This window comes from Oenanthe melanoleuca, chromosome 3, assembly GCF_029582105.1.
Source record: "Oenanthe melanoleuca isolate GR-GAL-2019-014 chromosome 3, OMel1.0, whole genome shotgun sequence".
Classification (NCBI taxonomy): Eukaryota; Metazoa; Chordata; class Aves; order Passeriformes; family Muscicapidae; genus Oenanthe; species Oenanthe melanoleuca.
In genome coordinates, this window is record NC_079336.1 from 43,500,070 (window position 1) to 43,733,246 (window position 233,177).

Genomic DNA, 233,177 nt, shown 5'->3' on the forward strand with positions numbered 1-233,177 from the left:
GAGGCAAGCAAAGGAACCTCCAGCTGGAGTCCAGAGCACCAAGAGGGGGACACCCCAACACTGGGACATACAGAGCAGCAGCTAGAAGAGGCGAATTTTCCCCTTCTCACTTCTGCCTCAGGCTTAACGCAAAGCAAAGAAGATGATCACTGATATATAGTGCCAGGAACCTTTAGGAATCCAGGGCTTTTCACTCAATCTTTGTGCTGAAGTGCTCAGTCTTACACTGCAAAGACAAACAGCAACAAGATTGCTCTCAGCAACCCAGACAAGAACATTTTAGTGCATAATTATGGATGAGATGCAAAAGGACGAAAAAGAGGGAAAACATCTGTTCGCATAGAGTTTATTGCCGTTCACTTAAGAGGCCCATTAAATGCCAGAAAAAGCTATTTATCCTTCTGTTTGAGGCAATTATCCTGCTGCAAATCTCTGCGTCAGTTCGTCCTGAGATTATTCCTGGAGTGCTGACACTGTGCAGATACACTCACCACACAGAAAAAAAGGTGCCCACCCAGGATTACAGAGGGATTTCCAGAAGCAGGGTAGCCAGTGCTTCTCAGGGTCTTTACCTCTGTAGAGAAGTGGGCTGTTTCTTGGAGTCCTTCCCTGGAGTTCAGCTGCCTCAGCTCCTTTATTTCAAAAATATCCTTTGGGCTTTTTTGTTGGAAGCACACATAAAAGTGGGATTGCTCTTCTTGTAGTCACAGCAATATGGAATGTGAGAAATCCAAGTCCAGTTCTTTGAATGCTCAAAGGAGATCAGCTATCCCACTTACCAAGAAATCATTTGACTCACCAGGCTGCAAGGTCTGTGCAGAGGAGAGGCTTCATCTCCTTGAAGCCAAACCATGCACTTGTTTGGCAAGGAGGAAAGCAAGTGTGAGTGTGTTGGTTCATCCCTCTCCCCCTCTCCTCTGACCTGCTCAGGCCTTTCCACAAGAGACTGGTGGTTGATCACACTGGGAACTCTTGGAAAGCTACGGTGGGGGGCAGTACTGACTGTACCAGGAATTCCTGCTGCCTTATCAAGGTGGGACATGACAGCAGGAATAATCAGTCATCCCCTGACAGCCTTGGAATGTTCCTTATCTGAAATGTAGCTCAAGTGGAACAGTACCATCCTCACTGGAATTTCAAAAATTCCAGTAACAACTAACCCAGATTACAGGATGAATAAATATCAATGGCTTAAGCCAACCATCTCACAGCCCTAAAAACAGTGGTTCTAAGACAGACCCTTTGAGCTCTTCTGGGCTGCAGTGGGCTGCATCAGTATTTCCCTCTCTGTGAGATGCCTCTCAGAGTGTCCAAACTCTCAAGTTTGCTAAAATCAGGGAAGTGTCACCTGGCAACAGAACCTGGGCTTATACACTACTACTTGAGCCTCAACACCCCACCTCACCCTCATTAAGAAATGCCAAAAAGACATTAGACATAGTTGTTTCACTGATTCTCAAGGGGAATGTTTTAATACATATACCTTTGTACTTATACATTACATATCCATGCTCTGTGTGTATTACCTTTGTACATTTGCACATATCTGGGGGTGTGTATTGACTTGGACACCCTATAGCAAATATAGTATGCATGTTATCTTGGATCCATAGCTGTAATTGCTGTTTGTTGTTGATCTTTGGTTAATCTAACATTTAAGTGCTGCTAAATCCTTTAGACATAAACAATTGACAACATGTGAGTCTAAGATCAGACCCAGCCATGTGTGGGAACCTCTCTGAGAAGCAGTCTGGAAAGCAAGGGCGTTCACTTTGAATCTCAAGACCCACCAGAGAGTCTCCCTTAATCTTTCCTTCCTTAACCCTTTTTGCATCCCTGGCCTCCATATAAATCACTCTAAATTGATTCTAATTGGTTATCCTTTATATGTATTATCTATGCAGTATTAGAGTAAGCCTTGCCATCGAGCTTTGCCTCACTTTTGCAAATTTGTCTTCAAGTTTGTTTCCACTAATATATTTGATGGTGATTCTTTAAGCAACCCAAACCATTCATTTGTGTGACAGAGAAGCTCCCTCTGTGGCTGTACTGTGTTCCCTGAGGGAAGGGTTGCTTTTCATAACTGTTTTAGCCAAAATGCTGACTGAAAGCTCACACACGGGTGCTTCTGAAACACCGACAGCTGGCTCAGTCACTTAACTCTCTGATGACACAGAAAATAAACAAACCTCCCCTTCAGTCTGGCTCACAAATTGAAGGAAAGACTAATGTGAGGCTTAGGTATCAGCTGGTTGACTGGGACTTTGGAGAAGTTGAATCAAAAGGCAGGAGATGTGACAACAGTGGAAGCACAGCACATGATGCTCATGGTTCATGCCTCTTACTGTGTAAGAAATATATTTTCCTTATGGTGGGTAATGGACATTAAAAGGAACAGAGGAAAGTATGTGGTTCAGTGCTCTCAAGTGCTGGCTGCTGTCAGTGGTGTAAGACAGTCTCAAAGGATGGAAGCAAAACACAGGAAAAATATTCCCTTGAAACTGCTTTTACTTTTGGAAATACCATTTGTATGAAGCTGTTCATTTTCAGAACAGTTTCTTCCCCCTTTCTTTTCTCCCCAGCACCTCCCTTTCTTAATAAGACTGGGTTTTGATTCATGTCTGCTTCTCCTTCTCCAAAATACGTAACTTTTACTTCTTCATTGAGAAAAATAGACACAAGGGAAAAATTCCCAGAAAGAAACCAGTCCATTTCAGATCTTGAAGAAGCACTAATTTTGAATATCTGAGTACCCAGAATGGTGTCTGGGCTCACCAGGAGCCTGGTTAGGAGCCAGTGGACACATGGACCAGGGTGCAGCCCCACAGGGGCTGCCCCACATGTCCAGCCTAGGGGCTGGAGGACCCCAAAACCCATAACACGAGGAACTGAGGACACTTGGCTACCCAAGACAGTGGTTTCCTCTCCAGCCTTTTGGTGGGGGAAAAACTCTGAGACACGCTGCTACAGCAGCAGCTTTATCTAGGAGGATTATTTTTTTTTTTTTTTTTTTTTTAAACAACCACTTCTGGTATGCTGCTACCTTCACATTTGATTGTACTTTTTAAAAGTGTTCTCCATAAATAACTGATCAACGATCCTTTTTTAGAGCTCTGTTGAAGCACCCAAGTCCCCCATACCTTGTAGGTACGTGGGAGCCCGACAGGCACCCAGATTTCCACTGAATTAAGCATCACTCCATTTGCTCTTTGAGATGAAGTGTTGGGTTTTTTCAGCAACTGCTTGATCCAACAACACCCTCTGGTGGGAAATAGGGAATACAGCAGGTTTGACTAGAGCAGGGGACAATAGTCACTTGATTGGTGTGAAAACAATAAAAATCTCGGTCCATTATGCCATTTCTAATTACTACATTTATTCCTAATGAATTTGCAGTTTTTCTCAAGTAGCCCTTGACTGGAAGAGAATGGTAATGAATGGTGGATACCAATTTTCTTGTATTTTCCAGAAATTTGTTTTAAACAGAGGCAAAAGCCTATATCAAGAAAATATTATTTGATGGCATTGTTTCTGTGAAGAAAATCAACAGAATTCCCTGTTGCAGAAAGCTATTATTTTGTGCTCAAGCTCTAAAATCCATCAGACACTCCATCTGCTCTCTGGAATCACAAGGATTGATAAAGATGTCTCAAAATATAATCGTTCTCTTTCCATACCACAATTACACCTTTGAAGTTCCATGTGAGTGTGACAGATTGGTTGCCATCTGCCAGGGGTGCCTCTTCAATGTAGATCAGAAAGTGTGGATAAGAAGGAAATACTCAACAGTTTGGATAACTTATGTCCAGACACTCATGGACTTAAGGATGGACTTAAGGAACAGCACAGGGATAAAATGCTTTGCCCAGCTGACAGCTTTCTTTCAGGACACCTTTCATCAGCACGGGGAGATCTGGAAGGTTTAATGTTAATTAAACTGTTAATCCTCTCCCACATGTGAGTGTTTCTCTGACACTTGTTCTGTGATTCCAGATGAAAACTACAGAGCTGATGCAGCAGCACAGACAGATTTAAGATCAAAATGGAGTTTTGAAAATTCCTCAGCTGCCAGCTCAGCTTCAGCTGGAGCTGTAGAGGTAACAGAGGCCACAGCTTTGCTTCAGCTCCTGGCACAAGTCTTGAGTGAGGAGCAGAAGCTCAGGGATGGCTGATGAGAAATTGCTGGAGACTGACACCTGGGGCTGGGCAGTCGAAGCAAGAGAGGACTCATCTGAACAAACTTCAACTGCCTGAAAGCAGTCAGTGTTCGTGAGCTGGCCTGAAGGCACTGAAATAGTGTGACTCCCCTTTGTAGGCAGGTGTACAGTTGGCACAGGGCAGCACCACTATGTATCTAGGATATATTTCAGATTATTTAAATTTTCCCTGCCCAGGGAAGCATAACAGATGTTCAGTTCTTCTGAAAATATTAAGGCATGTTCTTGGCAAACTGAAAGCCTTTGCAACAAAAAGATGAGGTTTCTGAATAGAATATTCAATCTTTGTGTGGCATTACTTTAACCAGGGACAAAACTTCTGTGAAAAGGAGTAAGATTTAAAAATGAATTTCAGGCTAGAAACTGGGGAAGTGAGGAGGAAGAGAGGAGCAGAGAATCATGATGACAATTGTTTAAAAGGACCATTTTGACCTTTTTATAACCACATGTCTGAAATATCAGACATATTCCAGAAGGAAGATAATTACTGAGTCATTGTAATAGCATGATAAAAATTACATGGGAAAGAACCAAAATAGATTCCCTCCAAATTTGGAAAAGGACATAAACTCTATCAAATTAAAAGCAGAAACGGAAAGGAAGACTAAAAATATATTTTGAGGAAACTTGCTACTAGACAAAAAGCCTTCTCTATCCTATCAGGAACAGGGAGTCTGCTGGAGGATTTTGCAGGTGACCAGGATGTGCAGTCAGCAGATGATCAGGGTGGTAAAGGAGTTTGAGAGGAAACATGTCCTATCACAACAGCTAAACAGATTATTTGTGTCTGTGTTCAGCACAGAAAAGCTTAGTGAAATTCCCATGGCAGAACCATTTGTTAAAGGGATAATGCAGAGAAGCTGCGTCAGATTGAAGGGTCATTAGATGAGGCTTTAGAACAAATAAATGCAAGGGATAGTAACAAATTCGTGAAAAGCAGATGTTACTCACATGTGGGTTTTTAAGGAATGCTAATGGAAATTGTTGTACTATAAGAGCCAGTATAAGCTTTTACTAAAAACAGCCAAGAAAAGAGAGGATGGCAAGTGATAGTGTTTCTTTTGAGTGCTGTAAGGGATCTAGAGAAATGCAAGTCATTAAATCTGACACCTGTGGCAGGCAAACAGCAAAAGCCATAGTAACAGAATAGTTGCAAGGAGAGATACAGACTAAAAGGAGAGAATTGGCAGAGCTTTGCAGTGAGAACCTATGAAGCTGTGCTCCACCACCCTCTGACAGCTTCAGAGGAAACTGTGAAGCTGCAGATGAGAGCAATCCACTCGCTATGATCTGCTCAGCTTCTGGAAAGCCTTTAACAGCATCTGTCACCAAGGACCCATTAATGCAGCATTCCAGGGGTCTCACAAGAGCAGAGCAGAAAGGTGGAATCTCCTCCCTGGCCACGTGCTCTGGATGCAGCCCAGGACAGAGTTTGCTTTCTGGGCTGTGAGTGCAGTGCCGGGTCATGCTGAGCTTCTCCTCAACCAACACCCCCAGGTCCTTCTCCTCAGGGCTGCTCTCGATCCATTTTCCATCCAGCCTGTATTTGTGCTGGGATTGCCCCAACCCAGGTGCAGGGCCTTGCTCTTGGCCTTGCTGAGTTTCACAAGGTTAGCACAGTCCCACCTCTCAAACCTGCCAGGGATCCTCTGGATGACATCTCTTCCCTCCCTTGGTGTCAGCAAACTTGCTGAGGGTGCACTCAGTCCCACTGTCTGTGTCAGTGACAAAGATTCTAAACTGCACCAGCCTCAATACTGTCCCCTGAGAAATGTCTTGGGACACAGCCCCTGTGTGGCAAGAACAGGATCCAGCATAGCACCTCCCCTTACTGGCTGCTCTTCACTGGAAGAAGGAACCTCCTGGAGTGCCTATGCTTTACTGTGTTATCTTCTCCAACAGGTATGTCCCCATGAGGATCAGGGCTTGTGAAAGTGAGGCAATTGTGTATTATGTAAACCAAGACACTTCAAGGTGGGGAAGAAGAGTCTGAGAGAAAGTATGGTGGAGCTTTATAAACTCAAGTGGGCCATGCTGGGGAGTACAGAAGCACCACAAATGGTTTTAGAAGCAAGTCAACAGCTGTGTGGAAGATAAATCATCTGAAACACTAAGCTACCCCTCAGATTAGGAGGACCCTAGGCCAGAAGTGGCTGTTCCCCCTGCTGGCCATGAGCAGAGCTAGGACACCAGATGGATAAGCTTTTCAGCCAAACCTATTCTAACACTGTATCAACCAGAAAAATTTTAGAAGTAGACTAGAAGAAATCCCATCGCCCTGCAGTGAAGTGCATAAGCACAGATTTGCTTTCTTATGGGGCTATGATCACCCTATTAGCATTAGTAGCATTTCTTGCTCCAGGGTAAGGTACACTGTTTGCCATTTTAAAGCTTAAAATAAAGATTAAGAAAAAATAGCCCATTCTTGTATTCCTTTTCCATGTATTTTTATGTTCTGTGTTAGCTGAGGACAAAGCTGCAGTTTGACAAGCCCTATGCCAACACTGCTGCCAAAAGCAGCAGCTCTGCCCTCTCATACCACTGGAAAGGACAAATGGAGGGGGGGAACAAAGGGGGGAGTGCAAAATTAGCTTTTAGAGCTGAGAAAAGGAGGATGAGGCTGCTGAAGGCAGGGCTGGCTTAGGCTGGTCCCAGGCACTTATTGACCCATAATTTAATTTGGTGATGTTTCTTCTGACAGCTGTCCCTTGCAAATGATAACTGTCTTCATCCCCCCTGAGAACAGCAGGAGCTGGCAGCCATGGTTGAATGTGGCCTTTCTTGGCCTTCTCAGGCCATCCCAAATGAAAGAAAATCCCTTGTTTATGAAAGAAAACATTACAGAAGTGAACTTTGCTCCATTATTACAACTTTATTTATCAGTTTATTTTAATCACTGAAATTATTGAAGGATTTCGAATGGTTTTGTAATTCTGTGGACAAAAAAACCAGACAAAAATGGATGATAACACTCTCAAGTGAGCCATTAAAAATTTAATGAGGCATTTAATTACTAAGAGGCAGACCTGTACCTTGATGGTAAGATACAGTTTTGGGGAGTGATTATCTTCAGACACATCAAAGGGCTTGAATTGCTGAGGGGAGTGTAAAGCCCAACAGAGCCTCTGCCATGGAGTGAGAGGATCTGGGCTCTGGTGACTCAGCCTTCTTACAGCAGAGGAGCTTGTTCATGTCCAGTTACAGACAAATTTTTCTTTAGAGTGCTTATCTAGTCTTAAATGGCTTTTCTACAAAATTGATGCTGGTGTTAGAATCCTTGTTGGTTTGTCTCCAAATTATTCATATCAGCTGTTGCAAGGAAAGCAGACAGTGCTGTGAAATAGAAAAGGGATGTTGCATTCCAAAGCCCACTCTGAAAAGTCCTCTTCAGTAGAACAAAGGCCATATCGATGTTGATGTGTGGGGGAGGAGGGGAGGGGCTGGGGGGAAATCATTGGTGTCTGAGAGCAAAATCTGAGGGTCTTGAAGGAAAAAAACATATTTGCAAACTAGTGTGAGAAAATATGCACAAAACTGTAACTCCTGTGGGGCAAGAAACTTTAAGTTTCCTGAGGTGCAATATGAGCAAATGCAGTGATGAGTATCACAGACCTGCTCTTAAAATCACACTTGTGTAGTCACTGTGTGTGACAGTGACCTAACACTGCTTTCTGTAAGAGCTGACCTGGAACACTGTAATGCAGCACTACATGGGGTTTTCTTTTCCTTCTAAATCATATAGACAATGATAAAATTTGTTAGCAAGGTGGCAGAAACAAGGGCAATTCTAGATTAGATTTGGTACAAGAGGAGACAACTTATTTTTACTGAACCTGAGCCTACTGCATCTGACACCCTTTAGATGCAGATATGCTGAATTGATGTTATTTGTATTATATTGCAGCAATCTGATCACTGTTACGTGAAGAGTATTTATGTATATCTTGTCTTCTTCACATGAGGCTAGGACAAATATCCAGGGTAGCTGGAGGAAATGATCAGCTGGACTAATACTTGGATCAACACATCATGCTTTTCCAATGTGGTTAGAAGATACCATTGAGTTTCTGCACTGGAATAAGCTGTTGACATAGCTCCCTTCTATACAGTAATGGACAAAAAGTCCAAGCTGCTACTAGGAGATGCAGCACTAGCTGTAAATGGAAAAGGAGCCTCTGGGATTCAAAGCTTGGCCCTCGATGAGGAGCCTTGCAGAGCAGAAATGCACTCTCCCACCAGGTGAGCAGCCTCGTTGGCTGTACCCCAGTGCACTGAAAAGCCACCTGCCCCATGCCCATAGTTGTGGACCACTGGGAGCTTAACTCCTCCTTGGCTCAAAACCTCTCTCTGCACTCTCACGCACTGCCTGGACGGCCTCAGGCCCACCTTCACCTTGATATCCTGGGCTCCCTGCAGTGAGGGCTCAAGGGAGCAGCATCTGTCAAAGATGTCTCTAGCAGTGCCAGCGTCAGGGGAGAGACTCCAGCTCCCCTTTTCCCTGGTTCCCCCCAAGGTCACCCTGTGTACCCCTGGGTAGATGTAAGTTAAGCCATCTCCATCCCGGATGAACAGTTTCACCCAAGGAGCGTGAACCTTGAGTACCTGTCCCCTGACAGGGATGAGCTGCTTGTCTCCCACCAGCTGCTGGGCTCCCATGCCCGCGCAGTTGACAACAATGTCATATTCACCGTGCAGCTCCCACAGGTCTGCCACTTTCCTGGTGTACATCTGGGTGCCAGTTGCCTTCAACCTGCAAAAAGACTCCGGAAATGAGGCAGAAAAGAAACCCCTAAACCCTTATGTAATTATTATGAACATTAAGTAAATGAGGTAGATTGCCTTTGCCTTTACATACTGATCAAAACCAAACAAGAGATGGGACAAAAAGCAAAGAAAATGCTATGGATGTTCTCTTTGTGATTTGTCTGATTTGATCAAAGGTATTTAACCTGGTCAGGTTGGAAATGTACAGCAAATTGAGAAGTTTTAGACAAGGGTTTGGCATCAGACCCTAGGCGAACAGTTAGGTCCTCATGGTCTTGATTAATTTCTGTAACAGTACCAAGCTTTAACAGCCCAAGCAAGCTGAGAAACAACAGATTTATTTACCAACTTGCTCATGTTAGTGTCTCACCCCTTTTAGTGTCTGCTATATGCTGTCACATTCATTCCCAACTCACCTCCTGAGCTATGTAGCCATCTAGTGCCACGTGCCAAGCCCTAAGATCTGCACTAAGGCTGGGCAGATGTGGCATGGGATCCCCAGGATGCCCATAACTTTCTGGAGCAGCAGCCAGCATGGCTCAAAACACTATACACGCATGTCTGCTCTTCAGTGAAAAGTCACCTCTTCTTGAGATTAATTTTTGAGCTCAATTTCACTGCAAATCCTCCCCTGAACTTGCCTGAATTTTGAAGTCCTTCCCAGTGGAAAATCACTGGTATGAGAAGGAGTCACTGCATGCTGTCAGCTGGATCCCATTGCTGGGCGTTTTGCTGGGGGTTTTAAGCATAAGCAAGGTCTGTGATGCACTAAGTGGAAAATCCCATCCTCTGCAACATTCTAGCAGCTGGCAAAGTCATCAACCCCACTGTAAAGGCAGTGGTTTCCCACAAAGCAGTGAGTGAGACAAGAATCCAGGGCATAGTTGGTACTCTGGGGCCTGATGTAGCAGGACACTGAAGCTGTCTGGGAAGAACAGGGGAGATCTCATGCAGCAGCTGTGGTTGGGCACCTTGCAGGGAGAGCTTCTAAGAGTAGCTGGGACTCTGTCACCATGCCATAAAAAACGTACCAATGAGAAAACCTGCTGAAAACTCCTGAATTTGGGCAAGTAAGCAGGAAAAAATTCCTGAAGTCTATTTTTGGCCAAGCAAGGTGGGCACAACAACCATTTTCCTTGTGGATTGCCAGGAGAATGGTCTATAAATACCGTTCAGGTCACTAGGGGTTTTGAGAATTAGTTACATGTTTAATATTCTCTCACTTCCCATCACCAGGGAGAAGAGAAAAAAAAAGAGCTTGATCATCTCATTAGACAACATCCTTGGAGAAATAAAAAGACTACAGCAGGAATGAGGAGGAAGCAGAAATCACATGGCAGAAACTAAATGGGTTGTACAACTTAGCTGTCCTGCAGCTGAAATTTGCTTCAGTAAGGCAATGAAACATGACAGATCATGTGTAGTAGATGGCACAGACCTCACATGGTACTGGTGCCACAGGAGAACTCCCAGCCTGCCTGGCTGCTACAAGAAATGCTTTTTCACATTTTGCAGTGTGATGAAAGGCATCCAAGTAACCAGCTGAGCTGGCAATTTGTACCTTGGTGTCAGTACACATCTCTTTACTTAACCCCAAATTAGCTTGCAGCCTGTCTCTTTCTCTCAAGCAGATACAGCCATTGCTCACTTTAGAGGTACTTATTTGGACTAAATACTTATCCAGTATGTCCCAGGGTGTCAAAGCCCTTTTAGATCTGGATTCTGTCTCTCCTATGGTTTTCCAAAATTGAGGTATCAGGGGGAAACTTAAAAATTTGGAAATTGGCAGATTTTCTAACTTAGATGTCAATCCAAGCATGAACTCTGAAGCCACGATTCCTCAGAGTGAGTGCATCACCCATCTTATGCAGGCAAACATTTAAAAAAAATTGTTACAAGATGATGCTGTTTAACATCTTGGGCTCTTTTTCACCTAATTGGATTAGGAAATTGTTGAACAAATTTGAGAAATTGGTTCAGCTACTCCATAAGTCCAAAGTCTTCACAATAAGACACCTTCCTAGAAGTGCTTATCCTCTTAGAGGCTGGATGTGTCTTCAAAAACAAAGGGATATTATTTGGGAATTCTAGCAAATGTGGAGCTGCCAAATGTTTTCTCAGGACATGTCAGGTTCCTGATGTACCTTCAAGGTCTGGTTGGCTAAGTATGGCCCCTGTGCCTAAATTGGCCCTATGCCCAGAGTTGCTCACATCCAGGCCCCACTGTACAGACACACTGGGAGAAAGTGGACATTGCATAAATGGGGCCTTTCACATTTTAGAAAAGTTGGGTATTTATTTCCTGTGCTTCTCCCCAAGCAAGAGCTTGTTGCATATTCCGCAATGAGAAACAGCCTTTTTTCAGTTTTGTTCAAATTTAAGGCTCTCAAGGAGACCCTGTCTTGCCACCAGTCCCTCTGCCAGAGTTTCCCTCTGCATGCCCAGCCTGCAGCAAAACCTACCTTTTTTCCAGCCACAGCAAGTAGGGTGGGCAGTCACATTTAAGGGTCATAAAGGCCTGACCAAATCGGTGCTGTGGGAACTTCTGGAGTTCTGCTTCAGACATTGATCGAAATCCCAGCACGATATCTGACCAGAAAGGTAACTCTTCCTTGGGAGGGCTTTTGAAGACCTGCCAGCTAAAAAGACAGACAAAAACCTGAAAAACTTCACTGCTATTGCTCTGCATGTTATGTGTCATGGCAATCTTAGCACAAATCCAGGAGCTCAGGAACCTCTTTCCCTGCATCAGTGCAGCTCTGCAAGATTAACAGCAATGAGGAAACACTGCTGCCTGCTCCTGCAATACCTGCCTGGGCAAACAAGCAGAGAGTCAGAACAGCTGAGCTTGAGGGGGGCACACCAGGGAGAGACTGCAGAGAGCTCTTCCCATGATAATGTATGTACAGAGCGTACTCATAGAGTGTCCCCAGCACAACTGCAGACACCTGGCTGGACCTGCTGGGGCCACTTGCACATCTGTTCACCATTCCTTGGGTATCCATAAAGCTACAGAGTGCTCAGTCTCAATAGTCCCAAGAGGAAAATTTCTGAGTACATAATAGGCAGCATAAAACACCCCCAACACCCTCCCCTCCCCAGCTGTACCTAGGTGCTGAAGGTGGAGGATCCTGCAATCCCATCCCTATGGAGATGATCCCTGCTGCAAACAACAAGTGGGTAACAGGGTGGAAAACATCAGTTATTACAAGCTTTTTGGTGCAGGTCAGACTTGAGTGGGTTTTCTGTGCACACCTGTTCCTGAATTTTGCCTAAAAATACATCACATGTGAGCAACTATAATGCAATTTCTTGGGAATACAGACATAAAAGCTATTCCTTGAAGGAAATAACCCTGAAATCCAGCAAAGAAAACCTGTCTGCCTGCTCCAGAACACAGCACAAATGTAGCAAAGGCTGCCCTGGGGGCTGTTCTTACCCAGAGACCAGGTGAATGCCAGCCTCGGATGCCTCGGCCGAGTTGCTGATGGCAAAAAGGTAAGTGAAGGTCTCTTTGAACCACTGCTTCTGCCTGTGGATAGGTGTATCTGCATGTGAACAAAACCAAATGTGCAGAGAGGAATAATGCAAAGAAGAGAAGCATACAAATGAGTGTCAAGGATTTGGGACAGACATGGAACACAGGTCAAGGCAATTTTCTTTCTGAGCCTCAATGCACCACTGCAAACAGCTGCATGAGGTGCTGTGGGCAGTGCTGCCCTGACTTAAACAAACCTGGGTAGGTGTGAGGGATGAGCATCCCAGCTGCCACATCACTCGTTGTGTTGGGGCTGAACTGGTCTGAAAGAACTGTCACAGAGCAGCTGGGACAAGTCTCTGTGATGCACAGTGCTGTGGACAGGCCGATGACTCCTGCGCCCACCACTGCAACTTTAGGTGAGGCCATCTCCAGGATGTAGAGCCAGAAGAGAGAGGTTCCTACCTGCATTTGGAAACAACATATCACAGGTCACTATCATCCAGGCGAGTATCAGGCTCAAATACCCACATGAGATGTAATATAGTCCCTCCCCAACAACTAATTGAAGGTTAAATGCTGCAGACAACCAGCACTGTGGTGAGGACTTAAAAAGAAAAACAGCCTTTGATATGACAAAATAGTTTTGAAAAGTCTTTTAGCAGCCACTACTTCATCCTCAGCACAAGAGAGTGATCTGCACATGCACCACTAGTGTTTGGGCTGGTTTGGGAAAGGTTTCCTCAATAAAACCTGAAGGAGTGAAGCACTCATCAGTTTTCTATTGTGTTAGGCACAAAAGGCACAGAGCTCTGGAGAAACTGGCTCTTTAAAATCTTTTTAAGAAAAAAGGTTACTTGAATATTAGGATCTCCAGCAGTGAGGGCTGTCACTGCCTGGGCAGCAGAAGCATATCACACTGGAGGTCTCAAATCCATTCTTGGTCCTTGTACCTGCCTGTGTGATCCACTACCTTGGACAGATTGGGCATCCAAGGCTGCCATGCTCTCTTAGCAGCACATGGTGTTCCACAGGTGCCAGCCAGTCTTGCTGCTCCAAGGGCCTGTATTTTTGCCTCTCTCTGCCTTACTTTATAACTTGCTTTATGTCCTGGAGCAGCTCCACTCCACTCCTCATTTGCTGATTGCTACTCCAGGAGGTGCGGTGTCTCTATTTTCCCCTCTCCTGGACAAGTTTTGGAGCTGGCACACAGCTCTTGGTTGACAGTCACCTGGTTGCCCATCCCAGTAAGGTGCCAGCCTGTGTTCCTGGCCATGGCCAGCTCAGGTCTCACACTGGTGAAGGCACAAAGCAGAACTGAACCATGCAGCTCTGTGCACCCTGCAAACTCCCCAAAGCCAAGACTAAATGGGCCCAGAAGAGAGAGACTGGGCAACCTCAGAGGTGATAAATCCTTTAGCAGCTTCGAACCAGGTGAGTAGGGGTGCTCCTGCTGGGTCAGGCACCCTTTCAATAGGTTACTGCCAAAATCTGACCAGAGGAGGAAGATCCCTTCTGCCTATGACTAAATTTTTCTTGGAATAGCTGCAATATTCACTCTCAGAGAGGATGGTGAGGGTGATAGACCTTCAGTTTTGTGCCCTGATGGTTCTGGTTTCTCCTATGGGGCTTGCTTATCAGTGATTGTAGAAATCCAGCCTCACTAACTGCTTTCTGAGAACTTCTACTGGAAACCAGTACTGTGTACAGTATTACAGTATTACAGGATTGTAAGTGCAGTGCCTGCACTTACAATGACAGGCTGATTTACCATCTTCCTGTGGCTTTTGGCATCTTTGATGTAAATTTAGGCAAGACAGACCATGTGGAATTATGATAGGTCAGGTTTATTTATGAGATCATTGCTCATAACTGTTCACACAGCTTCTCACTTACCCCTGAGGTTTTACTACTTAAAATTTGATGTCTCTGCTGTGTAAGAAGGGAAAGAGCAGCAGGCACTGTTGCCTGTAGTTGCATTCCTTCTGCATCACAGCCAAGGGTTGTTACAACTCATCTTCTTCCTCTCAGGGCAACACTTAAGTTTCTTTTTGTTAATTATCACATCCTTTTTCACAAGCTGACTACAGAAGAGTCTGCACAGCAGAGAAAGAGGACACAGTGGTGGGGGTGGGGGGAAATGGACCCTGGACTAGAACTGCTGGCCTGCATAGCTGACACCTGGAAACCCAGTCTGGAAAAATGCTGAGGGAAGGGAAAGTAAGGAAGAATATTAGTAACAAGAAATTGGGGGGCTGGGTAACAATTCTGTAATTACTTAGGAAAACTGGTTCTGAGAAAGGTATCTAAACACATCTTTATGAACAAACCTTCTTACCCAGAACTGGCAGATTTGGAAATGGTGTCTGATTCTCAGAGTGCCCAGGGAGCCTCCCAACAGTCCATGGACACGCACAGCCCTGCTTTTTCAGCTGCCCTGGAACAAATGCAATGGGTACATTATCCACCTGCCTGAGTTGTGCTTTCAGTTGTCCCTCACAACTCTCCTCTGCTGAAGCCCTTGGACCATGGTGGAGATTGGATTTCCTGACTGATGGCCCTGTCCCCAGGGAAGAAAGGGGAGCTGCGGCTTGGTGGAGATTCAGGTTTCACAAGTCTGCCCAGTTCAGATGGGATTTTTGCAGTATGATATCAACTGATCCCTATGCTGCAAAAATCCAGCGAGGGCAGGAAGCGGCTGCTGACAGTGCTGGAGCCTGTGGGAACAGCTCAGAAGGCCACGACAGGCACCCGTTCCATGCAACACTTTTCCTGCACCTACTGCTACAATCCAGGAGCACAACAAGCCTTCATGCCAAGAACTAACTGGGTGCAAAGCAGAGGCTACACACAGATTGTATCAGTGAGAGCAGCTCAGGCTTTGCAGAGCCACTGACCCCGCTTTGAGTCAAGGCCCACCTATGGCTCTGCACTGGCAGCACAGCCTGCATCTTGCTGGGTGGGGGGCAGAAGAGGAGAAAGTATTTTTAGCCGATGTGGCAGCCCAGCTTAGTCCCAGCAGGGGTGACACTTCTCATCCCCTCAGACAGGCCTGAGCATTTGGCACAAATCAGCATCTAAAAGGCAGATCAGTTGCAGTAGCTGTTCGGGAGGGAGGCGAATGGTGTCAGGTACTGTTTAGCTCTCTGTCTCTTCATAGTGTATGAAGAACAGGACAGAAGCTAGAGAGAGTCACCTGGAGCTGTAATTCCCCAACAATGAGGATACCGGTTGTCTGATGTGGGTTTCATGTCCCTGCCACCCTCCTGCTTCTCCCAGGCCAGAACGAATTAGTTTTAAAAATACTGAGATATTTTGTGACATGACTTCACCTCTCAACGCTCGAAGCTGAGGAGACAACATCAGCCTTGTGTGACACAAGGGGGTCTTTATTCTTTCTTGCCTCAAATAGCTGGATGCCACTACCACTAAGTGCCACTAACTTTCATCTCCAACATCATTCTGGCAGTGGGTAACATGACCAGTACGGATAAATACACAGCTCCCCAGCACACACACACACACACACACACACACACACACACACACACACACACACACACACACAGAGGAACATGCACATCCACTGCCAGCTGCAGCTGCAGCCCACGGTCACAGCAGCTGGGCGCTCTCAGCTTGTGTCGCAACCCGGCTGGCCTACCAAAATAAGCATATTTACACACCCAAATAAACAGTGGAAAAAGCCCAGCTGAACTGTTGACCAGAAAAGTCAGAACAGGAAGTAACTAAAGAAAACCAAAACTTATTATATTTTAAAACCTTGGTTTGTTGTTTTGTTGGGTTTTTTTTAACTGACTCTCATCAGTTAAAAGTAAGTAAGTGCTGAAAACCTTTTTTGAATGGTGTGAAGCCTGTGGTACTGGGGAGCAAAGGCTCAAGCCTCTCTGAGCTGCTGGAGGGGCTCCTCCTCCACCAGGGCAGCTGTACCCACTGTTCCTGTCAGTGCATGCCATGGAACACTTTTTCCCTTCATCACTTTTGTTTCATCACTTCCCCAGTTTACAAGCACCCTTGGTGTTACTTCCCTTCACATGGTCTCAGAGAGGGCTTTTTCTGGGCAAAGACTGATCAATTCTTGTGTATTTGGTGAGGAGGAACTCCTGATTTTGGCCTTTTGACTCTGGTCAGGTGCCCTTTCTGCTCTTTGTCCTGCCCTGTGAGATGTACATTTAGGAAGCGTTGCAGGAGAAAGGTGAGGATGATCTTCCTCAACCGAACAAAGGACTCTAGGGGCTCCTCGGGATCCCCTCAGCCTTCCTGCACACACAGCACCACTGCCAGAAAGCAGGATCCACAGGCGGCCACAGAAAGCCACTGTCACGGGGGAGCCCGGGGCTACCGGGAGGCCTCAGCTCCTCCTTCAGGTGGGTTGTTTGCGAGCATGGAACACACCTTCGAAGGGATGACAGATACACCCCTCCATCAGCCACCTGCAAGAGCCGCCTTCACCAAGAGCACCTTAGCGTGGAGAGGAAATCAATCCTCTCTGCGATCCTGGCTCCCCGCAGGGCCGGACGGGGACGAGGGGGAAAAGGGAGCAGCTGCGATCGCGGGATTTCCCCCGGCCAAACCCTGCGGTTCGCCGCTCCCGGTCCGGTGTGTGGGCTGAGCCCTCCCTGCTCCGCTCCGGGAGATGGGATCTGCCCGCGGGAATTCCCCACGCAGCCACTGCGGGCTCTTCCCCGGCCCTCCGGCACCCATTTACTTCTTCACCTAGAAGTACGGCCTGGGAACCACCCGAGCGGGGAGAGCAGGCGATACCTGGTGAGGAGGAGGCCCCCGGTCCCGCCTGGAAGAGCCGGCGTCCCGGGGAGCGGCCGGAGGGCCGTGGCGGGGCAGCGCGGGGGCCGCCGGCCCGTGTCCCGGGGCGCTGCCGGGGCCCGGCCCCGCGCCCCGCTGGATGAAGGAGCTGTTTGTGCCCAGGCCCGGGCTCGGGCCGCCTCCGGCGCTGGCACCGCTCCCGGAGCGCCCGGCGGCCTCTGCCGGGGCCGGGCCCTCCGCCGCCTGCCAGAACTTCTCCCCCTGATATTCCCTCCCGGGGAGGCCCAACGGGACCCGCTGTGCTGCAGGGAAGACATTGTCCTTTTCCCTCCCTCACAGGCAGTCATATTCTGCGTGTTTCTGGAGCTGCCGAGGACTGGCAATCCTCAGCCCTTGAGCAATCTCGGGAGCGGCCAGGAGGGGAACTCCAGCCATGGCAGGTCGCTGGGGAACGAGCGGTTCCTGCCAGACCGCAAATCCCTAACGAGCGCCGCCAGGCAGGGCTGTTTTCAGCTGAAAAACACGCCTTTGTCAAAAACAAACCTCTCTGCAGGAGCTCTAGGGTGAAATTGCATGCCATATACTTCGGTTTATTGCCTCCGGGGCATTAGCCGCTGGCAGGACATTTTGGCTAATGTTTGACAGCCTGAGCATTCGTCCCTGAACACTCTCAGCAGGACAGTGTTTGCCGACCCCTCCCCTCCAGCCCTGTCGGACAGCATTTGCCATGGATCTTCCAAGGAGGTGCCTTTTTTCTGTAGCCATTTGAATTCAGAGCAGCAGGCATCCAAAGGGTATCTGTATGAACAGCAACAGCGTGCACCACGCACATTGGATTGTTCTTGCCTCCCAGTCTAGCTGGGCTCTTAAAGCCTAAAACTAATGAACATTTCACAATACTGATCTTTAAGATACATATTTTTTTAAGGTTTTTCCTTTCAACAGTGACAGGAACCAGGCATAATTCTCCTAAATATTGTATGGCTTGTTTTTTTGAGTGTTTTGAAAATAGGGGATTAAGACAGGGAAGGCAGCAGAGGAACAGTGGTTTCTTAGCTTAGAAATTAATTTTTTAATTTGTTTGCTGTATTGTAAAATGAACGCTATTCTAAGTATTTATTGCACAGTATCTGCAGTAGGTTTGGAGAGGATCGTTACACATATGGAAATCTACAAATATAAATGGAGGTTGCAGTTCCAGCTAAGATAAAAACTGCCTGCTCCTCCTGAGATTCTACTGCTTATTGCTTAGAACTTTGCCAACTTTGAATGATTTGGATCAAAATGTTCTGTGACAGATGTTTGTGCAAGTCTGAATGTTTGAGAATAAGATGCAGGAAATCCAAGCTAGTTTGGGATACCAAATCTAATAATAATGTCATTGAAAAGAATCTTCTATGGGCCAAAGTATTTTGCAAAGGTGAACAAACACATTGTGTTTGGTAAAGTGCAAGTCATGATTTGTGCATTTGGGAAGAGACTGCCAGCCTTCTGGCACATAACAAACACAGCCCTGATTGTACTTGGAGTCCTGAACTATGACTGGCAGTGGCATCTCCATCAACCCTGCTCGAGCAGTGCTTAAGAAGTGTTTCCTTTTACCTTAGCATTCCCTTTGCTTTGTGTGCTATCCTGAAGAGAGCCATAACAACGGGCAGAAATGACCTCTCTGAACACAGCAGTGCTGACCTATTTCAGATATTGTGAATGGCATGCACTGTTTATCTGCCACTTCTTTAACCAGTTCAAGTCAAGCATCAGTGTCCATGGCAAGTTACTAGCTCAGCAAGGAGTTTCAGCTGTGCCTCATTGTGCTGTTGTCCTGTGTTATTTATTTCTGGGGGACTCCTCTGCAAGGAAGAAACCAGCAATGATGACATTCCTGTTGAAAAGCTTTGTGAAAATATTTACTGAGAGATAGCCCATTTATTTATCCCCATTTATTTGACTGATTACCTCAGTCAAAACTACTTTTGAATCTCATCACTGGCAGTGAGACTTTACAATCACTCCTTGATGCTGTTTTGTTCTTATTCCTATGCAAGTCTGTTCATCCCCACATGGGAGATTATGAGGCAATGTTAATAACTAAATGCCTATGAGCATAGTCCATAGCTGAATCCTACTTAGCTACAACAAATATCCAAGCAGTATCCATGGCTTGTATGCTAGCCCAGAATGCAGAGACAGAAGAGTGGGCTTGTCACTAAATGAGATAGTCCCCTTTACTTCTAATTATTCATAAATCTAGGTTACTAATTTTTTTGAAAGAGTTGTTTTGTTCAGAAACTGGAATCTGCAATTACTGTTTATATACCAGTCATACTAAAAAGGATATTTCCCCATTTGAAGTATATACTTCTTAGGCTTGGTTTTTCTCAGCTTGATTGAGCTTAGTGCTCTTGAAATCAGTCTATGAGGCTTGATTCCAATTTCTCAGCTTTAGCAACAACTATTTGGACCATTCATTCCAGTTACTTTCAGAGAGGAACGTAAATCACCCAGCAAGGACACATTAAGCCTTCAAAACACAATTGGTGAAGCAAAGCTATGAGTGTAACTTTATCAGAAAACACAAGATTAATAAAATATGCATGGAAAGTCGAGTCATTTGCTCTAATTAGAGATTTAAGGGAAGTGAAGAATAAATAGGTTACCGAGAAGCTCTAAGGGGACAAATAACAATAGAGCTATGAATTGCTGCAATTCTTATTTTCCTTGCATTGTCAGCCCACTCCAGTTCCCACATGAGGAAGCTATAGTTACTCTTCATATGCACTGAACACCATGTGCTTATAAGTACATTGTTTTGTCATTCCTGTGGTCACCTACTCTCTTTTCTCTTAACTCACACCCATTCCTCAGTATCTGCAGCTATTTTTGTCACTACTGAATGTGTCTGAGGAACTACTGCTCCAGTCAGCTTATACAAAGGCAAGAAAGAATAATATTTTTCCTGCAGCTGAAATGCAAAACATTTCACATTTTTAATGCATATTTTGTCATAGTCACCACCTAACACATGACGCAAATCTTGGTTTACACCTGCAAAGACAAACAGGGAAAAGACACACACATGATATTTGCCATCCTAAACTGTAGGATCTCCATGAAATGCCAAAACACCAGCCACTCTTTAAGGGAGTGTGAACCAAATGAAGAGTTGGTGATAGAAGTTCATTAAACTAGGTAAAGGTGTAAAGATTAAAAAATGTGCATCTGACTTTATTCTTGCACATAATTGCAGATAATAAATACACATTTTAAAAAAACAACATTAAAATATATTGTATTAAATCCACAAATTCTGGGCAAACAAACTCTTTCCTATGAGTACATACTTTCCCCATGTAACCAAAAGACACACTCCATGTAGTACAGAATCTTGTACAAAATTATTAGGCTACTAGAACATAGAAGTGCTTTAGTCTTTTTTCCTATGAAAGGTAACTAATTGTCAGTATTGACTAGAATTTTCCCTGATAGAATAAACTCGGTTTTTGTCAATGCTCTATTTTCTTTTTAGTCCTTGTGTTTAATTTCTCCCCTAGGAATCTCTTCTAGGATTCAGACAAACATGTTTTAGATGTTTGCAAAGGGCACAGGATGAATCCAGAGCCTCCTTTTTGCAGTCACAAATGCCTTTCTGGACCAAGAGTCCATGGCACAAGTGAGCTCACCTTTTCCTAAGCCTTTCCATGCTACAGAGGCTTCCTAAGTGACTGCACCTAAGCGGTTGGCAAAAAAAGCCTGTGAAAGACACAGGAGAATGCCAATAAATCCTTCACTCCATCCCAGAGCTGGGATGTCAGGCCATTTTGTCTTCCCACAGAACCTCTACACAAAAGCCCTCAGCCTTCAAGAAGGCTTCACCCTTTGTTCAGACATTCAGGGTACCACCCAAAGCATATGATAATCACATATTATTTGCATAGCTTTTTTTCTTCTACATAGTCGTTTAAATAGTAGAATTTTGCACAGAGAAATTGAATTAAGCTAAGTAGAAAATATATGTTTTTGTATAGCTTAAAAATACTATTATGAAATATCATTCACATGTACTTATTATTTTTCATTAGTTACCATTAAACTAATAATAGTTGCTCTTATATTTAACCTAAAATGGTATGTCCTTAACAAATTGCAAGACTGTCTAATAAAACTGGATATGAAATTTCAGACAAAAACATTTGCCATCATGTAATAGTGACCAGCAATTAAGACAGATAAGGATCCTAATGCATTGTGTAACTCCAGGGACATTGGTGAGCACAAAAAATTTGCACTGAGATAGGGACGACAAATACAAACATAAAAGGACTTATGAACTGAAGTAAGAAACTGAAAGTTGATTCTTTTGATGAGCATTGAAATGAAAATATGCCCCATAGGAACAGAAGCATTTGTTCTCAAACTCAGTGCTTTGTTGCAAGAGGATTTTTAAAAATCTATGAATATTTAAGAGAAAGAAATCAACTCACCCAGATTTTGCTACATTTATAATGCATGACTAGTGTTAAACGTATTTTTGACCATATGGAAAAAACCATGCAAACAGAAATGCTAGAGACATAGAGATACATGCTATTTCCCTTTTTTTTTTAAAATTCATATCCTTCCTCAGGTTAAAGAATAGGATACCCTAAGGCAATCTCTAAGTTATTGATGCATAAAATCACAAAAGATATATCTGTAAATCAACAAACATTTTATTTCCAAGGAAAAAAAGTAACATCATTAGTTCAGGGAAATTCAGGAGTCACTTGTATCAAAGACCTAATACCAACTGACTTCAGTGACAGGAGGAAATGGCTTTTGGGGTTATGCCATGAAGCTACATTGTGGTCTAGAATCATAATAAATTTTAGTTGTAAACAGTATCAGTATCATTGTGTATTTAACTTTTCTTGTTCTTTTCTTTACCTTATGTGTACTGACTACAGATAACCAGATCCTAAATCCCTCAAGACAAAGGAACGCAGAATATGCATTGGCTGTTCTTGGCAGGGTAAGACCCAAATCAGTTACTCAGCAGGTAAGGAAGTAGAAAAATTAATTATAAATATTCTTTTATACCTTGTTAGAAAAAGACTGTAGTACTGTTCCTAAAAGTTATGAGTAGTGAGTTTTAAGATAGATGTACTATTAAAAGAGGGAGTATCAGTGTGATAGAACCCCAAAATAAGGAAAGAATTTGGATCTCTGTGTGTGGGGAAGGTGGTAGTAAGGCAAGACAGTATCAGTTTAATTCCTTGTTAGGTGTATTGCACGATGGTGGTTTGTTAGCGTGATTAAACCCTCACTTAAGGCAGGGAAAGCAGAGAGAGTTTGGCAGTAGATCTTGCAGATAAAGAGAGCTGCTCTGTTCTGGGAAGTGGAGGGGGACCTGAAAGCAGTGGAAGAATACTGGGTCTGCTCTTAAGCAAAATAAAAAAACCACAGCATGTGAGTAATCCTATCTTCAGCCATCAAAGTATGTATTCAAAGTCATTCTCAGAATAATGATGGGATTACTCACAGGGGGAAGGTTAAGTGCTTTTGCTGAACTCATATATCTGGACAGAAGCCACAGTATTCTATGCAGGTCTTTTTGGAGGTTTTCTCTGCAAACACTGGAACACCCACAGAATTGTAAGAAGCATAAAGATTCCTTTCTTTTTTCTATGTAATTATCTCAGAGAAACTCCCTAAACTTAAATTTGCTGGGTTTTGCTTGCTTCAAAGCATGTTAATCCTCACTTAGGGTATTATTTTCTCCTAATACCAGGACCAAATTCTAGGACAGTGCAGTGAAGAATAAAATCTTTTATAAGGGGATATAAACCATTATTCTGGTTTCAGAAGTCATTGAAACTAATAAAACTGTGTAGATATAATTGAAAAATGTGGCCATTAATTTCTACAGCATATAGAACATCTACAGTAATACAGATATCTTTTTGGGTGGGTACATGGCAAAGACCAAGGAAGACTTGTTTTGATGAGACCATGCCATGAGAATAGGGGCCTAGGAGGGGAAAACATTGCTTTCAAACCAGGACTGAATTTACACAGCCCAGGCAAGAGAGGACTGTCTGAACCTCAACATGCACAAGTTCCTGTGCTGCTCTCCTCAAACTAAGGGTGGTCAAGCAAAGGAGATGCAGATCCTCAGACAAGGAAGGAAACCCCCAGGTCTAGAGATAGACTGAAAAAGGGGAGGTGGGAGAAAGATAGGAATGCATCATTCTGGCTGCTTTTTTTATGGCTATCAGTCTTCTATGGTCCAGAGTCATAAGTCAGAACCACTGCACCAACAGTAAGTCTTGATGCACACATAAGGTATAGCAGCAGTGGGATGTTTTGACACTGATTAAAACTACTAGTAGTAATCTTCTATTGATCAGTGTCTTCTAGCTACATCTTTTAAAGAATATTTTTCTAATTGGTTTTGTGTGATATAATAAGGAAAAAATGAGTTCTAGACAGCTATCTATGAGAAAAATAGTGAGTGGAAACCATTTCTACAAAAAAGTAAGAGAGCCTGAATAATAGCTATATGCCATTTATTCTTTTCCACTGAGGACTAAGAAGACCTTGCTGGAGGCATTTGGCAAAGTCTTGGTCTTAGAAGTTATGAAAAAATCTGATGCTAGATATGAGCTGAAATAAGTGAGAAAGGGAGCACTGAAATAATGGTCTGGAATGAATATGACTTTAAATAGGATCAGGCAATTTAGTTTTACCTAAACTAAAACAGCAGTAGATCCAGTGAACTTTTCTTTTTTCCTAAACCCTTAATAAAAATACATTTGCCATTCAACAGAATGAATATACAAACTATTTGCACATCTTGCAAACTTAGTATTATTTTTTCAGTCAGAAGCTGTGCCATAGAATACCCTCCTTTGTTAGCAATGGCACCATTTCTAGTAGAAAACTTGAAAAAAAATTATAAATTAGTTTAAAATTATTGATATGACCTGATGCAATGTTAAGGCTTCTCTCTTGAATTGTGACAGAGTTCACTGCATTCTGAAGTCTCAAGCCTATAACTGGCAGCTGCAACAGGGGGAGACCAGGCAAGGCACTTTGTTGTAGGTTTACAAATCTAACTGCAGAAAATGTGAAGCAAAGAACTGGCATATTTTTTTACATACATGTAATCAGGTAGGTTCCAACATTTAGAGTAATTCCAACTGGTCACAGCAAGTCAGACAAATGTTTTAAGGCTTGAGTAAGTTTGACAAGAGATCTAGAAATCCTCTCAAAATTTCTGCAGTAACTCAGTCACTTTGAAAAGGTTTCATACAATTGCTCTATTGAAAAGGGAAGACAGAATACAAAGTAAAAGGCACAGATGTTATAGAACAGTCACATTTCTTGAATACAGAGATCTTATAAATTAGATAGTGATTAAAATTGGGAACAGCCATTTTGCTGCTGGTTTATTTGTCAGTGCTGACTCTTTCTTGACCAAACATCTCTATCTTTTCTAATGCTGCACCACTATGTGCTGGAGGAGTCTTTTCTGAACAGCTTTTCTTGTTTCTTCCCATTTCTGTAGCTTCCACCAAAGTATTAGTCAATGGTTTTCCCAGTGTTTCTGGAAGCATTATGGTTAATATTCCACTCAGAAGAGCCATGATTCCAACAAGCAACTGGAAGAAATAAACAGTAACTGTAAAGGTAGATAATTCTTTCAAGCTATCCATAGTTTTGATCTTGCTTGAGAGTAAATTTAAAATAAAGCACAAGGAACTGTAAAGCAAAGATCTTAAGTCTTAAATGTTGCCTGTATAAAAGATCTGCCTTTTTTGCTGCATAAATAAAAAGATTATGCAGCAGAATTAATGAATGAGGAAGTGAAGTGTTTTGTTCACAAGGGATCAATACAGTGCAAGCAGGAATAATTCTGTTTGAGTAAACAACACACATTACCTTAATTTGCTATTTCCAGTGTCAGACATGTATTTAATAACTGATTCTAGGATTGCATACATTTATTTTTACAGACATGTTCACAGAGCTACAATTTCCCTGCCACCTGTCATCTCAATTCACACTCCAGCTCCTGTGTACCTGGTACCTGTGTGCTTGTTCCTTCTCTACACAGCCAGATTGGAATTTCTCAATATGGCTCATTGGCCCAGAGCCACAAAAGTGCACATCTGCACTCAGGAGAGCTCTTCAGCAGACGATGAGCTAGCTCTCAACAGGAATACTTTGCTGAACTCAGTTTCAAAGAACTGTTAGGTGTGCAGGCATCTACTGACATTTGCACTGGGATCACATTTTGGATTTGTCTGTGGTATACACAATTCCACAACAACAGTGTAAGTGATGCAAGGATCAGGATAATGTGGGGTAGGTAGAGAAACACTTGCTTGTTCCAGGAATATCTACTCTTTCCCTTCACATTCCCTTCACATAGACATTTCTATGTAAATGTCAATGACACCAATTCCCACTTTGTTCCTCTGAGTACAGAACAGCATTTAACCCCTGACAATCCTCCAACACCAGGTTATAAATGACCCCATTGTCTCCTTATGGAAAAGCTTTCACACAGAAGATCATGCCTAGTCTCAGTGTTTTTCCATTCTGTGACTGTGAACTTTGATGCTGTATTATCCTTATCTTTCCCTGTGCTGATTCTGAAATTTGTCCTTTGTTTAATGCTTTCTTTCCAAGGGTGAGAGAGAACATTTGGAATGTTCACTGAGACTGCCTAAGTCTCTCACACAGAACTTGAGACAAGAACTGCCCAGCTACCATCTGCAGCTAAGCCAGGCTTTAAGTCAGAAAGATGCTTTAAAATCAAAATTCCCTACTGTATCTTTAAACAGTGCTATTTGCCTGCCCATGCACTATGCTGGTTTTGCTTCTCTTCCCTTCCAAAAAAAAAGAGGACAGGTTGTCTCATGTACTCTTTTGAGAAGCAAAAGGCACACTGTTGCATACCCTCATTTTTGCATTTGCAATAAATATAGAGGCAGACAAAAAAACCATCAAATATTATTAATTACCATAAACTATAGTAAAAATAAAAGTCATGGTCTTACTATGAAAGTTAAAAAAAATCCTAGCAATAATAGGACAAGAGGAAATGGCACAAACTGAGATCCTTTTAGACATATGTGATGGGAGTGATATTTAAAAATATATTCCAAAATATTAAAATCTCATCTCTCAGTGTCAAATTTCTTCTCTACTATTCAGACATGATTTTCTGTCCTGGAAAGACAGGATGAATTGACACATGGCAGCTATCCCACGTACCCTCATTTATGTACACACTGTAGTCTGTCATAAGTTTATAACTGAGGATATTGGGGTCTGTAAAGGATATTGAATCTTATGGGCACCCATAAATTTGGAGTGTTTGAGAACTGGGTCACTAGTGATACTCAAAAGAATAAGTTTAAAGTAACACTGTATGCTTTGAACATGTGTGTCTTTTCTCTTTCCGATATTCTTTATAGATACTTGGCATTCTTCTCATGTTTTCCCTCCTCATGAAACTACCTCTCATTCCCCTGAGAACTCTCACTATTCTGTAAGTGTACACACCACCATCTTTCCTGCCTTTTCATCTGAGCTCTCATAACTCTATTTCATCCCGTGTTAGTTTCCTTTTTTTGACTCCATGTGAAAGCTGCTGCATGCTGAGTAATTCAGTACATTTCCCTTCTCCCTGACCCTCGAAGCATTTTCCAGTATTTCCTATAAGAGAGCATGAAACAATCAAGTCACAGTGTATTAATTCAAGGACTTCTCAAATGTCATCTACCTTTTCAAGGGCAGTAACTACACTTATCAATGAAGTGACTCACATTTAGTAAAAGCAACTCTTTTGCAATCTTGGCACACTTCTTCCAAAGGCATCCGACATAATTTAGCCCTTTTCTATTATTATTACTGTTATTATTATTATTGTTGTTATTATTATTATTATTACTATTATTATTATTATAATTATTGCCGCCTTTTTATATTTCTGTGTTCACCTCTGATGGCTCTGAACCAATCTAAAATGTGATCTTATTCACAAAATTCCTACTTCAACAAACAAGGTTGTATTTTGACATGAAAAACTGATGGTATTTGACAGAGTGTTGGAATTCATTTATTAACATCCGTGTGGGCCTTTTCAATTTCTAATCTGTGTTTTTTCTGAGAGAGAAATCAAGCCTCTTAAGGGGCTATTGCAACATAATTCTTAACTGAGAAGCAATAATAGGTTATATAAGGAGCAGTTGTTTTACTGGACATTCTCTATAAAGTTGTGACAGGAAAAACATACTTTGCAAGTTATTCAAGATTTATAGACACTCAAGTAAGATGCTTGCAGTACTCATAGGTGGCATAACTGTGCATGAGGCAGAGTGCCAAACAAACAGCAGTAGTAACTGTTCAACAATGTTTGCAATAGATCAGGGTGATGTGTCTCAGTTTACTTACAAATGTAATCCATTTGATTTCACTTCCATTCCAAAACACTTACTTGACCTGAGACTTGGCACGCTATGCTCCAACTCAAGACAAGTCTATTTAATAAATTGACAAATGCTCTATAACAGGAGCTAATAATGGAAACGTGTTCACTGGGAACTACTACTCAACTCTACAAAAACTCTGGATACTTTTTTTACCCTGAGAGTTGTTCATAGCTGAAATAATTCCTGTGTTTATACTGCCATTTGCACCGCTCTCCAAAATGTTTGAGCACTCCCCTCTCTGAGGTTTAACTGCAGCACTTCTGCACAGATAAATTTTATTTCATCCAGTAAGGGCAAAATGCTGACAAGAGGAAAAAAGAAATGTTCTCCTATGACCTCTCTGCTGTGTAAATGTTTCTTTGGCTTTTCTGGCATCATATCTTGGTTTGTGTGGAGACGTTAAGAAAGAAAACATTTTTAGGAACTGGAAGAAATAACTTTGTTTGTTGTCTCCTTCATCCTCTTAGCTTTCATCAAAAACAACCAAAAGTAATTAATTTAAATAATGAAATGAGCTCACAAGAATTCTCTGAAACAATCTCTAGCATCTATAATTAAGGATTTTATAGTTGCCAAATCAAAGGGACACAATGCCCTTGTTTAGGAAACTGCAATATGGTGGATAAAATTTGACTAAGAATCCAGGTTAAAGACACATCCCATTACACTTTCACTTTCTGACTTGTATAATCTACATATAACAGCAGTGCCCTAGTTACAGTGAATTCTAAGGGGTTTTTGAAAGAGTTCAAACTGTTTTAAATCATTAATAAACATTTCTTTCCTTAAAGCTTTAATACAAACTTTGTAATTCCATCTGGTTTCACATATATAGTCATAATTTATCCTTCAGGAGAAAAAATGGATTGAGTTTCTAAACAGCAAATGCTTCTTAACAGAAATGCAATGAAGAAACTTGATTCATGTGTGAGCAGGAAACACATAAAATGTTTTGTCCAAAATGGATCTACTACATAATGCCCAAAATACACAAAGGAATGGTCCCACCTCTCTTTTCTAGGGCAACTGGTGGGAAAAAAAACCTAATAGTAACCTGACCTGGAGTTATCTAAAACAAAAAGATGTGCTTCATCAGTACAAGGTTCTGTTGCTTGTCAAAGCCACCTTGAAGCTCATTGATCTACCATTTCTTTCTCTTTCTCTATCTCATTAATTGTTTCATTCAGTTCTGGCGAAAAACACAGAACGGGAGCTTTGGGACAGGTGTGGAGACCAAATATAGTAAGCATAAAACCTTCTTGGTCTTTTGGGAGGCTATTCCAAAAATGCAATGTCCCAGAGAAGCCATGGAAAATGTTAAGGCATGATGTAAGAAAATCCAGCAACCTGTGGTGAGTTCAGGAACGGAAAAACTATGCCTTTGAAAAAAAAGTGAAACTAAACCAGGAGCATGGTCAAAAACTGCTGGACTGCAAAAAAGTCTGGACTATGACACTTCCTAAATGTTACATGGTAGATGCAGAATATTTTTATCAATTTTATACTAGGATTCAGAGCATAAATGTTTTTCTGTCTTCCATCATAAAAACTTGTCAGAATACTTCAGTGATTCAAAGTCTACCTTTTGCTTTAGCACCATATTTTTAACAATATGGGGCTACTAGTCTTTGGGACTTAAAAATTTCAAACAAGAATGGTTTACTCAATTTTCTTTTTGAAATAAGTGTTCAGCTTTTGGTTCCTTTGCCACATGAAAAACATACTTGTGAGTTACTAAAGAGAAAACAAGCGACACATACAGCTTTGCAAAAAACATTCACCATTGAAATAAATACCTACAAGTGGCATGAAAATCCAAACACTTCTCAGATATACACAGAAAGGAGCAACCACGCTTCCTACACGGCACATCATGCTTCCAGTTCCAACAGCAAGTGATCTACACAGAAAAGAATTTGATTAAGAATTCTGGCAGTTAAAGGAAACAATTAGAAATGCACAGACACTTAAAACATCAATAGGATTTGTGTCTTTAAGCAATTACACTAGGAAGATATTGCTATGCCAAGGTAAATTTATATTGTAGTGAAATTCAGCTGCTTCTGTAATTGAGATTTAAAATATAATTATCATTCAGCACAGATCAAGGGATGAGTAACCAGGACTTAAAAGGCATAACAAATGTTTAAGAAAGTATTGAGTATTCTTCTAGTTCCCCAGTGGAACCTATCAATGCACATGAAATGCAAAATAAATAAAAACCAGCCAAACTCCAGACAGTTCTGAAGCAGCTGAGGAACTCAGCCCATCCCAAGTCTTTCAGATCTCCAGCACTGATGCCAAGAGCTGCTGGAGTTGGTGTAGAATAACAAAGGGAATTAAATATCATCAAATTAATGAAAAATACATAGCTGGCGAAAGTTCTTACCTTACAATTGTTGGGTACAGTTCTGCTGTGTAGAGATATATAAGGCCAAATGCCACACCTATGGAAAATTTTCCAGCCATATTTGCTAAGATAATTAATGTATTGAAATCCTATTGAAAGAGAGCACAAATAAATATATCACCAGAAAATAACACCCTTCCAAACAAAATTTACATTCTTCAAAAGTTGTGACCTTTCTTTAAACAATAAGCAATACTCATTGCTTGCTTTTTAAAAATTGTTCAATAAGTTACTAGTTTCCATATCACTTTTTACCATCCTGGTTCACTGAAGCCCTGGGAGCATTTTATGTGTGACTCCAGCAATGACAGTGAAACTTGTACTAAAAATACAGGAATCTATCTTAGACTGGCAGCTGCAACTTAGATCCAGCCTTTAATTAACTGTTCTATGATTTAGAAAGAGCAGCTGCATCTACTGACTTTAAGAGCTTTTAAATTCAATTTCTGCTATAGGAACACTTCCAGCCATACGTGACTAACCTGAGGTATGAACATAATTAAAACACAGATCAGTGCACTTAAAATAAGGAACGGAATGAGTGTGTTTCTCCTTCCCAGTTTGTCCATCGCAACGCAAGCAATGATATAGCAAGGCAACTCCACAGCACCTGTCAGTATGAAATTATCTCAGTTTAAGTCATTATTACACATATTCATCTTATAACTGTAACTTCCTCTTTATGAGGAATTTATCTGATCTAAGGGGTAAAATCCAAAGATAACCAGTGTGTTGGGCTAGTTCATTTGGTTACAGAAAGTGTGACAGAAAGCAGAGAACAAACAGCTTCTGTAAATACAGAAGTGGGAGTGGAGAAGGACAAGGGAAACAGGTTTCACAGCACAGAGCAGCTCCAGTTCTCTCTGGGGTGGAAAATTACAGAAAAGAGCAAGGCCACAGTTCTGTTTCTATGACACTGACACTTCTGTCTGAAAGCTCTACATTTGGTGCTCTTCTCCTTCAGGTGTTTTCCCATTAACAGCTCAAGTGTGCCCACAGGGAATATTGCTAGTGTCACACCGACACACCTCTCAGGATTTGCCAGCTTCCATCTGGACAGGGAAGAGTAGCCACAGGTGCCTCCCCCAGCATCAGCTCAAAATCATCCCAAAGTGAAAGGCAATAAAGGTCTGTCCACATCCAGTTTTCTGAGTAAGCCCCACTAATACAGAGTGCAGTTCCAGCTTTCTCCCTTCTCTATGAAAGAAGAGGGCTTACAATATCCCACTCTTACTATAGATCATTCCTTCTTAATGTGTCTTTGCAGAGAAAAACTTCTGCTCTAAAGCATCTGGCATTTGGCTAGACCTGTTTGCACTGTGTAAACATGATTTGCCCCTAGACAAATAATAATGAGCCAAAGCCAGTTTGGACATGTTTTAAGCCAATTTGCTCAAGAAGAATGCTACTATGTCCAATGGAAAATCAAGGAAGAACATAAGATACAGCCCTGAACAGCCTGGATTCCTTTACTAAGTACACATAGCATGTCAATATGCCTACAGTATCAGGAAGCAATCTTTTGGGGTTGTGTTGGAAAAAGCAGGTTGTAATTATTCGATGTCTGTTAGTCTGTTAAAATATTTTTAGAAGAGGTGGGTGCCGTGTACTTCACAGTAGCAGTTTAGTTATCTGTGCAATACCAGCTCCCACTCTTCAACACATCAGTCTAACAATACACTGTAACACATGACAAAACAAACTGGAATAATGAGAGCCCCAGTCCTTCTGTGAGCCTGTGTACATGATCAGTCACATTCACTTCACTGAGAGTACTCAGCTGCACAAAGCAAAGCACATGATTTAATTCTTCACTGGCTCAGAGCTGCATGTCTGATCTAGAGTCTTCTGAAGTCAGTGGAATATTTCCACTGGTGTTAACAAACTTTGGATCAGGCCTTGAAAGCACAGAGCTGCCTTTATAAACAACTTACATGCCAGAGAAAGACTACAGCCAGAATGATAAAACTAACAGAGTATTACAACTTAATTAAAAATACACTTTGGAGAAAACTACAACTTCTGACAATTATGACTATGTTTTCTACACATACAGTATATCTGTAAATCATAAAAGGAATACTTTTTTCCTCCTGTCTTCTTAGTTTGTGCCTTTAACAGCTGTGTGAATTTTGTGTTGCTTGTCTGATTCCTCTGGTGTTTGTGTGGATCTGCTATAAGCTTCCACGGCAAAGAGAAGAAAAGCCAGAACATGGTTTTACAATCAGAAAGGCAGACAGGGAAGAATTCTGTGCACCAACAAATTCTTTTTTTTTTTCCTCAGATACAGTGAAATTTGGAGTGACTGATACTCCTCCTGTGTTAATCAACTTCATGAAGAGTTAGCATAAGAACAAGATTAACAAACAAAAAAATTGGTTGTCAAATCTATAGATATTTTAAAATGTTATGTTCCAGTTCTGTCATTAACAGAATATGGTACAAAAATATTTACCTATGAGAAAGAGATTTAAATATTCATTGCCTCCTAGACTGACAGAACTGAGGGAGAAGACGTAGTACCCCAAGCTCCCAGTGAACCAGATCAGCCAGACTGTGATGGTCCTTCTTGCAATTTGCCAGTTACAAAACAGGTCTAAGATGTTGTGCTTCTTTGTTGAGGACGTATCATCATCACCTGCTCTGCCAGTGGTTAGATCATCTTGTTGGACTGAGCACAGTTCAGAAACTTTGCAGGGAGTGCTGACTTTATTCCACCTTGCCATTGTATCAATCACTTTTTGTGCATCTTCATATCTTTCCTCTGACAGGAGCCAAAAAGGTGTTTCTGGGAGCATCCAACAGCACAAGACAAAGGGAAGAGTTGCTATGGAGAGAAATATCTGATAGACCCACCAGGTCCGAACCAAAAATCCCACGAGTGCCACAATCATAATTCCCATAGCAAAAAAAGCATGGACATGCATAGAAGCCCAGGTTCGTGCTTTAATGCCAACAAATTCAGTCACATAAACAAAAGCCACAACCAGATAGCCACTTGAAACCTGGGAGGGTGGGAGAGAGAAAAGAAAAAAAAAACAAAAAACAACAGAGTGAGGTTTGTTTCTACTTTCCTTGTGCACCAGCAGTAAAAACAAATAGCTAACAGTGTTCCACATCTGTGTATGCTTATTGTCACTGCCCTGGTCTGTCTCACACTGACAGAAAAGAAGGCAACCATGAAAATGAATCAGCTGTAGAAAAAAATGCACTCAAACCTTCAGACTGCCTGGACACTATTTAAAAATGTGAAGTGAATTTGGATGCTTTTCTTTAGTGGGGGGGACAGCCAGCAAGAGATACCTGCGAAGAAATTTAATTTGCTGATGTCATTAAGTCCTTCTCCTCCAAAAATCAGGTCCCTTAATGACATCACAAACTGGATGCTTGGGAAAGAGAGGTCCCCTGAAGTAATTGTCACTTCTGAAAATCTTGATCTCCTCTTTTAAGCAGACTATTAATAGCCTGCATGTCAGAAAACTGCACATTTACGAAGAATTACCTTCCAAACCCTTGTAAAATATCTCATTAAATCAAGGTTTTTACAATATTGGAAGAGAACTTCATATATATATACAATTACAGGTTCTCATATGGTATCAAGTGAATGCAATTACTGGCATGTTCTGCATAATAGTATATCTTCATTCTATATATATATATATATTATTCATTATATATATATTTCAATTTCTCAAATATCTCAACAGCAGATTCCTGGTCTTAAAACATTTCAAAACACAGCTAGAGAATATAGACTAGAAAATATTTCAGTATATTGTTTTCATTAATCAATTTTCCCATTAACAGTATTCTAGTTAATAATCTCCTGTTCTGCACCCACTGATAGGAAAGCTGCACTGACCTCAGTGGCATGGGGCTAGAGTTTAGGATTGCACCTTGCAAATCAGTCCCAGTGGCCAGAAAAAACCTACAGCATTGTCTGGTCAGAGCTTTTTGCTTTTCTAAATTACCACAGGACCTGGCATCAACAGCCAAGGGAGTCAGCAGAGGGAGTCCTGTAGATCTCACTGTTCAAGGCTGACATGATGCAGTATTTCCTGCTAGGAAATTCAGCCAAAGGGAGCTCCAGGTACGAGGTCCTGTCTTGACTAATGCACTGGCAGCAGGAACAAAATTAATTATGGGAATATTTTGAAATATCTAACCCATGTTAAATAAGTTAGATGATTGTTTTTTGTGATGGCATTCTAATTTCTTTATGCATTACGTAAAAAAAAAAATACTCAGAAATGTAATTTGGGCTGTAAAATAGTTATTTAAAATCGGTTAATATGTATAAATATTGAATATGTGTAAATATTGGATGTATACCACAGTCTGCATAAACACATATACTGAAATACCCTTAAGTACAGAATAAAGCATCTGGATGTTAAACATGTCTGCCTATGTATTCAGTATTCCAGATATAGCTTAAAAGACCAAAGAGATGCATGGAAGAGAAAATGTGCATCTCTCCTCCATCACTTGAAACAGTAAAGATAAAAATAATACTTTTTATGCATTTGCTAGTTTAAGAAAAAATATATTCCATTTCTAACAATAAGGAGAAATGCAACAGCATCTGCAATGCAGAATCCAGAGTTTGCTGCTCACACTTGGTATTTAATTACCAGTCCAGCAGAGGTTGGGATGGAGGAAGTACCAAACACTGCTCCATACAGACGCTTTCTATAAATTCAAAGAGGAAAACTGCTGTGGTCCAAGAACATTCAGACTCTCCCTGCTCTGCTGAAATAAGTGCAACAGATGGGGCTTTAGAATAATGAAGTAGGGGAGGAAATATTAACAAAAGGGAGATTTTCCTGAGAAGGGGTAAGAAATGACATGGAAAAAGGGCCAGGGTGAACATCCTTTCTTACCATAGCGAGGAGAAAGCGGACAATGATGAAACTGTAGTAGTCAAATGTGAAGGCCACTGCAACGCCAAATACAAACTGACCAGCACTTGTGAACCATATAACACGCTGTCTTCCCAGTCTGCAAATCACAGCAGTAATAAAATCATGAATAACCACAAACATTCTATTAAAATACACCTGCAACTCCAGAGAGCCTAGATGGAAGTTAACAACTCACCACAGAAACTCTGGTTCAGTTGCCTGTATTAATTTGTCAGTAATTCCAGCTTCCAAGAAAAAGGATGAATGGAACTGCCATTCCACAATTCTTGGGTGGAAGCAATGTGCAGTGAGCATTACATATGTTTACTTTCAGTTTTAACTTCTACATAAGTGATGGGTAATTTACTCTTATTTATGAGGCACATAAATCAGTTTTTCAGATATTTTATATTAAGTAGCATTATGGTAATTTTTTGACAAAAGTTAGCTGTGATAATGCATGCCATCTTTTCTCAAAGTAACAACCAATTTTGATAGTAATGAAAGGTTTCTGTTACATATCTTTGTCCAGTTCTTTAAAACTGAATTCTCTTACAAATGACAATCACATAGCTCCCCATAATTTTCTGATTTCTGACAGCACATATTCATGCATATAAAAACACAGAAATCCAGGAAGAAAGTAAACTAATGGCAAAAAATATCATGTCAAATACTAGCTTCAGCAGGAGATATATAAGACTCTATTGGAAATTCACTACATTCTATCTACAAATGCTCTGTAACACAAACTGCTTGGAATTATTTTTCTTCCCTTATAATAAATCCTTGGTCTCTTATGATATCCTCCATTGCAAACAGCATATCAAAAATGAGGATATTACTTTTAGACAGAGAGTTTGAGGACTTTCAGACTGGGTTTTTTTGTGAGTATTTTGCACTCCAATAAAATTCCTCCTGTTTTTCTCCAGTCTTGACCTGGAGTCATGATTTGGTCTTTGATCCCTGCCAGAAAATATCGCAATAAGTCAAAGCTATCAGAGCTCTTCTATTGGGAAATCTGTTAATTGGTAATGGGAGGGACACAGAAACTTATTTCCCATGAGCCAGGATGTGTCAGAAAATAATAACTTTCAGCTGCAAATTCTGCAGTTGTAAATCTGCAACTCAGAATGTGTGTATTATCTTAACTGGTTGTCTATGGGTTGATTTAATGGAAATGAGAACAATAAAATCCTAACCTTATAAATCATGTCCAAGTATTAATTAATAAAGTTATGAATTATTTAAAGGGACTCAAAACAGATGTTCTCATTATATTCTGGTTTTGTATTAAATACGGTTTTACAAAGCCTGGGATTGGGAGGCAGATTGATTCCATGTGTTCTAAAAGCCAAATTAAAAAAACAAAAAAGTTCATAATTGCTTTTGAATTCTCATGTTGTGACTGTCACACTGTAGTGTTGTGCTAATGAAGGAAAAATCAGAAAACAGCACGCCTGATCTCCTTGTTCTGCTTACACTGTTATATGTGGGATGAAACATCATTCTCCACCCAACAGAACTGCCAAACAGCTCCTTTATAGAAAGACATGAATAACTCTAAAGCAGCCTTCAAATCAAAGCACAGGTACAGAAAGTGCCCAAGACAAAGCTAAGTTCAACACAGTTTGTAAATTTGATTCTCATATGGAGAGATGGGCATGGCTGGGTGCTCTTCTGAGGAGGAATATGCCTGTTTGTGTTGAGAGAGAAAACCCACTGAGGCAGGCAGCCTCAGGCTCACCCTGAGGCTCACTGTTGCTTCTGAGTCCAGCTCTGGTGCTGGATTCCAGTGCAGGATCTGAGGTAACACCCAGGGAGGAAGCACTGGATGGGAATGAGCTTTGGAACCGTGAGCAAGAGACTGCTTGGGTCGAGTCCCTCCAGGACTGATGCTCCTCATGCTCAAACAGAACTTTGTACATGCTGGTAAATAAGTGAAGCTACAGCACAGCTCACCCACGCCCATGTTTCCTCTAATGTTCACGAGCTTTCAAGAGACTGAAATTTAAGGTAATTTTTCAGGGGAAACCTACAACTGGACAGTAAGGAAAAATAATATATGGGTGTTTGTTTTAAGAATGGAGACTTGATTAAACCCTTGAAGCATTTGCATCAACCCCATTGAGCTGTACTTACGACAGGGATTAGGAAAGATGATTTTCAAATACATTATATTTAACCTTCTAGTACCCCTTCAGCTGTTTGTCATATTGCAAAATTAAAATCTGCATTTCCATGAGGAACCTCTTCTCATGAAAAATGAGGTGAAAATCTACTCCCAGGTTTTACCATTGCTATTACAATGAGGTATTGCTATTCCTGTCAAAATAAGTAAACAAACAAATAAATAAATAAAAACCTAAAGGCAAATGCTACCTGCACAGGGCAATTTCAGGGATCAAGGCCTAGAACAATGGATGACAAGGTATGAAAAAGTTTTTAAAGTAAATGAGCCTATCTAGTGAAAACACAATAAATGGAAACTACCAAAACAGGTAGAAACATGTGGAGTTACTGTGGTCTGAAGGTACAGTTTTCAGAGGATGGCACTTTACCTGTCAGCAATGTCACCAAAAATCACTGCTCCAATCAAAACTCCAAGCATGAACGTAGGCTGGATTAATTTTGCAAGCCATTCTCGGTCACAGACCAGGTCCCACTGTGTAACAACAGTGCTCTTCCACTTTGTATCATCGTAGAGAAATCCACCAGAACAAGGAAATACAGACTTGTTGCCTTTGTATTCGTATGCCAGATCCAAACTGGCTTCTCGTTTGGACCTGCTGCATTGATCAAGTTCCCAAATTTCTCCATTTTCCAGCTGGACTACAATGTAATTTTCTGGTGATGTCCACAGTGTCCAGATGTCCTCTATACTTGATGCAGAGGAGTTGTGGAAAAGAACACTACTGACATTTCCAGGGAACCCGCATACAAAGTTAGGGGTAACAGCCATGAATACAGATGCTAAGTAATGGATACCACATGACATAGCTTGAAAGACAGATGCAAAATAAACACATGCTTGAAATCTGTAAAGAGAAAGAAAACATTTTACTGAGGAAAACCTCTCTATACATGAAAAAATATTCAGTATAATTGTTTGGGTAGATCAGTAAATGGAGGTATCATTAACGTGTCTAGTGTTTCATTGTGTGATGCTCCTTCAATATTAGCTAAGCTGTGCAAGAGACCAAAGATGAGAAAAAGATCCACAGTAATCTGTTGTTAAGAAATGAGTAATGCTCTTAGTTATATGTTTAGTCATACAAAGAAGACCATTTAAAATGAAACAATTCTGACCTTAAGCACTTAGTTTGAAGCAACCTTCCACCCTCCAATTCTCTGTAGCACATCCCCTTAAAATAAGGCCTTAGATTACTTGAATGGTTAGAAAAACCAAAAGGTTGCAACTTCAGGTTCTTAGGGATACAGGTATGTGCATGAAATAAAACAAACCAAACATATTACACCCCTCATTTCATCTAATTGTGTCTCTATAACTGTATTCCATCTATTTTCCATCTCTCTTTATTGCAGCCAAAAGACAAAGAATACATGTAGACACATGTAGAAGATAGAATCTGAATGACATGAAATGTTTTGCACCAAAACAGAGCTCTGAACTGGGCTGGGTTTTGGCTTAAACAGGGTGTGCAGTTATCCACTGAAGATTGTATCACAAAACAAACCTCGTAAAAGAATGTTTTATGCATGGCCTGAATTTTGGCATTTTAACAGCTTTTAAAACTTGCTTGAGATGCAAGTAAATCTTAGTATAAAAATTGCACATGTACTCAGAATTTCAAAAGACTTGCAATGAACTCTAGTGTCACTGTATGCAAATTCTGGATAGTTTCTGATAATTTAAGCATAAGCAGTCATTTTCTCAATTAAATGCTCAAATTATGCATATAATTAGTACAGCATCTGTTCAGAAAAAAAACAAAATAGCTTTTGTTCTCCTCCCTTTTTTATTTCCTGAAGGCAAATTAATTGCAATAATTTGAAGTAGTATTCAATAAGCTTCTACACATACATTCTCACTGCAGGATGCAGCAGGCCTTGGCAGTGTGAAACAAAAAGCAGATTTTTTTTACATGATCAGAGGCTATCTCTGCTGAAGTTATAGGAAATTATGTCTAAAACCAATTCCTTTGAAATGTCTTTTTTTCAAAAGTGAGAGCAATTCCAATCCCTGTAACAAATGCAGCCTCTAGATACTCCTCTCCAAAATGTATCTATTGAATTCCCACAATACAGATCTCAGCAGTACATAGCCTAGGACTTTTAAATCTATCATCAAAATTTCTAAGGAATTTTTAAACTGTCTATAAGCAAAGTACTGAAGCAGAATTTAATGGCTACATTGTCTTAATACCCAATTAACCTTTCCAATAAAACAGTCCTCTTGTAAAACACGCCTCCATTCACCATCCTCATTCTCCTCCACCTTTTATCTTGATTCTAATTTCTTTCCTTGGTAAATGTAAACCCAGTGGCCTATCCTGTCCTTCCAATGGCATTTGAGGTTGCTGTTGTTCTGCTGCAGTGCTTTTTATCCCCCTTTCTCTTGACTAACAGCTCTATTGACTTTCCTACAGCAGTCCGAGGAGTGAGTTGAATTGCTAAAACCATCGTGGCAGCTCAAAATCTGGCTCCACTTCCCTCTGGGGGATACTGCAAGGCAATCCTCACACAGGTTCTGTGCTGCTCTTTCCCAAACAAAACCAAGACATGGTCAGGAGAAACTGAACATAACCACAGCAACCCTCTAAGTCTATCAATTCCCTCTCAAGAGAACAGCTTCTTGGGGATTAAGTAGCTAGCCATAGATCAAAGCAAGGCTGAAACAGCTCTGAAAGGCATTTGGGCTATCTTGGACAATAAAAAAGCAAAGGTTATTTTGAAATGTAACCCTCGGGACCCTATTGATGCCGACAAATATGGTCAACAATGTGTTTTAGTTCCTCTTACCTAGTTTCATTTTAAGCTGTTCCCATCAAAAGGCACAAACTCATTTTAAAAATAGCAGAGCACAGCCAAATTCAACAGCCTGGGCTACTGTTGCAGTATGCAGAACACTAGAAAGAGACAATAGTAAATTAAACCCCTAGAAGCTGACACTTACATCTTCTACTAGCTAGTAAAATGTGGCATACTTGGAACCAGTGTCCCAGTATTTGCAATATCTGTCATTATGCATAACAAAATTGAACTGCCAAATAATCCACTTGGTATTTCTGAGAGAGAGGGAGAATGAAATAATTTCAAACTCCCATACACACTTCCTGAGTTTCCTGATAAGTTCTTGCAATACAAGAAATATCAGGATCATCATTTATCTTCATCTCAGTAAGAATGAGTGGGAAAAACATATTTATGCCTTTTTTTTTTTTTTTTTTTTTGTCAGAGAGGCTTGAAGGGAGAAACTTATAAGGACAGAGTCTGAGAAGATGGCATGAAACAATGCACTTCACAAATTTTTACAAATTCAAAGCCCATCAGTATGACCAGGGCCATGAGCAGGTCTAGTTAATCTCTGCTCTCACTGCTCATTGAGAGTTTTATCTTATCTCTTCCTGAACATTTCTTGTGATCATACTTCAGTGATCATTTTGACAGACGGCTCCACTGTCAAATCTTTCTGCTGGAAAGTTTCTCATTAAATCTAATCTCTATGTCCCCTTTTCAAATATAAGACTATTATTAGCTTATAAAACACCCCGGTGCAACCTTGAATAAATCTTCCTTTTCTTTTATCACTTCATTGTACAGAATTCTCAGTTCTCCTACTCCTCCTGTTACTGCCTACAACCATACCCTTTCCTTTTTTTGTGTCCCTTCTTTCTTTCGACCTCTGTAAAATGCAATAAAGGATTCATTTTAAAGAAATATTTGTCATACAATATTTCACCCATCTTTCAAGGGTTTACAGTTAGATATAGCTTATTCTTGTAAAAACATCCTTCAGTTTTCAGTGTTAGGAAAATCTTATTCAGTTTCAACAAAGAAATCTACTCTGTAGCACTATTATTTTTCTTACCTAATTTGCAGCATCAATGCTAAGCAAACACAAGAAATCAGACAGACTTTATTAACAGACATAATTTATGCTCAATATTACTTCATTTAAGAATGAGAAAATGGGTTTTTGCAGCAAAATGACCACATTGTTCAGAATTTTGCAGGAGGGATTGCACTATAGCTTTTAACCTCTACCTGCTCTATAAAAGAGGGAGCTGGAATCAAGGGAATAAAGCTTGATGTGAAGTTAGAAAAGCATTTGGAAGCACCAGGGTCTGAAGGTATTCTGCACTAAACTAACAGGCTGCTTCCCTGCCTGCAAAAACTATTTACTGCTCTCTCCAGTAAAATTCCACACTGGGCTGGCTAAGCCTCTCTCTGTATATACACTCTGTATGTGCATATTTGTGTATATACAAAACACACACAAACTATCCTGAAAACCCTGTTTTGCTGTGAAGGCAAAATCCACTGCTGACTACAGCAGTGTTTTAACAGCATCCTCACTGATCCTAGATTGAAAAGCCCAACCTTACGAGCTTCTGGCAATCTCCTGTGGGTAGGAAGAGCTTTTCTTCCAGAAGGACCAGTGGTGCAAATACCAGGAAATTCCTTAACCTGTAGAGTTACCTAAGAGGAATGAACCAGACCATTAGGGACAACATAGGGAAAGAATGAAAAGTGTGTAGGGAGGTCAATATGTAGGGATGTAGGAAGATAAGTATGTAGGGATGGGAGGAGATGGGGGAACACTACAGACCCGTGGAATTTTGCTTTCCAGAACAGCTGGAGATTGAAAAGGGACAAAGACACAGCAAAGAAGCAGACAGAGGGTTGCTGGCACAGAGACTGGGGGACAGAGAGTGCGAGCGAGGACGAGCACAGAGCACAGAGCACAGAGCACAGAGCACAGAGCACAGAGCACAGAGCCACTGCCTCCTCTGTCGCCACCTGGGATGCCTCCCCTTGACCCCCGGGTACATGAGCTGTGTCCCAGACCCTGTGCTCTGGCTGTGTGGATGCCCTGCCCCAGTCTCAGAGCCAGGGGTCACAGCACAACATCAGGTCATGCACTTCACTGACCCTCAGGCACGGGGTAAATCTAGCCTGCCCTTGCTCCCTACTGTCAGTCATTAAATTTTTCCCCAAATTCTTAATTTAAGAACACCAAACCGATAAGAAAGTCGTTTTTTATTGAGCTTAAATCCCTCTGCTGCAGACAAATATGTACTAGAATCCCTTTATTAACCACACCAAGCTCAATTTTAAAAGTTAAATTTCCCCAAATAAAGAAATACTGTTGTTCATCAAAATGGTAAGAAAATATCATTGCAGGAGCAAAAAATACTATTGAAAGTCACCAAAAGAAAGCAAATTCTGTGATTTATTTTCCTGGACTGATCCCAAAAATGGCAGATTTTGGCAATAGGATTTTAGATACCAGACATCTTCACTTACACACAAGAGATTATATAACATGTATTGTTGCAAATAGTCATTTTCAATAACCTATTTTACATATATATTTTCCTTTTTAAAAACCCCCCTTTTTGACATTTTACAAAAAGTTCTGTGAACATGATGACTGTCCTAAAAGGTATGATAATTTCTCTCAGTGTTTTTCCATCTCTTCAATGACTTGCCATGGGAGATAATTATTTGGCAAGTACATTTTGTCACTCTTGCCAGGAGTGTCAAATATAGAAGTCAGGAAGACTTTATAGGTTACTGCTCCAGTGTAGAGATGCTTAATGAATGCCAGAAGTCAAATGAGCCTAAAATTGTCTTCACAAAAGCTTAAGCAAGACACAACATGAAAATGTTCCAGTCCCTCTTAAAATATTTATGATCTTTCTCCACAGTCTTTTTTTTTTTTTTTTTTTTAGTTTGCAGCTTATAGTAAAAAAATATTTTTGCATTTTCTATTTCCTCTGCACAACTTTTAAGATCAGTAAGAAAAGCAACTGGCAATATCATATCAGTACCTGAATATAAGAAATACTGTTCCATAAAGGCAATGCACTAGATCTCAGACCACTGTTGCTCTGGCTGTAATCTCATGACACAACATCTCTGGGGCACTGTCACTGCAAGATATTTTCTTCCTTCTCTTTTGCCACTGTTTATTCCCCCCTTGAGACACAGTGCACTCTAGCCTCAGCTGTGGTGCTGTTTCTTTTGTGGACTATCTGTGAACTTTATCTGGCAAACTGATCTGACTTGAATAAAAGTGTAAAAAAAGATATGAAATTTTAGAAAAGAAACACAAAACCAACAAGCTAGACTAGTTGCTCTGTCTAATTTATGTTGTATCCATGCAAATTATCCACACCAGTCTATCTGAAAAGTGGTACATCTGGCATTCAAAAAATACTTGAAGTGCACATTGCCACATATATGTTAGAGAATAAATCCCCAGCCTCAGAGTACTTTTAGCATTGTCAATTATTGCAGTGGCAAAACTTCTTGTTGGACATTAATTTTATGCTAAATAAAATATGGTTCTGATTTCCTTGTCTGTCCATCAAAAAGAGGGGAAATTATGAGATACTCATCAAAATCTAATATAAACATTTAAATCATTTTGGTGTAGAATAGACTCATAAAATGTTCTGTGATTAGCAAAGGATTTGTAGTATTCCACGGGCTTTACAAGAACTAATTTTACTGCTTGTCTTCTCAACAACCTCATTTGTAAGTTAGTTAAGTCAGAAAACACAGTACCTGCAGTGTACACGTAACAGGATGGATCCAGTGGAAAGAAATTTCCAGGTATTTACTATTTCTGAAAGAATTTGTGTTCAGTATCCACTTTAACCTCTGTATTCCATCCTGGGTTGGCTGGGTTTTTTTTTCTTTTTCATGTGAGAAAAGCCATTCAGCATTCTTTCCACTCTAAACCAAAAAGCTATGATGCACTTCCACATTTATCTTTTGGGAGGAAAGGAACTAAATGTGACTCAAGAGTATTTTTGTGATGGGGTAGGGATACAGATTTGGAAGCAGCCTTAAATATACAACATGCACAGCCTTATTTGACTTATGGTGTCAAGAATAAACTTCCATCCCCCCTAAGGGCAGTTTGAACTATGTTGAGAGTCTCAGCCCATGTGGTTATTTACAGAATTTGTTTTCAGAGGCAGAAGATGCTGTGTGGGATGTCCAGTTTAAACCTATCAACAGCACAGATGCAATAGGAATAAAAAAAATCATGGAGATCAGGAAGACCCCAGGAATTATATATTATCATCACTGAAGACAATGTGTGCATCAATGTGCAGCCACCAAACATCAGACAAAAAATCATTCTTACATTTAAAACTGATTCTCTGAAGAATTCACTTCTATCCCATTAAACTTATGCACATTTGCCTTTGATAAGACAAGTCCAGCATTTGTTCATCAGAGTCAAGAACAAAAATACATTGGCTGTTCACTACTCTGCATTTGGTATGATATCCTAGATGAAGGAAGCCACATCAGCATGAAAATAAAGAAACAGTGCTACAGAATTAAGGGCCATATATATATATATATATATATATATATATATATATATATATATTTATATTTATATAAACTTAATAGAACAGTTCTACAATCCTTCATTTTTGACTATTTAAATCAGGCACATAAGGTTCCTGTCATCATCTGTGACAAAATAATAAATATTGCTGGGTCTCAGCAGTTTAGTAGCACAGTTTTCACCTGTGGACAGCCACGACCAGCTGAAAGGAAGCTGCTGCTAAAGGTGCCCAGGTTTTTCTTGCTGCCCCTCTGCCAGGCAGGAAGATGGTTTGAGAATGGCCCAGCCACTCCAGCCCAATGCCCAACCTTCTCATTCAAATGGCAGTGAAACTGGGAAAGACACGGAGGCTCTGGATTTGCACTCAAGCAACCAAAGTACACATAAACATTCCTCTTTCCTGGGAAAGCAGCCTCTGATTCAGGGGGAACACTTCCCTGGGAGCAACAGCAATTCCAAACTGGAGTCAGTATTTTTTTTATTCTAGTTACCCACTTTCTGCTACATATATATCTATATATATATATATATCTAGTTACCCTTTCTGCTATACATGAGTTATATATCCATATATATATACCAGGTAATTTAATTAAGAAAGAGCATGACCACGCAGTTTGTAAGCAATTTGGCTTTGTTTTGAAATTATTTGGACTGGTGTTACACACAGCAGAGTGGTTACACTTGAACAGTAGTAACACTTCAGGATCTATACTTGGAAGTTTCTATTCCAGGAATAGCATTTCTATAAACATCTACCATTTAGAAAATTAGCATGTACTCTGCATGATATATTGCTAGCATTACTTGTCACAGGGAAAACTCAATTCCAGTTTCTCTGGTAACACTGTTTTCTTTTGGTCAGCCTCTGTTTTGTGGACAAATCCAAATTAGGTATTCATTCCCTTCCACACTGTACTGTTTCCATCAGCTTATGTAAGCAAATCATTTCACATCATAATCTGTAAATTGTCTAATAGAATTTAAGTGTTTTTACTGAGATTCCATCTAACTATAGACATAGACAGTACTTCATGTATAAACAGCTATATTTCATTCTTCCTTCCCCATTTAGAAAATAGGATGTTTTCTGCTGGTTATACTGCTGACACAATGAACACTAACTTTGTTCAAACCAGCTTATATTTATTTTTCTTTTTTTTTCCTGTCTATAATCCTGTAATAAAACTAACTGGTCATCATATTAATTACATTCTTACTTCTTTGTTATTCTACTTATATATTTCTTCTGCAAAACTTTGCATCTGTTGCAGCTGATGGTACAAACACAGGAACTGCCTATCTGCTTCAGAGTGGTGAAAACTGCCTATTCAGAAGCAACAAGCAATCTATTTTTTTAAGATTAATTCATAAAGTAATTAAGCCTTACTGTTGTCATAATTATATTATGACCTTTAAGAAGTTTTTTATTGTTGTTTCCTATTTATAGTCACACTTAAAATGATTTGTATACAGACAGCTCATTTTCAGTAAAAACTCTACATGAATACTCTTCATGCCATGCCACACACTGCTAAGCATACTACTCAAGGTTTTAAATTTCTGTATTTGAAATTTAATTCCTTCCTGCCTGAAAAATGACTGTAAAATTACTCACTCTTACAGGTTTTTTGAAAGTTCTCATGGAAAAATGTAAAACAAGTGAGAAGTCTGTGTAATTAATTTAAGAACACTGGACATCACTTTCCTAGGGAATGTTTTTAGCTGTTCCTGTACATATGAGTATCTGCTGAGTTTTCAGTTAGAAATAATATGGAATATTAGCTCCATGGATCAAAGTATGTTTAAATCATTTCTGTAAATACTTGAGAGAAATGTCACGGAATTTTGGGTTGGTCCATTCTGTCAATCTTACTTAATATAAGTAGTGATTTCATCCATAGCATTACTTTTGCAGCCTTGAATATGGTTAATGTAATTTAGTCTATTTCTATGGGCTACATAAAGCACTTTTAACTAGATAATGTGTCATTTTACTCTCCCGGCTCCATTTACAAGTCTTACAATGTTCTTTGTTAATTCTGACATCCACCATAGTGACTCTTTATCAAAAGCAAAACAGAAAAGCTGAGGTAGATACCTTTGCTTTATCAGCTTTTAAAAAAATATTTAATTGAAAAAAATACAATTTAACAAGATGCTACATTAAGGGAATTAAGTGTCGGGTAACTGTCTTCTAAAATTTGGGAAAAAGTCAACATGTAAATCAAAGCATCGCTTCAGAAAAGGCAACTTGGTGTCAGCCACAGATTCTTTTCTGTGGAAGAGAATACTGCCAGTTGCAATCCTACCTATATAGAATCCTACATTTTCAATTCTATAGCTCTACAACTTGAAGAAAGGGATTCAATTTAATGTAGAGTCTGGTATGGTCAAATTATTTTCTTCTGTTAAACATGGTTTTAGCTTCTGGAATTGTTTTAGTACACCCGTATTTAGTGGCTCTGTTCCACATGAGAAATAAAACTGCTTCCACACCAACAGCTCTTCCCCCTCTTTGCAACAGAGCAGCTTGAATCTTTAATTAAAACCCAGTTAGCTCATGGAAGAGGAGTAAAACATACCTCCTTTCTTCCTCTCCCTTCAGGAGTCTACACTGACGACACACCAATTGTTCAAGAGCTTTTGGGAGGGCTCAGGTTCGTAGCCCTGACAGCACACCTTCTCCAAGGCAAGGCAAGTTATCTCTAAACCCACAGGAAAGGTGGCTACTGATAGCAAGAGGACTTTCAGCTTCTTTTGCAGGTTCGTGGCTCATCTCTCCAAACTGTTCCTCTTCACTGCAAATGCATAACCCATTCTTTACTTCCACAGTACTGTCAGGTTCCTTCCTTCAGTCTTATGCAAGGGAAGGATCTGGAATAATTCTATATTCTAACTACACATTTACAATATTTACAAGCATTTCAGAGGTCCCATTCTCCACAAAAATAAAGATGCTGAATTCTGCTCAGACCTACCAGGATTCTTCTAGATTCTTCTAGTTGTACTAACTGCCTCCTTTATTCTTAATAAGTGAGACAGAACTGAGGTTGGCTACACTTATCTACAAAGGATGACAGTTCTTTGAGGAGTCTAAAATACAGGTGTAAATGAGATGAGGTTCCCATCTCTCTGAACCTGGAATAATATGAATTATCTCTCTCAGAAAGGTGGAGCTGTAGCAACTTTATGGTATTCCCAGCTCTGCTGACATATACCAGTTCTGAAGACAAAGGAAAGAAGATCAAATGACAATTTGTTCTGGAATATGATATATAAATTATATGAATAAATTTATAAATATAAATTATTTAAATGAAATGGGTTATCATCAGTATAATTTCACCATGCTTACAGTTCACTTAGATGCAATATAATGTGCACAGTATGCAATCCATATGCACCTATGCTATTTCTCTAGATCCTCTTTCCACTTGGTGAGGAACCACAGACAAACCAGGATTTGCCTTGTCCTAAACCACATAGTGAAAACAAGACAGATGGGTCATGCCCTCAGTGGTCCAATTCTCCCTCTGCACAAGGTGACTTAACAGATGTCTGAAGTTTACACTACAGGCCTGTAAAGATACTGAGATGAGCTCACTAGTGCTTTGATTTGGACAGCTGATTCTCCAAAAAACTAGAACAGACTTTTAAAGATGTATCAGGTAGGAACTTAGATGCTTCCATTTCTCTTTCACAACTTAGAGAGGAGAATGAAGTCACAATAGAGCTGGAAGAGTTCAGACCATCATGGATATAACACATTTAAATGGCACTGAACTCCATCCAAAGTGTGGTGCTGACTGGTCTTTATAGACCAGCAAATTATTCCCAGTTCTTTGAAGCACATTTTCAGCACTTCTTTACTACTTCTTGCTGCCTATTGGCCTCTTCCATCTATTCTTCAGGGCTTGTCCTGTAATCTTGCCTCAGCACCACTGCTGCAGCTACCTAATGGTAATGCCTCCAGATAATAGGAAGAGGAAACCTAACTTCACCTCTTGATGAAAATATTTTCTTGAGGAAAGAGTTCAATATATAATCCAACGGATGGTGCTTCTAGATGCCACAAATCATATTTTCACCACATGTGATTTTCAAAGAACATCTGCTCTGCATGAGATGAGCACTATAGTTTGGCCATCAATATATCATATTAAGGTATACATTAACTCTCTAATCAGTTTCAGTGTTTTCCAGCTAAGATTTATCCCCAAGTATAGGGACAATTTGACAGATTGGACTTGTAGATCTCTGCCTTCTACAGTTTGTTTTCACACTTTTTACAGTCCTGCAATTTTAACCAAGATATAGCTACCTCAGGTGGTATCTTCTCTGGCTTGCTATTTTTTCCATATTTCTGAAAAGTTGAGGATCTCATGTTCTTGCTCAGCTGCTATAGTTTTACGCCTCAAGCTACTTTAAATAAAAAGTCAGCAGTGTATGTATCTCAGTACCATCCTTGTAGTGTAAAGCAAAATGGTGCCACAGAAATTGCCACAAAATGTGCTAAAGGCTCCTGGGGCCTTCAGAAAATTCCCTAAATTTAAAGGTGTTTTCTACTTGCATGATTTTACTTCCTTGGTCAAACTTTTCACGAGTAAGGTCTTTAATAAACATTTCTGTCCAACTTTGAGATATCTTAGTACTGCTGAAAATCATTACTATTATGAGAAAATTACTGACACAGTTTTATAGGGATGGTATCCCTGTCCTAGGTATTGTATTACAGGGAACACACTGTCCAGTGCCTCACATTGACACCATAGTATTTCAGGATGAAACAGTCGACCAGCAGCTCCTTGACATGTGTGATAACTGCCTTTTGCTGCCATAACTGTGTCTGTGCTACAGCTTGGCTTAGAAGCCACCTTGAGGGATTTGCAACAGTTCAGAGGTGAATCTCAGCCACCTGGTTTACAAACCATAATTGATTTACCAGCTTTAAGTTTCAATGTAGCTTGCACTGCAGATTCTAGCCTTAGAGAAGTAATGGATAGTACAGGTGCAATTTCATCCTGCTTTTTATTTAGTCATCTTTCTATTACTGCAATTCAATCTACTTCTCTTACTATAATCTACTTTTTCAAGCCAGAAAGAGGCAGGCACCTCCAGGGTGGGGATGCCAGCATGTTCTGTGGCAGAACACTTTTGTCTATGCAGATCTTGCTTTAGACCGCCCCCAGCATGACCTGGATCCCAGCAAATGCTGTTAGAACCTCTTGCAAAGCCTTTCTCTTGCATTGCCACCATTATCCCAGAGCATTTGCCAGTATCCAGCTTTGGTTCTGAGTCTTGAGGCTATTTCCACTTTTGCCTAGTCAGGCATGGATAATAAGGCCTTTGTTTAAGCTGCTAGAGTTTGCTCTCTGAAAACACATGGGCTGTCTCGGTTCTCCAAAGCTATTATGATGCTGTTCAACCAAAAGGATTAAGGATTAAGTGCTATTTGCAAAATACCACCCCCTCAGACACAAAAAAAAAAGGGGGGAAAGAAATGTTGTGAAGTCCCCCTGTTTCATCCTATGAACATCTGAAATGAGCACAGGCTAGCTCAGATGTTATAATATAGCATAGTTGAAGGAACACTTATCAAACATTTTTGTCAAACACCACCCCTGACAAAGAGCCAAAGGATGACTTAGATTTGAGATTCTTCTGCCTGGCACATTCCAGTAAATACAAACAGCTGTCTGCTGGTACATTTTGAAAACTGAATGACAGATATGTTGCAATAAACTTTTCCACTGTATAACGTAGCATATGGGGGAAAAAAGGAGTTTAAAAAAAACCAACAATCTCCAAACCATGGCTCTTTGTTCATCTTCAGCAAACTACTCAAAGGTTAAACAGAAATTCACATTATATTGTTTAAAATATTAATTTTGTGTAGAATGTACTAAATACTAAATGTATTAGTATTTGAGAAAAAACTTGTAATACTTATTTTTTTTTATTAAAACTTGTCTGTTCAAATGCTGAATATGAATACCATGGCCTGCCTCTCCAAACTAACTTGAAAAAAGGAAAACCAATTTCTTTCCATATCTAACAAGCACACTCCTCCACTTGAAAAATATATTTTTGTTGGGAAAGAACCTTTCAAGGTATTTGTAAAACACATGAGTTAAAAAAATCATTGCTCAAAAGTGTTCTTTTTTTCTTTTTGTGAACAGAAGTAGTGAGCACCATCTTTGAGATACTTGGTACTCCTTGTTATTTGATAATAATAAAGAATTTCTGGAAATAACACGTACTTCCACAGCACAATTTGCAGATGTAATCTGATCACAAGAGCTGTGAAACAAGAGAGGGGATAAGGGCAATGAAAAGAGGAGCCTGAAAAAGTTCTGAGGTGTGAAATGAAGACACTGTTTGGTGTAGAGCTTTAGCAGTGAACCAAGTGCTCTGCAAAGTAGGGAGAAGAAAAACAGTGTTAGCACTGGCCACTCAAATATTGCTATCATGGCACTGATCAGCAGTCAGTAGAAGTCCACTACAAAGAATTTCTACAAAAGTCAAGCAAGTTTTAAAGCTAAGCAGACTCTCTCATATATTTATAAACACTAGAAAAGTGCCAGGGTAATAAAGAGGTTGAAACTGTTGGTAAGTGTATTAATGTCTACTAAACCCATGTTTGACTGGAACAGGTGACTATTCTATCCAAACAGGCAGCCTGTCCAGCTTCCCTCCTCCTCACAACAGCCATTGCTAATCTTTGCTTTGCTTGCTTCTAAAGTCCAAACTGTAGCAACTCCACTGACCAGGCAAAAAGTTCATAGAAGACAACCGTGCGAAGATGTCAAAACCTGAATAAATACGTAAACATCTCAGTAAAGATAAATAACAGTAAGTTTTAATTGATTAGATAGTCTAGCTGCTAGTAAAATGTATTATTTATAAAAACAACGTTTGAAAATCTAGGTAATGTACTCAACTTTGTAAAAGACAGACTCAGAAGAAAAGGCAGTCTTTTAAAAGATTCTAGAAATACTTCATTACAAAATCTGGAAATAGTGTCTGGAAATACTTCCTTACAAAATCTGGAAATAGTGTCAGTGACACCCAATCTTCCTCTCTCTCCCTGACAATTTTCACCACCTGCTTTTAGCTAAAGTATAAGCCAGGATTTGGAAACTGTTAATCACAAGGAAAACGCTGCTTACTGTGTAAGCTGCATCTCAGAGCTACCAGACGTTCCAACTGGGAAATCAAATCCTTACACTCATCCACACTTACCATAAGGGGTACCTCCCCAGATCTGTCTCTAGACAGTTATTCCTGATTAGATCATGTCTCTACTCAGCACTGCCATGGTGTAGATCAGAGCCACAGAATACACAGCCTGTTTCTCACTACTAACCACTGAAGTTATTAAAAATCCTTTATTAAGTTATTAAAAGACCTGGGAATTAGATGTGCAGGCAGTGTGAGCCATTTCCTAAGGCTCACCAACCCACTATGCCCACACTTTGCTACCAACCTAATGCCCAATGGTCGTGTCTCCACTTTGCCAGCACGGGGCCTGCCAGTGACAGCCAGTGTCTGACTGCACCTGATGGGCCTCTGAAAGGGTTTTAGGAGCTGGAGTGGGTGGGCAGAGAGGGGCTGAGGCAGGGGCAGAGAGGGAGAGCCCATAGGGGCAGTCTGAAACAGTGACCAGTGGTCTCATGCTCCACAGACAGACTCAAGAACAATGTTTAAAACAACCTTCTTGAATTTATAGGCCACAGGTGCTACCCATGCCAAATTCAACAGAGGCATAAAGTCTTCCTTTGATGGCATAGGCTACAGGAGCCATTACATTTTTATGGTTGTTCATGTATGTTTCAAGACCTTATTAAGAACCATGGCATCACTGAGACTTGTGAAAGAAAGGCCAAACAGAAAGCAAAATACTGTCAGCATCCATGTGAATGTCAGTTCTGTAAAATTCACACTCTTAATCAGTGTGAAAGGTTTATATATTATCTGTATATGAATAACTTATATATATTACACATATATAAAATGAATACATACTATCTCCATATTTATATATGTATGAACAGCTGCTCATTCTCTACTGCATCTGTCAGATTTTAAGAAAATCAAAACAGTCTCAAAATACTAACAGTCATGCTTGGATTGCTCAGAATCTGACTGTGTCAAATCTACAGAATCTATATATAGTGCATAGTTTATATGAGCCTTATGGGAAGAAATGAACCACTAGTTATCTCTCAGTGCCAGGATGCTGCAACTGAACAGAACTAACTCCATGGTTATGATTATGAACAACTTTTCATATGAGATAGAATCATTTACCTAGCATTATCAAGGGATTAAAAAGAGTTTTTACAATATTTTTAAATGGTTCCTCCCACCATAAGCTGCTATTTTACTTACTGTTATACTATACCATAGTGTGGCCTTTGAAATCTCAAACAGCTGTAAATCTAACAGGACTATGCAAATTTTGGTAGCCTGCATCTCATCTCAAAGTTCCTAAACTTAAAGCAGCTCCTATTGAACTGCATCTCAAATAATCTGGTCCCTAGATGTCAAGTTATTGCTGTATAATTGGTCTCCTTTTAATTGCAAGGAGTAGTTTTGAAAACTTTATCTAAAGTTTTGATAAGTGTTCTCAAGTAGGAAAACTACTCTGGTAATTACAAATACCTTCTTTTGTGTTGTTTCAGCATTCAGTGTCAAATGCCTGTTTTCCACCAAGAGCACACAAAACAGAAGAACAGCAGCAGCAAAATCAACTGATTGCTAGGATTTCTCCCCTAGTTCACACAGAATAAGTTATTTTTGTTGCTGACCCAGAATTGATAACAAATGAGTTTTTGTTCAGATACACATGCTGCAAGTCACAACTTAGTCAAATATCTAATTTAAGCACAGGTGCCACTTAAGGAAGAAAATGTCTTTCCATCCTAACCATCTGAAGAAGCTATTGATACCCACCACTACTGCTTGCACATGATATTAAGAGCCTCTCCTGCTGCAGTTCAGGCACTTCAACCATTACAAGGAGCTCCCAGGCTTTGTCCAAAATGCTGCTCCTGCCTGCCCCTGAGAGAAGATCAACATTGTGGGTTAGGCTGGCTCACTGGTCACCGAGCTAGAAAGCACAACACTGCAATTCAACAGCTTGAACTCGTAGCCAAATTGTGACACGTGGGTCTCTATTCCAGCCATCTGCTCCGAGGAGCGTGTGCCTGCAAACCCCATGATGATCAGCACATCACGGAAGTGCAGAAGAGAACTCACTGTGAGGATGTGCACCCATTAGCCTTAATATTCATATCCTCTAAAACTTAATTTCCTTGCCTTACATTTCTTCTCCATTACCTGCTGTAAGCAGTCTAAGATACCAGCCCTGCATCCTGAGCTACAGAAGCATAAACACACAATCACATGCCACGTCTGTGTATCCATCCAACAAACCCAGACTTCTGTACACAGCACCTCACAGCCACAAAGCACATCAAAGGAAACCCGCCACCAAGTATAATTTACCCTACAGGTAAACCCTTGCTGATAAGGGTATGTGCACAAACTCCATATCCACGTAACACAGGCAACAAACCCAACCTCGATAAAAACCACATCATGTCCTGCATTCAACAACCCTGTGGTCCTCGGCATGAACGGCCTGGGTGTCACACAGAGCTGAGTGTCACACAGTGCTGAGTGCCACACAGTGCTGAGTGTCACAGAGTGCTGCCCTGCACTGTGTGTGTGTGCGTGCAATGAAATAAATGTGAGTTTTACGTGTCTGAGAGAGCACGGCCATGGATGGATGGCTGCATGCACGTGGTGCCGGCGGGTCTGTGGTGCCATGTGGGAGCATGTGGACGCTGTGCGGGTGCCCGTGCGAGCCCGGCACACGCAGGGATGCGCCGTGAGCGGGCACACGCGTGGAGCGCTGCATGTGTGTGGAAAAGCGCCTGGGGAGGTGTCGAGTGCTGCAAAGGCAAGCAGCAGCGCCTGTCTGCTCCGTGCGGGTTCATAGAGCGCGGTGCGGCGCATTTCTGTGCGGTATTCTCCGTGTGCGAGTGACAGCCCCGGTGCGTGCCCGAGCCAGCGCGGAGCCGGGAGCACACGGGCGCACGGTGCCTCCCCCCGGGGCAGCCGCGACACCCGGCCAGCCCTGAGTGATGGCCACGGCCACCAGTCCCGCCGGACGGGGATGTCCGGGTGCGACAGCCGCGGGGCACCCCCAGTACCTGCCGAAATGTCCCAGGGAGTCGAAGAGCCGCTCGGAGCTGAGAGCCATGGCGGGGCGGCCGCAAGCCGGGAGCCTCGGCGTCGCTGTCCCGGGGGCGCGGGGAAGAGGCGCTGTCCTCTCCTGTCCCCTCCTGTCCCCTCCTGTCCCGTCCCGTCCGTCCCGCGGCGCCCCGCCCGCCGCGCGAGCAATGGGCGGGCGGGAATAACGGCCGCGCCCAACGGCGCCGCTCCGCATGGACCCGGAGCGGGAACCGGAGCGGGGCCGGAGCGGGGCCGGAGCGGGACACGGAGCGGGGCCGGAGCGGGGCCGGAGCGGGACACGGAGGGGGACCGGAGCGGGACACGGAGCGGGACACGGAGCGGGGCCGGAGCGGGGCCGGAGCGGGACCGGAGCGGGGCCGGAGCGGGACACGGAGCGGGGCCGGAACGGGGCCGGAGCGGGACACGGAGGGGGACCGGAGCGGGACACGGAGCGGGACACGGAGCGGGACACGGAGGGGGACCCGGAGCAGAGCCCGGCACAGCTGCCTTGCTGGCGGCCCTGCGAGCCCCGGGGTGGGTCCGGGCCGGTCGCAGCCCCCGCGCTGCCCCTGCGGAGCTTTGGCTCCCGGTTCAACCTCCCGCACTGACCCCTTGCCTCAGCCCGCTCGTATTCCGCGCTAGAACGGAATTAAAGGAGGCAGTTATGTTACAATCCAATAATCCAATATATTTAGGCTCTAGTGTTATTTCACACGGACGTTTTGAATTAAAGGCGGGTAAAACCATTTTTTTTTTTCCCACAGGGCAATAGCTGAATCACTTTTAGTAGCCTTACAATCTGCACTACTGTTTGGATACATCACCTTCCCCTCTCCCCTGCCCCCAAAGTTTAGCACACAATGTAAAACAGAATTATCATTTAATAAAAGTAAAATATGTAACGTGTCTCATATCTGCTTAACTGTCATTAGTTCTCAAATTTGTAATGAAGCCTCAATTACATTTGGATTTATTTTCTGCCTTGCCCGTAGTAGGCCAAGATAACAATTTGAAATTGTTTGGGGATTAGCAAAGCGAGTTGCTACAGAAGACCTTTGTAATTAACTTAGCAGAGGGTTTTGTTGGAACAGATATACTTTAGCAGCCCAGTCACTCTGGGCTCTGAGGATTAGGCAAGGTAAAGGGAAAAAAATTCGAAAAGTGTTGCAGGTGCAGCTCTCATATTTAAGGCTTTTCCTCCTTAGAGAACTTCATTTCCCTTCTCAGATAGATTAAAGTTGCAAGCTTTCCCTGCTCAGAGCAAGGAGCTGGACCAGACACCCTCCAAAGTCTCCTTCCAGCCTAAGATATTTTATGATTCTGTGATGAAAGACACATTTTCCAGCAGATTGCATGATCTCTTTGTAGGCTGCTCTATAGAAAAACACAAAAGACTGAAACTAAAACAAAACAAATTGGCAAAAGTACCCCAAGTAAATTCAACCTTATTACTTGCATACTTCATTTCTTAGGAAGCACAGAAAAAGCTGAGACATAAACCCCTGTTAAATCATTAGACGTCAACCTTCTCCAAAACCTGACCCAAACCCATCTGCTACCACACTCAGGCTCTGCTGCTTCACAGGGAAATGTGCCTTTAAGAGGCTCTGGCACCAAGCGAATACCACAACTGTTCCTCTGCACAGAGCAGATGTTGGGGCTTCAGGGTGACAATCTGTTCCAGCATAGACCTGGAAAAAGCAGATGTTTGTCAGGCTCCTTGGCTCCCAGTGACTGCTGACCACACCAGCAAAATGAGCAAATATTGTAAGTTACACAAGCAGGAACCTGAATAATGAGTTCAGCAGAGGATTGCTCTTTGCAGCTGCTGAGTTGTTGGACCACTCACCTCATCCCCCAGCTCTGAAGGCTTTGCCACTTCTGACAAAGCTCCCATATGGCTCTGTGCATCTGCAAAGGACATTTGTAACACTGAATCTAGAATTTGTTGCAGTTACTTTCTTAGGATATGTAAGCTGGAAAGCCTAAGGATAGACCTGTTCTCTTTCGGTAATAATTTTTAATTGCTTCATTTTTACTTTATAAATACCAGCATTAAATTTAATCATCCTAGGGTTTTGGAGCTTTTTGGGGTTTTTTTTGCAGGGGGTGGGGAGGTTGGAGTTTTTTCCTGCCAAATGTTTTCCAGGTTTAAAATGGTATGTGCTTGGATGTAGCACAGGTACTTTAACAAAGCATTTCTTTCTTCAAAGAGCCGCACTAGCCAAATAATTATTTACATTAACAAACACCAATGAATAGCAAACACTCTGGTTAAATACTGAGCTGCTGGTCATGTGCCTGGTTTTAGTGTCTTGCTTCCTACAAGCAAATTAATCCGTTTTCAGCAGCATTATGGTGGGTAGGGAATATCTAATTTTGGTGTAGAAGTCGAGCACAAGAGAAAACCTAATCCCTTTCAGAGCCATTTTTAAAGCCTAATGAGATCCATAAATACTTTTTTCTCTTTGGAATCTCTTGTAGGCATTCTTGTACATATTTCTATACTTGTCTCTTTGATAATATAATGACTTTATTGCCCATAGCAAAGGAATGTGCACACATTCCTATTAAAGTTAATAACAAACTCCCACATGCCTTCATTTCTAAGGGTTATTAATGTGATGTTTTTTAATGTCTGCCCTCTTAAACTTGTGGTGATCAGATACTTGCCTTGTTTCTTTCAAGTCTGTAAAGATGCACAACATGGTTTAAGCTTGCCTTTTCTCCTATCCCATTATGCCAGTCCTACATGAAGTAGTAACTGTGCATTTAGTCTCCATCATTCCTCACCGAGATGTTTTTCACCAGGCACCTGGAAATAGTCATAGCAGTGTTCACATACATTACACAGCTCTCTTCACAAAGGATTGTGCTCCATGGTAAACTCTTGTGCAACAGAAAATACAGGGAACATCAAAATAGGCATGATAATTTCTGTAATTAAAATGTGTCAAGGTGAGGCCATCCACATCTAAAATCTACTTACTGAAGAGTTTTAGGGATTTTATTAAAGATTTATGCAGAAGAAACTGAAGCAAGGCTGCGATTCCTTTCCTGTAATGTCTTTAGGTGGGAACACCAAGGGTATTCACACCAGACAAACAGTCTTCAGGCTATTACAGAAGTTTAAAATGTTGGTCTTTTAACCCTGCAAAGGGAATGTGCAATGGTTCATCACAAGAAAACTTGAGTTAACCTCATTTCTGGCACCCACAAGCAGGCTGTTGTTCAACAGAGACATTTGATACTGCACAATCCTTGAGGAAGGAGTGAACTTTACGATCTGTAACAGGAGAAGAGACAGCTTACAAAATAATACCCTTCAGTCTGACATTCTCACTAGGAAAAATACAGCACCTACTGATGAGGGCTCTTCATGATTTCCCATCTTTTAAGTCAAATAAGAGTGTGACCAGTACATGAGAGGTGTTTGAGGAACGTGCCTGTGACGTCTCTAATACATCCATGTTTATACACAGAGTTTCACAGTGCAGCTGAACCCAAAACACCACAGTGGTGTGGATGGCAGATAACTGGTGCTGCTGCCAACATCGTTCCATGGGCACAGATAATGACTTCTTAAATAGAGCCATTCCTGACTGATCTGTTTCCCCACTCCCATTGGCAAGGTTTGTAGGCTAGAGATGAGGAGCAAGAAGCAAGAGACACAGCTGATCTACCTACTGCCTGCTCTCCCCCAGGCTTTGAGGTAAGACTCCGTCTGTGAGTGCTCTCTTGACATCTGCTTTTATCACACTAGTGAAAAAAAACCCTCACTGAAATCAACCACAACACATCTTGAATGTAACCTCTCACTTCCTGTTTTGAAGTCAGAAATTTCTGTTCCCTCGCAGGAAAAAACCTGCAGGACCCATGGCCAACATATTTATCAATGAAAACACAGCTTCTAGAGAGTAAGCCAAAAACAAGCTTTACTTGCATAAATGTGTGTCAGCCATTGAATTGCTGGTGTTGAAGAACACTTGCAGACGACTTGTCTTTCTGAAAGGTTAGGCAGTGGTGCAGATGTTATTTTGATCTGGTAGAAAGTAAACCAAGGCGTTATATGCAATTTACTTTGGCAGCTTGGAAGTTTTGCAATTAAATTGCAGTAGCTTGTTCATCATTTTACATTTAACAGACTTACAAACATGGTCAGCAGTGCAGCAAGCAGGCTGATAAAGCAGATCAGCACATGTACCCAGCTAAGCTTTGAGATTCTTCTGAACTACAAGGAAGGAAATCTGCAATTCCCTGGTTTCTAGAGAGTCCAAGCACCATCTCATCAGTCTGAAAGAGACAGAGTTGTAGCAAGGTTGATGGGAGAGTGGTTTGTTGGCAGCTGCTACAGATATGCTCAATGTACCTTGTTTTCCTCCCTGTGCTGCTCAAAGCAGGCCAGGCAGGCACGAGGCCGTGGCACCAGCCCAAAGTCATTCACTATGGCTTTGGCTGCATTTTTTTCTTCCACTGTCTCCTGGACAGAACTCTGGAATAATCATGAGAGGTTCCCCTAGAGAACTCACTCAGGATTTGTATTCAGTGCAATAGAGGCCCAGACAGGATTTTGAAAGACTAGAGAGTGTCTCCTAGCTGTGCTGTGGACACCCACAAGGATCCATCTAACCATGATACTTCAGTGTGGGCCACGTCAGCTTCACATTTTCCAGAGCTCTTCCTCCACAGTGTGCTTTTGTATTTAGTTGTTTCAGCCATACAGATGTTTAATGTACATGAACAGAGTGTTTCATCATGAAATCTTTCTTTAGTGGTCCAATATGAATAAATACCCTTCTTGAATAATCTTAAAATCATACAGAAATTCAGAAAAGCAAGTTGAATGTCTGGAAAACAATGGAATCTTTGAGGGCATTACTCCATCTCAAGTCTCTGGGGTAACAGAAGCCTATAAGTCTATAAGGAAGATGGCAATAAGAATTTATCTGAATATTGTTTCAGTTTTGGACTACATCTACAAGGTGTACACACAGAGTTTGTCTTTTAGGGGAAGTAGAAGCTAAACTCTATGATAACTTCACAACAGAGCTCTTCAGGAATGTTGTATGAAAGACAGAGAAATCTGATAGGTGTCATAAAAATACATTTTAGCAAAAGTCTAAAGAGAAATTCTGAAAAGAATTTGTAATTAAACAAAACACAGAATACTCAAAAAATCCCATCTTTGGTTTTTATTATTGGAAAGACGGCAGATCTAGATTAGATTTAAGGAAGAAATGTATTCCTTGTGAGGGCTGCCCAGAGAAACTGTGGATGCTCCATCCCTGGCAGTGTTCAAGGCCAGGCTGAGTAGGGCTCTGAGCAACCTGGTCTAGTGGAAGATGTCCCTGTTCACAGCAGGGGGTTTGGAACTGGATGATCTTTAAGGTCCCTTCCAATCCAAACCATTCTATGATTCTATCATTATTCCCTTAGCAGGTTTCCTCCCTTCCTGCATTACCAGTGATCCCACATTCGCCAGGACACAGCACCAGAAAGCACACCAGCAGACACATGCAAATATTCTCTCAGTTCTGCCTGCTCTAAGGTCTTCACCACAACTTCCTGGACACTAATGTGACCAGCAAAGTGACAATATGGCCTTGTGAGCTCCCTAGAGACTTCCTAAAACAGCAGCACTGACTGCAACAGCAGTATCAGCAGCAAATTATTCTCTGCTAGTATATATTTAGTTGGGGAACCAAGAAGGACTCTTTAAAATATGTATAAATTAGAATATCCTGCATTTTATACTGGTTATGTTTTGATCTTTAGTACATTCCTTACCAAAATATATAGATAAGAAAATGCTTCAAAGAGGGTGAAGGGAACTCACAGTTCAATTTTGTAATCTTGTTAGAAGGAAACAAAGAAGTGACTAGAAGTGACCTGAATAAGGAAAAATTAATAACCAAATGGCCCTAGCAGAGACAGAGATAATATAAACTAGAAGCTGAAGGTTTAAGCCAGAGTCATTAAAATGAGAAACAAGGTCCACGACCAAAGCAGAAATTGTAACTAATCACTGAAAACATCAACCAAAGGAACTGATGGATTCTTGAAATTTTCTAAACATCATCAAATTAGATGTTTTTCTCTTCTATATCTGTTTGCTTATAAAGAGATACTTATCAAATGAGTTATATAATAAACCAAGTTGAAAGTCTGTATCTTTCATTATGCAAATGATCAGACATGCAAAAAATGCCTTCTAACTTACAAATATATTCAGAGAGAAAATTGAGGAGGTGAAATTTTTGTTGCAGCTGATTAGTAAAACGATGCTGGCAATTACTGAATTCCTTTCACTGCTGCCATGCCGATGGTTGGAGCTCTTTTTGAAAACTGGGCTTTCTTTGGGACCTCAAAGAAAAGCATTGTGGCTCCTTAACAGTGCTTAACAGTGCAGAAAAAACAGCAGCACCTCAGGTTAGCTTAAGCTCTTTAGCTTGATTAACCAAGGACAGATCTGACAGAGTTAGATGAATTGACTGAGGATGATACCAGTACCAGGTGTCTGCTCCATGTCTCTGCTTGATGTCTCAGCAAATATATGGTCTGTGAAACAGCCTGGATGAGGTTCAGGTTTCATATTTTTTGGCCTTCTCTGTGTTGGCAGGAACATGGGCTGGACCTGAGTGCCAGCAGGATCTTAAGCCCCTGCATTTGGACTCCCAGATCCCGTCTGTTGGTGGTCTCAGCAAGGAGGAAGTGGCAGCACAGATTTCAGAGCAGGAAGGATGCCAAGAACAAGCACCTCAGGGATCTGGAATACACACTGTGTGTACTGTACACTGCAAAATAACACCCTGGCTAATAAAGCAGACCATGCGTCAACAGGAGCTACTCATTTTCTAATGTAATATGACTTAAACATATGGTAAAGAGCAATGAAAAGAAACTGAAATTTTTGAGAAAAAATTACTTCCTTAGTGCAAGAAAAGTACCAAAAATGAGACACATTTTGTGTGTCTCACAAAAATTATCGGCTTATATGTGGATATTGTCAGATATTCTCACAAAAAATTCTGGTTTGAAGGCAAAAATCTTAGACAACTTTGTCTACAAATTGAAAAACTATTGCCACACACAATTATAGAAGTACAATTATTCTTCATACCATTTAGGGATACAAAATGCCATGTGTGAATTTGCATTCACTGAGCTGCTTGCATTTAGGCTGTGAAGAGTTGAAGGAAGAGGAGGCCGACTTTCCAAAGACACAGGCAAGCATCCCTCACTCGGAAAGCTCAATCTCAGGCTGATGTTGGCTACATAAACACTTTAAAGATTTGACTAGTGCTACCAAGCTGAGCCAGGTGAAATCCACAAATGGCTATAAAGCAAATCCAAACTCCAATTTTACAGCCTTGTTGAAGCACAGCCCCATAGAACACCTCGTGCCCAGTCCTGTGGGCACATCCATTGTTTCTTAAGAGGTTTGGAGAAGCCACTCTCATCAAGCAATACTCCAGGTGGGTCTTTCCATGCAAAAGTAGAACAAGAGAAACAGAAGTAGGTGAAGATAAGGCCAAACCAAGTAGCAGAGATGGGTGACACCACAGCAAGGACCTTCCAGGAGAAGCCCTACCAAGAGATGGTGTGTCTGTCCTTGAAGGCACACCACCACTGCTAAACAACAGAGGAAGAAAAATTACATGGTTTGTAAAATCATTTGAATTCACTGGCAATCTGGCTATTATGCACTTATCTGTAACTGATTTCCTGTACAAGGTAATTCATATCTGGGTAGAGAATCCCACAACAGATGTCTTTTCACACTTTGTAGCACACACACCCTGCACCAAAAAACCTTTGCATTTCCTGTGCCTCCCCTCACTTAAAGAAGCTATCAACAGCCACTACTAGCTTAACCTGATGCCAGTTGAAGCCATCCCTCCTTTTCACTCTGAAACTGGCATGTGTGACTGTTCCAAATTTGCAGGGTCCTGTGTTCTTTAGATAAGTATGAAAGCACAAATTAACTTAGGTGACGTGCTAGAGAAGCCAATATCCTATCCAAGACATTTCAGCTGCTTTGCTTTCACTTTGATACAATCAATTCTTCAGTCTCACAGTGAAAATTATCTGGGTTACACTGATTTTTTTTCCAGTTACTTTACTCCCAGCTGACCCAGGTTATTCCTTTACTGGATTTCTGATGCCTGCTATATGCTGAAAGACCACAGTGAGGCAGGTATGCTCAGCAAGTTCTTGCCAAGCCTTTGGGATTAACAGTTTGTTTAGTATTCCTCCTACACCCTGTCATGCTGGCCTGGGTGAGATTTCAAGCAGAAAGCAGTGATTATTCAGGATGCTGCTCCTGTTACTTTTGAATTGGTTTGGCTGCCTCGAGAGGGACTGAACCAAGACTGCACAGGCTCGAGGACCTCCAGTCCTCTCAAGACAATTATTTTAAAGTATTAAATATAGTTTCTGTTCGAAACAAATCACACAGGATACACAGCTGAGTTTTCCAAAAAATTATTAAAATGCACTTGATTTTAATACCAGATCGAACCCAAGCCACTCAGTGTTTTGATAGCTCAAAACTCAGCAACTCAGGAAACTAAAGGAGTGATTTTGTGTGCTTACTATAGATCACCTGCTCCTCTGAGATTCCCCAATATACAAACAAAAATCATTCCAGAACAGTTACTCCCCACATAAACTTCAGTAGATGGAAAAATCGGGTCCACCATCCTGCAGAACTACTTCAATTCAGATGGAAAAAACAGGCAAAGAGTTGTGAAATGAAAGCAGTAAAATAGTGAGGCTCTGCACTTTCTTCCATTTGTTTGAGAAATATCAAGCTATGATTGATTTGAAGCATACATGAAGAAGATAGAGGGGACAAAAAAAGAAAATTTTTGGCTTTAGATGTGTTACCAAAGTGCTTGTTCCAGCAAGCTGGGTCTCTTCTCTGGTAAAGAAAAATGAGCTGAAGTATGTTTTTTATTAAAATTTGCCAATTCAGTGCTGTTGAAATATTTTGTGGAAAGGCTATGACTTTGGCAAAGTTTCAGAGGAGCCCACACTTGTCCTAAGCAGTCCCTCAGCACCATTCTCTGGCTGCCTAACAAGGACTCATCTACTAGCAACACAAGTTGCTCTAATTTCTGCTTCTCAGGAGCCCACAGGCCCACAATTTCCAGGATGTGAGACTTGCTGCTTTCTCCATTGCCAAGATTACAAGTCCCTTCCATAGAAAATCTGACATATTGGAGTCTTGTAGCTTGGTGGAACAATACAAAAATATTAAAATGCCTTGTGACAGTGTCAGAGGAGGCTCCCAGCACAAGTTCCCAACTCAGCAGTTGCTCCTTTGGCAACAGGCACAAGAGTGAGCAACAGGCATTGCTTGTGCAGGGATGTGGGCTGTGATTGCAAATGCCAAGAATGGTAGATTGAGGAGAGGGAAACAGCAGTGATGGATGCACAGTGATCCACACACTGAACAGTGTTTCCTTGAAACACAGAGGTGTTTCTCTCAGCTTTACTGTGGCCTTTTGCAAATGGGGAGAAGAGATGATGGTGCTTAGAGAGGATTTATAATGTCCTTAGCAAGAAAAAGCATAAAACAACTAAAGATGGGGTGGCTCTTAATCCCTCTTCTCTCTGCCTGCCTTTTAACTGGCAATCAGAAGCAAAGTTTAGATTTAGTGGAGTATGATGGTATCCATCCAAGAAGTCCACATGATCCATCTGCTGAGTGCTGTTGTTAGTAGGAATTCCTTCAAGGAATATTCAACACAACAGGTCCAAGTAGCTTGGGAAGAAGAGACACATCTCCTGTGCACCTTTTCTGACAAGAGGCACAAAGGTATGCACAGACTGTTTCTATCCCATTGTCTCAGCAGAGACTGTGTCCATGCTAAAACCTGGATGCTGGCAGCTGCAGCAACACAAAACTCAGCCCCAGCTTCAAAACCCATCCAGCAAGCAGGGAAGGAATGGCCATGTAGGGAATAAAGCTGTGTACATCATGCTGTGACCTCCAGGGTGGTTCCTACCTTGACACACTCTGCATGTGGACCTAGGGCAAGGTTTTATTAGAAGAACGAGTCACACAGGTATCTTGAGGGAACAGAGCAAGAGCTGCTATTGCTGAGGAGATGCCCCATGAAATCCTTGGGTGTTCTCTCAGTTTCTCAGTTGCCTTCTGATACCCCTTTACTCTGTTTTCTCCCATCATCTCCCTTTCTCCTCTGCTCCATCTCTTCAGATCCTGGAGGAGCTGGTGAGCACTGCCCAGACAGGCTAGGACTTGTGAACTGCTCTCAGGGGAAGCTGTCTCAGGTGGGTGTGGATGATCCCCTGCCTGCTGCTGGTGGTCAGCTCCATGGTCTCCACTCTCTGAGCTCAACAGAAGTGTGTTCACACCACAGGTGCAGCCCAGAGCCACTGCCTGTACACCACTGCCTCTCACTGACTGCAGAGGATGGGACTCCACAGCTATGGGGACCCTGGAGCAAAGCTCCTGTTCCTAGCGTGTTCCCTCTATGCTCACTCATGCCTTCACCTGCCAAGGGCTGTGCTTGGGCTGTGGGACCCCATGTCTCTGCTGAGGAGCACAACACAAGCCATGGCTGTGCTCTCCTCCACTCTTTAGGCAAGGACAGCAGCAAAGCTGCGGGCTGTGGAGCACCCTCCCTGACACCAGAAGGTGACCCCCACCTCCCCCCTGTCCCCTGGGTCATCCCAGCTTGCAACATCCCTGGATGATCTCAATGACCTATCAACACATTTGAACCAGAGCAGCAAGCAGCATCTCCCTACCTTCACACACCCCTGCTCTGGGCTCAGGGGTTACTTTGCCTCAAAGGGCATAGCAGAAACAGGATCTTTTCTGCACTTGACACCTGGCTTTGACAGCCTGGAAGGTGTCCAGATGCCTGGAGCCCTTCACAGCCCAGGGACTTGAGCCCAGACCTTGTGGGGGACTGGCTCTCTCCTGGGGCATCGGTTCATGGGCTCTGCCCTCAGTTCTCATTTCCAGGCAGTGAAGGCACAACTGCTTCAGCCCATCATGTGCCATGCAAATCCAGGGAAAACAGTGCCAGGAGCATCAGCCTTTCCTGCACACAGGACCAATACAGGCACAATAAGGGAAAATGAGAAATTACCTGCCAGGCTGCAGCTGCTCTAATGCAGCCAGGGAGGCTGTGAGCCACCTTCCCTGTCCTTGGAGCAGGGCTCTGCATGATTTCACATCGGTGCCTGGCAGAAGCACCATTACACTCCAAAATGTTCTGTGGTTATCCTTTCAGCTGCCAGTAGATGGTGATGCTTTATCTCCATCCGTGCATGCGTGCACCGCAGAGCCAGGGAGGCAGCACGGCAGCCTGTTTGACAAGAGACTGAAAAATAAAAATAAATGTGAAAGTTAGGCTACAGACAACCTCCTTTTTGTGCAGATGCTGATTTTTGCAGTCCATCTAATACCCCAAACCTCACTTAGGAATCCTGGCTAGAATTACAGAGCTGAAAAAACTGCAACTTCAGCTATATCACTTGCTTCCTAGTGTTGTCCTTTGTATGTAGGTGAATGGGTACATGAGAAGGCAGAGCTCTTTATCAAAACTGCATGGTCTGGGCACCAGTGAGATGAAGAAAATGTTTTTATCTGTGGGAATGCAAATAACATCCTTCTCATCTCTGACAAAGTAAATCCTGGAGGTGTTTGGCAATCACTTTCTCTTGAAAAGCTCCCTTTATTTAACAGAGTTCTCTTCCCACTGTAGATGAAAAATGGTGTAAATCACTGATCTGCACAGTCCCCTGTGGAAAACCTGCTCTCATGATTCCAGCTCTTACAAATTTCCTTCAGAGCCACACTTGTGCAAGAACTGACCAGATCATAAAGAAAAAATAGAATAGATCTGGCCAAATGAAAATGAAATGGCAGTATTTTTGTCATTCCTGATTTATTGGTATATCATTTACTTTGGGGCAAGACTGATGGGGTTATGAGGGATGTGGTCCTAAGCACAGGTAAAGGGATAAGAAAGCCCTGCCTAACACTAACTTCTGTGGCTGGCCAGATGCCTCAAGGCATGCTAGGAATCACTGACAGAATATGGACCACAGCAGATATTTCCCTTTTATTGCTCCAATTTTAGGCCTGATCCTCCTATGTCAGAAGCTACGTGGGTTCCATAGGTGATCATTTTGCTTGTCATGAAACCACTGCTAACATACTCTCAGCTATTCAGCTGGGAGCCATGTTTTGGCTGTCTCCATCTCCATTGCCTGAAGAAATTACTTTTCAGTCTCGTCAGTTCATCCTTGCTCAGCCTGGACCCACTCCATATGTGTTCCAGGTTGTGGCTTCAGTGCCACCAGCCTGTACAGAATTTCACAGCTTGGGAATTGTCTGTGCTCTATGAAGGGCAACAGTAGACACCAAACCTCTGGACAGTAGAGAGGATAGGGTGCAACTCAAACTTAAGAGGCTGGGCTTGGTTCAATAGTTTGCATGAGGCATTAAGGTTCTATAGGAGCACAGAATGGATCAGGTTGGAAGGCACCAAAGAGGGCCCAATCCCCCTGCTCAAGCAGAGTCATCCCAGAGCACAAGGCACAGGATTGTGTCCAGGCAGTTATTGAATATCTCCAGTGAAGGAGACTCCATAACCACTTTGGGCAGCCTGTTCCAGTACTCAGTCAACCAAGCAGTAAAGAAGTTCTGACCCATGTTCAGGTGGAGCTTGCAGTGCATCAGTTTCTGCCCATTGCCTATTGTGCTGTTGCTTGACACCACCAAGAACAGCCTGGCTTCATCCTCTTGGCACCCTCCCTGCAGATACTCAGATAGACATTGATGAGGTCCCCTCTCAGGCTTCTCAGGCCCAGCTCCTCAGCCTTTCCTTGTGAGAGAGATCTTCCAGATGCCTGATCATCCTTGTTACCTTCCACTGGACCCCTCCAGGAGCTCTATGTTTCTCTTGTCCTGAGGAGCCCAGAACTGGACACAGCACTCCACATGTAGCCTCTATAGGGCTGTAGAGGGGCAGGATCTCCTCCTTTGACCTGCTAGGAATGCTCTTCTTAACGAAGCCCAGGATGCCATTGGCCTTCTTGGTCCCCAGGACACACTGCTGGCTCAGGGACAGCTTGTTGTCCACCAGGATCCCCAGGTCCTTCTCCTCAGAGCTGCTTTCCAGCAGGTCACCCCCAGCCTGTACTGGTGCCTGGGGTTGTTCCTCCCCAGGTGCAAGACCCTCCACTTGTCTTTGTTGAGTTTCAGATAGTTCCTCTCTGCCATCTCTCCAGCCTGTTGAGGTCCTGCTGAAGGGCTGCACAGCACCCTGGAATATCAGCCATTCCAGGTTTGTGTCTTCAGAAAACTCACAGAGGAGGCATCTCCCCTTCATCCAAGTAATTGATGGATAAGTTAAACAATACTGGGCCCAGAATTGACCCTTGGGGGCACCACCAGTGACAGGCTTCCAACCAGACCCTGTGCCACTGACTATGACCCTCTGGGATCAGCTGTTCAGCCAGTTCTCAATCCACCTCACTGTCCACTCATCCAGGACACGCTTCCTGAGTTTGCCTGAGGATGTGGGAGAATAAAAATCCTTGCTGAAGCAAAGGTAGACCATATCCACTTCTCTCCCCTCATCCATCCAGGCATGTCACATTACAAAAGGCATTCAGGTTGTTCAAGCAGGATTTACCTTTAGTGAACCAATGTTGACTACTCCTGAACACCTTCATGTCATCTACATGGATAGAGGTGGCTTCCAGAATGAGACTCTCCATCATCTTTGCAGGGATTGAGGTGAGGATGACCGGACTGTCGTCCAGTGCTCATTCTTCCCCTTTAAGAAGAGCAGGATGACATTTGCTTTCTCCCAGCCCTCAGGCACCACTCTCAACCACAGCCTTTCAGAGGTGATCATGAATGGCCTCACTGTGGTGCTCATCAGCTTTCTCAGCACTCATGGGTGCATCCCATCAGAGCCCATGGAATTGGGGATGTCAGGTTTTCCTAGGTGGTCTCTAACCCAATCCTCCTTGACCAATGGGAAGTCTTCCTTCCAACAGTCCTTTACCTTGGTCTCCAGGGTCAGAGATTCCTGGGGGATAGTCTTGTCAGAGAAGACTGATGCAGGCATTCAGCAACTTCAGCTTTCCTCAGGACCATGGCTGTAATCTCACTTGCTACCCTGCTTTCTCCTCACCTGATTCCAAACTCCAAAGTATGAGCCAACAACATTCTTGGCTACTACTGATATGAGCCCATATGATATTATGAAATCAGGGATCTAAAATCAATTCTCCCTTTTGCATTAGCAACATGGGCAGGCATCTGAGAAGAAAGCAGCCTGAATAAAATGCCCCCCTCAGCTGGGTTCCAACTTCCTCACTGCACTGTTAGCAGCATGTTTTTCCCCCCAAAGCACAATTTTGAAACAACTAATTTGGGCTCAAAATATCTCTCCCTCTCCCTTTAAGGTTTGAGAAGACAGAAACATAAATTAGAGAGGAACTGTTCAGATTTAGCAAGAGGCTGTAAGCATTTCACCCAATGAAGACAATAAACATCAGCCAATAATTTTAGAATCCCATAAAAGAGGCAAAAGCCACCCAGGCAGACCTCAGAGAAAGACCTCCTAAACACATGTACAGAAATAGGAGATAAAACAACAAAGAGCAGCCAGTTCCCAGAGGTTTCTGCCCAGAGCACTAAGGATGAGTTTGTGCTGGCCAGGCCCAGGAAGGAGGGAAAAGAGCAGTTGTGGCTCCAAGTATACTCTGGGAAGGAGCAATGCCTGTCACCAGCCCCAGCCTGTGCATTTCTCACCTTCTGTGAAATGAAGTCCTAATTTTGAACCTCTTCTGCATGTGTGGGGAATGGCTAACTGCACCAGCTGGCAAATGGCTCTGGAGAGAGTAGTAAAAAGCATCATTAAAATTCAAAATAAAAAAAGAAAATTTAAAAAAAGGGTGAGAGCAACAGATACATTTGACAGAAAAATCACATCAGAAGTAGGTTGTGGGGAAAAGCCTGTGGTGAAATTGCAGCTTTGGGCTAAAGAGGCACCTGCTGTGCCCATGGTTAATTAATTGCCATGGCATCAGAAGCTGCCAGGAACACCTCACTGTGGCTATGCAGCATACGGTGGTGTGATGAGATGTGCCTTGCCTGTGAAAAACCACCACTCAGAGCATCCCTCCAAGCAGCTTGCTGGGGAACAAAACCCCTTTAAGCCATCTGGTGGGATATACACTCCCAGTTAGCTTGGATCTTGCAGTTCTGGGGCAGGTGGAGGTTCAACAGCCTGTGCCAAGGAGTCTTGAAACCTTCATGTTCTTAAGCTGGTGGTCCTGAGTCTGCCACAGGAGAGGCTGCTCACAGGAGATGTTTTCCATGTAAAGGTTCCACATGGTTTTCATATTTTCTACACCCCTTCTTTACAAGATTTTGTGGTGGATGGTTGAGCTGGGCCAGCCAGGAGCTGCTGCAGCATCTCCTCCCAGCTCTGTACAGGGCTGTGAAGGAGAAATGTGAGTCCCCAGACCAGGCAGTGAGGCACAGACCAGCAGCATCCACTTCCCTGGAGGCACAGAGAGGCTGCACCTGCCAGCCAACAGCTCCTGCCTTCCCTTCATGCTGCCTCCCAGCCTGCCAGCAGTGCTGCCTCTGCCCACCCTTTCTCCCATTCCCCAGGTCAGGTTCCATCCCCCTGTCCCACTGGGAGAGCTGCAGGGACTCCCTTGCCCCCTGCCTCCATCCTTGTTTATCCCACTCTGCATCCAACAGGCACCTTGTCCCCCCTGTCCCTGCCCAGATGGGACCAGCAGCTTCCAAGGGGTGCAAAGCCTGGGCCAGCACTGCTCAAGGATGCTCTTTCCCAGTGCAACAACAGAAGCAGCTATAGGACCTTTGTCTTTCTTTCTCTCATTGCTAAAGTTTTTCCTTACTTCCCTGCCACTCAGCTCTCAGCTCCCTTACCAGCCACCCCTCTTATCCCTTAATTTTAGCCACGAGTCTCCTGCCCCCATTTGTAAAATATTCTTAGGAAGCTGTCTGCCACAAGAACAGCTCCCGTTCTGAGCCCCTGCCACATTCCAGGGATGCAGACAGCCCTAACTCCGTGGCATTTCAGCATCAGATTTATTATTAATTATCGGTGTCATTATTACACAGCACCTACGAGCCCTGGCCGCCTAGCAAGGCCCTGCACTGAATATTAAAATGGTAATTTCCCTCCGAGATGAGAACTTGCTGGTGTCTCTCTGCTCATTTGTTTGCAAATGTCGTTTTCCTGTCGAGGCTGTATTCCCAGCAGGCATGGCAAGGAAATGCTTGCATAAACAGCCCCTGTTTAAGAAACCTTGTATCTCACACATTCCTGCCTTATAGCCCTAATCGGGATTACCGTGACACTAAGAAAAACGTTTCATTTTGTCTGATGCCTTTTAAAGATTTTATGGTGCCTTCAGAGCGCCTCCGTGCAGCAATGACATCGGGATGTATTTCGGGAGATGCAATTTTCTTCTGCAAAGCCCGGTTTAGCTGGCTGTGAGGGGTTCTGTCAAGGCTCAGCTCATTTTTGTGGCTCTGTGTAAGGCTCCGAATGGCTGCCTGGTGTGTGACCGCTGCAGCTGTCCCGGGTTCAGCCCTGGTGTCGGGTTCCAGGGGGGCGGCAGTGGCCCTGGGCTGGCTCCTGTCCCGGGCCAGCAGCCAGCCCGAGCCCACGGAGCCGGGCACCGCTGCCAAGGGCTGGGGCTGGCACCCCCTGCCCGCCCAGCACACAAACCCTCTATTCCTCATGCCAGCCATTAGCAGGGAATGGTTCCAACTCAGGACAGCTCGGGAGAACTCTCGGGAAAGGCAGAGTGAAAGGCTGCGGGTCTGCAAGCGAAGCCCAAGTGCTGTTTCTCCTTCCCCTCTGCACTGAGTTCCTCCGAGAGCTGCGTGTGAGGTGCCAACCTCCTGAGCATCACCTTCCCTTGCCACTGACGAGGCATCTCCCGAAAACACCTGCACTCCCTTCTCCTCAGCTGCATGCTTTCCAGCACTTAGTGCAGCATGGGAATTCATGCCACTTTTAAGGTAACTAAGCCAGCATTCAGTTACATGGCAAAGGGAGCAAAAGAATTTGGCACCAACAAATGCAAGTACAGCAGTTCAGATTAAAACAAACAAACCAATGAAACCAGGATCTCTCCCTGCAGGTATTTTTGGTGAGAGCCTATCATTATTACCCCTCTGCCATTGAGCAAGACCAGCAGTGTTATCTCAAGTTGTGCAATACTCTGAATATTTAGATCTATTTCAACAGCTCTGTTCTGTGGGGGATACAGACACACGGCCAGAAAGTAACTTTGAGAGAAAGATGGACAGTTTTCATAGCTTTGCAGTGAAAGTCACACACATGCATAGCACAGGCCATTTCATTAAACTTGTTTTTATAATCATGGTACCCATCCCATTTACAAATACCTGCCTTATATTAAGGGCCATGTATCTGCCTTCAGGTGCTGATATGAAGTGATTGGAGTGGAGCTTGCTGCTCCCAGACTGGGTTTCTACATAGCCAGTAATAATCTCCTCCTCAGGTTAGGGGTGCAATCATCTTTGCAAGTGTTTAAAAGTTTATTACAAAAAAAAGGCATAGCTAGCACACCTGAGTGAGATGAGAGAGTGAAACAGAGTGGGAAAATTTGTGGGTAAAAAAATCAAAGCTAAGAGACAGGTATTGGCTCCTCTAACTCTCAAGGCTAAAAGAAGTCTCTGTCACAGGTGCCATAGGTCTTCTAGCACCAGAACTGCTCCCAGCTTCATTTCTGAACTGCCCACACATAGCTTTAATTCAGGAATGGTTCAAAATGTACAGGGGGGTCTGAGCAGACATACTGCTTGGTTTTGCACAGATGGATGTGCTGGAATGTCACATTTTCCCAGGAAAAAACTGCCGAAAATCTGTCTTACATATCTGCCACTGCTCACCACAAGGGTCTAACACTACTCCAGCCTGCCCAGCCACAAAACTCAGCCTAATCTAGTTATACTGGATACAAAAAGAAGATTAGTAGGAAAATAAAAAAAAGAACCAGGTCCATGATGGGCAATGCCGAGCAGTTTATTCCAGCCCAGCTATTCACAGAGGGGAAAGAAGGGCAGGGAAAAGGCAGATGGAGCCATCAGCACAAAGAGCACCCTCCTGGGCAGGGTCTTGCTCTCCTGCATCAGCCCATCACGTGCTGCCTGGGGCTGCCCAGTCCTCAGTGTGGTGGGATTCACTCTGCAGCCAAGGAGCAGCGAGCCTGGCAGCAGAGGAGCGAAGCTGGTGAGAGCAGGGAGCAGAGGATCAGCTGCAGCAGCCCTTGGCATGGGGGCCAGTCTGCTGCTCCTGCTGCTGGGGCTAATAGAGCTTGACCCAGCAGGCTGGGCCCTTGCCGTGCCTCTGCCCTGCACATTAACTCAGCTCCAGCATTAGCTGGCAGCTCAGACAAGAAGGAGGCAAAATACATGTTGAGTAATCTGGAAAACAGGTTCCCTGTGCAAACAGCAAGACTCAGGCAAAACACTGCTTATCTCCAAGGCAGAGACAGGGGAAGGGAGGCACTCGCTGTAAATCACATCACTGCTCTTTCTTTTGTGCTTTATGGGAGCACGTACAGATCCTCTTTGCCTGCTTGCCTGGGCCCCAGACCACAAGAGCGTTCTGCTATGTAAATAGGTTCAGGCACTGCTACTCGGAGGCCCAGAACTCCCAGCTGGGCACTCTGAACTCACCAACATCTGCCCCATTGTGTCACTGGAGTGCCCAGCTCCCTGTTCCCCCCTTGCCCACACACACCTTGCTGCTCTGCCTGCCCCAGCCAGGCACTCCAGCAGCTCCTCCTCATCCTGCAGAGATCACCCTCAGCTGCAGCATCGGTCCCAGTGTGGGCAGGTCCTGCTTCCTTTTGTGGTCTTGCCCTGCTGACCCCACAGCCAGCGCTCCACTGTGGCATCACCCTCCTCTCATCCTCCTGCAGCCTCAGGGGAAAGGCACTGGTGACACCTGCTTTGGCAAGGAAGTGCCACAGCCCTGAATCCAGCACAGCTCTGGGATACAAACCTGCAGAGCACAGCTTGGGTCTGGGATGGTGGTCACTGCAGGCCCTGGTGGTGGTGGGCAGAACACAGGACACAAGAAGCACAGGGACAAGATACTGGCATCAGGATGTATGTGAAGTCCAGGCAGTGGCAGATCAGGAATTCCAGGGCTTCTCTTTGAAGGTCACACACCTCTGCCACCTGACCAGAGCAACGGAATTATGGAATTGCATTGGACAGTAATGCAGTCCTCAGTCTCACCAGCTGGAAGCAACAGAGAACCCTCGGCCCTTGATCCTGTCAGAAACATTGTCTCTGGCCAGAGCAATCCTACCCAATCACAACAGCTTTCCTTTTGCAGTGCCCTCCTGCCTCCATCCATCCCATGGGATTTGCCAGCAGATGGCAGGCACGGCCAGCAGAGCTTGGCTACTGAACTCCTCGGTCCCACCTGAACAGCAGAAAGGACTTCTCCCAGCTCTCTAGCCCCTTCCCCAGTCCTGTATTTAAGGAAGAAGAGGCCAATTATCAAACACTCCATGCCAGCACCAAGGAGCAAACAGCTACTGCACCACAGACTTTGGATTTGGGGTCCTGTACCTGCTCACCCTGGTCGTTGCCCAGGATGAAGACCAACACAAAAAACACTTTTACAGACCCAGCATAACACCGTGAAGGTGTCCCTGTTGGCAGAGGCTCTTGCCAAGCAGAAAGTGGCAGCAGCTAGGGACAGGCATTTCTTTTTCAAGCCTCAAGAGGCTGTTTGCAAAATCAAAGCCAGGATGCAACAGTTCTGCTCTGAAACCTCCCAGTGAAACCCATGACAAGCGTGCTCTGAAAGGCTCCAGGAAAGGAGCTGGCTCAGAACTGTGTTCAAACTTTTTGTGGTTTATGTGTTGGAGAGTATTTAGCCAAAGTCCTGTAGAAAAATGTGAATTTCACATTTAATTGTGTCTTAGGAGGGGAAAACGCACCAAAAAAACCCTCCTGACTAATACACAGCACCCTCTTCCTAAAGAGCCACCCTTCTGCTGGCAGGCCTGCAAGCCCTGGCTGTCCCAGGAGCTGGTGCTGGTGGGATGGATCTGGCCCTGTGGCCATTCCAGCTCACCAGAGCAGCCCCAGCTCTGTGGGCTGCTGGGCTGGGCAGCAGGATCTTGTGGCTCTTCTCCCTCCTCCAGCTTGCACCACTCTGACCAGTTGCCAAAGGCTGTCACACACTGCCTGTGCCTTATTCATGTTCCAGCACCTGGGATGTGCAGGCCAGGGAGGGCAGCATCTCTCAGTGGACACAGCAGACCTGTGGAGTTTTGAGCTCCTGTTGGCATCACCAGGAGCCAGCTGGAGTGTGAGGGGACTGCTGAGCACAGCATCCACCAGCCTGGCTGCCTCTGCCCTGCTCACACACACAGTTCACAGGCTGCTGTGCTCCCAGCATGGCTGAAAGGCTGCTCACCTCTCCAAGCATGTCAGGAGCTGCAGCACAGCCCTCACAGGGCCAGCTCTGCCCACACAGGGTGTGTGCTACCCCATACCTCTCATCGTCCACACACGTTTTCCTGGGGCTGCACCAGCTCCTCCAAGCCAGGACAGCAATCACCCCTGCAGTGGTGCCTGCCAGGCACTGGGATGGCAAAGCTGGGCTCTGGGGTTTGGGACAGCAACAGCTCTACTGCTCAGATGCCTGGTCTTGCTGCAGCCCCAGAGCTGGGCAGCCCTACACACTGTCTGCATGTGATGGTCCTATGCCCTCACACTACCAGTGGCTCAGGGAGACTTCAGGCCCTTTCAGGGTTTTTATTTTTGAAAATCTTCATCAAGAACATAGAAAACGGGGTCAAATTCACCCTCAGTAAGTTTGCAGATGACAGAAAGTTGAGAGCTACAGTTGTCACAACAGAGGGAAGGGATGCCATCCAGAGGAAGCTGGACACACTGGAGAAGTGGCTGAATGAGAACCTCATGAGGTTCAACAAGGCCAAGTGCAAGGTGCAAGGGTCAGGGCAATCCCAGAGGTGAGCACAGACTGTAAGAACTCATGGAGATCAGCCCTTTGGAGAAGGATTTCAGGTTCTCATGGATGAAAAGCTGGACATAAGCCAGCTGCGTACTTCAGCCCAGAAAGCAAAACACATCCTGGGCTGCATCTAGAGGTATGGCCAGCAGTTCAAGGGAGGTGATTCTGCCCCTCTACTCTGCTCTGAGCCCCCACCTGGAGTGCTGCATCCAGCTCTGGGGTTCCCAGCACAAGAAAGATGTGAATCTGTCAGAGTGAGTCCAGAGGAGGCCATGAAGATGAGCAGAGGGATGGAGCACCTCTCCTGCCCAGGCTGAGGGAGCTGGGAATATTCAGCCTGGAGATGACAAGGCTACAGGGAGACCTCATTGCACCCTTCCTGTACTTAAAGTGGTCTTAAAAAAAGAAGGCAGAGAGACTTAATAAGGGCAGATAGTGACATGGCAAGGGCCAATAGTTTCAAACTGAGAGAGGGCAGGTCTAGATTAGATATAGGGAAGAAACTCTTTACTGTGAGCATGGTGAGGCTCTGAAACTCGTTGCCCAGAGAGTTGTGGCTGCCCCATCTATGAAAGTGCTCAAGGTCAGGTTGGGCAGGTACCTGAGCAACCTGATCTAGTGGAAGGTGTCCCTGCCCATGGCAGAGGGGGGGAACCGGATGATCTTTAAGGTCTCTTCCAAATTCTATGATTCTACAGGTCTGTGGTGACATTAATACTACTAAGGTCCACAGCAGTGACTGCTATAGGCTCATGCTGCCCAGCTACAAAGCAAAGAGAATAAGCACACTCTTATTTCAATAACCCAGTGAAGGAGTAAAAAGGGGGTCCTGACTCCTCACTGGAGAGACCTGTGTGAAAAACAAGCAGTGAGAAATTCCTGTGGAATGGCACTAGCTCACCGTTCATAATACCATAGTTCACATATCATAAAATCTTAGATTCATTTAGGTTGAAAGAGACCTTTAAGATCAGCAAGTCCAACTGTAAGGTGAACACAGCCAAGTCCACCAAGCTGAGGCAATGCCAGCTAAGCCTGTTCCCACCAGGCTGGTTGGGTCTGGCAAGCACCACATATACCCACATGCACGTGGCTGTTAAAGCATGTTCTGGTGACAGAGAAATGTGGGGTGATTCAAGAGAAAACAATGAAGCCACTCCCACCTGCCCGTGTGAATGTGACTCGTGGGCTCAAACCCCAGCCAGATACAAATCAACAGTTCATAAATGAAATATAAAAGAGCACCCCCTGAGGCCTGGCAGCCTGACCCACCCCTCTCTCCGTATTAGGATGTCAATCTCTCTAATGGATTCTGTCAGGGTTTGTTCAGATCCTCCCTAAATGACCCTGTCCTCATTTCATGCCAGCATCTCAAAGGGAAGCAAAAATGCACATTTTCAATGGTTTTCTAGAAGAGGGTCTAGCTCTCACCCTCTTCTGCCCAAGTGTTCCCACTTCATTTGAGTCAGTGTAGTCTTCAGCTGGGAATCTTCCTCCAAAGCAGCTGCTGCCTGGGACTTTGGGGCGAGGCAGGTCAGGCTGCAGAGAGGGGAGAGCAGGATGATGATGCCAGCGGGTGCTCAGGGCCCCACTCTGCAGAGCACTGCCAGGGCAGCCAGTCCCCCCTTGATGTCTGAAGAAACAACCATCTTGCAGCCCTGCACAAGATGCTGGAGCCCCTCTTCTTGCTTCAGACCCTCTGCTACCTCCCCTCCCTCGAGAGGCTGAGGCTGCCTGCCCAGGAGATGGTTTAAGGAGGCAGCAGCTTCCTGCTTGCAGAGGGCTTGAGGAACCACACCTTGCCTAGTCCACATGGGCCACCTGGCGCCACACACAAGCACAGAATTTGCAGACTTCCTTTTGCCTGCCGTGGCCAAGGAATCCAAGTTTCCATCAGCCCTTACTGTTTAACTTGCAGGTCAATAAGATGCATTTCCTCAGCAAGATTTGTGTTCCCCAAGGGGAGGATCCAGCTTCATGGCAGATGATGCCTGCCATACTGCTGAGCTGCCTAACTCTCTCCCATTTAGGACTATTATTCTCTTCACACCTTTCTCAGCAGTCTCCAATGAGGCACACAACACTTTCACCCACAATGGTACATCATATGTAAGAAAATGTGAAGACTATAATCCCAAGAGGGCTCAGGTTTTGCTCTGAAATACGTGCTGTCACATTAGATATCCTGACAGACAAATATCCGAGCTGTCAGACAGTTCCCCAGGACAGCAGACAGTGCTGGCAGCAGATATCTTCCCTGGCAGTAAAGGCAAAGTGAAAAAAACCACCCAAGGGCCCTCTGAATACACCTTTTCTTAAAATGCATCTCACATTAACCATAAAATGTTCTCCTCAGGTACAGGTTGCCAGGTGTCTGGAGAAGAGAGGCTTTGTGTAGGACTGGGCAAAACTGAGCCATAATATGAAAAGGGCATTTTTGCCAAAGCTTAGAGCAGCCTTAGCAGATGAGAACAGAGCAGGGAAAAAAATTGGAAGGGATCAAACCTTCCTCAAGTCTGCCTAAATCCAGTGAACTGCTAGTTACTGTGAGACCCTCATGTGGGACAGCACAGCAAAACAAGAGCAGTATCTGGGGCAGTGCGGAGCAGCAGAACATGCTTCGCAAAACTCACCCACATGTGGGGCTCATAAGATTGTCCAGGAAACCTCAGGGCCAAAGACACGTTGGAAGATGGGTACTGCAGCCCCTTGGAGCACACAGCCTGGTCTGGGCAGCCCAGTGCGTCACCCTTCCAGCCAGGAGTGAGCTGGGCTCCCGTGGCGTCTTCCCTGTGCCTCTGCCCTGGGGCCCTGGGGAGCGGCGTGCGTGGGGGAGCGATGCACAACACGCCCAGTGCTGCTGGGCTGGCACGTCACTGCTGGGCTGACACCTCACTGCTGGCACCTCGCTGCTGGGCTGGCACCTCACTGCTGGCACCTCGCTGCTGGCACCTCGCTGCTCCCACCGGCCTCCCTCGCGCTGCTCATGCCCCACTTTGCAAGGCTGGCGTTTGCCATGGCGCTTCAGGAGGCCCAGAGAGTTTCTGTGAAGCTCCATGCTGTTTGTAAAGTGTCCATGAGAGAGGATCCCGGTGCCAGAGCCCTCTGTCCCAGACAGGAGTGGCACACCAGCAGCGCTACCCTGTTCCAGGCCGCCCCGGGCGCTGCTGGCACCCTCCCAGGACGCCCACTGCTGAACGTGTGCGGACAGCTTGCACAGGGTGGGGGCCCTTGGCTGCTGGGGGCTGGGCAATCTTCCTGCCCATCCCTGCACGAGGGCCCTGCTCCGGAGCTGCTCCACGGTGGCACGTTGCATCCACGGCCCCTCGCATCCACCACTGCTGCCACCTCTGCGCCCACCCCAGAGCCTCCCAGCGGGACTGCCCAACAGCTCACATCCATCAGCAGGAGCAAAGCTGCACATCAGGTGTGTGCAGGGGCTGAGAGCTGCCCGTGCCACAGCACCTTCCCTGGCAGAAGGTGGGCCTGGGTCAGGTAACTGCGCTCCCAGCCAGCAGCTGCAGGGCTGGCAGCTGGGCCAGCACCCAAGGAAGCGATCGCGTTACACGTGGGGACATCTGGCCTGAACATCCCAGGCCATGGTACGTGGGGTAAACCTGAACCCTGCTCCCTGAATGCTCAGCACTGTTATATTTAGGGTGCATAGCTAGGCTGGCTACACAGAGTATCCTGTTTTCCCAGGGCATTTTTGGGAAACCAGTTAGTCCTTAGCTCCACATTTGGATATGTGTGTGAGAGCAGCAAGGCAGAGGAAACTTTCTTAGGTTTTTTGGTTTAAGAAGTGATCGAAACTATGAATGTCTATTAATCACACTGGCCTAAACAAACTTAGGACATATCCCAATAAATGTTCATACTCCTGGAACTCACCTGTTGGGTAAGAGCCTGAAATACCAAAGCAAAAGTGCGTTTTGTTTTCATTTTTCATATTCACATGTAGCATATCCAGAAACCATCCTTAATCTCATCGAAGGATAAGTAACTCCCACTCTCTTTCTGTGTCCCCTCCATAAGCATGCCATGTGGCACGTACTGGAATTTCAGCCTGCACAAGGACAGGACTGAATGCTGCTGTGGTGCTCTTTTGAGCTCATTTTCAAGGTAATGTATAGGCTACCCAGAGTCAAGGCCAGGGCATTGCTGGTCCCCACAGCCATACACGAAACATCCCAGTGGAGCTAGGCAGAATACAGACGGATTACCACATCTCTGATGCACGAGAAGCAGCAGCGATAACGCAGCCTTGGAATAGAACAACCACTGTGTATTAATAAAAGCATGACGCACCGCGACTGATTTATGAGCTTGGCACGTTAGGTGGGAAGAGAATATGCCTGGTTCTGATAGAGCTGGCAGATTATTCCTTTATATCCTCCAGCACACGATCCACTGACAAGTATTTTATAAAATTTACGTTAGCAAGTCACAGTTGAGCACATCCCCACAGACAATATTTGTAAATGCTACCGTGCAAGATTGGGTTCTTGGAGTTGGAAGTGTACGGCCACTGTTCAAATATGATACATGTCACGACCCCAGATGACCCAAATGCACTTCGAACACCTCTAACGTTGCTCTGCATGAGAAGAGCAAACTGCTTCCTTCCTGCTTTCCCAAACCAACTGTTTCAAAGTCACAGGGGACTTCCAGCTTTCATCTAGCAGCAGCATGATGTAGAAGCTACTCTGATAATCCCCACTGGGACATAACAGCAGGGTGTGTTAGTAGACGTCCTCATTGTTTCTTAAACAAGCAGGGATTTATTTCTATGCTTGTGGGATACTGCAAGCTACAAGAAAACTTTCAGATGGTTAAAGAAGAGCGCCATTATTACCAGGGGAAGTATTCTGAAACCACAAACTATACAGATTTTCTTACATTTATGGGTGGGCAAGACCAAAGTCTGTAAAGTTATTGACATGACCAAGTCAGTCTGCTTGCTACGTGCAGGGAATTTCATAAAGGTGACTAACTCACATCAACTTTGCTGGGTATACTATCTACAGTTGTGATGCTGCACTTATAAATATTTCTCTTTCAAAAGCAAGTGTTTCCCAAGAACTGCAGTTATTGCACAATGTCACGGTATGATCTGCCTCCTTGAATCTCCTCTGCTGCAGTGGAAGGATTGACACCAGCAAGGGAGAAGCCTTTGGTTCCTCTTCTTAGCAAGTTAATGTTCTGAATTTTACTGCCAAAACCAAACTACTGGGAACTGTCTGCTGTCACTGTCGCTGTCCACACTGCAGTGTCTGTAACCCTGCAAAAACAAGCCATACAATTACAAAAGGTTGAAAACCAAAAATCATAATTACACTTCCACAAATTACTCATTCCACATCACGCTAGATAATGGCAAGACGTTTCAGAACAATAGATGTTTCAGAACTGCATAGCCTAGCAGCAATTATACGATCTGGTAATTTACAATCATCTCGTAATACTGTCTGTCAAACTGGGGGGCCACGGAGCCTTTTGCGTAAGACTTTAAGACTTTAATTTTGCAGTTCTCTGGCTCACCTTTCAGCCAAGGAAGTGTGTTTTCTGTAAAAGCTGGTTGCTTTTCCACAGACCAGTGTGACCTGAGCTTACAGGTCAAAGTTCAGCATCCAATGGTGTAAATTGTCTGCAAGCCTCTGTATTGACAACTATGCCCCTGACCAGGTCACGCATGCAGAGTTGAGGTTATCTTTTCAGAGCAGGGCTGTGCCACATTGCCCAGACAAGGGTAGAAAACATCTTACACAAATGTTTAAAATTACATACTTCAAAGTATTTAGAATTTCATTATAATCTGGAGAACTTCAGGCACCTAAAGTTGATAGCATTAAAACTTTTTTATAAAATCAAAAGGCTGCAGATTTCCACTCCTTCTTTTCCCTCCAAAACATCCCACGGAATTCCTACTTGTGGATACAGGGAAGAATCTTACCAGTGTAGGCTTACATGCAGGCCATAGTAAGGATGCCAGAGCCATACATCACTTGGCATATTTGTTCTGTAATTAAAATTTTGTCTGCTGCTGATAGGTAGGAAGAACTCCTTTCTTCAGTGCTTCATGTATCAGGTTTTTTGATATTTGAGACATGATGTCTTGTGGGATGGAGATGGCTTAAAATGTATTATTGTTGGCTATCACATCATATCCAAGATTCAGTAGCAAATAACTAGTTTTTTTTAATTAATATTTTAAAAACAATTCAGATTTTTCTTTACTAATTTATTTACCACGTTTACTGACAGTGCAAGTAAAGCAAAAATCCATTCTGTAAATAGACTGGTGCACAGGTATCCTTTCTGTAATGATTTCATATATCAGCTTTATTCAAACAACTTCTTACTGAACAACATAGTAAGACATTTTAGCTAAGAGAATGTATTGCTAAATACTTGGTTCAGCCACATGTTCTGTGCATGCAATGCACATGCAGAAGTTAAATACTCTCAGGCTGCCTGTCCTCTTCATAATGCTTCAAAGAACACACAAAATAATCATAGAAAGGGATTGGAATAGACCCTTCAATACACATACCAGTATGCTGATACACCAAGCTGGAAAAATTGATTGTATTCCAAGGCAAGTACATTAAATAAAAAATATTAGGTAGGTTGGTATTACTTTCAGACTTGCAATAATAATAATAATAGTAACAATAATTACTATTATTAATTATCACACTATAATATACATAATATAATTAATAACTAATAATAATCTACCTACTCTGGATTAACTTGGTAATCTGTTACATAACAGCTGAGGTACTCCCCCAGCAATTTCAGCAGCTCAGCTATGACTGTACGCACATCTTTCACAACCTTGTTGGTGATTTTAATCTACCTCAACAACTGTTTTTCTAATAAATATTTCCTGCAAATGAATAAAATCATTGTAGTAATTATGCAGTAATAATTTTCTAAATTACTATAAAACCACCAAAATCAGCCAAAGCTTCTGTTTTTATGTGATCATAAACAAGAACATGAAGCTCCCTGGAAAGTAAAAAAGCATAACCTACCTGTTAAATAAACATTACAGGCTTTGCTGGCCACTGGAACAATGCTTGCTCAGGTTATGTGATCAACCGGATGAAATTGGTATTTGGTACTAACAAGATGCTTCTTGTGTTGAAATAGCACATGGAAAGTGACACCTCTGTGTATTGTCCAGCAGTAAAACACCACGATACTACATGGTGTTTTATTCATATTCTAAGGTGCTGCAAGCCCCAGTCATGAAGCTACTGCATCAGAACAAAATGAATGCCTCTGTCACAGGGAGCTTGCAAGGGGCGTACAAGGAGGGGATGAATGGATGCAAAAGTGAACACTGGAACAGTTTTCACTAAAACAACAGATATGACTCCTTGCACACCAATAGCATAAAATACTAAACTTCTGTATACATCAAAGCCAAGGGGTTTTATTAAGGGATGCAGAAGACACCTAGGAGGGAATTTTTCAGATATTTATGCAACACCTCTTCAGGAACAATGGGGCAATTGGAAACAGAGCCTAAAAATGTTTATTTAGAAGTCTAAAAATGAAGGGCACAGAGGCTGACATGGTGGGACAATCAGACCAAGAGATAACTTACATAACTTATTGATTTCAGTAAGAGGGATGATGTAACAGCAGGCTTTGGCAGTCACGAGGAAGTGAAGAGAGAAGCTTTACAACTAATGCAACAGAGATGTCAGAGCCAGGGCAATAACACAAAGCAAGAAGCAACAAGTCAAAGCAAAAGACTAATAAACAACCCACTCTGCAACTTTCTCAGTGGCTGTGAAATCAAAGTTGTTTAGCTATCAAGGACAAAAAAGGGACACCATAATTCATATCAGCAAGATCAGGCTGGATTAGACTGTAAACTACATGACCAGGTATGAAAAACAGATAGATGTGCTGTCTTGAGCTGTCAGAGATGCAGACTAAGCTTTTTGTCAGAAGGCCACTCCTCTTCCCACCCTTGTGTAAAAGGCACATTGAAAAACAAAGGCAATGGGCAGTGCAAATAAATCCCAACCCATGCAACGTTCTTACCCATGCAACTGTTATGGAGAAGACAAGTGGGATTTTTGGAAGAAGTTATCCATCCATCCATCCATCATAAGTTGGACAGAACAGAAACACACAGACTAGCAAAGCACAAAAAATCCCACTTTGAAAACACACCAATATGCTCTAGCTCATACTTTCCATGTTGAGCCTGAAATACTTGAAATGCTCCAAGGTCCAGCAAGAGAAGAAAGCAGGAAGACACTTACTTCTAGAACAGAGTAAACCAACTTTGTTTTCATAAGATGCATCTACAGGATTGTCATGCAAGTAATAATGAATCTCAACAAGTGCCATTGGTGCGGCACACCAGCACACTTACAAGCAGAGAGCAAAATCTCCATCAATCCTGCTTTCCATAAGGCTTCATTCTATTTTGATAGACACATAGCCATGAATATCCTTGTGGGCATTTTAAAAGCTGTCATTTCAACTCTGAGGTTTTGCAAGCTTTGTTTTGTGTGGTGTATGATATCATAAACATCCTGAATATAATTACAGCTGCAATTTTGTGGGTTGTATTTTCCCTACTGGTAGCCCAAAGTTGATGTTTACAAAAACTTTCCTCCACACTCATTTGATTTGAGCTTTTTATTATTATTACAAATGTATATTATTTTATTAAAAAAATTCACACTGAAGCAAAGTCAATTCCATTTCATTACAACCAAGAATATAAAATAAATGCAATTGAACTCATAGCTTAGTTTTAACAGTCATTTCAAGAGTGACATCAGGACAACTTAAAAGCAGTAAACTCTCAACTCTAGAATGAGAAACAAGTATTTTGCCTCGTGGTTTTGGTAGCCCATTGGCACGGGCACTGCTGAACGCGGCCACCACAGATCTAGAGCGTCAAAGTTTTGTGGCAGCACCAGGCGCATACACAGTCATTTCTAATGGAAACTACAAAAATGAAAGATGCGTGCATGAAATTATTAGGAAAAAAAAATAACTGAGTAGAGACAGGCACACTTCCACAAATAGTAAACATGGGATATACAACTAGAACAATTTGAAAAGTTCCTACCTTACATATATAAAAAGTTCTTTAAATTGCTGTTAAAAAGGACATATTCTGTCCAGATTTTGTGTAATACTTTTTAGTGTCTACACAAGACAAATTTTTAAAAAAATTAAATAGCATTAATTTACTACTAAATATTTAGGAGATAACAGTGCATTAAGGACTTTTTTCATATCGTAATACACATCGCTCCTGTCTGGCGACATTTTTAGAAGATTACGTATGGCCTTATGTACAATACATTTATTTAATCCTAAAACAACTCTTTGCTTAATGGTGTTAAAGTACCATTCCTGAAGATTATGAAGGGGAACTAAGCTTATTATGCTTATATAAAATATCATACATATTTGAACACTTCTAGCTTCCCGCCACCCCTCCCGCTACGAATGCGCTTCCCTCCCCCTCCCCAGATACAGTGTCACAGATACAGTGCAGGAGTCGCAGCTTTCCCTATATTTTTCCTTCATTGTGCAGTTTGTGCTACATAAAATTCACCAGTGCAGACCAGGCTGCTCATCCCATTAATTCCCCACATTTGTTTCCTCTAAGCCACGATGTGAAAAGCTGTAATCAGCAGCCTGCTCTCCCCCAGGATAGAGAAGACAGCTCTGTGCCTCTCAGTGCAGATGTGAAACACTTTGCTGAGGGTCTACAGGTTATGGGCAGAGACACAGCTGAGCAATAAAGAAACTGCACAGGCAAATAAAAACTCATAAAAATGACATGGTCCTGGTTTCCCACGACAAACTGCACAATTCACTTCTGAAAGCGGAGAGTTTTTACCTCATGGGATAAATCCTAGGCAGCAAGGCTTCATCCACTATGACTGCCACCCACCCTGGCAGCATGCATCAAGCTCCCAAGAAAAGGTGAATTATTTCACCCCCAAGAAGGAACTAAGAGTGTGCAGAGCCAACATTTTGCAGCCAGCGCTGTTGCCTTTATTCGCTCTCCTCCTGGTTGTGAAGTTGAAGGAACAGAGGAAGTCAGCTTGGCTTCACCTGTGCACACAAAAGCTAGAGAGAGGAATGGCATGTCGTCATCTACCAAGGCAAGAAATGCAAGTGCACCTTAGAGAGGTTGTGGCAGTCACTCTAGAAGCTGGAAGCTCACTCAATTAAAGCACCTTACATTGCTGTGAAGTTTCACACCCTACATACAGATTAACCTACACCATGATTTTGCCTTATTGGCACAAGAGCCCACCTTAATTAACCAATGGTTCCCCGCCACCTCCTGACCTTGTATGAATTTTGATGATCAGCTGCAGGTCACAGCAGGGAAAAGAAAAGTTAGATAACTGTAGTAGGAAAGACAAAATAATTTTGAAAGAACATAAGGATGGAAAGAACAGGAGGGAACAAAAATCACTCTGCCATAAGTTAATTTCCAGAAATGTGACATTCAAATTGCAGAAGTATAAAAGAATTGTTACTTAATGGCATTGGCCAAATATCCATTTGATCAAAAGTACCTCATCCTAGCATCAGTAAGGGGGGAGACAGAGAAAGAATGTCACCCCAGAGACAATGAAATAAAGGAACAATTAAAACCTATTCTTTCAAACAGAGTACTACAGTACGTCTAAAACGTAGCATTTCAAGGGTTATACACTGAAAGCATCCTTTGGGAGATTATTCTTCCCCAGAAATTATTTTTTTCCTTTCAGTTGCTTCCTTTAGTTTTTCACCATCTTCTAATCCATTTGATGACAAAAGTAGATTTTAGCTGCTTTTCCAGAGCAGCTGGGTGTTGTGAAAAATCACATGATGTTAGTCGGTATGGCCAAAGCAAGCCAACTACTCACAAAAATTAGGAAAACAGCACGAGCTTGAGGAGGAAGGGGGCACTAAAGATGGGAGATCAAATCCAGTAGAACCATGTATGTGACTAGCTGTGACAAAAAGAATTCTCCTCAGAGCAAACAGATCTACTCATATTGCTACATCTCATCACAACTTCAGTGTGAACGTGTAGGGGTACACCATTTTTTTTGTGTGGGCACAGTACAGAAGAGACCACTCTGCAGTATAAAAACCTGACCACTGACCATTTACACCTGAAGTCCTCTCACTTGGCCTCTTCTCTGGACACCAGCTGTAGAAGCTCTGACATTACATTGCCAGTAGCTTTCTAAATGCATTCCTCTAGATTTTCTGCCACAGAAGTCAGCCTTAATTCTGAAGGCTGAAGCAAAAACGAAGCTGTCCCAAATTACATGTTGTGTCTCTCTGAATAACTGTGGTTCCAGAAGTTGGACAATAATCCTCTGATTATGCTTCTGAACTCTTGCTTAATTACTGGGGATTTTCTGCCAGCTACCCATCCACTTACAGTCCCTTAGGCACAATCAAAACATGTTTGCTTTAGGGAAAAAGAAACATTTCAGTGCAATCAAGCGCATCTGGTGTAACTAATCTGGTTAATCACAGCAATGTGAGGGACGCAGAATATGCATTATAAACAAGAAAAAGGAACAATTTTCAACATGCTTTTCAAACTGCACAATAATTTCTCTTAATTATAAATTCTAATATAAAATGATTAAATGCATTTGCTTTTGCAAGTCTTAGTATTTCTGTCACCTTTAAATTTTGAGAACTGACTCAAGAATGTGAAAGAAAGCTAAATTTATAGAACTCTCACACACATTAATAAGCTACTTAGCAGAAATACAGAAAAAGCCCGTCATCCACATTCCTACAGAGACTTGAGGGCAGTAAATACATTTTCCTGACTATTTTGGTGTCCAGCCTAGGAAGACATTCCATTCTTCTGTTTCAACAGATTCTGAAAACAGCTCCTGTTTATGTGACTGTTCTAGTTTCATTTAAAGTAATGCTTAATTTAAAACTAGTCAGAGCATGATCACTGTGATTTCAAGAATTCAATGTGAATGAGCTAAGAAATATCAGTAATCTTCTGTTTGGCATTCAGTCCAGTAGCATGAAGCATATCTGTCACTGCAGAGACTTGGGTGGGTTTTTTTCTTTTTTCCTTTTTCTTTTTTCATTTTATTAATTTTTAAAACTTTTTATTTTTAATACTTTGCCTGAAAACTAGACTAATAAAAACAGAATAGTAAAATACTCTGGAACAGTAAAATTTTGCTGTTCTTGACATCCATGAGCAAAACAGTAATATCCTGTGAAAATAACATAGTGCTTTAAAAAGGTGCAATATACCTGTATAGCTAAACTGGTTTGCCTAGTATAAAACTAACTATATACAAGCTTGAAAGCCTGGGAGTTCAAGATTTTAAAACTTTAAAATCCCATCAAAGAGATTGAAAAGACAGATTTATGGCAATCACTACAGCATAAGGAAGGTGCACCAGGAATCCTTCAAAATTCCAAAGGTTAAAGAAGTTAAGTGCTGGGTTCAGATCAGAAGGGTTCATTAGAGTAACCACAATGGAGCACATGCAAGGGCAGGGAGGAAGGAAAACTTCACAAGAATCTCCTTTATGGCAATAAAGGGATGGGGCACGGATGGGGGAAGTCTTCAGTCAGTGAAGTTTTCCTTTTATCATCATGAATTCTAATTCTGCATCATAGTTTGTATTTTTGGTCTTCTCATCGTTATGAACTTCATATTGCTGGAGTCTTCTGGCTTCTAGTCCATTCCTTTCTGAGTGCAGCCTGTCAGGCCCCTCAGTACCTGTGAGACTGATGAGATTGGTGATACTGAGAGCTCTGCTGAGACGATGTGGAATAGCCCATTGTACTCTGGGACTGAGAAGATCCCTGAATGTTGCTTTGGTAACTCAGGCGTGAGCTGGAGTGCTGCAGGAAAAAAGAAAGGGATCAAAGGAATGATCATAACAAGTCCAGCCTGTTAGAACCACACAGCTCAGGAAATTTTAAGCCTCTCTGGTGCTCATTAAAACATCATTGTTGGGGAAGCTGATTGAACAGTGCTACTATTTAGGGTACCCTAAAACAAGTCATCATTCTGATCTGCAATCAGCTTTAACACAGCACACAAAATACACAAGAACCCTTGGAGTCACCTAAAATACAGCAGGTACACACCCATTTTCCGAAGAAAAAACACACAAGAGACAAGATTCTCTTTCAAAATTAATCTGCTTTGTAAACTTACATCTATCGTTATTGTAAATGCTATTAATGCAAATGCTATTAATACTAAGGCTACAAACACCCTTCTCAAGATAGGCAATACTAAAAGTTTTATTCTTTTCTGAGAAAAAGACAACCATGACTCAAGAGCTACTCAACTTATCTAAATGAAAAATTGTCCATTAGGATTAAATAATAAAATTTCTAATGGAAAAGAAAAAGAATTGTGACAAATTCTATGACTTTATAGGAGCTCTTTCTGGATGAAAAGCAGCAGCTCACCATGCTAAGCAAAATACCCAAGGTCACATAAGAAAGGCTCAGTAAAATTCAACACAGTTTGCACTGTCATTTGTGGAAGCAACACATATTGAGGCTTGTGAATGACCAAAAACCTTCAACAGAAACTTCAGACCACAAGCTAAATGAAACTCAAAGCAAAGGAAATCTATCTACTTCTAAATAAGATAAAACAGAGTAAAATCAATGCCTTAAGACTACAAGTATGCATTAACTTGCCCACGCTTATTTTTGTTCCACATATGAGAATTCGTTTTTAACAAAGTTAGACTTGGACAAATTGCAGACATTCCTTTCTGGAACAGAAGACAGTCAGCTAGAAGTTAAAGGCAGATAGCCAAACACAAGTGTAAAAATGGATAATCAGACCATACAATTTAGCAAATGACGTAGAAGAAACATACAGATCGTGATTTTGATGCCTGTGCTGTTAAAGTTTAAAAGGAAAGCGTCATAGAAGGCAAAAAATCAGAAAAGAAAAAAAAAAAAAAAAAAAAAAAAAAAGAATATTTAGACTGCTAGCAACTTGTAAGGGGAAGTTTGCCAACAATTCAGAGAACCGGATAAGAATTCTATAATGGATTTCATCAAATGCAGCACACCAGTCCTCAAAGTATAGACCAAACCAGACCAGCCATAAATACTATGTAGTCAGACAGATGTACTGATCTCAAGCCTGTCTGGAACTTTTCAAAAAAAAAAAAACCTAGCTGTCTTTCCCCTTAAATTGCCCGCAATGCCTTTATGACCATTTGTAACTGAAGGAGTCAAGCAAAAATGGGAGAAATATGTCTGGCACTGAGCTATCAATTGTCTGTGGAGAAGGTCTGGAGGGCTAAGTCAAGGCAACTTTAGAGCTGGTGCCTTAAAACATACTTATTTTAACTTAAAAGCAGCCCAAAAAGACCATTCTCCAAGGTGGGATCCTCTTGGAGGCTAGGAGCAGACAGAATCCCTAGCATAATTTAAAATATACCCTATATATCTAAGTTTTAAAAATTCTTATTTCAACTAATTAATGATCCAGAAGTATAAACTTAGAAGTGCTGAAGATCCTGGTAAGTTCAATGCTTTCTGTATTTAATGCAAGTCACTTTTTTGGTGGAAAATATAATTCTAGGAAGCAAAGACAAGTGTGCAAATTCAAAAATTATTCAGCAATAGTGCTTTTCCTTATGAAAGCTGCTGTACTGGAAAACATGAAATCTCTTCTACTTTGGTCATGTTAAAAAAAATGCATGTCTTTCTGCCTACTCTGGCATGAATCAAACAGATGAACCAAATCTTAATTCCTGTGCTTGCGTGCTTTTTTTTTTTCTTTAACATTAGAAGTGGACTTAGAAAGCTATCAGAATAAATTACAGAGCCATTTCATACATTTGACAATAGGAGGAATGAAATGGGACGGCCTAGTTCTAACTTTTCTTCTCCTTCTCAGGATTGTCTCACATCTGCTCCTCACACGGGATTTAATATTTCCAAGACTCGAGTATCTCAAACTTGATGCAATGTCACATTACATCCACTGGCTTCAGCAAGATTACTCTAAAATATAAAATTAAGCAAATTAAGCACTTTAGATTAAGTGTTTTCCTGGAGTGGACTGTCCTCAACACTTTACAGGGTGCAGTAGATAAAACTCAAACTGGTATTCTATTGAAAACTGCTAATCACAGAACAAAACCTCAGCATGCCTCGGGTTACATCAAACATTCATTAAAACGCCATCTGTTCTTGCGGCTGGGAAGGGGGAAACGACATTTTGTCCCTTGGCCCTACAGTATGAGAAGCAGCAAAATGTGCCGAGGTACCTGATAATCTGAAGGCATGACAGGCCCGCCTGAGTTAGCGCCTGAAGGCCCTATGCGTGGTTTCTTGTTGGGAGGCACCTGGTTGAGGCCGGAGTCCTGGCTGTGCTGCAGCCCCGCGGCCGCGGCCCCTGCGGCCGCCCCGGCGCCCGCCGCCGTCCCGTTGGTCTGGCTGCTGCTCTGCTGCTGCGGCTGCGGCTGCTGCGGCGCGGCCTGCGCCTGCTGCTGCGGGGCTGCCTGCTGCTGATGCTGGTTCTGCTGCTGCTGGTTCTGCGGGAGGAGGACACAACACGGTCACCTGCGCTGAGGGGGCTGCTGAGCTCCTGTGCTGCCAGCCCCGCCGTCACCGAGGGCAAAACACAGCAAGGCTGGGTACTGGGAGGAGCTCACCCTCAGGACACACCTGCACACCTTGTAGGGTGTCCCACTTGTGGCGTTCTGCTTTTGTAATGAAACAAACTGGACTTAAACTGCAAAGACAATGTAGTACCTCCTACAGCTACCCAGGTGCTCGGAGAGGATAAAAGGAACCCTTTATAAAGCAGTACACCCAATGAAGCAAATCAAAGCACCCACAATGTCATTATGCTCAGTGGCAGACATGGGGAACCACAGTAAGTTGTTCTAAGCCTTTTTCACACAGAATCAAAACCACTTTTCAAACTTGCACTTTTCACCTTGTCTTGGGTTGCAGTAGAGGATGTGACCAAAAGTATGTATTCTATCACCATCTGTTGAAACCAGGTGGGGCAGTCATCTTTATCTTTTCCACAACCCATCCTTCCTCCAGGAAAATACTGTCTGTTAATGGGCCATTGAGTCCCACTGTATGACTGATAAAATTACATCATCCCGTTGGGAGATGCTCCAGCCAGGGGGAGGAACCAAGCCTTTCCTACCTAGATAAAAAACTGAGATGTGGAACACCAAAGCATCCTTTTCCCACTGGATTCCAGAGGAAAACTGGACCTTTCCACATCATCTCTGGACCTTTGGAGGAAAATTGCACCCTTCTACAGGAGTACTGCTTCAACTGAACCTCATCTGCTACTGCAGGAGGACTGTAGCCAACACCTTGACTGATGGGGTGTCAGGTTGTATTCTGACTCTGTCAGTGGTTTGAGTTTTTTTTGGGTTTGCTCTTTGTAATACTGTATTTTCTATTTTAATTTTCTTAGTAAAGAACTGTTATTCCTATTTCCCATATCTTTGCCTGAAAGGCCCTTAATTTCAAAATTATAATAGTTTGGAGGGAGGGGGTTTACATTCTCCATTTCAAAGAGAGGCTCCTGCCTTTCTTAGCAGACACCTCTCCTTCAAACCAGGACACCCCTGAAGAAGGCTGACAGCATTACTGCCAAAGGGTAAGCAAATTGAGACCAAAAGAATTATATCATGTCTTCCTGGTTGCGAGGAAATTCTGTGCCAAAATCAGAAACAGGTTTCATTACTATTTTGGTTTCCTGTGTTTTTAAGCACCTTGCAAAGAGTGCTGTACCAGGAATAGGGCCCAGCATGGTACACAACATACATGGACAAAAAAATCTTCTTGAAGTAGCAGAAAAGTGAAAATAGACCAGAGATGATGAAGACAAAAGAGGAGGAAACAGCTGAAAGAAGAATCTGGCAAAGGAAGGAGAAGACTAGCAAAGGAAGAGAAACCAGATAATTAAGATGACACTGTTTCCTAGCAGGAAAATAAACAGAAAAGTGACACAGAAGGGAAAGAAAAAGTTAAGAAGAACACAAGAGCAAAAGACATTGAGAGCTCTTCTGGCTTCAGAGGGCTAAAGACTAAAAGGAATATTTGAAAAAATGGAGGGAAGGTCCGAAAATTAACAGAGTGCAACTCTGTTGGTTACAGTTCTGGGAAAGACAACACATTCATCTGCTTTCAAACACCAGCAATGGTTCCTCCAGCCCAGCACTAAACCATCTAAGAGAACTGCAAAGAAATGCAGTTGCACTCCAAATGTGAGATATTTCACTTGCTCATTATGGAAAAAACCTTCAACTGACACAGATTGAATTAAAAAAACTTTTCTATCCTTCACCTAGTATACTGTAAGGAACATTCCAGGATAGGGTTGTTTTTTTTCCCCTCTAGAATATCTGCTTATATAATGACCAAAGCTTTAGTATGGCAGCCTTTTAATTAAAACCTTTGTTCAGTAGTTTCTCAGAAATTATGACAACCAGTTGTCACTAGCAGAAAATTCTTGATGACCCCCTTTACCAAGAGGCTTTTAGTTACCTCAGGTAAATGACATAAAAGATCTGTATCTATGCCATTCATCACAATGGTCTCCCAACATACATTCCAACAAAATTTGCAGTGATGTATTCATTTAAGAGTACAAAGAAGACTTGCATCTTCAGGACTTAAGAGGTGGCTTGCAATTCCGTTTTACATTTAGCAAAACCCATAATGTATCCTCCTGCACGTAGTCCTCAAATCTCATCTCAGTCAGATTCTATTTCCTGGAAGATTTAAACTTCAATAATTTAAAAAGTTAATCAAACTAGCTTGTAAAAAAAACTATTAAGAAGCAATTTATTTTTAATAATGGTTTCAGCTTCACTTACACAAAAAAACCACCAACAACTAAAGTACTATTTGAGTTAGAATTCTGAAGTTTGTGTTTTCATATGAGTGTTTGGACACAAGTAAGGTACTACTGTGTGAGCTGAAAAACTTCAAATTTTTTTATGTGTAAACAAAAATTGAAGGACTCTCACAATCAAAGACAAGAGCTTATTGTAGGTCCCAGGTTTTGTGCTTCCGATTTTAGCACAAAATTTAGTTGACTAGCCTGAGTTTGTTCTTGTGTGGAACTGCTACTGCCTGGCTAGAGATGAGACCTGCTCTGTCAGTCTCCAGCTGGGGCCTGGCTACACCACCTTACTGCACAAAAATGGCTTTTGCCAGCAAAAACCTTGTCCTCAGGCCAGTCTGGTTCATGGCAGTTCCTGAATGACTAAGCTCATGAAAGGCCTACAGTTAACAACCCATTGCCATGTCACCTCTCAGGCAAAAATTAGCAAAATGAAATTTCAGTCCTACCTAGAAACAAACCTAGCAGAAACTTGCCTAAGAGAATTTAAATGAGAAAACAAAAACAAAAAAAAAACAACTTTCACTTTGTTTCACAAACTCTCATTTTAGTCTTGCTAACAATTAACCATTTGGAAGAATGGATGCTTATGCTAAATATTATTTCATTCAGATGCAATTTCCAAATAAATAAGAGAACTTCTCCAGGTTTCCAAATGATTATAAAGATTTTTACAGTTTAAAAACAAACAAGTCTTAAAAAAAAAATAAAACCTTTCATTTACAATAACATCATACAGCAACAAAACATGGCAGAGATTCAACTTTCAGAATAGCCTTTACCTCCATATTTTCCGCACTGTGGGAACACATTCAATGAGTAATGTGTGACTTGTGCTGCCTAAATGGTCTAAGAAAAAGTTTAATTTGGAGTGTGCATAAATACTTGACTGTCCACAACAATCCTGAAGACCACTTATATTTTGGCTGTTTCAAATACAAACATGCCATTGTCATCGTCCCTGCAACATTCCCAAGGAAAAGACAGCTATTTCAAGTACTCTGACTTAAATGTAAAAAAGCCAGAGTAATTTTACTTCATAAGGTTTCTTCTTGCTTTTTGAAGCTGTAAGAGGAACTCACAAAGCAAAACTAGCAATTAAATTACAATCAAATCAGTGTCATGAATTTAATTTTATTTTTACTCAGGGGTCTGTTTCCGCCTTTGGAAAAAACTAACTGGACACAAAAATCATGGATACTACCACTTGTTCTCAGTAAAGAAGAATCTGCAATATCAGTTCTGAAAACAAAATCTGCTCGCTAAAATATAGGTTTAAACTCAGCTAGTTTGTCATGCTACGCAGAAAATTGAAAACAGAAGATTCATGTAGTCAAACAGTTTCTCCAAAAGACAACAGCCCTTCTCACATAATCCTCAGATAACTCCAGTTCAAGACTGTTCTCTTCGTGTTTTGTTAGCTATACATCACTGTTGGTGCCTCACTGTACCCTGGTCAGTGAAAATAACATGCTGTTTCCTACACTGTAGCACCATTGTCTGGCCTTCACACAGCATCACAGGACAATAGCTGTGGTCACACAGCACAGCTGAGCTACATTCACCAAGCAGATCAGATTCTGTTGCAAACACACCAAAATTTATTATGCACACAAACAAGTTCTCGCTTCTGTCTATGGGGCTATGGAATAGAGAATATTCAGAGCAGATTGTTGCTACCAGAAGAGTTCAGATTCCTTATTACTCCTTTGTCTGAGGGCCTTTAAAACATGATCAGGAAACTGTGTGCAGATGGATGAAATGTTCTGATGTAGTGCCAGAAGCAGGCTGCCACTATTTATTTGAGACCCCGACAGCCATCTACATTCAAATGGCTGGATGGATGCCAGTCATACAATGAAAATGCCATTCTTTTCATGTGCTCACAATGTATTTTCATCGTGCAATGCTGGAGGAGGTAGCAAGGTCGTCTTGGAATGACAGCAGCTGAGAGCAGGCTACAGCTGACAGAACAGCCCATCCAGCTCATTCCCCACAGGTCAGGGCAAACTGTGCTGCTGATACCACCTGAGATACCCCAAGGCATCTGATACTTTTCCACTGTCTGAGAAGCAGTTTTAAGAGAGCTTTGCCTTGGAAATACGTTTTTGGTTAACTCTTCATGTTTCATTAGTTTTCATTTGGCACCATGATGCTTTCTTATTGTATATTTGAAAGTAAAAAAATCCAACCAAACAAGGAGTTTATTATACCTTATCCCCTTTCTCTTCAGGTTCATCTTCATTGAGGAATTCTCTTTTCGGATATGGAATCTGACAGCCAGCAAACACACTGAAACACAGCAAAAAGTAAACACTCCACAAATATGTACACATGGCATACATTTACTTAATGCTATGTTAAAACAAACTGCATATAATACAACTTCATTTCTTGTATTTGACAAATCCTGTCTCCACAAGTGAGTAGCAGTGTGAGCACCCAAGATAGGTGCTGACTGTAATCAGATCTCTTTGCTGTTGGCACAAGGCTGTCATTTAGAAATCATGGCATGGTTGAACATGTGCAAATGCCAGAACGACCACTTGTTGATCCAGATGGTAAAATGAACAAATACAGTGTCAGAGGTTCCACAACACCCAGTTGGAACATGCATGGCTTACTGAATAAAGGGACTGATCCAAAGAGTATTAGTGTCTTATGAGCATGTCTTGGCTTACAACAAGCTTCATATATTTGCCAATCACAACAGCAGAGTTACTTTCACTAAGCTTCTCAGTCTTGTTTAGGAAAAAAAAAAAAGATCACTTTTAAATTCATCTGACCAATGGAATTTGGAACATTCTTTAATGTTTATGGCAGAGACCTTATCATAATGTTATCCTTTAATCCATAGGGAGCTACAGTTCTCCACAGGATAGCATCAGATAAACACTAAGCAGAAAATTATTGGTAGATCTTGACCAGTATCAGTTTCTTAGATTTCTGTGCCAACATTCAGAATACAATCAACATGACATGGTTTTTAAAAGAGTGCTAACAGTTCCTAATATTGTTGCTATGGAGTGTTTGATTTTTTCAAACAGAAAAAGAAATTTAAAGGACCCAGCTAGTCTCAACTAGACTCCTTTTGCATTTCAGTGACTGTTCCCTCCTTTTGCTGTTGCCTGCTTGTTGAGAAAACAACAAAAGCAAAGGTATAAATCTACCTGCATCAAGTTGACACAGATTATAATGCTGTGCACCACTACACTTCCGAAAACTGGGAAGAGAAAGTGACAAAGTCTGCCAGCTGGAACTGAATGTCACTTGAACCTCTCATGACAACAAAATATACAGAGATATTTTGTACTCTCAAGTTTTCTGAACAAGGGGTTTGGCATTTCAGGCAGCCATTTATGTTTTCACTTTTCTCATACTGGATCCTGTGAAAGAGAGCATGGGAGGTCAGAGAACTGTCCCACTCCTAAGGAGAGGTACAATCAGCCAGGCAATGGAGAACAGGGCTCTGTGACACTGTGTAAGGCAGAACAGAAGAGGGCAGAGATTGATTCTCTAAATGCTGCAGTAATATTGTCACTCTGGCTTTGGCAGCATGTTAAGAATTACAACACTACTGTGGTACTGGATTATTTTTCATGACCACTCAGTTCAGGGTGAGTAGTATTGGTAGTAGTAATAAATACTGGTGAGGCACCAGTAGATACATACACTTCTGTACTACACTTGTAGTTTCTACTGAGCATGGTTGAGCTGCTACTTCTTGTGGACAAGGGTAGGTATCTGGGAATTTTTCAGCTGTCATGTAATTTCAAGGACTAGCATGTAGCAGAAAGAAGTCACCCCAGATGTGCACAGAAGAGGGAATACATACTCTGATGTAGGCAGAGGATCCTCTTGAAAGTAGGGGTCCTGCAAAGCCTGCTCTGAGGTAATTCTCTTCGTAGGGTCCATAGTAAGAAGCTTCTGAAGCTGCAAAGCATAACATTAAAAATAGAAAAAAAAAAAGCTTATCAAACTATCATTTTTCAAACTATGACTTGTATGTCTTGGATTGTGGATTGCTAAATTATTTCTGGCTTGTCCAGACAAGCCCAAGTTAGCATTGCTTGTTCAGTGAAGTTCCCAAGAACTAGCATGCACATCCATCAAAATACTGTGGTTGTGAAGTACTTCTCATGTAATAAACAATTAAGTGTATTGGGCAGTATTACGTGCTAAGGCTGAATCAGTGCACTAAAGAAATGCTAAATTCAGCTATTACAGGTTCATAGAACATAATTTCTAAATAATAGCTTTTTGTGTGGTACATATATAGCTTTTATACAGTTCTGCACTGCTGGCAAAAGGAAGAAACTATCAGAATGGACTGAACACAACCAGGACTCTCCATATTACTTCAAGAACAGAAACAATAAATCTTAATTTCTTGCACTGGCAACATTCCAGAATCAGAGCACTCTGTTACTCATGCCCTTCCCAAACCCCCTTTAATTGGTACCGAAATGAGAAGGAGCAGACCCTTCCTAGAACCTTTCTTCCCTGCTTGGAGGAAACCAAGCATGAATTTATTAGCTAGGATGCTTTTGATTGCAGTAGGCTATAGATGAAGATTACAATATCTTAGTAGTATAAAACAGGAATTATAGGCATATCACACCAGTTAAAATAGTTACCTGCTTATCACATTCTGATAAACTTACAGTAGGAAATTTGGGTTCTCAAATTACATTCTACAGTATCCTACTCTCACACAATCCTCTCTTAATTCATGCCAGCAGTGAAAATAAATTTCCTTCTGTAAAGGACATCTTAGCTCAAACTCTCTTTCAGGTCTCCAACAAAAGCTGCCTGGATATTCAACAAAAGAATGTGATTTTGGCAAGGGTATTTGGGGCTTTTTGTTCTAACAAATTAAAAACCTGAGAAACAATTCTAAATTCTAGATATATGCTACAGCAAATAGCCCCAGTAAAAGCACTCACCCTCCTCAAGAAAGGAAATACAAGGAATCGTCTTTCTCAACAATTCTAGTTAACCCTACTTGATAGATAAGGTCTCAAAACTCTGTACTTTTGCCATTTCCTTCCCAACTCTTCTTATTCACATACTTTATGGGCCATGGACCTCAACTGACTCACAGCAAAACAGAGCCATTTGGGCAGTCACTCCACCCATCTTTTCATCTTCAACTAAGTCCTAAATGGATTTCTGCTGCTTGCCTAGAGATACAGCTCAAGATATTCCTGCACTTTATTCCTGCATTCAAACCTGGGGGGCTTGAATGGGCACTTATTTCTGCATTTTTGTGTGGTGATATAACTCATAACCCTACATTTTCTGTGCATCTTCACAGAATGAACTTCTAATGATATGTTGGCTCTCTACATAGTGACCTCACACAATACAATACAGACAATAGTTTGGTACTTTACTTCAGATCACCTATCCCTACATGAAAACTCGATGTCAGCTAGAGCAGCTTCTGGCACCATTACAGGTTATGCAAATTTCTCAGTTCCTCCACAGTGACTTGCAGGGACAAAAAAAATACATACTCTGTACAAGGCCACTCCTGATCTTTGGTACCAGATGTCATTGTTGACAGAAGAACAAAGGGCATCAGCCTGTGTCCCCTGGACTCCTTCCCTTAGCAGTCCTGCTTCACTCCTGAGGATACAATCAGCTAACCCATTCCAGGTAATATCACACACAATATCACTGCCAGCAAGATAACCTGCCTATCCATGATGCTACTGTGAACTGACTTCTTTGAGAAATTAAAAAATGTCTGGAGACAATTTGTTTTCAAGGCAGCAGCTGCTAAGACATTATAAGAAACCAATGAGACTAGATTTCATCAAAATCTCATACTTCCTAGCAGGTCTCAAGCTCTCAGGCTCCACTGGCCTGACATGACAGCTATGAATACTATGCTTATAACTTTTCCAGGACAGCAAGAACAGATGCCTCTTCCTGAATGGAAAACATTCTGCCCTTCATGTAGACATGATAATTCAATGTCAATCAGCAGAATGGCATAATGTCATTCTCTTTGTCAAGAGTCACTTGCTATCCTGCACTGATCTACTTGATGCCATCTGTTCCCCACGTACCACACTTCCTGTACTCATTAGCACAGTCTCAATCAATGACTGCTACAAAGCAGATGTCTTCAGAGGTCACCCTGCAAGATGGAGGTCATCTTACAAAAATTACTACCTTGCATATGAACAAGGACTTTCAGGGAGTCTGCTTCACAATACATGTACCTCCAATGTACAGCAATGAGATATCAGGACAGTAGTCCATACTCCTGGGCATTCCTATTCAGAGCTTTGGGAGACTACTTGAGATCAGCCTCTGTCTCTGTGGTTGATCATTAAACCACCCTTATTCAAGCCCTGAACTCTGAGAAAAATCTAACAAACCACCTTCCTTACGGAATTAAGTCTTCCTCACGATGTTCAGAAAAAAAGGCAAAGTGTAGTAGTTTTGGGGCTTTTATGGCTTTTCAGGGATCTGGTTAATATTTCCCCTGGGAAAAGCAGCCTACCCACCCAAGACGACTCTCAACTCAGCGTTCAGCCTTGGAGAATTAGCAATATAACTGACAGCAAGCAGGCTTTCTGGTGGCTTCCACTTTTGGTAGAAAACATGGAAATTCATGTGGTAACACTAATGATGTCTCTTACAATTGTCATCTTTTCAGTTAGACTTGCCCTCCAGGTGATTCCAATGTGTGCCCAGTAAGTTGAGTTTAAGAAATTTTAATTCATTTTTCTTCAAGTCTCACTCTTCTTATGGAAATCCTTCCCTTCCACCCACTTGGGACCAACCTATTCTGTTTTCACAGCTATTTGTGTCATCATCCAGAAGCCACTAATGAGTCAAATAGCAAATCTTTGCCAGGACATAGAGAGATGACTGCTATGCTGAATTTGTAACTGAAAACAGACCACTGAAAGTCAAGCTGGACTAAGAGCCTCGTTACAGAGCTCCCTGTACACAGCATTAGCAAAATCACTTTGAACTTCATTGCTAAATTTAGACAGCGCTAAGTCATCACAGAGACATCCAGAAATGATGCTATATTAGACAGAGCAACCCTGTGTTGGCCTACAATGGATGACTCAACTAGGCAACCAGAAAATATATGTTTAGGGATTTTGTTTGGAATCATCCCCAGAACAGTGGTGGACTACTGTCAAAAGGAAGAAAAAGAAAACCAAATTACTACAGAAAATAAACTTCTCCTTTCCTCTTTCCTTTCTTTGAGCTTTTGGGGGCTCTTTAGCTCTCTGAAGCCACACAGAATCAAAACACATATTATACTCACTCTCTTATTTGCACAGCAGACCTAAAGGTAAGGCTGGATATACAAGTGTCTTGCAGATCTTAATTAGAGAAGACTCTCAGATCTTCAATACCAGCAGTTGAAGCAATTTGTGTATGAAGAAAACACATTTAAAAATGGCCAGTTAGTGATAAATAGCTGTCTTTAACACTGGTGTTCATTAGAATGAGATAGGAAAACAGACACAGATATTACCCTTAGAAATGCAATTTCATTCCTGTCATCACAGCAATTTTCAAGTTGCACCTACCAAAAGAAAAACTTTGCTGTCAGGCTTGACTTTGTGTTTCTCCATGTATTTTATGAGGCTACTATTGGCATATCTGAAAAATACAGTTAAAGAAAGACATGTCTGAAATAATGGTGCATTAAAAACATGGAACTCTATCAAGTGATAGAAACATCTCCCAACCCTCAGTAAGTAAATCGTAAAAAGAACTGCTATCAGAAGACACGTCAGCTATTTATCTAGCAGTTGCACACAGGAAGTGTGCTTTTCACCAGTAGGAGTGCTATCAACTGTGTAAAGATTATCTCCATGAAACAGGCAACTTTTATAGTATATGGATAAGCTGTTGATAAGGACAATGATAGAGACACAACTTGAAGATTATAGTTTACTCTTCTAAAGCAACTGCCACAGAAAGCGTTTAGCAGTTCATCACTAACTGCTCAACAGTTTCTGATTAGAACCTGGCAGAGCAGTTACATTATCATTCTGTCTCACCAACCTCCAGAAAAACCATACAGACCTTATAGCTCCCAAGCTCAAAATTGCCCTAAATACCTATGACCTGTGCCTTGTCTTTAATTTTTAGCTCCAGAGGTTATCTATAGCCATTTTCAAAAGAAAGAAGCTTCATGCACAGATAAGCTTCATACCTTGTGTAAAGACAGTGTAATGAATCCATGTCAGAGCTGGAAACAGAATCCAAAACTCCCAAATCCATGTCCCCTACCTTACTTTAAGGAGTCCATGTGACTCCTTACCAGCTCTGATCTATTATTACCACTTAGCTAATTTAGCCAAAGCATCAGGAAACAGTGAAAGTGGAAAAACCTCAGATCCTGGACAGGTTTTGAATCACAACCTATTGAACATGTTACCTTCAATAGAAATTCCTGTCCAATATCTTGCTGCCTCCACATACTCACTTGTCGAAAATACTAGTGCTTCCCTATTCTTTCTCACACAAAATGAACAACATTATCTCGAATATGTAATATGAAATGAGTTAAGGAAGCTCATTTGTCTGTGCTTGCCATAGATTAAATTACACTTATAACAACCCCTCCTAGAGAAATTAGGAGGCCAATCAGTTGATGTTCTTAACAAGCAGCTGAGGGAAAGAACATCATTCATGTAAACCAGCTAATTCAAAGAGGACAGCTGCCACGTGTTAGAACCCAAATACTTCGAATTCCCTCCCCAAAAAGTCAGAGTGTAGGAGCTGATTTCTGCCTCCACTGCACCCAGTGAACTGTTGTTACATTATCATTACTTACGTTGTTCTTCTAAAATCTTTCTGAAGAGTTGGATATTCTGGCATCTTCCTTATGTCTTCCCAGTCTTTATCTTCAGTAGTGCAGAAAAAAGAAAAAGCATTTACAATTCTGAATGTGTAGGTAAAGTAATCTCAGGTAGAAAATAACTACAAAAGTTGTTTGATTTTGCGTTTGTTGGCCAGTGCTATTGTTCTTTAGTTGTCAGCATTTCCAGATCCATCAAACTGACAGTTTCTTCGTACCTATACAAACAACTAGTAATTTCCTTTAGGAAAAAACCCAACAAACAACTCACTAGCGTTATGTCTGCTGCTTTAATGAAAATAAATTACCTGCAGGAAATCCCATTACACTGAAAATGCGGTCTAGCTGATCGTGATGAAAAGGATTACTTGTTTTGATGTCCTCCTGGCGACAGTGAAATATAGGTTCTGAAGTCAATAGTTCAGCAAATATGCAGCCAATTGCCCAAATATCTACAAAAGAAGGTGGATAATTAATGCAAATTTACTGTACTCAATTGCTCTGTTTCTTATTTCTGCACCATTTCTCAACCTGTATAACCACAGTAAGACAAAATGATTCACATTTAAAAACAATGCATTAATATAATATGCTAAAAAAGGGTAAAATCTAGAGATATGTTTTCTTTCAACCAAGATTAGAGTCTCCAAAGCCAATTTGTATAGAGGCAGTCCAGCACTTAACACATTCACAGTTATGTCAGAAACCTACACAATATTTGCTTACAACATAGCTTAAAGGGCATTCAACTGACCAAAGATTACCCCTAGCAAAGATACATTGAAATAATACTTCTACCACATATTTTAGAACAATTCCAAACAGGTAACTGATAACCAAATAAATACTAAGGAGAAGACTAATGGCTCATATGTTTAACCAAATGGTGCAAGCTAGTCAAAATGAAGAAGAAAAGATTCTAATTTTAATAAAACATAGAAAAGTGAGCATCAAACTTTGAAAAAATTAAAATCCTACTTGACAACTGACTCCCAGAGCAACAATACTCTGTCTCATCTATGTCCCATGTACATAAAGAAAACAACAGTATGATATTTGACAGCTGGACTTGATGATCTTAGGGATCTTTTCCACCTTAACAATTCCATATACTGAAAGAAAAAAACCCAACTTCTATTTAATAAAATTCCCATTCATATGCATTTTAAGATTAAAGCTATTGTGGACCAAAACATTAATTTACAAGAGAATAGTTGTTCATATTACATGTATGCATTCTAGTTACTGCTCATTAGAATACATCTTGGTGGTCTGTATGACCCAAATGGTTTACTGTGTATCTTAAAATGCAAGTGTTAATTTGCAAGTGAGAAGCCGCCGAAAAAAAAAAGAATTTAAGGATTTGCTATACTGATAAATATACTACACTGGGATACTAGGATACAACTTTGGAAATGGTGTTGAGATCAGATTAATAACAAGCATGGTCTGCTGAATACAAGAGTGTAGAGATTGTGCAGCAATTTAAGTTAAATTAGATGATCCTAGGAAATTTTTTACATTTTTTTCTAATTTAACAGAATAAATAAAAAAAAAATTAAATTTAACTTTAATGTATAAATTTAAGAGAAACAAAATTCTTTAACCAGAGTTTAGTTTATTGGATTCAGACTAAAGAAGACACCAAGAAATGCCTCTTGGTTGTTGCAATTAATCTGAGACTCCAAACCCCATTTGCTGTCAGAGGTGGTGTTAGGCCTGTGCTGCCCATGAGACATAGGGTGTCCTTAAGAAAAAGCACTGCCCTCCTTATGTAGGAAATAAAGACGTGAGCCATCACATCCTATTTGCCAAAACTGGTCAGTTCCATTCCCATCATGTTACAGGTATGGAGCTTGAGGTGTCCCAATATATAACCCTTTCTTCCAACCTCCCTTAAGGAAAACCTGATCACATTTCATTCAGACTTTACAGTTTTGACAGGGTATAACTTGCTCTTGCATTACATCACATTCCTGAGGTTTTATCTTCCTTTGATTTTCCTATTAGCTTTATCTGCATGAAAACAAGATCTTTAGCTGTTGAGATTTTTATCTGCTCAAGCAACTAATACAGCATATTAATCACAATTGCTGCCTGGGTAGCAGGCATAAATTATCTATTTTGGAATGCAAATTACTTATTAATTTAAGAATGGAATCTTCATTTAACAGTATCTATTCACTCATTTTCATAACAGGTAGCAAATCCTTTTGGAGATAGCTTATCTAGAGGCCAAAAGAACTGCAGCTCTCTTAGTTTTAATGGCTTTCTACAGTGCTCACTGTCCATCACATTGTGAAGGAGAGGCCGGGCCACTGCTCATGATTCCATTCATTACTACTCTATCCAGACTGACCTTTTCCTTTTAATGGAAAAAAAAAAAAAGGAAAATCTGGTATTCTCCCTGACAGCAAAGCTGAACTTGGAAACCCCTGATGTGACACAGCAAATTTCAAAACTGTTTTTCCTTCATCACCTGCACTGAAAGAGAAGAGCCACTATACAGTGTACAGAGAGTGCATTTTAAACCCTTCGACAATTCAGGCAGACAAGCATTGTACCAACTGGATGTTACATCTGTATAAGCACTGGAAACTCCCAAGATGATGTTACAACTTCCTGTGGGATGGCATTATTGCCATCAACTTTGATCAACTGTTATATTTTCTAGCAGTTCATAAGCTGGGGTTCAACCCTTTATGTTTCTTGCCAAATATTCTTCATCTCCAAAGAACTAATGTAAAGTAACTGAAAAGACTTGGTACAGAAAACCCAAAGCTTTAATTTATGTAAGAAAAGATTAGATAGAAAAGGCCTTACAGCCATGCAGTTCAAGCAAGTCAGGGTCTTCTCTTCATGAAACTTCTAGGTAACCTGATCTCGAACACATCCTTGGCATATATTGATACCATTCACAGTTAATGATTTTCTGCCAATATTAGCTAGTCCTTTTGTTTTTTCTTCTAAAAAACATTCATAATTTGCAATAATAGTGTACCACATGTGGCACTTCTACTAGCAGGAATGCTTCATTAAATTCTGCTAAGTTTAAACACTTCATAGATCCAAACAGTCTTAGTAGGTATTTATCTCCTACACTATTCACAGTAGACAGCCAAATACAAATTTTAGATCTAACTATGGGAAGAAAGTCCTTGTCTAGTGCGATTTAAGGTTTTCCATTTATGATCCTTAAAAATTAACAATTAATTCATCTATTTCAAATATATTCCAAGTAACACATACTGCTCCACAGTAGTGGGCACTGACAGAGCAGAGCTTAAAACACACAAGTAGTATATTTCAAGTACAGCATATTATTATTCCAATGCACATCATCTGCCTTTAGCACTAAAGGAGCTTCTTATAATGTTATATAAAAATTTCATTATAAATAAAACTTTATTTAAAAGCACCAAAATAAATGGCAAAAATTATCCCACAATTAATTTTCTCCTCTCCTGTCTACTAATGATCAAGATGGTGAGTGATCTCTCTGCTCCTGAGGCAAAGCTAAAACTACTGAAGGTATCCATTTGTTATGTCCCAGACTCACTGAAAACTGGGATACAAAGATCCTACAGAGTTGCACTGGGTACTAAAAGTTTTCCCATCTGATACCTTGGGAGGATGTTAATAAGTTTACCAGAGTAACACAGCCATTGCTATAAAGATGGATCTGTTTCCTACAGTCTCTTCTACTGTCATTAGGCATTAGGACTGATCCATGGCAAAAGGTTTTTACTGTTTAGCTATATTGTTTTGTTGATGTTCTCCTCCACTCCCAAGACTCAGAGATTCCTCACTTTCCCTAAGCTTACACTGGATCCCAGTGCAAGCCCCTTTTGCTCCCTGGCTCTGGAAAGAGGGGTGGGAGTGACTCTTAACCATGCAACTTCCTCAGGTTCCATTCAAACCTATAATCCACTGAAATATCCTTCTACTATGACAATACATCTTAAGTACTACACAATTTTATGAAAAGAAAAAAACCCCAGCCTTTTAAGGATGGACACTTGTGACTGGTAGACAGACTTCCCATATAAATGCCTGTGTGCACGATTATTAAAATATTTGTATGGCTGTCTGTGTCCCAGTTTTAAAACCTGGGACTCTAATAGCTTTATAGGTCAGCTGAGAAAATCCTGCATGTCCTGCTCTACTTCAGCACTGTAGCCAAGAAGCAAGAACAAAGGGATGTTGCTTTAATGATAGGGCTGATTAAGCAGACAAATGCCTGTGTATTCTTTCATTTCTATGGCACAATAATCTAATTTCTGTATTTGTTCCAGTATCTTGGAAACATTCTTCAAGAATAGTATGACCATTTAAGACAATAAGGCAATTCATTAAGCAATAGCCTTGCTTCATAAAATGAAACATCTTTTCCCATGCATATTAACCAAAACTTATCACTGAACACAGGACAGAATCCAACATTAAATACATCACAATTCTTAACTACATCCAAGAAAAGAAATAGATAAATTATCTCTGAGTCTCACAAAATCTTTAATAAAATTCTCTTAAAGAAAGCAAGTAAAGACTTGGAAATTATCCATTTAGGTGCAATCAATCTGAAGAATTCTTCATTAGTGAGGTCTAGCATAATAGCATCAGAACTCAACCAAAGTGCTTTTTTTTCCTGTTGTTGTTTTGAACACAAACTTTACACTCTTGGACACCTGTGAATGCTGGTAAAGGCAGTAAACAGCAGAAGGACAGAGAGCAGAACACAGCTTCCCTGCACCTGGCAAGGGCTAATGCAACAACCAGGGTACCCAAGAGCTAGTTAGCAAGGCCTTAGCCCAAAAAGGGCTTTTCAGGCCACCTGTAAGAGCTACAGCATTTACTTAAGATCCTCCAAAACCTCCCAGTCAAGGCATGGACATTGAACACACCAATGGACTGAAAACCTAAAATGGGGCTGCAGAGGCAAAGGTGTCTAATTTTTTCAAATAGCCATCAATTGGTCTAATGAAAAGATGTAACCTCTATTATAAAAATATTCCATCTCATGCTAAGCACAACAGCACATTCTAGACTTACCTGGAATCTTTATACACAGGAGTCTAGAAGCACAGAAATAGTATAGAAAAAGAGTTTATTAATTTTTGTGCTGGTTTTAGTATTAGAAATTAGATTTAAGAAAATAATATATCCTTAATCATGGATTTCTTTAGTCTGGTAAGGTGAGCAGAACATGCCTGCTACATATGTTCTATTACCATACATATACACAAGGGAAAGACCTTCCCATTCACACATTAAGGTCCCAATTTTTATGTGCCTCATTAGTCAGCAAACAGAAGATTGAGGAAGTGGTTACCAGCCTTTTAAATTTGACACCTTCTATGAAGAACTGAAAACGAGGTCAAACATTTACATGTGACACACTTTTCAAGGGGAAGCAAAAAAATGGTGTCAGTAGGTTAAGGGTCTGAAATTTGCTTTCACTCTTTGATGTTAGGCAATACTGATCAATTTTTAACACATAGCATCTCAACAGACCTTGACTGAAGAAGAGCTTACACTGTAAAGCCACAAAGATGACTATACTGCAGACAGAAACAACACTTCCCACTAATCTGAGGGATGTTCACAGCCAGCCAACCATGCATCTAAGAACAATGTTTTATTTCAAAAGTGCATCATCTACTTTGCCATGATGTAACATCAAGATAATTCAAAACTTTTAACTGCAAAAATCTAACACTAACTTGAATTAATAATGAAATCCACCATCCTTACTTTTCTTTTTACCTCTATGCTTTCACTCCAGCATTTTAAACTAAGCTGCCTTCTTCTCATGTTTGCATTAACAATTTAATTATTAATGCCAATTAATACAACCCTAAAAATTTTAAAGCATCTTGACTGAAATTCTGAGTTCACATAAATTGTCATTTTCTGTAGAACTTTAAAGGCCCAGGCTTTCATCATCTCTCTTAACAGAGGCTTTCAAGGTTGTCAAAATATTTTATTTTCCCACTTACATTTCTACTCCTTAGTATGTCATTAAAGTGAGATCCTGGATTATATGATTTCAGACTTCTGCTATGCATTAGATACATTATCTAACTTGCAACACTAGACTAAAATTACTGTGCTAAGCTTGAAAACACAGGTACAATAGATTTAATACAGGGAGTGGCAACAAATCCAGAGGCCCTAAGCAGTCCTTTCATGCAGCAAAAATACAATTTCAAACAGCAAAATCCTGTAAAAGAACTTAATCCTTAGTTTACAGAACTTCACATCCAAGAATTTGGAAATTCCAGGTTCATGGTTCTACATGAAGCCTTGTATTTAAAATGTCCAGATTCCTGAAGACAGGAATCATAAAGGTTGAAATGTTACCAACAATTGTGACCCCAGAGCACAAGAATTTAAGTTTTGCCAGCATCAGTACCTTGAGAAATAAACCATCATCAACATTAGACTGCTTTTGCAAGGATTTTCAGTGATTATCTTCTCAAAGACTCCTCTCCCTGCCCCCTCCCCCCACCAAAATCCTATATACCACATTTTCATCAGCAATTCTTTAACTCCTCACTTGTATCTCCAAGGCTACTGCTGTATAAACCAGATTATCTACTACATTAGCTAGCAATAGAACAGCAAACTCCCTTGGGAGCATGGAGTGATGGTTGCACAAATGCAGAATAGAGTGACGGTCCCATCTTCTTTCTTCTGTTCTCTCAGCTCATCCAGAACCTGGAGTTGCTCAAGTCTCAGGTGGTGTCATTTCAGGGCAAGGAATTAGGGCAGTGGGACAAGCGCTTAGTTCTGGCATGGAAAGGTGTTACAGTCTTGCTTTTTCCATAATCCTTAATCTTTAAATGGCTGGGGATGGCAGAGGAACATTATGACAACTCCAGCAACTCCAAGATTTAGTAAAGAACATATTGCTACTTTTGTTTCAGCAACAGCCATGCTTATATCTCTGAGGGTCCAAGAGGTACCCTGGCAAGCTGTCAAGCTCTTCATGGAAACAAAGAAAAATGGCCTTTCAGTGACAACTCTTCAAAAGTCTGTGGAATGTAATGGGTGATAAAAGGCAGCTCTGTAGCTTCAAGGCTACTTCCCACTACCAAGTATCAAGCTGCAGCAAGTAAAGGAAGTATGAAAACTTATTGCAAAGGTCACAAATCTCTCTTATACTGCAAAGTAATAGGCAGGTCTAATACAGAAATAGTTACTATTTCCTCCTATAATAATGACAGAATTAAGAACAGGCAAGATCAGCCACTCTTTGATAAAACAGTATTTGCTAAGTTTTTCAGGAAATAGGCACAGCTTCGCATTTCATAAAATCATATAAAAAAATACTGACAATAGCAAATAAGTAAGTACATCTTTGAAAGGGAAATATACTTTTTTCCTAATTAAATACAAAATATTTTAATAAACCAGCTTTTTTGTACTCTTTGCAGGTTAACTCCACACTAACTAAAGAGGAACAGTGAGTTTATCTGTTGTGCGCTCTCACCTGGCTTTTTTCTTTAACCATTACAACTTTTTAATAGATCCAATATGTCAACACCTTCAGAGCTAACACAAGGTGAGCAAAGGCCCCGCTATCTGGTAGACTGAGTTATAACAAGGACCATCTGTGAAGAACACTTTCTTGGACTGCTCCAATTCACAAGTCATGACAGTCTTTTCTAGAAGTTACCAAACCTTTTGATGCCTACTTTTTATTTCAGTCAATGCAGAGGAATGCACGTGAAGAAACCTTGCCTCCCAGACAGTACCATCAGACAAGCTCCTTTGTCCTTCCAAACACAGTGCTTTACTTTACAATATCTTAGCATGTCTGTTACCAAGGTTTTCAGCTTTACAGCTATTTCTAGTAAGGCACTAACAACTCCAATGTGATTATAAGCAACTCCATTGGATAATACATGAAATAAACTGGTGTGATGAGTAATTTTGCTGTCAATCAGTTATTGACAAGAAGTCAACTTGTGAAGCAATCACACCTGTCCTGAAAACCAGTCATTCTACTCCATCAGTGCTGTAATGTTGAAAGTTTCAGTTCATATTGCTGAAGTAATTATGCCTGAAGATCAAACTGATGGATTATCTAAAACAACTCCTCTGCACCAGAAGTATGCATCTTGTTAGGATAGTAAGCACTTGGTTTTCAGCCAAAACCAACTTTTAGGAGCCAGCTTTTCAGATTTGGTATCAAAAAGTGCACATTAAAAGCTGCACATTACTGCACAGTACAGTGAGGGTAACATGTTGGTGGAACTAACTTTCACAAGAAAAACTCCTGTCGTACTTCCCTAAGTAATCTCTCTTTAAAAAAATCTCAATCTTTTTGTTAACTGAGTTAACTGAGTTCATGACATATGTTGCTCAGGAAGATTAGGGAATCAATGTGCTGGTGCAAAGCTCATCTGTCTGGTAAAGGGCAGATTCAGTGACATACTAGGGAAGAAAAAGCTTGCCCATATGAGGCCCCATAGTTATTAACAGTTTGGAAGAAAACAAAGCTGATACTTGGAGGGAAAAACAATCAGAAGGAAAGAAGACATGGAACTAAAACTATGACCAGTATGGAGGATTTTTGAGCCACAAATCATTGATGACTCTTGATGCACATGGGACTAAGTGTAGACAGATTTTTGAAGGCACCTCTTGCCCAAAAGTAGGTTTTTATCACAGAGTATTGCTCTAGAGGATATTCTGCCTTCTGAGTATTTTTATATTATTTTTCCTGCTCTAAAATAAGCCATATACATTTAGGTCATAGTAATCATTATGCAGCAGCAAATCTGCCAAAATACTAAACAAAATGGCAAAAGCATTCAGCACTTCCCCTCATAAGTGTTGCAAGGGGAGAGAGTCATGAGAATACAAAAAGTATTGAGTGACTACATGTGGAAGTTCACAGGTTAATTTACCAAGCAATCCAAATTATCAGGTTGTGTTGAAGATTTAGTGGTTTTGTTTTCCTTTTCCTTCCTTTTTTGTTTTTAATGTCCAGAATGTATGAATTTCTCAAGTTAATTGCAGATGCTAAGTGACATCCAGGTTGTCAGACAAATAATCCAGTCATTGAGTTAACAAAAACAATTTAGAGCATACTTGTACTGGACTTCCCTATTATCCTTAACTGACTTTATCTTCAGGACAATACCATTAAGTAGTGTCCTCATTTTATAGATAATGAAACAACACTTGGGATGGAATAAATTAAATGTGGCCAACCACATACAACCATTGGGACTGAATCAGTATTTAAAGCCAAGTCTTTTGAGACCAGCTTACTGTCCTAAGAAATGAAACTTAGTCTGCTCCACATTACAGTACCTCCACTGGTTCTACACCAGCAGAGACAGGTCAGACTCACAGCACTGTTCTCATTCTTCTGACTATTAAACTACTACACACCTCTCAGACTCTCCAGTTCACAATGGCCACCAGCTAATTTCCAGACTTAACATATGTGAAAAGCAAGAGTAATAGAGGGGTTAGAAGAAGGCAGGAACTAAATCACAAAATAGTTTATGTGGTAAAGTGTGCAACAATCCTGCAGATGATACTCCTTGAGATGCTGTCAGCATCCCAAGCTTCCCAAAATACTTACTAATATAGCTTTAAAATGTTCTAGTTAGGTGATCTAATAATCCTTTATATAATTTTACATTTCTAAGATTATTATATTAGAAAATGCTTTTTATTTTTTAATAAAGGAAGCCTGTCTAGTATTTTAGATATATTTTGCTAATTTAGAGAGCAAGAGGTAAAAACAGCAGTAAATCATCCAGCAACTGCAATAACTAGATAAGAGAGCAACAATTAATCCTTGGAATTGAAATATTTTGCCTCTCAGAAAAAGCAAAAGAACAACTTTGATAATCAAAATTAAGAAAGTTTACCACATGCCAAAACAAGTTTACCACAAAATATAATATGAATCCAATTACTCCTCATGCTGTATAAGATTTCCCAGAGCATGAACAAGGCTCCCTTTTTTGTACAGCCTGAGTTTTTCTTTTAGGGATGCATAAATAAGTATTTTTCAAACTTCTCTAATTTAGTCTATTTTTCTAGTTTTTCCACAACCCCTTCCTCAAATCACAACCTCTCACCAACAAGAACGTGGATTCCTATGCAGCCATCAAATGCTGAGTGACTATGGATATGTTCTTCTTAATTATATTTCAAGGATGCTTAAAAGCAGTCCCCCTGCTCCTGTGACTCCACGGATGACAGGTAGGAATCTCCCCTGTACATTTTTCCTGAAGATTTTTCAATCTTCTGGCTGATCTCACCTGTAATTTCTGATTTTCCAGATAGGTCTTATTTTTTTCCTCCCAACCCTCCCAGAACATGACACCAAAAGAGCTTCAGGCATCAGTCCAAGATTTCCAGTGGCCCCACAGCCTGGCCAGCATGCCAGCAATCTGTGAACGCACAGTAGGGACATCTGATGTACTCGGAACGTGTGGGACTCACTGCACAGGCAATATGGAACACACATGCACATATTTCCATCCTAAACCCTACATAATACACTCCAGATATTTCCCTCTCTTTTATTCCTGAATGAGGTCAAATGGAGTTGTTGAAACTCACAGATCCCAGCATTGGTTATAAATTCATTCCTTCTGATACTCCAAATATTTTCCTGTGACATTTGCTTTCAAAGGCATTTTGATATCTGTTTATACCTTTCACACATTTTCAGCTTCCATAACTGCATGGTAGACTGGAAATATAATGAGGTGACAGTGCACTACCTAGGCTTTGAATTACAGTTTCTCTACACCTAAGTCTCATCTGGGCTGGTAAATGCAGTTATCACACAGCCATTTCTGACATTTCTGCTGACCTATAACTTAGACAAGTGCAAAAAGGTACCTAAGAAATGGAGATTTCTCCGATTTCCAGATTTATTTTTTTTTTCACTACAAACAAGCTTATTCTTTTTCGGTTCAGGACTGTTTTAGCCTTGCTTAATGGGTGGCTGAATGATCACTTTAAAGAATTTTTTCAACAAAATCCAAACCATCTAAAATACCATAAGTCATTTGATGCCATTTATCAATTGCTTTACATGCTATTGCTTTAATTAAGGCAAGTGGTAAAAAGAGGTAAGATAACATGCTTGTTTGATAGCACTGATAACTATACAAGCTGCAGCTTGATAAAAACAAATCATAATTATGTTATTACCTTGATATGCTACAAGATGCCTCAGAATGAATCATATGGGAGACTGCCACATGCTTGCTTAAAAACCTATGATGAAAGAGTTCTTACTATTTGCTTTACCTACTAAAACATTCTTTTCTAATCTGATGTTCCCCGAGTGAAAAAAACCCACTCTGATTAATGTCTCCTTTCAAGCTCAAAGTCAGCTTAACTGTTCCTTCATTTTATCACAGTCATTTCCATTAGTTTCCTTAAAATTAAACTGCAGAGGTCTTTGCCCATACATGAAAGGAGAACTATACCTTGCCACTTACTTAAACCTTATTTCTTAAGTATTTTGATCATAAAGGCATTTTCTGTTGTGCTGGACTTTCTAGTTGTTCAGTAATTTTATTAAACCTTCCATGATCACAAGCAATTTACATTTTTGCAGCTACTAGGTTTCACCTGAAGCTTGTTCAAGTTACTTTTATTTGCAGGTTTTACATCTTTGCTAAAATATTAAGATCTGATGAACACAGAGAAATATATTCTATTTTTGAATTTTGATGCTGAAAATGCAGAAAACCTCCACAGGCTATAGTGAATTTAGTACAGATTCATATTGTGGTAATGGAATAGAGAATAAACTTTGGCTTTTGACACCATTTTCCCAATTTGCATTCATCTGGTAAGTTGGTTACTTGTAACTATGGTAGCAGATACTACACGTGAAATTTTTCTTAACAAGTAGAGCTTACATTACAAACATTCACAATTCAGGAAATATTACTCTCCATGAAACCCTAACATGGGCTTTTTATTATCCTTTTAACATGCATATCCTTTTAACAAAAGCCATTTCTGTTTTTCAGCAATAGTATTTTCCTGATTCCTCTATCTCTTTAAAACATGATGATATATATAAGATGAACAACCATCTGTTCTGAAAGGAAATAAATTAAAAGCAGAATATTTAATTAAACTGAATAGACAAACTAAAGGAAAAAATATCACTGAAAATCACCCCTAAAATAATGAAATATACTTATGTATTGTTTTGTGTAATATATAGCAGTTTCTAAACACATTGCATTTAATCCAATTTTCCCACAAAGTTGAATCCACAAAACGTAACTAAGATCAGTTCCAGAAATCAAAGAAAAAATCCTGAACAAGTCAAAAGTAAAAATCTAATTTCAGCCTTTGATCTTGTATGAGAATTATTTACATGCAAGCAATCACACCTAAAGGCTTTATTACATGAATAAAACCAAATTGGGCACTATAGCAGACAGTGTCCAGGATATTTTGAATACACTGCTAATAATTAAATTATATGTGAAACAAAGATATGGAAGAGAGAATTTAAAAAAAAAAACAAAAAAAAAACATTTAAAATAAAGTAAAGCAAACATTTGAATCATGCAGCAACTGTTGGACAATGTCAGGATGTTGCAGAATAGAACTGATGACAATGATTTCCTAGCAAATTCAAACAAAAATATTTCTCAGTATGAAAGAACTGAAAGGGAAAACTCTGCTTTTAGCCTTATCTTGTTTGTATTACTAATCAATAAAAGTCATGTATTGTCCAAAAGATGGGGAAATAGCTATGGAAAACAAGTAGCTATACTAAATAATCTGTCTTTTTTTTCACAATTTGCTATATCTAATCACCTTTCTTCTAAATTATTGTTTCCAACTCAAGAGCAATTAAACGAGAATCTTATTTAATTTCTGAGTTATTATTAAAAGCAATATATTCAACTTCCTGAGAATTATGCAATATTAAGAGATATTAAAATACTAGTTCTTGCACAGAGATTTAAGAGAAAGTTTTAAGAGTTGCAACTTTGCCAAAAACATTAGCATTTGAATTAAACTCTCACTAGCCTGCTTAGCTCATGAAAATGGCCTTTTTTTAAGTGCACATAGTGCTAGAAGCAAAACACAAGTCTGGACTCAAACTGCATGAACATCATCACTGCTGTCATTTTGTTACTCATGTCTTCTCTCTGCCTAAAAGCTGCACATGGATAGCTCCATGCACCTTTTTTCTTTCCTCTTCTCTTCAATCACATGCTCCCCTCTCTAATCCTTCAGTCAGCCCACAAATCTCAACTTGCAACTTTCCTTACTTTCATTTCCGTGTTTTTTATTTCGCTGCCCAAACTGTTTTGAGTGCCCTCAGCACCCACACTGCATGCCAGGTACTGCTATGTAACCATTCCTACTCCTCCTGGGTGATTCACTGGTGTGATACAAGAAATAAAGCCTCAGAAATAATAAACTACCAGCAAAACCAGATCTCTCCAACGTACCATCGTCCTCTGAAGTTTCATAGGAACTTCTTGCCTGTATTCTAGCATAGACAAGAGATCCCTCAGGGCAAGAACCAAGTTATTTATGACATAATTAAACAAACAACAGCATTATACTAATTCATCCTTCAAAGAGATACCCTGAGATAGTGGTACATATCACTCACCCAAATCTCCAAACAATATGCCATCTATCAAAACCAGGTAGCTGTCAGTTGAGCTAACTTCCCTGTACCACACACGCAGGTCACTCAGTAATCTGGTCCATTCACATCAGTGTTTTCCACTATGAACAGGGCAATTTAAGCATCTTATTTACAGGTGTTTGAGGCAATCCTGCTGGTATTTTCTTTAAAACACTTTAGCAAACATAGACTCATTAGTGAGCAGCCCTGTTAGCAGTCTTCATAGTGGCAGATGTGAAGCAGGCCCTAAGATTCTGGTCCTGCCACCATGCGATTTTGCCAGAACCATGCAGAGGACATTACAAGGTTCCATCGCCAGCTCCCACTGGAGCAGATCCCCTGGGATGCCTCTGTCTCAGCTGAGGCAGAGCTCCAGATGGAGACACTCTCTGGTTGGGGCACTGGGACACCAGAAAAGGAGCTGTGGGAGGAGGTGAACAGACCATGGGGCATCATGGAGAACAAACAGAACACAAACACGGTCACTTCAGGGATGCTGAATAGATTTCTAGTGCACTTGGGGGTAAACTACATGTATCATCCCTCAGATCTGCTGCTAAGGAAGAAGGAAGAACTGGCTGGGGATATGATAATCAATGGCAGCCTTGGCATTAACAACCATGAAACAGTGGAGTAAAAAAGGCAAGAAGCAGAAGTAACGAGCACAATTAGCAGCTGGAGAACCTGCTCCAGGAGAGGATAGTGGGGGTCATGGGTTTGTTCAGACAGAAGAGGAATCTATGAGCAGCCCTCCTAGCACTTACACAGAGGTGACCATGATGATGGAGCTAGGCTCTTACAATGGCATCTAACAGGAGAGCAAGAGATCATCAGCATAAACCAAAACAAAAAATTGGAACTAGGTATAAAAAAAAATTCTTTGCTATGAGGATGATTTTGCAGTGGAACAGGTTAACCTGTAAAATTTTACACCTGGGGGTGTAAAATCTTTGTTCTTAGAGGTTTTCAAAATGTAGCTGGACAAGACCCTCAACTGACCACAAAGAATTCATAGTGGGCATTGCTTTGAACAGGAAGATAAACAAGAAACCTTCTAGGGTCCCTTTCGATATGACTTTCCTTTCAGATTTTCCTCACTTCTGATACTTCAGCTTTTGCTGTAGAGTTCTCTTAGAGTACAAAAAATAAATTCCTGCACTGAAGGACTCCAAATGGAAGTAGAAATGGGAAGTGCAAGTCTACATCAAAAAGTGAGGTGTCAGCTCATTCATTCTCCAAACCTTTTGCTGTATATGGCAGTTGAATAAACAGGAGTTATTTGAAAAAAAAAAAACACTGTGAGCCTTAAGTGTTGGTCCACCCAAGAGAACACTCAAACTGAGATGCCAGTACAACACAGTATTTTATGACTCTCTGAACAAAGGCCCACAGAACATCTCCAAAAACTTCTGCAACAGAAAAATGCTTGCCAAGAAAGCCACCTCTGTACTCATAAGAACGATTTAACACTATTAACAGAGGGTCACTGTTTCCTTTGCATTTCAGTATATAAGCCAACCACGCAGCCAGGATACCTCTGATGCACCTCAATGCTTTAATTCTCCAAACAGCTGGGCACCAAGACAGATTGTGCTTCTGGAACTTACTAGAGTGGAAAGAGCCTAGCTGCCAGCATTTCCTGAACATGGAGCTTCATAAGTCATCAAGAGTAAATGATCTGCAGATTATGCACAGCACAGGAGTCCAGCCTTCTGTTTATCAAGCCACATATTTCACAGAAGCATCTACAAGAATGCCATAGCTACTTCCCTCTCAAAGACTTACAACATTACAAGATTTCTAAATCAATATTAAGAAAACATATAAACCAATTCAAAGGATATTTATGTTTTAAAAACAAAACAAACTAGATATTTAAAACATCTAGGTTATGTTGAAAAATAAAAGCACAGTCCTCAAAAAGTTTTTTTCTTGATTAATCTTTTATGGATGGGATCATCTGCTACTATTTCAGTGACAAAACCCCAAAACCAGCAGGTCAGATGACCATCCGATCTATTACAAGGCTACTATCCTTACAGAACTTGCAGGCAAATGTCTTTCTTACAGGACAACTCACCTATGGCCTTTGTGTAATGTCTGGCCCCAAGTAACAGCTCTGGAGCTCTATACCAGAATGTCACCACAACTGGATCCAAGTCTGCCAATGGTTTCAAAGGCGAGTTAAACAACCTTGCAAAACCCATATCAGCTGGGGAATGGGGAGAAAAAAATTAGAAGAGTATTGAAATTTTAATACAAATAAAACAAAATTCAACAGTATTGTCAAAGACAATTGTAACAACAGATCAAAAACATTAAAAATTACAAATCAAAGTTTCTAACAAAACAAAAACTACTTACAATAATATTGGACCAAATTTTTCTGAGGCTAAATTTCATTTACTTCATTCCTAAGACTATGAAGGATAACATCTGACATGTTTTTATCTTGATATTGTAAAACTTTACATAAGACAGATGCCTGTTCATTTTTTAAAACTAACAGAAACTTGGTTAACTGAAGCCAACAGTAGTAGTTCTCTAGTGTACATTTTCTCCTTCATTTTTATACATGCTTACAAACTGAGTCCTTGTGACTGCTATATATTTACTAAAAGTGAAAAACTGAAATTATTGCAATGTAAATTGTTTTGCACTATTTTCAAGGCATGCCTCCTCCATGATTTGGAAGAATGAGCTCCAGAGTCAGTCAGCATGCACTGTTATGAAGGTGTGTTTTAAAACTAAGCATTCATTCTATGGAACACATAAATTCTTAGAATAAGCCTGGCAAGTAACAGTAAGAAATGCTAGATGGGAAAGCACAAAACTTTATGTACTGTCAAACACACACATTTTAAACCCAATTCAAATCTGAAACTTTTTTTCACACAAACTTGAGTATTGCCACATGATTTGTTTTAAAAAGGTAATAACCACATCACTAAAAGAGAAGGCAGTTAGATTTTGGATAAAGTCCATCCCAGCTACATGTGTAACTCACCTTGACACCAAATAACTTCTGTGTAACAAACCTTTGGATCTCTACAAACATGTGCAGTAATGTTATTTATATAAAAATTTTAAAAAACCAACACAATTTATAAGTAACAATGCTAACTTATGCTAACTAATCATAGTAGAAGTCAAAAGAACCCTGCTCATCATCACTGTTCTCTGTGCTTACTACTTTTTTGTTTCACAGAGATGCTTTAATGTTTCATCAAATGCCCTTGGCAAGTTTAGAAACGTCTGATATATTTGGACTTTCTCAAGTCTGTAAACTCAGTGAATGAGATTTAAAATTGAACTTGAGGTTGTAGATACATACACTCAAAGAATACTGAAGATCTGTTTCTATTGTACACAGAAGATGGATTTTTTTTTATTATAGTAATCTCTTAGCTGCACAATTAGATATTCTCAAAAAGTTTACCTATTTTGACTCTTCCTCTTTCAGGACCTTCACCCATTACCAGAATGTTTGCTGGTTTCTGGAAAACAAAAGCAGATTTTTTATCTGATTAGCCTTTGATGATTTTTTTGACAATAATAAAATTACATACATGAATTTTATCATTAAAACATTTCTAGAAATATCCTTAAAAGTCTTAAATTACCATACCTTTATTTTGCTGACATTTAGTTTTTTATCTCTAGTTACCAATTTCACAATTAGAAACAGAAATATACTTTGACATTTCACAGTAAGAAATGCCATCTTTAACTACGTGTGCATTTCTATTGTTACTAAAATAATTATATTCACTGGAGAGATTTTCTTCTAGAGGAAAGTTTTGTATTAGGCTAACTTTTATGCTACACATCAATAATCTGGCAAGAACCACTTTTGCTTATTTAAAAGAAACACTTTTGTTTATTTAACTTATTTAAAGTGATGCCAAATCTTGGCATGCAAATGCATAGTTGAGAGTCACTTTTGTTTTCATCCTATATAACTACACTTCTAGAAGTGTGCTTGTTTTTAGCGTACGAATTATAAAAATCACATGGGCACAAGCACTTTTTTTCCCACAAAGTTGATTTTCTATGAGAATTCCCTTGAAGAGGAGTATTCACACACAGCTGCACCCCAAAAGCTTTTGACAGTGCAGACAGCAGCTTTACAAGTAGAACAAAACATTTACAGGCATTTTTTGCAATCTATTTGTTTGCAACCAGCTGTTTGTGAACACCACATAAAATCTGCACATGACATCACAGCAATTGTTCTGCAGTTAGCATCTAGGTTCCCTCAGACATCAATAGTCATTCCTTGGAAGCTTTTGCCCTATTGTGTTCACAGCTGTAAAAAAGTAAACAAGATTGAAAACATTAAGTGATTTGAATGAAGAAATGCATAACAAAGCTTCAAAGCAGAAATTTTTGTATGTTCATCCAAACAATAATTATATTTAAATCCTTAATGCCTGCAGAGGGGTCTGCTTAAGTGGGATTTGTTCAAGAATCTGAAAGAGATGTCCAGAAAACCAATGTCAAATCTCACTTAAATTCTCAGTTCCTTGCTGCTATTTACCTGAAATGAGACACTCTAACTAGGGTTACTAATTTGGCTCAAAATCACACATTCTTAGCTTTTTTTGAAAAAACAAACAAACAACCAAGCACCCTACTTCACCAATTTTTCCTCCTTTCCCCAGGAAGCTGCTTTTCCCACCCCACACTCAGTGCTAACATTGTTTCTTCCCTGGCCCCAACCACTGCCTCTCTTTCCAGATGCCTCATTTATTCCTCCTTTTTAAATCTATAATGCTCAACACTACAACTGACTTTTAATTCCCCAACATATACTGGAACCACTCAAGAGGCAATATGCACTCCCTTCTTGGAAAACATGAATGATTTCAATTGACCTTGAGTAAGCAATCATCAGCAAATCTAGGAAAGAGAAAGATGATGCTTGCTCTTAGCTAGTATTTAATGATAATAAAATCAACACCTCAAGGCAATTGTCGAACTCTGGTTGTACATTTATGTATTACCCTGAATTGAATATTCCAGAGAACAGAACAATCACTTTCTGCATATTCAGTAACCAGGCAGCAAGAGATGCATGCAAGCTCACACTACATTTTACCTCTGTTAGAAGTCATATGGATACAATTGTCCTAACCAAGAGAGCAAAACTCCAGTTTTCTTGATCAAATTCTTCCTCAACTTCTGCCTAGCACCTTTGATTCAGAGTTGAGTATGATGAGTTTGCTGGATTGATGTGCCAAATTGTATGAGGTTCAACAAGGCAAAGTGTTGGATCCTGCCCTTGGGTCACAATAATCTCATGCAGTTCTGTAGGCTGGGGAAAAGTGGCTGGAAAGCTGCAGCTGCAGGCATTGGAGCAGGCTGCCCAAGAAACTGGGGGAATCACCATCCCTGGAAATGTTCAATAAAATGAGAGTTTGGCACTTGAGAGCATGGCTTAGCTGTACACATGATGGTGTGACGTTAATGGTTGGACTGGATCTTAGAGGGATTTTCCAATCTTAATGATTCTATGAATCAAAAATACTTTAACAGACCTTTACATGCAGGATTGGATTTTAAGCACTATAAAAATGCATTTATTTGTCAAGTTGATAAAAATGTTGTTACTGCACTGATTTATAGGTCAGGTTGTTTCTAATGAAAGAATTAGATGGTAAGAAATAAACATTATAACTCCAGAGGAGTTACTAGGATAAAAATTAAAATCTAAGCAGAAAAGATTTTCAAAACATCTCACAAAAGTCATATTCTTATCTCTGATAACACAATATTCTCCAAGCAGCAATTTCTTCACAGGAAAAAAAGCTCCCAACTATTTTAGCTGCTGATAAAATAATCCACAATATTCACAGAATATTTCATGTTGAAAAGGACCTCTGGAGATCATCAAGTCTCAAAGCAGAGTTAGTTACAGCAGATTGCTCAGGCCTGAGCCAAGCTGGATTTTAAACCTCTCCACAGATGGACACTTCACAGCCTCTCTCTGAAACTTCCAGTGTTTGACCACTCACAGTAAAAAAAGTTTATTGATATACTATATTTACATCTTTTGCCTCCTGTTCTACCACTGGATAGCACTGCAAGGAGTCTGGCTCAGTTTTCTTCATTCACACTTATCAGGCACATTTACACTTGATAAGATCCCACATGAGCCTTCCCTTCTTGAGGTTGAATAGCCCCAGTACCCTCAGCCTCAAAGACTCCCCAAAGCCCTAGAAGACTCAGTGGCCTCATGACTATAGGAGATACACTAGGTTGGAGTCCATGGAAGCAAGAGACTTGTCCATTTATGTATTTTTAAAGCCAGAATGTTTTGAAGAGATGTTGCTCTGATTAAAATTTAAACCTGTTCTAATATGTAATCTACTGAGGATTGGAACCCTGCTTAGGCAGCCAGCAGAGAAACAAACTGATTCATAAACTTAGCAGATGTCATATTCATTAGCTCTTATGAACCCTTCGGAGAGAGTCAGGGGCAGGGGAAACAGGGAAGGAATAAAATGGGAAACAATTAAAAACCTATTTCCAAAAGAGCAAGCTCTTCTCCTGAGGCACCACCACCAGTGTGAAGAGAGCAGGGATTTCAAGGATGGCAACCTGATGCCTGTAGGATCCCACTGTCAGTAACACCTTGCATTGTAGCACCTTCCTATGAGGTGAGAAGTCTTAGTTCCAGCCTGCTCCTTAAGTACAAGAAGCCTGCATCTCAACTTCTTATTTCCAAATGAGCAAATTAACTACTTGATTATCTACTAATCAGCACTTTCTGAGTTCCTCCTGCTAATCAGAGCTGTCCTGACTAGGAAAGGCTTTTCAATGTACATATGCTAGATCTGATGGGACCTATTTTCTTGAGATCAATATATGATGTCCAGTTCCTGTGCCCATGAATTTTTATTTAATAAAAATAAACAGCTCCAGAAGAGCTTAGAATGTAGGTCAAATATTTTGTGGTTGTTTTACATAATAATGGTTTGAATATTGTAAAACTCTCCCCAGAGTCTTCCCAATGCACATACCATGGTGAGAGAAACACAGCCCTCATACAGCATTAGTGCTTGGCTAAACAAGAGGTATCAAGGCAGAGCAGCAGAACTTCAGGTGCTCAGGTATGAAAGAAAGATTTTGGTTTACTTCAGAGGGAGTAATTTGGCATCAGAGATCCTCAGGTGACTATGTTATGAAGGTTTCCATCATGAGGTAAGAGAAAGAACTATGAAAAGAGAATTCAAACAACCTCTGCTTCTTGGAGAAGGTAGAATGTGTTAGCTCTACCTTAGTTCTTAGTAATCTCTGAAAACGTAGCATTAAAATATCAAAACATTTTATTCCAAGACAGTCACTTAGTCGACAATAAAACTACAGTCTGGTATACTATAGTTACTGGACCACTAAAAAATCAGATTAAAAAGCAAGAATTAAAAAGCCCCAACTTCATGTATGTTCATGCTATATATAAGTCACCAGTCTAGTTCCTGACACAAATCCTACCACTAGCCATTTGATGGAGAAACCAGGGTTTTAGCTGGAAGGAACCATCAAGAATCAAGCAGCAGCTAAAAGACCAAAAGCTGGCACATACTTAGAGTAAATCATGTCTCTATCCAAGAGGACAGAATTTTAATAAAGAAAGATTGAGATGCTTAAAATCCTCTAGAGTAAAGGGTGAAACAACCCAACAAGGAGTATACTTTTCAACCAGTTACATCCTAATTAATACTCTATTTTCCTCATACTCTCCCCCCTTGCTGAGACCACAGTCACCAGCTGGGAAGCAAAGTGATGCTGCTGCATCTCCCCCTGTCTAGTTGCTATAGGAACAACAGAAACAGTAAGAATTAGGAGTCTCACATTTAATATAAGCTATAAAAATGAACAGGCAAATCCCTCCTGAGAAATTCAGTTGAGGTTTGACTGTCTAAAAAGCATTTGCAAAATGAACAAGGTCAACAGCAACAAACAACTGAAGCAAAAATCTGAAATATTTGCAAAAAGGAATGAAGATGACAATGATTCTATACTAGTCTTTACAATAACTGCTTTACAAGTAATAAGCATGGATAATAACATTTACTTTTCTACATTGGTGGGGGAGAGGGAATAAAGCAATTTAAAAAATCTTGGTGGGAAAAAAATTAAAATGTTGGACTAACAAGTGTGTTTTCACCAATACTAGAAGTGTCAAGACTGGTAGTCATACAGACATCCATCTGAAGACACACTTCTAATTTTAATATTTAGACAGCAAAACAGAAGAAAGGTTGAAAGAAAATAAACCATCTATGGCATTAAAAGAGTGTAACAGTTCAAAACAGGAACAACAAGCTAACAATAGATGGCAATACTTCAGTTTTAATGGTTGTTGTTATCTCCTTAAGTACAGCACTGACACAATTCATAAGAGATTTGGTGTAGAATTACGGTCCTGTGAGAAAATGTCCATGGGGATATACCACTTACATACACCATTCTTTACTGTTTACATCCAAACAAATGTGTTTCCCTTCTGGAATGTGTCACTGGACAAAGAATAATTTCAAATTAGGAGGCTTCTATTGTAAAAGAGATTGCAAACCTTACAGATAAAAGCACTCCCCAGTTACTGACACTGCCTTGTGATGAGGTCTTTTCAAGTCTCCATAACTTAAAATAACAATTGTAAACAGCACAGTGTTGATACACAGAGATACTTTCATTTCACAAGCAAAAAGGAGAGCAATAGTATTTTTGTCTCAGCTTTTGGCATGCTGCTCCCTGAATGACAAAGGTCCCGAGTGAGATGGCAGTGTTCCACTCTGCAGGCACTACTCCAAAGACCACTGAGCCTCTCAGTTCAAGGTTAAGAGGGAGATGCTGATTGCTCACCAAAATCTGCAAACAAAGCTTTTGTTTTTCTTATCTGTAAGGAAATGTAGGCACTTTCCTGCCTTAAACCAATACTGTTCAAACCCAGACTTTGTGCTCAGATCAATAAACTGGCACATAGGTACTAAGAATGTTGCTAGTAATTGAGCTAATCAAATTTAATTTAAAAAGTTAAAGGTTCTTAAAACTTTTGGAGGTTTGTAGTGCAAATCATTACCACTTCCATTCAAAAGACTTCCATATTTGAAATGCATGTAGGAAAATTGTTATCCTCACTTCTCTTTTTTTAGAAAACTGTTTGGTCAACATTTTTCTGATACTGAAGCACTAGATAGAAGTATACCATATAGAGTAAAATATCTTCACATCTGCTTCTCTTTATCTTACACACGTAAAAGTCACTACTCTGATTACATAGCATCACCTTCAGCTTGGTTTTTATCAGCTGCTATCCTTAACGTTACAAAAACCCAACCATGTTTCATTACATTTTTGGCCTAAATTTGTAATCCATAAAATTTTCCTCCACTATTTCTCTATTCTGGTGAAATGACTGACCTTGTAAAGTAGTACCATTAAAAAAATCCCATCGAGATATTTATAATTTCATTTGAATCAATAATGTAATAATACAGATATTATCAAATTATCAAAAGGCCAAAGCTGATTACTAAAGAATCAGCAAAATCACAAGGCATACAAAATACTTTGAAAGGGTAGATCATTCAACTGAATTCAAAAACTTATTTAAATCTGAAAAGGAGGAAAAAAATAAGAGGCAAACACATTAAGTAAATAAAAGACTACACAGGAAACGAAGAGTACCACAGAATGCTTTTATCCCACCAAGCAGAGTGCTTGTGCCTCTGGGATAACAGATTTTAAAAGGGAAAAAAAAAAAAGAAGTTATTGCACAGAAGTAACTGAGGTCAGAGTAGAAAGAAGTGGGAATATATAAGAGAAACTCCGCAGACACCAAGATCAGTGAAGGAGGGGCACAAGGTACTCCAGTCTCTGGAGCCAAACTTCTCCTGCAGCCTGTGGTACAGACCATGGTGAGGCAGAATGTCTCCTGAGGTCCATGGTGATCCACAGAGGAGCAGAGACCCACCTGTAGCCTGTGGAGAAGCTCATGCTGGAGCAGGTGGATGCCCAAAAGACAATTGTGACACAGGAACTTGTGATCCCACAGGGGACCCATGCTGGAGCAGCCTGCTCCTGAAGTGTTGCACTTCATGGAAAGGAAAAAAAAATGAAAAAGACCCATGCTGGAGCAGTCTGTGAAGAACTGAAACCCGTGGGAAAGACTCCTCTAAGAAGTTCATGCAGGAGGGTCTCCCATGGGAGGGACACAGTGGTGGAGCAGGGGAAGGACTCCCCTCCCTGAGGAGGGAGCAGTGGCAGAACCAACATGGGATTAGCTCGTTGCTCTCCCCATTCCCTGTCCCCCTGTGCCACAGAGTGGGGAAGAGGTAGGGAATCAGGAATAAAATTAATCCCAGGCAGGAGGGAGGGATGGGGGGAAGGTGGTTTTAGAATTTGTTTTACTTCTCATTATCCAGCTCTGATTTTGATTGGGAATGAATTCAACTAATTTCCTTAAATTAAGTCTGGTTTGCCTATGATGGCAACTGGTGAGGGATCTCTCCCTGTCCTTCTCTCATGCCACCAGCCTTTTTTTTCCTATTTTCTCTCCCCTGTCCAGTTGAGGGGGCTTTGGTGGGCACCAGGCATCCAGCCCAGGTTAAACCACAATAAAATGGTACACAGAATTTTACAGCTAAGCATTACCAGACCATATCTTTAAAAAGTTCCCAAAATTCATTTTATTACCATTAGAGGAATATCAGTGACAATAAAAACATTTAAAAATGTATGGTAACTTTTTATCCCCACTCTTGGTCCTTATAAAATAATTTTAAAATTAAATGTGTACAGAACTGATAAAGAAATGGAAGCATGTGCCATTCTTTGAGAGAAAAATAAATGCTCTTGCAGGATTCTGAGATATGGAAACTGCATATTCAGTCACAAATCATGCTGTCAGATTATGGTAGTGACTTCTGTATTTTATAGCAGCTGAACTGATATAGTCAAAATAGTCATTTAGCTCCAGCAACCATGAATTCTAATAGGAACTACATTTGCAGAATTTACCTGAGACTGATGGTAAAACATACTACTAACTAGGAATAGGAACAAACTATACAGAAGATACCTGAAATACTTCTTTGGAGTGCCTTAGGTAAAGATTTTGGTTAAACACATTCCTTGCTTGTATTAATTATGTGTTGAAAGGGCAAATGTGCTGTTTTCATATGGAACCTAGTTAGCAAAGAAATCTTTTCATGTTTATATACTCTAATAAAACTTGGCACAAAAGTAAAGGTAAAGGAAAGCAGAAAAAAAAAAACTTTGACCACAGTGCAACCATAGATCTGCATATATTTTAAAAAAAAGTCCATGAATTAAGCTTAAGGTGATCTAGACTTCAACAAAAGCAAAGATGTCACTACACAAGCTTCATTACAGACTGATTTAAATAGCCCAAGAATCCAGATATTCATCCGGAGGATCAGTCAAAATCCTAAAATGCTTTGAGGTGGATAGGACCTCTGCAGGTCATCTGGACATTTTGCAGCTCAGAACAGAGCCAAATTTGAAGCTGCATCAGATTGCTCAATATCATGACCAAGGCAGCTGCAAATCTCCAACACTGGGAGTTACCAAGTCCTTCTGGTAGGCCACACCCAGCACTGTCTGACAAAAAAAAAAAAAAAAATGTTTCCCATCATCTAATCAAAATGCTTTTTGTTAAAACGTGGATCTGTCCCCTCCCCTCCTTCTGCATTCCCCTTATGAAGGCTTCACCTTTTCTACACCCCCTGCAGCTCAAGTCCCCTCAAACCAGTCATGCTGCTGAGTTGCAGTGCTAGCACAGCCAATGCTCACAGAGCCATCTCTGTCACCAACACTGCTGTAACCAAAACTATTGCACCTTTGGCTCAACAGCTCCAGAGCCACATGTTTATCACCACAAAAATGCATCTGAGACAACAGCATCAGCCTGGAAGTTCAGTCTCTAGAACACTCTCACTACAACAGTATTATGCCAAAGGTAAAGACAGACTTTTCCACTCCCACCTTCATTTTAACCAAATCACACATAATCACACACAGGCATACATTCTAATTAAGTTGCTATTCCTTCAGTTACTCTCATACATAACCACCCTAAACACAATGAAATCAGTGGTCAGGTAAAAATATTCATGTCTCTGTTTGACTTGATTTTTCATAGGTCAGATATTCTCTTGAGATGTAATTAAGCATAAACCTCAACTGACATTAATTCTTTAACTTCACTCCCCTCACTTCTATCTAGGCCTTCCCCAGAAACAGCCAAAACATCCACATTCCTTATAAGAATACTCTGCTTCAAAATCCATTTGGAACAATGATTTCTTAGGCAATTTCTAGAAAAAAATATTTAATTCATAAACTCAAGGTGCTTTGATCATTGTTGAAACAGGAAAACACTATTCACCAACTCTATTCTCTGGTCAGCCAATGGATAATATAGTTGCACTTATGTCATTGGAAAATTGACCGTAAACACAAGGGGAATATGAAATAAGAGTAATCACAAGAAGAGAATATAATTCTGCACTGCATAAAAGTTCAGAAATGAAACAGTCTCTCTTTCACACACCATTTCAGGTTTCTTACAGCTCACAGAGCATTAAACTAGTGCAAGAAAAAATGAAGACTCCAAACGATTTTGGATGCCGGGCATTGTTTTGATTTAAACAATCTTCACAATGTACCAGTGTACCAATAGTTTCACCCCAATCAACAGCAACACAATTTAAGTGAAAAAGAAAAGGATGAAAAAAGTCACATTAGGAGAATGCCAAAACATTTGACACAAATTAAATTTTATGTTGCTATGCAACATTATCCAAAGCATTCTGCTGTTACTAGTGCTGCAATAACATACTTGAATTTAAAATGTTGCATGCAACCTTGAGAAGGACAAAGAAGGGGGAAGTCAGAAACAAAGAGAAAAATATGTCCATAAATTTTCAATGAAAAATCAAAGGTCATAAAGCAAATGTTCAAATAATATGCTGAATTCACATTGTTCCTGGGATTTTCAACACATTGCAGTACACGCTCCACCAAAATTCCCATGAAGCTACCCAGCAACCATCTAGGGCCTTGTCTTTAGACCTTGCCTGGGCTCTTTGGGAGCACCAAGCACAGCACAGGACAAGACATTGTCCAACATCCCCATTTCTGAACAGTGAGATGTGCAGGCCACCACGCCTGGGAACAGAAGACAGACTCATCTCAGGAATACTTTGGAAGAATGTTCTGCTTTTAATGTATTAAAAAAGGAAAGAAAACAAACAAAAATTACAAGAACAACAAAAACAAACAAACCACAAAAAAATAACCAAACAAAAAACCAAACACAAAACCAGAGGGGACAAATGTTGTTAGTGGTCAAGCCACGTCTTTGCATCTCTGCCATCAAGTTCTCATTACACATTCTTGACACAGTCTTTGCTCAGAATTACAACCCAAAGGCAAATAAGCTGAGAAGATATGTGCACAAATGAAACACTACAAACACTACTATTTTCTTCACCTTTTCAAAAGCAAAAGCCAGGAGACAGTAAGTCTGACAGAACACTAACATAAGAAAGCCTATGCCTGTACTAAGCTTAGGACTAGAATTTAAGAGAAGGGGGAAATGACACGATGCAATTCCCACCTATTGCTTGCATTACTTTGTTTCTGTTACAGCAGCATGAAAATTAGATACCATAACTGGTAATTCTTTCAGTCCAGCACTAAATTCTACTATGGCCAAAACCTGGTATTTTATACAATATTCTGACAACTCCTCTTGATTTAGTAGGGTTATTAAGACAGGAGGATGAAGCCTCTATCCAGTCAAAACAATAAATGACTGAAAGTGAGACTGGTGACACCACCATAGAACATTTTCTTAATTGCCTTTCACATAGTATCTTTGGCAGTAAAACTCTAATACCTCCCCATTCCCCCAAGAGTCTGGTAGAGTCAAATAATTAACAAAGCTTTTCTGACTGCAATAAATAATATAGTAAAAAATGAATAGATATAAATGTAACCCATTTTCATTACAAATAAGCTTCTGCTTGGATAGCTTAGATTGACTGAATTAGGTTGAAATATTAAAAGCCCTTTAATGGAAATTTCAAAGGAGGAAAAGAATAGGGTAGCATGATTACCTGAAGTGGTTACTTTCATGCTGAGTGGATCTTAACAAGTCCCTTTATGCATATGGACAGGGGAATATAGCTGAAGGGACTCAGAACTAAGGAATAACTTTTTTTTTTTTTTTTTTTGTTACTGGAGTATAAACTGGGCAAGATTTAGAAAAGCAATAAAAAGATTAAATTTTACAGGGCTTTAACAATCAAAAGTTTATGTCTAATAATATTTAAGATATTTTTATTAGCTCAGTTTATTACATACATAATTTTGTAGCACCAGGCTCCATTTTTTTATCCATTTTCACATATGCTGTTTTTCTATGTTCATTATCTCAAGGATAAAATGAAATCCCATCTCATCTCCCCTCCTTCCTCCATGTTGAGCCTAAAGACTAAAACTAACCTTTATCTACATGAGCAATTCAAATGTCTGCTGTACTACAGCATCAACCTTTCTCTTTCTGTGGAAACAATCTAGATCAGCAATTTATAATGTAGCCCAAATCCTTTTATATATAGTTTTTCTTGGAGCATCTTCTTAAAGCAAGCTCCCAAGTTCCACTATTTGCAGGGCTAGATTAAGTGTCCCTTTTTCCTCATGGTTTGTCCAGCAGATTACTTTTCAGGTTTCAATGAGAAATTTTACCACCCTAATACAAGCCTTATGCCTACAGCAATACTGACTGAGATTTAATAGTCCCCTTAAGGTCTCTAACTCACCATCCAGTTACCATGCTTAGACAATTTACTTGTGTACCACTGGAGGCAGAACAACCCCACTTATCTTGGAGTGGAAAAAAAGCAACTAGAGACCCCAAAGTGAGCAGATAGACAAAGTACCACTGTTCAACTGACACATGCATTACAAACAAAGCTAAATAAAACATAACCTTTGAAACCCATTGTAGCAGAACCTTTTTTCCTAGTTTATCACCATCACCCTGTTCACCTCAGGACTCAGATTAAATGTCTCTTTATCTCTCAGACACAGTTGTCGTCTCAGTTTCCTGACTTCTGGGAGATCCTTAGGCACATGAAGACTGATTTATAAGAAGACAATCACCAACAGCCAGCTTCTCCAGCAAAAGTTGTATTTGAGACCTAGTCTTGTAACATTAAGTTAGAGAAGCCTTGTGCTCCTAGTTTTTCTCTTGGAGGTTTTCCAAAGGTGTCTCTACCTGAACAAGCAGCTATGAAGTCTTTTAAGTAACCAGTTAATGCAGCCAGCCTGCAGCATGCTACAATGTTCAGAAGAGCACTTGTTTCACAACACTAACCAGATTACAGGCCAGCAGAATCCCCACACCATCTCAAGAGCTGTCCTGCCTCTGCAGCCCATACCTCCATCACTATACTCCTTAAAGCAGGGTCCCTGGGCATCTGCAGTGCTCATCCCTGAGCCAATAATCTGCTTGTGTGCTCAAGGTACTCTGTCACGGCTGGGGCTGCAATAATTCCCTTGGATGAAAACGCACTGATAAGATTTTATGAGGCAGTGAACCTCACAGGAGACGCAGCAAAACATTTCTGGATATACTGCTATAGCAGTATTCAGTATTAGACTTCAATATTACAAAGTCAGTACAGAAACAAAAAGATGGGATGATTCTCTGGAATCTTTTTAGGCTCTTTTCTTGTAGAAGAAAAAGTCAGAAAGAGATAATAAAGACTATGTTTGCAGATAGATTTATAAGTTACAGTACTTCTACATGTTTTCTGAAGCCTGAGATGTATTCATTACCTGCCATTACTCCCACACACAGATGAGATTAAGAGATACTAAGTAGCACATCTGCATGTGCTTACATTCATGATGTCTTTCTTGTTTTTCAACACAAGTGCACTCTGTAAAATTTAGAAAAATACTGCATTCCCTTTTCTCTCATTTTATGAGTAAATGCCAAGGAAAGGAGCTTAATGTTCAGCTGGGATTCAAATTTCTATGGTGCTTCCTCTGTAGTATAAGCCCCAATCATTATAAATCCAGTATAACAGTAAAGGTCTAGATGGTCTAGATGTACCTGGACAATTAAAGACCCAGCCCTTAAATCAGCACTAATTCAGAATTATCAGCAACTCAAAACAATTGGAAGCATCTCATCACAACAATTATTCACATAAATTAAAAGTCATATGTGTTTAAGGCGGCTTTCCACCGATTAAAATAATTTTCTAACAGGCCAGGCACAAACAAGCACAAACCCTTTCAATACAGAATGTACTTTCCAAAATTACCATAAACAACTGAAAGGCATAGATCTGGAATACTGCTATTCCAAACATGAGTGAACACTGCCTACACAAAAACCGAATTCAAGAATTTTATTGTTTGTTTATGCAGCCTTTCTTGCACAAAGGGCACAATATCTAAAGTACTGAAAAACAGCTCCTGCTTGGAAAGCTTGAGTCTGGGAAAGGGCAGTACAGCAACAAAACACGGGAGTGAACAGAGAGCAGTGCATGTTGTGTAAGCAAGACACAGCAACTGCACCAACACAGCACTGGGCTTTGCTTTCAGGGAGGGACAGAACTTGGACAACAGTAACCAGAGAGGCTCTTTCAAACAAAGCCTGACATATAAAACATTGAAACTGGGAGGAGCAAGGGACAGAGACCAAGGGATGCGTCTCCAGCCACAGGCATAGCTGGTAAAGGCTATGAAAGGTGTACAAGCAACAGGGGGGAAAAAGGCTCTGAGTATGGAGGCTGAAAACCTGAAATTGGTTGAAGAAAATGAAAGCTATTTAAAGTTAAGATTTAATATGCCAATTAGAAAATTATGGAGACCACAAATTATCTTTTAAGACTCTTGAGCATTTATCCCAGTTACTTAGCTACTGTTTGTATAGTCCTAGATTGCTAAGTTTTCTTGCCTTGGAAAAGAAAAATATAGTCCTTTCTCAGACACCACATGATTTACACAGCTTGATAAATATTTATATTTTAAAAACTGTTACTGAAAATCAAAGTTTCACTTTAAAGAATGACATTGGTAATTTGTGTTTTAGTATCAACAGTCACAGCCTAAGACAAGCTAGGAGCAAAGGCTTTAATTAGCTATTAGTAGTTACTGCCACCTTGGGCATGGGTATTTTTGCCTGTTAATGCAGTTCACAGATTTTCACACAGAAAAACATCACTTACTTATTCAAAGGATGTTTGAACTCCACAAAATACTTGCAGCTATCCATTTCAAACCAGCACCTCCAAAATTTCAAGGTAAAGATTCTGCAGATGCTGAGGCAAAGTATGCTGGACATCAGCAAGGAAGGTTCCCAACTCTACACCACCATCACTTCAGAGCTGGTAACACTGCTCCCCCTTTTCAGTCTATAAATCTCTTACTAGCAATGAGATAAAGTTTGAGGGCCAAAAATTTCACAAGAGTTTAGACAACTGGGTTTTGAACCTAAAAACTCTGGCCACAAAGATCTCACATTGCACTTCGGTGCTAGTGGGAAATGCCAGGACCCCTCATACATTTGCTTGAACAACCAAAATCAATGGTTTTCAATGGCATACTTCTCCACAGAATAAATGGGTGAGATCCTGCTTAAAAATTGTTCACAAACGCATCCATTAAACAGTTATGTAACATTCTGAGTATTTGCTATGGGCATTTGCACTTGCAGAGTAACATGTTTGGAGTAGCCTTAGATATTCATGCAGCTGGATGATCAAATTAGGCTAAATGAAAGCAGGAGTTGTCAGCACCTCCACCAACATGCAGGTAACTGCCATGGGCACGCTCTTCTCATGTGGTATCTTGCAGTAAGCACTAAGCAACCTGCTCCTTTTCATGAAGGTATGAACTGAACTTCTATTTATTACACGAAACCACTGGAAAAAGTGTGCTCACAGGCAAGTAGAGCACCTAAAGAGCTTTGAGTTTATATCCCCATCTCAGCCACAATAACACCAATAACACCTCCTTCAAGACAACATGCTTATATTCTGACCTGCAAGTCTCAGAACAAGAGGTTCCTCAGGTTAAAGACTGCACTGAAAACTGAAATGAAAACAGAGGTGCAACAAATCAGTGATGAAATCTCTCTAGATTTATAATGAGTTTATCCACCCAATATCTTACTGTGGTTACAAAATCAACACAAGATTGAGGTGATGACACTCCGTCACACGCATGAGTATTCCATTTAGGCTTCCATAATACATATGGAAGTTTTCAGCCTTTAAATTTAAAATAACTCAGATGGATACAGTGACTTGAAGTGCTAATCGAAATTACTACAGTTTATTAAAAGCTGCACAGTATCTAAAGCAAAATGCTAATCTTCTGTCCTAAAAACATTTTGATTTATGATTGTAAACAGAAGAAAAAAATATGTTTGAGGGAGCAGTGATGACAACTAGGCCAGAATAAGTTACACAAGAAGAAAGCTGTTTCTTTATTTCCTTTCTTCAGAAGTGTACAAGAGCTTTTTCAAGGAGAAAGTACATTAAATATACTTACTTAGTGTAACATACTGTTACAACATGGCATTTCAGATTCTTAAAATTTGTTTCTGTAATATATTGCCAGTATCCTCATTTTTCATTTTACTACCTAATAATAATGCATCAGAAGACAATTATGTTAAGAGCTGCTTTCATGAACAAATACATCAGGTATTAGTATTGCTTGTCCTCATTAATGCAAACCAAAATGCATTCCTTGGCAGGATACGAACAGGTGATGCTTAAATATTTTAGATAAGCCAGCTTAAGACAAGATGTGAGAGTCTGTTAACTACTTCTGAAGATTAGGCTCTTTCCACACACAGAACAAAACAAAAAAATCATTAAGTCACCTCAGAAAAATTTAACCTATCACATTAACATTTAAATAAAGCCTAGTTAATGTCTCTGGAGTTATTTGCATCAATTTTACAATAGTTTTATAGTGAGCATCAAGATCCCTCTTACACATTGAAGTTGCTGTGCTATATCTAATACCATGTGGAATGGCTGATTAATTATTAATTTGCAATGCCTGCAGACAGTTTACAGCACCAGCTACTAAAAGTTTCTTTTTAATTGTCAATCAAGGCTGATTCTTGATTCAAGTCTGTGGCTGAAGATTTTCAACTTTCATGCAAGTTAGTTAATTATAAAAAGGGATCCAAAAACACCTCCAAAAACCCTGTAGTCAGTAATACATATACTTCCAATAATCTAAATAACACAAACACTTCTGGAAAATTCAATTTTTTTTTTAAGTATACTGACAAAAAAAGTTATTTTCTGTTTAAAAAAAAAATTCTGCTAAACCCAAAATGGGTAAACTCCCTTTTTATTTTGTAAACTATTTTCCAAATAATCTCCAAATGCTTTAGACGAATTACATAAAAACTAAGATATATAAGAACTACAGATTGTAGTAATTTAAACATATGTGACCATATTCACACATAAAGCTACTAATGGAAACTAAAAGCAAGAAGAGATAGGGAAAGAAGATTTAGTATAATTTTTGAGTGGGTAAACACACAAAAGCTGTTTTGGGAAACAAAAGCCTCAGAAAAGTCAGTCTCAACGTCTTTTTTGAGGCAGAACCACTAGAGTAAGGCATGTTACTGAATTCAGAATATAGAGACTAAGTTTTAAGTTTTTGTATAAGCATGGTATTTTTAATGAGAACCTAAAAGAAAGGAGACTCACTCCATCTGGAATGTGGGAGCTTTTCCTACATGGGGGTCAAGTTATGAAACACAGCATTCTACCCCTACCAGCCACAGAACTCAAAGTTACGAAGGCCAAAGGGAGGAGCAATAATTAAGATTGTGAGGATGAGATAGCGGAGTATTTCAGGAAAGTCAAAGCTGAGTCAAGGTTAGATGAGTAATGTTAAAGAAGTGGCAAAAGGCAGATCAACAGATATGGAACGTGGGCAGAGGAGAAGGAAGTTGGAAGCAAATGAAAGATTTGTGTCAAGAAAAAAAACCCAGAAGAATAGCTGTGAAGAAGGTTCTACGTGCCGAAAACAAAATCTGAAGTAGTTCAGAACTAATTATAATATTTTTCCATTCAACAATTATATCCTTTTAAAAAATGAAAAACAACCTGCGTAGACATGCAACAGCTGTGAGATACTGCCAATTCCTGAGAAACATTTTGTGATTCATGTCAAAAACATGAGCATGTTAAAGAGTAGCAGGTCAAGCTGCCCAAATTTTTTTTTAAATTAAACAACTCCAAGCAGCACACTTTTAAGACACAACTGTCCTTGCTACAGCAAATTTGTCTCAGCTTGCTAGATAAAATATCTAAGTTTTCGTGCTCAAGTCTTACGATTTACCTCACTGTTCATGTTGCCAATAAGTCTTTAGACATTTTCACAAAAACCAAGTGCTTAAAATGAAAACAAACTCCCTGTGGAAATTGTTATTATCTTTTTTCAAACTGCATAAACAGGCTACACACTCAAGTCGTGTTACTCAAAGCCAGATTATGACTTCTGAAAAGTTTACTGTGTAACAAAACACGAGAAAATCCCTGGCTTTCAGAACACAGCACCAGAGCACTTTATATTTCCTGTAACTCTGTCCCTGTGTTTTGTACAGCCTATACCCATCAGCTGAAATTCTTCTCTATAGTTGCAACATCAATTTTGAGAACAGTCACAAACTTAGGACCAGGATTAAAGTCTCAGGAAGCTTTATGGGAGGCAATAATAGTTTTGATAAAGGTTTAATGGCTGTAATGTTCCTACTAGTAAAAATCCCAAAGCTATCAACAACTTGAAATCTAATGTCAATAAGATGAAAAGAGACACTCACACCTTCAATTCTGAACATAATTTTTTGTATGACTGAAGTGCTTCTGGCATGATGAAGCCTAAACTAGACACACGGTGTAGGAGGACTGTACCTAAAAAGACTGCATTGTTCTACAAACTAAGCATATGGGTATCAGTCAGAAAAAACCAATACCATACTGTCATTATTACACTGACATTTTAGTCACTTGCATTTTAATGAAATCGGTCTCAGAAACAATGCAAAGCACTTAGAAATTAATGAAATAGCTGTTCAGTTTTATTGATAGTAAATAGGGCAATTTTATCTCACCCTATTAAGGAGTGAGATATCAAAGGACTATGCATTTTCTGCAGAATAAAAACATGGAGGTTGAGCAGATACTACAGAGCACCTAATGCAGAGCACACTCACATCCTAGACTACTTGGCTATAACTTGTTCATGTAGTCCTACCCTCTATTAGTTTAAGGTTTTCAACTAAATCAAAATTACCAAAATACTAAAAAAGGGTTTCACATCATGTGCACCAAGCTGTATAGTTTAAAATGTTGCGGCCTGTAACAGTTCATGTTGTCTTGGCTGGAAATAATCATCCAGGCAGCAGATGGCTAGAATGGATGTACCTCTGCTGTAGCACTCCAGCCCACTTTTAGCAGCTCAACGGCAGCCTGGGACCATGGGCTGGGTCAGACACCGTGGAGAAGCACGCTCACATCACTGACTGCATGGTACCCAGCATCACCCCCAGTGCTGCAGAGGGCTGGGCGGTGACACCACTGCCTCACGCTAGCACAGCTGGACTGAGCACAGACCACTTCCAGAACAACCACAGAGGTACTTTTCAGACCACTCAGAAGAGCCACAGGGTAGGTTTAATGCAGTTTAGTTAATCTATCTCAACACTTTATGCAGACTTTCTTGAGTGTCCCACATACACCACCTATGAGAGCCAGGAAGAGAGATTAGCATCTAGTATTTTCCCAATGAAGCAAAAAGAAAAGTCCTGCAGTGAGCAGAGCTGTGGAGAACTGCACTTGAGTAAGCTACAAACTATAAAGGAATATAAAAAGGAATATAAAATAATAGGAATACAACTTCACATTACAGAAGGAAAAAAAAAATCTTGAAACGAGATAAACAAGAAAACAACTTGATCTAACATTTTCTCAAACTTATCAAACCACTTGAAATATACACACAGGCACTCTTATGGTAGATAGAAAAGATTACTTTTATGTCCTCTAGAACATTTACTGCTACTTCAAGCTTTTCCCATCACACTACAGAAGCTGGCACCAAAGAAGGGCAGCTCCCCATCAAAGCAAGGAGACATGCACAGAGAAACAAGCTTCAAGTAAATCCTACATCCTAGAAAAGAGCAGCAGCCAGCAAGCAACAGCATAAACATTTGCTGACAGCAAAATTACTAAAAAGCTACTTAAAATGCATTATATTGTCCTGCTATAACCAGGATTTCAAGCACAAAATCTAAATGGGTCTGCAATTCTATTTGGTTTAGCTATCAAGAATTCAAATTAATATTTACTTGATAAACAGTTTTAGGGCTGAGACTGGGATTCACACTCAATGTCAAGAAACAAACCAAACTTTAAACATCTTTTTTAAGAAATCGTATTTCAGCTAAGCTGGCAAATAGCTAATCATACTCACAGTTAAACAGCCACAAAAACAGTTTTCATAGCATTAGAAGTCAGTATCAGTTCATTAAAATGTAACCTACTGGAGTTCCCATTTATTTCACAATTTTAACATTTATCATCCACAACTGCTACATCAAAAGTAACTACATGAAAAGCAAATCAAAGTAAAAATGTACAAGTGCATTTCATGGATTAGAGAAGAATGCAGACAACAGAAGACACTTCTGAAAAATCTTCTCTTTGGCAACAACTACAGTGTAAGACAAAATGGCTTGAGTAGCTGAAATCCCCCATTCCAAGAGGATTTTCAGGAATGCAAAATATTGGCCATGGAATTCTATTTTTTGTGAGTTACATTTGAGAACATCAGCTACACAGAACACTACCATGCTAAATTTTGGGATTTGGCTCAATATTTAAACAAGCAAAACAAGAAGGCATAAAATCCTAGTACAACCTGACTTCATAAAAAAAAAAATATGACTGTTTTTTGATTAAGTAAAATACTTCAAACAAAAAAAAATAAATAAACATTCCCACACACCAGAATTGGTTAAACAGAAATAAACTAATAGAAAAATAACCTCAACCTGTGCTCAAAGATTATACTAATAGGAGCCAAAATGTCATAGATGTAGGGCTAGCTTGGGGATGGGAGGAAGGGGTTGAAGGAAAATGTAACTAATTCTAATATAAAGAACATTTTTCAGATGCCACCAGCTAACTTAAATAGAATAAAAGAATTTCCACATAGTTTTCAACCACTTTACAGAGTAGCACAAAAAGGTTACTGAACTGTTTGGAATTGCTTCTACAAGCCACTCTGAGGAAACCAGAAGGTGAATTGTGCTCTAACACCACTGAGGTGCTGAACAAAGTGAAATGGGGTTTGTCAACACAAGTCTCATATTCTCATGGACTTTAGCTTCAAGAGGGCAGGAAAACAACAGAATAGCAGTTTAAAAATCCTGTTATAGTACTGAGGTTTGGTATTCAGAAAATTGCATGTTTGACTATTGTACTATGACAAGCCTTTTTTGTCTTGAAGTCTTTGTTGCTTTATTGTTAAAATAGATGACAGAATATTACAAATATTTCTCCAGTAGTCCAGATATCCTGAAAGAGCTGCTCCTGTATTAATTAAAATGTCTTGAAATTTTAATTCAAAGATGGTTTTATGTGAAATTCAGAAATCTCCCTAAAAATGAATCTGAAGACCTAATGCCCAGTTTCTGAGAAGATCACACTTCACAGATTATGCAAAGTATTTCCTTTGTTTTAATTGACATAACTGTGGTATTTGGTCTTAAGAGCTACTGTAAGTCCAGTGATTCCTGAAGCATTAGCCAGAAAGCATAGAGGTTGGAGAAGACAGAGGCCCTGAGACAAGCCATCTGGGAAACACCAGCTGATCAGTCATTTTCTGCAGCAGAGCCAGTTTCCTTGACAAAGTTCACACACAGTAAAACAAGAAATAAACTAACATCCTTTGCTAGTCACTGCAGCTTCCTGGATCACTAATCAAAGATGCTTAATTTAAATGCAAGACAATCAGCAATGTTACTGCAACTGCTTAGTAGACCAGCAAAAACTACAGCATGTTTGTAAATGAAGAGCACTGCACATGAGAAAGCACAAGATGGCAAGCAACATGGAGAAAAAAATGTCCTTTTTACATTTTTTTCTTGATTATATGTTGTTGCATTAGGTGTATTCACTGATTGTAACATACTTTTCTTAAGCTTCACTAATTTCTATTACTATAAAACAACATGGTACCAACCTCTGTAGCCTTATTCAGAAGAGGTAATGAGTCCAAACAGACATAATCCCATAAATGCACTTGTAGTCAATCCCATTATCCCAAGGGTACTTTCTCCAACAGGGAAAAAAAAAAAAAAAAAAAAAGGTAATACTTTAACCAAAGAAAAAACTTCTAAAAGCAGCTTCTAACATTTGTATTTTTATTTAGAAGGCAAAACTCAGCTTGCTCACTACAAATGGTCTGCTGCACCAGTAAGCTTAAATACATCACATATTTGCTAGAAACTTCCTTAAGGCAGATGGTACCTAAACTGGGGCTACTAGAAAAGATGACGTTTTCAATCTGTTTATTCTGTATCAGGGAAAAAAAAAAAAAAAAAAAAAAAAAAAAAAAAAAAAAAACCACAACACCAAAACCAAATTCTAGAATTATTTTTAACACTTTTGCTTCCTTGTCGCCATTTTCCATCTCGGGAAAAGAGATAAGAAGTTCACAGGCCATATGTCATCTGTTGACTTTAGCAGCAAAATACAGCCAAAAGAACATTAAATCAGTCCCTTTGTTTCTTCTGACTCATCTGAAGTTATATCCAGTCAGTGTTTTATGAGTGTAAGTTTGTTTCAGAACCTGAGGTAAAGCATTTCTCTTCAACTGTAATTATTTTTATTAGTAAAAATTAACCTACAAACATCTTATTACTCTTGCCACAAACCAAAAGGTATGCATTAGTCAGCCATGGAAAAATTGCTGTTTCCATGTACACAACACAGGTAACAGTCTGCACGTTTTCACACACCTTTTTAAATCATGTGAAGATTAGTTTTTACAACAGAAGGACAAAAGCAAAGTTCTGAATAATGAGAAATGCACCATTTTTGAGAGGTGACCTCAATGTATGTTTAATACTTAAAAAAAAAAAAATCAAAGTATATGATGATAAAACTCAGTTTGTTAATCAGCATGTAAAATTTCTGGTTCGTTGATCTATCTAGAAATATGTACAGATATATGTATAGGCACTGACATACTGCTCTTCCTCACCAGTAAATAAAAAAATTCATCTCCTCTCTAACCAGATATAAAAGACAAAAAAAAAAAAATGTGCTGACCTTTCAGTTAATAAATTCAAGATATTTTCTGCAGTCATCAATGGAGTTGTATTTCTTGAAATATGTGGATTTACCTTGCATTTCCCTTCTTTTGGGAAATCTGCAAGCTAACTGTGATCATTCCTATGGTTCTCTAACACTGTGGAAAGTGTCCTCCACCCCAAAGAGATCATGCAGATGGAAAAATACATGATTAGGAGGCCTGAACCCATACACAGTTTGGGAAGAATGCGAGTCAGGAGTGCATGTCCATACATATTCCTGCACCCTTCCCATGCACGCACACACACGATGACACAGAATGGTGGGGATGACAATTACAGTGGGTTTCAAAAGTTTGAAGAAACTGGCAGACAGGTTGACTCGATATTTATTTATAGGAGTCATGTGCATGCCCAAATGGGTGCAACGAGGCCAAGAAGCTTTTCAAGCCAGTACAAAATTACTGGCAGAAGGCAGGACCCAACAGTTCTACATTCCTACACAGCAGCTGCCTGTCAAGAGAGGGACGCATGAACCTGTATCTAAATTTACTTTTGATATCAGCATATAAAAATCCCATTTTAGAGTTGCTAGTAAAAGGGGAGTTTCCCACACTCAACTGTTTACATTTTATTTTTCAAACCCACGGTTTGCTTGCATAGCAAAATGCAAGTGGGAAATTTAAAAGGCACTTCGGTTCTACTGCTTTTTAGATAACTTTTCCAATAATTTACTGGAAAATCTTGGGAGGGCACAGGGAGGAAGTAGTTAAGTGATATAAACTAGTAATAATAAGCATTTATTTATCAAAGACTTTGAAATGAAAGCCTAAAAGCAAAAGCAAAACGTCAGTATCCACACAGCATAATTTTAAGTTTTCTGGTGCCTTCATGCAACATGCAATTATTTTTATTTCTAGAAGAAGAGCATCAAACGACCTACTTAAGCCATACCATACTATACAAATTTCACAGCACATTAAGAAGTGAGCTTCTTAATAGACCCATAAATAGGTAACAGATTGAGAAACAGCAGTAAAGACAAGTTAAGTGAGTTGTGCAATGTGGGAGCAAAGTTTTAGAGCAGAGTCCAGGTATAGGTCCATGGTAAGAGACTCTGTATTTACATACTGGCTAGAAAAGGACTACTATGAGAAAATGACCAGGGGTTTTCCCTAAATTAAAAGTTGATCAGTCAAGTAAAAACCTGGAAACTGTTCGAGTTTTATAGAATTTAATATAACTGGATTACAGAAAATTTACTAAAATGTTGCTGTTCTACAGAAACATTGTAATGGGTCATTTAAAATACTTATGCTGAATAAACAAAAATATTTTTTAAGAAAACCCATAAATTATCAGAGTTAGAGGATGAAAACCTATTTAGTTCAATCATTTCTGAATAGGCTGTGGTTTTATGGAGACAGAAGTTGCAGATTCCCACAGAAAATTATCTGTCTGACCCCTCCAGTTTGGGCTTTCCCTCTCTGCTTTATTCTGACAGTAAAAAGCCAGAAGACAGAAGAAAGTATAGATATTTACTATCTATAGTAATATAGACAGATATGCGGAGTGAAATTTATGTCAGCCTCAATTGTCTGCTATGCCCTTCCATCAAAATTCCCAGATTAGCTCTCCACAAATTCTGAAGGTGGGAGAAGCACACACACCCTCCATAATCCACTCCATAAAGAAACAAACTGCTTAGCTTAAGCACACAATGAAAACAGCTTCTCCCATTACAGATGACATAAGTGAAACAAACTACAGAACACAGATATTATTTTCCCTTTCTTTAAGAGACAAGGAGATAGTAATAAGTAACCTGGATATAGGAAACCAGTAGCAAAATCTTTACCACAATTGGATTCCTCCTTCCTCTCCTCAGTGAATTAGTTAAGCTGGAATGAAAAGGCTGATTTGGAGAGAACAGGTTACACTGAGAAAACCCCACATGGACATAGATGTGCCCAGATTAATGTTTATGTAATAAAAACAATGAGCAATAAAAAAATTGAGCAACTTGGCTCATTTTACAAAGTTACTTTATATGACCATCACAAGCAAGTTTTCTAATTCAGAATCCTTAGAGCAACCATTTAACTCCCTGGGGAGAAGAAGAAGAAATCTGCATTTCTCTGGTCAGTTAGATTTCCAACTTTCTTTTTTCAACCAATCCATTTAATATTAAGCAGTATTCTAAAGAAATGCCCAAAGACATAAGTGGAATCTTTTCTCCATATGAATTCAAACATCCCACAGATAATACCTCCCTTCAAGAAAATACATTCTGTTACAAATAGAAATTGCTTTTATCAGGTTCTAAGGGATAGGATCTCTATCTGCTTTTAACCTTAAGCAACAAATTTTAAGAGGGATTATTAGCACAAGAAAGTACCCAAATTCTTTCAGTTGCTAACAAGATCAGACATTGCAATCACTATATAGAAGATCTCCCTTTTCTGACATCTCAGCAAGCTAAGACCTTTGCTGAACTTTTAGATTAGTATAATCTAAATATTTCCCTCCTAGGAGAGGAGGGGACAAAGATCTCAGAACACTCTGAAAATGTACTTCAAGTGCTGCATCCTCAAATTTGCTCTTAACTCACAGTATGAGCACTGGTTAGACCCTGTTGAAGCATACAGCCCACAGCATATAGAGAGAGTATTTTAAAAAGCCAAAAGCTTAGCACTCAAAGGGTTTTTCACCAATATATACCTCTATTAACCTCTTGTTCATAATGAAACACTCCAGCAGCTAGCAGCACCAGCAATTCCTCCCTCCTCTTGTGCACAGCTATGTTGAAAAGGCAAAATTATCATTGCCCAATGAAACGCAATTCAGCAACAAAATCCCACTCAAAAGGAGCTCACAAGAGAACAAATGTATGGATTTTCACAGACTTAGGTCAACTCCAACGTGTATAAACTGACACAATGCTATTCAAAGAAATCAGTAACCCAGTGCTCCTGTCCCAGTGTATACTTGTCTGAATCTTGCCTAAAAGGCTGAACGCTTTTTAACTGAGAGAAATTATTAGCATAGCTTAAAAAATATACCTATAAAGTCATTTAGCACCTTTCAGCTACCCTCAGGATACAAAAGCCAGACTCAAAATTATCCAAATACTACAAGAAATTGAAAGACACACAACACTAAACCAGTTTCCAATTTATAGAAGCATGAGTGCAAGTCTATTTGGTGTATGCCTCAATTTGAGCACTTTCCTAAAGCTTGACTTGTGTTGGCAATCTTAAGCTGCTGTAAGTCTTGCATTACAAAGTTATACTGATTTAATCTTTTAAGACCACTTGCATTCCTCCCTAAGAACCAAAACAGCTCATTTTAACAATAAAAATAACCAGCTCTAATGACAGGAACAGCCACTGTTGAGCTTTCTGCCACCACCTCCTGCCTCTCACTGCCTCTGTGCCAGCCCCTGCACAGCCAGCTAAGCTCCCAGTGAGATCCCTCAGGGACCTAACCCTGTAGAAAACAAGTTCTGCAGGTGAAAAGCTTTCTGTGACACCTCCTGTGGGTTTAACTCCCTGAATGAGCTCACCATGAGCCAGCTGAGTGTCTCCTGTCAGGCCAAGAGCAGAGGTGTCACTGCCTGGCAGCAGTGAAGAGGGGAAAAAGACTCTCCTTGTGCTAACAGCCTTCCATTGGCTCAGCCCAAGGAAAGGACATGGAATTCAAGTTGGGAAGTTCACAATGTTCACCACTTTTATTACCCTGTCATGCACTTGCTGGCTACTGCTGACCTCATAAATGATTTAACTGAAAATATCATAGTAACTCTAAGGTTTTTAAGTAATGAATTTGATATTCCAGCTACTTGAAAAGCCTCTTTTATTTAAGGCAGTAGTAAACTAAGATTTAAACAATGTTCTTCAAATACCTCTAAGCAAATACTTAACCTCCTAGGTTTCAGTTCTTTCACAACAACATTTGTTAAATAAATTACAGAGGTCATTTCCATGGCTCAGAAGAATTTGACTAATATGATAAATATTCTTGGAGAACTTAATTTTATTTTTTTAAGAAATGCAATAAGTAGAACATGACTTTTATGGATGTCACTATCTTTGGTCTACATCCAAATACAGGTTAAAAATAGTAAGAACAGAGTTATATTAAACCAAGAAAGTACAAGGTGTTTTGATGCAAGATTTAGTTTACATAAAATAGAAAAATACTTTTTCCAGCAGCTGTAAATTCAAACAGCTAAGAGAGAACCACCAGAAAAACTGCTCCCCATCTTAAGAAGACATTGAGGAGCTGGTATTTATGTACTACACAAGAAACTGAGTCCAGCAAAATTGAGGTATCATTCTTAGTAGCAAACAGTCACAAACATGAGCATACGAATAAAAATTACAGATAAATAAAAATTTTGGTTAATCCAGGATTTAAATTGGTTACTAGTTATATTAGCCTCTAATTTCGAGTGCAGACACAAGGACACAACCAGAATAACATCCATTTTTTTCTTACCATGTTCAAGGTATAACTATTTGACATACCCGAATTCTTAAGAAATCCAGAAAAAGAAATTTAAAAGGCAAAGGATTCTGATTATACCTTTAAATCACTAGTGTATGAAAGCAACTTTTTGAAATGGTTTCCTTTTTCTTACTGAGGCATCCCAGAATCCATCCATTTACATTTATTTGCAGACCAAGTGCACACTAAGACTTCACAAATTCCCTCTCCCTTCTCAATTATGCCAACTATCATTGCACCATCAAGCACTTTCACTCCAGAACAAAAAAATATAGTTGTCTTTTTCACAACAGCAACCATCATCTCCCAACATTCCAAAAGAAAAGACAAATACATGAGACAATAGCTTTGCTGCAAGTCATCAGCATACAAGAACTGTAAAGTAGCAGCACCAGTCACGCCAAACACCTGGTGCTGCAGGCTGAAAATAATAACACCAGCAAGAAAATTCTCCAGGGTATTTTTTGTTATTATCTTAGATACCATCTTGTATTTCCTATCAAAATATCGAGTTCATGTATGGCATTTAAGTGTATATATAATTAACAGTTCCATGAACAGCCAGGTCTCCTTTAAACAGAGTTGGTTATAGACTTTTCAGGTGTTACTTCTCAAGCTGTAGCTAATTACAGCTGAGCACTCTGCCAAAGCAGCAGCTGACTCTTTAGTAAAGTAGTAATTGTAACGTGAAAATCACAGTTCTACATGCTTCCTGTTTTTTAGTCATGGCTACTATTCCAAAGGCAAACCACACCCCCCACCCCTCCCCAAATATACTAACATCTGGCATTTAACAGAAAAACCAGCGATAAACAACCAAGGAACAAAGTAAAAAAAAATGATCCAGAACAAAAACTGAAACCTGCTCTGGCCACTTGTTTGGTACCACAACAAAAATTAAATAAAATTCAGTTCAGAAAATGTTTGTGACTTGTATTCCAGGCCTGCCTTACTTCATACTATTAAAAAATTTTGCTCTACAACCAAAATTAATCAAAGTTCCTACTTACTATTAAAAACTCAAGAACAATCTATGTCTCACAAAACTTAATTAGCGACTGTAAGTTTCTGGACAGGCAACCCTATTTTGACATACTGGGGCAAATACAAAAAATAACCAAATAAAAGCTGTGACTTTATACACAGATTACCATATCTGAGAGTGTTGTCTGGCATATTAACCATCACATTGTTTCATGCCAAACATTCTAGTTAGAATGCAAGTGGCAGCACACCCGTATTAGTATTCTCTTTGTAAACCATGGTAGCAATTCACATAAATACGAGGAGCGATGGAAAACTTTAAGGGAAAAAGGGGAAGTAAGACAAGGCAACTGGCTGCCCTTGTAATCTGCAATCAACTTCAAGAGCTACTTCAGGTCATGAGAAATTTCAAGATGATAACTCTTTTACAGTTCTCTTCCCACGGTCAGAAAAAGTACCACGTGGAAAAGAAATACTCCATGAAAAAACTACTGTTTCACTAGCTTTTATGCTAACTTGCACGTAAGCCAAACAATGTAAAAGGGTATCAATCACTGTCCTATTTAGACGTCTTTTCAAAGTCATGCGAAAAGTTGTAAGAATGTTCAACCAACATATATCAGCTGTCTCACGTACTGTTTTTGGATATTGATATCTGCAATCCCTTTACCGGATCTGGCATCATTGTCCAAGCTCAGATGACTCAGATATAAACAATGTGAAGGCATAGTTTGTTTTCATGTTTAAAGTCACAAGTGGTCTCCTGCAACAATAACAGGAAGAGCTGTAGGGATCGATACGCAAGATTACTAACAGGGGCTTTTCTCGTCCTACCCAACAACACGCACGTGCAACTTTCTTAGCCAGGTAACACATGCCACTCTTACCAGATCTCTGTGAAGCACCCAGTTTGCATGGAGGTAATGGATTCCATCGAGGATCTGGTAGAGTAGGGATTTAACCATAGATCTTGGCAACTGCATGGGCTTTTTATTTGCTTTTGAGGCACGGTGAAACTTGATAATATGCTAGAAATAAAACAAGTAGAAACATGAAGAAAGTTAGGTGATAAATAGGTGAAAAGGTTGGGTGTTTCAGGATATTTTAACTATTTACACTAAATAATGGAATGAAATACAAAGTTTGTTGAACTTTGGAATTAAAGTAATAATGATGCACTCACAATTCTCTTAAATTGTTTTTATTCTCTGAATTGCTTCAAAGAACAGCTGTGAAGTTTTTGTGAATATATAAATACTGGCTACTTACCTCCAGTAAAGGGTCTTAGACATTCTCCTTCCTCCCTCCTCCCTATATGGCATCCTCTTACCCTTGGCAGCTAGAGCAGAACCTTTCAAACCAGGAGTATCTACCAGTAGGAGGACCACAATCTATGCCTTCACACATACTTTCCCTCCTTCTCTTCAAAAACACCCAGGCTAGCCTACTTGCAACTACTATTCCCCCCAAAATCAGAATCCCAGTAGATCAGATAAAGATTTGAAGGATGGGAAGGTGTAACTCCAAAAACCCCACACCACATTTGGGTGAGATCATGTTCAAACATCTAAAATTGGTTGTCTTCTTGCTTCCAAGTTATGGCTGCATACTTCAGTGACAATGACAAGCTGGTGGCTCTTGGATTACAGAAGTCAGTCTACCCACTAGGGGACAAACATCACTTGAAAACATAGAATGCAGTAAAGGACCCCAGCCTTAGTTGAAGAAATGGAAAAAAAAAAAACAAAAAACCCACATTGAAAGATTACTGAGAGACCATGAAATAGCCATAAACTAATTCTAAGATCAATGTGGAGATGATGGGTTAGGTTTGGTTTTGCTACACTGTACAAGAAATAAACTTAAGTCAGGCTATTCTACCTTTTCAATCCTCAGCTAAGCAGGGCTATGCAAGGCACAAATCCAATCTTAATACATGGTGATTCAGAAAATGACTAAATATGTTCATTTGGATGGAGAAAAAAAAAATCTCCTTTTTGAAGGCAATTCAATGAAGCGCCTCAAATAACAAAATTGTTTCAATTATGTGTCTTTTGAAAGGTGAAAATGATAGTTTCCATTTTTACTGAAAACAATACAAAATGCTAGAGTAGGACTATTAATTGCCCTATTTTTAAAATAGGATTTGTCTAGCTCAAGATCATCTCCTTTCCCAGGTTGAAGAGGTAGCCAAAGGCTGTGCTTTAATTAGACCACTGTTCCCTCATCCATCATCCCCACTCCCCACCCAGTTTGTCACTACTGCTCCCAATGAAAATGGTAAAAAGTTAATGTTTACTCATGGTAAATGCTACCTCTGGCTGTCACCAGTACTTTAGCCACTGTCAAATTGTACTTAGCAAAAGTGTAAACAGTAGTGTTTAAAGAGAAATAAAGGCAGAAAATGCCAAATAAATCTAAACAGTCTGCTTACTCCCTATCAACAACATTCCCACAGAGATTCCACTACTAAATGTACAATATTTATGGCTTTGTACTAAAAAGCAGTAGAAATTTACAAGATTGTCAGTTTTTAATATACTCATGAGGATCAATAAGCTCTTAGTACCTGATACTTTAGTTGTGCAATCACTCTGGAAAATGTAATGAAATGCTTTAAGGGATTATTTCCTTGGAAAATTTTTTCCTGTCATGTCACAAAAAGATTTTGTCTCATAACTTCACTAGGAGTCCCTAACACTACACAATGCTCACCGGATTGTGACCTTGATTTATAATGTAGTAATGATACCATAACCTCACAAATTAGTATATTTATTAATACAGGAGATGAAAAAATACAGAGGAACCAACAGGCAAAGGTCATACACAGAGGCCCATAAATCCAGTCCTGCCCTTTTTCAAGGTGCATGTAATCATTAGAAGGGATTTCAACACCCATCTAAAAAACAGCTACTACCCATACGAAACATTAGTCCTTAGGCACAGAGAAAATGAAGCAGTCTCATGAGACATAATGGGGCACAATTAACCACAGATGTATTGAGGAGGAACAACACAAGCAGCTCTGCCTCTGGCTCTGCCTCAGCTGCTCTGGTACCCCTGGAGATCGGGAGTGAAACAGCACCAGGTTGATGCCATTGGATTTCTGTCCCTGCCCTCCCATGTGGCTCCCAGCTAGAAAGGCTAAGGAAGCAAGCTTCTTTCTTGAAAGGGTCATTGAATTGCAGAAGCAAATTAAAACAGATAGTTTTGCTCGAAGCAAGCAATATCACCACTAGGTAAAATCCAATTTCCTGTAAAAGCAAATAATACCTGTTGTTGCCAGCTTACTCTATGGAAGTTTATATCCAAAAGATTGCAACCATCACAGTTTAGAGAATTGAACAAAACCTAAAAATATACTGCAGGGCCAAGGAGTATAGGAAAAGCTAGATTTTCCCCATGACATTGGAATGAACCCACAGTGTTTGTGACCTAGCTGTTTGTGACCTACCAAGTGCTAGCTGTCTAAAAAAAAGTAGTTAATCCAATTTCTTGTAAGCAACTAGCCATATGAAGAAAGAACAACACACCTATCAAACAAAAAACAGCAATTTTAATGGCAGTGTCCATCTAAGAAATAAAGAGCAAACAGTTGCTGTTGCTGAACACCATCTCTTCCACTGGAGGCAGCAAGCTTAAACTCTCTTTTATTACTTTCTATTTTCAGAAATGTATCTATATGGCCATACCACTCTTGTGGGAAATTATACCTCAGATTAAACAAGCAAAAAAATAGGTAAGAGCATCAAATCAGAAAACAACAGGCCAAACGTTTTGGTGACCTGGCAGATCAGGTGCACAGAAAGCTTCAAAACAAAAGATGTCACAGCAGTACAACAATGCTAAAGGAACTTTTAAACTTTAACAATTACGCTGATTTCAGCTATGGCAGGGAGATGTGCTCCTTCCATGTCAAAATATTTGATATTTAAGAGTCTAAATCCAAGACCTCAGGGGTAGAAACAGGTACAGGTACCAACACAAACTAGGATGATGCTCTTTATACATAAGTGCACTGTGCAAGTGGAAGAATCACTCTCCACTAGCTTCACTGTCTGACGAGTCCCAAAGTGCAGCTTCAAGTACAGCATGTAACAGGCAGAACCTTCAACCTAATAAAGGCATGGAATAATTTACTGCAATTACAGCCTGCATTTCCCGTTTCCCAGAAAACTGACCTAACCAACAGGCTTCTAAACAACACTTCTCCCATTCAATAAATCTTTTTGCTGAATAGCACGAAATTAGGATTGTTATGTGAGTTAAGAGTATAAATCTGAACCGTGACAGGTATGAAGCACATTGTGCCTCTCTCTCTAGGAAGCATGAGGTGCACTTGGACACTGCAGTTTCTTAACCTTTAGGTATACTCAAGTTCTTTGATGAATCTTACCCCTAATGGATAATCATTAAGGACAAAACATAAGGACTTCCACAATGTAGGCAAGTCAGAGGCATGTTTGTAACAAGAAAATAAGCAGAGAGTGAAAAAGCTTCAGCATTCCCCATGTCTTTTTTCACTGCAACTCCTTAAAGATAACTCACATATCCTGACAGATCACGTGACAGAAAAGCTGGAAAACACCCAGACCCATTCAGCAAAATTAATGAGGGAAGTTACTGTCAGTCCACACTATACCAGTTGCATGTTACGGAACAGAAACCCATCCACAATGTTAAGCAGACATAAACTCATTTTAATTAGTTCATTAGAACACTGCAGATGCAAGCTCTCCCGATGTATTCTAAATCTTTCAAAATGAAAGAAGAACATGTCATGAGAGGTAAACGTAACTCCAAGCAATACTGAAATCTAGTCAGCAAAAGCAGCCATTTTCCCTTTCTGTGCATCCATATTTCCAGTTCCTAAATCTTAAAATTATGTTGCCACTGACTGGATCCCAAAAATGGTGTGAGCCAATTAGGTATTCACTATTAAATATAAATATAATAGAAAATTTTTTACATTGCTTGTACATATTTTGCTTTTAATTTAAATAAGACAGCAACTTTGCAGAAGTGATTTTAAGTCTTTATTCTAAATTAAATTAATACTTCACTGACCAACATTGGAAAGCAAGGAAGCTATAATTTTCTGCTTGCAATATCTGGGACTATTTTAAATATTTTACTTACTAACTGCTTATTCCCAGTTTTCAACTTCAAAAAATGTAATAAAATTGCAAAGAAAACTGAATTAACCACATTATTTCAATAAGACCATTTTAGCTATTGCAAAGACAAGACTATATAAATGATAAAAAATGAAGAGGAGAAACAGAGCTAGACATCTGGAAAAAAAATTATGAAACAATATTCAATCTAGAAGTTTGCCTGCCTTCTTCTGTGTTACCTAGTGCATTGAAATTGGTTTCAAAGATGAAACTGTGAGCAATTTCTAAATTCTCTACCACAAACAAAGCAAACATAATGCATAACAACACAGAGCAAATTCAAATCCCTAGGATTTACTCAACAGTTAAGTGAGCATTCAATAAGATCCTAATTTTAGTCTGCATCCAAGTCTGTCTGTTTGTATCATCCCATTCCCAATTCCAAGAACTGTTATTCAGTATGACAGAGGTTAAAACAAACAAATTAGACCTAGAAATTTCTCACAAAACTAGGAAGCCAGCTAACAGAGGGATTTTATGCATGTCTGACTAAATGATGTTACAGTGAGCTCCCACCTTAACATACATGAGATAATCCATAGACACAAGCCTCTAGACAAACCTGACTGCTGGAGTTCTACTGCTTAAGGCAATGCTTGCTGAAAATTACATGTATCCCCATCAAGCTGAAATGCAATCATGTATGAAAAACTAAGCACGCATTGTTTCTGTGATTTTCAAAAAGAGAAAGAAAAGACCCAATAAACCCAAATAACATTTGTTAGCTGTTCCAAAAATAAATCATAGTTTCATAAGCCTACATTTACAGCTCATTTCAGACATCAGAGTTTTAGAAACTAAGAAAATTTAGTCAATTTACTTATCACAAGTAAAATTAAATAATATCAAAACAGAAGTGGGTAGAAGTCCTTCTACAGTGATCACTTCAGCTTCCACTTTTGGAAACATTACAGCAATGAATATAAACTGTCCATTGAAAAAGGAGGGGAACAAAGCATGTTTGTTCCCTCTAAATGGTGCCAGTGCATGGCCATCATGAAATATCTTCTTTAAAATATAAGTAATCAAACTGCCTAATGAAATATCCCATTCCAAGTGACAAGAGGTGAAGATCTTTAGTGATAGTGAAAGGAACTTTAATACACCAACTTTTGCTAATGCCAGACTGCTTTAAATATCTAAGGTTTGAAAAGCAGAGCAGGCATAAACAGATCCCATATAATTTTCCTAGGTTTTTCATGGGTCTTTATAGGTCTTATAATATCTTTCAGCCCTAAATATTGCAAAATAACTCCATAAAATGTTAATAAAAATAATCAGAATACAGCTACCCTTTCAGTATGCATAAAAGTGAAATACACAGTACTCACACCATTCTGTTCACGTTCATTTTTCACACATTTATTTGCCTTTGTTTTGAGGCCTGCTCCTTCCTGTTGTTTCCTCCAATTCTCGTGCTTTGTGGTACAGAAAATGAGTCCGCATAAACTACCATCAACTACACACAAGCCTGGCCAAAAAAGCAAGTGTATGTTCTGAGAATATGACAAACAGCTATGGACAAGGAATGGCACTGCCCTCTGTAAGAAATTCAACCATCGCTTTGATGGTCAGAAAACCCCATCCATTTCACTTGGAAGGAATCAATCATGACATAAAGACCTATGCCAGCCCATTCTCTTCTGTCTTGATCTATATACAGTCTTCTTCCAGCCTATATTGCTGAAAGAGAAGACTGCATGAAAAATCACCAGGCATAATCACCTGAATTACACCAAAAGCATAGACATGACTTAGAAAATCAAGATACACTGTTACACTGAGAAAAGTATTTTTATGTATATAAAGATATTTCCCATCAATTAGCATGTGAATTATACTTATGATTAAGAGCTAAACTGAAGCCTGTTGAAGACCATATTTAAGGAATATGTTAAAACTCAGCTGTTAGACAAGATTCATGTGATTAAACAAATATGCAGGTTTATTGCACACATCAGTATGCAACACTCTCCAAATTTCATTTATCATAAAAGATCATTCAAAATGTTGTTATCTGAAATTAAGTTATTTATGTAGCCTGAGAGCATCAAGTACTAGAGCCAGGAAATTCACATGTATGAAAAGTATTTTTTCCTTTCCATTATTTGACGATTATTTTTAGGTACACATGACTATGCTAATAATCTCCACCCCGTATTTTTAAAAAGTGGAATGTACACATAACAAGTAATTCCTATAAAACAAAGCCAGCCTGCCCATATATTTTTATTATCAACAATAATTCAAGATTAATTTTACTCCACGTTTCTCAGTATTATTTACTGCTAAGCATTTAGTTGTTAGATATCTGGAATCATAGGAATCTAATAATAAGAGAGAAACATTCAACCAAACCTAAAAAATTCATAGATCATGGTTTAACTGGGTCTGGGATAGTGAATGTATCATCACATTCTGTATTATCAAATCATACTTAATTATTTATGTACTTACTTATTAAGAACCAGCCGTGGTTTTTTATTGCTATAAAACACATTTAACATATTTTACTATGATAAAAATCTCACCCTTTTCCAGAATGAGATCAAACCCATTCAGAAGCTTCTTATTTAAGTTACAACATGTATTCCCAGAAAAGAGGATCTTAAAAATTTGATGTCATACACACATACTAAATGAGTGTGAGAATTAACTATGTACCATAACTAGGAAAGGTATATAGATAATCTATCAATACAAAAAGTTTAAGAAAAATCATAACAAAAATATTACTTAGAATCAAAAATCCTGCTTAAATTATAGAGACTATGAAATTGAAGTAATTGAATGTGTGTTTATCTGTGGTACTAAAGACATGTGCTTTAGAAAATACTTTCAATACTAGAAATCTGCTGAAAAAAGGAACAAAAGAAAAGTTCTAAATATTGTAACCTCTAGAGTGGCTAAAAGTAAGTAGATTGATTAAAAAAATTTACCTCCAGGACAGATCTCATTTGTACCAAACTTTACTAAAATGGACTTTTAGGAATCATGATGCATTTAAAGCATTTGATACAAATTTGAATAACGTCTACAAATGTACTGGCTTTACACATGAAGTTCTGGACAGCAGTATACTTTCTAGAATTGTAAGACTAGGGTGATAAAGAATATCCATGAAAATTCAACAAAAAAGGAACTTATTCTTTTGCTGATAAGACAGCAGGAACTCTTTATTTAAAATAAATTTTTGACCTTTAACAATAGAAAGTTAACATCCCACAGCCTGAGAACTCAGTTCTCATTGGCTGAGACAAATAGCCAAGAAAAATCATAACATAATTGTGTATTACACTAAGAATTCTCATATTCAAAGGAAATTAGTTATAAATCAATTTGTCAAAATAATTCCTATATTCTTAGATATGCTCCATGGTAATCCCATGGTTTCAAATGGTTTTGTATAATGTAAATTGAGAGATAAGAAAAGAAAGTATCTTTGATAGGCTTAGCTATTAAAAATTATCACTATCTTTGTAGTCAAGGTCAGCATAATTGGTGTTCACCAATACTTGCCCAAAGTAATTCCAATTAGTATAACTTCTACATTCCTTGGTAAAGGTATCAGCAGAAGTTACAGAAAATTATTAAGTATGCACTATCTAAACACAAAATTTCAGATCTGAGCAGTTTCATTCTTGGGAATTAAATAAGAAGTAAAAAAAAAAACAAAAAAAACCCAGCTCTTGCTCTCTTGCTCACCATAGAAGAACTTTTTAATAAGTTTAATTAGCACCAACCCTTTAGAACAGGACATTTTTTTTCACTATTATAAAATTAATAGAATAAGATAGCATCTAATATAGCTTATTCATCTCTTGCCAAATGTTTCCAGTACAGAAGCTGAAAAATATAATGATTTTAATTAATCTAATGATTGAATGTGATGAGCATTTATTCTTCTGACTGAAGCCAATAGGAGTTACTAAAGCTGGGCAGCTTTGAACAGAAAGCTAGTTTCTACACTAGTCTCTGGAAATCTACATCTCTCTAACGACAGCACACTTTCAATTCCAAAATTTAAATCCTTATAAACTGATATATCCATGACAAATAGACTCATTTTGTCTTTATGTAGTTCTGGAGAAGCACATGGTGCTAAGCAATTTAAAAAAAAAAAAAAATGTGCTAAACCCCTACTAAAATTTCTACTCCAAAGAGTTGAAAGGGCACAAGCTGTAAAGCACAGGAAATGCAAAACACAACACAACACAGACAGAATGACAAGTGGTTGGTATCACTGAAATGCGTTACAAAATAAGTGGATTTTCAGGAGTTTTTTGAAGGAGGATAGTGAAGGATCTTTACGTACGTTAATTGGGAGGCTGTTCCATGTGTAGGAGGCAGCGTGGAAAAAGACACAAAGTTGGGAGTGAGCAAAACAGACAAAAGGGGAATTAAGAGCGATGCTTGGGAAGTGCTGACAGTAAAGGAAATGAGGACCAAGGTTAAGCCAGAACCAAGAGTGCCTTGAACATGGCCAACTTTATGCAAGGGAGGAAAAAATTCCTGGCAAAGGCTTAAGAAGCGAGGAAACATGGGCAACTATACAGGAAAGAAGAAATGATTTGTGCAGCATGTCCCATAGAAAAAAAAAAACCCAAAAGAGTTAGGAAATGGGAGACCAGTTCATATCATATACCTCATTGTAACAGACATTTCATTCTTAAATAATAGAAAATAATTAACTTCACTGAGATTATACCCAGCCATATGGGAGGAGTGGCAAGAACATCAAACTGCAGTAATTCTTCTTCTAAAGCTGTTAAATCATGTGAAAAATCACTATATAGTGTAAAAACCACACGCCCAAAGTAAAATTAAATGGAAAAGGTTAGGAAAAAAGGTGTTTTAAACACATGGCAATAAATGTAGCAGTAAAATGTGTTTGTTATGACTGTTCCATAAAATGGATAAACTCATTTAATGCACAAATAAATTCTGTCATACAGAGATTTAGCTGATGCACTTCTCTTTACCATCACTGCCACCAGTTTATGTGAAATACACAAACTCTCAGTGTCCACTGAACTTTGATGAAGAAAACTTGCAAAATACAAACCAAATAGCCCATAGGAGAAATAAAATTAAATATCTTTCAAGCTTTTGAACGGGAACAAATTACCACGATTTTACGTGTTCTGAGACAGAAGGGTCTTTTTGAATGGTCTAAATTTACTTCCATCCAATTAAAATTTTGTGTCATTTACAAGCTCAAGAGCGAAGTATGAAGAAATTGAGCAATTTGTCACTAACATTTGTAACAGCAACATCTATATTACTGAAGCCTTCAAAAGTAATACTAGAATTTATATTATCACTTCCTCTCCTAGCCAGTATTTTCAAAGGAACCATAAACATATTGGTTACACTTTGTGTTTGATATCCTTCAGGTTTAAACACAAATCCAGGTTAAAGTAATTCACATCAATAGATGTGGAGCTTGAACATTTTCGTCTAAATTCAAGTCACAATGTCACAACGTCACTGATGTCCTATCTCTACAAGAGACTAAACCAAACCGTATCAGATTTTGCTAGAAATTTAAAAACAGACATCTAAGTCTGTAATCCTCTTCCATGTAATGAGAGTCCATCAGTAGGCCGAATTAGCTTACTTATTATTTTATTTCCACTCATTGTCACAAATTGTCTGTTTAAAATATACATGATTGAATGGTAGTCACTTGCAATCACTCTCAGTGAGAGGACTCATCAAAGCAGTCCCTCTCCTTTTTTTCTTGTGTGTGTATGTGCAAAATGTCAGGAAAAAAGTATTAAAGACATTTCCAAACACAGTTTTAGAAGATTTCAATATAAGAATGCTTTCTTTAACTCAAATTGAAGCTTGCAGAAAAATCCTTTTCACTTGGAAAATCAATCTGACTAAAAAAAAAAAAAAAAAAATTCTACAAAGTCTTTGGCAGGCTTTAAAGTGTAAAAGTAACAGGATTATCAGTTAGACCATTAATTACAGAGCAAGAAATTAATGCAGCTCTTCCAACATGAAGGTATGTCACACATACACATCAGTTTGAACAAGCTCTTACTGCACAATGTCAAACATTCAGGGAAATCTGTACTTACCCACAAATCATGCTCAGCATAATCAAACAGCAGCCAAACCTTTCTGTCACTATGAGAAAGGAAAACCTTCTGCAATGCAATCACATTGGGGTGCTTCAACTCCCGTAAAAGCTGCAGAGAAACAGAGAAGCTCTCGTTACTTCTGTGCTTGTTAAGAAAAGCAAACACAGCAACAAAACCACCAAACAGATTAAATAGCAAACAAGTAATCTTAAAACAGACCCTGGAAGGAAAGACAGCATTGACTCAGCACATTATTTTCCAAACATCAAAATCAGGATATACACAGTCTCTGTGGCATGGGTTGCTGTTCTACCAGCACAGCTGCCCATCATTACCTACCCTGTCCCATCCCACCTATTCACCCTGCTTGCCATCAGCGTATGTCTTAAAAAAATGTTATTACACATAAGTATAACTGTTTTCTTATCAAAGGTGAATAACAGGAATTGAGAATGCCAGAATGAAGCGTGGGTAGGTGATCCAGTTCTTGATCACCACATAATTATTTTACTACCAATAATTTTCTTTTGCTTTGGATCCCTACCTCACTTGCCTCAAAGTTCATAGGCTGTTGCTCTCAGAAAACAGGGTGTTTTCAAAGAAAAGTTAACCAAAATGGGCTTCCTGCTGGTTGTTTTAACCACTATTTTGTAATCCAGAAATAATCCTAAATTTATTTATTGCTTGCCAGTAAGAAAACAAGGTGTCATCACTGATTAGGCAGCAATTAAAGCAGGCACTGCTGCTGAAGTCATCCTTCTGCCAGATATTAAACCAGTCTCAGGAGGAGTTGGGAAGTAGCATTCCCAAAAACATAATTTCCATGGAATCACTTTTCCACCCCCCCCTCTACACACTGTAGTCACCAGAATGACTGATCATTTCTGTCTTATCTGGAAATTGCTTGCATCTGCAGCATTAGTATATACATTACCAAGAATCAATCTATAATGGCAAAATTGTAAATGGAGTAGGTTCCAAACACATTTGGGAGAAATGAATCTTCCCTTTTTACACCCTACAGAAAAATACTCAAGATGTTTATTTTAGAGGAAATAAAATACAGATTTTAAATTATATTACCTTTTACTATACAGCTATCAGTCAAGACAAGAAATCTAAAGAATATCATAACTGCTTAAACATATTCCAGTTTTCCAGCAAAATGAAATACTTTAGATGTTCTGGAGGTTTTTTTCACCATGCAGGAACTGTTTTCTTATTTTTCTTTCTTTCCCTAACCCTGAGCCTCCTTTTCTGCATGCCAAACAACCCCAGTTCCCTCAGCAGCTCCTTGTGAGACTTGTTGTTTGCTACATTCTGGCTGTCAAAGCTGCATGCCACAGCAGCCAATGCTTTAGTAGCATGAGAGTGACCAAGGAAAGGCTCTAGGAATCCAACACATCACATCAAGAATGAGAGTTCTATTCTAGCTATGCTGGACTTGCAGTGATGCTCCATACAACTAGAGGAAGTAAAAAATTATAATGGAAGGTACAAGGGATGAGTGTGAGCCGCAAACACAAACTGTTGGTCAGATTTATGTTAAAAACCATCTCATCTAGAAACATACTACTGCAGGAGAGAGGATGATGACAAGAACTGAACAGGTGTAACTCACTGGTACATAAAGAGTGGAGATAAGGGAAGTAATTCTAAAAGCACTGGAAAGATATGATCAGAAAGGAATATAGGGCAGAACCAAATACACAGCTGTGGAAAACCAAAGACAGCAAATTTGAGACAAGTGTTTCAAAGACAAGTATTGATCCAAGACTGAGACAAAAAGAAACTAGGAACTTCAGAAACTATATTTTTATTACAGCAGACAGGTGGAAGCCAACAATGTGAAAATTAGGGAGACATAGCAAAGCTACTTGCATCACTATTGAATCCACCACCTACCCTAACAACTTTTATGTTTGACTAGAATTTTGTCAATATTTACTGTTGGAGTTAGTGAGTCAGAGGTCTCTCTGAATTCTTAAGAGAGAAATCAGAGTGCAGGGATTGAATTAAAGCCTTTGGATGGACTGAAATATATTAAGCCACTCACACATAAGTCAGAGGTATAAGTTTAAGGATAAGTAAGTGAATCAGTAAGTTTTAGTAGGAGCTCTAATGCTTTTAATAAGTGAAAGGTTTAGATACCAGAGTAGAAGTGCGAGTTCTAGTGAAGGTTGAAAAACATACTGTTTTCAGCGGAGGCTCCAGGACCGTAGTTTTAGACAGTGCTTAGACACTAATAGAGTTACAGTAAGAATATTGTTTACATTTTTCAGCTAGAACAAGATAGGTTGTATGCACAGTCTATACATAACCTGGCATGCTAAGAAACTAGAATTCTAATAGGTTAAGGAGTGGTGGTCCGAGTTTGTGTCTTAGCCTGTTGGGAAGATTGGGAAGAGTTAGTGCTTTTCTGCTTTTTCTGCCATTGCTTTTCTTTTTGCTTCTACTCACTGTCATTACTCAACACCCAAGAAGAAGATAGGAGCTGCTGCAGCAACATCTGCTGCCTGGAACCTTTGACAAGAGCAGCTTCTACTTCTGTTTGGGACTTTATACCATAGACTTTATAACACAGACTTTGATGTCTGTGACTGTGCTGTTGAGACTGATCTGCTTCTGCAATAAATAACCTTCTTAGCAACTATTAGCTGCTCTGCACATTTTAGAAGATAACCCAACGAAGTCGGTGCCTAGAACCTCACAATTTACCTCCTACACATGGCACACACATCTAACAGGTAAGTGATGCACTTTATGTGATATGGTTGTTACGTCCATGCATCACCATAAACACCTTTCACAAATGTGCATTTCAGCCCTACCTAGAACCACATGGACAACTTCAGGGATGTGGTAAATCACTGTCTACAGTTTTCACACAGCAGATTGCTGTATAAACTTTAAACAAACAGAACAGATAAATGAAACATAATACCAATATTATTTTCTTAGGTCTTCTGCAGAAACAAATCAGTTTGAAGACTTGGTTGATTTAAGCCTGAAGTTAGAAGGAAGAAATTAATATATTGTCCTAGTAATTGAAAGTTTCCAGTGTACCTGACAACATCCTGTATTACAAGATAACAACCTGAACATAAAAAGGATTTGCAACTACGATAATTTATTAGTAAATGAACACAGCACTGTATTTGAATAGTACTTTAACATAATGTTCCTCTAAAATTTAAGTTCCATCATACCCAACTTGAGGTAAAACACTAGTAAGAACCTGTCTCAGTTATGATACATTTATTTCTTGTAGCAGCACACAAAGGAGTTTGGATAGAAAGACATTGAGCAAGACTTCAGAGTGAATTGTCAACATCTGTGCAACTTTGACTGTCCTGTACAATGGCTTTCATCTAAACAGATTATTATGATTATTATTAAAATTATTAACAAGAGAATTGTACAAGCATCTTTGTTTATCACCATTCTTAGTGATGCCACAGCTTAAAGTTTAAATTATGCTTTTTGATAGCCCAAATAGCATGGAACAGCTTCTAGGATTCCCAAATGGATATCTGCTATATGCAGAATTGCTAGTAATTTCTTCAACTGTCTGATGAATAATGAGCTCTGTATGATGCACATTGTGAGAATTTCTCTTGCAAGTGAATGTCTCTTATAGTAGGGAAAGGGGAAGGTCATGATGTGAAAGTCTCTGATGCCTGAAAAAAGTTATGTTGGCAACAGCATTGGTATAGGAGCTGGAAGCCTTGGAAATGTAAAATGTCAGTAGTCATGCTGAGGTAAACTTTGCATAGAAAATCCAAGTAAACAGTAAAGGTTGTACAGCCAGAGAATGAGTACAAGAAAGTGTACAAGATTAAGCAAGTAAAAGTGAGGTATCATAAAACAAAGAAAAAATAAGTATCTGTAATGTTTTACATTTTAATAACAGTTGTGATACTGATCATGGAATGAACCAACACACAGATAACAGAATTGCCTCATACTTAAAGCAGAAACTAGCACAAGTCATAGACAAGCAAAACTCAGGGGTTGTATCAGATGATTCACAAATATATTACACACATTCAAAAAAAGGACACAAAGGAGACAAGGCATTTGCAGACTTGTGAATCTAAAGCATGCAAAAAACCAAATTGAACACGAAGAAAAATGTGCGAAAAACAAACTACCCTGACTTTGTTCTCCGATAATTGATTTTCTACACAAGCAGAAGATCTGTGTTCAAATTTCAACCTTATAATAGTCTTAAGTACTTAATCAGATGGGAAAGATGACAACTGGAATGCATTCAAGGTGAGGAAAAAAAACCCTAAAAGGGCAACTGACAACGGGACATATTTCAAGGTAAAGTAGCTCTATATATTAACTATTTGAGGAGTTATCAAAGAACAAGTATTAATAAGTATTATTAATAAAATCTATCTCAGTATCAACATCATGAGTGTGAATGAAATTATCTGAATAAAAAAAGGCAGCAAGCCTTTTCTTCCCAAGGAAGAAAAGGAATGTGATAATTAATCATCTCTTATGCTTCTTTATTCTGTGACTCAGTACACAAAGAGTAACAGAAACAAGATTAAATTAACAGCACAAAATCTGAATTCCTGCACTTAAAAATTAACCAAGAATTTCTACTATAGACTGAAAAGTCATCAGGTGCAAGTGACAAATGGTAGAACTGGATTGCCATAAAACAGTGAAGAAAATTAAGATGGTAAATCTGATATTAGATATCCTAGTTGAGGTCCTTATAGGAGAGAATGGGATGTATCGATATGAATACATAAAAGGTTTCTTTGATATATATTTAAAATACTATTTGTGGTTTTCTTTGCTCAAACACCTCCCCCTCCACACCCACACGAAAGATTAACTCTCCCGGAAAGAGATGAAAGGAGCAAAACAATCTCTCTCTCAACAGGGAATTTTCAATTACTGTACCTTTCCCAATTACTGTAACTGATCAAATATTGAAAGAAATAAGATAGATACCCACTAAAATACAAAGACATGAGCATCAACGATGCAAGAAATCATTACACTAGGTAATAATCATGGCTGAAGAACAGAAAAACAGCTAATATGAGAGAAAATTACCCTGCAAGTTAGCATCTCATGAAAAGTAAGGTTCAGGAGTAGCTTATTAATAGCAGGGATAACAGTGTATCAACATTGGAAAACAAATTTAGTTGATCAATTTGATATAAGTCACCACTAGATTCCCTAGACAGATGCCTATGCAGTACATGTTCTTGTAGAAGCCTTCATGAAAAATGAGTTTAGTGAGGTTTTACTGATCATCTCCAGCAGATGGAAAACATGATCGACAGCAAGCTCCCACAGCAACTTGGCTTAAATGCTTGAACAGAGTATGCAAATCATCTATCACCATATAATGCAAGTTCCTTTTACAAGAACTAGACCAGAAAATAGGAAGTCTCTTGATCTTATGAGATATGTAAAATTCTCCCATTTTCTTCCAAAGAGATAGACAATTTCTATGAATGGGAGAAGAGTTGCAGTGTTACCAATATAAACACATGATCAATTATGAGGGCATTTAGCCTGTTTTAAAACAAGTCAAACAGTACATTCCTCAGGGAAATAAATCTTGCCCAGAAATACTCCTATGCCACAGGATGAATAATGCTTTCTAGCTATCACTTGCAAAAGCAGGGTGAGGACAGATGCTTTCATCTTGCTGTGAAGGAAACCTAAGAAAAATTAGAGAAAACCAGAAGACAATCCAGTGCTCTCACTACTGACATTAGTAAATCTTTCAGTAAACATGTATTTCTGTGTCAGTGATTACAATACCCATAACCACCTTCAAATATTTATTCAGGGGGAAATCTCATCTAAGAGAGATGTAGTTTACTTCAGTCTTTTGATCTATGTACTTCAACTGGTCTGGAACAGCACTGGTAGTTTCTTAGATGGAAATGCACATTGTACTGCATTTAACCATTTTCAAGGTCAGAACAAAAACCTTTAACAGGCAGAAACGTGGATCACAAGAAATCACAGGAAAGGCCAAAGCATGAGGCTGATTGCTCATAAAGCAATTGCACATTACAGAATTTTAAAGCCGCCTCATCTGTGATTAATCTATTCAAAGCCTCTAGGGTCACCGAAGTTATTTTTTAATTGAAGCTGGGCTTTTGAAAGGAACATAAAGATCATAATTTTACTTCTTCAGAAGGTGTTCTAAAATTCCAACTTGTTCAGATTGTATTAATCAATACTAGATCTTTTCCTCTGTGTTATTAATACTATCCTTTCCATAGACCCTCTGCTGCCTATTATCATATTGAGCTCATGCTGCAGCTTTTCCCTCAGGAAGGTATGTCTGGGCTTCTCCCTCAAAAAAAAAAAAAACAAAAAAAAACCAAACAAACAAAAAAAAAACAACCTAAAAACCAAACCAAAAAACCAAAAACAAAACAAACAACAAATAGAAATAAGCCCACAAAAAACACCAAAAAACCAAAAAAAAAAAAAAATACCACCCAGGCAGCTATTTATTCAACATGTAAGAACAGTCCTTTGCTAACTGTGCTACAGGTCTCGAAGTTATCAAGATAAGAGGAGAAGTTATTAAGAAAAGAAAAGAGAATTCAAATTCAAACAGGGTACCACATTAGAAAACTACTCAAAGTTCACATTTTTTTAGTGATCCAGCTGATTCTGAAGTTAGGGATTTTCCAGTTTGGATTCCCGTTTCTACTTGGAGAAATTTCAATTACAGAGTTACTTCATAACTGGAGAACCAAAAGACTTTATTGTAATACCTTGAAACTTGAGCAGGTATGACAGCTTTAAGTTGTCCATGGCTGACACTTAGAGGTCTCAGAAAGATGCAGACAACATAAAAATGGACATGGAGAAATATAGATATACACACACACAAAAAAAACCCATCCAAAGAATCTAAAAAGAAAGGTAAAAATATAAGCATTAGCTTAAGCTCTGCTTTAGAAAGCACATATTCTTTGTGCTCTAGTCTGGTAAGGCCTATCCTTGGACTGCATTTGGCATGCAAACCAAGTAGGGGAGGTAGAGTAAAACACCAAGAATTAACAACTGCCACTCTTACACAAACTGCCAGGAATGCTGCCTGAATTTACAAGGCACAGTCCATATTAAAAATAACAAGATAAAATATTTCAAAACGGACTCTGAGTCCATGCAGACTCTCTTCTTCCCTCTAATTCTTCTTATACATGCATCTGATTTTGACCAGTTTGATCCCAAGCAGTCCTTCATATTAAAAAATCCCTCCAAGTATGCTCTACACATTCTTCAACCTTCTTTCTTCACACTTGCATCTCTTCAAACTGTAAGGGCTCCACACTACCAGAAGAGAAAGATCAAGTATTTAAAAAAAAAAAAAAAAAAATCTAACCAGTGAATTGCCAAATGTCAGGACAGGAAGAAGGCAAAAATGTGCCCCACCCTCCTCCTATGAGAAGGATTAAGAAAGCATTTATTCTATAAATGTTTTCATTTTGGGAGCTGAAAATTGTCTGGCATTGCTAAATAGCATTATTATTCTGAAACAAAAGCTTGGCAAAAGACTTCTTGAAAGTATTACATTTTAACTAAACTAAAGAAATAGAAACTAGGATAAATGCATTTTTAATTTTTAAGGTCTCCAGAAAAAAATAATTATCTTTGGCATTTGTCTTGAAGCCCACAAGCAGAAATACAAGTATAAGAATTCTTTCCATTTCTTACTTAGCAGTATCATATACCAGAGCACAGAGTTCTTAATAATAAAGGACAACTGTAAAATTATTTTCAAAGCAAGGAATTTCTTAATTTTTAGTACAACTATATAAGGAAATGCTGACATTAAGATCACACAATATCAGCTTTGCTCCAGTGAATATATTAATAAATATGTAATTTATTTTCATATTAATTATTTCATGTAAATATTTTCGTATTTTTCTAAAAAATAAATCTGAACTAGTATTGAATTTGGGCAACTTCCTATAGGAAACCTCATTTCCTCTAGAACAATTGTAATCTACACTCTCTCCTCTTTTAAAGGCAGCTGTGTATTTAATTTTGGTCAGCCTGGCAGAGATTTAGCAATAATAATTTTCCTCCCAACTGAAAGGTATAGATAAGTTAAACCTCTGTCTCTCTCTACAGAGATTTTTCTCCATATTTGGTGCACAGTACAAGAACATTCAACCACTCAGATAACACCAATAACTAAACTGAAAACATCTATAGAAATTAACTTGCTAAAAAAGTAATAGTGGATGTTTGTCCTTTCTGAAGATTTTAAGATACCCTGAATTTTCTTCTAGGTTGACTAGAAATTTATTCTGCTGCTGAAAGGATAACGAAATTTGCCATCTAAGTAACAAAGATTCGTAAACCTGAAGCTATATTAAAATGCTACAATGGGGCAGAGGGAATACAACACATCACAAGTAGCATCACACCATTCCCCAAGCCCACACATTCAGTCTGGAGTTTTAAACTGCAACTAGTTTTCTCTTGCAAGTCTTATTTTAACATTTCCACACTTTTCTAAATTCCTGGCAACCAGTTATCACCTTGCTCTAGCACTGCATCTCACAGTGAATAAACAGTGATGGCAACTGAGGTGCTCTAAAATTCTTGCAGGAGGGCAAATGAGTAGTCATCAATGCTGTTCGTCCATTTTTCAAAGAAGATTTTCCTCTCAAGAAGACTTCAGAAAGATAATGTTATATGAACCTGAGTAAGGCAAACAATGTTTTAGCAAAGAATGGCCAAAAAGTATGTTTTTCCAACCTCAATTAATTACAGCACCATAGTGATGCATCTCTCAAATAGTAATAAATTTCTAACCTATACAAAATATTGGGCAGGGATTGCAATACTATCCTGCAAAGATAATATTTTTACAGTCCATTTTTCCCCTTTAGTCCTAAAGTTTACTTATCTCATCTATTTAACTGACTTTTTGATTAAGACTTTTATTATTACAGCAATTTTTCAGTTTTGCTATTATTTGCCTTTTTCCACATTTTATACAATACAAATTCTATAAACACAAATTGTGAAACAAGTTGACACTTTCATAAAAGAAAAAAAAAAACCAAAACAAAACAAAACAAAAAAAAAAAAAAAAAAAAAAAAACACCACCAAAAGAAACGCCCCCCCCCCCCCAAAAAAAAAAAAAAACACCAAAAAAAACCCCCACCAAAACAGATCTTGAAAGAACTTCCACTCAACAACTTCTTTTATCTGAGCAGTGACAATAACCAGCCTCCCAACTTGGTAAATATGTTTGTTGAGCTCAGGGAAAAGTGCAATTCTGTGCCTCTACTTCTTATTCTGAAGTTCTCTATCCTAGGGTATAAAAATTTCCCACATTTGCTAGAACCATCAAGTTTTGCTAGAGTCCATCAAGTGTGACAACGCTAAGCTGATCCAACACCTACACCCAAGACCCAAAGTCTCTGCCAAAACCACCTGTAAAATTCAACACATGAGGGGTTCTCTCAGATGATGCATAACAGATTTAGCTGCAGAATCAATTGGTTGTAAGACTGCCAGCATCTCCTCTCAATCTGACAGCTCAATAACCAAATCACTCCCACCAAGTAGCAAACCCAGCTTCAGTCCTCTCCACTGCTCTGGCCTGCTGAACACAAGGGGCACAGTGCCTGGAAAGACACCCCTCAAGCACTTCAGAACAATATTCCAGGTAAAAAGAGGTGACTTCCTTCAGCCTGAAGAAAGGTATTGCTGCCCCTTCCCAGGAAAGGGCCAAAAAATGTAGCTTCTCAAGTGTGCATGCTGCAAGTTACAAATCCAACGTCAGAATTTAAATACACCCCTGCTTTGTAAAAGGACTTGGTGTATTATTCAAGGTCAGGTGTGCTGCTAAGTACTTTCACGTCCAAGTCCTCAACTTGCAGGCAATTATTTCTCCAATACAGAAATACACGGGAATATAAATCAACAGTTATAATGAGACAACAGTCTAACAACAATATATCATGTCCAATAGCATTTTAAGAAGGCACTCTTCTGATAATACAAGGTACTAACACAACATTCTTTTGTAATTAAATAACTATTTGGAAAAAATAACTAACTTAGCTTAATTTTTTATCCAGGGGCTTTATGCTAGATCAGGTATCAACTATCCTGTGTCATGGTTTAGGAATGGTACTCTCCAATTTAGTGTTCCCACCAAAAGCACTTCAAACCACGTGTCATTTGCTCAGTCCTCCCTCTTTCCCAACCCCTCTGGAGGGCTGGAGAGAATTGAAGGAACAAAAGGCAAAGATCAGGCTTGAGACAAGAGAATTTACCAAAAACAGCAATGAGATAAGAAAGAGAACAGTAACAGCAACAATATTAACAACAAAAGTGTGTGCAAGAGAGGTGAATGATTCATACGCAAATGCTCTGCATCACAGCACAGACCCAAAAGTGACCTCTTCCACCATTCCTGGAAAATGGCATGAGGTGGTCCTTCTGCAAAAATTAAACCTGTCATTGCCAGAATCAGGACACCTGTCTGCCTAAAGCCAGAAAAGTCCATGCTCTGAGAAACTCAAAAGAAATTAAATTAAGTGCCTGTGCCCCAATCTGGACCAAACAATAAGGTTGATCCAGCAACAAAATGGCAACCTCCAGCCAAGAAAAACCCAACCAAACACAACCCTAATGGTTATGCTTCAGATGTACTCATTCTACTTCCCTGAGACTCGGATGCAGGCATTTAGATACATAATTTATAGTTATGGTCTTCTTTAAATAGCAAATTAAATCAAATCAAAGGTATGAATTCAAAACATATTAAGCATATTAAACCTCTGTTCCTTATGGGAATCAAAACCGATTTAGTTCCGAATGACAGCATCCATTAAACTTTGATGTACTTCAACTGATGTGCTCTAATGTCTTAGATGTCTTACCTCTAATTAAACAAGCTAATACACAAGCCTGTAGTTGCAAGTGTAAATTGAGTCTAACACCACGCTTCAAATGAGAAACGTGCCTGCAGACACAGGAGATAATGTATTATTCTGGGGGTTTAACTTCCTTTTATGAACTTAAATTTGTTCAAAATAGCAAAAGTTGTGCACATAGATCAGGTTTCTTACATACTGTTTCCAGATAAGATGGAATTAGAAATATTATTCTCTCTGAGTTTTTACTCAATAATTATTTCTAGAATTAGTCTGTTGACAGTTACAACAAATTCAGGATTTTATTCTGGAAGCACAACACTATAACGCCCTTAGTGTTCATTAATACAATTACCCATTAAATTTGTTCTGCTTTTGCTCATAGGTTTCCACTTTTTACCCAAATTTTCAGCAATCTTCAGCCCCACGTTAGACAAATCTAATGTGTGAAGCAAGCTAAAACAAGATGTTCATTGGCAGTCTCCCAAGTCATTAAACGCCTACCACAAGATTCTTCTCATACTCTCAGGATCAGACTGCAACTGGATAAAAAAAAGTCAGTTTGTAATCTAAAGCCTACTATTTTTTCATTTTTTTATTAAATATGAAAAATCCTTTAATGAGACAATGAATGCAGCAAGATCACATTTCCCTCAATAAGGACCATTACAGTTCAGGAAGGCTCAAAAGATGGCTTAATGCAAGTTACAAAATTTGGTAAGCAAAGGTATATAAAAATATAAACAAGGTATGGTAAAAATGCTCTTACAGCAACCCATAAGAACTCAGAAAAATATCAGCTTTGTAACAAAGCTGTGAAAAGAACAGTAGGTTGTTATTCAATGAAGAAATAAGTAACTGGCTAATATTCACCAGCATAAGAGGTTAAGCATGTGGCAGTATGCATTTATCTTCCAATTAATATAATCCTTGCCTAAAGTGACTTTGACTGCAAGCAAATGGGTAGTGAACTTTTTGCCCAAGACAGCAAAAGCCATGTACCCCTGAAATCAACACACCACAAACATTCACATTAGACTTTCTTCCTGAGAACTGACTGCAGACACTGTCCCAGATGTTATGCAGAAAAGAGTTTTCGGAAGTCTCTCAAGACCTGCAACAGAATTCTTCCAGTATCTCATTAAGCGTGTAATTAGTGGCAGCAAATAACATTTTTCTAATCCTAGCAAAAATGACAGCATTCATTTATGTGTATCTTCCTTCTGAAACAACAACTTCGGACTGCCTGAAGAAAAAAACTACATCTTTCAGAAGTTAAGTAAATTTCTTACACAATGATGGCATGACCCACTAAGAACACAGCAAGCCTCCTGCATGCTTATTGCTTCTAATTTTCTAGTCTGGGCACTAGTGAACACCTGATTATTGACATAAACCATTTAGCCATTTATAAGAGCACCACAGCAATAAAAACAAAATACATGTGCATCCCTAGTCAAAGATATAAGAGCTTGATTTCAAGTCTGCTTACTATCCTGCCATAATGTAGCTGAGGCAAACACATGGAAAAGAACAGGTTGAGCAGTGCACGGACAGTACAGGTCTTTCATGATACGAGCAGTCAGCTTCCAGCAAGCCACTGGATCAGGGATTTAAAAACCAGAGACTGCTGTCTTCCTTCAGCTGCCTTAGCTCTTCTGCTCCGATAAACAATGAATAACAATTTCATAATTAACTTCCCCATCTAAGTCTGTGATTTTAGACCTCCCACACATTCCTTTAGCTTCCCTCCCTTCCAACCCACAGATTCCCAATCTACTTTGTCTTTGTTCATACAAAGTAGTTTTGTGTCACCAACTTTTTGATTCTCTTGTCTCTACCTTTACTACTGCTACTATATCCCATCCAAAGTGGAAAGAGACCAGGATAGCACAAAGGCATTCATCATCTGAACATACCAGGGATTTATGTGGTTGACCACGTCCAATTTGCTGTCAGGTCTTGACTTCACAAACTCACTAGAAAATCTTTCTAGTGACTTTGAATTTGCTTTGCTTTTTTGACTGCTCCTAATCTTGGAGCTCTTTACAGAAGAGGAGTGACAAAAGATTTTCCCCCAACCCTGAACTTGCACTGAGGCAATGACCACTCAAGAAGCCACTGCTGCCTGTAAATAGGTAGAATAGTTTATCTCCTATTTCCACTACATCATAATTCAAAGATGACAGACATAAACATAGTTTTATTACACAAGCTGCACAGTATTATGAGATCTTTTGTACTTCGGCACAGGTTAGCAAAGTAACAAAATCAGGCTAAGCAATTTTTTGTCATCAAACTGCCACCTGGTGCTTCATTTTCCCTTGGGGGAAAAAAAAAACCCACGAAATTATTTGACCATAATCTGTAGAAAGAGAAATTATGTAGAAATTATGCAGGCCAGAGACAGCTCTGGCACTAAAACAAAGGAGAAAGTGTCCCATATTTTTCCCCTGCTTAAATCAGTCCTGACTTCTTAAGAGGCAATGGACATGAAACTCACTCCAGAAAGAGAGGCAAGAAGAAGGTGAAGGAAAAGCTGGTCAGGAGAACATCCCAAGAAGAAGGAAATCAGCATGGCAGCCATAGGAGGAGAGGAACACAGGTGCATCTTACCAGCTGCTCTGCTCAGCAACACTGAGCAGGAGAAATGGCAGAGGTGGAATAAGAAGTGAGGATAACTGTAAAAGAAAGATGCTAGACCATGTGAAAAGGATTCATGGACTACAATGGTGTACCAGTGATGAGGAATGCAACTGGCTGTGGAAACAGCAGGGAAGAGGCAGAGAATGGAAAAAAAAGCAGGGGACACTAGCAAAGCTGAAGACAGAAAAAATGGTGTTGGTAAGGTGAGGAGTGAGATATGGAGGTGTGAAAAGGAATTAACTACGTGGGAAGAACAAAGGGAAAGAGTAGTGGAGGGGAAAGCAAAGGACAAAATACAAAAAATGTCAAGGAAGGAGAGACGCACAGAAATGCATTCAACACAGCAAATGCTCGTCCTAACCTTGGCACAAAGACCAGAGGACCACCAACCCTCTGGCAAAACTGTCCTCTTGTTCTCCTCTTTTAAGCATTAGTTCCCATGGCAGTGAGGTTACTTAAGATGGCAGGCTGTGCTGTGAGCAGAAGGTCAGAAAGAAGAAAAAATGAGGCATAAAGAAAATGAACTGGTGCTGGGAAAAGAAGGGGCAAAAGGAAGAAACTCTATTTCCAAAGACAGAAAATGGAAAACATATAGTCCTTCTCAAATTATTTTATTCTTTGAGCATGACCTTCAGGAATAAAATCAGTCTGAATGATTTGTATGGATAGGAGTGGCAGAAAAAGAGGAGGGATCAAAGTTTATGTCAAGTGTGATGAGAATAACCTGGGACTGGCAATATATGATACCATTAAACTGAAAAAACTGGAGAAAACTCTCATGAAAGCAGGTGAAAAATCTGCAGAAGGTGATTTTATTATAAGTAGTCTAGAATATGAAACAAGCAGCAAAAGTAGTAAATGCTGCTGCTGACAGACCCTGTGATAAAACAGGGAAATGCAAGAATCAAAAACTGTATCAACAGAAGAAAAGCAAGCAAGAATGAAGTCACAAATGAGAAGTTGTGAATACTTACACACTTATCCTAAGGAGGTCTAAGCAACAGAATATGAAGAAAAAACTGTACAATAAAAAAGGAATAGAAATCAGAGATAACATTTGAAAAGCCAGGAGCCAGAGTAGGAGGAAGGACAACAAATAAAAGATTACAAGTTATATGCAAGCAGTCTGGTAAAAAGGATTTAAAAACCCTAGAATTAATATTTTTTCCTATTCAGACTGCAAATATTTTACAATGGTTATTGAAACACTCAATGTAGTAAGACATTTTGTCCCAATCAACATGTCATTACTATACAATAGGATAACTCAGCCAAATAATCTAAGAAGAGCAACATGCACTTTGTTTCCACTCATTATGACATTTTCCACAGTTAGATAAAAATCAAAACAGCACGTTCTTTATCAGAGGAAAAAAAAAAAAAAAAAAAAAAAGGAGAGCAAGTCAAGGATTCTTCCTTTATCCTATTATTGCCAAGATTAAAAAAAAAACATGTTTTTGCAATGCCCTACCTAAAAAATAGAATATTTGCCTTTATATTTGGCAAGAAGCATGGAAAAGTTCAGGCAATAGGCCAGATCTTTTGTCTAAAATGCATAACGTTATGGCTTAGCTTTGCTAAGGACTCACAAATAGTGTCCTAAGAATCTGGTCCCTCTTTTTATTTAATACCCAACATCAGATTTTTATTCCAAAGGTACAAAAGGAGATTTACACACACAACTCCTCCTAAATCAGTTGTAAAAGACAGGACCATATCTTATGTTGTAAGGACTACAATAATCTCCCTATGACAAAGCCATATCCATAAAGAAAACAAACACTTGAATCCATACATGAAGTTACTTTAGCACAACTTTTCACAAAAACAAGGCACACTGCTGATGAGTGCTGCAGTGAGAGAGCTCAGGCACTCTTTGTTCCACACTGTTGCCTTCAGCCCCTTTCTCTTTCTCGCCACTGTCACCACCTGCTTCTCTCAGCACACACAAGTTGTGTCCCCATTTGAGCAGCCCACGGTGGGTTTTCATGTATACACCTGTCTATATGGCTTCCTTTTGCCCCAGCTTTTAATAGTACAGTCCCTACCCGAGTTGCTGTGCTTGGATTTTGCCACCAAAAAAAAAAAATATAAAAACAATTATTCAGTCTAACACTTATATCACTTAGAAATGCCCTTCCATCTCTTAATCCACTGCAAGCATCCTTTTACCCCACTGCCTTCAGATTTTTAGGTACTTTAAATGAACAAAATAAATTAATGTGATCTGACAGATGTGATTGGAGCACTGGGGCTCAGTGGATCATGAAAGAGACACCACAAATATCAAAAAGAAAAGACTGGAGGATATAGAGAAAAAAGGAATTGATAAATGGAAGTCTTAAAAGGCACACGGATGAGTGCTATTTTATAAACTGCAAATATTTTTTAATAGCCTCATTCAGGAAAATCAATGCAAGGAAGACTCTTTCCTTTAAATTTTTTTCACTACTCACAGCATATGAATCGGACTGTATGCAACAACAAAGCAATTAGTTTAAATACTGCCAGTGCTCTCACTGGTGATAATTGGTTGCTTCTTGTAGGAACATCTGTTCCATCTTTCTCAAGAAATGAAGTACAGACCCTGTTACCTAGACAACAGAATCCTTCTGAGCATCATGCACTGTAAAAGGGCAATATCGGCCTAAGTCACACTGCACAGTTGCTCTCCCCACCGCTCCCTTATCACCACTAATGCAGCCAAATGCTGTGACTTTTTAACATTAAGCCCATATTTATTAGATCACATACACTAAACCCATTTTCACATATACTAAAAATAACAGCTGTGCCACTGTCCTTTGGACAAGCAACAGTCACTTTGAGGCTCTGTATTCAGCCAGTTTCCACCACTGTGATTGCCAGGTTGTCAAACTGAAAATGCTGCAGCTTACGAGTACTCTTGAGAACAAGTCTTATCAAATCTAGAATTGTTCGCTCAGTCCCCTGCAATGTGGTGCAGAAACAGCCAGTTTCACTGCTATCCCTCTTGATTACTGGAGCTATACTAGCACTAAAGGGACTCATCCCTTACTGGCACTCACTAGTCTCCTCTAGTCAAGTTCAGGAGAGAAGCAGCAGACTAAACTTCGAAGGCGCCTTTTGTTGCCTTAAACTCACCACAGTTCTATAAATATTGATAAAATATTAACAAGAACAACGAAGTGATCAGATGACAAAATTCCTTTGCTTGCTTTAGCAAGATGCATGGATTTATTTCTTCCCATGTGCATATGATGGAAGACCAGCAGAAACTGAAATCATAGAATCATTAAGGTTGGAGAGGGGCTTTTCACAAGAACGTGGAGTGACAGGACAAGGGTCAATGGCATTATAATGAAAAAGGGTGGGGTTATATTAAATATTAGGAAGATATTCTGCATTGTGACGGGGGTGAGACACTGGCACAAGCTGCCCAGAGAAGCTGTGGATGCCCCAAACCTGGCAGTGTTCAAGGCCAGGCTGGATGCAGCTTAAAGCAGCCTGATCTAGTGGAAGGTGCCCCTGCCCATGGCAGGGAATTGGAATTAGATGTTCTTTAAGGCCCCTCCCAACTCAAACTATTATATAATTTTATGAAATAATCCCAGTGAGAAAGCACCATAGATCCATGTTCCAGGCTCATCTCTCTTGGGGGGAAAAAAAAAAAAAAGAAAAAAGAAAAAAGAAAAAAAAAAAAAAGATAAAAAAAGGCACGAGCTCTAAAAGTACTGAAGATAAAAAGCTTGAAAATGGTCTGGATTTGAGATGCCCAGAAGAGGCAAAAATTAAGTCATCCATCTGGCCATAGACTGAAAATTTGAACAATGGAGATAGCTGAAAATTACTAAAACATAAAATCACAGTAGAATTCCTTTTTTTTGACTGCAAGCCTTTGAGCAAAGTTCAGTGAATTCACATTTCAAATGTGAAACAGTACAAAAGACAGTTTAGCAACAATAAAGCCACAAATATAATAAATATTTAGAGACAAAATGTAAAGCTGCAAGGATCACCCATCCTCAGAAAAATTAAACAGACTAGGTGAAACCTAGCCAAGCAGAAAATCACTAACACATAACAAATATAACATGTCAAAAATGAAGAAACAATTATTAGCCTGAAGTGCAAAGATACTAAGGCAAATGAGGATACTGAACAAACCTTGGAGTTTGGTCAGAGAGAGATCATTAATCACAGTAATAAGAAGCTTTTTTAGGGCAGAAGCTTAGAGAAATCAAACCAAAATGGATCCAAAATAGAACTAGCAGACACAAAACCACTATATTGCCTGAAATATTAAAGACATCTGGAGATAAAGGAAAGCAAAGGAAATAGTACAAAAGGCAACTGAGGTAAAAATGAAACTAAAGTAATCTAATAAGCAAGTGAAAATATGGAAAGACAATGACAGTTGAGAAACAAACTTTGCAGAGGCCATGGGATGAAGTAAGCCCATTAGCACAGAAACAAAAGGCAGGGATTCAATGTCGTCAAGAATTGGCAGTAGATTTCCCATTTCATAACTGCTTCCAATCCAAATCATTCTACTGATAGCTTTTTTCAGTATTCCACATATTCCAAAAACTAATAACATTTTCCAGAAGTATTTCCTGTCTGGACTACATTAACTTCAGTATGCTCAGGTGGCAGCATATGAAAAAGCGCAAGGTCAAGTATACTTGCTGCATACTCACATACCCACAACTCAGTACATCCACTACATGCAGGCAACAGGCAAGTTCCAGGAAGCATCCTGACACTGCAGTGACAGAGGAAGCATGAGTGTGATCCTCTTTCTACAGGCCAGAAGCATTTTGCCAATTAGATGGCCAAATGGAGCAGAGAACAAGACTATGATGCTCACACCTTTCTTACCAAAATGCAAACACAGCATCACGCTGTAAGATGCATCACAGAATTAAAGACACCAGGCTATCCACTTTGCGTTGTGCTCTTAACTATAGTATCAAAACAGGAAAGCCTCCCTGTATCTTAAAATCCCCATACATTAATATCTCAAGACATCAAAAAGACAAGAAAAATCTCAGTAGGGTGCAGTAGAAACTGTATTTAAATAATTCTACTGTTCAGTTTACCACAGAAATAGACACAGAGGTTCACAAGAAAACAAACACCACACTGAAACTGTTCACATTATAAAACTCAATTAAGTGAATAAAGTTTTAGTAGAAGGTGACATTTTTGCCTCCAATAACAAAGCTGACTAAAATTTGCACACAAAAACTTGCAGAGTAAAATATGACTGCAAACTAAAAACAGTATCCATTTAGCCATACACAGGGCCGAAGAAAATGCCAGTTTATTGAAAAAAAGCCAACATTTGATAAAATTCTGTGATTTTTTTTTCTTCCAATGATGATCCATTTACAATCCAGCCACCTCTGTTCTGTATTAAATTTGTCCAGTTTAGGCACTACTTAAAGTATTTCATTTCTGCCTCACAGGCTCCATGGGAGCCAAGAAGTCAGGCAGTTTACAGATCTGGGACACCAGAGAGACCAGCACGGAGGATATTGTGTTGAGAGTACATTACAGAAGCATCTGATTAGGATGGGGAATAGCGTGAAGTCTTCTCTGCAACTCAAAGAGGTCTCTGATCCACAAGCCATCATTCTTATGAGAAGACATTTACCTCCTTGACATCCACCAGATCTAACTCAGTTAATTCTGGGAGGCTATCAGGAACAGCTTCTTGATACACATGTTGGAAGGGCACATAAAGGTAGCATATAGTTGTTCTCAAACAATGAAGAACTGGTTGGAGATTTGACAAGGTAGCTTTGGCTGTCACAACCATCAATGAGTATACCTGAAGATATTCAAAACAGAGAAGAAAAGGCTCCAGGAGATCACCTGCGGCTTTCCAGTACTTAAAGGGGGCTTATAAAAAGGAGAGGGACTTTTCACATGAACAGACAGTGAGGAGAAGAATTTTAAATTTAAAAAGAGAGAAAAGACTTTTTAGAAGTTAGAAAGAAGTTCTTTACTCAGAGGGTGGTGAGCAACTGGAACAGGTTGCCCAGAGAAGCTGTGGATGCCCCAACTCTCAGTGTTCATGGCCAGGCTGGATGGGGCCACGAACAAACTTATCTAGTGGTGGTACCCCTGGCCCATGGCAGGGAGGATGGAACTAGGAGATCTTTAAGGCCCCCTCCAACCCAAGCCATTCCATTATCCTATGATTCTAAGATCCTGAGTGAAGAAGACATGTAGCAGAGCACAGACCTGGAGCTTCAGGACAGCATACTTCAGCTTACTGAAGAAACTGGTAGGCAGCCACACGAAGTAGCTCTGAAAAGCAAAGCTGCTCAGGAATACTGGCAGGTCTATTAAGAAATACTAGTAGGAGACTTGTTTGGCTAAGCAGATTGTCAGAGCTCAAATGCTAGTGTATAGAGAGGTGCAAACAGAGACAGGCCACATGGGAGGAGTCAACAGACACTGCCCAGGCATGTAGGGATGGTGTCAGGAGAGCTGAAGCTCACCTTGATTTGACACTTAGAAGGGATGTGGAGTGCAACAAGAGCTTCTGCTACTACACTGGTTATGAAAGGCTGAACAGGAAAATGCGAGCCTGTTTCTAAATGAAGTGGACAATTCAATAATAGGAGTTCCAACTTAAAAATAATCCATCATCTGAAAACCCATGTCATCACCTCTCAGCCTGAGGCATAAAAATAGTCACATGTAATGTTAAATTAGAGACATTCTATTTATGCAAAGTCAATGTATTAATCCAAACAATTTTTCAACTCCACACAGAATAAACTGAAAACATGTACAAACTAATTTTATTTAACTGCAGGGAAAACACAAATGGAGGAACATAAGGAAAACATCCAATGTGAAAGAAAGAATGCGAAACAGAAAACTGAAAGTTTATGACAAAATCAGAAAAGATCACAACATTTACAAAACATTCCAACTGAAGCTTTAAAACATGTAAACATATATGTTCACTTGTGCACATGCACACAGTCTTGCAGGGAATATTTAAGTTTGGCAAGTAAGTATTTTAAAACTTCGCATTATCAGCAACTCTGGTTTTCATTATCTGAGTGATAAAGGAGCTATTTGCTTTCAGTGCATTGCTGTTTAAAGCTTAATATGAAGCAGTTTGGCTTTGGTTTTTTGTTCATTTGTGCTGAAGGCACCATAAGCTGGTTTTGCATTTGTGTGTTCTGAGAATATTCAGAATCTGAACAAAACAGCAAATTCAAAGTGAAAATAACTGAGCCTAAATAGCACTGAACAGTCCTTTTCCCTAGTCAGTTGCACTGGGAATGTGGATTATGTCCTAACTGATGTCAAGTATCAAACTCATAGACATCTTTCCTCAGCTCCATCTTAGAATGGGGGAAAAGCTTTCTTTTTCTTCTTTTTAATGTACTTGCCATAGATTTCTTGATATTACTCTCCTGCTTTGAGCAGAAACACAACTTCAAGGACAGAAAAGCAATCTCTGCATGAAAAGTTGCAAATTTTGCATTTAGAAATCTAAAAGCGGCATTTCCCCTTTCCTTCTCCTCTGCATGCTCTTTTTTGTTGTTAAATTGCTAAAAGAGATAGCTGTAATTAAGACAATGGAGCTGACTAGCTGCTTCAGATGATGTTCTACTTTTGTCAAATTTCTGGATTGTACCTCAAGCTGTGAAACTTTATTCTCATAAACACTACAGTGTATTTATGGGCTGATAGAAACATCAACTTAATTGATTAAACAAAAGTACTTTTATTCCATGTATTTACTACTTGTGCACTTTTTTGATTTAATGAATTTAACCGTTCTTTCAGATGTAATAAAATAAAGAAGACAAAAAATGTCCACAGAACCCTTTTGAAGAATAACCAAAGCGGGAATTTAAGTACACTCTTACACAAAAAGCATTTAAATTACAAGATTATACAAGATTAGACCATGTAATGCAGAGAGCTCTTATTCTCCCTATGGCACGCAAAACACGAGTTGTCATGTAGCTGAACCAAAAAACTTTTTTCCAGCTGATTCATACTCATAAAAATCACAATGCACAGACACTTCTAGCCAACACATGTCTTAGCTCTCTAATAAAAATACCTTCAAAAAAAGTTTTTTTCACTTATTTCACTACCTCCAGCTATTGAAAGAGGGAGTGGAGTTTCAAAGTTCCCACAAACAATCTTTTCTAATTAGGTAGTAGAGAATTTATGAGGAGATTTTACCTTGCCAAATATTCTACTCATTTATCCTGTCTTGGCATAGAAAAAGAAGTCCTGACATTCAAAAGGAATCTCCTACAGCAAACGTACTCAGGTACACAGACTTTTTTAAAGCCTTTTTTCACTCAACCTTGCCTCCAACAAAGCCAGAGACCAAAGTCTACATAAGTTTACCCAGCAGCAAGTACTGCAAGCCACTGTGATAGTCATGGACAAAGAAAAGGTTGATATAGCCAAAGCAGAGAACTTGTACCTACTATGAAATTTTATGCAAATTCACTTGAAGAGAGTCAATTACAAACCTTCTAAGTGCTTTATAAATACTGAAAAGTTATCGTTATTCCTGTACAGCTGACCTTTTCCAGGTTACTAAGAGATGCAAAGTTGTTTAAGGCCAGCCTGATCCACAGTCTCAAATTGAGTAATTTCATGTTCAGCTCATTTGACTAAGCAGTTTCCAGCCAGGGAGGTGAGAGCAGCTTGCAAATGATGTGCAGCACCTGACAGAGGTAAAAGTAAGTAAGCTTTACTAGCTCTTCCAGCAAGGCATAACATGTCCCCTTGAGTCTAAGACACCAGAGGAAACACATGGCAAAGGCACAAAGTGCTTCAAGATGGAGATGCTAAGTCTGGTAGACTTCCTTGGCTCAGCTTCAGCACCACAACATCAACAGCATACCCAAACCCAAGAAGAGGGGGACATAACCCCAGAAGAACTGCCCACATGGAAAGGAAGGCCATGGACAGCAGGGAGGCAGAAAAGACCATAAATACAGTGAGAAAATGCCACCTTCAAGAGAGCTGAAAAACACAAGGTTACAAAGATATATTATTTAACCTGTAAGGCCTCTAAAACTTTGCCCATCCTCAGAACCCAAAATACTTGTATGCTGTAGTACTTTGGAACATATACTGCTTGAGTAGGCAAAAGGCCTGAGAATGATTTGAGCATGATAAATTGTTCGACTGAGCTTTCAGTAACTTGTTTAACATTACAGTCTGAATTTATTTTAGCCTGTACCCATAAATGCAAGTTTGAACAACAAATGCCAACTAATGCTCCCACTGGTGTGCCACAGCATCCTGGCACCATTTCAAGGCCTCCCAGAAGGAGCAGCCTTCCCTAACAATCAGCACACACAGGCACAGGATGTGGCAACTAGAATGGTTATAGGACCCAGACCCAACACTCACATATGGCAAAACAGCACCAATTTAGGGCGCTCCTTAAAAACACTAGGCTAGCCATGCTGGTTTGTGGCTCTGTTTCCCCCATTTAAATAATCTGCAACACCCTGGCCTCTTTTTACCCCCTACAGGGGAAAAAAAAAAAAAAAAAAAAAAAAAAGAATGAGCTATAAAACCACCCTGATACAGAAAAGTTGAATTACGTTTAGACTTAAGGTCACTATTAACAGAAAAAAAGGTTAGAGTTGGTAATATATCCTTGAAAGAAGGGTAGTTCTTATCGACAAGAGTGCAACAAAAACCTAGAAAGGACCAGAAGCTGACCAAAGAACATCTAAGAACATTTGACTCAAGTCACTGGTTCATGTGAAATCTTTCAGTGGAGTAATTTTTGTCTGTAGATGTGTTAGCTGCTCTGTCAGAATATTATAGAAGATACCATAAAAAACCTTACTAAAGTCAAGATAAACAGAATCTAGATAATTCACCCCATTCACCAAGCCAGACATCTCATTATACAAGATGAATAGGTTGGTTAAGGATTATTTTCCCTTTGAAAATCAATGCTGACTATTTCCAATCACCATCTTGTCCTGCATGTGTTTGGAAATGGTTTCCATGAGGATTTTCTTCATCATTCTCCCAGAAACTAAGGTGGAGCTGACCAACTTGTGGTTCCCCTGACCCTCCCTGGAAACAGGAGTGACATTTGTTTTCTTCCACTCACCATTATCTTTCTAAGAGAACAGAGTGTCTCATAATGAAATCCAAGCAGCTCCCAGCACTTCTGGATGCAGCTCATCAGGTGCCACAGAAATGTGTATGGCCAGTTTGAGTGCTCCCTAACCTGGACCTCCTCCACCAAGCTAAGGCTTCCTTCCTCAACCTTCTCTCTGGTCTCAAGAGCATGAGACTCCTGAAGGTTGGACTTGATGTTAAACACTGAGGCAAAAAAATTATTGAGTATGGTGGCCTTTTCCACACCATTTGTTCCCATTCATTTGCAGGCTCATGTTTTCTTTAGCACTCTTTTTGATATTCATATACTCACAGAATCCTCTCTTGTTGCTCTTCTGGTCCCTTGTCAGACCCAACTCCGTATCAGCCTTGGCTTTTCTAACCCCTATTCTTGCAAGATCAAACAGCAACTCTATACTTCTGTTGTTCTTCCTATCCCTACTTCCAATCCATATGTAATTCCATTTCATGTCCAGGTTCAATAAGGAGCTCCTGGCTCATCCACCCAGGCCACCTGTTGCCCTTGTTTGCTTTCCCGCTTGTCAGGATGGAACAGGGTGATCCTTGGATACCAAAAAGTTTTCCTGGGGCTGTATCTCACAGAATACTTCCAAGCAGATACCTGAAGAGGTTCAAGTCTGCTCTCTTAAAGTCTAGGGTTGTGATCCTACTTTTTTACATGCTTCATTCACTTAGGATCTTGAACCTCATCATATTGGCTAAACAAGCCAGTAACAATTGCACTGAAGTTCTTCCATGCTCAGGGACAGGATACATACCAATGTATTTACAATTTACATTACTGGTGAATGACACTGACTAAGAAAGGGCTTATTACTTTTCTTTTTTTTCTGAATCAGTTTTTCCCAAAATCTACTATTAAAAGTTTATCATCTCTTTACTGTGAACAACAAAGTCTCAATATACTCTGACAGGAAATGAAGCCTTTGAGACAAGAAATCTCAGATAAAGCTCTATTACCTTGGTGCTTTTTGATAAAGAAATTCCAAATTCTATTAATTCCATTACCACTACCTGTTTGCAGATTTTTAGAGTCATAGCTATTGGTTCTTAACAAATGATGGCCAAGATATTCAACATGAAAATAACAGCCTCAACAAACAATACTCCTCTGGTCTGTTTCTTGTGTCTCCACTTCCTGTTCTAAAGACCTACTTAGATACAGTAAGGAAAAAATGTAAAACACAAAAGCAGCAGAATTAAAGTCTTCCTTTCAACCAACCTCAGGTTCCAAAGTAAGCTAATGCAAGCCTTAAACTGAAAGAAATGTCACATTCATTAACTCAATAATCATCTAAAAATAGAAACACTATTTCATTACTCTCATTCACATTTTTCAGCTCTGCTCTTCAAAAAATGTTGTTGCTTAAGCCAAGCAATCTGCCTCATAACAACAGGGAACTAATTAGATTTTTACACACACACACATATACACTTCTCTCTTTGAGATTATAAAGAGTCCTTTCTATTGCTTTCATATTCAATACAACAGAATTGGCTGAAATAAGGATTCTTTAAGCAGGGATCACCCTACAGTTGAAATAAACCAACAATCACTTGCCACAGGAACCTATATGATGTTTTTACTGATATAAACTTTCTTACAGAAAAAGCTTTTATGAATGAATAGCTGTAAGAGAAACTTTATAGGCTTTGAAGTCCTAAGCAAAGACAGACCAAATTGATTTGTAATGTCAGAAGAGTCATCTGCCTTTTCCTTTAGGGAAAGCTTGCCAGCAGATCTTTTTATAGGTATTATCCATGCAATAAGACTTACAAAATGGTCTTGGACTGTAAAACTGAATGCCTTCCAGTTCAGCAATATGTTTATTCAGAACAATGTCAAGTGCCTAAAGTTTACAGAACTATTAAAATATTCTGAACATACACACACAGTACCAGGTACACTGGTGCTGCTGTTATTTTCTCATCTTCCAAAGTGGGATTTGGGTTTGTTTTGCTGCTGGAGCAAAGGGGAAGGGTTAAATGCCAAAAGAACTACTCATGACATTTTTTAAATGGCCTCTGTCCAGGCTGATAATCTTTATTTAATCAGTAAACATTACCCTCTTTGTCACCTATACAAGCACCTTTAAATACAAGATAAGCTATTGATGCATTATTTAGAAGTCTGTATCTTTTTATGGAAAATGCACTTGATTTTGGCCTGTTTCCATATGACAAACTATGTAATTTTTTTTCAACTATTTCACCTTTACCTTTTTCACAATTCTAATATCTGACCTGAAAGTTCACTGAGGCAAATGCTGACATGCTGCATTAGGTCAGGTTACAGAGTTTTAAAATAAGGTTTGAAAAAGAAGAAGGAAATATAACTCATGGAAGAATTACCAGAACCACTGAAAGCAGTCAAGTAACTTACACAGTAGATGCCAAAATTCACAAGCTGTGCTGACCTTTGTACAAAGCTCTACTAACTAAAAAAAAAAAAAAAAAAAAAGAAAAAGAAAAAAAAAAGTGTGCTGTACCATGGGAGTTAAAACACAATTTGATGCTCTCTCCCTCCTTACATTGTAGTATCCAGGTAGACAGAACCAGCTCCATATCATAGTGCTACCATGCCCATAGGAAAGTTTCCTTCAGACTAATCCACACATCTCCACAGCAGTACAATTTAAAACAAAGGACAAGAATCCAAGAAGCAAAACCCCCTCAATATTGCCCAAAATTACTTTGTAGAACCAAGATTATAACCTAGTACTGATGTTAAAAGAGGATTTCCTATGTCCAAAGGCAGAAATATTAGCAAAAAAGGTCACTGGGTAAATCCTGTGTAAAGTGACTGACAGCGATGTTGCCACCTCTCAAATCCACGAGTGACCTTGACTATAGAGTGATAAGCACTTTAAAAGGAGAGCAGTTTTATCTGTTAAGTCTCTTCATACAGAATCACCATGGACACTACACTAAACACAGGCCAGTGGTTTGTTCAGCTCATGGACACCATGAGTTTCTAATGCCTCACATTGCATTGCACATCTGAATGCTGTATTTCAATGCAACACTACCAGATTATAAAAAGCTTTAGGCACAATCCTAAGATTCATTTCAACAGCTGACTGCATAATGACAGCAGTAAGACAAGGTAAATATTTGATTAAGCAAGTGCACTTCTTTTGCAACACAAGAAACACTTGCATTACAAAATTTTACTCAGTATCTAGCAATTTGTCATTAATGCACATTTTCAGCCATAAAAAACATTTAAAGATCAAATTCTACTTTCATAGTTATGTAATAAAAGACGTAATAAAAATATAATGAAAGCTGCTTTTCATTTTGCTATGAAATTTCTCTGTACTTGACAAAACAAATTAAAAATGAAGAGAACAAACTGTTCTCAGATACTGAAGAACAAACTAGCACTAGTCTAAAATAAAATACATTGTTAGTAAGTGGACTTCAGATGGTAGTTGTAGTCTTTCAGAACCGTCTTCTTTCAAGTCATTTTAAAAACATTTTTAAAGTAAGTATTCATTTAGAAGCTCATATTTTTTCATTCTCAACACATAAATGATGAAACAAAATTATATCAGAAAGAGGCATTGTTATTACCTAAAAAGAACTGAAATTATGATTTTAAAAGCTTCTTTAAAAGGCTTGGATCTGAATAAACTTCCATGCTTGCATATTTTAAAGAAAACATTTGGATAATCCTTATGTTACTTAATTCTAGGAAAATAAAATATTTATTGAGTAATAACATCAGTAAAATTACTTTTGTTTAAGTACACTTACTGCAATCTCTCTACAGGCCGACATGGATATCCCTGTACCTTCAATTTGCTTCAGTGCATACTCCTTTTCATCTTTTCTGCACACACAAGAAAAAAAAAAGAGAGAAAGAAAAATATATTTAGCTCTGACTTAGATTACACCAATCAATATAATGATGAAAAACTTTAATTTGGTCTAGATCAAGAAGCTGAAAAGTCAATCTGCTTTTATGCATAAATTACACTTTGATATGAAAAGTAAGTTTTCTTTTAACAAAGACCTTACAGATCACAAACAAGAGCTTCTTCATTAAAAAAAACTTGGTTAACTATACCCATTTCTCTCTGAAAACAGACATAATATCAGCAGATAACTGCAAACACAGAACTTGGGAGGACACTTCCCCTGAAATTCCAGGATCCCGTTTACTACTGTGAAAACACTGCAGTCATATCCCCATGCCTGGAAAACTCTCCTAGAAATATCTGGGAAAGGCAAGCTTTTTTCTTGATCTTATGAGCCACTCTCAATCCACTTTTATTTCTGAAATACTACTGTTTAAACTAATTATATAATAAGCACTGGCTACTGACAGACCCCTACACAGCACATGAAACTCTATGCTCTGATGTACAAAGCCAGAATATGAGAAAAAGTTCAGCCCAAACACAGCACTGTATCCTTTTAATTAATCACATCTTGAAATTATTTTGAGGGATGACCAAAAGAATAAGAAAAGCAGGTAGACTCTTGAAGCTTTCACGATACAACAGAACCAGCCTACAACATGGTTTTGCAGGATTCAGCTGTCAGTCACAGATGCTGGTAGTGCTGATGCCCCTTTGCAGACTCACCAACCACAATACAACAAGCCTCTATCCAAACTCCCCATGGCATTTCTGGTAGACCTCAGTTAGCCTTTCTTCCAGTCCCAAACCATTTTGTTTTGCCACACAGAAAGATTCCCAATTTGCACTTGAGTCTTAACTTGACTTCAGTCTCTGACTTTGAACTCCAAGCCTGTGCCCTCCCAGCTCCAGTCTGCTTCCCACCTTTCACCTGACCCTCCTCCTCCAAAATTCACAGGATGAGAAGTGGCTGAGTGGAAAAACGCAAAGACAAGATAAGGTACCTTGAAATAATAGCCATCTACACACATTATAAGTAACACAGGCAAGTATTATTCTCAGTAATTTTCAGTAGCAGCTAAACCCTCAATGTATGTTTATAGTTAACACTGAGCTACACTTTCTGAAACAAAATTTTAACATGAAAAATTCCATATGTTTTCCAACTACACATGAAAACACAGGTAATAAGAGCACCCCTTATCTCTCAGGAATTGTTTCAGATTTCACTAATTAGTCCAAATTTTAAGTAGTAAATAATAAATGCCCATCCCCTCTTCTATATGGTTCTGCTGTGTATGCAGAGGATTTCCATACACTGCCAAGTATTAACTCCATTAACTCAATTTGCTTATAGAGACTGTTGAAGACAAAATTATATTGTCTGCAGAACCAAAAACAACTCTGGACATATAAAACTGATCATGGCCTTTTAGCTATGGCCATGTTTAAACTATGCAGCACAAACAATCCCGTGCACAACTATCAGCTGGAATCCCAAAGCAATGTAGTCACTACAGCGTGGCATCACATCCTTCTTTTGGCACATCTACTGAAGCAGGCACAGGAACACACTGATATGGCCACCCTTGAACTAGCCCTACATGCAAAGTATTGCATCCAGTTACTCAGACCTTCACAGAGGGAAGGAAGGTCACTGCAGAGACCAGGCATGACACTTGGCACACACTGCCTTCAGCAGCACTGCTGAACGCCACCACCACAGAGAGGCTGTCAGCACTTGACAGACAGCCACTCCAGGCAGAACTTTAAGATACAAATGACAAATTTTGAAAGATGTTTTTAAAAAACCCTCAAACAATCCAAAAAGCAAGCAGTCATACTGAGCTGTAACCCAGATAGTTCTAAAACACTAGGTTTTGTAAAAAATGAGCAAAAATAGGGATAATGAAATGCTTATCTTTAATAAATGGGTGGCAAGGATAAAGAACTCCAAAGAGATCATATTCTCGACCTGACAATTTTTTATTTTTTTTTACCAACAGTTTTGGAATCAAGCACAGTCATCTTTAAATACTATTTACTGGCTTTGGTAGAAATGCAAGTCTATCCACATACTTTTCCAAAGTTAACTGTCCTTATTATGGAAGCTTAATAGCTAATTAAATCACTTTCCAAAGTGTCCACCAAGTGGTATTTTTGCTAATAATATTTCCCATTCAAGATAATTTGAAAAAGGAAGAAATACATTCAAAATTTCAAAAGCAAGTCAGCCATTGCAATCTGATGAAACACACAATTCTGGTTATTCAGTGAAGCATCCAAAGAAAAGAACACATAGGTACTTTATTAGCTATTTCCCCACTTGTAAGAATGCAATAAATAATATCAAATGGTGTGTGTGATAGGTAAGTACACTGTTCAACTCTCTAAAGACCAATGCTCTCATGAAACACTTGAGACAGGGGGAAGTACTTATATATCATTTCAGAAAAACTCCAGTGAACTCCAAATGCTTTTCAAGAAATTGTACAGAATTACACAGCAGGAAAGTTTTTATAAATCCTTTTCTAACAAATCCTATATCAGTACATTTTTTACTGGAGCAAAGCAAGCATGATCAAGTTAACAGCAAATCTAAACAACAACCACAAACCACACAGCTCTGGTATGAAGCAAAAGACACCTATGCCAGGGATAGCCAAGCAGAAAGCAAGGTCTCTGCCCACAACCATTTCTATCTGGTCCACAGAAACACTATCTCAGGAACATGTCAACTAACTTGAATGTCTCCACCTCCAGCTGTAAGGGAGTTTGAGGGCAAGTGACACAGATCAAGGTTTAATCAAGCAGGTTGTATCAAACAGCCACCACAGGCTAATGGTGGCAACGTGTTCACTAATCTGAGCAAAAAACATAGCAATGCAGAACTCAAAGGGAAACCACACTTTAGGAAGCTGTGAATTCACAATTTTTATTAATGCTTTCCAAAACTGATGCAGAAGAATTTGCCTGACAAAACAAGCACCATATCACACCACTACAAGGCTTCTCTATGCTTCAAGCTCCCTTATCCAAAACTAAGGGTTTAAGATTAAAATCAGCATTGCTTCTGGTTTCCGAAATATTACAATTCATGCTATTCTAAGAGGGATTAACTTTTTACCAAAATGATAGTGGCAGTATAAGAAAACTTCCTGAAAACTTCCCAACTGCCAAAGGCAGCACCCAAACACAAAGGTCCTCATGCATGCCAGCAAGTATTAAGAACATTCCTCCACTATAAAAAGTTAGTGTTCAAGATCAAGTTTTTCTCCATCATCAATAAATATCCCATTCTGCAATTAAGGTTACTGTCAATATTTTGATTTGTACTGTGCAAAGGAAAACTGTCCTCTTGCCCCAAAAATACTCAGAGGTTGATGTCCAGCTGCAGTATTCAATATGGAAAATAAAAATATGATTACTACTTCTTCTGGGTAACACTTTCAGCTTTCAGTTTCCATTTTTCAAATGCTTTGGAAAGAACAAAGTACCAAATTCACTTAAAAAATGCTATTCAGAAGATTAGAATAATTACAACATTTCAAAGGAGCTAAATGCCTCAACTATTGCAACTGTACTTCAGAGACCTCCCATCATATGAGAAACTACTTTACAAACAAGTGAATGGAAAACTAGAAACAGCTTGCCCAAGACCATAAGAAAAATAGGAGGATTTGAAACTAGTGCATAGTTCAAATAATTGTTTCATGCCTATTATGCAAATTTGAAGGCTTTCAATGATGGTCTCTCTTGAATTCACAGATAATTTAACATACACCCCAACTTTAGAATTAATTATCCATATCAAGGAATTGGCTTGAAAGACTGCAATCACTCTGAAGCTAGAACTGTGACTATCGCATCATTTAATACAGATATTATCATTACAGTATTTACCAATAATAGCTTCCTTAAATTAAGTGCACAATACCATAAATAATTAATAATTAAAGTACATGTTTTCTTAAGCAAAGAAAGTTTACCATAAAACCATTTCAAGACTTAGCTAGGAAAAAAATGTAATAGAAAATAACAATTCACCCCTGTAACAACACTAATAGAATTTAAGTATTTGTGACTTTGTAGAACAATGCCTGGGAACACTATGGACTTCAATGTCCTTCACAGTACTGCCTGGAACACAATGTCCATAGAGGTATCTGGTTACATTCTGATCACTTTGTTTAATTGCTGCCAGACAGAATTAAGTCAATCACTCAGCAGGAAATCACAAAGAGTTGCAAACCTTTTTCCTTCTGAGAAAAGGCAAAACCATGACACTGAAGTGCAGCTAGAAGCTAACTGAAAACCTCACCTGGAACACCACAGCCAAGCCACTAAAGAGATCATGCTCAGCAATGGTTACCTTAGGCAAGCTGCTCATGGATTTAATCCTGCACTTAGCATAAGGCCATAGCCCTTTACAAATGTAACAGTACCAGAAAAGAAGCCTATGACTGACTGGAAAAAGGGACATAATCCCTACCAAACAGTAGTGCGTTCTTCTGCTTTAGTGTTTTGGATATAGAAGCAGTCACTAAGCCAAAAGAGTTAGTAGATCAAAAAAATCTACACATGGTGTCTCTAGGGAGCATGTTCTTCACCAGACCAGGAAAGTAATTTTCTTTTACCTCTAAACATATGAAGCCTTATCCAGTCAGCAGTTCAGCCAGCTGGTTTTCATCCACATAACAACCAGTCACAAATGACAGAGGCTGTGAATCTACAGATTGATCTTAATTTATTTCTAGCCAGCAGTATGCATGTTGCATTTCAATGCACTTGCATTAGCTCATTTTGAGACCTATATAAACTCAAAATGTGAAACAGTAAGGATGGTAAGCAGAAGTTTGAAAAGAAATCCCTGACCACATCAGCTCTTTAAAAGATTTGTCTTTCTTCTCCTTCACAGGCAGCAGCAAAAACTTCACAGTAGCTACAGGCTGCTCCCACAACAGACCCAGACAAGTTCACTATGACATGAACTACAACTGGCTGGTTTTGGCCATGAAAAGAATGGATGAAACCAGTAGGCATTTACCTCATTCTGCTACTGTGAAGTTTCAGTAATGTCTGTAGACTGCATAGCTAGTTTCTGTGCTGATGTATCCCCCAGAGGTTTGGTGGGAACTTTCTTGGTGTTGCAAACAGAACATCACATGTGTCAGTCACAGGAAAGGACTTCTCATACAGAAATGGCAGATATGTATGTCACCTGGACCTGGGCTTTCCTCTTAGTGGCAGTGTTGCAAAATGTGGAATACATAAAATTTTCTTAAGAAGAGATGTTCTTTAACATTTGATCAAGCCTTATCAACAAGATGAGAGATTTAGTCTGTGAAACAGACAGCAGCTCCCAAGCTCTAAGCGATGTCCAGGTGTTAGAAACACAAATTACTGGTTGGCAGAATTGCTAGGCTTTCTGTTAAGCAATAGGGCCTGACAGGTTTCAGTGATCTCATGCCCAGAGGGAGGTTAAAGTTAGGAATAAGGATGTACCACTGACAGCAGAACACAAAGAATGCTGAATTTATGGGCCACAAGGACACTGAGCAGAAGCCCCAAGATAAGGAAGAAACTAATAAACCTTACCCAGGAACTGTGCTGGGTCAGCTGTGGCTGGGTAGAAGGGAATTCTGCAGGGGGAGAACCCGACCACCGACTCACGATCATTGACCCAAAAACCCATTGGGCCAAAAGAAGAGAAACACCGTGGGACTGATTAGCATGAGAAGCGAATCATTAACCCATAGAAGATAGAACACTAATTAATACAAGGATTTTATAACCTGTAGCCAATGAGCACTAATTCCTTTGTTTGCTGACATGTATAAATAGCAAAAGGTTTTGATCATGGTTGGACTTCTTTTGTGGAATTCCACTGGGCACCCAGGCTTGCAGAACTGTGAAATAAAATAATCAATGTCTCTCTCAAGTGTGTAGTTATCAGCTTGTTGCCCACTGGGTAACAAATCCAATTTTCGTGGACAACAGCAAGGTGGTAAACCATACTCCCCATCAGACAGTAACTATTCAATCTTTAAAAGCTGAGCTTGTATCTTATCTGAAACATCTACAAATAAACTTGAGGATGGGAGCAACGCAATAAGCTTACATCAAATAGAACAGCCTCTCCTATACAACATTAAAAAGAACTAGAGTGAAAATACCATGTCCAAGGCTGATCCAGGAAAACAAAAGGAAAAAGCTTTTCAGAATTGAGACAATATGCTACAGTAAATACTGTATTTCTGATTTTTTTTTATCTCAAGTCCTTACAATCTCTGTTTTCAAAAAGGGGTTTAAATGCTTCTCAGCTCATTGGTGCCATTGCCTGATGATACCTCCTGAACTCCACTAGGTCTCACTCCAAAGCCCAGACAACACCAGATAGCTCAGTATATACAGAGAATAACACAAGGCGGCAGCACTTTTCTCTATCTTTAGCTACCTCCAAGATTTAAGGTCTACCCATGAAACCCTTCAGAACAACCTAAGAATACATCCAAAAGGAAGAAGTTTGTCTGTCATTTTAGATGGCACTCTTCTCAAAACCCAATACCATATTCCTGAATGCTGTGTGGTTTACCACTCCATTTTTCAGTAATTTCATAGACTTGCCAATGTCAAGTGGCATAAATGCATGCCAAAATAAGGCTAACTCAGGAATCATAATGCAATCTGTGAACTGTTTATATAATTACTTTTTTTCTTGGTTAGTCAGTTTAAAAAAAAAAAAAACCTTTCAAGAAAATATAATTATTTGGTTGATGAAATTAGCATTCTAAGCTTAAGTCTACAACAAATTTGCAGAGACATTCAAATACAGAGCAAATGATTACTAAAATTAGGCTTTTTAAAAAGATTCATCACAAACACTACGAGAAATAGGCAGAAGAACCATTACAAGCTGCTTCATCTGCTGGAAAATCTGCCATGTTCCAGTCAGACTAAAAGAGTTTATATTAAAAGCACCAACTGCATCATATTATTAATAGACACTCCATGTTATCACATCACCCCATGAGAAATTGAAACAGATTTTTCTTTATAACCTGTAGAATAACCCCAAATGCATCTCTAAACCACACTAGTGATATCCTTCCCCTTGTTTATTCCTCTGTAAACCAGTCAATGAACTCAGGGGGAAATGTACATGTGAAAGAACAAGGCAAGTTCTTAAAGTGATGCTAAGACAATGCCCTTGACATTGCCTGCTTTCACAGAGCCTCACAAAAGATGCTGAATACCTACAAATCCCCCACAAACTTCACCTAACATAAATGATGTGTTCTTCATGCATGAGAAGACAGCTGATTAAAAGGAAAAAAAGTGAATCTGAGCACTGATAAGGTTTTCTGTCATTAAAATAAATAAATAAATAAATAAATAAATAAATAAATAAATAAATAAATAAAGATGCCTTTTCCCGGCTATGATTTCACTGACTGGGAATGGGAAGTAGGGGTCTCTTAATATCAATGTAAGAAGACTAAAAGTATTCCAGCACCATTACACATAACTTAACCATATGCTCTTCTCTTTATTCCATTAGTTTCTAATGCAGAAATTTAAAAGCAAATCTTTGTAGCACAAATACCTTCTAACTGTTAACAATAATTTCAGATTATTTCACTTCACAGACAGAAATGAAGTGAAAGATCTCATTTCTAAGATCTAGGTAATACCAGACCACCAGAAATCTTACTAACCTTTAGCTATTAAAATTCAGCTTTTACACTATAATAATAAAACTTTGTATTTGCAAGGAAAGAGAGCACAACTTCAGTCACTGCCACCCTCACTCCAAATTTATTGAAGAAAATTCAGAGACCTCAACCAGCTACAGGGTTGTTGCCATTGCTAAAATTAGACTGATTCCTAAGTATCTGGAGTGACTGAGAACTGTGAATTTCATACAAGTACATTCACAGCAGATTGGGGTAAGCAGACTTGACAGCCTGTTTGTAAGGGTAAAAACTGAAGTGTTCACATTAAACCCTGAAAGCCGTAAAAATTATTCTGCTGCTCCAGGTAGCTTTTTCCAGCATTTGCTCTATTTAAGCAGGGGAGAGAGCTGTATCTGATTTTATTTCTTTACAGACAGGATTGATTACAGCTAATGGACAGACTTAGGAAATACCTCCCTGCCCGAAAGGATACCGCATGTGAGGATTTGCGACCTTAAAATAAGGAACAGCAGCAGCAAGGAGAAAAATACTTCTGAAATAAAGAGGAAACAAATTTTTATTTGTCAGCAAATTATGTACCAAGGTCATAGAAACAGGGTCCTGAGACCATGCCAAAAAAAGAATCTGCCATTTGCTTCATAAAAATCACTTAAGAAGAATGCTCATGACTAACTGTAAATGTGAAAAAATGAGCTGTCTGGTTTTGGAATTTTTTAAGTCCTAAAGCCATATTGTAACTACACAGTCCAGCTTAATGTGCATCACAGCTCTGTGTAGTGCTAAATCTGGCTAAATACTGCAACTTTGATAGGTGGGAAATTACTAGCAAAATCACCAAATAAATGGAAGCCTGTACTTCTTTGGGGTCTTTTCCAGCAAGAACATGTTTGAAATACCAGATGCAGATTTTTTTCTAAATCCCTATAATGCACTAGGTTCACCTATAGCGGAATAAGCAGAATTATTGACCCAATGCAAAACCTAACAGAAGGGCAATGGTCTAAAAGCTGCAGCTACTCAGTTTTTCTTTTCTGACTCATGACACAATCAAATGCTTCCACTAAAGTACATGAAAGCCAGATTTATCAGATCTATCACAAATTTTCTGTTCTTTTCCTTCAGACTTCCTAACTCAAACCATCTACAGTGAAATTATCAATTCTCAAAGCCAGGCCTACATGAAAGCTTGCTAACACAATATGGGTGTAATTCTTAGGTGGTAAATTAGCCTTTAGGTACTGAAGCTGCACCCAGATCTTGAATAAGAAACAAGACCCAAATTCCATATAGAATGAGTAGGACAGAGTGAGACAGAGCACATTTACTACAGTTGAAAAGTTGTAAAGTTGAAATAACACCCTCACAATAAAATAGAAGGACTGGAAGTAAAGTCCCTAAAGTTACCATAAGGCCTAATTTAACTCAGTCTGGGATGTAAAAAAAAAAAAAAAAAAAATCTAAATTTTTTACTTTTTTGACTTTTTTTTTTTTTAATGGAGCATCTCCACATTTCTTCCTCACTTCAGTGTCAGGGGATGAGGATTTCTCAAAGATAGAGGTCTTAATTCCATTAAGATAACCTTGCTACTTCTCAAAAACAAACAAAGTCTTTAATCAACTATTATATTTGTTCCTGGGGAAAGAGCGGGGCATTCTACTTCCTCTGAATTTTAAAACTCCATGTCCCATAGTCAGAATAGGCTTCTATCACAATCTGAGGTTTAAGAACATCACTTGCTGAAGTTTTATGCTGTTTTTTCCCCCATCACTGAAGTGACACTAAAAGTAGAATAAATGGCATTCTACTCATAAAAAGTCTTTTGGTTGTTCTGAAGGTCAAGTTAAATTGGTAATTTGTCTACTTCTATTTCTCATTTGAAGCATGACAGAACTGGGCAAAGGAACAACTGGTTATCCAGTACAATGACTAGTTTTAATCAAAAGATATGAACATAAGCTAACTTTGAAGCCAACAATGCCCTTGAGAACAAGACAACAACTGATACAGAAACTCAGTTTCAGGAATAGACACATTCAAAGACATCAGCTGACACTCACTCTCAGCTGCACTGACAACATTAACACAAACAACAAACACAGCACTTTTGAATGTGCAAGGTGTTAAATATTAGCATGAATCCATGGTAATTCATTATTAACACAGGTGAGAATTTTCTCTAAACACCTCTGAATTTCTATAATTCATGACTTGTAAGAAGTATCTCTCTCAAAACAACCAAGTTCAGAGCCAAACATGCTGCTAGAAATGTCATGCATGAGTGGCCCCTGTATCTCTTCAGGCTCTCAGGCCCCATTACATTACCAATGAGGTGGGAAAGTCAAGGACAATCACAGCCAGAGCTGAAGCCCAGCATTACCTGTGTGAATGCTTCCAAGTGCTCTAATAAAGATGGCAAAACAAAGGAGGGACAAAAGAGGCAGAAAACCTTCTGGCCACACAAAAAGGATAGATTCTTCAACTAATGCATGAGGAAAGCAGATACATTGCCTCAAAATAGCAAAGCATCTCTCCAGATGGAGTTTCCATTCCAGCAGATTTAGCTCCTGCCTCTAAGTCAACTGCCTGTAACTCTTAGTTTCACTTGACTACAAAAAGAAATCAATAGCATTTTCTACTTAAGTCAGCACAGAGTGAACAAAAAAAGAAAAATAATCACAATGCACACAAGGTCCACTTTATGGGAGCACATGTTTAAAGCCACACTGTCCCCATTTATTTACCCCAGAACCCTGATACTCAGTTGAGCAATCTGACACTCCCAGCACACACAGGAAGCTATGGCCATTGCTCTCTCTATTGGAAAGCCTGTCTTCGTGATGGTTTCATCTACAACATGAACAACTGTAGAATAATTCAAGATCATGAATTTTGTAGAAAACAGATGACAACTGAGGGAGAAACAAGCAGTTACACAGTGGCCTCACTAGAAAATACTGTTCTAAAGATTGCTAAGCCAAGAAAAGACAGAAACAAGCATGAATCATGCCCTTCAGGGATCCACTCTTTCAGTAATCTCAGCTTCTTCAATCTTTCTCACAACCAGAAAAGTCAGTTCTGCCTTCCAACAAAGTAAAATTAAATAAAGAAATAATAAAGGATAAAAAAACCCCAATCACAACACAAATCCAACCCATACTTACAGACACCAATTTTGTAAAGGTCAGCTGACACTATCTCCACAACATTTCTTCCCTCCAGTCTTATTAGATACACTAATATTTCATAAACTCTCTCAAACTCCCACCACTAAATGAAAGGATTGTACTCCCACAGAAAAGTAAAAAAAAAGTTAATAAAAAAGCAGATATAGAAGTTAAGTTTCAATTGAGTTAAAGACTGTCCCTGGACTTTGCCAACAATTGGTTTAAAATATTTCTGCACTTTTTTCTTCTTGAATCTGTTGAGATAGTGAACATCACAAGAGGTATTATGATTTCTAATATCACAACTAGCAATGCTATCTGTCAGTCATCTAATTTACAGTCAAGCAAAGGATGTAAACCAAGCTCCCAGAGCTGGGAGGTCTTTTATAAACCTATATTATTTAGAAAACATGAAACTCAAGTCAAAACAATAAACTTCTTGTATTTGCTACACAAGTAGAAACTGTTCTTCAGTTCCTGAAGTCACATACTGAGTAAGCCAAAATGCAGTTGTCCTGGACCAGTTTCAGCATTCCTTCAAGCAAATGTACTGTTATTGAAACAAATAAATCTTTTTTAAGTGCTAAAACTTTGTTGCAGTCAAAAAATAAATGAAACTGCAGTGTCTGTCAGTTCTCAAATGCCAGCAAAGGAGCTCAAAGAACAACACATCTTTAGGAGCAGAATGTAGGAGCTGCCTATCACTTCCCCATCACACACACAGACCGTACCTCCCCCTGCACCGAACATAAAGCAGCAGCAAGTGCACAAAAACACAGTCACTTCACAACACAGAACTCGGTGCTACAGAGGACAAAGGCACCTTCTGACCCAAGTCTACGAACATCATGAGCTTGATTACGGCTGCAGAAGAGGCAAACAGCATTTCAGCAGGCATTTTCAAACACAGGTGAAAAGTTAAGGTTATTGGTAAATCTCTAGTACGATTTGGTTAGGGTATTCCACGGAAATTTTGGTTACTTGTACAAACACAGCTGCAGCATTATGAACCATAGCAACTTTCGGGGCTCTGGGGGTTTTGCTGATTTTTTGGTTTCTTTTTAAATCATACATGATGTGAAAATACTCATGTTGAAAATAAATTTATGAAAAATACCTCTACACATCTACCCACAATATAACATGTTAGATTGGATGACCCAGAAATATAACATATTAAATTGCTATGTCAAGCAGTTCACACGTCAAGTATTTAGTTTCTGACCTAGTCCATGGCCTATCTTGCTTTGCACCCTATTATTAGAAGGGGTGCAGAAAAGAAACTATTCTTCCCCTTCAACTTCTTACTTCCTTTTCCTGCAGGTCTACTGGAAAACCCTTAACCCCCCCACTCAGTAACAGGAACCTTCTTGCCCTCTTCATTTCTTTAAAAAGAAAAACAAAATCAAAAAACACCACTAAACTTTGAAAGTTTTTCCTTCATATCTTATGGGCTAATTTATGTATAACTCTTTCTTTGCAAGTTTGGGAAAAAACTCATCTGTTTCTCTCAAATACAGCCCCTTCTACATCTTACTGACCCCTTTCTTTTTCAGGCTCCTACCACCACACCACCTTTGTGCTTGTCACAGTAGCAGACAGAACATCAGCCAAATACTATTTGCTTTCTGAAAGGTGATAATGCATTTTACAGCTCATTTCTGCACTTAGTTTCAGAGACAGTAACAGAAGAAACGACAAAACAGCCATGGCAGAAACCATATGCAAGAATCTGTGGGAAGAACTAAAAATTACTCATCACCACTTGCACTATCCTCTTGGGCAGGAAGCAAAGCCACGGTGTAGTTGCAACAGCAGCTCTCATTAAAGCACAGATATGAAGCACTAATTATCTCTTCCTAGATGGGGACTTTTCTATTAGAATGCATGGCAGGCAACTAGTTAGACAGGTTTGGTTTAGTTCTGCTGCACCTTCTCACATATATTGAGAGCATTCAGTGGTTAAGAGGTATTTTCAGGATTTGCAGGTATATCTATTTAGGTTTTCTTTGCTTTTGAGAGATTTTAGCAAGGCATAAACACCTTCAGCCATTTTACCTTCCTCAAGAAAAGAAATTTCATCAGGAAAAGAAAAAAGAGTGGAAAGCAAACCACAGGCTTTCAGATACCATAACTGGTATGAGATTTTCTTGCAGAGAGAAGTAATTGTTTAGGATCTAATACATTGCATTCTGACTTCAGTCAATAATTCTTGATTTAGCCTGTCACAGGTTTATATTAGCAAAGAGCAATTACAGCTCTTACAACACTCAAATTACTTATGTTCAAGGCAATGTCAAATAGAGGAAGTAAGAAAATATAAAGACACAAATTATTATAGACTCTAAAATGTCTTGCAAGTATCAACTTGCATTGGTAAATAATACTCCAGTTTCACATTCAAGAGAGTATAATCTTTGCCACATCAGTGAGTTGCCTCTCTTTTAAAAGTAAATGCAACTGCAGTACACATGTACTCGCTCCCCTGTCATTTTGCCACCAACGCCGCTCATTTGCAGCATTCAGCTAACTTGAGTGCAAGTTTCCTCTCCTGACAAACTCCTGCTATGTAACTTAAATTACTTAAGTTTTACAAAATAAGAATACGAGGAGAACAGTAAACAAATTAATTGCTATACGAACACTGATTTAAGAGATCAAGCAGATTACCTTTACCTCTTCTACACCAAGTTTTCTGCCACCACAGTGACCAGAGCCACCACCTTGACCAGATGCAACCGCTGAACAATGTAACAATATTAGCAGAAATACCAAATACACCAAGTTGCCCCAGTTCTGTTTTTCCAATGGAGCCATGCCTCATAGTAGATTTTTTTTCCTCTCTTAATCAATATTTTTCCACTTCTGCTTCAAACAAAGAATATTCATCAAATAAAAAAAACTGAAACAAATGAAAGTTGACATGGCCACAACCATAAGGAACATTCGTGCATTAAAATTATATATTTGCCTTGGCTTTATACTTCATCCTTCTTTCTCTCCCCATGTCCTACCTTTCATAGAACCACAGAATGGTTTGGGTTGGAAGGAATTTTAAATATCATCTAGTTCCACCCTGTGCCATGTGCAGGGACACCTTTCATTAGAGCAGGCTGCTCAGAGCACCATCCAACCTGGCCTTGAGCACTGCCAGGAAGGGAGCACTCAATTCATATGTGGACTTGGATGCTGTGAGTAAAGAACCTTACATTAGTGATTCTGCACATCAATATCAGTCCAAGGAGGAAAACAGACTCTCCTCTTCAGTTACAAGCTTACAGTACTGAAAGACAGGAAAGAGAAGAGGGAAATAATATTTGTCTTTCCCTCCCTCTGCCTGTATTCTACAGTGATGTTTCTGGACTTGAATCACTGTTCCCCAGTTTTCAAAAGGGAAATCTGTACGGGCAAAGAAAGTGACACCTGTTTTATACCAACCCTCTTTTTAAAACTAACAGATACAGTAACAAAGTAATCTGACAAGTTACAAAAGTATATTACTACAGTAGCACATGGTTCAGCTGATACATTGTAAGTGTAGCCAAACCTTTTATGCTTGACAAAGGATAACATGGCAGGAGGGTCCCCCAGGGTAGCACCAGCTACTGAGCCGGCACTGAGCCTGGGAGCTGCCCAGGGTACAAATCCTGGCCCTTCTACTGCCATCATTTTGAAAGCTGATCACTTCGTATTTCTGTCATTCCTTCAGTAACAAGATTAAAACTTGGCTAATACTTGCTTTTTGAAAGGTGTTCTGAAACATACAGATCAAACTGACCTTTTTTTTTTTCTTTCCAAGCAGGTATACAGGTAATATTTATTATAACCTTTGTTGCCCAAATACAGCTAGCGAGTCAATTAAAAAATAAAATAGCCCAGGATTGAGAAAAAGCAACCACCCTTAGTTGTTTGTTTACAGGTAAGCAGAAACAGCAATAAATAGAAAGGTTTTATTCACATGAAGATATAGCTTTTGCAAGTGTTGCATCTGCTGTGGTTGCTACAGAATGAAAAACAGAGTGGCCTATTTTCTACTTGACTCAAGCATCCCACTATTCCTTGCGCTCCTGACTAACCAGCAGTGGTATCTTTTCAGCCTGCTGACTCATGCAAACATCCACCTGCAGGTGGACTGACATCCTGGTGAAGGAACAGAAATACTCTAGAGTGGCCAGGACTCAAAGACTGATCATTTCGAAAAAGCAAAGGAAAATAACTCAGGCATACACAGCAAACGCAATTTCCAAATCTCACTCGTGCTAAGACTTGCCTCTCATACGAGGAGGAGATACAAGATGTGAAACCACTAAGCACAATATCATAGTTTAGAATGCGATCAAAGAAGTGACAAGGAACATAATCAGGAGAGGTAAAGCATGAAACAAAACTACGTTTTCCTAACCATGACTGGAAAAGTTGCATTCTTTGCTTTACTAGAAAGATGTGAATGTGTCCAACAAAACACTTAGCAAAAGTCAACATGATGCTTTAAAGCACAAACAAAAAAAACTGTAACAGACTTTCCAGACTTTACTGCTACAGACCGTAACATTTCTTTCCACAAAAAGAGCTAAAAACCTAATATCAATGACTGAATTGCAATCATGAGGCTTATATCATGATTTCCCCCATCAAAGTCACTGACCCAGTTTTAGTGTACATGAAATAAAGGATTGGACAGCTTATATAAATACCTATTTTCTACACCTTTTGGACTACAGAGGTATTAATGAAAGTTCTGTAAATCCAGGTGCCTAATTTAGCTAAATGTATAACACAAGTAGTACCTCCAGACCTCATCAGACCATGCAAACACTACTGAACTAAACAGAAGCTGCAGCTGTCCAAAATCTCTAAAAAGATAATGGTTCAAATATAACACCAACATTGTTCAAATCTGACTGTCTATTTAAAAAAGAAAAAATCTTTTAGCTTTCATAGAAATCAGTCAGCTCACTAGAAACATGCCCAAATGATATTCTACTCCAGGCTGAAAAAGCCAAACTAAGCTGTTGCTTTGTCAAAAAACTGCTTTTATGCACAAGCCATTCACGGAGATCTAAGCAACACAACTACTATTTTACAAGCATTTTATCGAACAGCTTGCCAAGCTCCATATAAACACATTTTACTATTTCATAAAATTCTTATGCCAACTTTTTGAAACATGAAGTGACAAGTTCTCAGTGGAATTTCTGCAGAGCTACAAGGTTCTTATTGCCCTCAGTCTCCTGAGACTGTAAATTGACTATATGAAGAAAGAAGCCAGAATCTCTCTCTTTTATAGAGGAATGCCTTGCAAATTGGAAATACTGAAACAGTCTCTGCAATCAGCTAAAGAAAAATTCCTTTACATGAGGCTCAAAAGCCCCCAGTGATCAGTACACAATAAATATGCACCACTGTTGGATTTCTTTTGCTATTTTCTTTCATTAGGGACCTCTTAAAGTTCAGAACTAATGCTAAATATCCTCCAACCTGCAGATGTACTTTAGTTAGGTGTTTACATAAGGAAATTATCTCATATTAATGGTTTCAGTTGTTCTCTAATTTTTTTCCCTAAATTGTTCACATCTTACTTTCACCCAAGAATCTACAGTTACACAAAAGCAACTAAGAGTGAACTCACAAATACCATAAAATGAAGACCAAGAAAAATTCAGAAAAAATAAGCCACTTTTCAAGCTTCATGAAGCAAAGCCTCTGAGTATATAGTACAATTGAATTTGTGCCATGTTATATTACATGTCAATCTATCTGACAGCACTGAAACTTTGCACTTCCTTTTACCAGTTAGTTTTCTTACGGCTCAAGGTCTCCCTTTGATTATTCCCAGCTCTGACACATATAGCTATCTTTTTATCATATTTACTTTCACTTTACTACCCATTTGCATTTCTCATACTGCTATTATTTTAGGGATTTTGAAGACATGTTCTTTACAGTGCTTTGTAGCAGCAATGTAACTCCTGTGATGGCTTTCCATTGCAGATGAAGGGAGTGAAAAGTGTCTGTTTTTAACTTACATAAAATTTCTTTCATTAAAAAGTAAATCCAAAGTTCTGCCTTTTTTTATGCTCTTCTTACAAGGAACAGTTTTAGGCTTACTATATCAAAGAACAGCAACAAACATTTAATTAGCGTTTTTAATGGTTTTATTACTGTTTCCTTTAATATATTCCATGTACGTTTTACATAAACATTTTATACATAAATTAATACCTAGGGAAAAAAAAGCAACCATGACCACTTAACTCAAAAATATTGGAAGAACTCAGTGGCAGCTGTAAAATCTGGAAAAGCTTTGATAGTTCAAGTTATCTATCCTCTAGTACTCCTAGTACTCTAATATACCTAAGGTTGCAGAGCAAGCTAGTTAGAATGAGAGCTCATTTCCTAGTATTTAATTTTTCATTGGAATTAGTGTCCACTTTTCAGTTATTAATCGTTTTTATACTATAACCTCCTTAATCAGAGTTTAAATTTTCAAGATGCTCATGAATGACATTTGTTCCTACAGAAGAATCCTTAGATTTCTCAATTAAGTTAAGCAGCAGCATTCCCTTAACTACTTCCAAAATTTTATTTAAAAGCTGTCATTTTTCCACTTTCAGTCTCTTATTTTTCAAGGTTTCAGTTGGCTATAATGGAAGGCTATTCCCTTTAGCATTCTGACAGAAAGGAATCACCCCCAATTCACAGGTGTATTTTATCCAACCTTACAGTATGCTTAGAACACTCTGCAAACACAGCCTGTGTTTGTCCACCAGGCACACACCACAGTAAAAAAGTGCTCAATAGCTCTTCTGAAAGCCAAGGATGCTGTTTGGAACCCACATCTGCATGAGAGCCTTGCTCAGGCCTCAGGACTGCTCCCCTTCAACAACTGCATGCCAACCAAGCAATCCCAAATTACAACCATATCTCCCTACTGCTCTCTTAACCACAGTGAAAATGGCATCATGGAATATCTATCCTCAGCTACCTCTTCTCTGGAGAAGAGAAGAAACCTTCCTTAGCCAACAGACATGGGCTTAATGCCTAAAGGACCCCTCTGGATCAAGCCAGCAGCCAGGTGCTTGGGGATAGGGACTTGCATTCTGCTCTCTCACAGGAAACTGATGGAGACACACCTGTACGTAGGTACTGGACAGCAGCCGCCAGCTCTGCCTACAAGGAGTGTATCCCAGACAGGCAGTCAAGCCAAGTGTGCCGGCACTGGGATCAGCGCGACCTGGGGCTGGGGACACACCAGGGACGCACACACGCCCCGGGGGCTGCCCGGCCGCTCGGGAGGAGCCAGGTGCTCCTGGCTTCCCAATCCCCTGCGAGTAATCGGAACACAACGCCAAAGTACGAACGCGGTCACACAAAAGATGCAGTGATGACCCGAAACACGGCGTGCAAAGTGAGGGCGACCCCAGGGCACAGCCTGGTGACACCGCACCAGGGACGGCGGGGGGAAGCGGGGCAGAGCGGGACGAGCTTTAGGTTGGACATTAGGTAGGATTGCTTACATAAAGGGTGATTAGACATTAGAGTGGGCTGCCCAGGGAGGTGCTGGAGTCACCGTCCCTGGAGGCGTTTGAGGAAAGACTGGATGTGGCACTTAGTGCCACGGTCTAGCCGAACACGGTGATGTTCGGCCATAGGGTGGACTCGATGATCTCAGGGGTTTTTCCAGCCTGACTGACTCCGTGACTCCGAGCAGCCGGGCAGCGATCGGCGGGGCCGGGGCAGCGGGGCCCGCTCCCGGCGCGGGGCGGGGGATCCCGGGCGGGCTCGGCGCTCCGGCCCCCGCGCTGCCACAAACTTTCCGAGGAGGGAGGGAGGGAGGGAGGGGAAGGAAGGAGGGGAGGGCGCTGGTGCGGGGGGGGAAGGGGGTGTGTGGAGGGGGTTCTCGGCGCGGCCCTTACCCGTCCTTGCGGCGGGCCTTGTAGACGTGCCCGTAGGTGCCTCTGCCCACCTTGCATCCCTCGTACTCGAACAGGTCCTCCACCCGCTCGCGCTCGGCCGCCAGCTTCGACTTGAACTCGTAGTCCATGTCTCGCCCATGGGCGGGGGAGGGACGGGCGGGCAGGGGGACGCGGCAGCCGGATCAGCACCCGCAGCTGGCGGAGCCCCCTCCCGGCGCCGCCATGTCCGGGGCTCGGCGGGGGCGGCGGGCGAGGGGGACGGGGGGCGGTTTGTTTTTGTTTTGGTTTGGGGCTTTTCGGCGGGGGGGGGGGGGAGGGGGCGCGCTCCGCCGCCGCCACCCGCTTCAACTGGGCTCCTCGCGGCGCGGCGCGCGGGGTGCCGGGAGTCGTAGTGCGGCTGCGGGAGCCGGCCCCGCCGCCGCAGGCGGGACGCCGTAGCGGCAGAACTACAACTCCCGGCATGCCTTGGGCCGCCCCGGCCGGGCGGCGTCGGCGCATTGCCTTCCCCGGAGACACCGAGCGTTTCAGCGGCCGCTGGGAACTTGCTGACTCTTCACATTGAGCGCAGAGGCGGGAGCGGCGAGCGCGGCCGGACGCGGCGCCTCTGGCTGGCAGGGAGCGAGGGAGGAAGGAACACGGGGATGGACAGCGGACGGGCACCCCATGCTGCGGGGCACCGAACAGTGCAGCGACTTGTTTATCTCGCCAGCTGCCATTCACGGTGCGGCTCCGCCTCCCTGCGGGACGCTGCCCTGTGATTGGTCAGTGCTGCCCCGCCGTGCGGCGGGCGGGGCGGGGCGGGGCCAGGCCCGCCCCAGCGCTGTGGCGCTGCGGGTCCATGTTGGAACCGGGACGCGTTAGAGGTTTCGTGCGGTTCGATGGTGTTAAATAAACTTACAGAAATACAGTGGCACATACTGTGTTTGTGCTCAGATACAGCCCAGGAGTATTGCTCCGTCTTTATGATCCGATGCCGTAGCAGTGCTGTGCCACTTCAGCCCCGAGCAGAGAGATTTTTAGACAAGATGTGGCGCCACTTTGGGGTTCAGATTTCATCAAAGTGCTTTGAGACCACAGAAACATTCAGGCTCTTAGTGTTATCTCAGTCTCCTGAAGATTTTTTTTTGTGAAGAAGCGTCACTCTGCAAGCTCAATGGCATTATGGAACTGCCGCAGAGGTAACAATATCTGAAGAGTCACGCGGAATCGTGGACTCAGGTTGGAAAAGGCCTCTGAGATCAAATCCGGTCTATGGACAAACCACCATGTCAGCTATAGACCACGGCACTAAGTGCCATGTCCATTCTTTCCCTAAATATCTCCAGAGATGGTGACTCCACCACCTCTCCAGGCAGTCCATTCCAATGGCTAATGACCCTGTCTATAAAGAACTTCTTCCTAATGTCCAGCATGAACCTGCTGTGGTGCAGCTTGAGATGATCTCCTCTCACCCTGTCACTTGTCTGGGAGAAGAGGCTGACCCGCACCTACAGCTTCCTTTCAGGGAGTTGTAGGGAGTGTGAGGTCAACCTTGACATGACCTTATACATCCTGCGGGTCACATCCCGCTCCAGAAGCAAAGGGCAGTCGCACCTTGTGTTTTCAACCTCAGATTGCTCCTACCAGCAGCAAGTGAATGAACCAGAATTAAATTAGAGGAGGGGAGAGTAAAAATGGCATCTCTCCATATACAGCAACGATCTCAGTTCATCACCTGCTCTGCCAGCATTACTTACCACAATGGAAAGTTTTTGTACATGCTGGATGGGAGTGTAGAGGAGCTGATGAGAAGCTGTCATTGCTGACAAAGCACAGGGAGGTGTCAACTGCACGATAAGGTACAGTGCTATGTATGATTACTAGTGCATAGCTAAGTCATGAGGTCATAGCCAGAAGTTTGTTTCTCAAGGAAAGGCAGGAGTGTAACCATTTTGAGGTGATTATTTCTTCCAGAAGGCAATAGATGATTCAGAATTTCCCTTGGGACAGGTAGGTAGCAACTGAAATTCTCAGAAAACTTCATCACTCCTTTACCAAAGTAATATTTTCCAGAGAACTGCAAGTGCTTTGCTTCACAGTTGCAGATGTGGATCTTTCTGAGCAAGGCCTGATCAAGAGCTGGCAATTTTCCTGACCGGGAGGAAGAACACCATCAATCTTTCAGTGTCAACATTAAAGACATTTACTAAAATTAGAGCTAACCATTTAGATTTTGCAAAACCATTTTAGATTTTTTGGTTACCTAGTAATCAAAACCAACACTGAGAAGAAAGGAAAAAAAAAGGAAACTTGTCTGTAGAAGGTTATTTTACTCAGATTTATTCTGTCAGTTTTAACATCAATAGGAATATGGACTACCTTGCTGGTGGTAATAATAAACTCTTCAAGTAGTTCCCATTTCCCTCTTTGAATAAGAAAAAGAGCCATTATTGCCCATTTTCACCACTAAGGCGTTTGTTTTTAGTCTTTCAATTTTACAATGTACTCACAAGACTGTCTTTTATTATAATTCATTTTAAGTCCACAGTGCTGCTGAAAGAGGGCTAAGAGCCCTCTTATGGTTATGGTAACCTGGCACTTGTAAGCCAAGGCAGCATAATTTCCCTTCCACCCTGTACACAGCTCCCTAGTGTTGCAAGCAACCATTTTATCCTTTCTTTCGTAAATTAATTGTGTTTTGCCAGTAAATATTTTGGCCCTCGCTGCTGCTACTGGGAGGCTGTCCGAGAGAAACCTTTCTAACAGCTGGGAGCCTTTTAGAAATGTCAAACCTGCATTTCCTTATGGCCAGTACCGTGTCTATCTTTTCTTCCTGTGCAAATACTGTCCTGAAGTAGCCTTTCCCACTCTCCTCTGTGTACCCCTGCCAAAAGTATTTATAGACAGCAGTCTCATCCCCATACAGCCTTGCTTTTCCTGAGCTAATCAAGCCATGCTCTTCTCATTCCCCTTGTGAGCCCTGCCAGTGAAAGCTGGACTGGTACAAAGCTGGTCGTGAAAAACACGGAACGTGACCTGTGCCCTGATTCCTTCTCTCGTGACACAGCCCTGCTTCCACTTTCTGAATCCATATGTTGGCCACACAAAAGCCACTAAAAGTGTAGAACCAATTAAACAGCTTCAAGCACAGGCCAGCTCAGAGGCTGGTAAGAATGAGGCTACTGTCTCATTTATGCAGAAGTTTTGTTGATTCATGGCTGAAAGATGGAAATGGGCACATTTGTTTCTTCTTGACATTGGAGTATACAGCAGGATTCTGTTTCAAGTTCATAAAGGTGGAAAAAACTGTTTATGTGGGCACAGGCTGTCAGACGTGCTGGAAACAGCTGCCTGGCATCTCCTCTCCAGGTGGTTCCCAGAGGAAAAGCAGCAGCAATTTACAGAGCAGTGACAGCAAATTGTTCGAGAGAAAGAGACAGAAAAATTACATTTCCATTGCTCTTCCAACCTAGTAGAACAGTTGTGATACCAGTAACCCATACTTAATAGCATCCATGTTTTCTTTTAAAGTGTTTTACCAATTGTATTATTCATTTCTGGTCAGAAGAGAAATTACTATATCATTTTTAATATTCAGTGCCGTATCATTTGTTAATTGTGCTGGTGCAGAAAGTTTGAGTAGACCTAGCAAACAGAACAGAAAATTATGGGCTTGCAAATTGCAAGCAGGACTTTTTTAAGCCTGCCAGCCTAAATGAAGATGCCACTTGTCACTTGTTAGAATTACCATTTCTTCCAAATCTCAAGTCACTCTGCTTGAGTTTCACCGGAGGTGAAAGGTACATCAAGCAAGACTGAAAACTGAGGAATTGAGTATCCTCACCAGATCTCTAAACAATTCTCCAACACAGGTAAGACATGAATTTCTAATGTAAAAAGCAAAGTTTGGTTTTTAACACTTCAATGTCAAGAAGGTGATACATGCAGAACATTGTTCTTCTTTGTGGTTACCTTGCACTTAAAATACGTTCTTATTTTCTCTCCAGCTTGCTTCATTCCATGGGCAATCTCTTAGAATTCTCTCTTCATTTGTTAGTGAGATGAAAAGATTGGTGGTTGGATATTTTATTTTTCTTGGCCACATTTGTAGCAGCATCTTTTCTTAACTCGTTCTCTTTGTAAGCTTTTACTTGTTAATCTGATGGGGAATTTTTGATTCTTAGGGATCAAGAGAGCATTTTTTCCAGTAGATCTTGAGTGAGATATTAATAAACATATGCACTCAGTGTTGATTTCTGTCTGTCACATTTAAAACCAATGTTGCTTCCCTTCAGAGTGGAAAGATGGCTCTCAGAATGTCAAGGGATACAAGCAGAGAAACCTTAGGATGAATTGAGGTCTCATATGTACTGTGTTATCATCTCTACATAAGCAGAGAAAAATAGACCTATTCCAGAATGTGTAGAGATATACTTGGGATTTTGACATATATTAGTGTGAGTGTGAAGTACCCAATCAAAGTGGGATAGCATATTGGAGGATTTCTAATAGGGATAGATTAGAAAGTCCCCCAATTGGTTTTAAGTTCATATGTTATGATTCCCAGTAAAACTCTGAATTCTGGAATCTTTTATGTCAATCAACTTCTAAACCCCTATAGCAAAAGTATTAACCTTGTTGTATTGGTTTAAAAAATGAAGTACATAACTAAGGGGCTCTATCAAGATTATACTGTAAATCTAGAGAGCATGCTAGGAATGAAAGAAGGGAGTGCTGACTTCTGCACTCATGATATAATTATTTGGCCAGCTCTGTTTTGTTGGGGTTTTTAAAATTCATTTTTATAGTACCATAATCCAAATAGTACTAAACCAGAAACCTTGTGCTGCTTTTCTTGAGCATAATCCAAGAACCTGGTCCCAGAATAGTCTGTACTTCTTTATTCCATGTTAAAAGAGCCCTTGCAAAAACTGTTCCCTACCTTCTCTTTACAAACCAGCAAGTATGAACACTTACTTGACAAAATCAAGGTAATTCAGAATTCAGCAACTAAAAAACAGCAAGAGACAGCAAACTAAAATAGGGGGTTTTTTTGTGAAATTATAGTGATTAAAGTGAATTAATTAAAATTAAATAATTCTGCATTTCTCACTGTGCCTTTATACCTCAACCTTATTGCTTAACCAGTATAACTACATGTATATCTTTCTTGGGATATCCACTTACTGTCTGTGAATTGTGAAACAAGATGCACAAACTTATTTACTTATTTCATTTGGGGAGCAACATGCAGTATTGTGGGCTGGCTTCAGTTTGACATGAAAAAAAAAAAAAAGCCATAGGATACTATTAACTAATGCCTTTGTGTTCACATTAGAGAGTCAGTATGACAGCTGGTTTAGAAGGCAAGCCAATACCTCCAAAGCAGAGATTTAGAGAAAGCCTTGAATTCTAAAAATGTACAAGTTGCCCATAATTATGGAGAAAGCATAAACTCTAATTCCGAATATAGCAGCCTAAAATTTCATCCTTCAGAGCTGCACAGTCAGTGTAACTGAGTTTCTGTGTCTTCATTGTTATGCATGGTTTCAGTCTTCCTGCATTGTTGGCATTCTTATTCTAGCACCATCATGTTCCATCCACTGCATTTCCCTGCCAGTTATTAAAGTTTTTGGAAGTTAAGTAATTCTAAACTTCGCATGAGAATCCACTGGAAAAGACAGTACCATGTAATACAAAAGGAAAGATGTTTCTTTGCTTACCCTTGAAGTGTATACAACTAAGCTGCTCTGATAGCTTTCTGCTGTTAAATTCATTCCCACAGAAGAAATGGAATTGTGCTAAACCACACTGAACCACACTGGGTTCTACTCTTAGGTTTTCAACTTTTTGGATTATAATAAGTTTTATACCACTATATTGGCAGAATCCATCCTAAATACAAGCTACATCTACAGAGCAGTATTTGATAACAGGTCTATACAATGTACATAATTTATATAAAGAGAATATATATTATTCTTTAGTGTTGCTCCTAGCCAATCAGACTGTGATGCCCTATTACAAATGTTTTCAACAGGAAATGTTCATAAGGGCATGTCTTAGGGTAAAATTGTCTTAGGGTAGGAGACGGACAAGTAATAACAGACATCAGTTGTACCAAGTGAGATGTATATACAGGAAAACCTTTGATGATCAATTGTCTGAAGATACTGTGTAATCATTAGACTAAAACTAAAATCATTAGATATTTTTATGAGAACATCAGATAAACCTCTAAACCTCTGTCAATTTTTTTTTAGGTAAGGTAGCATTAACATGATGAGAAATTAGATTTCTTGTTTTTCTTTCCTGACCTATTTTCCCATGTCTCTGTTATTCTATATGGCAGAAGAAGGACCCTCAGTTCATGGACTAACCAGTTAAAAGACAAAAGACAAAAGTAAACCGTGAGTTTTCATGGCAGAAAGGTTATCCCACAAGGATTCATACCTAACACTGAGCTGTTCACAGTTCATAAATGAACTGGGAAAAGGCACGAGTGATGATATGACAATGTTTGAAGGACAAATTCAGTAATTGAGATCTAAAGCTGATTGAAAAGTACTGCAAGGGGCTTCCACGACAGTGTGTGAGCAGTGGTAGTTGAAAAGCAGTATTCCAAAGCACAAAGCAGCATAATGCACAAGAGAGTAAAAACATACAGACATGATGAATTCTTAAAGCTAGTGTCAACCAGGAAAAGCCTTGCAGTCACTGTGAGTAGTTCTCTGAACAAAGGTTCAGTGCTCAGGAGTGATTAATAACATGAGATAGATGAACTTTTTTAGGAAGAGGATAAGAAAACATAATGTAAAACACATTTATAGTGCTGTGCACTACTTGCATGTTGCTTTCAGTTCTGGTTACCCCATCTCAAAGTCCATACAGGAAAGATTACAGTAATTTCAGGATTGAATAACCAAACCCCAGAAAACTGAAGTGGCAAACTACAAATACATTAACAGCTTTTAAATACAAAATACTGATACTGTCCTAGCAAGTCTGCAGTATTCAGATTACTGGAAGATGGGAAGGCATACAGATGGGATTATTGCTACCTCCTTGTCCTTTTTGATACTTTTTAATCATGTGTTCTTTGGGCCTCTGATCTTGTCTAGTGCAGCCGTTCTTACGATCCTATGAAGAGAGGCTAAATACTTTTTGATTTGTTAGCTGGGAGGATAAATGATTTGGAGGAGGGGAAGTGATAAATAGTAAAAAAACAAATTGAGACAAAGTGCCTATTTGATTAATATTGTGTCATTTACAGCTATTGTATGCTATGGTGCAAAGGAAACTTCTAGCACAGGAATTCACTGGAACACAGTTTGTTAGAATATGAGGAGCTATGCTAACAAAAGAAACAAGTGATCCAAGAGCTAAATCCCTCCTGCCTGTGAATGATTTTGTGTAACTATGGCAGAATTGGATTTAGAAAAACCTAAGAACTCCTATTCTGAGAGCCTCAATATGTTGCTGAAGTTCTGGTTTTCTTATTTCTACCCTAATTTTATTATTTCCTAACTCCATCTGTGCCTCAGTGGCAAAATCCTAAATTATCTAGATTCCAGAACTGTATTTACAGCCAAATAGGAAATGACAGCATTGGCTGCTGGCTCACATTGCTGAAGAAGTTGAGCAACTCTGAATTTTAAAGGGAAGCCAGATGGTCTAATGAGACCAGAAACCAGAAGTTCCATTGTCCTGCATGGTTATTTTTTTTTGGCGAGAAGGTTTGCTACCTGTAATGCAAGGTGGAATATTTTTTCCATCTATAGAAAAAAATTTAAATTCAACTATTACTAAAACTATCACTTAGCTTTATTAGCTCTGTCCATCAACCAGTAAAAAATTTGCACTCGATCAAATTTCAGTCAACCTAAAAAAAGAACTGACCAAAATCTTTTTATACTTCAGGCTACAATATTGCCAATACAACTCAGAAAAAAAATATTATCCTGAGTCAAATTCCTATTGTTAATGCCATATATAGAAAAGACTTAAGCTCTGACCACTGAAGAAGAAATATTTTTTAAGCCCTTGCTACCAGACCTCAAAAATTTTATTGTCAAACCCCTGTGGTGCTTTTGGCTGGATGAAGTATCAAGGAGAAGGTGACTGTGACTTTGGCCTCACAGAAATGCACAAACAAGACTAGAAGCATGGGGATGATGTATTCACAATCACTCTTACTACAGAATATGAATGCCCTTGCTGCTAACTTATCACTTGCTTCTGTTTTATCTTCACTCCAATTTTACACAGTCACTCAGTAAAATTAGAACATTCAAAAGTGTTAAATCAATGCACCTAAGCTGAAGTACATTAACTTTCACATTAATGTTCCCTTGAAGGCTAAGGTGCCCTTGGTTTCCTGTAGCCTCTGGTAGTACATTGTGTCTGGTTGGGAGGGGGTTAATTTTCCTCACAGCAGCCTGTGTGGTGTTGTGTTTTAGATTTGTGACCAAAGCAGTGTTGATAACACTCCCATGTTTAAGCTACTGCTGAGCAGTGCTCGCACAGCATCAAGGCCTTCTCTGTTTCTCACTCTGCCCCCACAGCACGTAGGCTGACGTGAGCTGACCAGAGAGCTCCTGCACACTGTGTAACATCATGCCCAGTTATGAAAATGGGGGGAGGTTTTGCAAAGTTGCCATTGCTTGCAGACTGGATGGGCATCAGTCTGCTCGTGGGAGGTGGTAAATGCCTTTCCATCACTTACTTCTTTTTCTTCATACTTTTTTCTTTCATTGCCTTATGAAACTGTCTTTATCTTGACCCATGCCTTTTTCTTGCTTTTGCCCTTTCAATTATCTCCCTCATCCCACCTCAGGGGGAGTAAGGGAGAAGCTGGGTGGGTGTTTAGTGGCTGGCAAGGATCAACCCACCACCCACAGAAAAGCTCTGAGGAAAGAATGAGAAGGAAATGGGATACATCTTTCTGGACTAATTGCTTTGCCATGACTCTCTTATTCAATGCTGTAGGTAGAAACAACCAAATCCTTATTGTTAGGGACTGGATAGAAGTTACAGTTAATTTTCTCTTTCCCATCTGCTGGTGCCAGCAAAAAGGGAGTATGAATCTCAAAGGGATTAACAAACTGGTAATAGTTCCTGTTGTGAGAAGCAACCAAACACAATGTGCTGCTTCTTCCAATCTTTAATGCAGGCACAGGCAACCTATAGCTCATACGTAGCTTCTGCAAGAGCTACACCATATGACAGACAGATTGCAGGCAGTCCAGCTGTGGAAGTTCCTGCACCTTCTATATGTCCAGCTGTCAGAAAAAGCAAACAAATTGAGGCCAGGAAAGCCAAAATTACCCTGCCACCTTGGGCCCAGCTCTACTCTCCAGCAGAATCCTTACCAACAGCCTATAATGTCATTCTAAAGTTTGACCTCTCCTTAGTGTGATGGGGTGTCACATGAACTTGAGCTTTCATCTCTTATCTTCCTTAATCTGAAACTGTTGTGTTTGATTCTGCACAGCCCCAGTCTGATACCATGACTTCCAAACCAAAATTTTCCCCTGACTGAAGTTTTTCTAGTGATGGGTAAACCTATGGTAAAACAAGCTCCTCCAGTTACTCTGAGACTTCTGAGGAACTGCAGGAATTTGGATTTTACACATGCATGAGCTTCTCAGGACTGTTGGAAAGCAAAAAAACATGGAAAGGGTTTTTTTTTTTGTTTGTTTGTCATCTCAGACTAAGGAGACTCAAATTTTATGAAGTGCATTTAGTATACTCTTTAAATAGAGCTTTAATAGTAAGTCTGTTTCAAACCACTTTGTTAACATTGGAGTAAATGCATCATAGGTGTTTTAGTTATTTTGGCTATAAAGCAGGAACAATCATCTTTAGACATCCTTAATAGGACTGTCTCAAATCTAATTAGTAGCTATGGGCACTCTGAGTACTAACCATTCCTTTATTAGTAGTACTTTATTATTGCAAAATGATAGCTGCTAATGCAAACAAAGCTTTCTTCATATAACCCATTGAGTCCATCACTTGCAATGGATTCTTTGGCATAAGACAAAACACTGGGAGCTGTAATTTTATCATGCTTGTTATAGAAGTGAGCATGCTTGAAATAGAAATATTTGTGCTATCAATAGTAACAGAAACAGTAACAGTAGACTGGCATCAGATTACCAAGGTGTTCTCAGTAGTGAAATCCCAACCATTGTATGTAGTGAACTGGATGCTTAAGGAAAAGAAGATAAATTAAGGTAATGAAAATCTGTTGAAATGGTGACTGTTGTGCTGGTTACACTAAGAATCCATTTTGGTGCTGAGCTCACTTCAGTCTGCTTAATTTTGATGTGTTGCTCTTGACTCTTGTCAGTCCCAAGTAGAGATCAAGTTCTGCTCTATGAAATTAAAAGCTCTGGCTTCTTTGGATCTGTGCCCCATTCTTCATGCTTTCCCCATGTCCACACCTCAGGTTCACTGCCTATCATGCATCTTCCCTTCCCCCAGTGCCCACAGCTCCCTCCTAGCTACCAGCTGGGTGAGAACCAAGAGGATGTGGCTGCTTTTGAGCTGAGCGTGTGCTGGCTGCCAGCATACTCAACATAATAAATAACCTTTGAGCTCAGGCAGCAGCCTTGCAGTCACAGTAGTAATTTGAAGGAAGTAGTCTTTGCTTTGCTGAGCTGCTGTGTTTGTTGAAATTTGGAGGAATTTCATAGCCTGAAGTTTTCTGTTTCTGAGCCAAATGTAACTGAAATGAACTTACGGATTGAAAAGTTATTAGAGAGGGTCTGACAAGATGAGTAGGCAAACATATCACCTAAGCCCTGTTTCCTAAGGCTTACAGTCCCAGAGAAGTATCCTTTGATGATGTAATAGATACAGTTCCCAGAAGTTTATAAATAAGGTTTAACGATGGAATGAATAGGCAATATGCAAAATATTGATCTCAGGAGTTTCCATACCATTTACAATATTCAAGGGAAATCCCCAAAGCCATTTAGCAGAAAAAGTACAGTGATTTTGATTTATTTGGATTCATACAGAAATTAGTAGACACTGGCAGCACGTTTCAGGAGCCAGAACATGTGTCCTTGGTAAATGTCTCTGCCCCAGCAGTTAGGCATCATTTCCCAAACAAATATAGTTGTAGTTTATTGTCAGAATTACATTTAATCCTAGAAAGGATTATATATAAATTAAAAAAGAAAAAGAAAGAGTATTCATAGATCCATACTATACAATTCTACTGAATGAAAGATTTTCACTTCCTTTAGGACTTCCTGCAGACAAAATATCTTCTACTTGAACATCCATAGATGAGAATCATAGACAGTGTATGTATGACTGTGTTTTCTGCTTTTATTAAGTGCATTATTTTTTCACATTTTGAGCATCCTAGGCTGTACCTGACCTGAATTCAGATGCAAAAAGAACTGGTTTTGGCACAGTGCAGGTAATGTGATACCTGTTCTAAAGCCTGATAAAATTGCATGCTTTCTTTTCTGAATAATCTCTTTTCCTTGATATCATTTGAATATTGATACCACATGTCATACTTATCCCTTCCAAAACACGCTAAAAGCAGGGGGGGAAAAGAAAAAAAAAATAGCCAGATGCAAATTCACCTTGACATGACCTTGATGGAAGAAAGACAAAGATGTGCTGAACTCAATTGCATTCCTAATGAATTTATTTATGACTGGCAAAAATTTGGATTGCATTGAAAATATGTCAGGTCCCTGAAACAGTAGAACAATCCATCTAGTGTCAAAAATATGTTTCAGAAGATCTTAATGTCTGAAAGCGTTCTGGTGGTCATACAAATTCTGGATAAACTGAAAATAGAGGAGTAAATTTTGTAAATTACTGATGAGGAAATAATATGCAGTGACTGTAGGTCCTATTGGTCAGGCAGCAGAGCACATAATACACTTTCACAGAGAAAGGGGCTAATAGAGAGGTTCTGCACTTATGTATGAGAAACAGTACTGGCAATAAAGATAAAATATGGAAGAAAGCCTCAGAATATAGGGAATTTGATTTCCCAGCTCAAACTGATCATGTGTAAAATGCAGATCTAAGTGCTGTGCCCTGACCACTGCAGAGCTTTCAGCAGGCAAGTCACATAAAATCCCCTTCAGGACCTCTTTCCTACATGCAGAAGCTATATGGACTTATTTCACGCACTATTAACCAAACACGTTCAGTTTTTGTGGGTGGTTTCTCTTATATAGACTTAGAACTATTTTTGTCTGTTTGCTTTATGACTATACATTTACATCACAAGCACAAATTAAGTTTGCAAACATTTGCTCCAGTACTTCTCCCCAGCCCTTTATCACTGACGATTTGCAATAGGCTATTTACCACCACGGCTCTGCCAGACTGACCCCAAACAGGTCCCTGGTGCCAGCGAGGCTGGCAAGCAACCTCCAGTGAAGTATCCAAGGGGATGAGCCAAGGAGCACCTAGGCAACAGGTGTGGGTGCAGGAACCTGCTGCTGAATGGTGACAAGTGACAAGGTGCTGGATCTTCATCAGTTCTGGCAGTGCTGGGAAGGAAACATCCATCTGCTGCCCTGCTGACAGCTAAACCAGTGTAAACAGATCTAAACCATGCTAAAGCCTTGACTGCAAGCAGCCTTGTGTAATATACTTGCTGTATTGATTGGAAAATCAATAATGCTAAGCAGGTAACCCCCCTGTGCAAGCACATTTATAGCATTATAACGGATGTTTTTTCACTGATGGGATATTCCTATAAATTTCTCTCTAACACAGTAAGTAATTTTATCATCATTATTAGATCTATCTATCTTTATCTCATAAGGCCATTTTAATTTAATATTATCTAATTGCCCTGCAATGTAAAATAGTGCAAATTTTAAGTAGTTTTAGGGTGTCTTTATTAGCCAAATAAAACAAGCTACTGAGCAGGGCCAAATCAAGCTGCAGGATAGCTGGAAGGGTCGAGCTGTTCCCATGCTGTGTGACATGGAATGTGCCACACTGAGGGGTGCTGAGAGCCCTCAGCTGTAGCCAGGTCTCCTTTGCCCTTTGGTGGCAATTTGAAAGGATACAATTTGAAACCAAGTAAAACAGCAGAATAAATTGATAATTTCTGATACTAAATTCCTTTAATCACAACATTTTATTTATTACACAATATATTTCTAAATTGTACCCCTTATTTTAAAAGTATCTTCCTTAAGAAATCTAGCCAGAAGTCATTGCTATATGCAAATATATATAGAATGCATAAATACATAACACATAAAATTATTCTCTTTTTCTAATCATAAGATTGCATTAAGATGGGTAAGGCTGCTTACCTGCTTTGATGCTTCTATCAGTAAATTTACTTTGTGGGTGTAACTTTTAGGTGCACTTTAGCACCGTGCCTTCTGCATGTTTACATGCCACTCTAAAGGTCTGCTCTTCCCTTCCCCTGAATCACAGAGTCCTCAGAACTCACTGTCCTGCTGAGTTGTGAAGCTATGGACAAGAACAGTAGGTCTGGAGAACCAAACCCTGCAGGCAATAATGCATATTTGAGCACTTGCCAGTGCCCATGGCCACATGGTGGGCAAGTAATCCCATGCTGTGCCTGTCAGCCACCCAAATTTCTAATAGAGTTAAGAATTGAATGACAGTCTTCCCAAAGGCAGCATCCAAGTTGGAGAGTTCAGAAATGGCTTAATACTTGATAGAAGCTCCACCTAGGCAGTTCACAATGTCTTAGGAATGCAAATATTTTGCAGCGCTCTGATCCTGGCAAGAGGTTTCTTCATTGTAATCTTATAACAAATCCAAATCAAATAATTTGATCCAGTGGGACAATTTCTGCATTAAAATAGCAAACTTGGGTATCTTTCTTAGTCAGAGGATTTGAAGCTGGATTCATTCTGAAAGCTGCACTGTAACTTCTATATGTGTGTGTGTGTGTGTTTGTATATAAAGAAATAGCCTGCTAACATAAAAAATAGCAGTACCAGCATATGAAGACAAGAAGTTTAATTTCTTGCTTTAAATAATTTAGATACAGCATTAAAAAAACTTTAGATGAGACTTAAGAGCACACATTAAAACCTGAATCCACCTACTATTTCTAGCTAAGATTCCATTTACTGGAATAAAAACATCTGGACAGGCAAGTACCAAAAAGAAGTGACAGGAGCTGATTCTCCTGACAATAAGTTGTATAAGGGTATCCCAGAGTAGGGGCAGATTCTGGGACAGCACATTGATAGCCATAGTAATTATGTAATCTGGCTGGAGCTAATGGGATTATGGCTGCCCTCCCCTCATTTTCCTTTAGAATTGTAAAACAGAGAGCATCTGATGGAAGAAGTGTGTTTCCCAGCTCAGGGATCAAAAACCTCTGAGAAGAACTCTGAAGACAAACTACCCCTGTAGAAAAAAACCCAGCACTTCCTAATGAAAATCAAGACACAAAGCAAACTTGAAGTACACCCTGTCCCAGAAAAGATTTGACAAAACATGACTCCAAACAGCTCAGCAGCTGAAAACAACAGAACCATTTGGTACTGTAGGTGGGAAGGCTGAAGCAGGTCCCATTATCTTTGCAGCCTCTTGTCTGGTAGAGGCCACCTTGCACCATCACCCTTGTTAATTAATAAAAAAATGGGAGTGGTATATCCCTTTTTTTTCCCAAAACACACCATGTCAGCTCCTGGCCCAGAGCATTTCACTCATGTTCCTCACTGCCCTGAGTTCAAGCAGATAAACATTTGGCTGTGCTGTACCAGGGACTGCAGACCCTGCCTTCACATTATCTCACTGAGATGCCTGTCTGCTACTGCTTCTGCATTTATGCAGAAAATGCAGGAACGCTTAGCAACTGGTCCAAGGAGTGTCCTGGACAGACACAAATACCTTATAATCATTTCCATAAAGTCTCACATATTGTCAGACTGTCAGTACAGGAAGGAGCACAAGCCCCAGCAGAGCTAAACAAACCCAATGCTCCGAAGCCAAATTTGTGGTTTGAAAGAAGTTGCTTTGGAGGTAGGGTTTGACAGGAAGATAGTCATTTCACTGTTGGACTTAAGGTTTCTCTGAGATGCAGTTGTGACTCTGAGAAATTTAGCACACAATACAGAGAAAAAGCAGTTTGTTGCCTTTGTTGTTTTTTGAACCAATAGTAGCTCCCAAGCTGTGTGTGGCACATATTCAGAGTGTTTTCCACCTTTGTACAGTCCCCCTGTTATCATCTGGCAAAATGAAACACTCTACTCTCATATGAAGAATGCTATTTTTGTATTATGTTTATTACAGTTTCATATGTATTGTTAATAATCATACATAAACCTTCTTTCTTTTTAATGCTAACATTTTCCATTAAATGTTCTTGTGTAATTTAAAAAAATCAATAGCCATATTATCTTCAGATTGCCTCATGTAAGAAACTAGGTGTTGGAAATGAAATGTTAAGCCACCCAAAGCCATGGCAGTTAATCAGATGTAATACCTGACTAAACTGGGCTCACCCAGAGCTTTTGGTAGAGTCCTGCTCAAGTCATTCTGTCCCATTATATGAGAGTCCATTAATAACTGCAGTTTCTATTGAAGTTGGGTGTAATTCTAGGAAGCAAAAGCTTTGTATCTCGTTTCTCCGGTACAACAAAGGCTCTTGGAAGGGCTTATAATTTATTTTTCTATGACCTACATATTAACTGATATATACATATGCTGATCCTAAATCTATTTGCTTTTAATTGGTGTATCATCATGACAAGCATATGACAGGACACTGCAGAGAGTATGCTCTGCTGGTCAACCTCCATAGTGATGCCTCAGTACTGAGTGGCTTTTTATTTACTCTCTATAATGAATACATCCTCTAGAGCAATAAAGTGTTAACTTTTGTCATCTCTATCCATATTTCCACCACAAAACTGATGTGAAAACTCAGCTTTTGTATTGCCTGAGTAATGTAATCCCCCCAAACAGCTTGAAATGGATCAAAACCCCCATCTCTGAAGAGCAAGCAGTGTGCAGTGTTAAGGCAGAGCAGGCTTCAGTCTGGAGAGACACAAGGATTTTTTTGAAATGGAGTGGGATTAGAGACAGATTTACAAAGAGTCAAGTACATCAAGGAAAGGGGATAGGAGTTCAAGGATGTCCTGCTGCATATTACTTAAAAAGGTATGATTTTTTTCTTTTGTGGGAATGCTTGAACTTGACTTTTTTTTCACTTGAAAGGAACAGCCTTTTCTTTTCTTCTGTCTTGTAGCATAAGAAAGGAACAGGCTTTTATTGGTAGTTGGATTTTCTTCAGCTTGCACACAAGGGAAAATTCTGATTTCCTCAGAACATATATTTTACCTACAGAAAAATGTCCCTTTCATCCTTCTGGATCCTTTTTAATCCCTCCACATAATTTTCTTAGGTTCCCCATCTCTTTTTCACTCCATGTGCATATGCCCTTGGGTCATCCCAGTACATATGGCTGGGAACCTGCAACTGTGTGTACCTGGGCCTTTGTCACTGCTGGGGACATTACAATGGTCATAGCCACTGCTTCATGTACTGAGTTTGACACTGACTATGCTGTTCCAGTCCTCCTGCTTTAAGATCCACTACATCAGTTCTCCCTTTCATAGGACTCATAGGCAGTCCCCAGCAATTTGGCTTCCCTGCAGCAATGCCTTTACTCAGAGCAAGCTGTTTGGAAAGGGACAGAAATTCCTTCACGGGAAGAAGTTTCAGAAATTTCCAAATTCCTTCTCTTTCCTGTTACCCAGAAAATCTAACAATCTCTCCTTTGATGGAAGGTCCTAGAAAACTGCAGTCTCCATATTTGCTGAAGGATGGATGGAGATTAAGGGGGGAAACGGGTTAAACAAGAGATAATACACTTCCAGAGCCTCTTTATTCCACAAAGAATGCTGACCATGAGAATACACAGTGAAAGGGAGAAATATCCTGGGGAGATCACAGGAAAAAATCCTGTTGCAGAAAGACAACATGCTTCAATAAAAACAGAAAGACAGATAGGTGCATCTGTTATCAATCAGCTCTTTAGACAAGTTGAGGAGTCGTGGAGCAAAAGAAACAAGTTTTCCCTGAGGCTCAAATTCCTGCTTGGAATTTCTCGAATGTCCATGGCTGCAGAGCTGTAATTCCCTGCCTGCCCTGAGAAGAGCAGCTATCCCCACCTTCCCTCCCAGCCAGGGAACCAGCAAAACTCTGAGTGCCTGTACAGAAACCATTCTGACTCATTGCAAAAAGACAGGTTTAGCCCATTAATCTATCAAGCCAAAAAGCGTTGAGAAATTCTTGATCACATACATGCTCACTCGTTGCTTTTTTATTTGCTTGCTTTCAATAAGGATATTTAAATTGCAAAATTAACTTCCTGTGAGGTTGTTCTGCCATACCAATTCAGCTTTTCTCCCTGAGCATGGAAAACTGCAGAGTACATTACCGGTGTGCTGAGTGCCCACATGCTAATGTTAGCAGCAGCCAAACCCCAGCAGTTTCTTTAGCGTAAGAATAGGTTTGCTTTGTAATGACAATGCTGACTGAAAAGCAGTTTCTGTAAAAACACTTTCCTTTAAAGCTTGACCACATCTCCTTGTGCACTGCGCTGCCTGGCAAAGGCTCCGCGCTCCCTGGCAGCTGGGAGAGAGCAGGGCCCGATGTGATGGACTTCTAAGGGCAGGGACAGAGAGGGAGGGAATTCACACAGAATGTTCTGGCCCAGCAGCGAGTGCATACACATTAGTATTTTGGTTTGGAAGGTCTTTTGTTCTGCAAATGCCTTCCTAGAGGTGTGCACCGAGATCGTGTAGCTGGCAGCAATAGGAGGATTCCCCAGAGGTACCCTGCATCGGCGCTGCATGTTCTCTTTGATTCCCAAGTGTGTTCTGTGCTCCTAGATATTTCCAAACCCTCCTCAAACCTCTGGACTCTGACCTTAAACCAGTGAGAATTCAGTAATGAATGTAGTTAATTTGAAAACAATTATTGTTTCCAAGGTCAATAATGGGAAAACTGACTAACAGCAAGTAACCCTCCTGAGAACACAATTCTGAAGGGATCCTGTGTTTCCCTTAACCAAACAATGCCATAGAAACTGACCAGATGTTTGCCTACTCAATTTACCAATCTGCTGCCATGCTTTTCCTATTGCTTAAAGCAAGCCTCACAAAACCTGAACTGAAAGTACTCAGCAGTCACAACAGCCTGCTTATTTCACTCAGACCAGGCTTAATAGGGTGTGTTTCTTCTGAGTTTTAAGATAATCAACAACATTCATCTTGCATTTTCTAAAACAAAATTTCTGCATTTGGGAAGAAAAAGCCAAGTTTCACTATCCACCCTTCAATAAAAACAGTCAAAGAAAAATGTTTCCTGTGACTATTGTATGTCTTCCTTGATCAGCCAAGGTTTACATCATGGACAAATATGCCCATTTGTATTCAGAGGATGCAGACTCAGGATGCGCCCAACCTATTTTCCTACCACAGCCTCATCATCCCCCGCTTCAGATTCCTCTGTTCCCCAGGCACCACCCTGATTCATAATCTCAAGAAAGTTGGAGATGCTTAATGATCTTGCAGACCTGCACAACAACTGTGTTCACTGTGGATTTTCCAGCCCAATTGATTGCCTACTGTCTGGTAGGCTGGCTTTGCTTGCTAACTTCTAGAGCATGAATGCTATTTGCTTATCTGTCATCAGAGTGGCTCTCACTTTGGTGTCTCTTTGATGAAGGCCAGGGCCAGCACCTCTTCAGCATGCAATTTCATTTATGTGGCTTTCTTCACTCTGAATTTCTTCATCCAGTGCTAGTCACACAAGACCTGCAAAACAGTTTCACCTCCTGGTGCAGTGGTTTTTAGGCACAGAAACATTATTCCATAGTGTTCTTTTTTCCAGCTCCTCAAAATTAAATCATTCTTTTCCTATCATGAGTCATCATTTTAGAAGGAGTTGCTTAAGTTTCATGTATATGAAAGATATGCAGATGAGAAATGCAAGGTGCATTACCTCTTTCAGATCTTGTGCTGATGACAGAAAGTTGCAAAGTATGGATTTTTGTTAAATAGAAAAAGAAAATAAAAACTGTGCAACAGAGAAATGCGTGAAACTGATACTAATGCCTCAAATGGAAAAATTCTGCAATAGAGGAGTGCAGTGCAAGTTAGCACAGGGTGACATCACATTTTGGTGTGGCTCCACCCTGTACTTGGTGAAGCTGGGCTGTGTCAGGCTGAGCAGCCCTGCATGAATGTACTCTGGTGTTGCAGTGTCAGCTGTTGCAGGCTGACAGCAGTGTTTCATGGAGCCACATCTATAAACCCTGGGGTTGTCAGATACCAACTCCACTTTGACTCAAACTCAGATGCAGACATCAGAAGTGCAGACAACTTAAATTATATAATGCAAATTCCAGTGCTGATGCTGTAAAGATGGAAGACAAACAGTCTCAGGTCAATGTTCAGCAGGGGTCTTTCTTACCATTCTTTAAAAATTTTCTAAGAAACATTTTAATACTTTCTCTCCAGTAAAGATGCATCAGTCTTTCAATCCTTGAAACAGCAAGGCATGCTTTTTATGTAGCCACTTTTTCACACAGTCTATGTGTAAAATTCTTAGCAGTGTAAATAAATCATACTAATAAAATAAATTATTCCATAGGCTGTGATTTATTGTAACATAGTTTATAAGGTTCCTGAAAATGAATAATAAAACTGTTGCTATTCCTGCACAGGTTCATTTCTCTGCTCACTCTTCCCAGACTGGACATACAGTTTCACTGCCACACTTACACTAACTCTTCCAGTAGAACAAGTAGATCCTTTGGTGTACCTAGAAAATTTAATGAATCCTTGTCTAAAATATGTTGGGTGATTCATGCCCTAAACCTACCTGTTCTGCTACATTGACCACCAAGGGAATCCCTGGGTGACTCATCTTAGTTACCAACATCTGCATTGCAGATATAAAAGTTAAATGAGAGTCATTTTTCTGGTGGTATCTGCAATTGCTTCAGACATTTCCTAGCAAAACTGTCATCTTTCAAAGAGCTCAAATACATGGTTTTTTTGAAAGCCAAGAAAGCATTTGAAAGTCATTTGACCAAGGAAATCACTGATCAGCCTTTCCACAAATCTTTTTGCCACAGAATGATTAATGTCTTAAAACTGTCCACAAAGTAAATGCACAAAAATGCAGGTGAGAAAAATGCACCAACAGGGAAACATGCAGAAATCTGGATCCAATAAACTGAGGCAGAGGAAATAGACAGAACCTGGGCAGAACTTACTGATGTCCTATATAAATAATATTTTCTAGCTTCACATGTAAAACCTGATATGGAAAGTTTAGTGTCCCAACTAGACCAGAAAATTAAACTGAGAAACAGAAAAAAATCATCACTTTAGTGATCCAGTAAAATCAACAGTGTTAGCATGCTGAATTACATTATTTTCCTGACATAAACAGACATGGATACAAAGAAAGAGAAATAAATTCTTAGATTACCTGTCTAAATCTTGCCATTTCCCTTATAAAACTAGAGATTGAAGAGCATGTCTGAATTAATGTTTTGTTTTAGATCACAGAAATCTGAAGTATATATATTTGATGTTTACAATTTGATTAACTAATTTGAAGTTATCCACCTCTTGTACCCCAACAATGTCAGGTAACTATGGGTTAAGAAAATTGGTGCAATATCCCACCATTGTTTCTGTGGACTACAATTTGGTTATAGAGCATCTAAATCAGCACAATTCTTCAGATGAAAAGCCTTGAAGCCCTTGATGACACATGAATTGAAGAGACCAAAAAGATGGTAGGTAGAGAAGAAATTTTTTTTTTTTTAATACATACAATCAAGTTATGTTTTGACACTGTCCCACATGACATCCTTGTCTCTAAACTGGAGAAACATAGGTTTGACAGATGGCCCACTGGGTGCATAAGGAACTGGCCACACTCAGAGCTGCAGTCACTGGCTCAGTGTCCAAGGGGAGACCAGTGACAAGTGGCGTCCTCAGGGCTCGCTATTGGGCCCAGGACTTTGTTTAACATCTTTATTGGTGACACAGACATTGGGATCAAGAGCACCCTCACCAAATTCACTGATGACACCAGGCTGAGTGGTGCAGTGGACACACTGGAGGTAAAGGGAAGTCATCCAGAGGGACCTTGGCAGGCTCGAGAGGTGGGACTGTGCCAACCTTGTGGAATTTAACAAGGCCAAGTGCAAGGCCCTGCACCTGGATTGGCGTGATCCCAAACACAAATACAGGCTGGGTGGAGAATGGACTGAGAGCAGCCCTGAGGAGAACTTGGGGTGTTGGTGGCTGAGCAGCTCAGTGTGACCCAGTAATGTGTGCTCTGAGCCCAGGAAGCAAGCTCTGTTCTGGGCTGCATCCAAAGCACCATGGCCAGCAGTTTAAGGGAGGTGATTTTGCCCTTCTGCTCTGCTCTCCTGAGACCCACCTGGAGCTCTGCATCCTGCTCTGGGGCCCCCAGACAGGGATGTGCCCCTTCAGGGGTGAGTCCAGAGGAGGCCACAAAGATGATCAGAAGAGGCTGGAGCACCTCTTCTACAAAAACGGCTGGAAGAGCTGGAGTTGTACAGCCTGGAGAGGAGAAGGCTTCAAGGACACCTTAGAGCACCTTCCAGTACCTAAAGGGGGCTGCAAGAGAACTGGAGAGGCACTTTTTACAAGGGCCTGTAGTGACAGGACAAGGGTGAATGGTTTCAAACTGAAAGAGAGTGGGTTTAGATCAGATAGTAGGAAGAAACTCTTTATTGTAAGGGTGTTTATGCACTGGGATGTCCAGAGAAGTTGTGGATGCCCCATGCAGCATTCAAAGAGTGGATGGGGCTCTGAGTAACCAGGTCTAGTGGCACGTCCCTGCCACTGGCAGGGGGTTGGAACTAGATCATCTTTAAGATCCCTACCAACCCAAACCATGCTATGATTCTACAGTTCTGTTCCAAATACTAAGTAAAAAAAAAAAAAAAAAATTAGTATAATTAAACTGACAATATTTCTTAAGATGTGTCTTTTCATAACCAGCCAGCATCTATTCCATAGTTGCACACAGAAACTGAAATCACTGGTCAGAGATACTCTGTTAACCAAATGACAAAAAAGCTCCTGCAGCTGCACTTAGCAGTAAGTATGGAAGTTCAGTGTATGTGTACCACCACAGTTGGCATAGCTGGTGCACAAATTCAAAGCTTCAATCAAAGACAGTTGTGCAATTTAGACCTTATTTTGAAAACACAGAGGGAGGGGCAGTATTAAACTACTGAAGAAATATTTATGAAAAGGAAGGACACAAAGTAGATTCCAGTTTCATCAAGGACGACTGATCCATAGGAAAAAAAAAAACAACAACAAACAAACAAAAAACCAAAAAACAAACCAAAAAAACAAACCCTGCACTTACATTAAACTAACTGGTATGTTTGGACGGGACCTTGTTGGGTTTTATGATGAGCTAAAATATGCTCTCTGCAACAATTTTTTCTTAAAGAAACTTTCAGAAATCAGTCACAACCTTTGTTTCAAGGTTTTATTTTTGAAATGCTGACAGCAGCTTAGCTGTAGCATTGTCTGCAGAGAACACTACTAAAGAGATACTTAAACAATGCTGTCACACAGAGTAGAATAAATTATTTCAATTGTAAATCAGCTAATTATACCTTAAATCTGGTGCCTACTCCTCTTTGATGTAAGAAAGCTTTTTTCTTACTCTAGATGAAATAGAGAAGTGTGCCCAAAGCCATATAAAGAGCCATTTTGTTTTTGTCCTATCAGTATCACTCAGTGTCTCAATTTATGATTTGTATTTCTCTAGTCACGTGCCTAGCCTCAAGTTTTCTTTTCACTTCATTTTTAGAGTTTTGAAATTTTCAATGTACACATTGACAAATAGCCCAGAGGTCAAATCAAAATTTATTAATGTCTGAAATCTCATTATTTTTGAATAAATCTCATTAGTTTAAGACTAACTGGTGATTTTTTATGCTTAGGCTTATTAAAATTGATGATAATATAACCAATGTAAATCCCTTCTTTATATAAATGAGCAATTAGAAACAATGTAAGCAATTATAAGCTATATAAATATTTATTCATTAATTTTCTGATAAATAAATGAAATTTTCCTTGTGGAAGGCTGATTATAAATCACTCATAATAAATCTCTGCAGAAGCAACCAGCATAAAGAGGAGACAGCCTGGTTTCCTCAGTCAGGTCTAAAAGAAATTAACTTGCTTTACCTCAAAGACAGACTAAGGGAAAACAAAAGGAACATAACATAAAACTGAACTTTGGATATACCTAAGTTCTCTGGAGAGAAACATGGGTTTCAGTGTGGTCTCCCCAAGAACCCTTTCAGCTTCAATCATAGGCTTTGTACATGGGATCAAAAAAAAGAAGCATCTATGTTAGCTCTGTATAAACAAAACTCCTCCATGTGGTTTACATCTCATCCTTCCCAGGCTGGTTCCTTCAAATAATGTTTCCCATATAGCCCAGGTTGGGTACTTGAAAAGTTGGAGCTTTATCTCTTCTTTAAAATATAAAAACCTTTTGGGGTTTGGGGGTTATTTTAACAGATTATTTGTTTTCCCTTTGCCTGCTGCACCTTTCTTAGTTTAGCTGCTTATCAGAAGATAATTAAAAGGTCTCAGATATGAGACTTTCAACAATCTACATCAAGGAAACGAGACATAGAAACTTTTAATAAAGATCTCTTATATGTTTGTTCAGTATTAAAGTACAGTATGTGCCAAGGCAATTAATTAATTTAACTAATCTATCTTATTCTTTGTGATGTTTCCACTGGTTTCTCACCATGGGCAGATGGAGAGAAGAAGGTAGAGCACATGGCAACCTGAATTCCAGGTTTGCCAAGAAAAGTCAAAGATGAGGAGAAAGGGCACAGTTCATTTTCCTCCCTGGAACCCCTTCTCTGAGGGTCAATTCTGATTATTTTGTACCCTGGTAACAGAGGACAGTAGATAATACTATAAATTACCATTCCTTCCTTCCAGGGGAGCTAACAGGATTCTGCCATTCTCATTCTGTCATGCCTGCTAATACTTCTGTACATTAATTGTTTCTTATATTTCTGTATTTTGCTGGCCCCAAATTTAGTTTAAAAGTGAAATGTATACACGTTTGCAGGAACAAGGCTTGAGTTTGAGTAGTGACTTCCTTTAGACTGGACTAAAATGACTGATATGACTAGGGGCTTTTGAAGATTGGGGAAGGGGAGAAAGTATGAGTTCTGCTCATATGTGTGTACTGTCTTCTTCAGTAAAGCAGTCTTCTCAGGGAGTCTTTTAAGTGAGCCTTTTCACTTTCAGGAGCACAACTACAAGACATCTCCAGCAACAGTTTCCATGTACTTTTTAATTGCCCAAATGTAAGGGCTGACACAAGTTTTTAGAACACTGAAAAACAAATACCAATAGGAAAAAACCGGATTACCCAATTCTTTTTTTGAGTCCCTCTTTGAAGGTCAGCTGTAACTGGTTTAGATTTTGTTTGAATAATATCTTATCTTTAGTAAGTTAGGTACAAATGAAAATTGAAGGTAACTACAACTGAGCGAAAGGTATTTCTAAGCAAACTTTGTAGATAAAGATAAAACATTTTTTTGTATTTGTGAATTAAATTCATTATTGCATTTGGTGTATTACATTCATTAATTAAATGCATATAAAAACCTGTATAGGCATGATAGTAATTGACCAATGACAGAAAGGGGGTTTGACAGATATACAATGATTTGATAAGGTAAAACTTGATTTGGGAGAAGATCCAAAAGCAAACAATATTCTCAATCTCACATAGACAAGCTTTGAGAAACCAGAGAACTTATTTATGAAGTCAGGGACTAAGAAATTCAAATATTGAGGATAATATAATTATTTGAAGTGAAAAGTGTAAAAGTATGTGGATTTTGTCTCAAGAAAGCAGAAAAAGTTTTACTAAAGAGAGCTAGTTGAATAAATAATCGCAAGCAAACCCCAAAACATTTGCAAAATGGCAAAGAGGCTTAAGCACAAAGGAAATGTTATCTGAGGGATGAAGAAAAGGGAGGACAAAGTGAGAATTGCCAAAAGTCAGGCTGAATTAAATTTTCAAGAGATATGAAAAGCAAACAACAAGAAAGATTCTTCATTCCCATAAAAAAAAAGACAATAAAGAAAAGGACTGTAGTGCTATGGAATAAAAAGTGCAGAGAAATGGAAGATAATCTTGGCAAAATACAAATGGCACTTTGTTATTGATCTGAAGTGAATACTTTGCCTCAGATTTTAATGAGTTTATTGACTGATCAAATCAGTTTAGACAACAGCAAAGCACCACGCAGAAAAAGGACAGAACAGAACTCAAGAAAATGGATGCAAGACCCTGCATCTTCTCCATCCCATTTGTGAAAGGAACTGATGTATGAGCTCATGGGTCTGCTGCCAGGTGGCTGGAGAGCAGCAAATTTCACACCCATCACTAAAGTGATGGTTAATTTCTGCAGTGGAGTTTTGATTGCCCATCACCATGACATCCAGGCCTGCAGAACACATATAAGCTAGCAGCAAGTATAACTTAGGTCAAAATTGAAATTTCCAACTTTTTCATTTAATTAATCTTTTCCAAGTGTAATTGATTGATTATTCCAGTAGCCAAATATTTGCAACTGGATCTACAAATTAAACCTTAAGAAGCTCAGTCATTTAATGTTTTTAATAAGACATACACTGTCCAAGTATTAAAGTTATGCTACTTCTGCCTTACAATTTCACATCTACAGAGTTTTAAAAGAGTTACTTAATTGTCAGTGCTTCCTTTATTTGGTTTGGTTTTTTTTGTCAGCAAGTATCATTTATCTTGTGATAAATCATATGGCAGCACTACACTTAAAATTATCAGTCAAATCTGAACTAACTGCAGAGCAAATCATAATGGCACCATGAAAATTATTTCACAGGACAATTCTTCATACTTACCTTGCTCATTTAATTTAGAAAGATATTTCCTGGTTGTAGGTAATAAATCCATTTAATCACTAAGGAATAACAGCATTAGGTGCTGAAATCACTATTTTGAGCTAAAAATAGCTCCTATTTTTGAAAGATCATTTCTGCTTTTTGCTTTGACAGTTTATAATTTCTACCATGTAGCAGAACAACCCAGATTTGCTGAGAAATTCTGTTCTGAGACCTTTGACTCTCTGAACTGTGAAGTTGGCTGCGGTTGCTGTCCTTTCTGTAAGCAGAAACCTGAGAAGCAGGACAAGTAAATCAAAATGGAAATGGAGGAGCAAGGCCAGTTTGGCAACAGTGGAGATGAGTGCTTTTGTTTCTAAAGAAGTGAAAAAATGCCTTGAAAGTCATGCACTCGCTATGCCTACACTGGCTCTGCAGCAGCTTGCTTTCCTGTTCCTTTTGTAACAATTGGGTAATTCACTGAGACAGTGCTCTTCCTCACAGCACACCAGATTTTGCTTTTCATGCTGACATAGCAGAGATGCATAGAATTAGCATGAATATAACTTTTACATAAATATGAACAAGGAATGCTCTCCTTCACAAAGAGTGAGCGCGATCCGTTACTGCCCGGTGGGTGGAGGGCTGCTAAAGGCAGCTTTAATTCCGTGCTTGAATCTCCACTTTTCTTGGCAATGCCTCTCGTGTAAGTTGGCTGCTCTAAATGACTTTGCTGCCACAGCCCCTTATGGATCATTCCAGCTACTCAAAATAGCTGTTCAAAGTGAGGAAACCTCTACACAAGAAGTATTCCCTAGGGAGAAGTTTCAAGAACTCTACAGGCTCTCTGTGCTACTGGGAAAGTGTAAAGAGACTGGCCAAAGAAACAGAATTCATCATAGTCCTTCTTCATACAAAAAGAGACCAAAAAAACAAAACCAAAAACATTCATGCTTTCTCTTCTTTCTTTCTGGACTTGATTATTCATTGACACCAAGCTTACCCCATTCAAGAATATGAGTAAGAGCAAGTTAGCTTCACACTAACTCTGTGAGCTCTGTGCTGTGCAGCTGGTTATAGCAATGAAAATGGGGAGCAGCTTCAGCACCAAACAGGCTTGCATTCTGTTTCTGACTGTCCTAAAGCTCTGTTTTGGTATGCAGAAACTCTGAACCACTCTGACTGTTAGGCTTAGTAACACACCTAACATTAAAAAAAAAAATTACAACAATAGTCACAACAGTTTTTTTGGTACACAGAATTTCCTCCTGCACATAGGGGAATGTACCTGGCCAGTTACAGCCTGTTGTGCCAGCAGATTACTACAAAGGAACAGGATCATAAACAATTTTTGGCCCTGTGTCTCACAATTATATGATGATATCTGAGCTTTCCTTCTTCCCAAGCCGTTCTTCCTCCAGATTCAAATGCCTGATTAACGTTATTAAAACAATTTCAAAACTGGTCTAGTTAAATTAATGCAACCCCTTTGAATGGACATTTTCAAACCTACTGGTCCTTCAGCTCCTGTCCTACACTTTATCTCTGGGTAATCTCAGTTGTAAACATGAATTCAGCAAACATCTTTCCAACAGTGACTCACAGAACCTCCCTCTAATCCAAAACAATCTCCTTCTGTCCTTCCTGAAACCTCAGCCTGTCTCTCAGACAATACTTTGTTCATGTCTTGTTGTCAGTCAAGTTCAAAAAAGAGCTTTCACTGTTTCCCTCCTCCACCTGGTTTTTGTGAATCTGTGAGCAATCCAGACTCCTGTGAAGAAAGGCTTGCAGTCATCAGCATTAATACAAGCATGCTTTAGGTGATCTGGCTTCAAATACACAACATCATCCTGCTACTTTTCTATCAGAAAAAATACTATTTCATTTTACTCAGTGTTGAGATCATTTCCCTCCTCATGTCAGCTGGTGATACTGAGCTGTATTGTCCCTTGTTAAACTTTCAAACAAATACTTCATGTGGTTTCATACATTATCCATCCCATGAGAAACTTCCCAGAAATAAAAATAATATATTTTTCTTTTTAAATCTCATCCTCCTCCAAAATGTCTCAGAAGCATTCTTACAGGCGATTGGTGTGCCTTAAAAACCAAGGGACAACAGTCATAGCTGGTGGGTTAGGGCCACTCTGACTGTAGTGAACTCTGTCTGATAGCAGGTACCAAGCCCTGAACTGGAAAAGTCAGAAAAAGAACGAATTGAGGGGGCACACAAGAGAACAGTCAAGACTTCAGGAAATGATGAAGTTTGTGAGCACGTGGCCCTAGATATGCAGTGACACACCATAGTCAAGATCAGGAAGTCAGAAACTCCATAAGAG

General features: G+C 39.8%; 3 protein-coding genes across 8 annotated transcripts; all 3 read right to left on the bottom strand.

The window, feature by feature from the left end:
- Positions 1 to 7,064: 7,064 nt before the first annotated feature.
- Positions 7,065 to 17,404, bottom strand: DDO (D-aspartate oxidase). 4 transcript variants are annotated; one of them, XM_056487492.1, is made up of 7 exons: positions 17,242 to 17,400; positions 14,798 to 14,896; positions 12,717 to 12,924; positions 12,421 to 12,529; positions 11,444 to 11,620; positions 8,820 to 8,967; positions 7,065 to 7,550 (listed from the first exon to the last, which is right to left on the bottom strand). In XM_056487492.1, exons 3-7 carry the CDS (start codon positions 12,886 to 12,888, stop codon positions 7,518 to 7,520), a joined length of 639 nt encoding a protein of 212 aa, XP_056343467.1. In that variant the 5' UTR covers positions 12,889 to 12,924; positions 14,798 to 14,896; positions 17,242 to 17,400; the 3' UTR covers positions 7,065 to 7,517. The 4 variants fall into 4 exon arrangements, with proteins under 4 accessions (XP_056343467.1, XP_056343468.1, XP_056343465.1 ...); XM_056487493.1 differs by having other exon boundaries at positions 8,906 to 8,967; positions 17,242 to 17,399; XM_056487490.1 differs by having other exon boundaries at positions 7,065 to 8,967; positions 17,242 to 17,404.
- A 4,524-nt stretch (positions 17,405 to 21,928) lies between these two features.
- On the bottom strand, positions 21,929 to 54,985 carry SLC22A16 (solute carrier family 22 member 16). Of its 2 annotated transcripts, none has more exons than XM_056487487.1 (8): positions 54,822 to 54,985; positions 37,601 to 38,077; positions 35,019 to 35,136; positions 32,588 to 33,137; positions 30,615 to 30,742; positions 30,112 to 30,221; positions 29,523 to 29,622; positions 21,929 to 24,881 (listed from the first exon to the last, which is right to left on the bottom strand). In XM_056487487.1, exons 1-8 carry the CDS (start codon positions 54,869 to 54,871, stop codon positions 24,669 to 24,671), a joined length of 1,746 nt encoding a protein of 581 aa, XP_056343462.1. In that variant the 5' UTR covers positions 54,872 to 54,985; the 3' UTR covers positions 21,929 to 24,668. The 2 variants fall into 2 exon arrangements, with proteins under 2 accessions (XP_056343462.1, XP_056343463.1); XM_056487488.1 differs by lacking the exon at positions 54,822 to 54,985 and adding an exon at positions 40,023 to 40,117.
- Positions 54,986 to 84,575: 29,590 nt separating this feature from the next.
- CDK19 (cyclin dependent kinase 19) lies at positions 84,576 to 205,783 on the bottom strand. 2 transcript variants are annotated; one of them, XM_056487837.1, is made up of 13 exons: positions 204,878 to 205,248; positions 185,993 to 186,068; positions 158,519 to 158,629; positions 148,137 to 148,277; positions 119,785 to 119,842; positions 118,426 to 118,557; positions 102,991 to 103,134; positions 102,659 to 102,728; positions 101,403 to 101,475; positions 97,670 to 97,767; positions 96,048 to 96,126; positions 91,223 to 91,489; positions 84,576 to 88,814 (listed from the first exon to the last, which is right to left on the bottom strand). In XM_056487837.1, the coding sequence occupies exons 1-13, from the start codon at positions 205,003 to 205,005 to the stop codon at positions 88,683 to 88,685; spliced, it is 1,509 nt and encodes a 502-aa protein (XP_056343812.1). In that variant the 5' UTR covers positions 205,006 to 205,248; the 3' UTR covers positions 84,576 to 88,682. The 2 variants fall into 2 exon arrangements, with proteins under 2 accessions (XP_056343812.1, XP_056343811.1); XM_056487836.1 differs by lacking the exon at positions 185,993 to 186,068 and having other exon boundaries at positions 204,878 to 205,783.
- Between the last annotated feature and the right edge of the window lie 27,394 nt (positions 205,784 to 233,177).

What these genes read in the sequence shown, in the direction of transcription:
- CDK19 (XM_056487836.1), bottom strand. Translation starts at nt 205,375, where the DNA reads ATGCGCCGACGCCGCCCGGCCGGGGCGGCCCAAGGCATGCCGGGAGTT. An exon ending in TGTAATGGGATTTCCTGCAG is followed by an intron (nt 102,729 to 102,990) that starts GTAATTTATTTT and finishes GCACTACTGAAG; the next exon opens with ATAAAGACTGGGAAGACATA. An exon ending in AAAGATTTTAGAAGAACAAC is followed by an intron (nt 101,476 to 102,658) that starts GTAAGTAATGAT and finishes TGTATTTTTCAG; the next exon opens with ATATGCCAATAGTAGCCTCA.
- DDO (XM_056487490.1), bottom strand. Translation starts at nt 12,888, where the DNA reads ATGGCCTCACCTAAAGTTGCAGTGGTGGGCGCAGGAGTCATCGGCCTG. An exon ending in CATCCCTCACACCTACCCAG is followed by an intron (nt 12,530 to 12,716) that starts GTTTGTTTAAGT and finishes GTTCACATGCAG; the next exon opens with ATACACCTATCCACAGGCAG. An exon ending in TTGCTGTGGCTGGAAAAAAG is followed by an intron (nt 8,968 to 11,443) that starts GTAGGTTTTGCT and finishes GTCTTTTTGCAG; the next exon opens with GTTGAAGGCAACTGGCACCC.
- SLC22A16 (XM_056487487.1), bottom strand. Translation starts at nt 54,871, where the DNA reads ATGGCTCTCAGCTCCGAGCGGCTCTTCGACTCCCTGGGACATTTCGGC. An exon ending in TTTAAATCTCTTTCTCATAG is followed by an intron (nt 30,743 to 32,587) that starts GTAAATATTTTT and finishes TCATACTGACAG; the next exon opens with GTGCTGTGGAGTTGCCTTGC. An exon ending in TTTGGATTTTCATGCCACTT is followed by an intron (nt 24,882 to 29,522) that starts GTAGGTATTTAT and finishes TATTTCTTCCAG; the next exon opens with TTGCTTGTTGGAATCATGGC.